Raw genomic sequence first — 275,000 nt, 5'->3', positions numbered from 1 at the left:
TGGGAGCCGTGGAGGGAGGAGCCGGGGGTGTGACCGCGACAACGGGCTGAATGAGGGAGGTGTTGGGGCTCCAGCGGGGCACGTGGGTAATGCCCTCCTCCTCCAGCTCTCTCAGGTAGTACTCGATGATCTCTTTACCCTGTAGAGGAAAGAGTTAATGTACAGGGTCGATTTATATTGTACAGGAACGAAGCACAAAGGAACAGAAAAAGATCTGTGACCTTTTTGATGCTGTTGGCGTACTGCTTCATGGCGATTTTCTCCACAGTGCTCTCGAAACCGAAGAAGGATTTGATGTCTAGGCTGGCAGACTGCTCGAAACATGTCCAGTCCTCGTTCTCAGGGTGAACCTGGCACACACACACATGCTCACGTTATTACACACACAGAGCTGGAGTTATCAAATTAAACAGTTAGAATAGAACATTGACATCACAATGAATCTGCTCACGTTTTTTTTTTTCTTTTTTTTCACAGGTGTGAAATGTAATAAGCTCTGAACCACACACACACACACAATAACACACACGCATGTTTTTTTTTTTCCCTTTTAATCGTGAGAGAGCAGATGGCTAATAACCCCAAAAATACAGGGAATGAAAAGAAGCGAGAGATCAGCAGAAGGAGACGACTGAACTGCACAAAACTGCAGCAGCAGCTGAATTTCTGCTGCAACAACAATAAAAGACAGAAACTTCTGGAAAGTGTTAGAGACAGCGAACCTCATCAATTCTCTCTAGCCGTTTAGAACACACACAGACAAACACACAGACACACACAGACACACACACACACACTCATATATATACACACACACACACACACTCATATATATATACACACACACACACACTCATATATATATATACACACACACACACACTCATATATATACACACACACACTCATATATATACACGCACTCATACACACACGCGCACTCTCATACACACACGCGCACTCTCATACACACACACGCACTCTCATACACACACGCGCACTCTCATACACACACGCGCACTCTCATACACACACGCGCACTCTCATACACACACGCGCACTCTCATACACACACGCGCACTCTCATACACACACGCGCACTCTCATACACACGCATACACACACACACACACGCACACTCATATACACACACACACGCACTCATATACACACACACACGCACTCATATATACACACACACACGCACTCATATACACACACGCACGCACTCATATACACACACACGCACGCACTCATATACACACACACGCACGCACTCATATACACACACACACGCACGCACTCATATACACACACACGCACTCATATACACACACACGCACTCATATACACACACACGCACTCATATACACACACACGCACTCATATACACACACACACGCACTCATATACACACACGCACACTCATATACACACACGCACACTCATATACACACACGCACTCACTCACACTCACTCACTCATATACACACACGCACTCACTCACACTCACTCACACACACGCACTCACTCACACAGTAGGCAAATACTGGAGTATCTAAGCACAACACTAACACCGCCTTAACCGCTGTAGGAAAATCAACAAGTCCATGGAGCAGAGTTACTGTTACCACCACAACAATGATTATTTACCCAGAGCAGCACATCCTGGAGTGTTTATATCCTCTTTACATCACAGAAACCTCCTGCAGATTATACATTACAGCAGCATAATCTCCTGTATCCTGAAACAAACTCTTACACAAGTCTTTATTAGAAGTGGAGTTTCTTTTTGAACAACACACACCACACTGTGATGTTACACAAAAATAAAACACACCGGGGTGGTGCGATGTGTCACAACACGCAAGAGGGCAAAATGCCGCATGTTGCGAGGCTTTAAAGTCAGATTTAATGCTGTGGAACGTTCAGAGAGACGAGCTCCTTCCTGCTCTGGTTTAAGTTACAGATGTGATAAACAGCTGTTTCCCCTCACCAGCATCACACACCTTCTGACCAGAGTTCAACTGTGTGTGTGTAAAAACACTGTGTGTGTGTGTAAAAACACTGTATTGTAACTCCTCTATGTGCTGATGTGGTTCAGCTGCCAGTTAAAGAGAATTACATTGTGTGTGTTTCGTATTGTTCCTTTAATAAAGTGTGGAATGCTCTAGAAGCTGGAACAGTATGCGAGTGTGCGGGCGTGTGTGTGTGTGTGCGCGCGAGAGAGAGAGAGAGAGAGAGAGAGAGAAGCTGTGCAGATTTATGTTGCTCGCATTCCATCATCCAGCCCTGAATCTGTCCCACATACACAGCGACTCGTCTCTCTCACACACACACACACACACACACACCTAACCCGTTTCCTCATCTCGCTCTATCGCTTGTGGAAATCTTTGTGAACACTTTGCTCTTTTAAGCAGAATTCCAGCTGTGCAGCGTCATGATCTGGCTCAGAAACTGGGGCTGAGTTCGGTTAAAAATGTAATTAATAACACACACATTTCTTATTTATTTTAAACAGGTCCATGGCAACATTACCAAATCATCAGCCATTTAAAGATGGTTCAGATAAAAAGCAAATAAACCCACAATATGCATTCCTTAAGGAGTGTGTGTTCATGACTACGAAACAAAAATGACCACGGCCCATTGGTCAGAAAGAAAGAAAGAGAGAGAGAGTGTGTGTGTGAGCATGTGTCTCTGTGTGTGTGTATGTGTGTTTTTTCTGTGTGTGTGTGTGTGTGTGTGTGTGTGTGAGTGCATGTGTGTGAGAGTGTGTGTCAGAGAGAGTGTGTATCGGAGAGAATGTGTGTGTGTCTCTGTGTGAGTGTGTGTATGTGTGTGAGTATGTGAGTGTGTGAGTATGTGTGTTTTTTCTGCGTGTGTATGACAGTGTGTGTCAGAGAGAGAGTGTGTGTGTGTGTGTCTCTGTGTGTGTGTACGTGAGTGTGTTTGTGTGTTTTTTCTGTGTGTGTGTTCCCGTGTGTGTGTGTGTGTGTGTGTGTCTCACTGAGTAGCAGCAGAGCTCATGGATGATGACGCGGTTTGAGAAGGTCTCGTTGTGCGACTCGATGTGCAGCGTCCTCTCTCTGCGGTTCAGCGTGTTCTTCTGGATGAAGTAAACGTAGTCGACGCCTGCAATCTGAACACAATCACAGTGTTATTAACGTGCAGACGTGACAATAAATAAGGGCTTTAGATCATTTTCTTCAGGCCATGAGTACAGTCCCCTGGAGTCCCCCTCTCAGCGTTGTTTAGTATCGCTCTCTTCTCCTTCATGAGAGGAAGTAGAGCATCTTCTCATATTATTTTACTTCTTATTTTCAGTGATGAATCACGAAATCGCAAACACAAAATCCCCCTAATGCCACTGAACAGAGTCGACTGTCTCTCCGCGATCATAGTGTAGTTAATAGTAGCGCTCATGTACACGTGCCTGCTACAGTTCGCTCGCAAGCGGCCATCTGATTGGTTCCGTCTCGAACGGGAGCCAATAAGCATAGCCGTAACTGCCAGGTCTGATTTTCGACTTCGTAAAAGTTTTCAGTTACGATCCGGGTCTTTTCCGTCGCACGTACGTAAACAAATCGGTTTCAGAAGCGTCCCTAGAGGGTCACGGTGTCTTAGTGGTTAGCACTTTCGCCTCACACCTCCAGCGTCTCCGCCTTGTGTGTGTGGAGTTTGCATGTTCTCCCCGTGCCTCGGGGGTTTCCTCCGGGTACTCCGGTTTCCTCCCCCGGTCCAAAGACATGCATGGTAGGTTGATTGGCATCTCTGGTAAATTGTCCCTAGTGTGTGATTGCGTGAGTGAATGAGAGTGTGTGTGTGTGCCCTGCGATGGGTTGGCACTCCGTCTAGGATGTATCCTGCCTTGATGCCCGATGACGCCTGAGATAGGCACAGGCTCCCCGTGACCCAAGGTAGTTCGGATAAGCGGTAGAAGATGAATGAATGAGTGAATGAATGAAAATGGTCCTCTTTCTAGACTAGAAATCGCTGCATAATTTACGTTCTGCAAAAGGTTTTATGCTGCATATTTTGACTAAACCCCTGGCCAACTGATCGGTGCTGAATACGTTATTGTTTCTATGGTAACGGCTCGCTCGTACGGCTCAGCTAGTAATAAACAGACGATGCCGATACCTCGAGGTTATTATAAACTACAGGCGAATGAAAGCAGACGTTTTGTTTGTAAATTAGAAATCGGCGGCAGGTCGCCGTGTCGTGAGAAGGATAAAAATGTATAGAATTAAATAAAGGTACGAACGTATTACCCTTTTCAGGAGTCGAGGGGCGTCGATGTCCAGCTTGCACCTCCTCTCGACTTTGTGCGCGGAGTTATCTTCGCTCGTCTCCTCGTTGAGGACGTCGCTGGCCACGAACATGGGGATGAGATGACACGTGGGGAACCTCCTCTCGTACGCCTGAGAGAGACGGAGAGAACGGGAACGTTAGAAAAAGCTCTCTGTAACTGCTGGGTCTCAGAAACATGTTCTGTTAAATCATTTATTGTTAACGTATACGATGACGGATCTAATCGAAATCCGTGATGTAACCGTGAAGCTTAGGACAGGTCTCTGTACATCTCTATAGGTTTCCTCAAAAACAAAGCGTAGCCATAGCAACTGTGTGTAAACGTAGCCTATAGATACATGGACTCGAGTGCTTTTTATAATCAGCCGTATACCGAGGGATAATAGAGTCAACGCTAAACTAAACCATTTGGCTACTTGACTAGCATCTGTGCGTGTGTGTGTGTGTGAGTGTGTGTGTGCATGTGTGCGTGTTTTTTCAGGTCAATGTATTTCACAAAAGTTCTAAACGACAGATCAATCTAATTAGGGTGTGTATATATATGTGTGTGTGTGTGTGTGTGTGTAAAGCCTCCTGTTGTTTAAGTGTGTAACCTGTTACACAAAGCAGGTTGCACTAGTTTTACTGAACAAACGGCGGAAAACCAGGAAGAGGGAGCAGAGCGTGAGGTGCTGTGAGGTGAAGGAGTGGAGACGGAGGAATGTGATGTGGGATCGCAATGTTCATGCGAGGAGGAAATTCCAGATCGGAATTTCGGCATGTGAGCTATCGCTCAAACCCCTTTTATACACCAGAGCGTATGTGAGGCATCAGACTGATTAGATCTGATCTCCTAAAACCACACAAACACACACACATTCTCTCTCTCTCTCTCACACACACACACACACACACACACACACACACACACACGTGAAGCTGAACAAACAGCATTAGTTAGAATCCTGTGTAAATGTGTGTGTAAGGACTGGTTTGATACAGGATATTGTACACACACACACACACACACACACACACACACACACACACACACAGAGTTAACTACAGGAAAAAGAAACCGTAGTAACCGGTGTGTGTAAATTAATTCAAATAATCATTAACACAAGTGCCGACATCCATCCATCCATCTCTCTCTTTCTCCATTTATCTCTTTCTCTCTCTCACTCTGTGCACTATAATAAGTTTTTAAAGTTAAACCGCATGTTTGTGCTCGATATACACACACACGCTCATGTTACTCAGCACTCAAACAAAGTGTACAAGTAAACAAGGGCACTTAGTGAAATGAGATACAGCTAGTGGTGTCTCCTTCCTGTAGCTTATTAATCTCACACTGCAAACAAACACTAACAAGCCATTCACATAGGCATTCTCTAACACACACACACACACACACACACACACACACACACAGTGAGAAATGGCACAGCAGAGGTGTTGCAGAAAATCTCACTTTTATAGGCGCCAATTGTTTCAATTTTGTTTTACAATTTCAGACAGAAACGTCTTTGTGTGCATGTGTGTGTGTGGTGTGTGTGTGTGTGTGTGTGTGTGTGTGTGTGTGTGTGTGTGTGTGTGTGTGTGTGTGTGTGTGTGTGTGTGGTGTGTTCCTGTTCGAAAGAAAAAAAAAACAAACAAGTGCTCGATTCAAGCTCAACTCATTCATTGTATTCAGATAGACAGAAGGACTTGTGTGGGCTTCACACACACACACACACACACACACACACACACACACACACACACACACACACACACACACACAGAGAGCTGTATTCAAACTCGTTAACATTCACTTGATTTTAAAAGGATACATAAACAAAGGAAATTTAAATAAAACGGATAAAAAGAAAACACTTCTCTGTTACTGACAATAATAAAGCTGATCTACAGTTAACTCAGATAGTTAGTTCACAGATACTGGACTAGTTAGGGCTGGGAAGAGTGTTGCTATGGTTACGATGAGCAGCACTCAACCTTACACACACACACACACAACGACATGAACTCATGGAATAAGAGAGATATTATAATGAACACTAATAATAGAAAGTCTTTTTTTATTAACAACCTGAACAACGAGTCTGAGTCATTTACATGGTGTTTATTCATACAGCAGAATTACTCACTGTACACACACACACACACACACACACACACACACTGAAGGTCAGAACCGCACTACAGTACATGAATATTCCTGAGGAAGAGTTTGTTGGTTGAAGCTATTCTAAGCTCTCGGTGCTGGAATCCGTTCAGAAAGTAGGTCGAGGAGAAAACACGCTCCGAGGTCAGGAAGATCGGAAATCCGAGCCGTCGGCGTTCAGTAAATTTATCCTGAACACATTCTCTCTCACGTCGTCCTCTCGGTGTGCACTGAGATACACTGCAGCATGGCGCTGGGGTTCGATCAGAACATTTAAACTATAAAATAACGATCGTGTCCTGTTCAGTGTCTGATGTACTGTACGAACCTCACAACTCTCATAACATACAAAACATCTCTACACATTAACACGGTGTCCTGTGTGAAGGACAAGATGAAAGACGGGTTTTAAGATGTTCTACACATTAACACGGTGTCCTGTGTGAAGGACAAGATGAAAGACGGGTTTTAAGATGTTCTACACATTAACACGGTGTCCTGTGTGAAGGACAAGATGAAAGACGGGTTTTAAGATGTTCTACACATTAACACGGTGTCCTGTGTGAAGGACAAGATGAAAGACGGGTTTTAAGATGTTCTACACATTAACACGGTGTCCCGTGTGAAGGACAAGATGAAAGACGGGTTTTAAGATGTTCTTCCACAGTTCCACAGTAAACAGAAACTAAACGCAGATAGAGAATCGCTCCAGATTCTTGTCACGTGTGATTCACAATGAACTGCACAAACCTGCTCGATGGTTCAGCTGTAACTTTGTCCTTCATTACAATGAACCTGATAAACTGCGGAAAATTAACTGCTGCTTGTTAGTGCCAACTTGGGGTGTTACCATGGAGCTAGGGGTAAATTTTTTAGGGTTGTACAGTAGCTCCATTTAATTGTCACACACACTCGTTATTAACGTTATTTCTCATCACACACACTCGTTATTAACGTTATTTCTCATCACACACACTCGTTATTAACGTTATTTCTCATCACACACTCGTTATTAACGTTATTTCTCATCACACACTCGTTATTAACGTTATTACACATCACACACTCGTTATTAACGTTATTACACATCACACACTCGTTATTAACGTTATTTCTCATCACACACACTCGTTATTAACGTTATTTCTCATCACACACACTCGTTATTAACGTTATTTCTCATCACACACTCGTTATTAACGTTATTTCTCATCACACACTCGTTATTAACGTTATTACACATCACACACTCGTTATTAACGTTATTACACATCACACACTCGTTATTAACGTTATTTCTCATCACACACACTCGTTATTAACGTTATTTCTCATCACACACACTCGTTATTAACGTTATTACACATCACACACTCGTTATTAACGTTATTACACATCACACACTCGTTATTAACGTTATTTCTCATCACACACACTCGTTATTAACGTTATTTCTCATCACACACTCGTTATTAACGTTATTACACATCACACACTCGTTATTAACGTTATTTCTCATCACACACACTCGTTATTAACGTTATTACACATCACACACTCGTTATTAACATCATTACACATCACACACACTCGTTATTAACGTTATTTCTCATCACACACTCGTTATTAACGTTATTTCTCATCACACACTCGTTATTAACGTTATTACACATCACACACTCGTTATTAACGTTATTTCTCATCACACACACTCGTTATTAACGTTATTTCTCATCACACACACTCGTTATTAACGTTATTACACATCACACACTCGTTATTAACGTTATTACACATCACACACTCGTTATTAACGTTATTTCTCATCACACACACTCGTTATTAACGTTATTTCTCATCACACACTCGTTATTAACGTTATTACACATCACACACTCGTTATTAACGTCATTTCTCATCACACACACTCGTTATTAACGTCATTACACATCACACACACTCGTTATTAACGTCATTACACATCACACACACTCGTTATTAACGTTATTACACATCACACACACTCGTTATTAACGTTATTACACATCACACACACTTGTTATTAACATTATTTCTCATTACACACTTGTTACAAACGTTATTACACATCACACACACTCGTTATTAACGTTATTACACATCACACACACTCGTTATTAACGTTATTACACATCACACACTTGTTATTAACATTATTTCTCATCACACACACTTGTTATTAACATTATTTCTCATCAGACACTTGTTATTAACGTTATTACACATCACACACACTTGTTATAAACGTTATTACACATCACACACACTCGTTATTAACGTTATTTCTCATCACACACACTTGTTATTAACGTTATTTCTCATCACACACACTTGTTATTAACATTATTTCTCAGACACTTGTTATTACCGTTATTACACATCACACACACTCATTATTAACGTTATTTCTCATCACACACTTGACGTTCTGTGTTCAGAGCACGTGCGGTACACGACGCTGTCGGCTCTGAATTTTAAAGCGCTTTCGTGTGTTAAATCAAGCGGCACACGTGTCACACCAACCTCATGGAAAAGAGAAAGTTTCACTTTCGGGCCTGAACATCGACAGCATGCGGTTTGTTTGGAGGTTGATTGCAGGTTCGTGCTGCAAAACGTCCGACGCCGGCGCTTATTGGACTGTAATTTCAGCTATCGGGTTTTTAATGTGTGGTTTTTGTGCCAAAGCGACGCGCGAACATCTAATTAAGACGTCAGTAACATGAAACGTTAGACGTGTTAGACCTGATCCCTAATCAGTGATGTCTAAACTTACTCAGGGGACGTCTCTCTCTCACACACACACACACACACACACAACATGTCAGGGGTTGTTTAGTGTATATTTAGCGCCTGGTGTTTATCAATAATAACAGCTAATGCTGCTGCTGTTGCTGATAACAGGACAGAAATAAAAAAGATAAAGTTTTGATTAAAAGCGCCGCAGCAGTGAGTCGTTTCCAGAGCTGATGATGATGCAGCAGAAATAAACAAACGCTCGCTTTAGTGACGGCGCGTGGTGACTAAAGTGCGATTACACATCTCTCTGTGTGGAAGCAGAGAGGAAATGAGAGGGGGAGGCGGAGACGAGACGCACCAAGAGTTTACTTTTACTCGTCAGGTTTTACTTCATCTGCATGAAGTTCTACAACAACAACAACACTAACGCCTCACAGGTCGGGTTTAATAACCGATCAGAACCAGAACCTCCAAACTGTACGTGAACATAATGAGGTCATCTGGATCTAATGATCAAGAACAAATAAGGCTGTGTGTGTGTGTCTGTGTGTGTGTGTGTATGTGTGTGTGTAGAAGGGTGTTACGCGTGAACAGAACACAGTGTACTCGTCTCCACGTGAGCTGCACATGCGGTGACTGGTGTTGAAGGAAAGTTCAAAGAAGGCTGCTGTATAAAGACACTCCAGGTCATGCTATCGGTTTCGTGATTGCATGTGTGTGTGTGTGTGTGTGTGTGTGTTGCAGTATGCTCACTTTCACTCTCTTAAAAGCATTGAGGGGAAAAAACAACACAAAAATGTTATCTGTTGTACATTACTGCACTGTGTACACACAACGAGAGAGAGAGAGAGAGAGAGAGAGACAGAGAGAGAGAGCGAGAGAGAGACAGCGAGAGAGAGACAGCGAGAGAGAGACAGCGAGAGAGACAGCAAGAGCGAGAGAGAGACAGAGAGCGAGAGAGAGACAGAGAGAGACAGCGAGAGCGAGAGCGAGAGAGAGCGAGAGAGAAAACAGTGAGAGAAAGAGAGAGAGAGAGAGAGAAGCTTAAACAAGCTTCCAGAATGTTCTGTCACACACATTGCCGAGTCCAAAACACAGCAGCAGTCTGATATCTTTTGATAGAAAAATACAAAACAAACACAAACCCAGTAAACATTGTGTTATGATGTTAGATGTCTGATGTTAGAACATTTGGGTGGCAGCATCATGAGACCGAGACGAAGTGAACAAACCAATGACCAATACGGAAAACAGGAAGTGAGACACATCTCAGAGATGTGTTTAAACACAGCCACTGAAGCATCAGCAAAGCTGTGAGTTTATTTACATACTTAGAGCTCCGTTTCAGTACCGTAGTAAAAACATGGTGTGTCTTTGTGGTGTGACTCAGGTGACTGTGGGGAGGAACCTTGAGAGGAACCAGACTCAAACGGGAACCTCATCCTCATCTGGGTGACACTGGAGGTGTGATTATAATACATTATGTACTTTATGATGATTGTATACAGTCTGATAAATGTTGTATTGATGAGGAGGTTGTTGTCCTCAAAGACCACATGGAGTTGCGTCTCCTCTTTAGTATCACAGAGTCTAACTGGAGCTGGAACATCTCTAGATGTTAGCAAATTATTGTGAAACATGAATGTAGTTACTGCACGTCTCATCGAGTCGCTTCAGACGGAGAGGATTCCCGCCTCGTGATCCGTCGTCCTTCGTTTCTACCTTTCTGTACCTCGGTGTCCTGTAAAGCTGATGATCTGATCGCGTCTCATCTTTTAATCTTTAATCCCTCCGCCTGTGACTAATCCCCCCACACGGATTTTAACGGCACGTGGCGTCCGGGATGATGCTGACCGCTAGTTCATGCGGCGCTGTGTGACGATTAGAGATGGGGCCGATCCAACGCTCCGTCTTAGTACAGAGCTGAAACAAAACGGTTCCAGGCTGGAACTGGAAAAGACCCGAACAGACCAGGAACCAGAACAGGATGATTCGTCCTTTTTCTTTTATAAAACAGATAAGTTTTCCCGAACCTTTTCAGGAATCCGTATTAAAGGGCGCTGACGATCAGTAACAACAACATCAACACGTGACTATCGCTTCCTCCATGATGAAAGAGAACGACTGTTTTCAAATCCACTTCCTTCCTCTGTTGCAAAAACAATCTGTGTATTTTTTTCCCTTTTGCGTAACCGAACGTCTCGGCGAGCCGCGGGTCGTTTTTACTGAAGTGGCAGATTTAAATACATTTGTTTTGTCCTGATGTCTCCGGGGGAACGTCAGGAACGTCGTGTGCTCAAGGGAACTGACTCCACTTCGGCCACGTCTGAGCAAAAAAAAGCAGATTCGGCTGCTAATGCTAGCGAGGACGTTTGTACGTAGAAGATCGGCGTCTCGTAAACCATTGACGACGAACTAACTCTGAAGCTAGGAGAATGTTCCCCTAAGTAACCGTCTCATCTTTCTAGCATCGATATCTTACGGTTTCTATAGCAACAGCATGTAAGGCGGACGATGTGCAGATATGACGTTTATGGAAGGAGTCTCCAGTGTCAGCGGTGAAGTTGTCACTTATCCTACAACCCTGAGGACAGAAAGGTCTCAGTGATGTGACGAGTTTTTCCATTTGATTAGTAATGTAACTGATTTATTAACCGTTAGAGATTGCACCGTTTTGTTTTGTTTATCCCTTTACAGTGTTGCCGTGGTAACAGTCGGCCGTTCAACTCGCTTTTTGCTGTAGCTTAAATCCATGCAGGTTATAAGGAAATCTCTTTGATCACAGCGAGAGCTCTGCATCCGCAGCACAAATCACACCACCGGCGGCTCCTAACGCAGGTCACGACCTCGACAGGAAAGAGATCTTGCGTGTTTTAGAGAGAAAACTGTACGAGCCACGATATACTGTACGTACCCGCCTACGGAGGAGTCTAGAAATCTTGTGGAAAATTAATCGGTGTTTGTACGTTAAACTCTCACAGGCAGGTATTTTGGGAAACAGTGGAATGTTCCGTCTGGAGGTTTACACAACATGACAGCAGGAAGGTTCTGGAAACACGACCACAGGAAAGCGGACCGGTCTCAGGTCAGACGCGTCGTCCCGTCACGTCACGTCACCAAAAACATTTACACTTAAAGACACAAATGTCACCGTTACGCCGACGAATCAGCGGTCAGTTCGTTTACGTGACTATTAAAAGATTTGTTTTAAGAGTTCTAAGACTATAAGAGTTACATCAGCGCTCACAGGAGCGACGTTGTTATGTTAGCGACAAGCTAACGTGCTAACAGCAACGGGTGAGCTGCAGAGTCTCCGGCGGTAACCCTCGTGTTCACGGTGTAACTCGTCTGAAGCTGTGTTCAGCTCGGTGGGGTTGTGATGGCGTCTCTGGGTCTTTTTACTTGTGTAAGAACCTGATTGTGGTGCTGAGAGAAGCTCAGGAAGGCAGTTAGAGTGAAGTTAAGTACTTCCCTGTTCCTGAGAACAAGCAGCGAGTTAAACACCAGAGAGAACAGAAAGGGAAGAGTGTGTGTGTGTGTGTGTGTGTGTGTGTGTGTGTGTGTGTTCAAGAATGCTGCAGTGAGGGAGGGGAGGAAAGAAAAAAAGAAAAACACTTCTCTGAATCGGCTCTAACATGCAGCCAGCTGGCGCGACTGCTGACACGAGAATTAAACTCTTACACGCCTGAGAGACAAAAAAAACCTTCACGTTCAGAGAAACCGTTTCCGCGGAAACGTCTCGGACACCAAAAACATCCTTCTGCTTTTTTTCCCCCTGAAGGAAAAAAACAAGTACTGTTTTTTTTTTTTTTTTAATCTAACTTAAGATTTAAGTGGATTATTTAACTCTCGGTAAAACATTTTATACGAATACGACACGACTGTTTATAGCTGCTGTGAGAACAGAGAACTAAGATTATAAACTAATTGTTAATTAAAGCTAATAATGCTTTTTATATAATATTGTATAATTGTGTAAACGTCAGAAAAATGGTGACAAATGGTGAAAAAAACAAAACAGATGATAAATCGGTGACAAAAATCTCCGCAAGACGCTAACGTGGGTTTAATCTGACTCCGGTCCTGACTCGAGTCAAAACAGCCTCTGATTGTTTTCTAATCAGCACATAGCACTACAGGACGAGCAGAAACACGCTGGATGTTCTAGAACATTCTGTATGAGAGCTGAAGGACGCCGGGGGGCTGAGCTGATGTTTCACTGCTGGAGCTGCAGGAGCTTAAATTTACACAGGAATGTGTTCGAGGTCAGGAAGGAAGCCGTGAACATATATACAACGAGGGGAAAGAGAGAGAGAGAGAGAGAGAGATGAAAAAAATGAAAATATTTCAATTCATCACAGAAAACAGGAAACAGACGTTGTCTCAATAACATACTGAAACACTCCATTAACCTCAACTCACTACAGTAAAACTGCAGTCTGAACACACACAGACACACACTCACACAGACACACACTCACACAGACACACACTCACACAGACACACACTCACACAGACACACACTCACACAGACACACACTCACACAGACGCTGAACATAAAGAAGTCTCTAACATGATGATCATCATGATTTTTAGTGAACACAGAAAAGTGCTCAGGTTCCCTGACATCCTGCAGACAAGAAACTCTTCTAGAACGTTCTAGTTCCTGTACGAGGTCGTCAACTCTACAGATTTGTACAGCTTTCCCAACAAAACCACGGCACAGCATCAATCACTCAGACAGGAATAAAACCCCAGAGACGCTGCTGCTGGATGGACAGGTAGGGAAACTAATCCCGTCAGAACAGGGCATCAGAAAAGCGTCCTCACTGACGCCTGACGCCGTAATGAGGAGCGAGGACTCGAGGGGTTTGTCTCAGGGTGCAGAAACCCAGCGTAAGGTTAAAATAAAGACTTAAACGTGTACTCACCGCCATGACCAGCTCGAAGGGGTGTTTATACACACGAACAGGGGATTGATACTGCTGCACCATGGTGGATGTGCTCTCACGCCGCCCTGAAAACACACAGGAAAGAGAAGGAAAAGAACATTTAGATTACAGAAAAGTTCACGCTTCCGTGTCACAACCGGACCGCGAGGTTGAAAACAAAAATTTAACGACGTAACGAGCGCTCGCTCCACTACGCTACCGTTGCTATAGTAACGAGCTCCAGAATGAACAGGAAACGATCCGCTTCACATCGCACTGCATCGCATCGCAAGACCAGTGAGGTCTGAATTAGTATCACAAAACCTCAGTCTGGAGCAAGTTACTCTTCAGCATCGAGAGAGAGAGAGAGAGAGAGAGAGAGAGAGAGAGAGAGAGAGAGAGAGTAAATCAGGAGTGGGCAGGAGGATGTGATGTGTAACAGTAAAGTTCAGCACTGGGAGCTTTTACAGACGATTAAAATCCCTCTCAGGTTCATTGGCCCTGAGGTCTGGCACATCGCCCGGGATCTGAAATACTGCAGGAGAGAGAGAGAGAGAGAGAGAGAGAGAGAGAGAGAGGAAGAGAGACTCATTGATGAATACACTGCTCCTATACGATCGATATACAGAAAAAAAAAGAGCTGAATGAATGAGTGCAGTGGAGCCGCTCATTCATTAAAACGCAGTCGTTTTCTCTCTGCTCCAGTTATCATAACTAAATATGAATGAATCGACTCTGACACTGACTCAGACATTGACTCCGACTCTGACACGGACTCAGACACTGACTCCGACTCTGACACTGATTCCTTCCGTAACTGCTCCATTAGCGTCTCCATCAAGACGAAAAGAAATCTTCACTGAATCTGTTTACATTACGAGACCCGGCGCACGAACCAGAAGGTACAAGAGCACAATATAACGATGTGATTTATACTGAAACTGTAAACAAATAAAAGACATAAAAGAAACAGATTAAAATTAAAATGACAGGAAATAAAAAGTATTGTGATAAAAAAAAAAAACACAACAGCACCGAATAGGAACAGCTATAAATAAGAAAGAAAAAGGTTTGTCACAGCAATCAGATAAACACACACTCACACTCACACACACACCTCAAAACAACACACACGTCCTCATCATATAACATCATATACACACACAGACTTAACACTTAATCAGACAGATAGGAGACAGAGAGAGACTTGAGTTGAACACAAAACAGCACCAAAACAACACACACAGGGATTTAAACACTCACACACACACACACTCATATACACACACACACACATATGTATACACACACATATACATACATACACACACACACACACACATATACACACACACACACGATCACACATACATACACACACAATCACACATACACACACACACACACACACACACACACACACACTCACAGAGATGGTTATGTCGGTGTTGTGTGTTAGTTAATCAAATCACAGTGTTAATAACCGATTACTAAATAATGTATTAGTGTGTGTTCAGTTACAACATTAGCATTGTAGCTAACACCCGGGTTTGACCGGTGAGGCAGCACAGCTAGTTAGCATAACAAGCTAAAGCATAAACATGAGTGTGTCGGTAAAGTGAACATTACTCACCAGTTAAAGTGGTTTATATCGGATTAAAGACACTCCGTGTTGTTTGTGTGTGATTACGAGTCTTTATTATTATTATTATTATTATTATTATTATTATTTAGTTCCAGATGAAAGCGCGAACTCTCCCACAGCCTTTATCCCGAACTCTGAGCCTGGCTGAGAGAGAAATCCTCCGTTAAACATCTCCTCCATCCAGCTGGAGCTCTTCCCCGCACCCACGGATCATCATCTGTGGAATAAAACGCACTTCTTCTCAGTTCTGCTTCAGTTCTGCTTCTGCTTCCTCCACCTTCTCCACCTCCTGCTCCTCTTCTCACTGAACTGACAGAACGCGGGTGCGTCACAAATCAACACTCCACCGAAACAGGAATAAACCATTCTCACGAATCCAGAGGGGGGTTTATTATAGATCTCACCACCGATCCGACACACAAAATCACACAAAACAAAAATCATACAATCTATTTATAATATGTAATATGTTATATAATGATAATCTTGTAATAAATAGAAAAATATTGGAGCTGATGGGCAGAAAGAAAGACAGAGAGACACAAATAGAAGACAGACTTCTATGGTTCTAGACATATGGTTTATTACAGGTTTATTTCAGGTTCATTACAGAGTTATAACATGCTTATTACAGATTTATTACAGGCTTATTACAGAGTTCTAACAGGCTTATTACAGATTTATTACAGCGTTCTAACAGGCTTTTATAGAGTTATAACAGGCTTTTTACAGATTTATTACTAAGTTAGCACGTTCGCCTCACATCTCCAGAGTCGGGGTTCGATTCCCGCCTCCACCTTGTGTGTGTGGAGTTTGCATGTTCTCCCCGTGCCTCGGGGGTTTCCTCCGGGTACTCCGGTTTCCTCCCCAGGTCCAAAGACATGCATGGTAGGTTGATTGGCATCTCTGGAAAAATTGTCCCTAGTGTGTGATTGTGTGAGTGAATGAGAGTGTGTGTGTGTGTGTGTGCCCTGTGATGGGTTGGCACTCCGTCCAGGGTGTATCCTGCCTTGATGCCCGATGACGCCTGAGATTATGAGGCTCCCCGTGACCCGAGGTAGTTCGGATAAGCGGTAGAAAATGAATGAATGATGAATGAATGAATGAACAAGTTTATTACAAGTTTATTACAGTGTATCATTTTTGGCAAAACCTCAAATAATTGCAGAATCATTTGTTTTTTGAGTTAAACATCATCGTCTCGGCTCAAAATATCACTGAAATCACATCAGTCCTATTAATCCATTTGTCAACTGAATCTGAGCAAAATCAATGCTTTTTTTAGTTCTGTTGTTTTAATTTGGGCCTCAATCCGCACAAAAAACCCCAAAAAGAAATAAACTAAAGCTGTTTTCTGGGGATCTTTAGGACTCAAAACGTCCTGATGAATCTCGCTGGTCAGCAATAAGAACTGCAGCACTGAAGAGCAAAATGTGGTAAATAAATAAAACAATAAATTATGAAAATGTTTAAAAATGAAATTTAGATTTAGCAAGCAGTCTCTACGCACTGATCGCTGTCTGTCTTTAGACTACAGTCAGGTGGGGTTTTATTTGGTTAATTATTTATTTATTTATTTTGTTTAAAATAGATGTATTGCTTTGAAAAAAAAGGCATAAGTGCAATCATTTTAATGTACTAAAAAAATTCTTTTTAAAAAAACATTTATTTGTTTGATTGTTTAAGCTTCACTACTGATTTGTTCAATTACACGTGTAGGAAAAACACACTTAACCTGCTCCTGTTACGTCTCTAATTGACCGCAGCACTTTTATTACAAATTAAAACATCCAAAATGTTCAGAAGGAACATGAGGCCTATTTATCCAGACTACACTTTAAACTAAACTAATCTAAAATAAAATAAAATAAAATAAAATACAATTAAATTAAATTAAATTAAATTAAATTAAATTAAATTAAATTAAATTAAATTAAGTTCAATTAAATTCAATTAAATTCAATTAAATTCAATAAAATAAAATAAAATAAAATAAACAGCAGCCCAGAATCACGTGCCCTGACTGAATTTCATGTTAAAAGGACGTGACCTGTTTGTTACAGACCCTTTAAGACCTGATGAGTTCCTTTCACTCCCTCGGTGTTGGATTGGGACGCGTCCCCCTGCAGTAGGCGTGTGCTGTACATTGCTGCGGTGAGGTCAGTTTTTTTCCAGCCGCTTCTGTGTTTTACATGAAGAACAAATCAAACACCAACACAAATAACAACACACAGCTGAAGGGGTATAACCTTTATAATAACAATAATAATAATAATAATAATAATAATAATAATAATAATAATAATAGGTATAATAGTTAATTAGTTATTAGTTATAGTAATTAGTTATTATTATTATTATTATTATTATTATTATAATAAAACAAAATATAGTAAAAAATCTACCCTTAATAATTTTTACAGTGAAATGAAAAGTCAGAGTTCAGTGTGATATTTAATTCTGATTATGTCCTTATCTATGAACACATTTCAAACAAATATATATTTATATATATATATATATATATATATATATATATATATATATATATATATATATATATTAAAATGTAAAAGTCTACTTATAGTTCATGTATAAATAAATAAAGTCGTTTTTTGTTATAATTCATTCGATATACAGCTGATATAGTTATATTTAGGTATTATTTATACAGTAGACACACACACACACACAAAAACGCAAGTGAGAGAGAGAGAGAGAGAGAGAGAGAGAGAGAGAGAGAGAGAGAGAGAGAGAGAGAGAGAGAGAGAGAGAGAGAGAAAAGCTTTCTCTCTGTACACAGTAGTGAAATGTCGCCACCTGCTGGACCACTCAGACACTACTACTATTAATAATAATAATAATAATAATAATAATAATAATAATAATAATAATAATAATAATAATAATAATAATAATAATAATAATTAAAGCTGCAAGCAGCATTTCCCGGGTTCAAGTGTTTAAGGCCTTTGGATTGACATGACTATATATGTCATGCTACATATGTCATGCTACAGAGGGTGCCACAACATATGTCATGTGAAGTACTCACTTGTCCAGTTTTCCCTAAAATAAACAAAGTCATATCCATTAGAGATGAGCTGGATACTTGGCTGAAACGAGTATCCGGTACGGATAAAGCACTTCTGCCGAGTACGAGTATTATACGAGTAATACGAGTCAATATCTGTGCTCAAATTGTATGAAAATCATCATTGGCTAGCTGATTGTGTCAGCGTTCTGTGATAGGCTAGTCACAGCGCCCCTCCCCTACAGTGATAGGCTAGTCACAGCGCCCCTCCCCTACAGTGATAGGCTAGTCACAGCGCCCCTCCCCTACAGTGATAGGCTAGTCACAGCGCCCCTCCCCTACAGTGATAGGCTAGTCACAGCGCCCCTCCCCTACACACATACAGATGTATTGTGTTGCTGTGTCTCGCTCTGCTCACTCACAGTCACACACAGAACAGCTCTCTGTCTCTCCCTCAGTCACTCGGGTTCGTGGGTCTTTTCCGTTAACGTTTAGGGTTTCTTCAGCTTTTTACTTCGGGTTGTAACGTTAATAATACGTACTTACTAACCAGTAGAGTTCTGGTAAACGTGAGTTCGTTCAGACGTAGTGCTTGCTTGGTAGAATGCGACTCGCATTGCGTCTCTGCCTGTCTGAGATTTTTTTTTTTTTTAAACCTTCAGCTGTCTCTAACCAGTAACCAGACAGTGTGTCTGACACGTTTTTGCTGTATTTCATAAAAACATAAAAGGTAGTAAGCTAGTGTTATAAATATTACAAATTAATTATTGCAGGTTAAAGCCCCGCCCATTTCAAGAAACGGTTTGGGCTGCACGACCGTTTCTAGGGCGGAAAAATAATAATAATAATAATAATAATAATAATAATAATAATAAAAATCCTAACAAAAACAATAGGTTTCCAGCGCTTCGTGCTTGAACCCTAATAATAAATCCTGTGTACAGAAAGTCACTGTTCAGTGTGATAAAATGATGAAGCGGTTTGGTAATACTTTTCACAGTATTAGTTTTTATTAAGAATTGACAGAAACAAATGTACTAAAATTTTAAATTAAGAATTAACAGAAACAAATGTACTAAAATTTTAAATTAAGAATTAACAGAAACAAATGTACTAAAATTTAAAAATATAATATTTCCACATTGTTTAAAAGAAGCTTTTATTGCAAGAACAGAAAACTGTCCAGGATTGTGTAAAAAGCACAAAAAGAGTGTAAATGTGTTAAAGAAATATGAAGCTCAACATAGTGAATAATTTTATGCTGACACACAGACTGGACCCCTTTTTGTGATGATGGAGAAAAAACAACACAATACACACCGTAACCATAACAACGCTTTTTCAGAGATAGCTGGTAAAGTCTAAAAGCTAACTAACTAACCCAGCTTGCTCTCTAGAACAGATCAGATATTATCATTAATCCAGCCGAGTGTGTAATTAGTTGTAAATAAAAGCCTTGATTTAGTACATGAATTTTTTCATGTTTCTAACTGCAGATGATTAATCAGATTTTTTTTTACAAAACGATTTGTTACGCAAGTTTAAGTCTAATCCTGGAAACACTTGGAAAGGTGTTGCATTACCATCCCTATTCTTAACATTATACAGTTCAGTGAGCTCTGTATCCAGCCTGTTAATGTCAGGGTGTCTCAGATTAAAACTCTCCATCTTAGCTAAGTAGGCCTTCACTATGAAAGTATTAAAATTTGTTTTATTCCTGCAACAGTAAGCGCTCCAAGCATGACTGGGAATGTTAATTCCTCCTTGATATATAATTCCGTCTCTTGTTATGAGTATCCAGGTCTTCCCTGGGACGACTCCGGTCACAATGTACACCTGGTAATTTTGGTCGAGTTTACAGACTTTTTTTTATTTCTTTAAGCATCGGTTCCTCCACTTGCTCGGCCCATTTTTGGTTGCTGTCCTTTGTTTGTGGAGCTACGTTAGTTAAAGTGAAGGTGGAATCTGCTTGTTCCTGATCAGCAGCAAACTGTCGTGGAAACACGTGACCTCTAGTAAACTCTGTACCTGTATAATCAGAGTCCACGGCCTGGTTAACTATATTTCCTGCTTCTCTCGGGGAATCAATCATCTCTCTCAAGCGTCTATATCTTTCAATATTTTCCAGCTGTTATGGAGGAGAAATGAAAGAGTAGTGAAATAAACACAAAGATGTTAATCAGTTCACTCAACACACTCTTCATGATAAATAAAACACATTACACATGTTAATGAATCAGTAATGAAATATTTAAACACACTGACTGACCTGAGGTTCAATTTTCCACACATCGCTGCGTTTAGTCGTTCCTGCCTTTAAGAATGTGTAGGCCGAGAAAACAGGGATCCTCCTCACAGTGTCGTACACGGTGGCAAACCTGTATTTGTTTTTCCAGCGCTGGCAAATCGTCTTATACTGATGTCCAGTGAAGAGAGTGGGGACGATGATGTCATTTTGTTTGTCCGGGTTCGGAAGGAAGAAGTTAGGACAGGAATGTTTAAAAGAGTTAACAACCTCCGTCAGGGTCAGTGAGGAGAAAGAGGAGAGCAGGAGCACCAGAGAGAGGAGCTGCATCCTGACACACGGTGAAGGAGTGTGTGATGAGGAAGAGTGTGAGAAATGTGTGAGGAGTGTGTGAGGATGAGGGTGTGAGGTTTGTATGATGTGATGGAGATCAGAAATCTACCTGGAGAGTTGAAGGAAAACACAAGAATGTTTGTTTTACATGTTTGTTTTCTGCACACACACACACACACACACACGCGCACACACACACGCACACACTGTTTGTTATTTTAAATAGATGCACAAAGTGTCTTTTTTTTAATTATATAAAGTTCTTAAATGTAGATTTGTTTCCTCATGAATGTCAGAATATCCAGTTCATGCTGAATTTAAACAAAAACATAAATCAACTGCATTTACTTTTAACACGTGTTCATGTAGTCTAGTGTTAATTTGGTCAGACGAGACGAGACGGAATATGTTCGTCAACAACCTTTTTTTTCATGACTAAGACGAGACGATGACGAGACCGCACCACTGTCCAAAAACGCTGACTAAGACTAAATTAACATGCATTATTGTTGACGAAAAAAGACGAGACGAAAATGTTTTGTATAAAATAAAAACTAAGATAAAATCTCTCTTCATTTTCGTCTACAATTGTCTCTGCTTTTTCATCAGCTGTTACGCCTTTAAAATGTTCAGCACGAGTTCGCGGCTTCGCTGTCGCTCAAGTTACAGGTCCGTGAAGCGGATCGCGCTTATTATATTGTTACCTACCGAATAAATCGATAATTTAACACAAAATGATGATTTAAAAAGGAGTTTATTGATTTAAAAACGATTGTATTGTTTCCGCTAAAGAAAATAGTGCGCTCCGTCTCTACGGTTAGAATCCTGTGTGTCCATGGCAAGTGTGCCACTGCATGCTTAAAATAACATACCGGTTAAAGCCCCGCCCATTTCAAGACAAGCCCCGCCTACTTCCGGATTAGGTCCCACCCACTCCGAGTACAGATACAGATACAGATAATTCATATGGTTAACAGATACAGATACAGATACAGATACAGATAATGCTGTACTCGCTCATCCCTAATCAAAACTCAACATTACAGTGTGGTTGTGTCACATGAGATTTGTAAAACATCTAGAACATTTATTTAACTTTTAACACACAGTCGTACAAACAAATGAGAATAAAACTCTTAATAACCCTTCCATAGGGAACTGAACCTAAATCTAAAAAGAACACCGCTCTTAATGATCCTCTAACTATGTGTGTGTGGGGTAAGTAATTCACATATAAGTCTTATTGCCATTTATTATCTGAGAGTGTGTTTGTGTCAGAGGTGGGAGTAAGTCACACATGTGCAAGTCACAAGTAAGTCTCAAGTCTTAACCTTCAAGTCTCAAGCAAGTCCGAGTCATTTTTTGTGAGAGTCAAGTCAAGTCAAGTCAAGTCACTGCTTTATGTCAAGCAAGTCAAGTCAAGTCGTAGCTTGAGTCAAGCAAGTCACTGGCAAGTCATACAGATGTTTGATGATTTAACTAAATGTAGATATTAAACAAAGTTAAATCTACAGTATTTATGGACTATGAGAGTTTTATTTGCAACAAAAAATGATTATATGCATTTATTTTTAAAAGGTGTCCACATACAGGTGAGTTGTAAATACAATAAAAATCTAAAAATGAATAAAAATCAAAACTACAAAGAATAAGATGTAAATGTAACTGAAATAAGGCCAAAATAAAAGCATGAAAAGTTTCAATACGCCTCAAACATGGCAGAAGACCATGGAAAAGTAGATATAAAAAAGTACAATGGTTTCTATGCAACAAAATGGCATTTTTTGAACAGGCATTCACCTTTTAATGGGACATGAAACACATCCTTAAATTAGATCCTTCCTTTTTAACAACAGAATAACAACAACAATCAATCATGTCAATCAAAAAATGTAAATTATTGAATCCCACAAACCTTGAAGTGAATTAACTATTGGGGAGAGAGAGGGAGAGATGATTGGAGTGAGTGTAATTTATTAATTAAATGGACAGTTCACCTAAAAATGAAAATACTGTTATCTTTTTCTCATCCTCATGATGTTACAAACCTGTATAAATTTCTTTGTTTTGATGAACACACATGTAGATATTTTGAGGACTGTTTGTAACCAAACCATTCACGAGCTTCATTCACTTCCATAGTGGGGAAAAAATAATACTATGGAAGTGAATGGGGCTCATGAATGGTTTAGTTATAAACATTCCTTAAAATACCTTCCTCCGTGTTCATCAGAACAAAGAAATTTATACAGGTTTGTAACATGAGGGTGAGAAAATTATGAAATATTTTTTTTATTTTTGGGTGAACTATCCCTTTAAATTGAATGTCTGTGTGTGTGTGCACGTGTGCATGCTATACAAGAATATGACTCTGAAGTTTTTTATATTTATATTTATGTTTTTTATATATATATATATGTGCATCCCCATAAACGATCCATACGCTTTTCACCCAAAGCCTAACACTGAAGACCAATTATAAGAGCTATTGCAAAAAAGCTGACATTTCCACAAGAATAGTGACCAAACATTTACACTACATTGCGCTTGCAAAAAAATTAATTTGATAGAACTTTGTCATTCAAATGTGAGCGATGTGGTGGCTTACTGCTGTTCTTCTCTTCTCATCTTGCACAAAATCCCGGTACCTGAACTTAATTATTTTTGGTGTAGCACCTTCCATGTTTCGTCACAACTGTTAAGGTTTATTAGTTAGTGCGCGCGCTCCCTCTGCTTGCCTGCTGTGTCACGTGGTTAGATTACGCTCTTGCGTGCGTTTAAAAACAGATTTAAAAACAAAATAGACAAAAAAGATCAAACAAAAACAAAAAACAAGTTATTTCGAGTCATTTAACTCAAGTCCGAGTCAAGTCTCAAGTCATGGATGTCAAGTCAAAGTAAAGTCGAGTCTTTTTTTAATATTTGTCAAGCAAGTCTCAAGTCTCAAGCTTGCGACTTAAGTCCGACTCGAGTCAAGTCATATGACTCGAGTCCCCCATCTCTAGTTTGTGTCACATAAGACTTTTAAACATTTACAACTTTATTCCTGTAGTCTTAAGTCTGTGAAGTCTTCAGCAAAGAGCTGCTTTAACCTGGATAAAAGCCCATTGGTGTGACTCCATCAGCTGGAGCAGACTGAGTGAGGTCAGACAGATGGCTGGTGTTTATTATAGGAATATAATGGGATAACAGTGAGGAAGCCCTCGATGGTGTTGGGTTTTGGGTAGGAGACAATCAGTACTGCCTACTAACAAGTAGGGTTAGTGTGCATATCTCAAGGATCTCAGATGATCTGCTATAATAATGTCATCCATACAGACAGGAATGTGTGTGAAGGTGGAGATTCTGTTCATGAGCTGTTGAAATGTGACCAGGACACCAACACAAAGGAAAAGAGAGAAGGACAAACTGATGTACACTGAAGAGTGAAAAGCAAAGACTTCATACTGAAAAATGGAGTTTAGGGAATCTACTAATATTTATTTTATAATCAAACGAGCAGACTGGTGTTGGAGGAGTGTCAAAGACAGGACATTAATTATCTAAAGTTCTCCTGAAATGACTGCTGGACATGCTTGTCAGTGTTCCTTTGTAATTTTATTAGTAGAGAAATAAATGTAAATAAAACATGATTACAGAAATGTTTATCGCAGTACACAGTACACTGTTGTGAAAGGTGGCCACCTGCTGGACCATTTAGATCATGGGGGAGATGATTGTGAAGAGCTATTTTTATTATTGTTAGTATCATGATGATTATTATTAGAATCCTGAAAGCTTCAGGACTGAGAAACAGCAAAAGGTTCAAAGAAAAATGGAAAGTTTTTTTGTTCAGATTCACTGAGCTGCAGTCGATCTGAGTTTCAGTATGAATCAGATACGTAGGAGAACAAATCAGACCATTTTAGATGTTTGCTGACTGACCCACAGGGTGATGAGGTGGGTTTAAATTTTTTTGTGTCTACTGAAAAAACTTATTTAATTCAGTACAGAAGTAAAAACAAAACAAACAAACAACAAAACAAACATGGCAGCACCATCTTTGAAAGATCTGCAGGTCTTTTAACATAAAAATTGATTTATATCACAGACATGCAGAAAACTAAAAAGAAAATGGCAGTCTATATATAGATTATGTATAAATAAACAAAGTAGGTTTTTTGATGTAATCAATTTAACTTTTATTATTATTATTGTTGTTGTTGTTGTTGTTGTTGTTATTATTAATATTAGTTATTGTTGATATTAATATTACTATATTAATAGTAGTAGTAGAACAGCTGTTACCTAAATACCTAACGTTTCTATATATCACCCCCCCCCCGCCTCTCTCTGTACACAATAGTGAAATGTCGCCACCTGCTGGACATTCAAACACTACTAATAATAAATCCTGTGTACAGAAAGTGTCTCTGTTCAGTCTGATGAAATGAAGATTTATTAAAGATCTGCAGGAGATTTAACAGACAGAAATGTACCAATGATACAGAAATACAACAAACAGCTTGGTATAAATCTGTTTCCTTCTAATTCTACAACACAACTCATTTAAAAACAGTCAACACAACTACAAAGAAATGAAAAATAAGACGTGTCTTTCTTTAACACAGAAAAGTGTAAATGTAAGAACATGCTGTAGGATAAGAGGAATAAAACACTTGAGGACGTTCTGTTACAGGAATATAATCAGTTTCTGCAGGTGAAGTAAAGCACACCAAAGATTCTCTGATTCATTATAAACATTTGTTGAAGTAATTTGATGAAGCAGTTTTAGGTCAAACCCGAGAATCAGATGGAACGAACTCGGACTGAACTGAAGTCAAACACAAATCACTAAATACTTTGAAATCCTGATTATACAGACTGGTGAGGCGTCTGTTCAGCATATCAACACTCAAATCAGTTATTTCATAAGATTTGGGGTTCGGTTCGTTTTGCCGAGCGAGGTAGGCTCTCGAAATTGTCGTGGTCTGATTGTAATAACAGAACGCAGTCCAGTAAAAACTGGGAATGTTAACGCCTTTAACAACTGTCTTATCCTTTCTCATTATGGATATCCAATTATTCCCTGGAACTACTCCAGTCACTATAAAAGCCTTGAATTGATTGTTTTGTCTGCACTCTCTCTGTATCTCTGCCCTCATCGGTGTCTCTACTTCTGTTGCCCATTCTCCATTGCTGTGTTCTGTTTGTGGTGCTATATTGGTAAATGTGAAGGTGGAGTCTGCCTGATTCTGATCAGCAGCATATTGATTTGGAAACACATGACCTCTAGTATAAGGAATTCTACTATCTTTATAGTCTCTGTTCACAGCCTGGTGAACAAACCCATCCATCTCATCATTGGTGATCTCCCTCATTTCTGGACCGTTGCTCTTGTTTTCCAGCTGTTATGAAGAAAGACAAAGGAGGTGTCAGTCAGTGAAAACTCATAAATACGTTATTTACTGGAGTCGGAGTCAAAGAGGGTTTGTGAAAAAAGGTTTTCAGTGATGTTTAACTCATGAACTGAACACTGCATTTTGAAGCAGGAAATGAGATGAAATAATGAATTGACTCAGTGACTGATTCTTACAACTGAGTGACTCATTCAAAAACAACTGAATCGTTTGCAAACAAATTATATGTAATGATTTGCTAAAGTTTTTTTTTAGAACAGTCAAACTCTGTGTGTCAAACACTTCACTTACCTGTGGTTCATTTTTCCACTCATTGTTCTTAAACGTCTGATTTCTCCCTGAGAACGTGTAGGCTGAGTAGACGGGGATCCTATTCTTCGTGTCATACAGCGTAGCAAATGTGTAATTGTTGTTCAGGAGCTGACAAATCTGCTTATACTGAGAGCCTTTGAAAACAGTCGGGGTGATGATTTGTTTACCATTTGGGCTTCGGATGAAGAACTTGGAACAAGAATTTTGAAAATCCTCCACAACCTCCGTCAGGGTCAGTGAGGAGAAAGTGGAGAGCAGGAGCACCAGAGTGAGAAGCTTCATTCTGATACACGGTGGAGGAGTGTGTGATGAGGAAGAGTGTGTGATGAGGAAGAGTGTGAGATGAGGAAGAGTGTGAGATGAGGAATGTGTGAGGTTTGTACCAGATGATGGAGAGCAGAAATCTACCTGAAGTCCTAAAGGTGAACAGAAGAACCACAACACTAATGTTTGATTTATTTACTGCATTTACTATTAGCACTTGATGTAATGTAATATAGAGTAATATTGATGAGTAAAGTGATGTAATGTAATATAGAGTAATATTGATGAGTAAAGTGATGTAATGTAATATAGAGTAATATTGATGAGTAAAGTGAAGTAATGTAATATAGAGTAATATTGATGAGTAAAGTGAATATTGTGATTATCATGAACGCAGACTGTTGAGCTACAAGCTGCTGCTTCGTCCTGCAGTAAAGTCAGTTTTATATTCAGACAGTCGGGTGTTTGTGGTGTTTTCTGGTCCTGTTCTAAGTTAGGAAACTCTTCAGTCTGCTAGTTGAAGTAAAACTTGGTTTCGAATCTGTACTTTTGTTAATGTTATTTAAACAAGACAATAAGATAGAACTGAATTTTTCCCCCAAAATAAGAGAGAGAGAGAGAAAGAGAGAAAGAGAGAGAGAGAGAGAGAGAGAGAGAGAGAAATTTTCTCACCACAAGCTGCTGGAACTTGATGCTGGAGTTCAGTAGAATATGTTAGATGATCACAGGAGGAGATCTTTGTACAGAGATCTTTATCTGTAGAAGAACCGTCTGGTCTCTCGCTCTCCTGTCTCAGATACTCACCTTTTTATAACACTGCTGTCACGTGTTACAGTGGGGTTATTGATGAAACTAAGAGCTTACACACACATCAGCACTGCCCAGTCTCTCAGTGTACCAAGTTAAAGTTAAATATTTATTCTTTTTTCTGGTTAAAATCAATAAAGAAAAAACAAATAGGTGAAGAAAGTTGTTTATGCTGAAGATGCTATAAGGTTTACAGACATTCCACAACAGAAACGTAATTAAACAGAAGCGTCATTCAGTAAATATTTAAATGGAAAATATTGAGTTTTTCTGGTGTAAGATGAATAACACTTGTGTATGTGTGTTTTCTGAGATTTACCAGCAAGCTGCTGCTTCTTACTCTTACTGCAGTAACCTCAATTTCATATTCAGACAAATATATAAGATAAGATAAACCTTTATTCATCCCACAATGGGGAAATTTCCGTTACAGCAACAAAAATATCTAAAAAGAATAAGGAATAAAGACATAATATAATAAATACAGTATATACAAAAATGTATAAAAAGAGTAAGTGGTTACGGTCATGAAGAGACAAGGGCGAGTGAGGAGACAAGTGCAGTTCAGTCTTTTAATAAACCAAAACAAGCAAACAAAACAGGGCAGAACACTGAGCACACAGGAACCAGGACCATAGACACCAATATACAACAATGACCAAAACCAGGGAAGTCAACAAACAGGGTAGATATAACAAACAGGAACCAATCACAACGCAGAGACAATCAGTGACTAACACGATACACCTGGGGGGTGGGGGGGTGGGGGGTGGGTAGAGTACAATTAGTGTCCATGGTAACCAATGAGTGGGCAGAGCAAACAATTAACAGCAAGGCAGACATCAGACAGAAACAGGGCAAAGCACAGACAGACTCATTACAGTTACACTGAAGATATATTGCACATTTTTCAAAATTTCTGTTATTGCACATGTTTAAAATACGTTGTTATTGTTGTTATTTCAGTTAAACAGTAATAACAGTGTGTATTATGGTGACTGGTTCACTGGGAGCAGCTTTGATTGTACAGTCTAATACAATACAAATAATACAATACACCATTCGTCAAATTAATCTTGACAGTTTTATTACCCCTGAAGGTCAAAGCAGCTATCATAAATTTGTGAGATGATCACAGGAGGAGATCATAAAGATCAAGAGCTCAAGTTCATAAAAATAAAGTTTATTATTTGTTTGTACAGGTGTATGTTAAAGGTTGTATGTGTCGAGGTCATAAACAGTAATGTTGTCATTTGTTTACAGAGATGTAGCTTAAAAGTTCTTCAGGAATAATGTTGTAGATGTTAAAAAGTCTTGTGTGACACAAACACACTCTCAGCTAATAAATGGTAATAAGACTTATATGTTAATTGCTTCCTTTTACAGAAGGAGCATTAAGAGCAGTGTACTCTTTATTTGTTTGTACAGATTTAGGTTAAGTTGCATATGTTTAGGTCTCTGTGGAATAGGTTTACACACACTGCACTGCTCGGAATGTCCAAACAGAGGAGCATTCAACAGAGGCCAAGTCTGCAATCTGCAGTGTCACACTTCTGACACACATGCTGGGTGAACGCTGGTTTAACACTCGTAAGGAAACCCACCAGACAATGAACTCTTTCCTGACTCGATTAATATTTTTTATTCACAAAAGAACTGTTACGTTATAAAACATACACAGACCACATCTATATAGATCACATCTCTGTTATGCTAATTCCAGTATACAGACCACTTGTCAGACTCTAAACCAGTTCTGAAGCAGGTGAAAAAGGAGCCACCTCAGCTTTTCAGGACTGCTTTGAGTGCACTGACTGGAACATCTTCAGGGAGTCTGCAACCAACAGCAATTCCGTCAACTTGGAGGAGTACACGGCATCAGTGACCAGCTACATCGGCATGTGCATTGACGACGTGACCGTCTCCAAGACCATCACCACACGCTCCAATCAGAAGCCATGGATGACTGCTAAAGTGCGCTGCTGAAGACTACAGACCTAGCCTTCAGAACAGGGGACAGGGCGGCCCTAAGAACAGCAAGGGCCAAACTGTCCTGAGCCATTAGAGAAGCAATTCCCAGCAGGGTGCTCAGGGAATGCTCACAACAGCTATCGGATGTCTTTCCTGACATCTTCAACATTTCCCTGAGTAGCGCTTCCTATGTGCATCAAGACAACCACCATCGTCCCATACACACATATATATATACACACACACATATATATATTATATAAACATATAATATATATTATATGTATAAAAACAGTCAACACAACTACAAAGAAATGAAAAATAAGACGTGTCTTTCTTTAACACAGAAAAGTGTAAATGTATGAAAATTCTGTAGGATAAGAGGAATAAAACACTTGAGGACGTTCTGTTACAGGAATATAATCAGTTTCTGCAGGTGAAGTAAAGCACACCAAAGATTCTCTGATTCATTATAAACATTTGTTGAAGTAATTTGATGAAGCAGTTTTAGGTCAAACCAGAGAATCAGATGGAACGAACTCGGACTGAACTGAAGTCAAACACAAATCACTAAATACTTTGAAATCCTGATTATACAGACTGCTGAGGCGTCTGTTCAGCATATCAACACTCAAACGAGTTATTTCATAAGATTTGGGGTTCGGTTCGTTTTGCCGAGCGAGGTAGGCTCTCGAAATTCTCGTGGTCTGATTGTAACAACAGAACGCAGTCCAGTAAAAACTGGGAATGTTAACGCCTTTAAAAACAGGATTATCTTTATTATTATTATCTTTTCTCCTTATGGGTATCCAATTATTCCCTGGAACTACTCCAGTCACTATAAAAGCCTTGATTGTATTTTCTTGTTTGCACACACTCTGTATCTCTGCCTTCATCGGTGTCTCTACTTCTTTTTCCCATTCTCCATTACTGTTATTTGTTTGTGGTGCTATATTGGTAAATGTGAAGGTGGAGTCTGCCTGATATTTACTGGAGTCGGAGTCAAAGAGGGTTTGTTAAAAAAGCATTTCAGTGATGTTTAACTCATGAACTGAACACTTCATTTTGAAGCAGGAAATGAGACGAAATAATGAATTGATTCAGTGACTGATTCTTACAACTGAGTGACTCATTCAAAAACAACTGAATCGTTTGCAAACAAATTATATGTAATGATTTGCTAGAGTCTGCTGGAGAGCAGGCGCACCAGAGCGAGAAGCTTCATCCTGACACACGGTGGAGGAGTGTGTGGTGCCTGGTGAACAAACCCATCCATCTCATCATTGGAGATCTTCCTCATTTCTATACTGTTCCTCATGTCTTCCAGCTGTTATGAAGAAAGACAAAGGAGGTGTCAGTCAGTGAAAACTCATAAATACATTATTGAGATGAAATAATGAATTGACTCAGTGACTGATTCTTACAACTGAGTGACTCATTCAAAACAACTGAATTGTTTGCAAATTACATGTAATGATTTGCTAGAGTTTTTTTTAGAACAGTCAAACTCTGAGTGTCAAACACTTCACTTACCTGTGGTTCATTTTTCCACACTTTGTTCCGAACCGTCTGTTTTTCCCCTAAAAACGTGTAGGCTGAGTAGACGGGGATCCTACGAATCGTGTCATACAGCGTAACAAATGTGTATTTGTTGTTCAGGCGCTGACAAATCTGCTTATACTGATAGCCTTTGAAAACAGTCGGGGTGATGACATGTTTTACATTTGGGCTTCGGATGAAGAACTTGGAACAAGAAGAATTTTGAAAATCCTGCACAACCTCCATCAGGGTCAGTGAGGAGAAAGTGGAGAGCAGGAGCACCAGAGCGAGAAGCTTCATCCTGACACACGGTGGAGGAGTGTGTGATGAGGAAGAGTGTGAGATGAGGAGTGTGATGAGGAAGAGTGTGTGATGAGGAATGTGTGAGGTTTGTACCAGATGATGGAGAGCAGAAATCTACCTGAACAGAAAGGTGAACAGAAGAACCACAACACAAATTTATTTATCTACTGCATTTACTATTAGCACTTGATTAATGTAATATAGAGTAATATTGATGAGTAAAGTGATGTAATGTAATATAGAGTAATATTGATGAGTAAAGTGATGTAATGTAATATAGAGTAATATTGATGAGTAAAGTGATGTAATGTAATATAGAGTAATATTGATGAGTAAAGTGATGTAATGTAATATAGAGTAATATTGATGAGTAAAGTGATGTAATGTAATATAGAGTAATATTGATGAGTAAAGTGATGTAATGTAATAGAGTAATATTGATGAGTAAAGTGATGTAATGTAATATAGAGTAATATTGATGAGTAAAGTGATGTAATGTAATATAGAGTAATATTGATGAGTAAAGTGATGTAATGTAATATAGAGTAATATTGATGAGTAAAGTGAATATTGTGATTGTCATGAACGCAGACCGTTGAGCTACAAGCTGCTGCTTCGTCCTGCAGTAAAGTCAGTTTCATATTCAGACAGTCGGGTGTTTGTGGTGTTTTCTGGTCCTGTTCTAAGTTAGGAAACTCTTCAGTCTGCTAGTTAAAGTAAAACTTGGTTTCGAATCTGTACTTTTGTTAATGTTATTTAAACAATCAGATAGAATTCTCTCAGGATCTGTTCTGGTCTCCACACTATTCACTATTGCACTATTAAAATAACGGATCGTCTCAAACATCTAAAAAACACCTTTTATACACAGAGTCACATTTCAAACTCTAATTAAACTTAAACTGCTAAATTATTAGACTGTTAAAGATAAAAAAAAAAACTTTTTATGGCCCGAAGACATAGAAATGTAACTGTAACTGTAACAGAGAGAGAGAGAGAGAGAGAGAGAGAGAGAGAGAGAGAGAGAGAGAGAGAGAGAGAGAGAGGGAGGGAGAGAGAGAGAGACAGAGAGAGAGAGAGAGAGAGAGAGAGAGAGGGAGAGAGAGAGAGAGAGAGAGAGAGAGAGTTTTTCTCACCACAAGATGCTGGAGTTCAGTAGAAGATGTGAGATGATCACAGGAGGAGATCTTTGTACAGAGATCTTTATCTGTAGAAGAACCGTCTGGTCTCTCGCTCTCCTGTCTCAGATACTCACCTTTTTATAACACTGCTGTCACGTACACTGGTCACGTGTTACAGTGGGGTTGATGATGAAACTAACACCTTATACACACATCAGCACTGCCCAGTATCTCAGTGAACAAAGGTGAAAGCTTTTACACCACATGATGCAGCTGCAAAGATATCAGCAGCAGATGGTGGACGACCCACATGCAAAAATCTTCACCCTCTGGACAATTGGTCATGAAACCATCAGACCCTCACAGTAACAGCTTCTTCCCCATGCCATCAGCCTCAGTATCCAGAGACTGTACTGACACCAATATACACAACACAGCTGGTTATGCTGGAGCTGCTATAAGGTTTCACAGACATTAAACAAGGTTAATTATAATTATAAACTAATGAAGTGTATGATGTGAAACTACATTCAGTTGTTGTTGTCCTTCAGTGGATCCCTTTTTGTGGTCACTACTGCAGATCATCTCATACACAGATATGCTTTTGTACAGGTTTTACACAGGACACCCTTCATGACAGAAACCTCCCATTTACTCCAAGCTTGGGCACAGCACTGGTAGTTAACCCCTCAGTGACTGGGTTAGTTCTCTACCTGGAAATTAAACCTAGGCCATGGTTCTGGTATAAGAGGAATAAAACACCTGTGGATGTGCTGTTATGAGAAATAATCACTTTCATGGTGGTTAGAATAATTCCACTTCACTTCACCTGCATCACACCCCTCTGTTGTGGATTATTTTCCTGTAATAACACAATAAATTTTCACGGAGACTCAAAGCTTCTCTTATCTACACCTAAAGCAGCAGAAACATCAATCTGGAATAATCTATTGCTGAAGGTCACTGTGTATTAATTTTTGTACAAATGTTCTTCAAGCTCTATTTTCTTCTAGCACCAGCTCACTTCACACCTCCAAAACTCAATAAACATCATGCAGCAGTTTAAAAGTTTCACAAAGCTACTGGTGTGAATTCCCACTGGTCTGTGGTTTTAACACACACCATACTGAGAAAACATTTCACTAAACAGAATATAATAATATTAAACAGTTAAACAGCTCAGTGTGTTCCTAAAAAGCTGAAACCTCAGCAGATTGATGATGTGACATGAGGAGATAAAATCCTCCATGTTCACAGTAAACAGTGAAGTTTTATAAAAGATCAAGATTTAAATCTTTTTATTTATCACATACACCTTTTTTCAGTATAACAGATGACAAGTTCACCATTTTGTTCTTCAATGACTGAACATCTGGCCCTTAGCCTGTCATGAACCCCAGTGTGTTTCCCTCTGTGTTTCTTTCTTCATGTGGTCATTGTTCTCCTACATGTCACAGAGGATCTGATTTGTCACACCGAGTCGATGGATAAAACACACGGAAAGGTGAGTATAGTGTTTACTGGTGTACAAAAGTTTACACTGCTGTTGTAGGTCAGTGCAGATGTTGTGTGTGCAAAAGGAGAGATTAAATATAAATAAATAACAAATAAATGAGAGCACACTCTAACACAGGGGACCAACATGGAAAAATCTGAAGGTCCTTCAAACTATAGAATAAATATTAATCTTCTTATAGATGATTATTAAATGCACTTATTATTATTATTATTATTAATAATAATAATAATATTATTATTTATAAAGCACACACACAAACACACAAACACAGACACACACAAACACACACACACACACACACACACACACACACACACACACACACACACACACACACACAAAAACACTCTCTGTAAACAATAGCGAAATGTCGCCACCTGCTGGTTCACTATGACACTACTAATAAATCCTGTGTACAGAAAGTGTCACTGTTCAATGTGATGATATGAAGCGACAAAATCCATTAGTTTCACAGCAAACAGTGAAGTTTTATTAAAGATCTGCAGGAGAATTAACAGAGATTAATGTACTTAATTTGTTTAACATAATATTTGCATATTGTTTATAAGAAGCTTTAATTGCAAGAGAATCAAACTAACCAGAGTTTTATTATTTTTAAGGTTATTTTGCACAAAAGAGAAAAAGAAAAAGAAGCTCAACAAAGTGATATATTGTTACGATGCTTTGACACGTTTCTAACAGGAAAGTTGCTGATTCTAACAGACACACACACACACACACACACACACACACACACACACACACACACACACACACACAACTAACCATAATAACGCACTAGCCTAGCTTCCTCACTAGAACTGATATGTTATTGTCAGTAATCCAGATGTCGACTTCCTGTACAGCTCACTCTGTAACGTGCGCTGGCTGAGTGTGAAAGCAAACATAAATAAAAGTCTCAAATTACTACAATTAAAGATAATCATTTTTTGATACTACCAAATTTTCATTGTTTTTTGCTGCATAAGATTTAATCAGCTTTATTTTTTTACGTTCTTTAAAGTCTAATCCTGGAAACACATTAAAACGTATCTTCTTATTATACAGTTTAGTGAGCTCTATATTCAGGTGGTGAATGTTGGGGCGTCTGAGATTAAAGCTCTCCTGTTTAGTGATGTAGGCCCTCACTATGAATTTATCATTACCCGTTTTACTCCTGCAATAGTAAGCGCTCCAAAAATGACTGGGAATGTTAATTCCTTCTTGATACTCTTTTCCGTCTCTTTTTATGGGTATCCAGTCCTCCCCTGGGACGACCCCGGTCACAATATGCACCTTGTCGAGTTTGCACATCTGATATATTTCTGTAATCATCGATTTCTCCACTTCCGCAGCCCATTTTTGGTTGCTGCCCGATGTTTGTGGAGCTGCGTTAGTTAAAGTGAAGGTGGAATCTGTTTGATCCTGATCGGCAGCAAACTGGCATGGAAACACGTGACCTCTAGTATACCCTGTACCTATATAATCAGAGTACACGGCCTGGTTAAATATCGTTCCTGCTTCTCTTGGGGAATCAATCATCTCTTCCGATCCTTCAGTATCATCCAGCTGTTATGGAGGAGAAATGTAAGAGTAATGAAATGAACACAAAGATGTTAATCAGCTCACTAAACACAAATACAACAATATTAAATACATATATTGATAAATACAACTATAATAAACCAGTGAGACACATTTAACTATAGTATTTACTTGCTGCTCTTTGTGTCCACTGTGTTTTACTGCACTAACAGTGTCTAGTCTTTAGTTCATTACTTAAATATTACACATGTTAATGATTCAGTAATGAAATAAACACACTGACTGACCTGAGGTTCAAATTTCCACTGTTTTGTGTGGGTAGTCTTAACTTTCAAATCAGAGAATGTGTAAGCCGAGTAAACAGGGATCCTCCTCATAGTGTCGTACACGGTGGCAAACCTGTATTTGTGTTTCCAGCGCTGGCAAATCATCTTATACTGATCTCCAGGGAAGATAGTGGGGACGATGATGTCATTTTCTGTCTTGATGAAGAAGTCACTACATACATCATTAAAAGAATTGACAACCTCCATCACGGTCAGTGAGGAGAAAGAGGAGAGCAGGAGCACCAGAGCGAGGAGCTTCATCCTGACACACGGTGGAGGAGTGTGTGATGAGGAAGAATGTGAGGGGTGTGTGATCAGGAGTGTGTTATGAGGAGTGTGTGAGAAGTGTATGATGGAGTGTGTGACAAGTGTGATGAGTATGTGTGAAGTGTGTGATGAGGAAGAGTTTGATGAGTGACTGAGAGAGAAGGAGAGCAGAAATCTACAAGGGACAAAATAACAGAAGAGTTCTTAGATACAGATTCAGTGCTTCAACCCACAATCAATCAATCAATCAATCTATCTATCTATCTATCTATCGATCTATGTGATTTTAACTAATTAAGTCAATACATTCTGTAGTGATCTCCTACATAGATACAGTCAATACAGAGCTGTGAGAGTGAGAGAGAGAGAGAGAGAGAGAGAGAGAGAGAGAGAGAGAGATTTTCTCACCACAAGCTGCTGGAACTTGATGTTGGAGTTCAGTAGAAGATGTGAGATGATCACAGGAGGAGATCTTTATGCAGAGATCTTTACCTTCAGGACACCCTTCATGACAGAAACCTCCCATTTTCTCCAAGCTTGGGCACAACACTGGTAGTTAACCCCTCCGTGACTGGGTTAGTTCTCCACCTGGAAATTAAACCCTGGCCACAGTGGTTAGAGCACGAGGCCCTTACACTTCACTTCATCTGCATCACACCTCCCTGTTGTGGATTATTTTCCTGTAATAACACAATAAATGTTCACGGAGACTACACCTACACCTAAAGCAGCAGAAACATCATCCTGGAATAATCTATTGCTGAAGGTCACTGTGTATTAATTGTGGTACAAATGTTCTTCAAGCTCTGATGTCTTCTATATCAGATGGGCATGTGGTAGCCTAGTGGTTAAGGTGTTGGGCTACCAATCGGAAGGTTTTAAACTCGATTCCTACGTCCACCAAGCTGCCGCTGCTGGGCCCCTGAGCAAGGCCCTTAACCCTCAGATGCTCAGTTGTATAAAAACAACGAGATAAAATGTAAGTTGCTCTGAATAAGGGCGTCTGCTAAATGATGTAAATGTTCTACCACCAGCTCACTTCACACCTCCAAACATCATGCAGCAGTTTCACAGAGCCACTGGTGTGAATTTCCACTGGTGTGAATTTCCACTGGTCTGTGGTTTTAACACACACCATACTGAGAAAAAAAACATTTCACTAAACAGAATAAAAAAAGTTAAACAGTTAAACAGCTCAGTGTGTTTCTAAACACTCATATACCTTATTTCATAAGATTTGTTGTTCGGTTCCTTTGGCAGAGCGATGTAAGCTTCTGATGTTTCGATCAGATTGAACAACAGAATGCAGTCCAGGAAAAACTGGGAATGTTAAAACCCTGGACAAATCTCTAAGCTTAATTATTTCCCTTTCTCCTTATGAAGAAAGACAAAAAAAGCTGTCAGGTGTCAGTAAATACGTCATATACTGGAGTTGGAATCGAAGTGTTTGGAATCGATGGTTTGTCAAAAAAAAAAAAGGAAACGAGATGAAATAAAAGATCAAGTCAGTACTGATTCTTACAACCGAGAGACTCATTCAAAAATGACTGAATTGTTTGCAAACTAATTACACCGATCAATCGTAATATTTTGACCACTGACAGGTGAAGTAAATAAAACTGATTATCTCTTCATCACAGCATGTGTTAGTGGGTGAGATATACAGTGAGGTATTAGGCAGCAAGTGAACATTTTGTCCTCAAAGTTGATGTGTTTGAGAGAGTTTGACAAGGGCCAAATTGTGATGGCTAGACAACTGGGTCAGAGAATTTCCATAGCCATAGCTCTCAGTGTCTATTAAAACTGAACCAAGGAAGGAACAGAGGTAAACCGGCGACAGGGTCATGGGTGGCCAAGGCTCATTGCTGCAAGTGGGGAGCGAAGGCTGGTCCGTGTGATCCGATCCAACAGACGAGCTACTGTAGCTCAAATTGCTAAATAAGTTAATGCAGGTTTTGATGGAAAGGTGTCAGAATACACTGTGTATCACAGTTTGTAGTGTATGTGCTGCATAGCCCAAGCTGACGCCTATCCACCACCGAATGTACCAACAGTGGGCACAGAACTGGACCACGGAGCAATGCAAGAAGTTGGCCTGGTCTGATGAATCATGTCATCGTTTACGTCACATGGATGCCAGGTGCGTGTGCATCACTCAGCTGGGGAAAACATGGCACCTGGATGCAATATACAAAGAAGGCAATACGGCAGAGGCAGTGTGATACTATGGGCAATGTTCTGCTGGGAAACTATGAGTCCTGCCCACCATGTGGATGTCATTTTGACATGAGCCACCTACCTAAGCATTGTTGCAGATCATGTATACCCTTTCATAGAAATGGTATTCCCTGATGGCTGAGGTCTCTTACAACAGGATAATGCTGAGGAATGGTTTGAGGAGCACAGCAAGGAGTTTGAGGTGTTGAATTGGGCTCCAAATCCCACAGATGTCAATTCAGTCAAGCATCCGTAGGACGTGCTGAACAAACAAGTCTGATCCATTGAGTGTCCACCTCACAACTTATAGGACTTAAAGGATCTGTGGTTAACACCTTGGTGCCAGAACCACAGCACACGTTCAGGGGTCTAGTTGAATCTATGCCTTGACGGGTCAGGGCTGTTTTGGCAGAAAACGGGGGACCAACACAATAATGATTGGCTGGACTTTTTCTCCAGGCTTGGGCCACCACTCAGTGACTGGGTTAGTTCTCTACCTGGAAATTGAACCCCATTGGATGTGCTTTTATGACAAATAATCACTTTCATGGTGGTTAGAGTAAATTCACTTCACTTCATGTGCCTCACACCGCCCTGTTGTGTATTATTTTCCTGTAATAACACAATAAATGTTAGTTCACTGAGACTCAAAGCTTCTCTTATCTTCACCTAAAGCATCAGAATAATCTCAATAAACCTGGAATAATCTATTGCTGAAGGTCACTGTTTATTAATTGTTGTACAAATGTTCTTCAAGCTCTAATGTCTTCTAGCACCAGCTCACTTCACACCTCCAAAACTCAACATCATGCAGCAGTTTAAAAGTTTCACAAAGCTACAGGTGTGAATTCCCACTGGTCTGTGGTTTTAACACACACCATACTGAGAAAAAAACCCTTCTGACTAAACAGAATATAATAATATTAAACAGTTAAACAACTGTGTGTTTAAAAAAAAGCTGAAACCTCAGCAGATTGATGATGTGACATGAGGAGATAAAATCCTCCATGTTCACAGTAAACAGTGAAGTTTTATTAAAGATCAAGATTTAAATCTTTTTATTTATCACATACACAGTTTTTCAGTATAACAGATGACAAGTTCACCATCTTGTTCTTCAATGACTGAACATCTGGCCCTTAGCCTGTCATGAACCCCAGTGTGTTTCCCTCTGTGTTTCTTTCTTCATGTGGTCATTGTTCTCCTCCATGTCACAGAGGATCTGATTTGTCACACCGAGTCGATGGATAAAGCATCACGGAAAGGTGAGTATAGTGTTTACTGGTGTACAAAAGTTTACACTGCTGTTGTAGGTCAGTGCAGATGTTGTGTGTGCAAAAGGAGAGATTAAAAATAAATACCGTAAAACTTCAAATAATAGCCGAGTCCCAAATAGACGCCTGTCTCTTTTAAACGCCTGGTGTGACGACAGGTTTGGGTAAATAAAGGCCGGTCTCAAATAGAGGCCTGGTCTGTTTTTTAGTATCGGGTTGTATTTGATCTTCTAGAACCCGTCAGATCGTCTGTTCTATGTTTTGATTAGATTTCACGTGACAGACGCAACCGTTCACGAACGACTCATCACTATGGCAACATAACAAAGAGGTTAACGAACTTTCTTTTAGTCTTCAGTTTTTCTTAATTCTCTCAATACCACCATGGAGACAAAAAGAAAAAAGTATGATTTGACATTTAAGCTGACAGTTGACAAATTTGTCGAAAAAATTTCGGGAGAAGCAGCGGCAAGACATTTCTCGGTTGATCCAAAGAGAGTGTGAGAATGGCATAAAAATAAAGATGAACTCCAACGTCTGCCCGAGGAAGACAACAAAAGGGCCAGACTGAGAGGTGGAGGGAGGAAGAAGGCCAGTGAAGAGCTGGAGGTGAGCGTGTGTGAGTGGATCCACAGCATGCGGGCAAAGCATCTCAGAGTCTCACGTAAAATGATCAGGGTCAAGGCAAAAGAAGTGTATGCAACAGTGAGTGACAGCAGGGATGAGGAGAGTTTTACTGCAAGTGCTGGCTGGCTGGACAAATTCCTGAAGTGCAACGACTTTTCAGTCAGAAGACGCACAACTGTGGCCAGGAAAGATGCCAAGCACTTCACTGAGAAACTGGAGTGTGTGTGAGTTATGCTTGTTTGTGTGTGCGAGGGAGAAAGAGGAGATAATATATTTCATTAACTTCAGGATGTTATCCTTAGGTATCTGGCCTGACAGTAGCTTCTGATGGAAGCGAGGATCACCTTATCCATTGTTTCAAAGAGGGAGAGTCGTGCGCATCTGGGCGGGAGCTGTTAGTGCAAGGTAGGCAGGCAGAGTTAGCAGAGGCCGGAGAGGGAGAAGTGGAGGAGAGCGACGAGGAGGAGGAATTTGCCAATGAACTTGTAATTGAGGATCGCGGGGATGATGATAGTGATGAATAGAGTAATTTTCTATCACATGATTGCAGCCTTCATTCTTTCTTGTTGATGTGTTTCGGGCAACAAGTTCATATGCTCGATGGATTTTAGCGGTAACTTATATTGTTCTGCCCATTGCTGTCACATCGTTTCGTTTTTTGTGCTGCCAATAATCTAAGACATTTCTTACATTGATTTGTTAAACACATTCGAATTAATTATAAATAAAACGTAATATAATGTGGTAACCTCCTACTGTCATGATTGAACATCTCAACACTAAATTAAAGGCCTGTCTCTTATAGACGCCTGTTTCAAATACAAGCCGGTGCAGTTCGGCGATTTGGGTAAATAGAAGCCCGGGCTATTATTTGAAGTTTTACGGTAAATAACAAATAAATGAGAGGACACTCTAAATAGAGTGAATAGGACGGCATCTGAACACAGGGGACCAACTTGGAAAGATCTGAAGGTCCTTCAAACTATAGAAAAAATCTTAATCTACTTATAGATGATTAATAAATGCACTTCTTCTTCTTCTTCTTCTTCTTCTTCTTATTATTATTGTTGTTAATTATGAAGCACACACACACACACTTCTTATAGATGATTATTAAATGTACTTCTTCTTCTTCTTCTTCTTCTTCTTATTATTATAATTATTATTATTATTATTATTATTATTATTAACGCTCTCTCTGTACGCAGTAGTGAAATGTTGCTCCTAGTGCTCCTGTGTACAACCCTTTCCCACCTCATCACACTCAGCTGGTAAGAGAAACCCACAGCTGAAACCCACAGCTGAAACCCACCATAAGGTTCTGAAACCTTTTTGCCCCAAATTGAGAAATAATCTTGACAAAAAAAAAAAAAAAAAAAAGACAAATCAGATGTAAGTAATCCAGTGCTTTTCTGAAACATTCTACCTTTAGCCACGCCCACAAAACAATATAAAGGCTTAGATTTCTTCTGTTGCTGCACTTAATTTGTCACTACCGGTTGCCATGGTAACAGCTTTTATCAGCTAGCGTTCTGCTTGACAACAAATATTTTTTTGTGGCAAAAACAAAAAGTTCTGGAGGGAGGTTTGGAGTTTGTGTATAAAGTTCAGAAGAGTTTATCATAAAATATACAACATTATTAATCTACTGGAAATCATGTTATATTTTATATTTATATTTATCTCTAACACTGTAGGATCAACAATAACTATAATTTTTATTTTAGAAATTAATCATTTACTCATTAGCGAACAAAGCTAAGAACAATTCCAGCAAGTTTTTAATGATTTATTAGGGCCTGAGCACCGAATGGTGCGAAGCCCTATTGTTTTTCCTCGGGAGTATTATTTTTTTTTTTTTTTATTTTTTTTTTTTTTTTAATTTTTTCCCACACATTGGCCAATTGGGGTCCCTTAACATGCTCGAAAACTCTTGAAATTTGGCACACACGTCAGAGTCGCGCGACACTAGGATTGGACAAAGGTTGGAATACGGGCGTGGCAGGGGGGCTCTGTAGCGCCCCCTGTAATGCAAAAACAAACATTGGTGCACAGATCGGGCAATTATGTACGCACATGTACGAGAGTTGGTACGCATATAGATCTCATCGACCCGAACAACTTTCGCGCTCTAAACTATGAGCTCCGCCCAACAGGAAGTCGGCCATTTTGGATTGTTTTATAAGTGCATGCGGTGAACTTTTAAATACTCCTCCTAGGGAATTCATGCGATTGACATCAAACGTTGTGAACATGATGCCAAGACATTGCACTTGCTAAATTGCGAAGGGATTTTTGATATCTCGAACGGTGCTGCCATGGCGAGGCGACAAAATTATGGCGAATTCAGAGAAACAGGAAGTGTCTAATATCTAAAGCAAAAAATGTCTTATTGGGATGACACGCGGTGTGTATGTTCGGCCAAGGATTCCGATCGCATCGATGTGCCTATTGTGAATCTCGGACATAGCGCCACCAACAGGCGCCAGGAAGTGTGTCAGTCACAACAGTTGCATGTGGTGAACTTTTAAATACTCCTCCTAGGGAATTCATGCGATTGACACCAAAAGTGGTGAACATGATGCCAAGACATTGCACTTGCTAAATTGCGAAGGGATTTTTGATATCTCGAACGGTGCTGCCATGGCGAGGCGACAAAGTTATGGCGAATTCAGAGAAACAGAAAGTGTCTAATATCTAAAGCAAAAAATGTCTTATTGTGATGACACGCGGTGTGTATGTTCGGCCAAGGATTCCGATCGCATCGATGTGCTTATTGTGAGTCCCGGGTATAGCGCCACCAACAGGCCCCAGGAAGTGTGTCAGTCACAAAGGTGGATTTTTTCACAGTTGCATGCAATGAACTTTTAAATACTCCTCCTAGAGGATTCATGCGATTGACACCAAAAGTGGTGAACATGATGCCGAGACATTGCACTTGCTAAATTGCGAAGTGAGTTTCGATATCTCGAACGGTGCTGCCATGGCGAGGCGACAAAATTATGGCGAATTCAGAGAAACAGAAAGTGTCTAATATCTAAAGCAAAAAATGTCTTATTGTGATGACACGCGGTGTGTATGTTCGGCCAAGGATTCCGATCGCATCTATGTGCTTATTGTGAGTCCCAGGTATAGCGCCACCAACAGGCCCCAGGAAGTGTGTCAGTCACAAAGGTGGATTTTTTGTCAGCTTCATGCAGTAAACTTTTAAATACTCCTCCTAGGGGATTCATGCAATTGAGACCAGACTTGGCCAACATGGTGCAGAGATATTGCAGATGCGAAATTGCGAACGGATTTTTGATATCTCAAACACTGTTCTCATGGTAACGTGTCAAACTTTACTTTCTTTTTCAGGCATATTTAAGTCTTTTGGCGTGCTTAGATTAACTTGAAATTTGACACATACATCACATTTGTCGGCTGTTAAGTGTGGACAAAAAGGTCAGACAAAGGTGTGTCTCTTAAGTGGCTCACTAGCGCCCCCGTTTGTCTAAAATGTGGGGTTTCATTTACCTACAGTCCCCAAATGGGTCAGTAACAACATAAAATAGTCCACTGATATTTACCCACTTGATGCACTTGCCCACCGTGCAGTGTTTTCTGGAAGGCACCGTATAGCGATGAACAAACGTGCGAAGGCCCGTCATCGCTGCTTGCAGCTATATTTGATTATTGTTGTTTTCACAGGGGGCCAATACAATGCACGGCATCGCCATGGCTACAGCACCCGGGAGAAATCCTCCGGTGTACAGCAAGAAAATGTAACCAGACCACAGAGAAGGAATAAAAATAAAAACTGTTCATTTACACTTTAACTCAATAACACAATCCCACTGAGCAGAAAACACACAATCAAGGACACTGAAAGCCTACATCACACACACATCACACACTATACACATCACACACACATCACACACTATACACATCACACACACATCACACACACTACTGTATACACATCACACACACTATAAACATCACACACATCACACACACCACACACTATACACATCACACACACACATCACACACACACTACACACTATACTCATCACACACACACATCACACACACACATCACACACACACTACACACTATACTCATCACACACACACATCACACACACACATCACACACACACTACACACTATACTCATCACACACATAACACACACTATACACATCACACACATCACACACACTACTGTATACACATAACACACACTATACACATCACACACACATCACACACACTACTGTATACACATCACACACATCACACACACCACACACTATACACATCACACACACATCACACACACCACACACTACACGCACATCATACACACTATACACACACTATACACCTCACACACACTGTACACATCACACACACTATACATATCACACACTACACAATTAATGCTTCTAGATTTTTTGCTCAAAACATCCAAAAATAAAGATGTCTAATTAACATACAGTAATTTGTCATCTTTTGAGTTGAGTTTCTTTCATAAGCAAACAGTTGTGCAGATTTATTTTAGAAATAAACTTTATTTTTGTTCTCTAATCTTACAGTTTTTGCCCATTGCTTGCACACTAAATCCGAATGCTTAGACCAAAGCCTCAATACCTAAATTTCTTGTAGCATATGCTTAAACACAGTGTAACCATAGCTGAAACACATTGTCAACTTTTCACTTTGTTTGCAATTCTGTAGCACACTTATTGCGAAACACTACACACGTTTTCTTACATTAGACACATTTTTCAAAAAAGAAATCACCTGTTATCATTGGGAAAACACTCTGTTCAAAATGCAAAACTCATCTGGCAATTATAGGCACTTACATACACACCTGAAAACACTTGTACAGAAAACAGAACACCAATCGGTCTGAGCCTTAGCACTACAAATAGGCCTCAGGTAAGACATTCTGAGAACTTTGCAAGCATGGAGGCAATGCGAGTAAGAGTAAAAGGAGGACAAAGAGAGAGAGGAGTTGGACGTGGACGTGGACGTGGAAGAGGACAAAGACGAGGACCAGTGCGGAGACGTGTATCGGATGACATCAGGGCTACTCTGGTGGACCATGTCATAAATCATGGCTTATCCATGAGGGAGGCTGGGCAAAGAGTCCACCCTAACCTCAGTCGCTACACAGTAGCATCGATAATAAGAACATTCCGACTGGAGAACAGGTATATCTTCAAGTTTCTGCTCCAGACTGTACCTACTGTATGTGTCACATGATTCTATATCATATTACAGTATTACTGTAAAGTACTATTCAAAAATGAGTAGTGCTGTGAAGTATATGTAAAGGAGTATCATTGTGATGTTACAGTACTGTGTATAGTTTGAAAGTACAGTATTTGAAAAAGAACATAACCAATGACATCTTGTGGTGGCATTTTTTACAGAATGGTTGGGCTACCTCCTCGAGGTGGAAGGGAACGTCTCTTTACTCAAGAACAAGAGCTTGCCATCATTCAAATGGTGCAAGAAAATAACGCAATCCGACTTCGTGAGTTGCAACAGCGCATAATTGCAGATAGAATGGTATTCAACAATATCAACAGGGTCAGCATTTCTACAATAAGTCGCATCCTACAGAAGCATAACTTCAGAATGAAGCAGCTGTACAGGGTGCCATTTGAGAGGAACAGTGTCAGGGTCAAGGATCTGTAACACTATTCAATATTTTCTGTTACAGACAGTTTTGGATTTTGATGCCGCCGAACAGCCACATGAGTTCATCTATGTGGATGAGGCAGGCTTTAATCTGGCCAAAACCAGGTGTCGAGGCCGTAACATAGTTGGACAAAGGGCTGTTGTAAATGTCCCTGGGCAACGTGGGGGAAATATCACCTTGTGTGCTGCAATTAGTGTCCAAGGAGTCCTGCATCATCATGCCACTCTAGGTCCCTACAATACAGGACAGATCATTGTATTTCTAGATGCACTACATGCAGTTGTACAGGACAAACCACAGCAGCCCAGGTTTGTTGTCATCTGGGATAATGTTAGTTTCCACCGGGCTGCTCTGGTCCAAGATTGGTTCACCAACCATAACAATTTTACACCTTTATACCTGCCCCCTTACAGCCCCTTTCTAAATGCAATCGAGGAATTATTTTCAGCATGGCGGTGGAAAGTCTATGATCGGCAACCACACGCCCGCATGCCTCTTCTGCAAGCAATGGAAGAGGCATGTGGAGACATTGAGGTGGGATCCATCCAAGGGTGGATTAGGCACACAAGACGATATTTTCCCCGAAGCCTAGCCAGCGAGGACATCGCCTGTGATGTCGGCGAGGTCTTGTGGCCAGATCCAAACAGGAGGCGGGATCCATAAGACCCCCCCCACCAGGCCCCCACGACACACATACACGTGCACACACACAAAACAAGTGTGTTTTTTCCCCACAATAGCAGTGTATCCAGTATTTGTTTTGTTTTTTACTTTTGTTTTGTTGCTAATTGTCATGACTTGTGATTCTATTTTTCTTTATTTTATTAAGAATGTTTTTTCTGTAAAAACTCTTGTTTGATTACTGAATACATTTAAACAAATCAATCTTTAAATAAATCTACTTATGAGTTTTACAAAAGACTGAGTCTAAGAAAATTACAATATAAATAAAAACACAAAGACTGCAGTGTTTTATATAAAGCGCATCAGTGTGTTGCTGGTGATATGAAAGAGTAATTCAAATGGTGCTTGTGTGTATGGTTTTGTTACAAGAATTTCATTTTTAGAAAGGAGTGTTAAGTTTTGAATGCAGTGTTTCATTTTGGCATAGATGTGAGTTGTTAATCTCCATATGCTATGTCTGATTGGCTTGTGTGTAGAGTTTTGACATAATGAGCCAAATTCTGCAAAAAGTGTGTAAGCAATAGGCAAAAACTGTAAACAAAATAAAAAGAATAAATATCTAACATGACGCTGCTGTGTTCTGGACTCTGATTGGTGTTCAGGTGTTGATTAATTCTCTCTAACAGCAGCTCTGACTGTAGATCAGGTTTATCAAGTCAAGTCAAGTGAAGAAGCTTTTATCGTCGTTTACAACCATATATAGCTGTTGCAGTACGCAGTAAAATGAGACAACGTTTCTCCAGGACCATGGTGCTAAATAAAGCAAAGACAGGTCTAAGGACTTAGTAAGTTAGTCCTAGCCACATAAAGTGTCGACCAGTGTAAATACTGTATGTTTAACAATATTGCGTGCAGTAATACAATAATGAACAGAGTTTCATAGCAGCAGGTCCCTGAGATAATGTAAAGAATTGTGCAAACCAGCAAACGACTGAAATGTTAGACAGTGTGTGCAAAGAGCAAAAACGTGTGCAAAAACAGCATGTAAACAGGTTGATGGATATATAGGATGTGTGTGTATTTGGTGTAAGTCTGTGCAGTCCATACAGGTGATGTGCGTGTTTATGTTGTGCTCAGAACAGTTCAGTTCCAGTTATTAAGGAGTCTGATGGCTTGTGGGAAGAAACTGTTACACAGTCTGGTCGTGAGGGCCCGAATGCTTTGGTACCTTTTTCCAGATGGCAGTAGGGTGAAGAGTGTGTGTGAGGGGTGTGTGGGGTGAAGAGTGTGTGAGGTGTGTGGGGTTGTCCACAATGCTGTTGGCTTTGCAGATGCAGCTTGTGGTGTAAATGTCCATGATATAGTGAAGAGAGACTCCAATGATCTTCTCAGCTGTCCTCACTATCCACTGCAGGGTCTTGCGATCCGAGATGGTGCAGTTCCCAAAGTGATGCAGCTGCTCAGAATGATCTCAATGGTCCCTCTGTAAAAAGTAGTCAGAATTGGGGGAGGTAGATGTGCTTTTCTCAGCCTTCATAAGAAGTAGAGACCGAGCTGGGCTTTCTTGGTGATGGAGCTGGTGTTGAGTGACCAGGTGAAGTTCTCCGCTAGATGAACACCGTGATATTTGGTGCTCTTGACGATCTCTACAGATGATCCGTCGATGTTCAGTGGAGAGTGGTCACTCTGTGCTCTCCTAAAGTCATCAACCATCTCTTTAGTTTTATCAACATTCAGAGACAGGTTGTTGGCTCTACACCAGGTAGTTAGCTGTTGCACCTCCTCCCTGTATGCCGACTCGTCGTTCTTGCTGATGAGACCCACTACGATCGTGTCATTGGCAAAGTTGATCATATGCTTTGATCTGTACATTGCTGCACAGTCGTGAGTCAAAACTAAAATAACAGAAACTCTAGAATAAGTAAATAAAAATGGGTTGTTAATATACGAATTTACATTTTTACATTTACATACAGTATTCTGGTGTTTCATTCATTGGGATAGTTAATTTACTTACCAGAGTTACTGCTACTTAAGAAGTTACCTCTAAGAAATATTGTGATTTGAGGATATCTGATATATTAAAGTTATTTCTTTATTGTAATAAGAGACTGATATAAATGGTAAAATACTACCAGCCAATTCACCATTCAGCTGCCCAGGAACCCAGGAACCCAGGTTTCTTAGTTAAGTGTAAAAAATAAAGGGGAAATTATAACCTTTTGGGTTAAAAATAGGGTTACATATGGATACTGTCTTCTTCAGCTGTCTGTCCTGTTCTGGACTGTAGTGTGATGATAGCTCTGACCCATGGGCGTAAATTTCATTTAACAGTAGGGGGGACAATAAATATAAAATTTCTCATGAGCAATTTTTGAAGGGGACTCAAATAATACAGTCAATAATACAGTCAATGGTAATTCAAAGTGCTTTACATAAAGAAAGTAAAACTATCATAAAAAATAATCACAACAATAAAAACAAGGAATTAAAAAAAGGTTTAAAATTTTATTTAAAATGAATTAAGACACTTAAGAACAGAATGGAAATTCATTCATTCATTCATCTTCTACCGCTTATCCGAACTACCTCGGGTCACGGGGAGCCTGTGCCTATCTCAGGTATCATTTCACTAAACAGAATATAATAATATTAAACAGTTAAACAGCTCAGTGTGTTCCTAAAAAAGCTGAAACCTCAGCAGATTGATGATGTGACATGAGGAGATAAAATCCTCCATGTTCACAGTAAACAGTGAAGTTTTATTAAAGATCAAGATTTAAATCTTTTTATTTATCACATACACAGTTTTTCAGTATAACAGATGACAAGTTCACCATCTTGTTCTTCAATGACTGAACATCTGGCCCTTAGCCTGTCATGAACCCCAGTGTGTTTCCCTCTGTGTTTCTTTCTTCATGTGGTCATTGTTCTCCTCCATGTCACAGAGGATCTGATTTGTCACACCGAGTCGATGGATAAAGCATCACGGAAAGGTGAGTATAGTGTTTACTGGTGTACAAAAGTTTACACTGCTGTTGTAGGTCAGTGCAGATGTTGTGTGTGCAAAAGGAGAGATTAAATATAAATAAATAACAAATAAATGAGAGCACAGTCTAAACGGAGCGACGGCATCTGAACACAGGGGACCAACTTGGAAAGATCTGAAGGTCCTTCAGACTATAGAATAAATCTTAAACTACTTATAGATGATTATTAAATGCACTTATTATTATTATTATTATTATTATTATTATTATTATTATTATTATTATTATTATTATTATTATTATTATTATTATTATTATTATGGGGGGCACGGTGGCTTAGTGGTTAGCACGTTCGCCTCACACCTCCAGGGTCGGGGTTCGATTCCCGCCTCCACCTTGTGTGTGGAGTTTGCATGTTCTCCCCGTGCCTCGGGGGTTTCCTCCAGGTACTCCGGTTTCCTCCCCCGGTCCAAAGACATGCATGGTAGGTTGATTGGCATCTCTGGAAAATTGTCCCTAGTGTGTGATTGTGTGAGTGAATGAGAGTGTGTGTGTGCCCTGCGATGGGTTGGCACTCCGTCCAGGGTGTATCCTGCCTTGATGCCCGATGACGCCTGAGATTGGCACAGGCTCCCCGTGACCCGAGGTAGTTCGGATAAGCGGTAGAAGATGAATGAATGAATATTATTATTATTAATGCTCTCTCTGTACACAGTAGTGAAATGTCGCCACCTGCTGGTTGACTATGACACTACTAATAAATCCTGTGTACAGAAGGTGTCACTGTTCAATGTGATGAAATGAAGCGACAAAATCCATTAGTTTCACAGCAAACAGTGAAGTTTTATTAAAGATCTGCAGGAGAATTAACAGAGATTAATGTACTTATTTTGTTTAACATAATATTTGCATATTGTTTATAAGAAGCTTTAATTGCAAGAGAATCAAACTAACCAGAGTTTTATTATTTTTAACATTATTTTGCACAACAGAGAAAAAGAAAAAGAAGCTCAACAAAGTGATATATTTTTATGATGATTTGACACGTTTCTAACAAGAAAGTTGCTTATTCAAACACACATGCACGCACACACACTGTATTCATGTTACTTTAAGTCTAATCCTGGAAACACACTGAAGGGTAAATTATACAGTTTAGTGAGCTCAGTATTTAGTTCCTGAATGTTGGAGTGTTTGACTTTAAAGTTCTCCAGCTCAGCGATGTAGGCCCTCGCTACGAGTTGTCCTTTGTTATTGGTGCAACTGTAAGCGCTCCAAGCATGACTGGGAATGTTAATTCCTTCTTGATATTCTTTTCCGTCTCTTGTTATGGATATCCAGTTATTCCCTGGGACGACTCCGGTCACAATGTACACCCGGTGATTTTGGTCAAGTTTGCAGCCCTGTTTTATCTCTTTACGTATCGGTGCCTCCACCTGTTTAGCCCATTTTTGGTTGCTGTCCTTTGTTTGTGGAGCTACGTTAGTTAAAGTGAAGGTGGAATCTGCTTGATCCTGATCAGCAGCAAACTGATATGGAAACACGTGACCTCTAGTAAACTCTGTACCTGAATAATCAGAGTTCACGGCCTGGTTAACTATCTTTCCTGCTTCAATCGGGAATACAATCATCTCTTTCAAGTCTTTATATTCTTCAATATTTTCCAGCTGTTATGGAGGAGAAATGAAAGAGTAGTGAATTAAACACAAAGACGTTAATCAGCTCACTCAACACACTCTTCATGATAAATAAAACACTAAATTAAACCAGTGAGACACATTTAACTATTATATTTACTTGCTGCTCTTTGTGTTCATTGTGTTTTACTGCACTAACAGTGTCTAGTCTTTAGTTCATTACTTAAATATTAAATAAACACACTGACTGACCTGAGGTTCAATTTTCCACTCTCTTTTGCGGCTCTTCTGTTCTATCCCTGAGAATGTGTAAGCCGAGTAAACAGGGATCCTCCTCACAGTGTCGTACACAGTGGCAAACCTGGCATTTTGTTTCCAGCGCTGGCAAATCATCTTATACTGATCTCCAGAGAAGATAGTGGGCACGATGATGTCATTTTCTTTCTTGATGAAGAAGTCACTACATACATCCTTAAAAGATTTAACAACCTCCATCAGGGTCAGTGAGGAGAAAGAGGAGAGCAGGAGCACCAGAGCGAGGAGCTTCATCCTGACACACGGTGGAGGAGTGTGTGATGAGGAAGAGCGTGATGAATGTGTGTGAGGAGGTGATCTCAAGAGAGCAGAAATCTACAAGGGACAAAATAACAGAAGAGTTCTCAGATACAGATTCAGTGCTTGGACCCATAAAATATATATATATTATCTAAAGGTTACATCAACTAATTGACTTTTATTCACTAATCCATGCTCATGGAATGTTAACTAGTTGTTCTGTTAATCAGATAATTAATTCTAATACTCACTCACTCATTTTCTACCGCTTATCCGAACTACCTCGGGTCACGGGGTACCAACCTATCAACCTACCATGCATGTCTTTGGACCGGGGGAGGAAACCGGAGTACCCGGAGGAAACCCCAGAGGCACGGGGAGAACATGCAAACTCCACACACACAAGGCGGAGGCGGGAATCGAACCCCCAACCCTGGAGGTGTGAGGCGAACGTGCTAACCACTAAGCCCAAACACAAACTATAACTATAAATAAAACTATAGTTTTACTATAAATATAACTATAACTACACTCCTGAATTTTTTTCTAGATCTAAGGATGACACAATACGCTGATGAATCATAATAAATCAATATTACTATTATTATCTGAGACCCTCCACAGATCCACGTAACATAGACTTTTATTCTTTTATATTTACAGGGACATTAATGTCCATCTCATAATAAACACATCTTAATAAACTGCACATGTATTAGACCCAGGGCCAAAAGCAGCCCATAAACAGATAAGAATTAGATCATATGATAAGTGTAATGTTGATGTTTGTCCTTTTGTCTGCTGTTTGTTGGATGATTGCTGCAAAGTTTTTATTCCTGTTTTGTTCATCTCTTCTGATACTTTGAGTATTTTTAATTTCTTCACCTTTTTGTTGTTCTGCACTTACATATTATATATTTCTGCTTTGTATAAAATTCTTTATTGGCAGTGTTAAATTAACAGACACTAGATCATGCCTGAAAAAACTAAACAAAAGAGAGAGAGATTTTCTCACCACAAGCTGCTGGAACTTGATGTTGGAGTTCAGTAGAAGATGTGAGATGATCACAGGAGGAGATCTTTGTACAGAGATCTTTATCTGTAGAAGAACCGTCTGGTCTCTCGCTCTTCTGTCTCAGATACTCGCCTTTTTATACTGTAACACTGCTGTCACGTTCACTGGTCATGTGTTACAGTGGGGTTGATGATGAAACTAAGACCTTACAGACATCAGCACTGCCAAGTCTCTCAGTGTTTCACAGACGTTCCACAACAGAACTGTAATTATAAACAGATAAGGTGTCTGATGGTCATTCAGAAACTTTTTAAACTGTTAACAACACTGAGTTGTTCTGGTGTAAGAGGAATAACACACGTGTGGATGTGTTGTTATGGTAAAATTTGGATTATTGGAAAATATATGGATTATATTCCTGTAAGTTTAGAGTAAACTGCTGGAAATAGTCATTGTCAGCTCTTACTATAATTTTACATTGGTGTCATTTAGCTATTTCTTTCATCCAAAACAAATTACAGTTTCAAATAAAAGTCATTTAGGAGTCCAACAATGGCAGCATTGTAGTGCTGGGATTTGACCTCATGACCTTCCAATCAGTAGCCCAGAGTCTTAACCACTGAACCCCACAGCTTATAAATAATAATGTCATCCACATGGACAGTAATTTGTGTGAAGGTGGAGATTCTGTTCATGAGCTGTTGAAATGTGACCAGGACACCAACACAAAGGAAAAGAGAGAAGGACAAACTGATGTACACTGAAGAGTGAAAAGCAAAGACTTCATACTGAAAACTGGAGTTTAGGAAATCTACTAATATCTATTTTCCATGTAAAAGCAAACTTGTCTAAGCAAGAAAGCAGGTTGGTGTTGGAGGAGTGTCAAAGACAGGACATTAATTATCTAAAGTTCTCCTGAAATGACTGTTGGACATGCTTTTCTCTTTCAGGAAGTTTAAGTACTTCCCGAAAGAGAAAACAGAAAATGTGATTACACAAGAGTTTATAACCAAGTGTCAGAACCAAGATAACAGCACATGCTAGTTTATATACACAATACATCATGTCTTAACTAATGTGACTAATGTGTAAAGATTTAAATAAATAAAAGTATTTACAAATAAAGCATTGATGTATTTAACTTTTAGACCTATATCAGTATATCAAAGCTGAAATGAAATAAACCTAAAGTGCAGAATGGTGTAAAATCTTCTGTGGTTTTATACTTTAGAAGTAAACAAACCTATTTGTACATTCTTTCCTGTTCCCTTTCTTTCTTTCTTTCTTTCTTTCTTTCTTTCTTTCTTTCTTTCTTTCTTTCTTTCTTTCTTTCTTTCTTTCCTGTTTCTTCATCTTTTCCTCTTACAAGACTCTATCTTAATCTCTTTCTCACTACAAAGTTGAATTTTCTTCCTTCCTATTTTAGACCTTCCTCCTGACATAGTTTAGATCAAAGGTGTGACTAGTGTGTAGTTTTACTGTTGGCCGTAAATTATAATGAGTCATAATGTGTCTCAAATAAAAATTTAAATTTAAAGAAAAAACTCACACACTCACACACAAACTCTCACACACACACACAAACTCTCTCACACACACACAAACTCACACACACACACTCACACAAACTCACACACAAACTCACACAAACTCTCACACACACACATACAGTACACACACACACAAACTCACACACACACACACACAAACTCTCACACACACACACAAACTCACACACACTCACACAAACTCACACACACACAAACTCACACACACACTCACACAAACTCACACACACACACACACATACACACACACAAACTCACACAAACTCACTCACACACACACACACACACACACACAAACTCACACACAAACTCACACACACACGCACTCACACACACAAACTCACACAAACACACACACACACACACACACACAAACTCACACACACACACACACACACACACACACACAAACTCACACACACACACAAACTCACACGCACACACACACACAAACTCACACACACACACACACACACAAACTCACACACACACACACACACAAACTCACACACACACACACACACACACACACACACACACACACACAAACTCACACACACACACACACACACACACACACACACACACACACACACACACACACACAGAGCTGTTTACTGTGAACTCTGGACCTGAGATTAATTCTAGATGATCTTATCACATTAAGAGAATATTGGAGTGTCAAGTTTTCATGTTATTTCACTGCAGAAATAAGAGACATGAGACGAATCGCTGGATCAAGTCCAAAACACTAACTTTAGATCCTTCAGGCTTCTTATCACACTTTATTTTTAAAGAATCGTTTGTGAATCAAAGTGATTCATTCATTCATTATAAAAGAAGCTAAACTTTTACACATGGTTTCTTCTCTGGTTCACCTTTCAGTTTTTGGGTGAATTCTTCATGTTTTATGCAAAAGATATTAATGAATTATAGTTTTATAAAAAAAAAAAAAAAAAAAAAAAAAAACAGCATTCCCCACATTCAACTAAACTCCTCCACATCTCTCTCTCTCTCTCTCTCTCTCTCTCTCTCTCTCTCTCTCTCTCTCTCTCTCCGAACCCAACATTTCTGTTTCTATCCTGTTTTTCTGCTTGTCCTCTGACCTCTGACTCCACACCACAACGAGAACAGCTCAGACCAAACCTTCACTTCTGTTTTCCTTCTTTTCTTTTCCCAGTAAACTATTTCACCATCACGCTCTCTGACATGCTGCAGTGTTGTACAGAGCATCATTCTCTTCTCATATCACATCAGGAAATACATTTAGAAGACAATTTTTTTGCTTTTTAAGATTTTTTTTCTGTAATAAATTCTTGATTTAAGCAGAATTTGAGTGATTTTGCTGTTGTTCAATATCTTTTGAGGTAAAAATAGAATTATGGATGTTGTATTTTTGTTTAAATGAAGACCAGTTTGTTGTTTCTCGTTTTATTGTATCTTTCATTATCCAAGATTTAACCACTTTGTTGTTAACAACAGCTAATAAATAAAAAAGTATAATACATAGGATAGATAACTAAGTTTTTCTCACATTATAAGGATAAGAAAAGATGCTTGATTACATATTTTCTTTTTAATTTTAATTATTGTTTAGAACATTTTAATTCTATTTTAATGTAATTTCTGTTATTTTTTATTTAATATAAAAACTTTATTTATTTATTTATTTATTTATTTATTTATTTATGATTACTTTTTCTTTTCTACAGTCACAGTAATACAAAATAAAAACATAACATTATCCCACATGCTGCTGAAGTCTCATACTGATTAGATCATCAATGTGGTGAAGTTTTGTAAAGTGTTTTTTTTCTACATGTACAGAAGGAGTCTCCAGTTTCAGCTCTGCTGTGTAACAGTCCGAGGTGCCGCTTTAAGTTCCCCGACATCTTCAGGTGAGAGGAGTTCACAATTCCTTTTGGTTTCTGAGGAATAAGACAAACTGCTGTTCTTCTGCTTTTCCACTCAGTTTCTTAACCAGTTCCTTGTTTTTATTGCTGACTCTCATCCAGTTTGTCCTGAACAGACGTTTTTGAGCACGACTGTGAAAATAAAATTCTCTTCTCTGTTACAATTGACTTGTTTTCTGTCACTATTTAAAACAATTTTATTTCTTTTCTGATAGCGTGTCTGTTGAAGACTCGTCGTTTCACACTGTACACATTTGGCACCGTAGTGAAGGGTTAAATCATCATAAAACCTCAGAGCAGGTTTCATAACCGTGTTGTTTCAATTCTCCTTCTGCAGGGTTTTATTTCATTTTAGGAGTTTAGGCGATAGAACAAATTTGATCAGCATGATGTCAAAGATATTCCTGATGCTAAGGTTTTGTGCTGCTTAGTATCGTGATGGCGAAGCTATTAACAAAGTGTCATGTCATGTTGTGATGTTTTACTGCACACATCAAAGAGATCACATGTACATCATGCTCAGGAAACTAATGCTGCACCCTTTGTGCTTGGCACCTATTTTTATTGTTTTTGGGTATCTTTGCTGGAGCTGTGTAAAGGTTACTCCAGGTCATGTATCTAGGCAGCACTGACTGTATTCGTACTTTCCTGCCGGGAACTGTGTAGTGAGCTGTAAGAAAAACAACAGCAGGTTTCTGGGCTTCTCTCTCTGGAGCTCCATTTCCTGTATCCAGTTTTAGTTTTTAATTTGTCTTGTGTCTGTGCTTGAACCAGAGGCAGAATATCTGCTTCACTGAGACCATAAACATTCTTTCAGAACAGAAGATAAAGGTGTGGTGTAGACACAGAAGTGTCTAAGAGAGACGGCAAGAGAGAGAGAGAGAGAGAGAGAGAGAGAGAAAGCACTGCTAAAAGGACAGAAGGTAAAATACGACTTTTTCTCTTTACTGAATTAACAAACTGAAGTAAAGTATTTCTGGGTTTTTAACAGACAAGTAACAGGATCAGTGTTTAATGTGTTCAGTTAGCGGTTTTTCCTCGGGTGAAATTTTACTTCCTCAAATTCACTTCCTCAATTCCTCATTCTAATACAGATTAACACAGATTATTAAAGAGATTAATAACGAATATAATAGAGATAATAATAAAGATTATAATATACATTTACAGCATTTAGCAGACACTTATCCAGAGTGACTTATATTTTTATTTCAGTTTATACACCTGAGCAATTGAGAGTTAAGGGCCTTGCTCAGAGGTTAAGGGCCTCGCTCAGAGGCCCTGCAGTGGCAACTTGGTGGACCTGGGATTCGAACCAATGACTTTCAGATCAGTAGTCGAACGCCTTAACCACCGAGCTACCACATTCCCTAATATAGATTACCCTATTAATCTAAACCCGCTAATATAGATTAATACAGATTATAAAATAGATAAATACAGATTATAAAACAGATCCTAATAGAGATTACAGTTTTTTTTTACAATCGCTATGACAGTTTTTTCAATTTTTCAAAGTTTTTTCAAAGTTTCCTAAACTCTTAACGCACCAACAGACCTAAAACACACAACTGGCAAAACGGTTAATTTCATGCTTAAAATCACACATTGTAAACTAAACCCCAAAACTAATTTTCAAAATACAATAATAAACTAACACAATACACTTTGTCTAACAAAACACTGCAAACATGTTTTAAAATCAAATAATTATTCAAAACACGAACACATGTTCTCTTCCAACAGGAACATTTAGTCAATCATAACACAATGACAAAAAAAACACTATCATCAGCTGAAATTACAGAAACTGCATTATTTTATGTGTCAGGTCTGCCCTTATACGATAGACAGTATATTGTATTGATCATAGGTCGTGTTTTGCACTGTAGTTTCTTTTGAAGCCTTTCTACATTTTGGTTTTATTTTGTTTAGTAAATGCATGCATTTTGTTTCTTTTGCTGACGAAATTCATTACAAAAAATTAATGACCATCTCAGAGTAGCTTTATAAAATGTACAGTTTATGTAAGAAATACAAACACAGAATTGCTGCAGTAAAGACTTTATTTGCAAAAGGACATTACTGCAAGATATACAAACAGAAAAAGCACCGGAATTATAATAAAAAAACAAAGTAATCTAATCTTCTGCATTTGGTCACATGTTCTCATCCACATCACACCTGATATCGTCTCTGGCAAGGCATTGTGGGAATGATAGCTCATGGTTTATGACATGGTCAATGATAGTAGCTCTTATTTGATCAGTTACCCTAGCTCTGGTCCTTCTTTGAGCGCCACCACGCATTCTAACTCCTCTCCCTCGTGCAGTCTTTCTTTCTTTCTTTCTTTCTTTCTTTCTTTCTCTCTCACTTTGTGTTGCTCTATATTGTTCCTTTTACACACAAGATCAGCCCAAAGAGTCCTCTTTTAGAACATACGATCATGCGATTGAAAACGTTCAAGCATTTTTAATTGGTGTTAACTGTATGCATTTTGTATCAAAACAACAAGAAATGTGTTAATTGTATAGCATACAAAGACGGATGTTGTGCTAACTGTGTTAAGAGTTTAGGAAACTTGTTAAATGGATTGAAAAAACTGTCATAGCGATTGTAAAAAAAATTGTAATATAGATTATAATACAGATACAATTATTTTTTAATTTGCTTTAAAATACTTTTACATGATGATAAAATGTTGCGAACCTTTACAGCTTATATATTATAAAATAAAACTACTAAAATGTTGTGCTAAATTGTCAAGAAAAAACAGAACTAGTAGTAGTAGTAATAATAATAATAATAATAATAATAATAATAATATTAATAATAACAATAATAATAATAATAATAATAATAATAATAATAATAATAATAATAATGTATATGTGTCAGGATGTAATTTCACCTGAAGACTCGTCGCTTACAACAGCACAAGGTTAACATTAGCATACTCCTCCTTTTGCTCTTTGTCTTCTCGAAACACATTTCTGGAAAAGGAGAAGATAATCTTCTCTGAAGACTTTAGAACTTTCTTGATGTTTCTGGATGAATTTGGTTCTGGAAGTTTCTGACAATACGGACCTTCGAGAGTTGTAACGAGTTTCTTGAGTCGAGTCCACATGTTCACGCTTAAGCAGAGAATAAACACCTCGGGATCAATAAGTGTTATTAAAACTCCTGTGTTTCCTTCAGTCTGTTTGTGAAAGTTTTTTTTTTGTTGTCAGATTAAAAGGTCAGACTTTGTGGTGTAAAGATGGCCAGCGTTCCTGTACCTGTCACTAATGTGGGAAGCGGCTACACCATCATCACTCATGTCCTTCCCTCATCTACAGCAGAACAGAATTCCACTCAGACACTCGGCCCACTGAGCAAGTTCCTGAAAGGAGAACCCAAAGCTCTGGGGGTGAATTACACAATTACATAATAATACAATCACACACAATTACACAATAACACAATCACAAAACACTTGCTCTTATAGTAGTAGTTGTGTAGTTATAGTGGTAGTTGGACCTGTACTTGCGTTAGTAGTTGTAGATTTTTGTGTTTATATACATTAGACACACAACAGTATTCATTAAAAAGATTTTTACAGATTTTTTAAATTACAATTGTGTGTGTTTGTTTGTGTGTTTGTGTGTGTGTGTGTTTTAAACTCAGACTGTCCAGATAATGATAGGTTTGTTGATGGTTTTGTTTGGTATCGTGTTGGCGCCCTACACTCTGACCATCGGCATAATCTCCGGAGTCGTCTTCTGGAGCCCGGTGTTTGTTAGTGTTCTTCAGTTTTTATGACATAAATATAAAAATATATAAAATGGTATTATTTCAGGATTCAAAAAATGTTTGTTTTTTTTCCCCCGTACTCGCAGCACATCATTTCCGGCTCTCTGGCTGTTTCAGCGAGCAACAAGTTAAACTCCTGTGTGGTACGACATGATTTCTGTTTCTTTTATCTGATGATATAGTTTTGGTTCTAAATGTCACTGTCAGGGTGGGTCAGAAGGAAGGACTCAAATGCAGGAGGCCGATGTAAATAATAAAAGTCTTTAATGAGCTTGACAAAATAATCAGGCAAAGCAGGCAAACACTCACCGCAAAGACCAATCTCTAATCCAGTACAGAGGCAGGCAAAGAATACAGGGCAGGCAAAAATACAGAGTAAAATAAAGTCCAATAATCCCGTACCCAGGCAGGCAGGGTAATACAGGGCAGGGAAAAACACAGAAACCAGAAATAAACAGAGTCAAACCAGGCAGGGCAGAACAGGAACAAGGCTGGATGAATCACAGTGCACAGGGCAAGCTGAGAAGACCATCTGGCAAGGAACTATGTGAAAGCCTTATATAGTCCTTATATAGTGCATAACACCTAAAATGGTCACCGCCCTGGAAGTGAAAATCCAAGATGGCCACCGAACTGGAAGTAGTGTAGCAAACCAGGGAGTGTGGACAGAGTGCTGACAGTACCCCTCCCTCCACGGGTCGTCTCATGACGTCTCTCTAGGCTGGTCAGTATGGTCACGATCGAACTGTGTGATGAGGTCAGCATCCAAAATGTGGCATGTCGGAACCCAGGAGCGCTCCTCCAGACAGTAACCCTCCCAAACCAGATACTGTAATCCCCTACTGCAACGACTGGAATGCAGGAGCCATTGAACAGTGTAAGCAGGGCTCCCATCAATGAACCGGGCGGGTGGAGAGGGTCTGGTGGAGGGAACCAGCCAGCAGGCTTGAACCGGCTTGAGTCTAGAGACATGGAAGCTAGGGTAAATATGTAGGATTCTAGAGCTTGAGTCTGACTGCCACTGGATTGAGCACCTTGGAGATGGGAAAAGGGCCAACAAAGCATGGGGCAAATTTCCTGCAGGCAACCTTAAGCGGCAGGTCTCTGGTGGATAGCCAAACCCTCTGACCAACATGATAAGGGGGTGCCGGACAGCACTTGTGATTGGCCCACCGGGCGTAGCTCCTAGAAGCACTGAGGAGGACCGCACAAGCTTTTCTTCAGACACGTCAGCAACATTCCTTCTGCAAGGGCAGAAGGAACTGAGGCCTCCCTTTCCTGATTGGAGAACAGTGGAGGCTGGTATCCATATGCAGCCTGGAAGGGAGAGAGACCTGTGGCTGCTGATGGCAGGGAGTTGTGGGTGTATTCCACCCACACCAGGTTAAAGGACCAGGATGTAGGTTCTTGGAACACAGGATGCAAAGTCCTTTTTCAAAACTGTAGTTCCTGGTTTAACCGCTCAGTTTGTCCATTAGACTGAGGATGGAACCCAGAAGACTGTGCTGGAAACACTCTCTCCAGATGTTAGAGGTGAACTGAGGACCATGATCAGATACAATGTTATGTGGGAGGCCATGCAGGCAAAAGACATGCTGGAGCATGAGCAGAGCTGTTTTCTTGGCTGACGGAAGTTTGGGCAATTCAATGAAATGGGCAATCTTGGAGAATCGATCCACCATGATGGTGGTGAGCCCAGCTGGGGTGTCTTATTCTGAGCGCAGACAGGACATGCCGCCACAAACTCCCGGACATCCTTCTTTATCTTAGGCCACCAGAAGGGCTGCTGGAGGACTGACAAGGTGCAGGAAGAGCCAGGGTGACAGAACAGGTGAGAGCTGTGGCACCATTGTAGGACTTGGGAGAATAGATGGTCCGGAATGAACAGCCTTCCCTCTGGACAGCCTTCTGGAACTAGTGCTGCCATTCCTCCAGGGCCAACTTGACGGCCAAGAGTTCCCGTTCACTTATAGGATATTTACGTTCAGCCTGGCTGAGGCACCTTGAGAAGAAAGCACAAGGATTGAGCCGATTGGCTTATCGTTGAGACAGAATGGCCCCCAAGCCAACATCAGATGCATCCACCTCGACAATAAACTGCTGGTCTGAGTCAAGGAGAGCCAGAATGGGAGCTGTTGTGAATGGGAGGCCCTTGAGTCTGGTGAAAGCTTGCTCAGCTTCAGGATTCCAGCTGAAGGCTTGAAGTGTGGAGGTTAGCCGGTGTAGGGGGCAAATCTTGTTTAGGGAGTCAAAAATCTTGCGAAGCTCTCTGCTGAACGGTACATAGGAAAAGCAGAGAGTTGACTGGCGTTCCCAATTGGTGATTGCCCACTGTCTGGCCTTGCCAGTCAGCAGCGAGACAACATAAGCCACCTTGGAGCGATGTGATGGGAAAACAGAGGGCTGCACACTGCATAAGGAACGGCCGGCACATTCCTGGTTCTCCGGAGAAACGCTCAGGGTGAGGCAGATGTGGCTCCTGGGCTGGAGTCGATACGGGAGGGGCTGAAAAAGTCCCGAGATCCACAGGTGCAGAGGTGACTGAACTGGAGAGAGCACTAAGCCGGTGGATGAGTTCAATGGTGGCCTTTGTAAGGTCAGTTATCTGCTTATCATGGGCCACGGTGGTCTGAGCCAGGTTCCCGAGGCGGGCCGTCAGGTCTGGTACGTCTGCTGAGTCCATAACTGGCCAGATGGTACTGTCAGGGTGGGCCGGAAGGGAGGACTCAAATGCAGGACACCAATGTAAATAATTAAAGTCTTTAATAAGCTTGACAAACATTCAGCTTAAAGATCAGTCTCTAATCCAGTACAGAGGCAAGCAAAAACAAAGAGTGAAATACAGTTCAATAAGCCAGTACACAGGCAGGCAGGGTAATACAGGGCAGGCAAAAACATAGAAACCAGAAACAAACAGAGTCAAACCAGGCAGGGCAGAACAGGAACAAGGCTGGATGAATCACAGTGCACAGGGCAAGCTGAGAAGACCATCTGGCAAGGAACCATGTGAATGCAGCGTCCTTAAATAGTACCTAACACCTAAAATCCATTACATGATAAGTGAAAATCCAAGATGGCCACCGACCTGGAAGTAGTGTAGCAAACCAGGAAGTGTGGACAGAGTGCTGACAGTCACTGTAACAAACACTGACGTGAACACAAACAGTACAGAATAAGAAACAAAACCAGGAAACAAACAAACAGTGACAAAGATTCAAACGTGATTAAAGGTAAACAGTAATGAATTTTTAATAAAATGTAAGTAAACAACACAACATTTCCACATAGGCAGAATGTTTCAGTAAACAAGCAAACAAACAAACAAACAAATAAATAAATAAATATTCAAATAATCAAATACAATAAATTAGTCTATATTTGCCTAAGATATAATAAAATACTATTTTCCTACAATCTTTTTATAGTTAAATTTTCTAATTTTGACAAAAACAAATAAACAAATAAACAAACACTGCTGACAGTGGAAACTTTCTAAAAGTCTAAAGCATGTATGCAAACTTATGTATTTATTGATTGATTTCTTGATGTTTTTCTCTCAGGTGAAGGCCACATTGACACTGAATATTTTTAGCACGCTATCTGCAGGAATCACCATCATCATCCTGATCATGGATCTGATTTTTGGGAGTTTAGGATACTGCTACTATGACTACAATTACAGATGCAACTACGCCTTAGAGGTTTGATTTATTTGTTTGTTGTTATTTGATCATGAGGTGTGTAAGAATAAAAAATATATAAACTTTCGTAATCGTGAAATATATTTTAGGAATATTGTGATACAAAAAAAATTGACTTGAAGTGTAAGGATGGTTTTTGATGGTGATGGTGATGTTTATTTCAGGGCATGGGGAAGGGAATATCTGGAGTTCTGCTGGTTTTCACTCTGCTCCAGTTCTGCATCTCTATCGCACTTTCAGCCTTCACCTGCAAAGCCACCTGCACCAGTGAACCGACTGTGAGTATAAAGAAGAAGAAAAGCATTTCATCTTTCTGACCTTTCACTTTATTCTCCTTGATACCTGAATGGATGATGCTGCTGCTAGTTTGTTACTGGTTACAACATGGTTACTGTTGTGTACTTTATACAGTGTTATTGTGTAACTTTAAAGTTGTGTGTGTGTGTGTGTGTGTGTGTGTGTGTGTGTGTGTGTGTGTGCGTGTGTGTGTTTGTGTGTGATACAGCTGAACATCATCAACGTGGTTCCGAATCCTGAGAGTTTTGCTCCTAGTAATCCTGTGAACAACCCTTTCCCACCTCATCACACTCAGCTGGTAAGAGAAACCCACAGCTGAAACCCACAGCTGAAACCCACCATAAGGTTCTGAAACCTTTTTGCCCCAAAATTGAGAAATAATCTTAGCAATAAAATGACAAATCAGATGTAAATAATCCAGTGCTTTCCTGGAACATTTTACCAGTGTTGTATAAAGTACTAGAAAGCAATACTTGAGTAAAAGTACAAGTATCGTAGTAGAAAAAGACTTTGGTAGAAGTGAAAGTCACCTTTTAAAATATTACTCAAGTAAAAGTCTTAAAGTATCTGATATTTACTGTACTTAAGTATCAAAAGTCATTTTCTGATATTTAATGTACTTAAGTATTTGAAGTAAAAGTAAAAAGTAAAATTTCAGTGATTTTCTGTAGGCATAAGAGCAGGGGCGGTTCTAGGGTTTCATCTTTAGGGGGTTTTAGCCCTCAGTGAGAATTTAAAACAAGAAGAGTTTTATATTATATATTATATGACTACATAGTAAGCCAAAAGTTATGGTATTATTAAATGGCAAAAGTGGACACCAAAATTTTATGCATGATTTATGCCAGTTTTGAATCAAATCAGTTTATGTATGTGTGCATTCTCTACAAACAGTGTGTCCAATTAATGCAGTCATTAATAAAAAAAAATATTCACAAGACAAAGACCAAATCAATAAATGTTATTTTTATTTAGTATTGATATTGCATTAATATTTTGTTTGTGCTATCAACTCTGGTAATAAGAATAGTGGTTGCTTTTGGTTGCCGCCATTATAGATAAATGCCTCCAGCTCTGACTGCGCATGCACGCTGCGCGTGTCTGTGCTTCTCCATAGAGCGTGCGGACGTGCAGTGATTCGTGCGGACGTGCGTAATGCAATCTAGGAGCAGTGATTCGCCAAACCTCCCTTATTGCAGTCGCACACATTTCTTCTGATTTTATTTTGTAACGAAGATGCTTAGTGGAAATATAACGGAGTAAAAGTATTCATTTTATCTAGGAAATGTAGTGGAGTAAAAGTTTACGTAAATTTAAATAGCGAAGTAAAGTACAGATACGTGAAATTTTTACTTAAGTACAGTAACGAAGTATTTTTACTTCGTTACATTACAACAGTGCATTTTACCTTTAGCCAAACAATACAGATTTGGATGTCTCCTGTCTCTGCACTTAATTCGTCAGTAGCTGTTTCTACTACCGGTTGCCATAGTAACAGCTTTTATCAGCTAGCGTTCTGCTTGACAACAAATATTTTTTTTGCAGCAAAAACAAAAAGTTCTGGAGGGAGGTTTAGAGTTTGTGTATAGAGTTTAGAAGAGTTTATCATAAAATATACAACATAAACTATTTAATCTACTGGAAATCATGTTATATTTTATATTTATATTTATCTCTAACACTGTAGGATTAACAACAATAATTATTATTTATCTTTGAAATTAATCATTTACTCATTAGCGATCAAAGCTAAGAACAATTCCAGCAAGTTTTTAATGATTTATTGATTATTGTTGTTTTCACAGGGGGTCAATACGATGCACGGCGTCACCATGGCTACAGCAGCCGGGGGAAATCCTCCGGCGTACAGCGAGAAAATGTAACCAGACCACAGAGAAGGAATAAAAATTAAAAAACGTTCATTTACACTTTAACTCAATAACACAATCCCACTGACCAGAAAACACACAATCAAGGACACTGAAAGCCTACATCACACACACATCACACACTATACACATCACACACACATCACACACACTATATACATCACACACACATCACACACTATACACATCACACCCACTATACACACCACACACACTATACACCTCACACACTATACACATCACACACACACATTATACACATCACACACACTATACACACACTACACACATCACACACATTACACACACTATACACATCACACACACTATACACATCACACACACTATACACACCACACACACTATACACATCACACACTATACACACACTATACATATCACACACACATCACACACTATACACATCACACACACTACAAATTATTGCTTCTAGATCTTCTATGCTCAAAAATTCCAAAAATAAAGATGATTAACATAATTCGTCATCTTTTGAGTTGAATTTCTCACATAAACAGCTGTGCAGATTTATTTTAGAAATAAACTTCATTTTTGTTCTCTAATCTTAAACAAAATAAAAAGATTAAATATCAAACATGAAGCTGCTGTGTTCTGCACTCTGATTGGTGTTCAGGTGTTGATTAATTCTAAGAGCAGCTCTGACTGTAGATCAGGTTTAGCAAGTCAAGTCAAGAAGCTTTTATCATCATTTCGTCTGAAATGTTAGACAGTGTGTGCAAAGAGCAAAAAAATGTGCAAAAACAGCATGTAAACAGGTTGATGTATATATATAGGAAGTGTGTGTAATTGGTGTAGATCAGTGCAGTCCATACAGGTGATGATGTGTGTGTATGTTGTGCTCAGTACAGTTCAATTTCAGTTATTAAGGAGTCTGATGGCTTTCGGGAAGAAACTATTACACAGTCTGGTCGTGAGGGCCAGAATGCTTCGTTACCTTTTTCCAGATGGCAGTAGGGTGAAGAGTGTGTGTGAGGGGTGTGTGGGGTCATCCACAATGCTGTTGGCTTTGCGGATGCAGCGTGTGGTGTAAATGTCCATGATAGAGGGAAGAGAGGCTCCAATGATCTTCTCAGCTGTCCTCACTATCCGCTGCAGGGTCTTGTGATCTGAGATTGTGCAGTTCCCAAACCAGACAGTGATGCAGCTGCTCAGGATGCTCTCAATGTTCCCTCTGTAAAAAGTAGTCAGGATGGAGGGAGGGAGATGTGGATTTCTCAGCCTTAGTTTTATCAACATTCAGAGACAGGTTGTTGGCTCTACACCAGGTAGTTAGCTGTTGCACCTCCTCCCCAGGTCTGTGGCAATGGCATCGTCCGTGGAGCGGTTTGGACGATACGCGAACTGTAGGAGGTCCAGGGAGGGTTTTAACTGAGTCTTGATGTACCTCATGACGAGCTTCTCGAAGCACTTCATAACGATGGGTGTGAGTGTCACGGGACAATAGTCATTGAGGCAGGAGACTTCTTTGGGACAAGGACAATGCCCTGCCACATGCGCCGGGTGTCTCTGCTGCCCTGGAAGTGGCTGTGGATTGCCTGGGCGTGCACATTGCCTCTCTGATGGCTTGAGACAGTTTGGCCATTGCTGTTTTTAGGGCCACCCTGTCCCCTGTTCTGAAGGCTAGGTCGCTAGTCTTTAGCAGCGCACGCAGTTTAGCAGTCATCCACGGCTTCTGGTTGAAGTGTGTGGTGATGGTCTTAGAGACGGTCACGTCATCAATGCACTTGCCAATGTAGCTGGTCACTGATGACGTGTACTCCCCCAGGTTGATGGTGTCGCCATTGGTTGCAACCTCCCTGAAGATGTTCCAGTCAGTGCACTCAAAGCAGTCCTGAAGAGCAGAGGTGGCTCCTGCTGGCCATGTTTTCACCTGCTTTAGAACTGGTTTAGAGCGTCTGAGTGCTGGAAATTATATTATAATATATTAATGTACCCACACCTTATAGTTTCCATAGCAACAGCTGGTTTCTGAATTGTCTACAACAGACAGGTCACATAAACAGATAAAAAAAATGTGTGTGTAATTGTTGATATGGTGAAGGTTTCCAGTGTCAGTGCTGCATAACATTCAGAAGAGAGAGAGAGAGAGAGAGAGAGAGAGAGGGGAGAGAGAGAGTGAGAGAGAGAGACAGAGAGGGAGAGACAGAGACAGAGAGGGAGGAGAGAGAGAGAGAGACAGAGAGGGAGAGACAGAGAGCGAGAGAGAGAGAGAGAGAGACAGAGAGGGAGAGACAGAGAGAGAGACAGAGAGAGAGAGAGAGAGAGAGGGAGAGACAGAGACAGAGAGAGAGAGAGAGAGAGAGAGGGGAGAGAGACAGAGACAGAGAGGGAGGAGATAGAGAGAGAGAGAGAGAGCGAGAGACAGAGAGGGAGAGGGAGAGAGGGAGAGACAGAGACAGAGAGAGAGAGAGGGGAGATAGAGAGAGACAGAGAGGGAGAGACAGAGACAGAGACAGAGAGGGAGGAGAGAGAGAGAGAGAGAGAGAGAGAGAGAGAGAGTGTGACTCACTCCACATTGGGTGAACTTTAGCTCCTCCTGCACTTTCACTACTCAAAAAACAGCTCACAAACTTCATCTTGCCAACATTCAGTGCAGTGATCAAGTCCAACCTGCTCGTCCTCAGTGTCTTTAACTCATTGTGAAGTACACACTCTGTACCTGTGTGTTATTAAACCTCTTACTACACCTCTAAACCTGAGAAGAGTCTGCTAAGTATGTTTTAAATATATCTTGTGGCTTTAGTTAATTCATCTGTGATTGAGCACTGAAGAGATTTTTTTAGTTTCAGGTATGTCGCTTAACTGCTTTGTATTTTTGTCATATATATATATATATATATTTTAAATAAAGTTCTACTTTTTAATATAAACACGAGAGAAAAGGCTTTAAATTTAATGATTTATTCATCACATAGAGTGAGACCCGAACATGGTGTTTATAGGACTATAGAACAGTGTTTTATATAAATATCTTAAATTATACATGTCAAATTGATTATGTTTTTATTTTATTAAACTGTGTGTGTGTGTGTGTGTGTGTGTGTGTGTGTGTGTGTGTGCATGCAAACAAATGTAGGTGTAACATGTGATAGCAAATATAATGCCTCAGAGAGACAAAGTGTTTTTGCAGGAGAAGACATGAAGCATCCTCCACTATACACACTCATCCTGCTTGTCGCGTTCCTCCACTACGGCTCCTCTTCAGGTGTGTGTGTGTGTGTGTGTGTGTGTGTGTGTGTGTGTGTGTGTGTGTGTGTGTGATTTCACATTAAGGAGTTTGTTATTCACTTTGTAAGTGTTTGATGTCAGTAGAAGTGTTTTGTTTGTTTCCTTTAGTCTTTAAGAGTAATTGTAAGAGTTTTTAGGAGCGACTGAAGCTCCAGTAATTCAACTGTAAAATGTAAGACTGCAAAATTGAAGACAATCATTTAATCATTTATCAGAGTTTAGTAGTAGTTTGTGCCTCAGTGTTTTAAATCTGATATTTGATTTTTATTTAAGTGTCTTTTTGTCCTGCCTACAGTGAGTCATACATAACGTGTTGTATTGCTGTGTGTGTTTGCAGGTCTGTTGTGTATTTCTGTATGTTAAATGTTAATATAATGTGTTGTGTGTGTGTGTGTGTGTGTGTGTGTGTGTGTAGACAGTGATGATCAGTGTGTACCTCTGTTTGTGACTGTTGGGGAAACAGCCATCATCAACTGCAGCATCACAAAGAAAGATCAGGACGGAGTTTTTTTGTACAGACGGCGAGATGAGAAGTAAGCTTTGTGTTGTCATCAGTAGGAACGATCTCACACACACACACACACACACACACACACACACACACACACACACACACAGGAGAACGTTACACACTACACATCATTATATTATGTCAAAAATAAAACAGAACATAATGTGTAATAACAAAATGTGTAAAAGAGAAATGTACCACTCTGGTCATATGTACACCAGGTCAGCGTTATGTTTTATACTGTTTAATCCTCCCTGTACAGAAGCAGAGAGGAAACCATGTCGTACTATTTTAAAGACGGAACCTTTACCCCTGAGAAAAACTTCAAAGGCCGACTGGAGACTAATAAGGAAATTTCTCTGTGTCCATGAAGAACATGAGCGAGCACGACGGTGGAGTTTACTGGTGTCAGTTTAACCAACGTGATGTAAATACCATCAGTCAGCGGACGTGTCTGTTAGTGCAGTCTGGTAAGCAGCTTCAGTGTTATCACTTTATCTCAAGAGGATTTAAACAAAAGATGTATTAACAATATACTGTATATATCTAAAATAACTAAAATAATATATCTGCACAATTATTATTCTTGGCCTAATGTGTGTGTGCGTGTGTGTGTGTGTTTTACAGGAATCATACTGATATACAAAGAGGAAACGAAACTGAACCACTTTATCTACTCGGGTGTGATTGGTGGGCTGTCATTCATCATTCTGATCCTGCTGATTGTACTGGTACACACACACACACACACACACACACACACACACACACACACACACACATGTGTTCACTTCCTAAACACTGTTGGGTGTTCCTTTATAGACCTTTGCCTGCTCATCACGAAGATCTCATCCAGATTTAGAACCGTTTCATTGATATCTTCAATTTCATATTTTTTCTTATATTTGTGTCCAAAAATGTTCGTTCCTGTTAGAGACCTATGAACAATTTTTTGTGCATGAAATCAGTCCAGACGGAAGCTGTTTTGTGGACGTATGCAGCCGTAGCCAGCGTGACACAGACGCATTAGATTAATGTAGACTTTATAGGAAGCTAACTTTTCAAAAAAATTGTTGTGCGTGCTGTAATTTTCTGTTCTCTCTCTCTCTCTTCCCCTCTGTCTTTACTCCCTCTCCCTCTCTCTCTCTCTCTCTCTCTCTCTCTCACACACACACTCTCTGTTTCTCTCTCTCTCTCTCTCTCTCTCTCTCTCTCTCACACACACTCTCTGTTTCTCTCTCTCTCTCTCTCTCTCTCTCTCTCTCTCTCTCTCTCTCTCTGTACAGGTAAAGCAGTGTTATGATCGTGGACATTACACACAGAAGCAGCAGCCCACTTCTAACGGTGTGGATGAGGTCATGCGTGAACACACTAGAAAAGCACTCATTAACCCTGCGTAAGAATCGACCCAGAGATAAACACATTTTGATTTATGTTAATGATTTGTGCTTACACTTTGTGATTCAGATTCACTGACACTATGTGATTCACTAACACTGTTATTCACTAACACTGTGATTCACCGACACTATGTGATTCACTAACACTGTGATTCACCGACACTATGTGATTCACTAACACTGTGATTCACCGACACTATGTGATTCACTAACACTGTGATTCACCGACACTATGTGATTCACTAACACTGTGATTCACCGACACTATGTGATTCACTAACACTGTGATTCACTGACACTATGTGATTCACTAACACTGTGATTCACCGACACTATGTGATTCACTAACACTGTTATTCACTAACACTGTGATTCACCGACACTATGTGATTCACTAACACTGTGATTCACCGACACTATGTGATTCACTAACACTGTGATTCACCGACACTATGTGATTCACTAACACTGTGATTCACCGACACTATGTGATTCACTAACACTGTGATTCACCGACACTATGTGATTCACTAACACTGTGATTCACCGACACTATGTGATTCACTAACACTGTGATTCACTGACAGTATTTGATTCACAAACACTGTGATTCACTGACACTATGTGATTCATTAACACTGTGATTAACTGACAATATATGATTCACTAACACTGATTAAAACAGAGATTATGTTTCAGATCTCACACACACACAAACTCATAATATTTGTTCATTTAAAACTGCATATATGTGTGTGTATGAGCAACATAAAGATGAGTTTACATTAACACTAACCCTTTTCTTTACTGTAATCCACAGATCATGGTTATCAGTGTTGTAATGTAACGGAGTATCTGTACTTTACTTCGCTATTTAAATTTATGTCAACTTTTACTCCACTACATTTCCTAGATAAAATGTCTACTTTTACTCCGTTATATTTCCACTAATCATCTTCGTTACTCGTTTCTACAAACTAAAATCAGAAGAAATGTGTGTGACTGCAATAAGGGATGTTTGGTGAATCACTGCTCCTAGATTACATTACGCTCCGCACGCACTACGGAGAAGCACAGGGACGCGCAGCGTGCACGCGCAGTCAGAGCTGGAGGCGTTTATCTATAACGTTAATCTGGTGAAAGCCGCAAAGACGGCAACCAAAAGCAGTGAAATGTCACTATTCTTATTACTAGAGTTGTAGCACAAACAAAATATTAATGCAAACAATCCGTTCAATATTAAATAAAAATAACATTTATTGATTTGGTCTTTGTCTTGTGAATATTAGTTTATTAGTGACTGCATTCATTGGACACACTGTTTGTAGAGAATGCACACATACAAATGCACACGTTTTGCCATTTTAAATAATACCATAACTTTTGGATTACTATGTAGTCATTATAATATATAATATAAAACTCTTCTTGTTTTAAATTCTCACTGAGGACTAAAAACCCCCTAAAGATGAGACCCTAGAACCGCCCCTGCTCTTATGTCTACCGAAAATCACTGAAATTTTACTTTTTACTTTTACTTCAAATACTTAAGTACATTAAATATCAGAAACTTTAAGACTTTTACTTGAGTAATATTTTAGAAGGTAACTTTCACTTCTACCGAAGTCTTTTTCTTGTACGATACTTGTACTTTTACTCAAGTATTGCTTTCTAATACTTTATACAACACTGATGGTGATACAGGAAGCGTTGGTTGGTTAGATCCTTAACATTAAAACTTTATCACAAATTCATTAAAACTGCAAGTTACTATAGAAATGAGTTTATTAATATAAACCTGTAGTACAGACAGAGCTGCTGTTAGAGAGACTTCATCAACACCTGACCACCAATCAGAGTCCAGAACTCAACAGCAGCTCTGTGGTATTTCTGTATATGGCATTCAGAGGATATTTCCTGTAGCATCAGATTTATGAGAAGGGATGTAGTGTAGTGTAGTGTAGTGTGGTGTAGTGTAGTGTAGTGTAGTGTAGTGTTGTGGTAAGTGCCCTAAATTCTGACCCGCACCTCTGCACGGTGGAACATCTTCTCTGACATCAAGCTGCACCACCGAGTTCACCACATGGACCCTGAGCTGTGGCACTCCACAGTGTGGAATCTACAGCATAGACACAACTCCTCACCAGGGTGTCGCCACACATGCTGGACACCATCTGAGCCAAAGAAGTTTATTTTAGTCTTATCAGACCACAGGACATCATTCTATTAATTCATGCTCTTGTAAGTTGTCTTCAGTAAACTGTTTCCAGGCTTTCTTTTGAGCCAGATTCAGAAGAGGCTTCTGGGACGACGGCCATGCAAACCGACTTGTTGCAGTCTGAGCAGTGACAAGCTGACCTTCTGTTTCTGTAACCTCTAAAGCAATGCTGGAAGCCAACTTCTCCGATCGACCCTTGCGAGGCCTGTTCTGAGTGGAACCCATCTTGGGAAACTTTTGTATGACCCTGGCCACTGTACTGTAACTCAGTTTCAGGGTGTTACTGATCTTCTTATAGCCGAGGCCATCTTTGTGGAGAGCAACAATTCTACTTCTCAAATCTTCTTTGCCATGAGGCACCATGTTAAACATGCAGTGTTGACATTATGAGAGAATTGTACTCAAAGCAACAAATTTTAACTGCTTTAATACAAGATAAACAAATTTGTATCTAAAAGACCTCTGGGGAAGCGTTGAGTGATTCCGAATAACAGACGCAAGGATTCTAAAATCAAAATTAGTTTTAAAAAGAAGCACAGAAGTAATAAATCTCGTCGAATCAAACACAACAGAAAGCAGCTAAACAGTTTTTAACATCATGGATTTCTTACACAGTCTGTACCCAGAGTGTACAAAGTCAGAATTGTACATATTCACACTATTATATACTCAAACGAGTATTGAAAATAATAATGTTTTACAAAAAATAAAGGTAATGAATAAGGATTGTATGAATCATCATCGCTTTTAGGGGGTGAAGAAGATGGGGAAACAAAGTGAGTAGGTGGTGTGGGAGGGTAAGAACCTTTAGATCATTTTATAGCAGATATTTTACGGTGAACATCTCCATTAGGTATTGTTGAAAACGGTATGTTTAATATAGCTGTAGTGTGTAATAACTCTTTCAGCCCTAAAGGTTTCCTTTCATCAGATACTTTATGAGGGGCTCAAAGAGCTGCTTTAACCTGGATAAAGGCCCATTGGTGTGACTCCATCAGCTGGAGCCGACTGAGTGAGGTCAGATAGATGGCTGGTGATTATTATAGAAATATAATGGGATAACAGTGAGACAGCCCTTGATGGTGTTGGGTTTTGGGTAGAAGGAAATCACATATCTCAAGGATCTCAGATGATCAGTGCTGCTATAATAATGTCATCCATACAGACAGGAATTTGTGTGAAGGTGGAGATTCTGTTCATGAGCTGTTGAAATGTGACCAGGACACCAACACAAAGGAAAAGAGAGAAGGACAAACTGATGTACACTGAAGAGTGAAAAGCAAAGACTTCATACTGAAAACTGGAGTTTAGGAAATCTACTAATATCTCTTTTCCATGTAAAAGCAAACTTGTCTAAGCAAACAAGTAGATTGGTGTTGGAGGAGTGTCAAAGACAGGACATTAATTATCTAAAGTTCTCCTGAAATGACTGTTGGACTAACAATAATAAACCTTGTTATAAAATAAAACAATACAAATGCTCCTCAGTGTTCCTGGGAAAGGTCTGAAATTTTATTAGTAGAGAAATAAATGTAAATAAAACATGATTACACAAGAGTTTATAGCTGTACACTGTACACTGTAGTGAAATGTCGCCACCTGCTGGACCATTTAGATCATGGGGGAGATGATTGTCAAGAGAATTTTATCTTTAGAAGAACCAGCTATTTTTATTATTGTTAGTATCATGATGATTATTATTAGAATCCTGAAAGCAGCTGGAGTTTCAGGACTGAGAAACTCGGACTGTACTCAAGTCAAACACAAATCACCAAATACTTTGAAATCCTGATTATACAGACTGCTGAGGCGACTGTTCAGCATATCAACACTCAAACGAGTTATTTCATAAGATTTGGGGTTCGGTTCGTTTTGCCGAGCAAGGTAGGCTCTCGAAATTGTAGTGGTCGGATTGATGTAACAACAGAACGCAGTCCAGTAAAAACTGGGAATGTTAACACCTTGAACAATTGTCTTATCTTTATTATTATTATCATTTCTCCTTATGGATATCCAATTATTCCCTGGAACTACTCCAGTCACTATAAAAGCCTTGATTCTATAGTTTTGTCTGCACTCTCTCTGTATCTCTGCCCTCATCGGTGTCTCTACTTCTGCTTCCCATTCTCCATTACTGTTATTTGTTTGTGGTGCTATATTGGTAAATGTGAAGGTGGAGTCTGCCTGATTCTGATAAACAGCATATTGCTTTGGAAACACATGACCTCTAGTATAAGGAATTCTACTCTCTATATAGTCTCTGTTCACAGCCTGGTTAAGAAACTCGTCCATCTCATCATTGGTGATCTCCCTCATTTCTGGACCGTTGCTCATGTTTTCCAGCTGTTATGAAGAAAGACAAAGGAGGTGTCAGTCAGTGAAAACTCATAAATACGTTATTTACTGGAGTCGGAGTCAAAGAGAGTTTGTAAAAAAAGGATTTCAGTGATGTTTAACTCATGAACTGAACACTTCATTGTGAAGCAGAAAATGAGATGAAATAATGAATTGACTCAGTGACTGATTCTTACAACTGAGTGACTCATTCAAAAACAACTGAATCGTTTGCAAAGAAATTATATGTAATGATTTGCTAAAGTTTTTTTTTAGAACAGTCAAACTCTGAGTGTCAAACACTTCACTTACCTGTGGTTCATTTTTCCACTCTTCATTCTGAACCGTCTGTTTTTCCCCTGAGAAGGTGTAGGCTGAGTAGACGGGGATCCTACGGATCATACAGCGTAGCAAATGTGTAGCTGCTGTTCAGGCGCTGACAAATCTGCTTATACTGAGAGTCTTTGAAAACAGTCGGGGTGATGATTTGTTTTCCATTTTAGGCTTCGGATGAAGAACTTGGAACAAAAAGACTTTCAAAAATTCGTCACAACCTCCATCAGGGTCAGTGACGAGAAAGAGGAGAGCAGGAGCACCAGAGCGAAAAGCTTCATCCTGACACACGGTGGAGGAGTGTGTGATGAGGAAGAGTGTGTGAAGTTGATCTCAGGAGAGCTGAAATCTTCATGGGACAAAATAGCAGAAGAATTCTCAGATACAGAGCTTCAACTCACAATCAATCAATCACAAACAAATTATTTCTTGATTTATACAATTGAGGATTAAGGGCCTTGCCCAGGGGCCCAGCTGTAGCAGCTTGATGGACCTGGGATTTGAACTCATGACCTTCTGATCCAGCACCTTAAAGACTGAGCTACCACATCCCTGAGCACTACTAATGGATCTGTTAATCAGACTTGGCCTGGAATCCATCTAAAATGTATGAGCATTTCACACTTACTGAGAGAGAAGAAGTGAGAGAGAGAAAGCGAGAGAGAGAGAGACAGACAGAGAGAGAGAGAGAGAGAGAGAGAGAGAGAGATTTTCTCACCACAAGCTGCTGGAACTTGATGCTGGAGTTCAGTAGAAGATGTGAGATGATCACAGGAGGAGATCTTTGTACAGAGATCTTTATCTGTAGAAGAACCGTCTGGTCTCTCGCTCTCCTGTCTCAGATACTCACCTTTTTATAACACTGCTGTCACGTGTTACAGTGGGGTTAATAATGAAACTAAGACCTTACACACATCAGCACTGCCAAGTCTCTCAGTGTTTCACAGACGTTCCACAACAGAACTGTAATTATAAACAGATAAAGTGTCTGATGGTCATTCAGAAACTTTTTAAACTGAATAACACTGAGTTGTTCTGGTGTAAGAGGAATAACACACTTGTGGATGTGTTGTTATGGGAAAATTTGGATTATTGGATTATATATGGAATATTTTCCTGTAATTTTCCAGTAAACTGCTGGAAATTGTCATTTAGCCGATTCTTACATCCAAAACAAATACGTTGCAAATAAAAGTCTGAGCAGTTGAGAATTAAGGGCATTTATCAGGAGCCCAACAATGGCAGCATTGTAGTGCTGGGATTTGACCTCATGACCTTCCAATCAGTAGCCCAGAGACTTAACAGCTGAGATACCACTGAACCCCACAGCTTCTAAATAATAATGTCATCCACATGGACAGTAATTTATGTGAAGGTGGAGATTCTGTTATTAATAATCTAAAGTTCTACTGAAATGACTGTTGGACATGCTCCAGAGTGTTTCTGGGAAAGGTTTCACATTTTAGTTCTACTTCCTCAAAGAGAAAACAGAAAACATGTTTAAACAAGATTTTATAGAAAGTACCAGAACAAAGATACCAGTTTCTTCAGAAATGAGGTGTAAACCTACCACGTGACTGCAGTGTTATAAAAAGGTGAGTATCTGAGAGCAGGAGAGCGAGAGACCAGTCGGTTCTTCTACAGTTAAAGATCACTAAAAACAGATCTCCTGTGTTCATCTCACTTCATCCACTGAACTTCAACATCAATTTCCAGCAGCTTGTGGTGAGAAACTTTATCTCTCTTTTAGACATTTAACACATGACAATATGATAATGTTTTAATGCAGTGTTACAGATAGATGAACAGGTTCAGATGATGAATTTGAGTTTTTATTTGTGTTCATGTTCCTTTTGTCCTCATACAGATTTCTGATATCCATCACACACACTCGTCATCACACTCTTCCTCATCACACACTCGTCATCACACTCTTCCTCATCACACACTCCTTCACCGTGTGTCAGGATGCAGCTCCTCTCTCTGGTGCTCCTGCTCTCCTCTTTCTCCTCACCGACCCTGACAGAGGTTGTTACTTCATTTCAAAATTCCTGTCCTAACTTCTTCATCCGGAACCCGAAAAAAACAAATGACATCATCGTCCCCACTCTCTTCACTGGACATCAGTATAAGACGATTTGCCAGCGCTGGGAAAACAAATACAGGTTTGCCACCGAGTACGACACTGTGAGGAGGATCCCTATTTTCTCGGCCTACACACTCTTAAAGGCAGGAACGACTATCCGCAGCGATGTGTGGAAAATTGAACCTCAGGTCAGTCAGTGTGTTTAAATATTTCATTATTACTGATTCAATAACATGTGTAATGTGTTTTATTTATCATGAAGAGTGTGTTGAGTGAGCTGATTAACGTCTTTGTGTTTAATTCACTACTCTTTCATTTCTCCTCCATAACAGCTGGAAGATATTAAAGAATATAAAGACAAGAAAAACATGATTGATTCCCCGAGAGAAGGAGGAAAGATAGTTAACCAGGCCGTGGACTCTGATTATTCAGGTACAGGGTTTACTAGAGGTCACGTGTTTCCACGACAGTTTGCTGCTGATCAGGATCAAGCAGATTCCACCTTCACTTTAACTAACGTAGCTCCACAAACACAGGACAGCAACCAAAAATGGGCTGCACAAGCGGAGGAACCGATGCTTAAAGAAATAAACCAAGACTGTAAACTCGACCAAAATAACCAGGCGTACATTGTGACCGGAGTCGTCCCAGGGAGGAACTGGATACCCATAACAAGAGAAGTTGAAAAAGATCAAGAAGGAATTAATATTCCCAGTCATGCTTGGAGCGCTTACTGTTGCAGGAATAAAACAGATTATAAGAAGCTCATAGTGAAGACCTACTTAGCTGAGCTAGACAAATTTAATCTCAGACGCCCCGACATTAACAACCTGAATAGACGACTGACTGGCCTGTACAGTGATGTGGGATGTATAAAAAAGGGGATACCTTTTAATGTGTTCCCAGGTTTAGACTTCAATAATTATCATGTGGACCTCACAGAACCAAGTCAAGTACAAATCAGAAATGATTCCGATTTATAATCTGGATTATGTGTCACGAATGTGCACAAAATATCACGTAATAGCGAAGCACGGTGGTGGGATCATAAAATCAGCTTCTTGGTTGCTTCACTCTTTCTCTTTCTCTCAATTAATACTATACAAGTAAATATTGTAACAGATGCATAATTATTCACCCTGAAACCCTGAATCAGCTTCCACCAGATGTAACTGCATGAATTATGTATGTTATATTATAATAATATATAATATAATATATTATATTATGTTATTACGTATGTATGTAATTATGATGTAATGAGTAACTGAATGGAGTTATTCTGTGTGCAACTGCGACACATGTCGAGTGTTCAGTGATCTCAGGATGCCTGTTGCTGTAAGAACTCAGGGTTCAGAGAACATATGAAACATCTATATTTAATAAAGAAGGTTTAAAATATGATCATCTCATCTGACAAGTCTGTGCTTGTGGGATTCAGTCCAGTAGGGGGAGCTAGTGAACTGGGAACGCAGAATAATGTTCATTTCATATGAAAGATATTTTCAATTAAAAAAGCAAATACACACCCTGACAAAAGTCTTGTCTCCTATCCAAGTTGTAGGAACAACAAATATTAACTTGACTTCTAGTTGATCATTTGGAATGAGAAGTGGCTTATATGAAAGGCAAAGGCCTCGAGATAAGATTTTATTTTGGTAAAATAAGCATAATCATGCCTTGATTTTTAATTATTTAATTAGGACAGAAAGGTCAGACTTTGCTTAGACAAAAGCTTTGTCACTTAACAGAAATAATGTAAAGTACAGAACATAAAGTCATGATGCAGTGGAAAAATAATCACGGGAGATCATGAATAAGGATTGTATGAATCGTCATCGCTTTTAGGCAGAGGTGGGAGTAAGTCACACATGTGCAAGTCACAAGTACTGTAAGTCTCAAGTCTTAACCTTCAAGTCTTAAGCAAGTCCGAGTCAATTTTTGTGAGTGTCAAGTCAAGTCAAGTCAAGTCACTGCTTTATGTCAAGCAATTCAAGTCAAGTCATAGCTTGAGTCAAGCAAGTCACTGGCAAGTCATACAGATGTTTGATGATTTAACTAAATGTATATATTAAAGTTAAATCTACTGTATTTATGGTATTTACAGTATTTAAAACTCTATGAGAGTTTTATTTGCAACAAAAAATGATTATATGCATTTATTTTTAAAAGGTGTCCACATACAGGCGAGTTGTAAATACAATAAAAAATTAAAAATGAATAAAAATCAAAACTACAAAGAATAAGATGTAAATGTAACTGAAATAAGGCCAAAATAACAGCATGAAAAGTTTCAATACGCCTCAAACATGGCAGAAGACCATGGAAAAGTAGATATAAAAAAGTACAATGGTTTCTATGCAACAAAATGGCATTTTTTGAACAGGCATTCACCTTTTAATGGGACATGAACACATCCTTAAATTAGATCCTTCCTTTTTAACAACAGAATAACAACAACAATCAATCACGTCAATCAAAAAATGTAAATTATTGAATCACACAAACCTTGAAGTGAATTAACTATTGGAGAGAGAGAGAGAGAGAGAGAGAGAGAGAGAGAGAGAGAGAGATGATTGGAGTGAGTGTAATTCATTAATATTAAAGGGATAGTTCACCTAAAAATGAAAATTCTGTCATCATTTTCTCGCCCTCATGATGTTACAAACCTGTATAAATTTCTTTGTTTTGATGAAAACACATGTAGATATTTTGAGAAAAAAGAATACTATAGAAGTGAATGGGGCTCATGAATGGTTTGGTTACAAACATTCCTTAAAATATCTTCCTCCGTGTTCATCAGAACAAAAAAATTATACAGGTTTGTAACATCATGAGGGTGAGAAAAAGATAACAGAATTTTCATTTTTGCGTGAACTATCCTTTTAAATTGAATGTGTGCGCGTGTGCATGCGAGACAAGAATATGACTGTGCTTGTAACGCTGAGTTTTTTATTTTTATATATATATACATAAATATAAAAATAAAAAACTCAGCGTTACAAGCACAGTCATATTCTAACACTAATATATACACACTAATATATACACACTCAAAGCCTAACACTGAAGACCAATTATAAATGCTATTGCAAAACAGCTGACATTTCCACAGAAACAGTGACCAAACATTTACACATTGCACTTGCAAAAAATTGAATTTGATATAACTTTGTTACTCAATTGTGAGCGATGTGGTCGCATTATCACCCCACCATGGCTGAATACACGTTCAACAGGTGCACCTGATGCAGGGATGGCCATAACTCTTACTGCTACCTTGAACAAAGAGGGGAGGGTGTCTGTTCACAGCCCAAAACTGCAGGGAGTCCTGTCCATCACAAAATCCCGGTACCCGAACTTAATTATTTTTGGTTAATTATTGTAGCACCTTCCATGTTTCGTCACGACTGTTAAGGTTTATTAGTTAGTTCGCGCGCTCCCTCTGCTTCAGTGGCGGAACTAGAGTTTTATACATGGGGTGGCCAGGGGGGGTGGCCCAGGGTAACTATAGGTATATTATGTATATTATGGCTAAACTGGGGAACGAACCAATCTCTCTTGTCTGATTAATCTGTTAATGGCGTCTAACGTCAATTTATATAACAACATAACTTTCGAAATATTTTTCTGGAAAACTAAATCCTGATGTTTAATCTCAAAACTTACCGAAATGTGATGTTTTATTATTAGTCTGCTTTAGTATACTTCTCTACCACTCAACTCTTTCTAGTCATTGATTGATGGATTTGAAATGTTGAGCGGCGCCGCGACCAAACATCAAACAAAGACTTCTTTTGATAGGTGAAATCAAACGTCCAATGTTCCATTAGGTATTGTTGAAAACGGTATGTTTAATATACAGTAGCTGTAGTGTGTAATAACTCTTTCAGCCCTAAAAGGTTTCCTTTCATCAGATACTTTATGAGGGGCTCAAAGAGCTGCTTTAACCTGGATAAAGGCCCATTGGTGTGACTCCATCAGCTGGAGCAGACTGAGTGAGGTCAGATAGATGGCTGGTGATTATTATAGGACTATAATGGGATAACAGTGAGACAGCCCTCGATGGTGTTGGGTTTTGGGTAGATGGTAATCAGTACTGCCTACTAACAAGTGTTCCTTTGAAATTTTTTGTTAGTATGGAAAAAATGTAAAAAGTAATATTAATAAAACATGATTACCCTAGGGGGGCACGGTGGCTTAGTGGTTAGCACGTTCGCCTCACACCTCCAGGGTTGGGGGTTCGATTCCCGCCTCCGCCTTGTGTGTGGAGTTTGCATGTTCTCCCCGTGCCTTCGGGGGTTTCCTCTGGGTATTCCGGTTTCTTCCCCCGGTCCAAAGACATGCATGGTAGGTTGATTGGCATCTCTGGAAAATTGTCCGTAGTGTGTGTGTGTGTGTGTGTGTGTGTGTGTGTGCCCTGCGATGGGTTGGCACTCCGTCCAGGGTGTATCCTGCCTTGATGCCCGATGACTCCTGAGATAGGCACAGGCTCCCCGTGACCCGAGAAGTTCGGATAAGCGGTAGAAGATGAATGAATAATTCATGTTAATTTTAACTTTATCTGACCAATAAGCATCAAGTAACCAGTCAAACACAAACTATAACTCAAACTATAACTATAAATATAAATATAACTATAACTACACTCCTGGAATTTTCTTTAGATCTAAGTATAACACAATACAGTGATAAATCAAAATAAATCAATATTACAATTATTTTAAAAATAATAATCTGAGAATCTCCACAGATCCACGTAACATAGACTTTTATTCTTTTATATTTACAGAGACATCAATGTCCATCTCATAATAAACACATCTTAATAAACTGCACATGTATTAGACCCAGGGCCAAAAGCAGCCCATAAACAGATAAGAATTAGATCATATGATAAGTGTAATGTTGATGTTTGTACTTTTGTCTGCTGTTTGTTGGATGATTTCTGCAAAGTTTTTATTCCTGTTTTGTTCATCTCTTCTGATACTTTGAGTATTTTTAATTTCGTCACCTTTTTGTTATTTTGCACTTATATATTATATATTCCTGCTTTGTATAAAATGTTTATTCTTTATTGGCCGTGTTAAATTAACAGACAGTAGATCATGCCTTAAAAAATAAACAAAAGAGAGAGATTTTCTCACCACAAGCTGCTGGAACTTGATGTTGGAGTTCAGTAGAAGATGTGAGATGATCACAGGAGGAGATCTTTGTACAGAGATCTTTATCTGTAGAAGAACCGTCTGGTCTCTCGCTCTTCTGTCTCAGATACTCGCCTTTTTATAACACTGCTGTCACGTACACTGGTCACGTGTTACAGTGGGGTTAATGATGAAACTAACACCTTATACACACATCAGCACTGCCCAGTCTCTCAGTGAACAAAAGTGAAAACTTTTACACCACATGATGCAGCTGCAAAGATATCAGCAGCAGATGGTGGACGACCCCCATGCAAAATCTTCACCCTCTGGAAAATTGGTCATGAAACCATCAGACCCTCACAGTAACAGCTTCTTCCCCATGCCATCAGCCTCAGTATCCAGAGACTGTACTGACACCAATATACACAACACAGCTGGTTATGCTGGAGCTGCTATAAGGTTTCACAGACATTAAACAAGGTTAAATATAATTATAAACTAATGAAGTGTATGATGTGAGACTACATTCAGTTGTCGTTGTCCTTCAGTGGATCCCTTTTTGTGGTCACTACTGCAGATCATCTCATACACAGATGTGCTTTTGTACAGGTTTTACACAGGACACCCTTCATGACAGAAACCTCCCATTTTCACTGGTAGTTAACCCCTCCGTGACTGGGTTAGTTCTCTACCTGGAAATTAAACCCAGGCCACAGTGGTTAGAGCACGAGGCCCTGCCACTGGACCACCATGGGACGTATAATGGGTCAATCAGTAACTGGTGAAAAACTGTAATGTTCTAGTGTAAAAGGAATAGAACACCTGTGGATGTGCTGTTATGAGAAATAAACACTTTCATGGTGGTTAGAATAATTCCACTTCACTTCACGTGCATCACACCGCCCTGTTGTGGATTATTTTCCTGTAATAACACAATAAATTTTCACTGAGACTCAAAGCTTCTCATATCTACAACTAAAGCAGCAGAAACATCAACCTGGAATCATCTATTGCTGAAGGTCACTGTGTATTAATTGTTGTACAAATGTTCTTCAAGCTCTAATGTCTTCTAGCACCAGCTCACTTCACACCTCCAAAACTCAATAAACATCATGCAGCAGTTTAAAAGTTTCACAAAGCTACTGGTGTGAATTCCCACTGGTCTGTGGTTTTAACACACACCATACTGAGAAAAAAACCCTTCTGACTAAACAGAATATAATAATATTAAACAGTTAAACAGCTCAGTGTGTTTCTAAAAAAGCTGAAACCTCAGCAGATTGATGATGTGACATGAGGAGATAAAATCCTCCATGTTCACAGTAAACAGTGAAGTTTTATAAAAGATCAAGATTTAAATCTTTTTATTTATCACATACACAGTTTTTCAGTATAACAGATGACAAGTTCACCATCTTGTTCTTCAGTGACTGAACATCTGGCCCTTAGCCTGTCATGAACCCCAGTGTGTTTCCCTCTGTGTTTCTTTCTTCATGTGGTCATTGTTCTCCTCCATGTCACAGAGGATCTGATTTGTCACACCGAGTCGATGGATAAAGCATCACGGAAAGGTGAGTATAGTGTTTACTGGTGTACAAAAGTTTACACTGCTGTTGTAGGTCAGTGCAGATGTTGTGTGTGCAAAAGGAGAGATTAAAAATAAATAAATAACAAATAAATGAGAGCGCACTCTAACACAGGGGACCAACATGGAAAGGTCTGAAGGTCCTTCAAACTATAGAATAAATATTAATCTTCTTATAGATGATTATTAAATGCACTTATTATTATTATTTTTATTCATTCATCTTCTACCGCTTATCCGAACTACCTCGGGTCACGGGGAGCCTGTGCCTATCTCAGGCGTCATCGGGCATCAAGGCAGGATACACCCTGGACGGAGTGCCAACCCATCACAGGGCACACACACACACTCATTCACTCACACAATCACACACTAGGGAAAATTTTCCAGAGATGCCAATCAACCTACCATGCATGTCTTTGGACCGGGGGAGGAAACCGGAGTACCCGGAGGAAACCCCCGAGGCACGGGGAGAACATGCAAACTCCACACACACAAGGTGGAGGCGGGAATCGAACCCCGACCCTGGAGGTGTGAGGCGAACGTGCTAACCAGTAAGCCACCGTGCCCCCCCCGTATTATTACTTATTATTACTTATTATTATTACTACTTATGAGGCACACACACACAAACACACACACAACGCTCTCTCTGTACACAGTAGTGAAATGTCTCCACCTGCTGGTTGACTATGACACTACTAATAAATCCTGTGTACAGAAGGTGTCACTGTTCAGTGTGATGAAATGAAGGGACAAAATCCATTAGTTTCACAGCAAACAGTGAAGTTTTATTAAAGATCTGCAGGAGAATTAACAGAGATTAATGTACTCAATTTGTTTAACATAATATTTGCATATTGTTTATAAGAAGCTTTAATTGCAAGAGAATCAAACTAACCAGAGTTTTATTATTTTTAAGATTTTTTTGCACAAAAGAGAAAAAGAAAAAGAAGCTCAACAAAGTGATATATTTTTATGATGCTTTGACACGTTTCTAACAGGAAAGTTGCTGATTTGAACACACACGCACGCACGCGCGCACGCACACGCGCACGCGCAAGCACACGCACACACACACGCACACACACACGCACACACACTGTATGCATGTTACTTTAAGTCTAATCCTGGAAACACACTGAAAGGTGAATTATACAGATTAGTGAGCTCAGTATTCAGGTGCTGAATTTTGGAGTATTTGACTTTAAAGTTCTCCAGCTCAGCGATGTTGGCCCTCGCTACGAGTTGTCCTTTGTTATTGGTGCAACAGTAAGCGCTCCAAAAATGACTGGGAATGTTAATTCCTTTTTGATATTCTTTTCCGTCTCTTTTTATGGGTATCCAGTTATTCCCTGGGACGACTCCGGTCACAAAGTACACCCGGTGATTTTGGTCAAGTGTGCAGCCCTGTTTTATCGCTTTACGTATCGGGGCCTCCACCTGTTTAGCCCATTTTTGGTTGCTGTCCTTTGTTTGTGGAGCTACGTTAGTTAAAGTGAAGGTGGAATCTGCTTGATCCTGATCAGCAGCAAACTGATATGGAAACACGTGACCTCTAGTAAACCCTGTACCTGAATAATCAGAGTTCACAGCCTGGTTAAATATTTTTCCTGCTTCACTCGGGAATACAATCATCTCTGTAATATCTTCCAGCTGTTATGGAGGAGAAATGAAAGAGTAGTGAAATAAACACAAAGGCGTTAATCAGCTCACTCAACACACTCTTCATTCATTCATTCATTCATTCATCTTCTACCGCTTATCCGAACTCACACTCTTCATGATAAATAAAAACATTATTAAACCAGTGAGACACATTTAACTGTCGTATTTACTTGCTGCTCTTTGTGTCCACTGTGTTTTACTGCACTAACAGTGTCTAGTCTTTAGTTCATTACTTACATATTACACATGTTAATGATTCAGTAATGAAATAAACACACTGACTGACCTGTGGTTCAATTTTCCACTCATTGCTGCGGGTCTTCTGTTCTATCCCTGAGAATGTGTAGGCCGAGTAAACAGGGATCCTCCTCACAGTGTCGTACACGGTGGCAAACCTGTAGTTATTTTTCCAGCGCTGGCAAATCATCTTATACCGATCTCCAGCGAAGATAGTGGGGATGATGATGTCATTTTCTTTCTTGATGAAGAAGTCACTACATACATCCTTAAAAGATTTAACAACCTCCATCAGGGTCAGTGAGGAGAAAGAGGAGAGCAGGAGCACCAGAGCGAGGAGCTTCATCCTGACACACGGTGGAGGAGTGTGTGATGAGGAAGAGCGTGATGAATGTGTGTGAGGAGGTGATCTCAAGAGAGCAGAAATCTACAAGGGACAAAATAACAGAAGAGTTCTCAGATACAGATTCAGTGCTTGTACCCATAAAATATGTATATATATATGTATGAATTTTGGAGTATTTGACTTTAAAGTTCTCCAGCTCAGCGATTTTGGCCCTCGCTACGAGTTGTCCTTTGTTATTGGTGCAACTGTAAGCGCTCCAAAAATGACTGGGAATGTTAATTCCTTTTTGATATTCTTTTCCGTCTCTTGTTATGTATATATATATATATATATATATATATATATATATATATATATATATATATATATATATATATATATATATATAATCTAAAGGTTACATCCACCAACTAATTGACTTTTATTCACTAATCCATGCTCATGGAATGTTAAATAGTTGTTGTTCTGTTAATCACATAATCAATTCTAATAATTAATGTTGGGGTCACGGTGGCTTAGTGGTTAGCACGTTCGCCTCACACCTCCAGGGTTGGGGGTTCGATTCCCGCTTCCACCTTGTGTGTGTGGAGTTTGCATGTTCTCCCCATGCCTCGGGGGTTTCCTCCGGGTACTCCGGTTTCCTCCCCCGGTCCAAATACATGCATGGTAGGTAGATTGGCATCTCTGGAAAATTGTCCGTAGTGTGTGAGTGCGTGAGTGAATGAGTGTGTGTGTGTGTGTGTGTGTGTGTGCCCTGTGATGGGTTGGCACTCCGTCCAGGGTGTATCCTGCCTTGATGCCTGATGACCCCTGAGATAGGCACAGGCTCCCCGTGACCCGAGGTAGTTCAGATAAGCGGTAGAAGATGAGTGAATGAATGAATAATTCATGTTAATTTTAACTTTATCTGACCAATAAGCATCAAGTAACCAGTCTAACACAAACTATAACTCAAACTATAACTTTAACTGTAAATATAACTATAACTACACTCCTGGAATTTTCTTTAGATCTAAGTATAACACAATACAGTGATAAATCAAAATAAATCAATATTACAATTATTTTAAAAATAATAATCTGAGAATCTCCACAGATCCACGTAACATAGACTTTTATTCTTTTATATTTACAGGGACATTAATGTCCATCTCATAATAAACACATCTTAATAAACTGCACATGTATTAGACCCAGGGCCAAAAGCAGCCCATAAACAGATAAGAATTAGATCATATGATAAGTGTAATGTTGATGTTTGTACTTTTGTCTGCTGTTTGTTGGATGATTTCTGCAAAGTTTTTATTCCTGTTTTGTTCATCTCTTCTGATACTTTGAGTATTTTTAATTTCGTCACCTTTTTGTTATTTTGCACTTATATATTATATATTCCTGCTTTGTATAAAATGTTTATTCTTTATTGGTCGTGTTAAATTAACAGACAGTAGATCATGCCTTAAAAAATAAACAAAAGAGAGAGATTTTCTCACCACAAGCTGCTGGAACTTGATGTTGGAGTTCAGTAGAAGATGTGAGATGATCACAGGAGGAGATCTTTGTACAGAGATCTTTATCTGTAGAAGAACCGTCTGGTCTCTCGCTCTTCTGTCTCAGATACTCGCCTTTTTATAACACTGCTGTCACGTACACTGGTCACGTGTTACAGTGGGGTTAATGATGAAACTAACACCTTATACACACATCAGCACTGCCCAGTCTCTCAGTGAACAAAAGTGAAAGCTTTTACACCACATGATGCAGCTGCAAAGATATCAGCAGCAGATGGTGGACGACCCACACCCTCCGTGACTGGGTTAGTTCTCTACCTGGAAATTAAACCCAGGCCACAGTGGTTAGAGCACGAGGCCCTGCCACTGGACCACCATGGGACGTATAATGGGTCAATCAGTAACTGGTGAAAAACTGTAATGTTCTGGTGTAAAAGGAATAAAACACCTGTGGATGTGCTGTTATGAGAAATAAACACTTTCATGGTGGTTAGAATAATTCCACTTCACTTCACCTGCATCACACCACCTTGTTGTGGATTATTTTCCTGTAATAACACAATAAATTTTCACTGAGACTCAAAGCTTCTCATATCTACAACTAAAGCAGCAGAAACATCAACCTGGAATAATCTATTGCTGAAGGTCACTGTGTATTAATTGTTGTACAAATGTTCTTCAAGCTCTATTTTCTTCTAGCACCAGCTCACTTCACACCTCCAAAACTCAATAAACATCATGCAGCAGTTTAAAAGTTTCACAAAGCTACTGGTGTGAATTCCCACTGGTCTGTGGTTTTAACACACACCATACTGAGAAAACATTTCACTAAACAGAATATAATAATATTAAACAGTTAAACAGCTCAGTGTGTTCCTAAAAAAGCTGAAACCTCAGCAGATTGATGATGTGACATGAGGAGATAAAATCCTCCATGTTCACAGTTGTCACAACCGGGGACGGAAGGAGACAGACCCGTATGCAGGATAGCTTCAAATGAAGAGGGTTTTAATAAACACAGGAAGACATAGACAAAAATGACAATAACTGAAACAAAACGATGACAACATTTAACAAAGGCTAGACATGACGAGGGGAAACGTAACTAATGAGCCGCGCTGCATTCAGCAACGCGGCTAACTTAAATACAGTTAAGACAATGATGACAATAAGGAGCAGGTGTGGTGACAGGGAGGAGCAGACGAAGGCGGGGCAGATACGTGACGAGGAACAACAAAAGCACATGGCCAAAAGTCCGGGCTGAGTCCTGACAACAGTAAACAGTTGAAGTTTTATTAAAGATCAAGATTTAAATCTTTTTATTTATCACATACACAGTTTTTCAGTATAACAGATGACAAGTTCACCATCTTGTTCTTTAATGACTGAACATCTGGCCCTTAGCCTGTCATGAACCCCAGTGTGTTTCCCTCTGTGTTTCTTTCTTCATGTGGTCATTGTTCTCCTCCATGTCACAGAGGATCTGATTTGTCACACCGAGTCGATGGATAAAACATCACAAAACACACGGAAAGGTGAGTATAGTGTTTACTGGTGTACAAAAGTTTAAATTAAAAAGGAGAAATAAAAAGTAAATAACAAAGAAATGAGAGCACACTCTAAATGGAGCTACCAGGATGGCATCTGAACACAGATGACCAATGGAAAGATCTGAAGGTCCTTCAAACTAGATTAAAATATTAATCTACTTATAGATGATTATTAAATGCACTTATTATTATTATTATTATTATTATTATTATTATTATTATTACTTGAAGCACACACACACACACACACACACACACACACAAATATTTGTGCTCTGTCTGTACATATATATAATTCTATAATAATAATAATAATAATAATAATAATAAAAATAATCTCTACCTGGAAAAAGAACACAGGCCACAGTGGTTAGAGCACGAGGCCCTGCCACTGGACCACCTTGGGACATATAATGGGTCAATCAGTAACTGGTGAAAAACTAAACAACGTTCTGGTATAAGAGGAATAAAACACCTGTGGATGTGCTGTTATGAGAAATAATCACTTTCATGGTGGTTAGAATAATTACCCTTCACTTCACCTGCATCACACCGCCCTGTTGTGGATTATTTTCCTGTAATAACACAATAAATGTTCACTGAGACTCAAAGCTTCTCTTATCTACACCTAAAGCAGCAGAAACATCATCCTGGAATAATCTATTGCTGAAGGTCACTGTATATTAATTGTTGTACAAATGTTCTTCAAGCTCTAATGTCTTCTAGCACCAGCTCACTTCACACCTCCAAAACTCAATAAACATCATGCAGCAGTTTAAACGTTTCACAAAGCTACTGGTGTGAATTTCCACTGGTCTGTGGTTTTAACACACACCATACTGAGAAAACATTTCACTAAACAGAATATAATAATATTAAACAGTTAAACAGCTCAGTGTGTTCCTAAAAAAGCTGAAACCTCAGCAGATTGATGATGTGACATGAGGAGATAAAATCCTCCATGTTCACAGTAAACAGTGAAGTTTTATAAAAGATCAAGATTTAAATCTTTTTATTTATCACATACACAGTTTTTCAGTATAACAGATGACAAGTTCACCATCTTGTTCTTCAATGACTGAACATCTGGCCCTTAGCCTGTCATGAACCCCAGTGTGTTTCCCTCTGTGTTTCTTTCTTCATGTGGTCATTGTTCTCCTCCATGTCACAGAGGATCTGATTTGTCACACTGAGTCGATGGATAAAGCATCACGGAAAGGTGAGTATAGTGTTTACTGGTGTACAAAAGTTTACACTGCTGTTGTAGGTCAGTGCAGATGTTGTGTGCACAAAAGGAGAGATTAAATATAAATAAATAACCAATAAATGAGAGCGCACTCTAACACAGGGGACCAACATGGGAAGGTCTGAAGGTCCTTCAAACTATAGAATAAATATTAATCTTCTTATAGATGATTATTAAATGCACTTATTATTATTATTATTATTATTATTATTATTATTATTATTATTATTATTATTACTTATGAGGCACACACACACAAACACACACACAACGCTCTCTCTGTACACAGTAGTGAAATGTCGCCACCTGCTGGTTCACTATGACACTACTAATAAATCCTGTGTACAGAAGGTGTCACTGTTCAGTGTGATGAAATGAAGCGACAAAATCCATTAGTTTCACAGCAAACAGTGAAGTTTTATTAAAGATCTGCAGGAGAATTAACAGAGATTAATGTACTTAATTTGTTTAATATAATATTTGCATATTGTTTATAAGAAGCTTTAATTGCAAGAGAATCAAACTAACCAGAGTTTTATTATTTATAAGATTTTTTTGCACAACAGAGAAAAAGAAAAAGAAGCTCAACAAAGTGATATTTTTTTATGATGCTTTGACACGTTTCTAACAGGAAAGTTGCTGATTCGAACGCGCACGCACACGCACACACGCACGCACACACGCACGCACACACGCACGCACACGCGCACGCACACGCACACACACACGCACACACACTGTATGCATGTTACTTTAAGTCTAATCCTGGAAACACACTGAAAAGTGAATTATACAGATTAGTGAGCTCAGTATCCAGGTCCTTAATGTTGGAGTGTTTGACTTTAAAGTTCTCCAGCACAGCGATTTTGGCCCTCGCTACGAGTTGTCCTTTGTTATTGGTGCAACTGTAAGCGCTCCAAAAATGACTGGGAATGTTAATTCCTTCTTGAAATTCTTTTCCGTCTCTTTTTATGGGTATCCAGTTCTTCCCTGGGACGACTCCGGTCACAAAGTACACCCGGTGATTTTGGTCAAGTTGGCAGCCCTGTTTTATCTCTCTACGTATCGGGGCCTCCACCTGTTTAGCCCATTTTTGGTTGCTGTCCTCTGTTTGTGGAGCTACGTTAGTTAAAGTGAAGGTGGAATCTGCTTGATCCTGATCAGCAGCAAACTGATATGGAAACACGTGACCTCTAGTAAACCCTGTACCTGAATAATCAGAGTCCACAGCCTGGTTAAATATTTTTCCTGCTTCAATCGGGAATACAATCATCTCTGTAATATCTTCCAGCTGTTATGGAGGAGAAATGAAAGAGTAGTGAAATAAACACAAAGACGTTAATCAGCTCACTCAACACACTCTTCATGATAAATAAAAACATTATTAAACCAGTGAGACACATTTAACTGTCGTATTTACTTGCTGCTCTTTGTGTCCACTGTGTTTTACTGCACTAACAGTGTCTAGTCTTTAGTTCATTACTTACATATTACACATGTTAATGATTCAGTAATGAAATAAACTCACTGACTGACCTGTGGTTCAATTTTCCACTCTCTTTTGCGGCTCTTCTGTTCTATCCCTGAGAATGTGTAAGCCGAGTAAACAGGGATCCTCCTCACAGTGTCGTACACGGTGGCAAACCTGTAGTTATTTTTCCAGCGCTGGCAAATCATCTTATACCGATCTCCAGGGAAGATAGTGGGGATGATGATGTCATTTTCTTTCTTGATGAAGAAGTCACTACATACATCCTTAAAAGATTTAACAACCTCCATCAGGGTCAGTGAGGAGAAAGAGGAGAGCAGGAGCACCAGAGCAAGGAGCTTCATCCTGACACACGGTGGAGGAGTGTGTGATGAGGAAGAGTGTGATGAGTGTGTGTGAGGAGGTGATCTCAAGAGAGCAGAAATCTACAAGGGACAAAATAACAGAAGAGTTCTCAGATACAGATTCAGTGCTTGGACCCATAATCTATATATATATTATCTAAAGGTTACATCAACTAACTAATTGACTTTTATTCACTAATCCATGCTCATGGAATGTTAAATAGTTGTTGTTCTGTTAATCACATAATCAATTCTAATAATTAATGTTGGGGGAGATGGTGGCTTAGTGGTTAGCACGTTCGCCTCACACCTCCAGGGTTGGGGGTTCGATTCCCGCCTCCACCTTGTGTGTGTGGAGTTTGCATGTTCTCCCCATGCCTCGGGGGTTTCCTCCGGGTACTCCGGTTTCCTCCCCCGGTCCAAAGACATGCATGGTAGGTAGATTGGCATCTCTGGAAAATTGTCCGTAGTGTGTGAGTGTGTGAGTGAATGAGACTGTGTGTGCCCTGTGATGGGTTGGCACTCCGTCCAGGGTGTATCCTGCCTTGATGCTTGATGACCCCTGAGATAGACACAGGCTCCCCGTGACCCGAGAAGTTCGGATAAGCGGTAGAAAATGAATGAATGAATGAATAATTCATGTTAATTTTAACTTTATCTGACCAATAAGCATCAAGTAACCAGTCAAACACAAACTATAACTCGAACTATAACTTTAACTGTAAATATAACTATAACTACACTCCTGGAATTTTCTTTAGATCTAATTATAACACAATACAGTGATAAATCAAAATAAATCAATATTACAATTATTTTAAAAATAATAATCTGAGAATCTCCACAGATCCACGTAACATAGACTTTTATTCTTTTATATTTACAGGGACATTAATGTCCATCTCATAATAAACACATCTTAATAAACTGCACATGTATTAGACCCAGGGCCAAAAGCAGCCCATAAACAGATAAGAATTAGATCATATGATAAGTGTAATGTTGATGTTTGTACTTTTGTCTGCTGTTTGTTGGATGATTTCTGCAAAGTTTTTATTCCTGTTTTGTTCATCTCTTCTGATACTTTGAGTATTTTTAATTTCGTCACCTTTTTGTTATTTTGCACTTATATATTATATATTCCTGCTTTGTATAAAATGTTTATTCTTTATTGGTCGTGTTAAATTAACAGACAGTAGATCATGCCTTAAAAAATAAACAAAAGAGAGAGATTTTCTCACCACAAGCTGCTGGAACTTGATGTTGGAGTTCAGTAGAAGATGTGAGATGATCACAGGAGGAGATCTTTGTACAGAGATCTTTATCTGTAGAAGAACCGTCTGGTCTCTCGCTCTCCTGTCTCAGATACTCGCATTTTTATAACACTGCTGTCACGTACAGTACACTGGTCACGTGTTACAGTGGGGTTAATGATGAAACTAACACCTTATACACACATCAGCACTGCCCAGTCTCTCAGTGAACAAAAGTGAAAGCTTTTACACCACATGATGCAGCTGCAAAGATATCAGCAGCAGATGGTGGACGACCCCCATGCAAAATTTTCACCCTCTGGACAATTGGTCATGAAACCATCAGACCCTCACAGTAACAGCTTCTTCCCCATGCCATCAGCCTCAGTATCCAGAGACTGTACTGACACCAATATACACAACACAGCTGGTTATGCTGGAGCTGCTAAAAGGTTTCACAGACATTAAACAAGGTTAATTATAATTATAAACTAATGAAGTGTATGATGTGAGACTACATTCAGTTGTCGTTGTCCTTCAGTGGATCCCTTTTTGTGGTCACTATTGCAGATCATCTCATACACAGATGTGCTTTTGTACAGGTTTTACACAGGACACCCTTCATGACAGAAACCTCCCGTTTTCACTGGTAGTTAACCCCTCCGTGACTGGGTTAGTTCTCTACCTGGAAATTAAACCCAGGCCACAGTGGTTAGAGCACGAGGCCCTGCCACTGGACCACCATGGGACGTATAATGGGTCAATCAGTAACTGGTGAAAAACTAAACAACGTTCTGGTATAAGAGGAATAAAACACCTGTGGATGTGCTGTTATGAGAAATAATCACTTTCATGGTGGTTAGAATAATTACCCTTCACTTCACCTGCATCACACCACCTTGTTGTGGATTATTTTCCTGTAATAACACAATAAATGTTCACTGAGACTCAAAGCTTCTCTTATCTACACCTAAAGCAGCAGAAACATCAACCTGGAATAATCTATTGCTGAAGGTCACTGTATATTAATTGTTGTACAAATGTTCTTCAAGCTCTAATGTCTTCTAGCACCAGCTCACTTCACACCTCCAAAACTCAATAAACATCACGCAGCAGTTTAAACGTTTCACAAAGCTACTGGTGTGAATTCCCACTGGTCTGTGGTTTTAACACACACCATACTGAGAAAAAAACCCTTCTGACTAAACAGAATATAATAATATTAAACAGTTAAACAGCTCAGTGTGTTTCTAAAAAAGCTGAAACCTCAGCAGATTGATGATGTGACATGAGGAGATAAAATACTCCATGTTCACAGTAAACAGTGAAGTTTTATAAAAGATCAAGATTTAAATCTTTTTATTTATCACATACACAGTTTTTCAGTATAACAGATGACAAGTTCACCATCTTGTTCTTCAATGACTGAACATCTGGCCCTTAGCCTGTCATGAACCCCAGTGTGTTTCCCTCTGTGTTTCTTTCTTCATGTGGTCATTGTTCTCCTCCATGTCACAGAGGATCTGATTTGTCACACCGAGTCGATGGATAAAACATCACAAAACACACGGAAAGGTGAGTATAGTGTTTACTGGTGTACAAAAGTTTAAATTAAAAAGGAGAAATAAAAATAAATAACAAAGAAATGAGAGCACACTCTAAATGGAGCTACCAGGATGGCATCTGAACACAGATGACCAACGGAAAGATCTGAAGGTCCTTCAAACTAGATTAAAATCTTAATCTACTTATAGATGATTATTAAATGCACTTATTCTTATTCTTATTCTTATTCTTATTACTTGAAGCACACACACACACACAAATATTTGTGCTCTCTCTGTACACATATATAATTCTATAATAATAATAATAATAATAATAATAATAATAATAATAATAATAATAAAAATAATCTCTACGTGGAAAAAGAACACAGGCCACAGTGGTTAGAGCACGAGGCCTTGCCACTGGACCACCTTGGGACATATAATGGGTCAATCAGTAACTGGTGAAAAACTAAACAACGTTCTGGTATAAGAGGAATAAAACACCTGTGGATGTGCTGTTATGAGAAATAATCACTTTCATGGTGGTTAGAATAATTACACTTCACTTCACCTGCATCACACCACCTTGTTGTGGATTATTTTCCTGTAATAACACAATAAATGTTCACTGAGACTCAAAGCTTCTCTTATCTACACCTAAAGCAGCAGAAACATCAACCTGGAATAATCTATTGCTGAAGGTCACTGTATATTAATTGTTGTACAAATGTTCTTCAGGCTCCAATGTCTTCTATCACCAGCTCACTTCACACCTCCAAAACTCAATAAACATCACGCAGCAGTTTAAACGTTTCACAAAGCTACTGGTGTGAATTCCCACTGGTCTGTGGTTTTAACACACACCATACTGAGAAAACATTTCACTAAACAGAATATAATAATATTAAACAGTTAAACAGCTCAGTGTTTTTCTAAAAAAGCTGAAACCTCAGCAGATTGATGATGTGACATGAGGAGATAAAATCCTCCATGTTCACAGTAAACAGTGAAGTTATATTAAAGATCAAGATTTAAATCTTTTTATTTATCACATACACAGTTTTTCAGTATAACAGATGACAAGTTCACCATTTTGTTCTTCAATGACTGAACATCTGGCCCTTAGCCTGTCATGAACCCCAGTGTGTTTCCCTCTGTGTTTCTTTCTTCATGTGGTCATTGTTCTCCTCCATGTCACAGAGGATCTGATTTGTCACACCGAGTCGATGGATAAAGCATCACGGAAAGGTGAGTATAGTGTTTACTGGTGTACAAAAGTTTACACTGCTGTTGTAGGTCAGTGCAGATGTTGTGTGCACAAAAGGAAAGATTAAAAATAAATAAATAACAAATAAATGAGAGCGCACTCTAACACAGGGGACCAACATGGAAAGGTCTGAAGGTCCTTCAAACTATAGAATAAATATTAATCTTCTTATAGATGATTATTAAATGCACTTATTATTATTATTATTATTATTATTATTATTATTATTATTATTATTATTATTATTATTATTATTACTACTTATGAGGCACTCACACACAAACACACACACAACACAGTAGTGAAATGTCGCCACCTGCTGGTTCACTATGACACTACTAATAAATCCTGTGTACAGAAGGTGTCACTGTTCAGTGTGATGAAATGAAGCGACAAAATCCATTAGTTTCACAGCAAACAGTGAAGTTTTATTAAAGATCTGCAGGAGAATTAACAGAGATTAATGTACTTAATTTGTTTAATATAATATTTGCATATTGTTTATAAGAAGCTTTAATTGCAAGAGAATCAAACTAACCAGAGTTTTATTATTTTTAAGATTTTTTTGCACAACAGAGAAAAAGAAAAAGAAGCTCAACAAAGTGATATATTTTTATGATGCTTTGACACGTTTCTAACAGGAAAGTTGCTGATTCGAACACGCACACACACGCACACACGCACGCACACACACTGTATGCATGTTACTTTAAGTCTAATCCTGGAAACACACTGAAAGGTGAATTATACAGATTAGTGAGCTCAGTATTCAGGTCCTGAATGTTGGAGTGTTTGACTTTAAAGTTCTCCAGCTCAGCGATGTTGGCCCTCGCTACGAGTTGTCCTTTGTTATTGGTGCAACAGTAAGCGCTCCAAAAATGACTGGGAATGTTAATTCCTTCTTGAAATTCTTTTCCGTCTCTTTTTATGGGTATCCAGTTATTCCCTGGGACGACTCCGGTCACAAAGTGCACCCGGTGATTTTGGTCAAGTTTGCAGCCCTGTTTTATCCCTTTACGTATCGGGGCCTCCACCTCTTTAGCCCATTTTTGGTTGCTGTCCTTTGTTTGTGGAGCTACGTTAGTTAAAGTGAAGGTGGAATCTGCTTGATCCTGATCAGCAGCAAACTGATATGGAAACACGTGACCTCTAGTAAACCCTGTACCTGAATAATCAGAGTTCACGGCCTGTTAATAAATATTTTTCCTGCATCAATCGGGAATACAATCATCTCTGTAATATCTTCCAGCTGTTATGGAGGAGAAATGAAAGAGTAGTGAAATAAACACAAAGACGTTAATCAGCTCACTCAACACACTCTTCATGATAAATAAAAACATTATTAAACCAGTGAGACACATTTAACTGTCGTATTTACTTGCTGCTCTTTGTGTCCACTGTGTTTTACTGCACTAACAGTGTCTAGTCTTTAGTTCATTACTTACATATTACACATGTTAATGATTCAGTAATGAAATAAACTCACTGACTGACCTGTGGTTCAATTTTCCACTCATTGCTGCGGGTCTTCTGTTCTTTCCCTGAGAATGTGTAAGCCGAGTAAACAGGGATCCTCCTCACAGTGTCCTACACGGTGGCAAACCTGTAGTTATTTTTCCAGCGCTGGCAAATCATCTTATACCAATCCCCAGCGAAGATAGTGGGGATGATGATGTCATTTTCTTCCTTGATGAAGAAGTCACTACATACATCATTTAAAGAATTAACAACCTCCATCACGGTCAGTGAGGAGAAAGAAGAGAGCAGGAAGAAAGAGCAGAAAGACTTCTTTCTCAGTGAGGAGAAAGAAGAGAGCATTTCATATATATATATATATATATATGAAATCTAAAGGTTACATCCACTAACTAATTGACTTTTATTCACTAATCCATGCTCATGGAATGTTAACTAGTTGTTCTGTTAATCACATAATCAATTCTAATAATTCATGTTGGGGGGCACGGTGGCTTAGTGGTTAGCACGTTCGCCTCACACCTCCAGGGTTGGGGGTTCGATTCCCGCCTCCGCCTTGTGTGTGTGGAGTTTGCATGTTCTCCCCGTGCCTCGGGGGTTTCCTCCGGGTACTCCGGTTTCCTCCCCCGGTCCAAAGACATGCATGGTAGGTTGATTGGCATCTCTGGAAAATTGTCCGTAGTGTGTGAGTGTGTGAGTGAATGAGAGAGTGTGTGTGCCCTGCGATGGGTTGGCACTCCGTCCAGGGTGTATCCTGCCTTGATGCCCGATGACCCCTGAGATAGACACAGGCTCCCCGTGACCTGAGAAGTTCAGATAAGCGGTAGAAAATGAATGAATAATTCATGTTAATTTTAACTTTATCTGACCAATAAGCATCAAGTAACCAGTCAAACACGAACTATAACTCGAACTATAACTATAACTAGTAGAGATGAGCCGGATACTCGGCTGAAATGAGTATCCGGTACGGATAAAGCACTTCTGCCGAGTACGAATATTATACGAGTAATACGAGTCAATATCTGTGCTCGGATTGAATGAAAATCATCATTGGGTAGCTGATTGTGTCAGCGTTCTGTGATAGGCTAGTCACAGCGCCCCTCCCCTACAGTGATAGGCTAGTCACAGCGCCCCTCCCCTACAGTGATAGGCTAGTCACAGCGCCCCTCCCCTACAGTGATAGGCTAGTCACAGTGCCCCTCCCCGACACACATACAGATGTATTGTGTTGCTGTGTCTCGCTCTGCTAACTCACAGTCACACACAGAACAGCTCTCTGTCTCTCCCTCAGTCACTCGGGTTTGCGGGTCTTTTCTAACGTTTAGAGTTTCTTCAGCTTTTTACTTCGGGTTGTAACGTTAATAATACATACTTACTAACCAGTAGAGTTCTGGTAAACGTGGGTTCGTTCAGACGTGGTGCTTGCTTGGTAGAATGCGACTCGCATTGCGTCTCTGCCTGTCGGAGATTTTTTTCTTTTTTAAACCTTCAGCTGTCTCTAACCAGTAACCAGACACTGAGTGTCTGACACGTTTTTGCTGTATTTCATAAAAACCATAAAGGTAGTACGCTAGTGTTATAAATATTACAAATTAATTATTACCGGTTAAAGCCCCGCCCATTTCAAGACAAGCCCCACCCACTCCGAGTACAGATACAGATACAGATAATTCATATGGTTAACGGATATGGTTAATATGGATAATGCTGTACTCGCTCATCCCTACTACTAATATCTTTTTCAAGTAAAAACAATCTTTGTCTAAGCAAACAAGCAGACTGGTGTTAGAGGAGTGTGAAAGACAGGACATTAATTATCTAATGTTCTCCTGAAATGACTGTTGGACATGCTCCTCAGTTTTCCTGGGAAAGGTGTAAAATTTTAGTTTTAGTATTTCGCGAAAGAGAAAACAGAAAATATGAAAAAAGTGTTTATAAGAAGTGGCTGAAACAAGATAACAGTTTCTTTAGAAATGAGATGGAACCTGGGTGTTACATTAGACAGCAACCTATCTTTAAAATCACATCGCCCATATTACAAAAACAGCCTTCTTCCACCTTAGAAATATTGCCAAGCTGAGAAACATCCTGTCTGTATCTGATGCTGAGAAGCTAGTTCATGCTTTCATGACCTCTAGACTGGACTATTGTAATGCATTACTAGGTGGTTGTCCTGCATCTTTAATAAATAGGCTACAGTTAGTCCAAAATGCAGCTGCCAGAGTTCTCACTAGGACAAGAAAGTATGACCATATAACTCCAATTTTATCATCTCTACACTGGCTACCTGTTAAGTTTAGAATTGATTACAAACTGCTGCTACTTACGTACAAGGCTCTTAATGGTTTAGCTCCCATGTATCTAACTAGTCTTCTAACACGTTACAATCCTTCACGCTCTCTGAGATCACAAAACCCAGGACTTCTGGTAGTTCCCAGAATATCTAAGTCTACTAAAGGTGGTAGAATGTTTTCTTATTTAGCTCCCAAACTCTGGAATAGTCTTCCTGATAGTGTTCGGGGCTCAGACACACTTTCACAGTTTAAATGTAGATTAAAAACTCATCTCTTTAGTCAGGCGTACACATAATACATCCCATAATATTGTGCTCTAATACATCTGACCAAATGCACATTATCATCTAGTGCTTGCTAATATTATGAACAGCAGATATGTTAATTCCTGTCCACTGCTTCTCTCGTTTTACCCATCTCAAGGCATCCAGATATTGTACCAGCACCGACTGTCTTCTGTGCGATGAAGATTTTGGACCTCCACTGAGATGAGGCTGAATCTGTGAGAATCCTGAGGCATCTAGAGATGTTCCAGCTCCAGTTAGACTCTGTGATACTAAGAAGAGATGGCAACTCCATGTGGTTCATTATCCAAGATTTATCCACTTTGTTGTTAACAACAGCGAGATAAAAAGCGAATGAGAAAGCTGAGGATAAAAAAGTATAATACATACGATAGATAACAAAGTTTTTCTCACATTATAAGGATAATAAAAGATGCTTGATTATATATATTCTTTTTATTTAATTTTCTTTTTAATTTTAATTATTGTTAATAACATTTTAATTCTATTTTAATGTTATTTATTTATTTATTTATTTATTTATTTATTTAATAACTTTTTTTTATTTATTTACTTTTTTCTTTTCTACAGTCACAGTAATACAAAATAAAAACATAACTTTATCCCACATGCTGCTGAAGTCTCATACTGATTAGATTATTGATGTGGTGAAGTTTTGTTCAGCGATTTTTTTTCTAGAAGGAGTCTCCAGTTTCAGCTCTGCTGTGTAACAGTCTGAGGTGCCGCTTTAAGTTCCCCGATATCTTCAGGTCAGAGGAGTTCACAATTCCTTTTGGTTTCTCAGGAATAAGACAAACTGCTGTTTTTGTTTGTGAAAGAAAAAGTCAGACTGCTAAAGGAACAAGTTCTTGTCTGAGCAATGAGTGCAGAATATAATGATAAGTAAAAAATAAGAGGAAGAAATGAGGAAGAAAACACTTCAGAATGTGCAGGTATCGAAGCGCTGGATTTTTGTCTAGTTCTTCGGCCTTTCCACACAGTCTCTTAACCAGTTCCTTGTTTTTATTGCTGACTCCCATCCAGTTTGAACAGACGTTTTTGAGCACGACTGTGAAAATAAAATTCTCCTCTCTGTTACAATTGACTTGTTTTCTGTCACCATTAAAAAGAAATTTTATTTCGTTTCTGATAGCGTGTCTGTTGAAGACTCGTCGTTTCACATTGTGCACATTTGGCACGTAGTGAAGGGTTAAATCATCATAAAACTTCAGAGCAGGTTTCATAACCGTGTTGTTTCAATTCTCCTTCTGCAGGGTTTTATTTTATTTTAGGAGTTTAGGAACTAGAACAAATTTGATCAATTTTAGTTTTAGTACTTCCCGAAAGAGAAAACAGAAAATATGATTACACAAGAGTTTATAAGAAGTGGCTGAACCAAGATAACAGTTTCTTTAGAAATGAGATGGAACCTGGGTGTTACATTAGACAGCAACTTATCTTTAAAATCACGTCGCCAATATTACAAAAACAGCCTTCTTCCACCTTAGAAATATTGCCAAGCTGAGAAACATCCTGCCTGTATCTGATGCTGAGAAGCTAGTTCATGCTTTCATGACCTCTAGACTGGACTATTGTAATGCATCACTAGGTGGTTGTCCTGCATCTTTAATAAATAGGCTACAGTTAGTCCAAAATGCAGCTGCCAGAGTTCTCACTAGGACAAGAAAGTATGACCATATAACTCCAATTTTATCATCTCTACACTGGCTACCTGTTAAGTTTAGAATTGATTACAAACTGCTGCTACTTACGTACAAGGCTCTTAATGGTTTAGCTCCCATGTATCTAACTAGTCTTCTAACACATTACAATCCTTCATGCTCTCTGAGATCACAAAACTCAGGACTTCTGGTAGTTCCCAGAATATCTAAGTCTACTAAAGGTGGTAGAGCGTTTTCTTATTTAGCTCCCAAACTTTGGAATAGTCTTCCTGATAGTGTTCGGGGCTCAGACACACTTTCACAGTTTAAATGTAGATTAAAAACTCATCTCTTTAGTCAGGGGTACACATAATACATCCCATAATATTGTGCTTTATTACATCTGACCAAATGCACATTATCATCTAGTACTTGCTAATATTATGAACATGCTAGTTTATATACACAATACATCATGTCTTAACTAATGTGACTAATGTGTAAAGATTTACAAATAAAGCATTGATGTATTTAACTTTTATACCTATATCAGTATATCGAAGCTGAAATGAAATAAACCCAAAGTGCAGAATGGTGTAAAATCTTCTGTGGTTTTATACTTTAGAAGTAAACAAACCTATTTGTACATTCTTTCCTGTTCCCTTTCTTTCTTTCTTTCTTTCTTTCTTTCTTTCTTTCTTTCTTTCTTTCTTTCTTTCTTTTTTATGATTTGGCTTGTAAAAATTCTTTCTTCCGTTCTTCAATCCTTTAAGTCAAATCTCAAGCTTGTGAGTCAAATGCATTCCCTCTGTTTTCCTTTCAACTCTCTCTTTGTCTAAACCCTACTGTTTTTTCTTGCTCCACCGCTTTCTTTCTTTCTTTCTTTCTTTCTTTCTTTCTTTCTTTCTTTCTTTCTTTCTATTTCTTCATTTTTTCCTCTTACGAGACTCTATCTTAATCTCTTTCTCACTACAAAGTTGAATTTTCTTCCTTCCTTTTTAAGACCTTCCTCCTGACATACATTACAGTGCAAAAGTTTTAGGCAGGTGTGAAAAAATGCTGTAAACAAGAATGCTTTCAGAAATATAAATAATGAGTGTTTATTTCTGTCAATTTACAAAATGCAAAGTGAGCAAACAAAAGAAAAATCTAAATCAAATCAATATTTGGTGTCACTACCTTTCTACTACACTTTTACACATGGTTCACCCTTCAGTTTTTGGGTGAATTCTTCATGTTTTATGCAAGAGATATTAATAAATTATAGTAAATAAAGTAATAAAAGTTGCTTGATTATATATTTTCTTTTTCTTTTTCTTTTTAATTTAAATTATTGTTTATAACATTTGAATTCTATTTTAATGTAATTTCTTTTATTTTTATTTATTATAAAAAAAATATGTATTTATTTATCTATCTATCTATCTATCTATCTATCTATCTATCTATCTATCTATCTATCTATTTATTTATTATGTTTCTTTTTTTCTTTTCTACAGTCACAGTAATACAAAATAAAAACATAACTTTATCCCACATGCTGCTGAAGTCTCATTCTGATTATCATTGATCATTGATGTGGTGAAGTTTTGTAAAGTGATTTTTTTTTTACATGTACAGAAGGAGTCTCCAGTTTCAGCTCTGCTGTGTAACAGTCCGAGGTGCCGCTTTAAGTTCCCCGACATCTTCAGGTCAGAGGAGTTCACAATTCCTTTTGGTTTCTCAGGAACAAGACAAACTGCTGTTTTTGTTTGAGAAAGAAAAAGTCAGACTGCTAAAGGAGCAAGTTCTTGTTGTCTGAGCAAAGAGTGCAGAATAAAATGATACTGTAAGTAAAAAATATGATGGAAGAAAACACTTCAGAACGTGCAGGTATCGAATCGATGGATTTCTGTCTAATTCTTTGGCCCTTCCACTCAGTTTCTTAACTAGTTCTTTGTTTTTATTGCTGACTCCCATCCAGTTTGTCCTCAGCAGACGTTTTTGAGCATGATTGTGAAAATAAAATTCTCCTCTCTGTTACAATTGACTTGTTTTCTGTGACCATTTAAAACAAATTTTATTTTGTTTCTGATAGCATGTCTGTTGCTAAGCATCAAGCCGTAATGTTCTAACAGCTCGTCATTTCACACTGTTCTCACTCAGAGCAGGTTTCATAAAGAGGATTTGTGCTGCTTAGTACCGTGATGGTGAAGCTATTAACAAAGTGTCATGTCATGTTGTGACGTTCCACTGCAAACATCCCAGAGGACACATGTATATTATGCTCAGGAAACTAATGCTGCACCCTTTGTGCTTGGCCCCATGAATCGCTCCTTGCACCTATTTTTATTGTTGTTGGGTATCTTGTTGCTGGAGCTGTGTAAAGGTTACTCCAGGTCATGTATCTAGGCAGCACTGACTGTATTCGTTCTTTCCTGCCGGGAACTGTGTAGTGAGCTGTAAGAAAAACAACAGCAGGTTTCTGGGCTTCTCTCTCTGGAGCTCCATTTCCTGTATCCAGTTTTAGTTTTTAGTTTCAGTCTCGTGTCTGTGCTTGAACCCGAGGCAGAATATCTGTGACACTGAGACCGTAAACATTCTTTCAGAACAGAAGATAAAGGTGTGTTGAAGAAACAAAAGTGTACAGAAGAAGAAGAAGAAGAAAAGAGAGACGGCAAAAGAGAGAGAGAGAGAGAGAGAGCACTGCTAAAAGGACAGAAGGTAAAATGTGACTTTTTCTCTTTATTGAATTAACAAACTGAAGTAAAGTATTTCTGTGTTTTTAACAGACAAGTAACAGGATCAGTGTTTAATGTGTTCAGTTAGCGTTTCTTCCTCGGGGGAAATTTTACTTCCTCAAATTCACTTCCTCAATTCCTCATTCTAATACAGATTAACACAGATTATTAAAGAGATTAATAACGAATATAATAGAGATAATAATAAAGATTATAATCAAATTATAATATAGATTAATACAGATTATAATACAGGTTATAATATAGATTAATACAGATTATAAAAGAGATTATAATACAGATTATAAAACAGATTATAATAGAGATTAATATAGATTATAATACAGTTACAGATACAATTATTTTTTTAATTTGCTTTATCATACTTTTACATGATGATAAAATGGTGCGAACCTTTACAGCTTATATAATTATAAAATAAAACTACTAAAATGTTGTGCTAAATCGTAAAGAAAAAACAGAAGTAATAATAATAATAATAATAATAATAATAATAATGTATATGTGTCAGGATAGGGGCACGGTGGCTTAGTGGTTAGCACGTTCGCCTCACACCTCCAGGGTCGGGGTTCGATTCCCGCCTCCACCTTGTGTGTGTGGAGTTTGCATGTTCTCCCCGTGCCTCGGGGGTTTCCTCCGGGTACTCCGGTTTCCTCCCCCGGTCCAAATGGTAGGTTGGTTGGCATCTCTGGAAAATTGTCCCTAGTGTGTGATTGCGTGAGTGAATGAGTGTGTGTGCCCTGCGATGGGTTGGCACTCCGTCCAGGGTGTATCCTGCCTTGATGCCCGATGACGCCTGAGATAGGCACAGGCTCCCCGTGACCCGAGGTAGTTCGGATAAGCGGTAGAAGATGAATGAATGAATGTGTCAGGATGTAATTTCACCTGAAGACTCATTGATTACAACAGCACAAGGCTAACATTAGCATACTCCTCTGTTTCCTCTGTCTTCTGGAAACACATTTCTGAAAAAAGAAGAAGCTAATCTGCTCTGAAAACTTTAAAACTTTCTTGATGTTTCTGGATGAATTTGGTTCTGGAAGTTTCTGACCAGACGGACCTTCGAGAGTTGTAACAAGTTTCTTGAGTCGAGTCCACGTGTTCACGCTCAAGCAGAGAATAAACACCTCGGGATCAATAAGTGTTATTAAAACTTCTGTGTTTCCTTCAGTCTGTTTGTGAAAGTTTTTTTTGTTGTCAGATTAAACGGTCAGACTTTGTGGTGTAAAGATGGCCAGTGTTCCTGTACCTGTCACTAATGTGGGACGTGGCTACACCATCATCACTCAAGTCCTTCCCTCATCTACAGCAGAACAAAATTCCACTCAGACACTCAGTCCACTGAGCAAGTTCCTGAAAGGAGAACCCAAAGCTCTGGGGGTGAATTACACAATTACACAATAATACAATCACACACAATTACACAAACGAACACAATCACAAAACACTTGCACTTATAGTAGTAGTTGTGTAGTTATAGTGATAGTTGTGTAGTTATAGTAGTAGTGGTAGTTGTACCTGTACTTGTGGTAGTACAGTAGCTGTAGATTTTCTGTGTTTATATACAGTAGACACACAACAGTATTCATTAAAAGGATTTTTACATATTTTTAAAGTACAATTGTTTGTGTGTGTTTTAAACTTCAGACTGTCCAGATAATGATAGGATTGTTGACGTTTTTGTTTGGTATCGTGTTGGCGACCTACATTCCAACCATCAGCATTGTCTCCGGAATCGTCTTCTGGAGCCCAGTGTTTGTTAGTGTTCTTCAGTTTTTATGACATAAATATACAAATATATAAAATGGTATTATTTCAGGTTTCAATAAAATATTTTTTTTTTCCGTACTTGCAGCACATCATTTCCGGCTCTCTGGCTGTTTCAGCAAGCAACAAGTTAAACTCCTGTGTGGTACGACATGATTTCTGTTTCTTTTATCTGATGATATAGTTTTGGTTCTAAATGTCACTGTCAGGGTGGGTCAGAAGAAAGGACTCAAATGCAGTATGCCGATGTTAATAATTAAAGTATTTAATAAGCTTGACAAAATAATCAGGCAAGGCAGGCAAACACTCAGCGTAAAGACCAGTCTCTAATCCAGTACAGAGGCAGGCAAAGAATACAGGGCAGGCAAAAATACAGAGTAAAATACAGTCCAATAATCCCGTACACAGGCAGGCAGGGTAATACAGGGCAGGCAAAAACACAGAAACCAGAAACAAACAGAGTCAAACCAGGCAGGGCAGAACAGGAACAAGGCTGGATGAATCACAGTGCACAGGGCAAGCTGAGAAGACCATCTGGCAAGGAACCATGTGAAAGCAGCATCCTTATAAAGTGCATAACACCTAAAATGGCCGCTTCCCTGGAAGTAAAAATCCAAGATGGCCATTGAACTGGAAGTAGTGTAGCAAACCAGGAGTGAGCACCTTGGAGATGGGAAAAGGGCCAACAAAGCATGGCGCAAGTTTCCTGCAGGCAACCTTAAGCGGGCAGGTCTCTTGTGGTTAGCCAAACCCTCTGACCAACATGATAAGGGGTTGCCGGACAGCGCTTGTGTTTGCCTCACCGGGCAATGTTTGACAAGGGCAGAAGGAACTGAGGCCTCCATTTCCTGATTGGAGAACAGTGGAGGCTGGTATCCATACGCGGCCTGAAAGGGGGAGAGACCTGTGGCTGCTGACAGCAGGGAGTTGTGGCTAAAGGCTAAAGGACCAGGTTGTAGGTTCTTTGGAACACAGGATGCGAAGTCCTTTTTCTAGTTCCTGGTTTAACTGCTGGCAAAACTCTCTCCAGAAGTTAGAGGTGAACTGAGAACCAAGATCAGATACAATGTTATGTGGGAGACCATGCAGGCGAAAGACATGCTGGAGCATGAACATAGCTGTTTCCTTGGCTGATGGAAGTTTGGGCAATTCAATGAAATGGGCAATCTTGGAGAATCGATCCACCGCGATCCACCACGGTGAGCAAGGCAAAGAGGGTAGGCCAGTAACAAAGTGTATGGAGACATGAGACCAGGGCCACCTGGGAACAGGAAGAGGATGGAGCAAGCTGGCTGGGGGTCCCCAGGGTGTCTTATTCTAAGCGCAGACAGGACATGCCACCACAAACTTCCAGACATCGTTCTTTATCTTAGGCCACCAGAGGGGCTGCTGGAGGACCGACAAGGTGCAGAAAGAGCCAGGGTGACAGAACAGGTGAGAGCTGTGGCACCATTGTAGGACTTGGGAGAATAGATGGTCCGGAACGAACAGCCTTCCTTCTGGACAGCACTCTGGAACTAGAAGACTGGAGGTGGCCTCCAACCAGTGCTGCATTCCTCCAGGGCCAAATTGACGGCCAAGAGTTTCCGTTCACCTATAGGATATTTCCATTCATCCAGGCTGAGGCACCTTGAGAAGAAAGCACAAGGATGGAGCCGGTTGTCTTTGGCTTATTGCTGAGACAGAATGGCCCCCATGCCGACATCAGATGCATCCACCTCCACAATAAACTGCTGGTCTGAGTCAAGGAGAGCCAGAATGGGAGTTGACGTGAATGGGAGGCCCTTGAGTCTGGTGAAAGCTTGCTCGGCTCCAGGATTTCAGCTGAAGGCTTGAAGTGTGGAGGTTAGCCGGTGTAGGGGGCAAATCTTGCGTAGGGAGTCGAAAATATTGCGAAGCTCTCTGCTGAACGCTACAAAAAGGCAGAGAGTTGACTGGTGTTCCCAATTGGCAGTTGCCCACCGTCTGGCCTTGCCAGTCAGCAGCGAGACAACATACTGTAAGCCTCCTTGGAGCGATCTAATGGGAAAACAGAGGGCTGCACACTGCATAAGGAACGGCCGGCACATTCCTGGTCCTCCGGAGAAACACTCAGGGTGAGGCAGATGTGGCTCCCGGGCTGGAGTTGATATGGGAAGGGATGAAAATTTCCCGAGAGCCACGGGTGCAGAGGTGACTGAACTGGACAGAGCACTAAGCCAGTGGATGGGTTCATTGGTGGTCTTTGTAAGGTCAGTTATCTGCTTATCATGGGCCAAGGTGGTCTGAGCCAGGTTCCCGAGGCGGGCCATCAGGTCTAGTGTGTCTGCTGAGTCAATACAGACAGGCAGGGTCAAAACACGGCAAAACGATATCGAAGGGCAGGCACAAAATCATAAACGAAAAGGCAGGCAGAAGGTCGGGGCAGGCAGCAAACAATCGGAGAATCAGAATACCAAAACAGAGTCAAAACCGGAAAACAGAATAGCAACAAGGAAGCGCTCAGAATGACAGCAAACGCTAGTCGAGACTTCGCATTGGGGGAAAGTTCAAGTTCAGTCTTTATAGCGTGGGAAATGGGAAACAGCTGGTGGTGTAATTAGCCCGGCGCGGGGCTTTGTGGGAATAGGACTTTTAGGGAATACAGTCTGTAAATGCCTAATATTCCGGCGAAGCTTCTCTGTGTTGCTGGCTGGGAGGCGGAGCAGGTGCGCCGACCGTGACAACTGATGTGAACACAAACAATACAGAATAAGAAACAAAACCAGAAAACAAACAGTGACAAAGATTCAAACATGGGATTAAAGATAAACAGTAAAGAATTTTAAATAAAATGTAAGTACAGTAAACACATGCAAAGGGAGAACATGCAAACTCCACACACACAAGGCGGAGGCGGGAATCGAACCCCCAACCCTGGAGGTGTGAGGCAAACATGCTAACCACTAAGCCACTGTGCCCCCGTATGAAAACTTACTGTATGTATTTATTGATTGATTGATTGATGATTTTCTCTCAGGTGAAGGCCACACTGACACTGAATATTTTTAGCACGCTATCTGCAGGAATCACCATCATTATCCTGATCTTGGATCTGATTTTTGGGATATGCTACTATGACTACAATTACAGATGCAACCACACTGCAGAGGTTTGATATATTTGTTTGTTCTTATTTGATCATGAGGTGTGTAAGAATGAAAAAATATATAAACTTTGGTAATTGTGAAATATATTTTAGGAATATTGTAATACAAAAAAATTTGATGTAAAGTGGAAGGACTTTTTTCCGTGATGGTGATGGTGATGTTTATTTCAGGGCATGGGGAAGGGAATAACTGGAGTTCTGCTGGTTTTCACTCTGCTCCAGTTCTGCATCTCTATCGCACTTTCAGCCTTCACCTGCAAAGCCACCTGCACCAGTGAACCGACCGTGAGTATAAAGAAGAAGAAAAGCATTTCAACTTTCTGACCTTTCACTTTATTCTCCTTGATATCTGAATGCATGATGCTGCTGCTAGCTGGAGCTCAACTCCAAGCTACCTCAGATCCAGCAGGTGAAACAGCCTCCAGTGGAATAGCAGGTCAGCTGATCAGGTCAGAGGTCACCTTCAGCTCCACAGATAATCACTTCAGTTCAGTTCAGCTTTATTTCTATCAACACCACATGTGGACAGTTCAGGTGTAGGTTCAGATCTCCAGATGTGAGAGGAAGAAATTCTCCTCAAGAAACCTTGTAAGAACATCTAAAGTTCTGGTGCCCTGTCGTGAGGTTGTGAGGAATTCTGGGAGCTGCAGTGTGTCTGCTTTCTATTTAGTGAGGATCAGATTCTGTAGGGAACCATTTGGAGTGTAACTACAGTAACCATGTTGTGTACTTTATACAGTGTTATTGCGTAACTTTAAAGTTGTGTGTGTGTGTGTGTGTGGTACAGCTGAACATCATCAACGTGGTTCCGAACCCTGAGAGTTTTGCTCCTAGTGCTCCTGTGAACAACCCTTTCCCACCTCATCACACTCAGCTGGTAAGAGAAACACACAGCTGAAACCCACCATAAGGTTCTGAAATCTTTTTGCCCCAAATTGAGAAATAATCTTGACAAATCAGATGTAAATAATCCAGTGCTTTCCCAGAACATTCTACCTTTAGCCACACCCACAAAACAATATAAAGTCTTAGATTTTTCCTGTCACTGCACTTAATTTGTCAGTAACTACCGGTTGCCACAGTAACAGGTTTTATCAGCTAGCGTTCTGCTTGACAACAAATATTTTTTGTTCTGAAGTTCTGGAGGGAGGTTTAGAGTTTGTGTATAAAGTTTAGAAGAGTTTATCATAAAGTTTATCATAAAATATACAACATAAACTATTTAATCTACTGGAAATCATATTTATATTTATCTCTAACACTGTAGGATCAGCAACAACAAATATTCTTATCTTTGAAATCGATCATTTACTCATTAGCGATTGAAGCTAAGAACAAATCCAGCAAGTTTTTAATGATTTATTGATTATTGCTGTATTCACAGGGGGTCAATACGATGCACGGCGTCGCCATGGCTACAGCACCCGGGGAAAATCCTCCAGCGTACAGCGAGAAATGTAACCAGACCACAGAGAATGAATAAAAATAAAAACTGTTCATTTACATTGTAACTCAATAACACAATCCCACTGACCAGAGAACACACAATCAAGGACACTGGAAGCCTACATCACACACACATCACACACACTATACAAAGCACACAAACTATACACATCACACACACATCACACACATCACACACACCACACACTATACACATCACACACATCACACACTATACACATCACACACATCATACACACTATATACACACTATACACATCATACACTGTACACAACACACACTATACACATCACACACATCACACACTACACAATTATTGCTTCTAGATCTTTTATGCTCAAAACGTCCAAAAATAAAGATGTCTAATTAACATAATTCGTCATCTTTTGAGTTGAGTTTCTCACATAAACAGCTGTGCAGATTTATTTTAGAAATAAACTTTATTTTTGTTCTCTAATCTTAAACAAAATAAAAAGAATAAATATCTAACATGACACTGCTGTGTTCTGGACTCTGATTGGTGTTCAGGTGTTGATTAATTCTCTCTAACAGCAGCTCTGACTGTAGAGCAATTTTATCAAGTCAAGTGAAGAAGCTTTTATCGTCGTTTACAACCATATATAGCTGTTGCAGTACGCAGTAAAATGAGACAATGTTTCTCCAGGACCATGGTGCTATATAAAGCAAAGACAGGTCTAAGGACTTAGTAGCCACACAAGTCCTAGCCACGTAAAGTGCCGACCAGTGTAAATACTGTATGTTCAACAATATTGCGTGCAGTAATACAATAATGACCAGAGTTTCATAGCAGCAGGTCCCTGAGATAATGTAAAGAATTGTGCAAACCAGCAAACGACTGAAATTTTAGACAGTGTGTGCAAAGAGCAAAAAAAATTTGCAAAAACAGCACGTAAACAGGTTGATGGATATATAGGATGTGTATGTATTTGGTGTAGATCAGTGTAGTCCATACAGATGATGATGTGTGTGTATGTTGTGCTCAGAACAGTTCAGTTCCAGTTATTAAGGAGTCTGATGGCTTGCGGGAAGAAACTGTTACACAGTCTGGTCGTGAGGGCCCGAATGCTTCGGTACCTTTTTCCATATGGCAGTAGGGTAAAAATTGTGTGTGAGGGGTGTGTGGGGTCATCCACAATGCTGTTGGCTTTGCGGATGCAGCTTGTGGTGTAAATGTCCATGATAGAGGGAAGAGAGACTCCAATGATCTTCTCAGCTGTCCTCACTGTCTGCTGCAGGGACTTGCGATCTGAGATGGTGCAGTTCCCAAACCAGACAGTGATGCAGCTGCTCAGGATGCTCTCAATGGTCCCTCTGTAAACAGTAGTCAGGATGGGGGGAGGGAGATGTGGATTTCTCAGCCTTCATAAGAAGTAGCAATGCTGCTGTGCTTTCTTGGTGATGGAGCTGGTGTTGAGTGACCAGGTGAAGTTCTCCGCTAGATGAACACAGAGAAATTTGGTGCTCTTCACGATCTCTACAGATGATCCGTCAATGTTCAGTGGAGAGTGGTCACTCTGTGCTCTCCTGAACTCATCAACCATCTCTTTAGTTTTATCACTATTCAGAGACAGGTTGTTGGCACTACACCAGGTAGTTACCTGTTGCACCTCCTCCCTGTATGCTGACTCGTTGTTCTTGTTGATGAGACCCACCACAGTCCTGTCATCTGCGAACTTGATATGATATGGTTCGATTTGTGCATTGCTGCACAGTCGTGAGTCAGCAAGGTGAACAGCAGTGGGCTGAGCATGCAGCCCTGAGGGGCTCCAGTGTTCAGTGTGGTGGTGCTGGAGATGCTGTTCCCGATCCGGACTGACTGAGGTCTCCCAGTCAGGAAGTCCAGGATCCAGTTGCAGATGGAGGTGTTTAGTCCCAGCAGGCTCAGCTTCCATATCAGGTGCTGAGGGATGATTGTGTTGAATGCTGAACCAAAGTCTATGAACAGCATTCGTACATAAGTGTCTTTATTGTCCAGGTGGGTGAGGGCTAAATGAAGGGCTGTGGCAATGGCATCGTCCGTGGAGCGGTTTGGATGATACGCGAACTGTAGTGGGTCCAGTGAGGGTGGTAACTGGGTCTTGATGTGCCTCATGGGGATTTTAGTCTTATCAGGCCACAGGACATCGTTCTACTCATTCATGCTCTTGTAAGTTGTCTTCAGTAAACTGTTTCCAGGCTTTCTTGTGAGCTTTCTTGTTATTCAAATAATGAATTGACTCAGTGACAAGCTGACCTTCCATTTCTGCAACCGCTAAAGCAATGCTGGAGACCAACTTCTGCACCAGGCACACAGCATGAGGACTCAACCCTTGCGAGGCCTGTTCTGAGTGGAACCCATCTTAGGAAACTTTTGTATGACCCTGGCCACTGTACTCTAACTTTACTAGTTTCAGGGTGTTACTGATCTTCTTATAGCCGAGGCCATCTTTGTGGAGAGCAACAATTCTACTTCTCAAATCCTCCGAGTGTTCTTTTCCACGAGGCACCATGTCAAACATGCAGTGTTGATATTATGAGAGAATTGTACTCAAAGCAACAAATTTTAACTGCTTTAATACAAGATAAACAAATTTGTATGGTCCTGTTCGGCAGACAAAGACATGAACCTGATGAATACGACATTTGGAACGGATGACGGACTTCTAGGATTTTACGGTGCCCCCACAATGTATGGGTCAGGATAAGGGGGTTTGTTCAAAAGCCTTTTTAGCATTACTGTTCCATTCACCACAAGAGGATTTGCTATTGCTAAACCTCATTTAAAAAAAACAGTGCCAACCCATCGCAGGGCACACACACACACACACACACACACACACACACACACACACACTCTCATTCACTCACGCAACCACACACTACGGACAATTTTCCAGAGATGCCAATCAACCTACCATGCATGTCTTTGGACCGGGGGAGGAAACCGGAGTACACGGAGGAAACCCCCGAGGCACGGGGAGAACATGCAAACTCCACACACACAAGGCGGAGGCGGGAATCAAACCCCCAACCCCCTGGAGGTGTGAGGCGAACGTGCTAACCACTAAGCCACCATGCCCCCACAAAAAAAGTTATTTAACATAATAATATGGGTAAAGTAATGAATAAGGATTGTATGACTCGTCATCGCCTTTAGGGGGTGAAGAAGATGGGGAAACAAAGTGAGTAGGTGGTGTGGGAGGGTAAGAACCTTTAGATCATTTTATAGCAGATATTTTACGGTGAACATCTCCATTAGGTATTGTTGAAAATGGTATGTTTAATATAGCTGTGTGTAATAACTCTTTCAGCCCTAAAGGTCTCCTTTCATCAGATACTTTATGAGGGGCTCAAAGAGCTGCTTTAACCTGGATAAAGGCCCATTGGTGTGACTCCATCAGCTGGAGCAGACTGAGTGAGGTCAGACAGATGGCTGGTGATTATTATAGGAATATAATGGGATAACAGTGAGGCAGCCTTGACGGTGTTGGGTTTTGGGTAGAAGGCAATCACATATCGCAAGGATCTCAGATGATCAGTGCTGCAATAATAATGTCATCCATACAGACAGGAATTTGTTTGAAGGTGGAGATTCTGTTCATGAGCTGTTAAAATGTGACCAGGACACCAACACAAAGGAAAAGAGAGAAGGACAAACTGATGTACACTGAAGAGTGAAAAGCAAAGACTTCATACTGAAAACTGGAGTTTAGGAAATCTACTAATATCTCTTTTATAAGTAAAAGCAAACTTGTCTAAGCAAGAAAGCAGGTTGGTGTTGGAGGAGTGTCAAAGACAGGACATTAATTATCTAAAGTTCTCCTGAAATGACTGTTGGACTAACAATAATAAAACTTGTTATAAAATTAAACAATAAAAATGCTCCTCAGTGTTCCTGGGAAAGGTTTGAAATTTTATTAGAAGAGAAATAAATGTAAAAAGTAATATTAATAAAACATGATTACACAAGAGTTTATAGCAGTACATTGTAGTGAAATGTCGCCACCTGCTGGACCATTTAGATCACGGGAAGAGACGATTGTCAAGATAATTTTATCTGTAGAAGAACCAGCTATTTTTATTATTGTTAGTATCATGATGATTATTATTAGAATCCTGAAAGCACCTGGAGTTTCATGACTGAGAAACAGTGAAACATTTGAAGAAAAATTTAAAGTTTTCTTGTTCAGATTCACTGAGCTGCAGTCGATCTGAGTTTCAGTATGAATCAGATACGTAGGAGAACAAATCAGACCATTTTAGATGTTTGCTGACTGACCCACAGGGTGATGAGGTGAGTTTTAAATGTTTGTGTCCACTGAAAAAAATCTTATTTAATTCAGTATAGAAGTTATTTTCCAGTTAACTGCTGGAAATTGTCTGTTATTAATAATCAAAAGTTCTACTGAAATGACTGTTGGACATGTTCCAGAGTGTTTCTGGGACTGTTTCACATTTTAGTTCCTCAAAGAGAAAACAGAAATCATGATTACACAAGATTTTATAGAAAGTACCAAAACAAAGATAACAGTTTCTTCAGAAATGAGGTGTAAACCTACCACGTGACAACAGTGTTATAAAAAGGCGAGTATCTGAGAGCAGGAGAGCGAGAGACCAGTCGGTTCTTCTAGAGTTAAAGATCACTAAAAACAGATCTCCTGTGTTCATCTCACTTCATCTACTGAACTTCAACATCAATTTCCAGCAGCTTGTGGTGAGAAACTTTTTCTCTCTTTTAGACACTTGAACACATGACACCACTTCTGATAATGTTTTAATGCACTGTTACAGATAGATGAACAGGTTCAGATGATGAATTTGAGTTTTTATTTGTGTTCATGTTCCTCTTGTCCTCAAACAGATTTCTGATATCCATCACACACACTCGTCATCACACTCTTCCTCATCACACACTCCTTCACCGTGTGTCAGGATGCAGCTCCTCTCTCTGGTGCTCCTGCTCTCCTCTTTCTCCTCACCGACCCTGACAGAAGTTGTTACTTCATTTCAACATTCCTGTCCTAACTTCTTCCTTCCGAACCCGAAAAAAACAAGTGACATCATCGTCCCCACTCTCTTCACTGGACATCAGTATAAGACGATTTGCCAGCGCTGGAAAAACAAATACAGGTTTGCCACCGAGTACGACACTGTGAGGAGGATCCCTATTTTCTCGGCCTACAACATCTCAAAGGCAGGAACGACTATCCGCAGCGATGAGTGGAAAATTGAACCTCAGGTCAGTCAGTGTGTTTAAATATTTCATTATTACTGATTCATTAACATGTGTAACGTGTTTTATTTATCATGAAGAGTGTGTTGAGTGAGCTGATTAACGTCTTTGTGTTTAATTCACTACTCTTTCATTCCTCCTCCATAACAGCTGGAAGATATTGAAGAATATAAAGACAAGAAAAACATGATTGATTCCCCGAGACAAGCAGGAAAGATAGTTAACCAGGCCGTGGATTCTGATTATTCAGGTACAGGGTTTACTAGAGGTCACGTGTTTCCACGCCAGTTTGCTGCTGATCAGGATCAAGCAGATTCCACCTTCACTTTAACTAACGTAGCTCCACAAACACCGGACAGCAACCAAAAATGGGCTGCACAAGCGGAGGAACCGATGCTTAAAGAAATAAACCAAGACTGTAAATTCGACCAAAATAACCAGGCGTACATTGTGACCGGAGTCGTCCCAGGTAATAACTGGATACCCATAACAAGAGACGGAAAAGAATATCAAGAAGGAATTAATATTCCCAGTCATGCTTGGAGCGCTTACTGTTGCAGGAATAAAACAGATTATAAGATGCTCATAGTGAAGACCTACTTAGCTGAGCTAGATAAATTTAATCTCAGACGCCCCGACATTAACAACCTGAATAGACGACTGACTGACCTGTATAATAAAGGGATACCTTTTAATGTGTTCCCAGGATTAGACTTCGATAATTATCATGTGGACCTCACAGAACCAAGTCAAGTACAAATCAGAAATGAAACCGATTTATAATCTGGATTATGTGTCACGAATCTGCACAAAATATCACATAATAGCGAAGCATGGTGGTGGGATCATAAAATCGGCTTCTTGGTTGCTTCACTCATAATTATGTATGTAACTATGATGTAATGAGTAATTGAATGGAGTTATTCTGTGAGCAACTGCGACACATGTCAAGTGTTCAGTGATCTCAGGATGCCTGTTGCTGTAAGAACTCCCTAGAAACATTAAATTCATTATAATGCATTAAAATGCTTGTTGGATTCAGTCCAGTAGGGGGAGCTAATGAACTGTTATACACACAACACACACACACACACACACACGGAAATAAATGTAATAAATAAGATGAGCCAGCTCTGGTAGCAGATGCTGTGTGTGTGAGCAGTCTGGAGTAGAGGAGCTAATTGGAGCAGCCCGGGGAAGGATCAGGTGTCGAACAGAACACTACAGAAAATAAGCAGTGAACAGCTGTGTGTGTGTGTGTGTGTGTGTGTGTGTGTGTGTGTGTGTGTGTGTGTGTGTGTGTGTGTGCATATAGATCATCAAGTTCTGCTTTCACCCTGGTGACTTTAGCAGAATAATGTTCATTTCATGTGAAATATATTTTTAATTAAAAAAGCATTCATAACTCAACAAATAAACAATAAAAATAAAAAGAACAAATGAAATGAAAAGAAAAAATGTGTCATCAAAAGTAAAGCATGACACAGTGAGTTGAATTCTGGGATGTACTGTAGTGTGTCTCTGAGGAGCTCATTTCACAGAATCCAGGCTCATAATAATGTGTGAATGTGAGAATAATAATGTGACTAACAGTGATAACGGTGACCGAACAGACGTCTTTCAGCTGTTACAATTGTTCCTTTACGACTACAGTAACAGCTATTTTTAGCAGAGAAACATCACCTACACAGAGAAACTTATTAGAGCCACTCTGATATTTATTGATCTGGATAAAGAGGCGAGCTTTATCTTACACTGATGCGCTGTTTCTACATTCGCCGATCGATATTTGCTGGAGTCTAATCTCAGTGTTATCATTCTCATACTTACGATCAATCCTGAGTTAAACTCACTCCAGAGGATTTCATCATCAACTGATGAGATAATCAATGTTAAATTCAGAAATACAGCTTTACTGAGTGCTAAAAACTATTTCCATGCTACAAAATTAGAAAATAATTTGCCAAATAAATGACTGAAAAAATAAATATAGGGGGCACGATGGCTTAGTGGTGGCTTAGTACGTTCGCCTCACACCTCCAGGGTTGGGGGTTCGATTCCCACCTCCACCTTGTGTGTGTGGAGTTTGCATGTTCTCCCCGTGCCTCGGGGGTTTCCTCCGGGTACTCCGGTTTCCTCCCCCGGTCCAAAGACATGCATGGTAGGTTGATTGGCATCTCTGGAAAATTGTCCGTAGTGTGTGATTGCGTGAGTGAATGAGAGTGTGTGTGTGTGCCCTGTAGGGATGAGTGAGTACAGCATTATCTGTATCTGTATCTGTTAACCATATGAATTATCTGTATCTGTATCTGTACTCGGAGTGGGTGGGGTTTGTCTTGAAATGGGCGGGGCTTTAAACCGGTATGTTATTTTAAGCATGCAATTGATATGGGTTGATCAGAAATTGTTATATTTATTGCTGATTAGAAAAATATTTACAGGACAGCATCAGGATTGAGCTTCAGATCAATGGTTTTGATCACGATAGCAAACGAACTATATTACAGAACAAGTTTTGCAACAATGAAAACAAAACAATGCAGTGCAATTATGAAGTAACATGTAATGAACAACATAACTTTCTTTTTTAACTTTTAATTTTTTTATGATCAGTGTGATTTTTTTATTTTTTTGGTTCTTTTTTTTATTTATTTCCACCCCAGGTGTGTGTGTGTGTGTGTGTGTGTAGCTTAATAATTAATTTGTAATATTTATAACACTAGCTTACTACCTTTATGTTTTTATGAAATACAGCAAAAACGTGTCGGACACTCAGTGTCTGGTTACTGGTTAGAGACAGCTGAAGGTTTAAAAAAGAAAAAAATCTCCGACAGGCAGAGACGCAGTGCGAGTCGCATTCTACCAAGCAAGAACCACGTCTGAACGAACCCACGTTTACCAGAACTCTACTGGTTAGTAAGTACGTATTATTAACGTTACAACTCGAAGTAAAAAGCTGAAGAAACCCTAAACGTTAACGGAAAAGACCCGCGAACCCGAGTGACTGAGGGAGAGACAGAGAGCTGTTCTGTGTGTGACTGTGAGTGAGCAGAGCGAGACACAGCAACACAATACATCTGTATGTGTGTAGGGGAGGGGCGCTGTGACTAGCCTATCACTGTAGGGGAGGGGCGCTGTGACTAGCCTATCACTGTAGGGGAGGGGTGCTGTGACTAGCCTATCACTGTAGGGGAGGGGTGCTGTGACTAGCCTATCACTATAGGGGAGGGGCGCTGTGACTAGCCTATCACTGTAGGGGAGGGGCGCTGTGACCAGCCTATCACTGTAGGGGAGGGGCGCTGTGACTAGCCTATCACTGTAGGGGAGGGGCGCTGTGACTAGCCTATCACAGAACGCTGACACAATCAGCTACCCAATGATGATTTTCATTCAATCCGAGCACAGATATTGACTCGTATTACTCGTATAATACTCGTACTCGGCAGAAGTGATTTATCCGTACCGGATACTCGTTTCGGCCAAGTATCCGGATCACCTCTAGTGCCCTGTGATGGGTTGGCACTCCGTCCAGGGTGTATCCTGCCTTGATGCCCGATGACGCCTGAGATATGCACAGAGGTAGTTCGGATAAGTGTTAGAAAATGAGTGAGTGAGAAAGAATAAATGAATGGAACAAAAAATCAATCAAATAATCAAACAAACAAACAACTAAATAAAAATCACCAAGAACTGATGAGATCTAAGGCACATTATTACATTCTACACGGCATTATGGGTAAAAATGTTTATTATCCACCACCTCCAGTGAAATGTGAGTTTTATGAAGGATCATAGTTCAAGCGTCTCCACATCCATCACAGCATGACTGATTAGCAGTAATTTCTGACCCAAGTCTTATTCTAATTCCCACGTGTCAGCGTCGCTCAAAAAGCATTTAAACAAAGTTCAGTTTCCTTTAAAAACGTGGAGTGAGATTGGATCTGACAGCGGTGTATAATCTGCTGTGTGGAAATGAGATTCATGAAAAGTAGGTAAAGTTCACAGGTGGTTCTGACAGATGTTGGATCAGTATGCGGTGCAGCGCTCCGTCCTGAAGCCAAGCTTCCTCCTTTCAGAAGTCAATCCTCCGAGTTCAGCTGAAGTGAGCTGTTCAAACCCTGCTGGAGAACTGATGGATTTAATTATTCCCAATATTCCCTGCACACGTCCTGAACATCTCATCTCAGACGTGGGTCATGCTTCAGTTTACACGCCTCATACATCGGGTTTTACAGTGTGGTTGTAAGGACCCAGACTCTGGCCACGTGCACTTGTTTATGTTTCTCGTCACGTGTCTGCCCCGCCTTCGTCTGCTCCTCCCTGTCATCACACCTGATCCTTATTGTTCTCATTGTCTTGTGTATTTAACTGTGCCGCGTTGCTTTGGGCAGCGCGGCATCTACTGTGGTTTGTCCTGTCTTTAGTCTGCGTCCTGTTTCATGTTTTTAGTTATTAAACCCTGTTTTGATTTATGCTATCCTGCGTTTGGGTCCGCTCTGTTTCGTGCCCATGACAGAAGATGCCGCCACATTAGGACCCAGCGGGATAGCAGCAACCTGGACCGGCCGACTGGGAGTATTTTTTTTCCTGTTTGTTTTTCCCCCCCCCTGGACTTGGCGCGTTTGGCGACGTGGGTCCGCATTTTTTCGGTGAGGGACGCCGCCTCGCTTTCGGTTTTTTCCGCGGGGGGCGCCGCCTCACTTCCTGGTTGCGGACCATGTCGCCAGCCCAAGGTTTGTTCTGTTTTTCAGTGTCCTGTGACATCGCCCCGCACTTTCCGGTGGGGGGCGTCGCTTCACTTTTGGTTTCCGTGGAGGACGTCGCCCCACTTCCTGTCCGCGGGGGGTGTCGCAGGCCTGCGTTTTTTCCTGTTTTTGGACTTCCCTGTTCTGTGGAGGATTTATTTTTCTTCTCCCTCCCTCCCTCCCTTTCCTGGACTCCGGGGGTGGATCTGGCCGGGGTGCATCGGTGGACGTCGCTCGGCCCTTCAGCTCGGCTGTGGACGTCGCTCGGCCCTTCAGCTCGGCTGTGGACGTCGCTCGGCCCTTCAGCTCGGCTGTGGACGTCGCTCGGCCCTTCAGCTCGGCTGTGGACGTCGCACGGCCCTCTCTGGCTGCGCCGCCGTGTGCCTTGCTCCCTCCCACCTGCCTCGCCGTGTGCCTTGCTCCCCCCCACCTGCCTCGCCGTGTGCCTTGCTCCCCCCACCTGCCTCGCCGTGTGCCTTGCTCCCCCCTCCCGGACCCGTCGGGACTGCCTGGACGGATTGGCGTGTCGGGAGCCGCGCCTTGGGGTGGGGCTCTGTAAGGACTCTGCCCAGACTCTGGCCACGTGCACTTGTTTATGTTTCTCGTCATGTGTCCGCTCTGTTTCGTGCCCATGACAGTGGGCCAAAAATAATCTGCAACAACTATGAAAATACAGACAGGGGACATAGAAGAAAATAACAGAAATAAAAATAAACATGATAACCAGAAATTATAAAAGCAAATATATGGATTTTTTTTTTTGTTATATAAACTATAGCGGATAGAAAAAGGGTGTAAATGAATAAACAAATGCTAAGTGATGACAATTCACATGAAATATAAAAGTGATTCAGTGTAAACATGATTTTCTGTAGTATTAAATGCATGTATAAATGAAAAAAAATTGAATACTATAAAAAATATAAAGGTGGAATATGTATAAATAAAAAAGAGAAGGTAATTAAATAAAATAAAATTGGATATAAATGGACTAAATGACAGATTATAAAGTTTTATTCATTATTCATTTTAGCTGTATTTCTGTCTAATTCTGTTCAATTTAGCTGTAATTTTTTAACCTAAATAATACTTTCTGTAAAGAATTTCTACAAATCAAATATTTTAAAAGTTGTTCACAGATATGAAGCCACAAAGTCCAGGCTCTTTATTAGCTAGCTAGTTAGCTAATTAATGGGTATCAAAGCAGTCGAGTGAATTCAGACAATTATTAGAGAAAATCAAGCGTTTGAAAAAACTCCTATGTGTTTTATGTGTTCTAGCTTCAAAAATAGAACTATAGAACAAAAATAGAAAATCCACTAATAGAACTGAATTCCAGCATTAGAGTTTGACAGGATTAGCGATTTTTTTTGGTGATTAAGCAGAAAGAAATTTGAGGCTTGAAAACCTCAGACATTTAGTCATTATGTCTGAAGTGAAGCTGTCAAACTCAGGAAGTGGGAAATGTTTCTGTCCTGTGACCCTTCTGACATCCGTCTGCTGTCTGGACAAACAGTCAAACAAAAAAAACACACATGCTGCAGCTCTGCACGAAGGAGCGCCAGGTTTCCTCCAAGCTGTCATGGCTGATGGTGTCAAGACTAGCTGTCAGGGGACGTCATGCACCTGAGAGCAGGACTGTTAAAATATAAATAAATAGATTTTTCTTTTAGGTATCCACAATCAACATAAAAACTAATCTACACATAAAATGGATTATCTACACAACGTTTTAGAACACTATGACCAGATTAAAACACTTTGCTTAGATTTAAAAATCATTAGTTATTAAAAACAAAACACTGGTTTTAAACATATAATAAATACCATCATCAGATACCAAACTGTTCCACCAAACACCACCAGTCTTCTGTTCATTATCTTCTCAAACACCAGAATTCACCATTAAAATCATTCCTTACCCAAAAACATCCAAAAATCACTATACAATTAAATAAATTATATATTAAACAATCAAAATCTGTCCATTAAACACTTACATCTGACATTAATCAGCTTTTCCACATCAAACACCAACACAGTTTATTAGCAGACAGTTGGTGATTTCTAATCATTTAAAAAATAAAAAAACAATGAGTAAAAAAATAAATAAAACAAACAAACAAATAAATAAATAAATAAATAATAATAATAATAATAATAATAATAATAATAATAAAAACAGTGTGTCTAACAATTTCCAAATAAACTGTATGGTGATGTCATTAATACTGTTGTTTTTTTATTTGTTTCATTTTTGTCTAATTAATTTCACTTTTTCTTTTCAAATAAATAAAATTTTACAGCTAGGAAATATCCTAAAATGTCTCTCTCTCTCTCTCTCTCTCTCTCTCTCTCTCTCTCTCTCTCACACACACACACACGCACACAGACGCGCGCACACACACACGCACACAGACGCACGCACACACACACACACACACATGCACACACACAGACGCACGCACACAGACACGCACACACATGCACACAGACACACACACATGCACACAGACGCACACACACACACCCGCACACACACACACACACGCACAGAGATGCACGCACACACACACACACATGCACGCACACGCGCGCGCACCCGCACACACACGCACGCACACAGACGCACGCACACTGGACCGCCGCTCAGATAATCAAGAGAGTGCAGATGTTACAGGCTGAATCTCCAGAACACGGCACCTCGAATCATCTGCCTGTGACAGCCGGCACAAAAGGTTTCTGATCGGTGCTCCTGCCTTCCTCTCTCGGGGGGCTCCTGCCTTCCTCTCTCTTTTTTCCCTTTGATGAAACCCTTTCACAGCCCCTGCTGAGCCAGAACAGGCTGAAATTCTGCCTCGGAAAAGTGTCAGGTCTTCTAGACTCTGCCTGAGCGTAATCACTTGTCAAAGCCGGTTCTGACACTTACAATCATGCATGATGGGAGCTGATAGGTTCTGATTGAGGCGCAAATCACCGGAGTTTAGATGCGGCTTTCTGTTCACAGGGAAGAGGCAGAACACACAGTGGAGGAAAGAGAGACAGGAATTCTCTTTGTGGCTCCCAAAAAAAGATCAATCTTTAAAATGTAAAGCTATGGACCACACGATTCATTACAATCAATCTTAAACATTCGTCAGCAGAATAAAACAACAAACTCGGACATCCAAAATCTATATCTATCATTTACATGAATATTTAAGGAAGGAGTCTCCAGTGTTAGGAGCTTCAGATCAGTCAGAAGGAAAGCTGATGGGGTTTGTGGTTTCTCACTAAGAGCAATTTGTTTGACTTCAAGAAAAAATAAATAAAAGACTGCTGACGGGAACGATCGTTTATCAGGAACAGGAACTCACTCGCTTTGTCGTTACAGCGTTAAAGGTGACTATAAATGAATAAAAAACACATAATGATTATGACTGTAACTTGAAATTTGCAGCTTTATTTCTTAATGGTGCAAAGCAGCAACACTGGAGATGCTTTGAGGCTTTCTGTTGATTTACCATGTGCTTCTGACACAAACGAGCTTCACATACGATTCCCTCATTAGCACGTGAGCTTGCAGTCAGACGTGTAAATCAGCTTTTACCTTTAATTAAACCTGTGCGTGATTTTACGACCCGACCGCCGCCAAGAGGACGGAGAAGTGGCTCATCGCTCGCTTTTTTCTTCTAAGGTTGAAGAACACCTCATTAAAACAGTCAATATGTGAAATAAACCAGCTTCTGTACCAGTCATTTATTTCCTTCAGACTCTGGTGTGTTTCTGGAGGCTTCAGACGACCCTCATAGAGAACAGATCGATAAAATTATGGAAAGAAATGCAAGCAAAATGACAGATTGTTGTATTTTTAACACTAAAGACCAACAATGTTTGATCATTTTGCTTCCTAATGAAATCTTCAGGGACTTTCCTGGATTTCATGATTATTTATTTATATTTCTCAGAATCAATATGGAGTCATTTAAGGAGAACAGGAGCCAAATAAACAATTGGGTTCTGCACATATTTAATGTTTCATGCTAAGTGACTCCCAGCTCGTTTTATTTTCTGTCTCTATCTTCAGTTAACTGTCCACTCACACTGATTACTGATTTTACCTCCTGGTTCACATCCGTCTCCATGTTTTATCCCAGTGTCGTTTCCTGATTTTCCCCATTGTTCAAAATCGAAGCTCGTTTCCTGCGATGGGTTTTAACTCGAGCAAACCTCACGCACAAAAAACACACTTGTACAGTCGAGGACAATTTTTTTTTAAAAATTTCATTGTTTATTTTTAAACGCTGTGATTTTAAACGCTGTGAAACGCTGTGATTTGGAAGAAAGTGGAGAAAGGGAAAATGTCAACAGCAGGAAAGGAAGGTGAAACCCTCACTCACTCTCATTTTCTACCGCTTATCCGAACTACCTCGGATCTCAGGCGTCATCGGGCATCAAGGCAGGATACACCCTGGACGGAGTGCCAACCCATCGCAGGGCACACACACACACATTCACTCACACTCACACAATCACACACTACGGACAATTTTCCAGAGATGCCAATCAACCTACCATGCATGTCTTTGGACCGGGGGAGGAAACCGGAGGAAACCCGGAGGAAACCCCCGAGGCACGGGGAGAACATGCAAACTCCACACACACACAAGGCGGAGGCGGGAATCGAACCCCGACCCTGGAGGTGTGAGGCGAACGTGCTAACCACTAAGCCACCGTGCCGCCGGAAGGTGAAACCTTACACAGGAAAACAGGAACTTTTATTGAGTCATAACAGTTGATAGAAGATTAGCAGAAAGAGAAACGGATGTGTTACAACAAGACTCACATACAAACTGCATACAGTACACAAGATGTTCACTCGAAGCATCCAGCGGATTATAAACCTTCATACTGCCTTCGTTACACACCGACAACATCACAGCGCTCAGATCTCAAATTTAGGGAATTAACAGAATAATCAGTGTTGAATTCTGTAGAGCGTGTAGTAGTTTTATATCTTTTTAAATGTTTTATGATGAATCTTTTGCTGTATTCTACACGATCATTATTTATTTATTTATTTATTTATTTTACGTAGTCTACTTAAAAATCTGAATAAATAAATAAGTGCATCAATATTTTATAGTTCCAAAATGTTTTCTATTATTTTTATTTATTTAATTATTTTCTTTATTTATTTGTTTATCTGTTTATTTATTATTTTATGCCACAATCTGCAGACAATGTGAAGAATCCACAGGAATATGAAAACACAAACACAGATAAAGAAACTTACCCAAATTTTATTCCAGTTTAGTTTGCTAATAATATGTCTGTTTTCATTTCTTCTTTTTCTACTGTAGTATTTCATTTGTTTGCATAGTTTTGCATACATTTGCATACTTTTGCAAACCAGTACACAGAATCTCTCACAATTCATCTTCCATTTAAAGGGATGTACTGTTACTAGTAGCTCGACAGTAAAATACTTCGGTGTTATATTACACAGCAACTTGCCAAAAACAGCCTTCTTCCACCTTAGAAATGTTTCCTGCCTTAGAAATGCATCCTGCCTGTATCTGATGCTGAGAAGCTAGTTCATGCTTTCATGACCTCTAGACTGGACTATTGTAATGCATTACTAGGTGGTTGTCCTGCATCTTTAATAAATAGGCTACAGTTAGTCCAAAATGCAGCTGCCAGAGTTCTCACTAGGACAAGAAAGTATGACCATATAACCCCAATTTTATCATCTCTACACTGGCTACCTGTTAAGTTTAGAATTGATTACAAACTGCTGCTACTTACATACAGTACAAGGCTCTTAATGGTTTAGCTCCCATGTATCTGCTGTTTTTGTTTGAGAAAGAAAAAGTCAGACTGCTAAAGGAGCAAGTTCTTGTTGTCTGAGCAATGAGTGCAGAATAAAATGATAAGTAAAAAATAAGAGGAAGAAACGAGGAAGAAAACACTTCAGAATGTGCAGGTATCGAAGCGCTGGATTTTTGCCTTTCCACTCAGTTTCTTAACCAGTTCCTTGTTTTTTGAGCTAGAACAAATTTGATCAGCATGATGTCAAAGATATTCATGATTCTAACGTGTTGTGCTGCTTAGTACCGTGATGGCGAAGCTATTAACAAAGCATCATATCATGTTGCGACGTTCCACTGCAAACATCCCTGAGATCACATGTATGTTCAGTGATAAATATACGATCATCTAATTATCACCTGCTCAGGAAACTAATGCTGCACCCTTTGTGCTTGGCCCCATGAATCGCTGCTTGCACCTATTTATGTATGGTCATGGATCTAGGCAGCACTGACTGTATTCATTCTTTCCTGCTGGGAACTGTGCAGTGAGCTGAAAGAAAAACAACAGCAGGTTTCTGTGCTTCCCTCCAACTCTCTCTGGAGCTCCTGTATCCAGTTCACATCTTCAGCATATCTGGTCACACAGCAGCTTTTAGGAGAATTTTTAGTTTCAGTCTTGTGTCTGTGCTTGAACCAGCGGCAGAATATCTGCGTCACTGAGACCGTATTCATTCTTTCAGAACAGAAGATAAAGGCGTGGTGAAGAAACGGAAGAGTACAGACGAAGAAGAAGAAAAGAGAGACGCAGAGAGAGAGAGAGAGAGAGAGAGAGAGAGAGAGAGAGAGAGAGAGCACTGCTAAAAGGACAGAAGGTAAAATGTGACTTTTTCTCTTTATTGAATTAACAAACTGAAGTAAAGTTTTTCTGTGTTTTTAACAGACAAGTAACAGGATCAGTGTTTAATGTGTTCAGTTAGAGCTTTTTTCTCAGTTGAAATTTTACTTCCTCAAATTCAGTATAAATAAAGTAATGACTTGCTGGAAAAATGACAAGAAATAATTCTGAATAAAATATAAATAAGAACGAGGAAGAAATTAAGCATAAAACGTACTTCAGTGAAAGTCAATAATAAACAATCGAGGACAATAATTGAACGTTATAAGTTACACAATGAAGACAAACCTCTCAGTGTTGTAATGATACACAACTAGTTTGTGTTGTGAGCTTATGAAATTTGTGTTCACACTGTTTCGGTTCCCCGTTTTTTTTACTTTGTTACACAACCAACACGTTTCCTCTCTAAAAGTGTTTACGTTAACCCTCTGAGGTCTGAGGGTATTTTTAGGGCCTGGAGAAGTGTAAAAACTCCAGACGTGAAGATTTTACTAAAGAACAGAGGATTGAAGAAGAACCAGAAAAAGTGAAACGTCTTCGGGATTCAGATTATAGTACAGATTATAATAGAGATTAATATAGATTATAATACAGATTATAATAGAGATTAATACAGATTATAATACAGATTATAATAGAGATTAATACAGATTATAATACAGATTATAATAGAGATTAATATAGATTATAATACAGATTATAATACAGATGATAAAACAGTTCATAATAGAGATTATAATTAGGGATGTACCTATACCACTTTTTCTCATCCGATCCGATACCAGCGTTTGCCGGTATCGGCCGATACCGATACCGACCCGATATCTGTGTTCTTTTCTACCTTTAAAACTAAAGTACGTATACAACTCACTTAGTTATTACGATTTATTTGTTTCTGGCAAAGAAATATAAAAATGCCCATTACTGGATAAAAATGAAAACACAAGAAACCTTAAAAAAAGTATTAATGCAGTAGCAAACGGTACTTTTAACAGTTAGCGGTATAACAATCTAAACCATATATACTGCAATTATTATATTAAATTATATTAAATTATTGAATTTTCTGAAGAAAAGGCAATATTTTAAAGTGAATCTTAAATTAGAACTCTTAACACAATGCAAAATGTATTAAACAGTAAACCTTGCACCCAAATGAGCGACATGTTTAACGCGCTGAGGTAAATGTAAAGGACGCCTGCTAAACTTTCCTGTCTGTCGCAGGCGGTTGTGCAACATATTTCCCATAAAATCTATTATATTTATTTTCATGAATGTAATTTAATATATAAGTGAAAAGTAATAAAAAAAGACATTATGCACTGAATAGAGACGGTAAAATTAGGTGGGTCCAATATTATTGGTCTTAAAAAGTGGGCGTGTCCTGTCCCACCCACATATAATGGTTCCGACGCCCATGACCACGGGTATCGGATTTGGATCGGTCACGCACCACCGATACCCGATCCACTCAAAATGCTTGGATCGGCGCCGATACCGATCCAAAATGTCGGATCGATACATCCCTAATTATGTTGGCTTTGTAGAAGCCAACATTCTGTTTTCCTATTTAAGCTTAGACAAAAATGTATAAAATTTACTGCGGCCTTGGGCTTTCGAGCCACATGCACTAAATTCGGATATGTTGTAGACGCTGGTCTGAAGTTTGTTGCTATTACTTTTATAAGCGATCCGAGTACTGGTACTTCCGGTACCGGGTCTCAAAGTGGCCTTTTTTCCCATAGACTCCCATTATAAACTTTGGAGGTTTATAACTCGGCAAGCTTTCGTACTATCTACACCAAACTCGGTCAGCTCATTTAGGGTGATACTCTAAACAAAGGTTTAAATTGGTGTACCGACTGGCCTTTCGGTTGTCCCGCAGCCCCGCCCCCAAAATATGTAAAATCAAAAAACTTTTTACAACATGGGCATGTGACATATCAAAACACTCAGAACAATGAGGGGAACTTCCTCATGTGTATTCTCATGACGTCACGTGACGTCACGTGATTTCACGTGAAAATTAATAATTTTGCCCAACATGGGCATGTGATATATCAAAACACTCAGCACAATGACGGGAACTGCCTTGCGGGTATTCTGATGACATCACATGACGTCACGTGATGTCACTTGAAAATCAAAAATTAGCACAACATGAACATATCAAAACACTCAGCCCAATGAGGGGAACTTCCTCAGGAGTATTCGGATGATGTCACATGCTCATCTCCACTTGCCTCCAAATGTTTTGGCACCCTATCTTTCTGTCCACTTGCCTCCAAAAGTAACACTGACCCTTATGTCCACTCACCTCCAAAAAGCACCGGCCTTTGCGAATACTTGCACCGTCAAAGCCAACATCAAAGTTTGTCGTGACGAACTTTACAAATCTAGTTATAATACAGATTATAATCCAGATGAAATAATTTTTTAATTTGCTTTAACATACTTTTACATGATGATAAAATGGTGTGAACCTTTACAGCTTATATAATTATGTCGCTTTGTAGAAGCCAAAATTCTGTTTTCCTATTTAAGCTTAGACAAAAATTTATTAAATTTAATGCGGCCTAGAGCTTTCGAGCCACATGCACTAAATTCGGATATGTTGTAGATGCTGGTCTGATCTTTGTTGCTATTACTTTTCTAAGCGATCTGAGTACTGGTACTTCTGGTACTGGGTCTCAAAATGGCCTTTTTTCCCATAGACTCCCATTATAAACTTTGGAGGTTTATAACTCGGCAAGCTTTCGAACTATCTACACCAAACTCGGTCAGCTCATTTAGGGTGATACTCTGAACAAAGGTTTAAATTGGTGTATCGACTGGCCTTTCGGTTGTCCCGCAGCCCCGCCCCCAAAATATGCAAAATCAAAAAACTTTTTACAACATGGGCATGTGACATATCAAAACACTCAGAACAATGAGGGGAACTTCCTCACAGGTATTCTGATGACATCACGTGATGTCACGTAAAAATCAAAAATTAGCACAACATGGACATGTGACATATCAAAACACTCAGCCCAATGTGGGGAACTTCCTCAAGAGTACTCGGATAACGTCACATGCTTGTCTCCAGTTGCCTCCAAATCTTTTGGCACTCTAACTTTCTGTCCACTTGCCTCCAAACGTAACACCGATCCTTATGTCCACTCGCCTCCAAAAAACACCGGCCTTTGCGAATACTTGCTTTGTCAACCTAAAATGGTGTGCTAAATCGTAACAAAAAAACAGAAGTAGTAATAATAATAATAATAATAATAATAATAATAATAATAATAATGTATATGTGTCAGGATGTAATTTCACCTGAAGACTTGTTGATTACAACAGCACAAGGCTAACATTTCCTCTTTGTCTTCTCTAAATAAGAAACACATTTCTGGAAAAGGAAAAGATAATCTGCTCTGAAAACTTTAGAACTTTCTTGATGTTTCTGGATGAATTTGGTTCTGGAAGTTTCTGACCAGACAGACCTTTGAGAGTTGTAACGAGTTTCTTGAGTCGAGTCCACGTGTTCACGCTCAAGCAGAGAATAAACACCTCGGGATCAATAAGTGTTATTAAAACTCCTGTGTTTCCTTCAGTCTGTTTGTAAAAGTTTTTTTTTGTTGTTGTCAGATTAAAAGGTCAGACTTTGTGGTGTAAAGATGGCCAGCGCTCCTGTACCTTTCACTAATGTGGGAAGCAGCTACACCGTCGTCACTCAAGTTATTCCCTCATCTACAGCAGAACAAAATTCCACTCAGACAATCAGCCCACTGAGAAAGTTCCTGAAAGGAGAACCCAAAGCTCTGGGGGTGAATTACACAATTACACAATAATACAATCACACACAATTACACAAACAAACACAATCACAAAACACTTGCTCTCTTAGTAGTAGTTGTGTAGTTGTAGTGGTAGTTGTGTAGTTACAGTAGTAGTGGTAGTTGTACCTGTACTTGTGGTAGTAGTTGTAGATTTTTTGTGTTTATATACAGTAGACACAACAGTATTCATTAAAAAGATTTTTACAGATTTTTTAAAGTACAATTGTTTGTTTGTGTGTGTGTGTGTGTGTGTGTGTGTGTGTGTGTGTGTGTTTGTGTGTTTGTTTTAACCTCAGACTGTCCAGATAATGATAGGTTTGTTGACGTTATTGTTTGGTATCGTGTCTGCGACCTTCCCTGAGTCCGTCATCATCTTCTCCGGAGTCGTCTTCTGGAGCCCAGTGTTTGTTAGTGTTCTTCAGTTGTAATGACATAAATATACAAATATATAAAATGGTATTATTTCAGGATTAAATAAAAAAATGTTTTTTTCCGTACTCGCAGCACATCATTTCCGGCTCTCTGGCTGTTTCAGCGAGCAACAAGTTAAACTCCTGTGTGGTACGACATGATTTCTGTTTCTTTTATCTGATGATATAGTTTTGGTTCTAAATGTCACTGTAACAAACACTGACATGAACACAAACAATACAGAATGAGAAACGAAACCAGAAAACAAAAAAACAATGACAAAGACTCGAACATGGGTTTAAAGGTAAACAGTAAAGAATTTTATATAAAATGTAAGTGAATAACACACAATTTCCACAAAGACAGAATGTTTCTGTAAACAAACAAACAAACAAACAAATTAATAAATATTTAAATAATAAAAAATACAATAAATTAGTCTATATTTGCCTAAATTATAATAAAATGCAAACATTTTCCTACAATCCCTTTATAGTTTAATTTTCTAGTTGTGAAAAAACAAACAAACAAACAAATAAACAAACAAACACTGCTGACAGTGGAAACGTTCTAAAAGACTAACGCGTGTATGAGTTTGTGCAAATTTATTTATTTATTGATTGATTGATATATTGATTTATTTTTTGCTGTTTTTCTCTCAGGTGAAGGCCACATTGATACTGAATATTTTTAGCACGCTATCTGCAGGAATCACCATCATCTTCCTGTTCTTGGATCTGATTTTTGGGAGTTATAGATACTCACACTATGAGGACAGTTACAGTTACAACTACTACGCCTCAGAGGTTTGATTTATTTGTTTGTTCCTATTTGATCATGAGGTGTGTAAGAATAAAAAAATATAAACTTTGGTAATAATGTAATACAAAAAAAAAGAGTTACAACGAAAGAAAGAATGGAAGAAGTGATGTGAAGTGAAATGATGGTGATGGTGATGGTGATGTTTATTTCAGAGCATGGGGCAGGGAATAACTGGAGTTCTGCTGGTTTTCACTCTGCTCCAGTTCTGCATCTCTATCGCACTTTCAGCCTTCGCCTGCAAAGCCACCTGCACCAGTGAACCGACCGTGAGTATAAAGAAGAAGAAAAGCATTTCATCTTTCTGACCTTTCACTTTATTCTCCTTGATATCTGAATGCATGATGCTGCTGCTAGCTGGAGCTCAACTCCAAGCTACTTCAGATCCAGCAGGTGAAACAGCCTCCAGTGGAATAGCAGGTCAGCTGATCAGGTCAGAGGTCACCTTCAGCTCCACAGATAATCACTTCAGTTCAGTTCAGCTTTATTTCTGTCAACAAGACATGTGGACAGTTCAGGTGTAGGTTCAGATCTCCAGATGTGAGAGGAAGAAATTCTCCTCAAGAAACCTTGTACGTAAGAACATCAAAATTTCTGGTGAGGTTGTGAGGAATTCTGGGAGTTGGAGTGTGACATTAACTAAAGACTGCTTTCTATTTAGTGAGGATCAGATTCTGTAGGGAACCATTTGGAGTGTAACTACGGTAACCATGTTGTGTACTTTATACAGTGTTATTGTGTAACTTTAAAGTTGTGTGTGTGTGTGTGTGTGTGTTTGTGTGTGTGGTACAGCTGAACATCATCAACGTGGTTCAGAACCCTGAGAGTTTTGCTCCTAGTGCTCCTGTGAACAACCCTTTCCCACTTCATCACACTCAGCTGGTAAGAGAAACCCACAGCTGAAACCCACCATAAGGTTCTGAAACCTTTTTGCCCCAAATTGAGAAATAATCTTAGCAAAAAAAATGACAAATCAGATGTAAATAATCCAGTGTTTTCCCGGAACATTCTACCTTTAGCCACGCCCACAAAACAATATAAAGACTTGGATGTCTCCTGTCGCTGCTCCTAATTTGTCAGAAGGTGTTTCTACTACCGGTTGCCATAGTAACAGCTTTTATCATCTAGCGTTCTGCTTGACAACAAATTGTTTTTTGCAATAAAAACAAAAAGTTCTGGAGGGAGGTTTGGAGTTTATGTATAAAGTTCAGAAGAGTTTATCATAAAATATACAACATAAACTATTTAATCTACTGTTATATTTTATATTTATATTTATCTCTAACACTGTAGGATCAACAACAACAACAATTATACTTATCTTTGAAATTAATCATTTACTCATTAGCGATCGAAGCTAAGAACAAATCCAGCACGTTTTTCAAGATTTATTGATTATTGTTGTTTTCACAGGGGGTCAATACGATGCACGGCGTCACCATGGCTACAGCACCCGGGGAAAATCCTCCAGCGTACAGCGAGAAAATGTAACTAGACCAAAGAGAAGGAATAAAAATAAAAACTGTTCATTTACACTTTAACTAAATAACACAATCCCACTGAGCAGAGAACACACAATCAAGGACACTGAAAGCCTTCATCCACACACATCACACACACTATACACATCACACACATCACACACACTATACACATCACACACATCACACACACTATACAGTACACATCACACACATCACACACACTATACACATCACACGCACTATACACATCACACACACTATACACATCACACACATCACACACACTATACACATCACACACATCACACACACTATACACATCACACACACTATACACATCACACACTCTAGACACCATTATTGCTTTTAGCTCTTTTTTCTCAAAACTATTTTGAGTTTCACTCATAAACAGCTGTGCAGATTTATTTTAGAAATAAACTTTATTTTTGTTCTCTAATCTTAAACAAAATAAAAAGAATAAATATCTAACATGACACTGCTGTGTTCTGGACTCTGATTGATGTTCAAGTGTTGATTAATTCTCTCTAACAGCAGGTCTGACTGTAGATCAGGTTTATATTAATGTGCTCACTAGTGATGGGAAGTTCGGTTCTTTTCCTCGAACCGGTTCTTTCGGACAGTTCGTTTTAATGAACCAGTTCAATAATCCAGTTCACCAGTTCCTTTACGTCCTGACGTAATGACGTAATTCACAATGACAAAATGACGTAAAATCCTTCATCCCGCCGCTGCTGGCAGATATTAACTCCCCCTCGAGCACTTCTTCAATTGACTTTCCACTAGCACTAGCAATGGGTTGCAATGCTTTGGTGGCACTATCACTAGCTACTTGAGGGTAGATAGAGTATGAAAGTGGTATCTGGGTCTGATGTACTGACCATTTTCACTGGGAGCAGGGGCATTAGTGTTTTAATGCCAGAGCTATAAGTAAACTCTATAATAGCATGACAATGGAATTCAGAGTTTGGGTCATCAATGACAAGGTTGTGATCAATACTACCATATCTCAACAGCCATGTTTCTAAGTCCTGATCTGTTTCAGTCAATGTCAAGCCGCTGACTACTATGGCATTTGAGACATTTACATTCTCTCTTTTTACAATATCCATGTCATCAGTTTTCTGCTCAACATATATATTTTTCAAATCGACTCAGCTCTTCTAACCAGTCACTTTTGCTGCAGGCCAATCTCTCTCCTAGCTGGCTCGCCACTTTGTGTAACTCACACCAAAAGGGTGTAAATTTTGCATTAACTCCTCAATTGGACCAGGACAATCAGAAGGCTAGCTTTATCCAAGAGAGAGCGATGGAGCAACAAGAGAGAACACACCCAGACATTCAATATTCAAGAACAAGATTTTCTGTATTAAACACAAGAATTAGTTAGGTAAATACAGAAAGGAAGTAGCACAGGAATGCTCACCTTTCCCCCCCTCTTTTTACTCTGAAAGCATTACAATCACTTTATCAAAATCAATTTCCAACAGATTTAACATGAATGAAAATGAAACAGAAAATCTGAATAACCAGTAAACCAGTGAAAGATTCATTCACTATGAAATGAAAGACCTCAAGATTTATCATTTCCCCAGTGACAACAAAACAACTCAGAGTCCACTGTAACTTTTCCAGTTTTGCACACACATGCTTACACACACACAGGCATGCTAGAACACACACACTAGATTATTCCTAGATGTTTCAAGGAAAAACTTGCGAAACAAAAAAAAAGCCAAAAAATTGGCAAAACGCCAACCGCTCTCACACGCTCCACACGCCACGCTCATTCTTCCACCATGCATACGCAGAGTGAGAGAGAGAGAGAGAGAGAATGTGTGAGTGACACTTAAAGATTTAAAGACAAGAAGCAGAGTATATAACAAGGAAGAAATGAGAATTCAGCAATGTCAACAACACTATAGTAACATACAAACAATTTTTATTTCGTTTCTGATAGCTAATTATCAAGCCGTTATGTTCTAACAGCTCGTCGTTTCACATTGTGCACATTTGGCACCGTAGTGAAGGGTTAAATCATCACAAAACCTCAGAGCAGGTTTTATAACAGTGTTGTTATAATTCTCCTTCTGCAGGGTTCTATTTTATTTTAGGAGTTTAGGAGCTAGAACAAATTTGATCAGCATGATGTCAAATATATTCATGATGCTAACGTGTTGTGCTGCTTAGTACCGTGATGGTGAAGCCATTAACAAAGCGTCATGTCATGTTGTGACGTTCCACTGCAAACATCCCTGAGATCACATGTATGTTCAGTGATGAAGATACGATCATCTAATTATCACCTGCTCAGGAAACTAATGCAGCACCCTTGGTGCTTGGCCCCATGAATCGCTACTTGCACCTATTTGTTTTATTGTTGTTGGGTATCTTGTTTCTGGAATTCCAGGTCATGTATCTAGGCAGCACTGACTGTATTCGTTCTTTCCTGCCGGGAACTGTGCAGTGAGCTGTAAGAAAAACAACAGCAGGTTTCTGGGCTTCTCTGGAGCTCCAGTTCCTGTATCCAGTTTTAGTTTTTAGTTTCAGTCTCGTGTCTGTGCTTGAACCAGAGGCAGAATATCTGCGTCACTGAGACCGTAAACATTCTTTCAGAACAAAAGATAAAGGTGTGGTGAAGAAACGGAAGAATACAGAAGAAGAACAAGAAAAGAGAAACGCAGAGAGAGAAAGAGAGAAAAGGAGAGCGAGAGAGAGAGAGAGAGAGAGAGAGAGAGAGAGAGAGAGCACTGCTAAAAGGACAGAAGGTAAAATGTGACTTTTTCTCTTTGTTGAATTAACAAACTGAAGTAAAGTATTTCTGTGTTTTTAACAGACAAGTAACAGGATCAGTGTTTAATGTGTTCAGTTAGAGCTTTTTCCTCGGGTGAAATTTTACTTCCTCAAATTCAGTATAAATAAAGCAATGACTTGCTGGAAAAATGACAAGAAACAATTCTGAATAAAAATATAAATAACATCAGAAAGAGGAAGAAATTAAACATAAAACGTATTTCAGTGAAAGTCAATAATTAAGAATTGAGGACAATAATTGAACTTTACAAGTTACACAATGAAGACAAAACTCTCAGTGTTGTCATGGTTTGTGTTGTGATCTTATGAATTTTGTGTTCCCCTGTTTTTATTTTACTCTGTTACACAAACAAGACAAGTTTCCTCTCTAACAGTGTTTATGTTAAACTTCAGTGTAAAAACTCCAGACGTGAAGATTTTACTAAAGAACAGAAGATTGAAGAAGAACCAGAAAAAGTAAAAATGTCTGCAGGATTCAGATTATAGTACAGATTATAATACAGATTATAACACAGATTATAATACAGATTATAATACAGATTATAACACAGATTAATATAGATTATAATACAGATAAAATTATTTTTAATTTGCTTTAACATACTTTTACATGATGATAAAATGGTGCGAACCTTTAAAGCTTATATATTATAAAATAAAACTACTAAAATGTTGTGCTAAGTCGTAAAGAAAAAACAGAAGTAGTAATAATAATAATAATAATAATAATAATAATAATAATAATAATGTATATGTGTCAGGATGTAATTTCACCTGAAGACTCGTTGATTACAACAGCACAAGGCTAACATTAGCATACTCCTCCTTTCATTTTTGTCTTCTCTAAAAAAGAAACACATTTCTGGAAAAAGAAGAAGCTAATATGCTCTGAAAACTTTAAAACTTTCTTGATGTTTCTGGATGAATTTGGTTCTGGAAGTTTCTGACCAGACGAACCTTCGAGAGTTGTAACGAGTTTCTTGAGTCGAGTCCACGTGTTCACGCTCAAGCAGAGAATAAACACCTCAGGATCAATAAGTGTTATTAAAACTCCTGTGTTTCCTTCAGTCTGTTTGTAAAAGTTTTTTTTTTGTTGTTGTCAGATTAAAAGGTCAGACTTTGTGGTGTAAAGATGGCCAGCGTTCCTGTACCTTTCACTAATGTGGGACGCGGCTACACCGTCGTCACTCAAGTTATTCCCTCATCTACAGCAGAACAAAATTCCACTCAGACACACAGCCCACTGAGCAAGTTCCTGAAAGGAGAACCCAAAGCTCTGGGGGTGAATTACACAATTACACAATAATACAATCACACACAATTACACAAACAAACACAATCACAAAACACTTGCTCTTATAGTACTAGTTGTGTAGTTATAGTGGCAGTTGTGTAGTTATTGTAGTAGTGGTAGTTTACCTGTACTTGTGGTAGTAATTGTGGTTGTAGATTTTTTGTGTTTATATACAGTAAACACACAACAGTATTCATTAAAAAGATTTTTAAAGATTTTTTAAAGTACAAGTGTGTGTGTATTTGTGTGTGTGTATGTGTGTATGTGTGTGTGTGTGTTTTAACCTCAGACTGTCCAGATAATGATAGGTTTGTTGACGTTTTTGTTTGGTATCGTGTTGGCGACCTACTCTCTGAACATCATCATCTTCTCCGGAGTCGTCTTCTGGAGCCCAGTGTTTGTTAGTGTTCTTCAGTTTTTATGACATAAATATACAAATATATAAAATGGTATTATTTCAGGTTTCAATAAAATATTTTTTTTCCGTACTCGCAGCACATCATTTCCGGCTCTCTGGCTGTTTCAGCGAGCAACAAGTTAAACTCCTGTGTGGTACGACATGATTTCTGTTTCTTTTATCTGATGATATAGTTTTGGTTCTAAATGTCACTGTAACAAACACTGACATGAACACAAACAATACAGAATGAGAAACGAAACCAGAAAACAAAAAAACAATGACAAAGACTCGAACATTTAAACCCTTAAAGGTAAACAGTAAAGAATTTTAAATAATATGTAAGTGAATATCACACAATTTCCACAGAGACAGAATGTTTCGGTAAATAAACAAACAAACAAACAAATTAATTAATTTAAATAATAAAAGGTACAATAAATTAGTCTATTTTGCATAAATTATAATAAAATAATAAAATTTCCCTACAATCTCTTTATTGTTTAATTTTCTAGTTTTGACAAAACAAACAAACAAACACTGACAGTGGAAACGTTCTAACAGACTAAAGCGTGTATGAGTCTGTGCAGATTTATTTATTTATTAATTTATTGCTGTTTTTCTCTCAGGTGAAGGCCACATTGATACTGAATATTTTTAGCACGCTATCTGCAGGATTAACCATCATCTTCCTGTTCATGGATCTCATTTTTGGGGGTTATAGATATAGATACATCTATGCCTCAGAGGTTTGATTTATTTATTCGTTGTTATTTGATCATGAGGTGTATAAGGATAAAAAAAAAAAAAAACTTTGGTAATTGTGAAATATATTTTAGGAATATTGTAATACAAAAAAAATTGATGTAAAGTGGAAGGACTTTTTGCCGTGATGGTGATGGTGATGTTTATTTCAGGGCATGAGGAAAGGAATAACTGGAGTTCTGCTGGTTTTCACTCTGCTCCAGTTCTGCATCTCTATCGCACTTTCAGCCTTCACCTGCAAAGCCACCTGCACCAGTGAACCGACCGTGAGTATAAAGAAGAAGAAAAGCATTTCATCTTTCTGACCTTTCACTTTATTCTCCTTGATATCTGAATGCATGATGCTGCTGCTAGCTGGAGCTCAACTCCAAGCTACTTCAGATCCAGCAGGTAAAACAGCCTCCAGTGGAATAGCAGGTCAGCTGATCAGGTCAGAGGTCACCTTCAGCTCCACAGATAATCACTTCAGTTCAGTTCAGCTTTATTTCTAACAACACCACATGTGGACAGTTCAGGTGTAGGTTCAGATCTCCAGATGTGAGAGGAAGAAATTCTCCTCAATCTAAAGTTCTGGTGCCCTATCATGAGGTTGTGAGGAATTCTGGGAGCCGGAGTGTGTCTGCTTTCTATTTAGTGAGGATCAGATTCTGTAGGGCACCATTTGGAGGGTAACTACGGTAACCATGTTGTGTACTTTATACAGTGTTATTGTGTAACTTTAAAGTTTTGTGTGTGTGTGTGTGTGTGTGTGTGTGTGTGTGGTACAGCTGAACGTCATCAACGTGGTTCCGAACCCTGAGAGTTTTGCTCCTAGTGCTCCTGTGAACAACCCTTTCCCACCTCATCACACTCAGCTGGTAAGAGAAACCCACAGCTGAAACCCACCATAAGGTTCTGATACCTTTTTACCCCAAAATTGAGCAATAATCTTGACAATAAAATGACAAATTAGGATTATGTATGTTATGTAAATAATCCAGTGTTTTCCCGGAACATTCTACCTTTAGCCACGCCCACAAAACAATATAAAGACTTGGATTTCTCCTGTCGCTGCTCTTAATTTGTCAGAAGGTGTTTCTACTACCGGTTGCCATAGTAACAGCTTTTATCAGCAAGCGTTCTGCTTGACAACAAATATTTTTCTTTTTCTTTTCAACAAAATGTTCTGGAGGGAGGTTTAGAGTTTGTGTATAAAGTTCAGAAGCGTTTATCATAAAATATACAACATAAACTATTTAATCTACTGGAATTATGTTATATTTTATATTTATATTTATCTCTAACACTGTAGGATCAACAACAACAAATATTTTTGTCTTTGAAATTCATCATTTATTCGTTAGCTCATTAGCGATCAAAGCTAAGAACAAATCCAGCAGGTTTTTAATGATTTATTGATTATTGTTGTTTTCACAGGGGGTCAATACGATGCACGGCGTCGCCATGGCTACAGCAGCCGGGGGAAATCCTCCGGCGTACAGTGAGATAAATAAAAACTGTTCATTTACACTGTAACTCAATTAACACAATCCCACTGACCAGAGAACACACACAATCAAAGACACTGAAAGCCTACATCACACACATCATACACCATACACACTATACACATAACAGACATATCACAACCATCACACACACTATACACATCACACACACTATACACATCATACACCATACTGTACACACTATACACATAACAGACATATCACAACCATCACACACACTATACACATCACACACACTATACACATCACATACATCACATGCACTACACAATTATTGCTCCCAGGTGTTTTTTCTCAAAACTTCCAAAAATAAAGATGTTTAATTAACAACAGATGAGTCAAAAAGTGTTCATGGTAAAGTCAAATTATTCACATAAAAGGTGTGAATGAATGTTCAACATCCAGAGAAAGAAAGAAAGAGATACAGAAAAAAATGCATTTGACTCATACAGTAGAATAATGAATGCATTTAACTCACAAAATCATGTACAGTATTTGATTCAGATAACCATCATTTGGCTCACATATTCATGCATTTTATTGCTGACTCCCATCCAGTTTGTCCTGAACAGACGTTTCTGAGCACGACTGTGAAAATAAAATTCTCCTCTCTGTTACAATTGACTGGTTTTCTGTCACCATTTAAAGGCAAGGCAAGTTTATTTGTATAGCACATTTCATACACGCAGGTCATTCAAAGTGCTTTACATAGAAATTAGAAAACAGTTTATAAGAGAGAAAAAAAATATATGTAAAAATAAGAGACACGATAAAATCATAATAAAAACATAGAACAATAAAAAAAATGTGATTTTGATAAAACAGTTTAAAATATGTTAAAAAGAATAAAACAGGAGTAAAAGTGATTAGGATAAAAAAGTGCAGTCAGTGTGAAGCAGCACAGTGCTCATTTAGTAAATGCAGAGTTAAACAGATGTGTTTTTAATCTTGATTTAAAAGTGTCTACTGTTGAAGCACATCTGATCTCTTCTGGAAGCTGATTCCAGCTATAGGTGGCGTAATAACTAAATGCTGACGCACCTTGTTTTGAGTGAACCCTTGGTTTATATTCAGTTAGCATATCTGTGATGTATTTCGGTCCTAAGCCCTGAAGTGATTTATAAACGAGTAACAATACTTTAAAATCTATTCTAAATGGAACTGGAAGCCAGTGTAAGGACCTGAGGACTGGAGTGATGTGCTCAGATTTTTTGGTTCTGGTCAGAATTCTGGCAGCAGCGTTCTGTATGAGCTGCAGCTGTCTAATGGTCTTTTTGGGGATCCCAGTAAGGAGTCCATTGCTATAATCCACCCTGCTGGTGATGAAAGCATGGACAAGTTTCTCTAAGTCCTGTCTTGAGACAAAACATCTAATTCTGGCTATATTTCTGAGATGGTAGTAAGCTGATTTGCTTATCGCTTTCACATGACTACTGAAATTAAGGTCAGACTCTAAAATTACACCAAGATTTCTGACTTTATTTTGTGTCTTTAGACCCCTAGAGTCAAGGTGTGTGTTAACCTTGAGAGTTTCATCTTTATTTCCGAATACAATGACTTCGGTTTTGTCTTTGTTTAACTGGAGGATGTTTTGACGCATCCAACTGTTAATTTCATCAATGCACTTACTGTACATAGAGAGTCAATGGGGCTGTAGTCATTAGGGGACAGGGCTAAGTATGTCTGGGTGTCATCTGCATAGCTGTGGTAAGCAATTTGGTTCTTTTTCATTATTTGACCAATTGGGAGCATATACAAATTAAAGAGAAGCGGTGCAAGAATTGAGCCCTGTGGGACTCCACATGTCATGGATGTCCACTCAGATTTATGGTTACCTATGTTCACATAGTAACCTCTCCCTTTTAGGTATGATTTAAACCATTTGAGGACCATCCCAGAAAGCCCTACCCAGTTTTCCAGCTGATTGAAAACTACACCAGGTTACGTATGTAACCCGGTTCCCTGAGAAGGGAATGAGACGCTGCGTCAGTGCTGACGCTATGGGAATGCTTCCCATAGCGTCAGCACTGACGCAGCGTCGAGTTCCCTCGAAAGGGAACACAGAGTTTCTTCACTGCCAACTTTATGGGAAATGAAGAAAACCGTGAGTTCTCCCTCTAGTGAACCAGCAGGCAAAAGCAATCGATCTGATTGTACCAAACGAATGCAGATGAACTAAAACTACCAAGAAATGACCTAGGTATATTTTATAAACAGTTGTAAGCATTCAAAATATTTGTAAATTATTTTTACTGTTTTCCTCTTTGAGTAAACAGATTTATTTCCTCTTTTTGAACAGGCAGGCAAAAGCAATCGCTCTTATATAGAATGCAGAAGAACTAAACACAAATTTGTTTTGTGAATTTAAAATTCATCATTCAATCTGTCACATCTACAGTAGCAAAAAGAGTGCGAGTGTTGTTTATGTTGTTGTTTATAATGTTTGAGAAGAAGATCTGTCTAGCTGTGCCTAGTTCTACATTGAAAGCACGAAGACTGTCCTTATAGATGCTATAATGTATTTCAAGTTTTGTTTTCCGCCACATACGTTCAGCTTTTCTTCATGTTCTTTTCATGCTTTGTACAGCTGTTGTGTTTCTCCAAGGTGCTTTACGTCTGCCAGTGATCATCCTGACCTTTACTGGAGCTATACCATCAATAGCATCTTTAACTTTTAAGTTAAAATTTTCAAGGAGAACATCAACAGAGTCTGCTGATATGTTTGGCAACATTGATATAGCATTCATAAATACTGTACCTCACTGGTGTTTTCATTTATGAACCTTTTTTTGACATAGACAGATCTAGCATCAGTGGCAGGACAGATCAATAAATCAAAGTAAACACAGAAATGGTCAGATAGCGCTTCATCCTTGATAACAGTGGATGAAATGTTTAGACCCTTGCTAATGAGCAGATCAAGAGTGTGTCCCCTATTGTGTGTAGGACCTTGCACGTGCTGGGTCAGATCAAAAGTGTTTAAAACATTTAACAGTTCAATTGCAGTATTGTTTTCTGCATTGTCTATATGAATGTTGAAATCTCCAGCAATAACAAAATAATCAAATTCAGAGAAGATTTTTGATAAAAGTTCTGTGAATTCATCAACAAATGTTGGGGTGTATTTGGGAGGCCTATAAATAATTGTAAACAGAATGCGTGGTGTACCTTTTAGAGCAATACACAAATAAGTAACACTTGCTTGCATTGAAAGGCATCTTTGAATAAAGCAGCTATTCCTCCACCTCTTCTAACAGCTAAAGTTGGGTGGGGCTGATTAATTGAGGACTGTAGCGCTGCAGCTGTCATCTAACCAGGTTTCGTTTAGAAACATGAAGTCCAGGTTGTTAGTGGTGATAAGATCATTAACTAAAAATGATTTGTTCTTTAATGGGTTCAGAAGTGCTAATTTAACAGTAACTGGTTTTGGTCCTGCGTCCATCTCAGAATGACGTCTAATAGGCAGTAGATTAGATAGAATTGTCGTGTGGCTGGAGAGGGCCTTCGTCTTTCTATCACATATCAGGACAGAGATAGGGAAAGCTAAAGGGACATCGGGCTCCCGCTTGTTCTGAAAACATTTCTGATTGTTACTGCTGTCATAGCGGGGACCCAACACATATCAGTTACCAGTGCTGTTTGCAGATGAGGGCTGGTGTGATCCCTGACGTTGAGGCAGAGGTCGGAGTGCTCTCTCAGATGGAGGGGGAGGGCAGGCTGGGCCCAGAGGCTTTGGTGGTTGTGGAGCCCGCCGTTTCTTGGTTGATATTTGGGGATTCGCAGCAATAGAAGTTCCAGCAGATACCAGTTTCTCCATTTTCTCTGAAAAGCACAGAAGTGGTGATGTTGGAGAGAAGGAGAGAGAGTGTGACGACATCAGCTGTGATTCTGGTGTTCCTGGAGGCTGGGGAGTGTTATCTTGTTTTTCCTGGTTGTTATCCACAGAAATGTCCTTGGGTGTTGATTTACCATCCAGCTGTAGTGAGGTCTGTGGGCAGGGCTCAGCCTCAGCTGTGTCTGTGAACAGTAGTTGTTGTGGCTGCGGAGTTTTATCCTTGTCAACTAAATGTCCATCCAGGTGTTGGTGTGAAATCCTGTGGTCATTTAGGCCGTCCAGGAGTGGACTGGCACACTCTGATGAATAATGAAGGGAGAAAAAGATATTGTCTTTAAGCAACCTAGCACCTAGTTTGTTTGGGTGGATACCATCTGTGTTAAAAAGTTGCCTTTGATTCCAGAAGATATTAAAATTGTCAATGTAATTCAGTCCTCTCTTGGTGCAGGTTTTTTGCAGCCATGAATTTAAACTTAGTAGCCGAGAAAACATATTTGTTCCTCTGGCTGGGAGAGGTCCACTGATGAATGATTGAACTTTCAGTCTTACAAGTGTTTCAAAAAGTTAATTGAAATCCCTCTTAAGGAGCTCAGACTGCTCTTTCCAGATATCATTCTTTCCCACATGTATGACAATCCGACTGACAGGCTTATGTTTCATCAGAATGTTGCAAAGTTCCTTGTTAACATCAGAAATCGTTGCCCGAGGAAAACAGTATGTACAGGTAGCCTTGCTTCCAATGTTTCTGATAATAGAGTCACCCGCTAACAGCGTGCTTGGCTCGGCTGCAGTCTGAGTGGAGCGCCGCTGCCGAGGCAGAACAATTAAAACAATTTTTATTTAGTTTCTGATAGCGTGTCTGTTGCTAAGCATCGAGCCGTTATGTTCTAACAGCTCTGTCGTTTCACATTGTGCACATTTGGCACCGTAGTGAAGGCTTAAATCATCACAAAACCTCAGAGCAGGTTTCATAACCGTGTTATTTCAATTCTCCTTCTGCAGGGTTTTGTTTTATTTTAGGAGTTTAGGAGCTAGAACAAATTTAATCAGCATGATGTCAAAGATATTCATGATGCTAACGTGTTGTGCTGCTTAGTACCGTGATGGTGAAGCTACAGTATTAACAAAGCGTCATGTCATGTTGTGACAATGCAGAGAACGAATTCTGAGTATGGGTCACCGTACTTAGCCGTATGTCACGTCACTTTCACTTCCTGCCGGAAACTGTGCAGTGAGCTGGAAGAAAAACAGCAGCAGGTTTCTGGGCTTCCCTCTCTGGAGCTCCATTTCCTGTATCCAGTTTTAGTTTTTAGTTTCAGTGTCGTGTCTGTGCTTGAACCAGAGGCAGAATATCTGCGTCACTGAGACCGTAATCATTCTTTCATAACAAAAGATAAAGGCTTGGTGTAGAAACAGTAGAGTACAGACGAAGAAGAAGAAAAGAGAGACGCAGAGAGAGAAAGAGAGAGAGAGAGAGAGAGAGAGAGAGAGAGAGAGAGAGAGCACTGCTAAAAGGACAGAAGGTAAAATGTGACTTTTTCTCTTTGTTGAATTAACAAACTGAAGTAAAGTATTTCTGTGTTTTTAACAGACAAGTAACAGGATCAGTGTTTAATGTGTTCAGTTAGCGCTTTTTCCTCGGGTGAAATTTTACTTCCTCAAATTCAGTATAAATAAAGCAATGACTTGCTGGAAAAATGACAAGAAACAATTCTGAATAAAAATATAAATAACATCAGAAAGAGGAAGAAATTAAACATAAAACGTATTTCAGTGAAAGTCAATAATTAAGAATTGAGGACAATAATTGAACTTTACAAGTTATACAATGAAGACAAACCTCTCAGTGTTGTCATGGTTTGTGTTGTGATCTTATGAATTTTGTGTTCCCCTGTTTTTATTTTACTCTGTTACACAAACAAGACAAGTTTCCTCTCTAACAGTGTTTATGTTAAACTTCAGTGTAAAAACTCCAGACGTGAAGATTTTACTAAAGAACAGAAGATTGAAGAAGAACCAGAAAAAGTGAAAAGTCTTCGGGATTCAGATTATAGTACAGATTATAATACAGATTATAACACAGATTAATACAGATTATAATACAGATTACAAAACAGATTATAATAGAGATTAATATAGATTATAATACAGATAAAATTATTTTTAATTTGCTTTAACATACTTTTACATGATGATGGTGCAAACCTTTACAGCTTATATATTATAAAATAAAACTACTAAAATGTTGTGCTAAATTGTCAAGAAAAAACAGAAGTAGTAATAATAATAATAATAATAATAATAATAATAATGTATATGTGTCAGGATGTAATTTCACCTGAAGACTCGTCGCTTACAACAGCACAAGGCTAACATTAGCATATTCCTCCTTTTCCTCTTTGTCTTCTCTAAAAAAGAAACACATTTCTGGAAAAAGAAAAGATAATCTGCTCTGAAAACGTTAGAACTTTCTTGATGTTTCTGGACGAATTTGGTTCTGGAAGTTTCTGACCAGACGGACCTTCGAGAGTTGTAATGAGTTTCTTGAGTCGAGTCCATGTGTTCACACTCAAACAGAGAATAAACACCTCGGGATCAATAAGTGTTATTAAAACTCCTGTGTTTCCTTCTGTCTGTTTGTGAAAGTTTTTTTTTTTTTGTCAGATTAAAAGGTCAGACTTTGTGATGTAAAGATGGCCAGCGTTCCTGTACCTTTCACTAATGTGGGACGCGGCTACACCGTCGTCACTCAAGTTATTCCCTCATCTACAGCAGAACAAAATTCCACTCAGACACACAGCCCACTGAGAAAGTTCCTGAAAGGAGAACCCAAAGCTCTGGGGGTGAATTACACAATTACACAATAATACAATCACACACAATTATACAAGCAAACACAATCACAAAACACTTGCTCTTATAGTAGTAGTTCTGGAGTTACAGTATAGTGGTAGTTGTGTAGTTACAGTAGTAGTGGTAGTTTACCTGTACTTGTGGTAGTAGTTTTGGTTGTAGATTTTTTTTGTATTTACAGTATATACAGTAGACACACAACAGTATTCATTAAAAAGATTTTACAGATTTTTTAAAGTACAAGTGTGTGTATGTTTGTGTGTGTGTGTGTGGGTTTCAACCTCAGACTGTCCAGATAATGATAGGTTTGTTGACGTTATTGTTTGGTATCGTGTTGGCGACCTTCCATCACCACCCTCAGACCAGCATTGTCTCCAGAATCGTCTTCTGGAGCCCAGTGTTTGTTAGTGTTCTTCAGTTTTTATGACATAAATATACAAATATATAAAATGGTATTATTTCAGTTTACAATAAAATGTTTTTTTTTCCGTACTCGCAGCACATCACCGCCGGCTCTCTGGCTGTTTCAGCGAGCAACAAGTTAAACTCCTGTGTGGTACGACATGATTTCTGTTTCTTTTATCTGATGATATAGTTTTGCTTCTAAATGTCACTGTAACAAACACTGACATGAACACAAACAATACAGAATGAGAAACGAAACCAGAAAACAAAAAAAACAATGACAAAGACTCGAACATGGGTTTAAAGGTAAACAGTAAAGAATTTTAAATATGTGAATATAAAAGTGAATATATAAGTGAATATCACACAATTTCCACAGAGACAGTAAACAAACAAACAAACGAGTATATTTGCATAAATCATAATAAAATACTAAAATTTTCCTAAAATCCCTTTATAGTTTAATTTTCTAGTTTTGACAAAACAAACAAACAAACAAACAAACACTGCTGACAGTGGAAACATTCTAACAGACTAAAGTGTGTATGAGTAATGAGGAGTCATAAGGCTGGTGATTCATTTGCAGCGTTTTAATGGAAGCTCGTAACAGACAGGAAGGGTCAGTAACGGTAAACACAAGGTCGTAGGGCAGGCAAAATCAGACATGAGAAGACAGGCAAAAAGGTCAGGGCAGGCAGCAAAGAATCAGAAACTAGAATACAGAAATTGGATCAAAACCGGAACTAAGACACACTAGGAAACGATCAGAATGATTGCAACGCAAATCGAGACTTCGTACTAGTGATGGTCAGTTCGTGAACGAATCGTTCTTTTGAACCGGTTCTTTTTAGTGAACTGGATGAACCAGTTCACCAAATCGGACTGATTCGTTCTAAACAGTTCGCGTCTTGAGTCAGCGCTGATCCATAAGTTACTAAAGTTTCTCACTTTCGGTCATGCCTGACAGCCCCTCCAACACTAATATCCCGGAGTATATGTAACTCCTGTACACTGAACTGAGACATGAGCTCGAGCTGTTGATACTGCGCATGCGTGTATAACTGAACCGATACAGCGAATCATCAATACAAAACTGAGAACTGTTTCTTTCGGATGCGTCCGAGAACCGATAAGCTGTTGATACTGCGCATGCTTGAATAAATGAACCGATACAGCGAATCATCAGTACACTGAACTGAGAACTGTTTCTTTCGGACGCGTCCGACATACTGAGAACCGATGAGCTGTTGTTACTGCGCATGCGTAAATAACTGAACTCATACAGCAACAAATGTAAGTGGTTATGATTTAATGTCTTATCAACATATGAGTGTTTAACTCAGTTGCATTAGTTTTTGAAACAACTGATGGAGCGAAAGAAACATTTCAAAATTATGCTTTTTTTGTGTTTTTGTAAGTTGATGAAGATTAGTTTATTAACTTTACATCTTTAAGACACGTAAAACACCCACGTTTGCACATCAATGCCTGTACTGTGTGTTTTAGTTGCAAAACTTAAATGTAAGAAACGTATTCAACTAAAGTTATGATTACAAAGAACTTTTCAAATGTGTTAAATTGATTGTATTAATATCTTCCGGCAGCGGCGGGATGAAGGAATTTACGTCATTTCGTCAGGAGGTAAAAGAACTGGTGAACTGGATTATTGAACTGGTTCATTAAAACGAACTGTCCGAAAGAATCGGTTCGCGGAAAAGAACCGAACTTCCCATCACTACTTCGCACTGGGGTAAAGTTCAAGTTCAGTTTATATAGCATGGGAAATAGGAAAAAGCTGGCGGTGTAATTAGCCCCGGTGCGTGGATTATGGGAACTGCAAGTGCCTAATATTCCGGAGGCACTTCTCTGTGTTGCCGGTTGGGAGGCGGGGCAGGTGCGCCGACCCGTGACAGTATGAGTCTGTGCAAATTTATTAATTTAATAACTGATTGATTTATTTCTTGCTGTTTTTCTCTCAGGTGACAGCCACAATGATGCTGAATATTTTTAGCACGCTCTCTGCAGGAATCACCATCATCATCCTGTTCATGGATCTTTTTGTGAGATATGGATACTGCTTCGTTGGCGTAGAGGACAGAGTCATTAACAACATCTACGCCTCAGAGGTTTGATTTATTTGTCTGTTCTTATTTGATCATGAGGTGTGTAAGTATAAAAAAATATAAACTTTGGTAATTGTGAAATATATTTTAGGAATATTGTAATACACAAAAAAAGAGTTACAAAGAAAGAAAGAGTAGAAAATTTGATGTGTAGTGGAAGGACTTTTTGCCGTGATGGTGATGGTGATGTTTATTTCAGGGCATGAGGAAGGGAATAACTGGAGTTCTGCTGGTTTTCACTCTGCTCCAGTTCTGCATCTCTATCGCACTTTTAGCCTTCACCTGCAAAGCCACCTGCACCAGTGAACCGACCGTGAGTATAAAGAAGAAGAAAAGCATTTCATCTTTCTGACCTTTCACTTTATTCTCCTTGATATCTGAATGCATGATGCTGCTGCTAGCTGGAGCTCAACTCCAAGCTACTTCAGATCCAGAAGGTGAAACAGCCTCCAGTGGAATAGCAGGTCAGCTGATCAGGTCAGAGGTCACCTTCAGCTCCACAGCTAATCACTTCAGTTCAGTTCAGCTTTATTTCTATCAACACCACATGTGGACAGTTCAGGTGTAGGTTCAGATCTCCAGATGTGAGAGGAAGAAATTCTCAAGAAAACTTCAAAACATCAAAAGTTCTGTTGAGGTTGTGAGAAATTCTGGGAGCTGGAGTGCGACAGTCTGCTTTCTATTTAGTGAGGATCAGATTCTGTAGTGAACCATTTGGAGTGTAACTATGGTAACCATGTTGTGTACTTTATACAGTGTTATTGTGAACCTTTAAAGTTGTGTGTGTGTGTGTGTGTGTGTGTGTGTGTGTGTGTGTGTGGTACAGCTGAACATCATCAACATGGTTCAGAACCCTGAGAGTTTTGCTCCTAGTGCTCCTGTGAACAACCCTTTCCCACCTCATCACACTCAACTGGTAAGAGAAACACACAGCTGAAACCCACAGCTGAAACCCACCATAAGATTCTGAAACCTTTTTGCCCCAAAACTGAGAAATAATCTTGACAAATCAGATATAAATAATCCAGTGCTTTCCCGGAACATTCTACCTTTAGCCACGCCCACAAAACAATATAAAGACTTAGATTTCTTCTGTTGCTGCACGTAATTTGTCAGTACTGTAGGTGTTTCTACTACCGGTTGCCATAGTAACAGCTTTTATCAGCTAGCGTTCTGCTTGACAACAAATATTTTTTTTTGCTGCAAAAGCAAAAGGTTCTGGAGGGAGGTTTAGAGTTTGTGTATAAAGTTCAGGGGTCTCATTTATAAAACTGTGCGTAGGACCCCTACTAAAAGTTTACGTACGCCCAAAAGCCAAAAATGGCGTACGCCAAAAAAATTCCGATTTATAAAACCATGCTTACGCACACCTGTAAGCAATGTTCCCGCAGATGTGCGTACGTGAACCAGCCTCATATCCCGCCCTGTACACGCCCATTTTTACACGCCCATTACACGCTCCGCAACTGCGCGGGCACGAGAGTGGACCTTGTTATAACGAGATTCCTCTGCTCTCTGCGGGTTTAAAAATGGGGTGAGGAGCCAGCGTCTCAGTCTATATTAAAAGCAAGATTGTTATAATCAGCACAGAGATCCAAGAGCACAGCTCTAGGGAATCTAAATCGGCTTATTAGCCAGTCATCATCATGGTTCCTGAAAACTCGTTCTCTCCTTATTCTGCCATTGGCGTAATCCTCCAACAGTGCCAGCAGTGCCATCATGAAGCATTACATACCCGGGTCACCGGAGGATTTATATGTTTCTAGCAATTAGACTGATCGACTGATTGTGCCTCGGGGGTTTCCTCCGGGTACTCCGGTTTCCTCCCCCGGTCCAAAGACATGCATGGTAGGTTGATTGGCATCTCTGGAAAATTGTCCCTAGTGTGTGAGTGCGTGAGTGAATGAGAGTGTGTGTGTGCCCTGCGATGGGTTGGCACTCCGTCCAGGGTGTATCCTGCCTTGATGCCCAATGACGCCTGAGATAGGCACAGGCTCCCCGTGACCCGAGGTAGTTCGGATAAGCGGTAGAAGATGAATGAATGAATGAAATGAATTGCATTTGGATTTTACTAAATGTATGTTGAATGGCGAGTGGCAAGGCAAAGATCCTTTTTAACAACAGTATCTTTACTAAGAGACATGCAGGAGTTCAACACACAATATACAAACTTTAACACCGCAGCACCAACCTGCGCATGCGTATAAGCAAGCTTTAGGATCTTAGTCTGCTCAGATTTAAAGCTACAGAACACTGCTATGTTCTATAATGTATATAAAAAAATCAGCACAAATAATACTGTTGGATTTAATCTTCATGATAATGTGGATATAACGTATGAAATGGAGTGAAAATTAAATGTCATTAATTCTTATAATGGGAGGCACGGTGGCTTAGTGGTTAGCACATTCGCCTCACACCTCCAGGGTTGGGGGTTCGATTCCCGCCTCCACCTTGTGTGTGTGGAGTTTGCATGTTCTCTCCGTGCCTCGGGGGTTTCCTCCGGGTACTCCGGTATCCTCCCCCGGTCCAAAGACATGCATGGTAGGTTGATTGGCATCTCTGGAAAATTCTCCCGTCAAGTTTGTTTTTTATAGATCACAACCTTTGCGTGGGAACTGGCGTACGTACGTTTCCAGCCCCGTTTTGTGCGTACGCACGCTTTATAAATGAGACCCCAGGACAGTTTATCATAGATTTTATCATAAAATATACAACATAAACTATTTAATCTACTGGAAATCATGTTAGATTTATATTTATCTCTAACACTGTAGGATCAACAACAACAAATATTATTTATCTTTGAAATTTATCATTTACTCGTTATCTCATTAGCGATCAAAGCTAAGAACAATTCCAGCAAGTTTTTAATGATTTATTGATTACTGTTGTTTTCACAGGGGGTCAATACGATGCACGGCGTCGCCATGGCTACAGCACCCTGGGAAAATCCTCCGGCGTACAGCGAGAAAATGTAACCAGACCACAGAGAAGGAATAAAAATAAAAACTGTTCACTAACACTGTAACTCAATAACACAATCCCACTGAGCAGAAAACACACAATCAAGGACACTGAAAGCCTACATCACACACACATCACACACACTACTGTATACACATCACACACACTATATACATCACACACACACTATACACATCATACACACTATACACATCACACACACTACTGTATACACATCACACACACTATACACATCACACACACTAGACACAATTATTGCTCCTAGCTCTTCTTTCTCAAAACTATTTTTTAGTTGAGTTTCTCACATAAAAAGCTGTGCAGATTTATTTTAGAAATAAACTTTATTTTTGTTCTCTAATCTTAAACAAAATAAAAAGAATAAATATCTAACATGACACTGCTGAGTTCTGGACTCTGATTGGTGTTCAGGTGTTGATTAATTCTCTCTAACAGCAGCTCTGACTGTAGAGCAGGTTTATATTAATGTACTCATTCTGATACCTTCATCTGGTGCTGTCATCTTCATCTTCATCAATAAAACAGATAGCATTTGCATTAACACTGTTTCAACATAAAAGTGCTCAAATCATTCATTGCTTTTAAAAACAAAAAGCTTTCACTAGAGCTCTGAAAACAGAAATAAGACTGATCAAACTTTTCTTCTCTACTTTATTTTTGTGGCTAATGTAAATGGCCATTTTTTTCTTCTCCAACAATAAAAATAATTAGAATGTTAAATCTAAATTTAAATCAGTTCCAATTTCTGCTTTTCTCTTTTTTTATACCCAGCTTCTGGCTCAGTTATTTTCTCTTCTTCTTCCTGACTTTTTGTCTGTACACTGCTCTCTTTTTTGTCCTGTTTGTCTTTTTCTTTTTGTATTTCTGTCTCCTGATTACCTTCAACTTCTTTCCCAGGACAGTTCCTGATCTCATGTCCCTCCTGACCACCCAAAACACTTCAACACTCCAGAAGTTGCAAAAATAACAAAAGTTCCTCCCCATTTACATTTATTTTAAACACCATGTTCAGGTCTTCATCCTTGCTGTTTAAAATCATGTACACATGTCTTCTATAAGACAAAATGTGCCTCAGCTCAGGGACTTTACAGCCTGTTGGGATCAGTTTTATTTGTGACTCTGGTTTCCCAAATCTGGAGAGTTGTTCAGTCAGTACATCATTATCTATATAAGAGGGGGTGGGGGGTGGGGGAATTAGACAAAACTCACTTTATTTCTTTTTTCTTTATGTTGTATGTTGTGTGATTTGAGTGAGCATAGAGTTGTGTGTAGCGAGTAGAGTGTGTGTGTGTGTGTGTGTGTGTGTGTGTGTCTGTGTCTTTTACAAATCTGACGCGGAAGCACAGGTTTAAACTGTTACCGACTGTCGCGTGCACCGTAGAGGCGGCGCCTCAGCGGTAGCTACAGTAAGCTAATCGGCGGGAGGAACATTGTCTCTGCTGCCCACATGAACAAGGCTGCGGTGATGTTTGTGGATGAGATTCACAAAGTTGAGCTTGTGGTCGCTAAAGGGGTTGTAATTAAAGACACGGTGGTCAAAGTTTTTCCCCTCAGTAGCTCCTCGAAAAGAGTTGTTTTCACTCACACCTTCGCTACACGCTCACTCGCGCATGCGCAGAGAGAGAGGGAGAGAGAGACAGAGAGAGAGAGACGGGGGGGCTGGTGAGAGAGGAACTGTTTACATCCATTATAGTGTAAAGAAAAACAGATTCCTTCATTCTTCTTTTCCTTCCTTTTCTAGCTATAATTTCTACTCTGGAAAATCTGTTCTGTTGCTGTATTAATGAGTAACTGGTTTACTTCCAGAGTGAAGAATTCAGGTCGAGGTCCATGAGTTTAGAAGCCAGCTTGATGGGGACTATAGTATTGAAAGCTGAGTATTGAAAGAGAGAGAGAGAGGAAGAAAGAGAGAGAGAGTCACAGAGAGAAAGGCAGAGAGAGGGAGAGAGAGGGGGAGAGAGAGACAGAGAGAGAAAGACAGAGACACAGAGAGAGAGAGAGAGAGAGAGAGAGAGAGAGACAGAGTAACTCATTTACTTCCAGCTTTTATTTTTTCTGTATAGAGTCTGTTCTTCCTGCACAACGGATTCTTAGAAATTAATTTATTTCTGTCTTGTCTTGACCGGAAATGTCTACACACACACACACACACACACACACACACACACACCATACACACTCGCACCCTGACTGCACTGCTACCGTGACAGGTTTGTGTTTATGAAACTAAATACTTTTTACTAAATACTGTTTTCTTTAACAAGTTTTTGAAAATGTTTTCTTTCTTTCTTTCTTTCTTTCTTTCTTTCTTTCTTTCTTTCTTTTAAAATACTGTCATGTGTTTTATCATGTGTATCATTCCAGCCTGTAGCACTGTAGAGATGTGTCTGAAACAGGAAGTGCAGAATAAATATCATAAATATCATAAATATCATAAATTATCAGTTGCTGTACTCGAGTGCAAAAATGTTAGATTTTAACTGACAGAAATAATGTCTTACTTTCACATGAGGAGAAAATGTTACAGTATGTTTTTAGTCATTATATATATATTAAGAACATACTGTAATTTTTGTGTAGTGTTAATTTTCGTCACCTATTTTTAATTTAGTCTTAGTCGTGTGCCAAAGATCCTTGTTAGTTTTAGTCATATTTAGTCATTCACAACTCTTTTTTTGTTAGTCAAGTTTTAGTCGACTAAAAGTCTCGTCATTTTAGTCTAGTTTTAGTCCAAAAATTGTAGTATTTTTTTAAAATAACACATTATTACTGAGATTATTACTGATAAACATTTCAGTAAAAAAAGTGTTTCACATCTCAAACATTGGTTAAATGTCATAATTACTGACAAAATACACTTGTTGAATGATTTTTACTGAATGCAAATGTTAAACGTGTCTGGTTTTCACTTTCTGATTTAGGAGACACATTCACAAATGATGAACCTGTTCTGAAGAGTATTTTATTTTAACCAACACAATTCAAAAGCTGCGGCCCAACAGACTCTGACTGACAACTTAAGTTACAAAGGGTTTTAAAACTGTTTTGGTCGCCTTGTGTCTCATTTTTCTGTTCAAATCAGAAATAAAATAAATATACTCAGAAAAACTGAAAAGAACAGGCCACTTTACTGTGGGCCTAAAACACAACCTATTTACAGTCCGCGAATCACAAAAGTATCAGTGAGAAGTTGAGAACACTCGTTTAAACAGTGCATACACTCGAACTTGACCGCACATCACATTTTTTACTTTATTCATACTGCTTTTAATCGTAATGCAAAGACCGGTCATCGGGACATAAGCTGTCATGTACAATAAAAGAGCCAGGAAATATAATTTAACACAAAAAGCCTGACTAGACCAGGGGTGGACTCGTGCTCAGGAGTTTTTTTTGAGCGGAATGTGGACAAATTGTTTCTACACACACACACTAAACAGCGCGAAGCCGCAAACTCGTTGTGAACATTTTAAAGGCGTAACAGCTGATGAAAAAGCAGAGACAATTGTAGACGAAAATGAAGAGAGATTTTATCTTAGTTTTTATTTTATACAAAACATTTTCGTCTCGTCTTTTTTCGTCAACAATAATGCATGTTAATTTAGTCTTAGTCAGCGTTTTTGGACAGTGGTGCAGTCTCGTCATCGTCTCGTCTTAGTCATGAAAAAAAAGGTTTCGTCTCGTCTCGTCTGACGAAATGAACACTATTTTTGTGTTAGCTTCAACCGAATACTAACTTCTACTTTTTAATATAACACGAGTCTGCGCTTCACTCTAAAGCCTCTCTAAAGATCATTGTTTTTCCTCCTGCTGTGTTTCAGCTCACGTTTTTCCTTTAGTCTGATTGTGATAGTTTTTTTTGTTGTCAAATTAAAAGGTCAGACTTTGTGGTGTAAAGATGGCCAGCGTTCCTGTACCTGTCACTAATGTAGGAAGCGGCTACAACATCATCACGCAAGTTCTTCCCTCATCTACAGCCTCGACTACAGCAGAGCAAAATTCCACTCAGACACACAGCCCACTGAGCAAGTTCCTGAAAGGAGAACCCAAAGCTCTGGGGGTGAATTACACAATCACACAATTACAAAACACTTGCTCTGTCACTGTTATTAGTGTTATTTAGTTGTAGTGGTAGTTATAGTACTAGGTGGTGTTAGTTATAGTAGTACTAGTGGTGGTGGTAGTTATAGTAGTACTAGTGGTGGTAGTTATAGTAGTACTAATGGTGGTAGTGATAGTAGTACTAGTGGTGGTAGTGATAGTAGTACTAATGGTGGTAGTGATAGTAGTACTAGTGGTGGTAGTGATAGTAGTACTAGTGGTGGTAGTTATAGTAGTACTAATGGTGGTAGTGATAGTAGTACTAGTGGTGGTAGTGATAGTAGTACTAGTGGTGGTAGTGATAGTAGTACTAGTGGTGGTAGTGATAGTAGTACTAGTGGTGGTGGTAGTTGAGTGTTTAAGGTGTTGAACTACTGCTCAGAAGGTAGTGAGCTCGAATCCAAGGTCATCCACGTTGCCACTGCTGGGACCCTGAACAAGGCCCTTAACCCTCACCTGTGCAGTTGTATAAATGACATAAATTAAAGTAGATCAGGGCGTCAGCCAAACGCTGTAAATGGTGGTGGTAGTTTTAGTGTTGGTGGTTGGAGCTGTAATGGTAGTTGTATTGAATCATTACAGCAATAAAAGCTTGACAAATGACTCTGAAAGTTAAATTGAAGAGTAACATGACACAAGTGATGAGGAAGTGATGAGGACTACTGGGGCTTATAGGAAATGTAGTTCATGACAGTTCAGAAAAATAAAATGATACAAATGATTAAATATGATGCATAAACTCCAATGTGCACAATAATATATAAATCATAAATGTTTTTTCCCCACAGACTGTCCAAATATTAAATGGTTTATGGATGATTGTGATGAGTATCTTTCCCTTCCTCGACTACTTATACTTACTCTGGGGCCCGTTGATTGTAAGTGTTCATGGACAGTTAACAATAATGCAATAACAAATATAACTAGAGTAATTAGATAATTTCATGTGGAGAGCTCCAGGAAAGACCTACATTTAGAACCTGATCAGGACGCGAGCTTCACTCAGACTCCATCGACTCCATCAAATAAAACACAGCAGAAGTTTTTTCCTTCAGCTTTAAATTGTTTATGTGTGTGTGTGTGTGTGTGTGTGTGTATAAATCTGTGTATAAATCCACTCCACAGTGTCAGTTGTAGTTAATATATTTTTCTCCTCGCCCTTAGCAAATCTTGGCCGGTTCTCTGAATGTTTCAGCGAGCAGAAAAATGAATCCCTGTGCGGTATGTAAACACCACGTACATTTATTATTATTATTAGTAGTAGTAGTAGTAGTAGTAATAGTGCTTTTAATTCTTGGCAAATTATAAGATCCAGAATTTAATTAATGCACATAAGATCAGATTTATTCATTACATTCTCGAACCCTAACCCTAGGTATTTCATGAGGATGAGGAAATCTAATCTTTACATTTCTAATGATGAATATTAGAATGAAGTAAATTGATGAAGATTATTAGTAAGTGGTTTGGTGTCACGGTGAGGCAAAGACAAGTGAGGATCCAAATGCAGTTTAGATTTTTAATACACCAAAACAAGAAACAGGCAAACAGACGGGCAGGCAAAACAGGGCAGAACACTGAGCAAGACAGGAAACAGGAACATAGATGTAAACATACAACAACGACCAACACCAGGGAAGTGAACGCACAGAGTAGATATAACAAACAGGAACCAATCACAACGCAGAGACAATCAGAGACTAACACGATACACCTGGGGGGGAGATAGAGTGCAATTAGTGTCCATGGTAACAAATGAGTGGGCGGAGCAAACAATTAACAGCAAGGCAGACAGCAGACAGAACCAGGGCAAAACACAGACTCATTACATCTGGTTTGTTTAAACAATCCTGTGATTAATATATCTGAATTCAGATTAAAACCAGATGTGCGCGTGGTCCTCATGTTGTTGTTGTTCTTGTTGTTGATCCTTCCGTTATTCTCTAGATGTTATTTGTGTTATGAGTGCTCTCTCTCTCCCTCTCTCGCTCTCTCTCTCACACACACACACACACACACACACACACACACGTTCCAGAGAAACACAATGCTTTAAAGAAAAATCCTTCATCTGCAAGCAAATACTACTACATATAAACCTCAGAGGGTTTCAGTTTAATGTATAGAATCAATTCTGATGTTTCTGAAGCCATGATTTAGAGGTTTATTTATATACTTTATCTCCTTTATCCCTCTCAGGTGAAGGCTGCTCTGACTCTGAACATCCTCAGTGCCATAACGACTGGAATAAGCATCATCTTCATCTGTCTGTCCTTTGAGAGGGTCTTCTGGTCAGGATATTTCTCCATTAGATGGGTGTGGATTATTTATGGATTTAGGGAACAAGGGTGAAACCATCGTCTGTTTAATTTTGTAAAGTAATAAATTAAAGTTTAGTTAATTTTTGCTTTTTTAATCTTACATTATCATCATCATCATCATCATCATCATCATCATCATAAACAGTAGGATACAGAACCTGAGCAGCAGTAGTAATATCAGAACATTAAGAACCAACAGTAAGAGAATAATAAGAAAAAATGAGACAATAAAACAGAAATAAAAAATAATCTAGCCATTAAAAGAAAAAAAAATTACAATTTAGGTAAACAAACAAATAAACAACAACAAAAGCTTGACGTGGCTGATCTTTTTGACCTGTCTGATCTGGTGATGTTTTTTTTCCAGGACTTCCCAGAAGTCATTTTACTAGTTTTCTCTTTGCTCCAGTTTGCCATCTCCATCTCCCTCTCTGTTTTCGCCTGTAAAGCCACATGCTTAACGGAACCTGTTGTAAGTATTTACAAAAGAAATAAAACATTTTGCAATCTTGACTTTATTGTCAGCTTCACGTCAGTGTACACACGGCCTTATGACCCCTGAATCTCCTAAAATCCACCTGGTGATGAAGTCATGTGACACACACTTTAAAACTGTACCTTTGGGATCTGTATAGAACCCTGTGGTTCTGTACAAGGCCCAGATAACCTTGTCTTATTGAGTTGGTTCTGTGGAGAAATTTCAGTGGGAAAGCCATGAACCTTTAACATTAAATCTGTTCTTTAACTGATAGAATGGTGAAATGGGTGCCATTACTTTTAGAGTTTCATCTCTATATAAAAAAACGCTGCATAGAGACGTATTTTAGAAAAGATTGATTAATGTTATGTTTTCCACATTTGACCTGGCTAGCAAAATTATAGTTTTTAGCTTAGCACCCACTGGCCATAAGTAATAAGAACTACAGTAGATGTCAGAGTCAGTGACTCTGTTAGTGTTAGTGTCTTTGTTGGTGTTTCCGTGTCAGTGTTGGTTTCTGTGTTGGTGTCTGTGTCAGATTTAGTGCCTGTGTCAGTTTTGGTGTCTGCGTCAGTGTTGGTGTCTGTGTCAGTGGTGGTGTCTGTGTCAGTGGTGGTGTCTGTGTCAGTGGTGGTGTCTGTGTTGGTGCCTGTGTCTGTGTTGGTGTCTGTGTTGGTGCCTGTGTCTGTGTTTGGTGTCTGTGTTGGTGTTGATGTCTGTGTCGGTGTCTGTGTCAGTGGTGGTGTCTGTGTCGGTGTCTGTGTTGGTGTCTGTGTTGGTGTTGATGTCTGTGTCTGTGTTGGTGTCTGTGTTGGTGTTGATGTCTGTGTCGGTGTCTGTGTCAGTGGTGGTGTCTGTGTCAGTGGTGGTGTCTGTGTTGGTGCCTGTGTCTGTGTTTGGTGTCTGTGTTGGTGCCTGTGTCTGTGTTTGGTGTCTGTGTTGGTGTTGATGTCTGTGTCGGTGTCTGTGTCAGTGGTGGTGTCTGTGTCTGTGTTGGTGTCTGTGTTGGTGTCTGTGTTGGTGTTGATGTCTGTGTCAGTGTTGGTGTCTGTTTCTGTGTTGGTGTCTGTGTCTGTGTTGGTGCCTGTGTCTGTGTTTGGTGTCTGTGTTGGTGCCTGTGTCTGGTGTCTGTGTCTGTGTTTGGTGTCTGTGTTGGTGCCTGTGTCTGTGTTGGTGTCTGTGTTGGTGTCTGTGTTGGTGCCTGTGTTGGTGTCTGTGTTTGGTGTCTGTGTCTGTGTTTGGTGTCTGTGTTGGTGTCTGTGTTTGGTGTCGGTGTCTGTGTCGGTGTCTGTGTCGGTGTCTGTGTTGTTGTGTTTGTGTTTAATGTGTAACTGTGAAACTCTGTGTGTGTCGTCTGTCATGTAGATGAACATCATCAACGTGGTTCCAAATCCTGAGGTTTATGTTCCTGTGGAGAATTCCAGCTCAGCTCACCCGGTAAGAAACACAGTCTCAAACGGAGCTCTAGTGTTTTTTTAACTAACAGGAAGTAGAAGCCGTTTCCCAGTCCATGGTGAACTGGTAGCCCCGCCCTTCTTCCACCATGTAATCAGTGCTGTGAGTGTTGAGTGCAGGACGTGTCCAACATTCACACCTGTTTATCCAGGTGAAGAGTTTTCAGTGTGAACACATGACTCCTACTTATGTCATTTGGGACGCAGCTCTAGATACAGTTTCTTTTCACAGGAAGCATCAGATCATTGTGACTAGACTGAAGATGTCAGTGTTTCAGTGTTTACTGTCCCTTTGGTGTTGATTCAATCTGCTGCTTTTCTTTACAGGGGATCAGTACATTAAACACCGCTGCCATGAACCAAACACCTGCAGGAAGTGCTCCAACAAATAGGAAGATAAAGGACCAATTAGAAGACAGAAATTACTTTTAGAAAATAAGGAAATACCCCATTAAAGTGTTCATTAATCCCACTGGGGCTCTGAATAACACACTGACTATCTGTTTATTTTTTTACTTTCCTATTTCCATCATGACTTTATATAAACCAGCATAAATATTATATTTTTATTTTTTGCATCATTGTATATTATATTCTGTTGCTACAGTTGTTTGTGTTCAGTCAGTTCCTTCTGGAAAAAATCAATAAAATGGCACTACATTCATTAGTTAATCATGAGTAAATACTTAATTAATCATTTACAAAGCATTGCTTCTATAGTAATAGTCATAATGTCATTATAAATTATTATTATTGATCAAAAAGCATAAATCATGTGCTTAGTAATTACATGTACATACTTTATTATTGATCAATTTATATTTTTAAAATAAGTAATAAATTATTGTCAGTGGTTCATAAGATCATTTAGAAAGTGTTAGTAATTATTTAGATGGAGTTACTGAGTGTTGAGAAATGCTTTATAAACATGTTTGTTTATAGAAGTCATTTTACTAGTTTTCTCTTTGCTCCAGTTTGCCATCTCCATCTCCCTCTCTGTTTTCGCCTGTAAAGCCACATGCTTAAAGGAACCTGTTGTAAGTATTTACAAAAGAAATAAAACATTTTGCAATCTTGACTTTATTGTCAGCTTCACGTCAGTGTACACACGGCCTTATGACCCCTGAATCTCCTAAAATCCACCTGGTGATGAAGTCATGTGACACACACTTTAAAACTGTACCTTTGGGATCTGTATAGAACCCTGTGGTTCTGTACAAGGCCCAGATAACCTTGTCTTATTGAGTTGGTTCTGTGGAGAAATTTCAGTGGGAAAGCCATGAACCTTTAACATTAAATCTGTTCTTTAACTGATAGAATGGTGAAATGGGTGCCATTACTTTTAGAGTTTCATCTCTATATAAAAAAACGCTGCATAGAGACGTATTTTAGAAAAGATTGATTAATGTTATGTTTTCCACATTTGACCTGGCTAGCAAAATTATAGTTTTTAGCTTAGCACCCACTGGCCATAAGTAATAAGAACTACAGTAGATGTCAGAGTCAGTGACTCTGTTAGTGTTAGTGTCTTTGTTGGTGTTTCCGTGTCAGTGTTGGTTTCTGTGTTGGTGTCTGTGTCAGATTTAGTGCCTGTGTCAGTTTTGGTGTCTGCGTCAGTGTTGGTGTCTGTGTCAGTGGTGGTGTCTGTGTCAGTGGTGGTGTCTGTGTTGGTGCCTGTGTCTGTGTTGGTGTCTGTGTTGGTGCCTGTGTCTGTGTTTGGTGTCTGTGTTGGTGTTGATGTCTGTGTCGGTGTCTGTGTCAGTGGTGGTGTCTGTGTCGGTGTCTGTGTTGGTGTCTGTGTTGGTGTTGATGTCTGTGTCTGTGTTGGTGTCTGTGTTGGTGTTGATGTCTGTGTCGGTGTCTGTGTCAGTGGTGGTGTCTGTGTCAGTGGTGGTGTCTGTGTTGGTGCCTGTGTCTGTGTTTGGTGTCTGTGTTGGTGCCTGTGTCTGTGTTTGGTGTCTGTGTTGGTGTTGATGTCTGTGTCGGTGTCTGTGTCAGTGGTGGTGTCTGTGTCTGTGTTGGTGTCTGTGTTGGTGTCTGTGTTGGTGTCTGTGTTGGTGTTGATGTCTGTGTCAGTGTTGGTGTCTGTGTCTGTGTTGGTGCCTGTGTCTGTGTTTGGTGTCTGTGTTGGTGCCTGTGTCTGGTGTCTGTGTCTGTGTTTGGTGTCTGTGTTGGTGCCTGTGTCTGTGTTGGTGTCTGTGTTGGTGTGTGTGTTGGTGCCTGTGTTGGTGTCTGTGTTTGGTGTCTGTGTCTGTGTTTGGTGTCTGTGTTGGTGTCTGTGTTTGGTGTCGGTGTCTGTGTCGGTGTCTGTGTCGGTGTCTGTGTTGTTGTGTTTGTGTTTAATGTGTAACTGTGAAACTCTGTGTGTGTCGTCTGTCATGTAGATGAACATCATCAACGTGGTTCCAAATCCTGAGGTTTATGTTCCTGTGGAGAATTCCAGCTCAGCTCACCCGGTAAGAAACACAGTCTCAAACGGAGCTCTAGTGTTTTTTTAACTAACAGGAAGTAGAAGCCGTTTCCCAGTCCATGGTGAACTGGTAGCCCCGCCCTTCTTCCACCATGTAATCAGTGCTGTGAGTGTTGAGTGCAGGACGTGTCCAACATTCACACCTGTTTATCCAGGTGAAGAGTTTTCAGTGTGAACACATGACTCCTACTTATGTCATTTGGGACGCAGCTCTAGATACAGTTTCTTTTCACAGGAAGCATCAGATCATTGTGACTAGACTGAAGATGTCAGTGTTTCAGTGTTTACTGTCCCTTTGGTGTTGATTCAATCTGCTGCTTTTCTTTACAGGGGATCAGTACATTAAACACCGCTGCCATGAACCAAACACCTGCAGGAAGTGCTCCAACAAATAGGACGATAAAGGACCAATTAGAAGACAGAAATTACTTTTAGAAAATAAGGAAATACCCCATTAAAGTGTTCATTAATCCCACTAGGGCTCTGAATAACACACTGACTATCTGTTTATTTTTTTACTTTCCTATTTCCATCATGACTTTATATAAACCAGCATAAATATTATATTTTTATTTTTTGCATCATTGTATATTATATTCTGTTGCTACAGTTGTTTGTGTTCAGTCAGTTCCTTCTGGAAAAAATCAATAAAATGGCACTACATTCATTAGTTAATCATGAGTAAATACTTAATTAATCATTTACAAAGCATTGCTTCTATAGTAATAGTCATAATGTCATTATAAATTATTATTATTGATCAAAAAGCATAAATCATGTGCTTAGTAATTACATGTACATACTTTATTATTGATCAATTTATATTTTTAAAATAAGTAATAAATTATTGTCAGTGGTTCATAAGATCATTTAGAAAGTGTTAGTAATTATTTAGATGGAGTTACTGAGTGTTGAGAAATGCTTTATAAACATGTTTGTAGGAGCTGTTTGTCTATTTTTGTTTGTGTAATGTTAAAATTTAGTTTATTTGTTAAGTAGTTAATTTTTTGGTCTTGTGTTAATTTTTATGTTAATTAGAATATGTTTACTTTTCTTAGTAATCTGCTAATTTGATTGGTTTAGCACTTAGTATTTCTTTTCTATCGGGTTAGGCCAGTTGGGCACAAGGTAGCAGGAGATGCAAAATTGTTTGTTTGCCTGCAAACCCTTTAATAAATCTCACCAATTGCATCACCTGGCTTGGACTCAATCCTTTAACTACGAAACCACAACCCATGGTGTATCTTGGTGATTATTTGAGTTATTTTGGAGTTAAGTTTGAATTATTTTTTGACAAATAGTCACTACAACAATAAAAAACCTGCCCTAGGACCTAAAGGACGATTCAGCAAAGTCATATCTTGTGGATTATTGTTGATTGATGCACGGATGGCTGCATAAGGATTGTTTAATTCATCCTTTGTTCTCTGGATGCCGACGACGTGAAAGGCCTTCGCCCACAACCAGTGTTCCCCCTCCATTCAAAGACAATGGTATGTAATTATGACTGCTAATGTTGTACATGGGTTTGATGATAGCAATCCATACTGAAATACAAATGTCAAGAGGAGTTGAATTAAAGACTGGATCAAAAGTGCAGTACCTTTACGCACCACCACGCAACAACTGGAACAATAAAATATTGAATAACAAATATTGTTTGCAAAACTAATCCCTGCTGATGACCCTGAAATAAAGAAGGATGTAACGGTCAGTGCTGTTGTAGAGGAGAGGACAAGCCCCACCTGCTTCCTTGTCTTCTACTTCTTGTGCTGGGTGAAGCTGAGGAGGGCTGTGGCCTGGTTTTTAAAGGTGAAGGAGCTCCTCACAGTACTGTCCCAGAAAAGATAAGAACTTTCAGCCATGACACAACAGTCAGAGGAAGATGTAAACACCAAAAAAGCAAAGGGTGGCACAAAAAATGCAACATTTTAAGAGCACACTATAAGGACAACATTTAACATGTGAAGACCTGGCAGAAGCAGAGCATTCAATCATTTGGTTTGAGCAACATTGAAGGCTACAAGCTGAAATCCGTTCACTCAGTGCCACTAAGAGCGTCCTAAAGGACAGTAACTTGTACAGGCTAGATCCAGTGATTGACAATGGAATCGTCAGTGTGGGCGTCCGCCTCAAGAGGGCAGCATTACCATCAGAGACCAAGCACCCTGTCATACTGCATAAAGACATGCATGTGGCAACAGTAAGTCTGCGGCATATTCACCTACAACTGTGCCATGCAGGAAGAAACCACACGTTGTCCAGGCTGCGTCAGAGATAATCAATGCAAACTCCGCTGCCAGAAAGGTCCTGTCAGTGTGTGTGACCTGCAGAAGAAGCTGAGGAAGGCTGATGGAACAAAAAATGTCTGATCTGCCCCAGGAAAGAGTAATGCCAGATAAATGTGCACTGTTCACTGCAATAGACCCTCTGTGGTGTGTAAACCTGAGGATGTACTTAAAATTCTATTTACAGATTTCAGGTTTGAAAAAGCAATAGACCTCATTTATCGTGCTGAGTTGAAGCATTGACATATTAAATTAAATTTGATTTAGATGAAGAAAAAGGAATGTAAATTTGATCAGTTTATCAGATTATGCAGTGAAGTTTAAATCAGTTCATTTCAATTATACACCATTACCCATTAATAAACCCATTTAACAAACACAAATAATATCAGTGGTTTATTAACTAGTTTAACTAGCTGTAAGGCCTCCATATAGGTGCAGACTGATGATAGAAAAACATAGAAATATTGATCACTGATAAATGAGGCCCATTGTTTCACTGTACATGTAGCTGTGACTGTTTATTACACCTCTATCTCTGTGCTGTTTCCTCTCTCGGTAGGTGAAAGTCTCAGTGGTTATGAATGTAATCAGTGTGGTGGCTGCAGTCGTAGCTGCTGTGGTATTTTCCATTGATTTGAACACCTAAGAGAGAAATAAGGGTCATAATCCGTCAAAGTGACAGTTTTACATCCCTATACTTGTCTCTTATCAGTAGATAAGACAGCTGTCATTATTGATAAATTTTTAGAAATTAGTTTTTTAATTATGTTTTATTTATTAATTAATTAATTATTTAATTTATTTATTTTATTTGAAATTAGTTGTTGAAATGAATAAAAGTCAAAGGTTATACCTTTGATCTGGTATATGTATGTTTTTGTTCGAAATGAGCTAGGAGAAAAGTATTTAAAACTCACATGTTTGATCCGGGTGTGTATAAGAAATTAATGAAATGAATTAAGAAATTAATGAATGTCAAACCATTGATCTGGCATATGTATGTTTTTGTTCCAAATGAGCTAGGAGACAAGTACTTAAAACTCACATGTTTTGATCCGGGGGTGGTTTGTGATAGGGTTACCCCTCCCCTCAGAATGAATGTTTGTGACTTAGCAAAAAACGCGCACACACGTCCCTGAGCGGACGCGCCCACCACGTGAGTTGTGTCTGTTTTCAAGTAGATAGGAGAAAAGTACTTAAAACTCACGTTTGATCTGGGGGTGTATAAGAAATTAATGAAGGTCAAACCATTGATCTGGCATATGTATGTCTTTGTTCCAAATGAGCTATTTTATTAATCTAATTTTTTTTTTATTAACTTAAACTATTAGCAGTATGTGTTAAGTATGTGACACTTAAGAGTAAAATTTCACTGTACTTATTTTTGTTGTTTCAACATTAGAATTTCAAAGGTTTTTGAAAACTGAGGTAAAATGAGCTGCAAGCAAACTATTATACAACTCTCCAACATATAATGATAAATTGTCTACAATTTATGTCTACAGTGCACTACAAAACACTATCCATAGTGAATAGCTATGGATAACCATATTCTAAAATGAAGAAAATATCAACATTCTAGACTTTCTAGGGAATTCTTACAGCTAAGGGATAGAATAAAGAATTGTTGAGACATTTTTACATTGGACATGGCACAGAAGCGCTCGAATAATTCTCCCACTTCGGAAGCTAAAAAATTAGAATTGAAAATAATCCTACATCCCATGATTTCTGCTTTGGTGGAACCTCGACTTTTTCAAGTAGTCAGTACTGTAAATCCAAATGCTCAAAAATAATTAAATACATTGAGTAGTGTCAACTTAATTTTATAAAACTATTCAACTAACTTAAGTATTTTAAGTCTCTAGTACTTTTTTCCGATTTTATTAAGCTAATTATTTTTTATTAACTTAAACTATTAAGTATGTGACACTTAAGAGTATAATTTCATTGTACTTATTTCTGTTACCTCTGGATCAATTATGCACAATTTTGGGGTGTCATGTCACTGCTATGCGGACGACACACACTGCTATGCGGACGACACACAACTTTATGTACCTATTAAACGCAAAGATAACTCAGCACACAAGAGATTGGAGGCTTGCCTGCAAGAACTCAAATTATGGCTTACAAATAATTTTATGATACTTAACGATGACAAAAACCAAATCATTCAATTTGGACCAAAAGAGCACCCAGATGAAGTTTCTATTAACCTTGGTACTCTTAATCCTTATCTTACTTCTGATGTTAAAGATCTAGGATTTTGGCCTTAAATTAGACAAACAAATCAACACTATAGTTAGTACCAGCTTGTTTCACATTTGCAGGTTAGCTAAAGTCAAAACATTCTTAAGCAGGAAACGTTTTGAAACAGTTATCCACGCTTTTTATCTCAACTCGACTTGACTACTGTAATTCTTTGTACTCTGGGTTACCTCTCTCTTCCATCTCTCGTCTTCAAATGGTTCAAAATGTGGCAGCCCGTCTACTCACCGGTAGCCGCAAACAAGACCATATTACACCAATCTTACGTTCTTTGCACTGGCTGCCAGTTCGATACCGTATCGAATACAAGATTCTCCTATTGGTCTACAAAGCTCTCAATAATCTAGCTCCCAAATATTTATCTGATTTGATTGTTACAGTATGTACAATCCTTCAAGATCACTTAGATCCCAAAATGGCCATCTTGTACTGGTACCATGATCCCGTCTGCAATGCAGGGGAGACCGAGCTTTCGTACCTGTAGTAGCGGGCCCTAAGATGTGGAATAGCTTGCCACCCCCAGTCGGAACTGCTTCTACTTTTGCTGAATTTAAATCCATGTTAAAAACACACCTTTTTTTGGTAACTTGCACGTGTTCTTTTATATTTATGTTCTTTCTTTTTTCCTTTTCTTTTATCTCTATGTACAGCACTTTGGCCAGCTCAGGCGGATTTTAAATGTGCTTTATAAATAAAATTGAATTGAATTGAATTGAAATTGTTGTTGCAACATTAGAATTTCAAAAGTTTTTGAAATATTGAGGTAAAATGAGCTGCAAGCAAACTATTATACAACTCTCCAACATATAATAAATTATTTAAACTGAAAAAAATCAAATAAACATTTTAAATTAATCAGGATTATTGGTGACACAGTAAGTGTTCAATGTGTTTTTACAAGCTATTACAAGTATGCCATTTTTATGTAGTGAATTTCCATAGTAAACAGTTACACTGGTTTAATCTAAACAAAACTTTATAGACACTGTTCATCCGTGTATTCACAGTTCATAGATGTGTCTAAAGGAATAATTAAACAATGATAATGAACAACCCATGTGGTAATGCTGTCACTATGCAAAGTGAAGTGCGTGTTACAAAAGCGATAGATTATTTTTCAAGACATTTGGCAGTTTTTAATCTTAAACCTCTGTAAATGATCTTGTAATGTACACCAATGCTACATGTGACATTTAAAAACAACAAAAGCAATCTTTACTAGTATAAAACTAATATTAACTGGTATGGACAAAAACTAAATAAAATTGAAAAGATACTTTTTCTAATACAGTAGGAGAGTGAGAAAGCAAGTGCGATTGCAGAAATATGTAGGAAAACAACTATACAATTTAATATGCTTTAAAACTAAGTTGGCAAAGTAATGTAGAACTATATTGTGGTCAAGTTCTGACAGAATGATATTTGCACATCTGAGAACGTCTGTTCAGAATCTAAAGTATAAAGCAGTGCTCTCTGGTATAAGTCCAGAACTACTACCATATTCCTACTTGATATTGAACCACTAACACTACGTCAATGATGTAGTACCCGTCTTATACTGTTATAACATAAAACATTAATATACAATTATCTATCTCTACACGTCATATGAAACAAACACACTACTATGAAAACAGTATTAGTTGTAAAGATGATGCAGACCACATTACCTCAGACTCCATTTTAAGAACAGGCCAGAGTTCCATTAGCTCTTTCACTGGTTCATAATGGTCTGTCGTCGCAGGGCAAATGTGGTCTGCATCATCTTGCTAATGAGGGGTAGGTTCTTTATAGGTTCTTAGAATTCCTTATGCTTAACACAAAGTTAATTACTATAAAGTTATAAAATCATGACGCTGGAATACAACTAATACTGTTTTCATAGTAGTGTGTTTGTTTCATATGACGTGTAGAGATAGATAATTGTATATTAATGTTTTATGTTATAACAGTATAAGACGGGTACTACATCATTGACGTAGTGTTAGTGGTTCAATATCAAGTAGGAATATGGTAGTAGTTCTGGACTTATACCAGAGAGCACTGCTTTATACTTTAGATTCTGAACAGACGTTCTCAGATGTGCAAATATCATTCTGTCAGAACTTGACCACAATATAGTTCTACATTACTTTGCCAACTTAGTTTTAAAGCTTATTAAATTGTATAGTTGTTTTCCTACATATTTCTGCAATCGCACTTGCTTTCTCACTCTCCTACTGTATTAGAAAAAGTATCTTTTCAATTTTATTTAGTTTTTGTCCATACCAGTTAATATTAGTTTTATGCTAGTAAAGATTGCTTTTGTTGTTTTTAAATGTCACATGTAGCATTGGTGTACATTACAAGATCATTTACAGAGGTTTAAGATTAAAAACGGCCAAATGTCTTGAAAAATAATCTATCGCTTTTGTAACACGCACTTCACTTTGCATAGTGACAGCATTACCACATGGGTTGTTCATTATCATTGTTTAATTATTCCTTTAGACACATCTATGAACTGTGAATACACGGATGAACAGTGTCTATAAAGTTTTGTTTAGATTAAACCAGTGTAACTGTTTACTATGGAAATTCACTACATAAAAATGGCATACTTGTAATAGCTTGTAAAAACACATTGAACACTTACCGTGTCACCAATAATCCTGATTAATTTAAAATGTTTATTTGATTTTTTTCAGTTTAAATAATTTATTATATGTTGGAGAGTTGTATAATAGTTTGCTTGCAGCTCATTTTACCTCAATATTTCAAAAACTTTTGAAATTCTAATGTTGCAACAACGATTTCAATTCAATTCAATTCAATTTTTATTTATAAAGCACATTTAAAATCCGCCTGAGCTGGCCAAAGTGCTGTACATAGAGATAAAAGAAAAGGAAAAAAGAAAGAACATAAATATAAAAGAACACGTGCAAGTTACCAAAAAAAGGTGTGTTTTTAACATGGATTTAAATTCAGCAAAAGTAGAAGCAGTTCCGACTGGGGGTGGCAAGCTATTCCACATCTTAGGGCCCGCTACTACAGGTACGAAAGCTCGGTCTCCCCTGCATTGCAGACGGGATCATGGTACCAGTACAAGATGGCCATTTTGGGATCTAAGTGATCTTGAAGGATTGTACATAACAATCAAATCAGATAAATATTTGGGAGCTAGATTATTGAGAGCTTTGTAGACCAATAGGAGAATCTTGTATTCGATACGGTATCGAACTGGCAGCCAGTGCAAAGAACGTAAGATTGGTGTAATATGGTCTTGTTTGCGGCTACCGGTGAGTAGACGGGCTGCCACATTTTGAACCATTTGAAGACGAGAGATGGAAGAGAGAGGTAACCCAGAGTACAAAGAATTACAGTAGTCAAGTCGAGTTGAGATAGAAAGCGTGGATAACTGTTTCAAAACGTTTCCTGCTTAAGAATGTTTTGACTTTAGCTGTCCTGCGAATATGAAAGAAGCTGGTACTAACTATAGTGTTGATTTGTTTGTCTAATTTAAGGCCAAAATCCTAGATCTTTAACATCAGAAGTAAGATAAGGATTAAGAGTACCAAGGTTAATAGAAACTTCATCTGGGTGCTCTTTTGGTCCAAATTGAATGATTTGGTTTTTGTCATCGTTAAGTATCATAAAATTATTTGTAAGCCATAATTTGAGTTCTTGCAGGCAAGCCTCCAATCTCTTGTGTGCTGAGTTATCTTTGCGTTTAATAGGTACATAAAGTTGTGTGTCGTCCGCATAGCAGTGTGTGTCGTCCGCATAGCAGTGACATGACACCCCAAAATTGTGCATAATTGATCCAGAGGTAACAGAAATAAGTACAATGAAATTATACTCTTAAGTGTCACATACTTAATAGTTTAAGTTAATAAAAAATAATTAGTTTAATAAAATCTGAAAAAAGTACTAGAGACTTAAAATACTTAAGTTAGTTGAATAGTTTTATAAAATTAAGTTGACACTACTCAATGTATTTAATTATTTTGAGCATTTGGATTTACAGTACTGACTACTTGAAAAAGTCGAGGTTCCACCAAAGCAGAAATCATGGGATGTAGGATTATTTTCAATTCTAATTTTTTAGCTTCCGAAGTGGGAGAATTATTCGAGCGCTTCTGTGTCATGTCCAATGTAAAAATGTCTCAACAATTCTTTATTCTATCCCTTAGATGTAAGAATTCCCTAGAAAGTCTAGAATGTTGATATTTTCTTCATCTTAGAATATGGTTATCCATAGCTATTCACTATGGATAGTGTTTTGTAGTGCACTGTAGACATGCTCAAAGTTTTCAGTTATTCTATCCCTTAGCTGAAAAAAAAATAAATAAAAAAATCTTGTAGAACGTCTTGAATGTTGATATTTTCTTCATCTTAGACACATGAGCCAAAGAAAACCAGTCCTTAAATCAACCGGGATGCTTAGTGCAGACAGTAACCCTTAATTAAATCTCGCAAAACACAAGGGATTTAAAAAAAAAAAAAAAAAATTCAAACAGTATTTTTTAAGAAAGTAAACAGGCATTTTGGAGAATGTTATTATTCATTATATTGTAATTTTATACTATTCTTGAAAAAAAAATCTTTATACATATTGATAATTAAGATCCAACCTTCATGAATTTAGTTGAAGTGAAATATTTTAAAATATATAATTTAAAATGTTTATTTGATTTTTTCAGTTTAAATATTTTATCATTATATGTTGGAGAGTTGTATAATAGTTTGCTTGCAGCTCATTTTACCTCAGTTTTCAAAAACCTTTGAAATTCTAATGTTGAAACAACAAAAATAAGTACAGTGAAATTTTACTCTTAAGTGTCACATACTTAACACATACTGCTAATAGTTTAAGTTAATAAAAAAAAAATTAGATTAATAAAATAGCTCATTTGGAACAAAGACATACATATGCCAGATCAATGGTTTGACCTTCATTAATTTCTTATACACCCCCAGATCAAACGTGAGTTTTAAGTACTTTTCTCCTATCTACTTGAAAACAGACACAACTCACGTGGTGGGCGCGTCCGCTCAGGGACGTGTGTGCGCGTTTTTTGCTAAGTCACAAACATTCATTCTGAGGGGAGGGGTAACCCTATCACAAACCACCCCCGGATCAAAACATGTGAGTTTTAAGTACTTGTCTCCTAGCTCATTTGGAACAAAAACATACATATGCCAGATCAATGGTTTGACATTCATTAATTTCTTAATTCATTTCATTAATTTCTTATACACACCCGGATCAAACATGTGAGTTTTAAATACTTTTCTCCTAGCTCATTTCGAACAAAAACATACATATACCAGATCAAAGGTATAACCTTTGACTTTTATTCATTTCAACAACTAATTTCAAATAAAATAAATAAATTAAATAATTAATTAATTAATTAATAAAACATAATTAAAAAACTAATTTCTAAAAATGTATCGATAATGACAGCTGTCTTATCTACTGATAAGAGACAAGTATAGGGATGTAAAACTGTCACTTTGACGGATTATGACCCTTATTTCTCTCTCACCTACCCAGTTAGTTATTGTATAAACCTTTCTGTTCTGCACATATTTAATGTTTCATGCTAAGTGACTCCCAGCTCGTTTTATTTTCTGTCTCTATCTTCAGTTAACTGTCGACTCTCACACTGATTAGTGATTTTACCTCCTGGTTCAGATCCGTATCCATGTTTTATCCCAGTGTCGTTTCCTGATTTTCCCCATTGTTCTCACTCGAACTCGAGCAAACCTCAAGCACAAAAAACACACTTGTACTGTCGAGGACAAAAAAATAAAAAATAAAAAAATTTCATTGTTTATTTTTAAACGCTGTGATTTGGAAGAAAGTGGAGAAAGGGAAAAGGTCAACACCAGGAAAGGAAGGTGAAACCTTACACAGGAAAACAGGAACTTTTATTGAGTCATCAGGGTTAATGGAGGATAAAGAGAAACAGACGTGTTACAACAAGACTCACATACAAACTGCATACAGTACACAAGATGTTCACTCGAAGCATCCAGCGGATTATAGACTGCCTTCGTAACACACCGACATCACGGGACTCAGATCTCAAATTACAGTAAGTGTCAAATTAATCAGTGTTAAATTCTGTTGAATTATTTATTTGTTTATTTATTATTTTATGCCACAATCTGCAGACAAAGTGAAGAATCCACAGGAATTCAGTAGGAAGTCAGTGCCTTGCTCAAGGGCACCTCAGTCGTGGTATTGCCGGCCCGAGACTCAAACCCACAACCTTAGGGTTAGGAGTCAAACTCTCAAACCATTAGGAGACGACTTCCCGTAACTGAATAACTGATCCAGAATAGATTACAGTTATTATATGTTACACGGACTGACGTTCAGACAAATGTATGCAATGATTTAATATGAAGGTTAACATGCCCAAGACCTCCTGATGAATAGCACATGCTGCGGTCTGGAGACACCATTGCTTTTAATTCAATTCAATTCTATTCATATTTATTTGTATAGCGGTTTTTACAATTGACATTGTCTCAAAGCAGCTTAACAGAATATAAACATAGAACAAAAGTTTATTATAAAGGATAATATAATGCAAAATTCAAGATTAATATTAGATATATTTAAATGTGTTTGTATTTATCCCCAATGAGCAAGTCTGAGGTGACTCAGGTGACTGTGGGGAGGAAAAACTCCCTTAGATGGTAAAGGAAGGAACCTTGAGAGGAACCAGACTCAAAGGGGAACCTCATCCTCATCTGGGTGACACTGGGGGTGTGATTATAAATATACAGTCTGATAAATGTTGTAGTGATGAGGAGGTTGATGTCATCAAAGACCACATGGAGTTGGATCTCCTCTTTAATATCGCAGAGTCTAACTGGAGCTGGAACATCTCTCAGAGACCTCAGGATCCTTACAGAGTCGGCCTCATCTCAAGGGAGGTTCAAAATCTTCATGACACAGAAGACAATCGGAGCTGGTACAATTTCTGGATGCCTTGGGATTGGTAGAAAGAGAGAAGAAATGGAGAGGGACTTCTCTTATTCATTGTTCCTGAGTGTCACAACCGGAGATGGAAGGAGGCAGACCCGTACGCAGGATAGCTTCAAAAGAAGGGGGTTTAATAAACAAAGGAAGACATAGACCAAATGACAATAACTAAAACAATACAAATGACAACATTTAACACGGACTAGACATGACGACAGGTAAACGTAACTAATGATCCACGCTGCCATCGGCAACGCGGCTCACTTAAATATAAAACACAATGATGACACAATGAGGAGCAGGTGTGGTGACAGGGAGGAGCAGACGAAGGCGGGGCAGACACGTGACGAGGAACGACAACACTAGCACATGGCCAAAAGTCCGGGCTGAGTCCTGACACTGAGCATGTCTTCAATTCTTAAGCAAAATGTCTCATTTACATCTCTATTCACTCCAGACCATCTGGAGTAGATAGCCTACTGACCTGTGCTCCTGTGAATGAAATCAAGCCTAAGATCAAATCCGCAGCTTCAGTGGAGTTAGTTTTGTTGCATCTTTAAAGCCCAAAAGCAAAGAATTAAAATCTAAAATCTTCATCTCCAGTCTTCTTTCCGCATTTCGAGAAAACTAGCAAAACAAAATCGAGTAAAATACGTTAGTTATGCAGTGATTTGGTTTCTGAAAAATGAACAACAACAAAAACAAAAAATCAAAGCAACAGAAAGGACTGAAAAAAGTCTGTCGCTTTTAACGTGTTGTGACCTCCAGAGCCACAGAGCAGCGCTAATCAGTGAACCGAGCTCCAGGACCCGGCTGTGAGAGAGCGAAACCTACTGCATTATTCAACATGAAAGAGTGTGTGTGGTGAGAGAGAGAGAGAGAGAGAGAGAGAGAGAGAGAGAGAAAATGTGTGAGTGAAACTTGAAGATTTAAAGACGAGAAGCAGAGCATATAACAAGGAAGAAATGAAAAAGGAGGAATGAAAGATAGAGAAAGAGGAGAAAGGGACATGAACTAAGAATCAGAAATATGAAGAGAGAGAAGATTGAAGCTTTTGAGGAACAATGTTTTAAATCAGCCTCCTGCGTTGCAATAAAAGCTCTAAACCGAGTGGATGCATGTCAGTAAGAGTCCAGAATATGTGTACATCTGAGAGAGAGAGAGAGAGAGAGAGAGAGAGAGAGAGAGAGAGAGAGAGAGAGAGAGAGAGAGACTTTATTTCCACACAATCTTCGGTTTTTAATTAAAACACATTATGTGAACTGTTTTGATTTTAATGTGTAATGTTCTCTTTAACCTTTAACACACAATATCTTCTTCATTCCCAAGGTCGCTGTACAAACAACACAAAATAACATCAAAAACAAACCAAAGTGAAAACCAGAGTGAATAACTGACTGCATTTCAGAGGTGTAACTGATGCCGTGGCCATATCACCATCACCACATCACCTCGGCTCTGAACGATGGACTACGGACTCACACGAGCTCCAGACAACACAAACACACGTACTGTACATCACACCACATTCTTCTTCTTCTTCTTCTTCTTCTTTCGGCTTTTCCCTTCAGGGGTCGCCACAGCGAATCATCTCTCTCCACCTAACCCTATCTTCTGCATCCTCAACACTTGCACCCACTAGCTTCAAATCCTCATTAATTACATCCATATACCTCCTCTTTGGCCTTCCTCTTTGCCTCCTGCCTGGCAGCTCCATGTCCAACATTCTCCTACCAATATACTCACTCTCCCTCCTCTGAACATGTCCAAACCATCTTAATCTCGCCTCCCTAACTTTGTCCCCCAAACGTCCAACATGGGCTGTCCCTCTGATGTACTCGTTCCTAATCCTGTCCAATCTTGTCACACCCAAAGAGAACCTCAACATCTTCAGTTCGGCTACCTCAAGCTCTGACTCCTGTCTCTTCTTCAGTGTCACTGTCTCTAAACCATACAGCACGGCCGGTCTCACCACTGTCCTGTACACCTTTCCCTTGATTCTTGCTGATATTTTCCTATCACACAGAACTCCTGACACCTTTCTCCACCCACTCCAACCTGCCTGCACTCGCTTCTTTACTTCTTTCCCACTCTCTCCATTACTCTGGACTGTTGACCCCAAGTACTTAAACTCCTGTACCTTCTTCACCTCTTCACCCTGTAACCTTACTATTCCACTTCCCTCCCTTTCATTCACACACATGTACTCAGTCTTACTACGACTGACTTTCATTCCTCTTCTCTCCAGCGCAAACCTCCACCTCTCCAGGTTTTCCTCCACCTGCTCCCTGCTCTCACTACAGATCACAATGTCATCTGCAAACATCATCGTCCAAGGAGACTCCTGTCTGACCTCCTCTGACAACTGGTCCATCACTATAGCAAACAGGAAGGGGCTCAGAGCCGATCCCTGATGCAGTCCCACCTCCACTGTGAACTCCTCTGTCTGACCTACAGCACACCTCACCACTGTCCTGCTCCTCTCATACATGTCCTGCACCACTCTGACATACTTCTCTGCTACTCCTGACTTCCTCATACAGTACCACAGCTCTTCTCTTGGCACCCTGTCATACGCTTTCTCTAAGTCTACAAACACACAGTGCAACTCCCTCAGACCATCCCTATACTTCTCCATCAACATTCTCAGAGCAAAAATTGCATCTGTTGTGCTCTTTCTCGGCATGAAGCCATACTGCTGCTCACAAATTTCCACCACCTTCCTTAACCTAGCTTCCACTACTCTTTCCCACAACTTCATTGTATGGCTCATCAACTTTATCCCCCTATAGTTGCTGCACGTCACCCTTATTCTTAAAGATCGGCACTAACACACTCCTTCTCCATTCCTCAGGCATCCTCTCACTTTCTAATACCCTGTTGAACAAACTAGTTAAAAATTCCACTGCTGCCTCTCCTAGACACTTCCAGACCTCTACCGGGATGTCGTCAGGACCAACTGCCTTTCCACTTTTCATCCTCTTCAAGGCCTTCCTGACTTCATCCTTTCTAATCTTATCTACTTCCTGTTCCACAGAGTTCACCCCTTCTACTCTTTTTTCCCTGATTTTCCTCATTCATCAGCTCCTGTTGACCATCAAAACTGACCATCAAAAATACCCTCTCTAATGAATATGTTTGTTTGTTTTTTTAAATTGGTTGTTGCGTTAAATCTTACCCAGATACAATAGTGCTATTTTCTGATTGGCTGTTGTGTAGCCTCTTTTTCTGATTGGCTGATAAGTGTCAGGCTCGACTAAGAGCTCCAGGGGAGATGTGCTTGATTCCTTATTAAACTCTTATTAAATATATGATAAATGATAAGGTTTTCTGCATGAGAAATACAATGTGTGGCAGAAGAGCGTGACAAAAGACCGACATTAGGGACTGTCACTCTCAGGGCGTGACACTATTGAGCCCTGTTTATTACACAGACTGAAAAATCCAGTAAAGGCCTTCATAAGAAATTATTCACCAAGAAGGTCACTGAGTCCCAGACCTTCTGTCGAAACGCACAGAGCCTAACATCCCATGATTTAAACCCATATCCACACACACACACACACACACACACACACACACACACACACACACACACACGCATGCATGCCGGATACGGACAAAACACATTTATTTATTTATTTGTTTGTTTGTTTGTTTGTTTTGTCATGGCTCGTCCGTCAGGGTCCAGAAAGAAATCCAACTAATTATTTGCTGCTTGTATGGAAAGAAAAGTAGAAGATTATATTAAGTTATATTCATTTATTGAATTAGATTTTTAAGTGGTATTTCTTTCAGCAATGTCAACAACACTACACTATAGTAACATCATACTATTTTAATATTAGGAGTGTGTATTTGGTGTAGGTCTGTGTAGTTGATGTGTATGTTGTGCTCAGTACAGTGCAGTTCAGTTATTAAGGTGTCGGATGGCTTGTGTAAAGAAACTCTTACACCGTCTGGTCGTGAGGGTCTGAATGCTTCTGAACCTTTTTCCAGATGGCAGAAGGGGGAAGAGTGTGTGTGAGGGGTGTGTGGGGTGAAGAGTGTGTGAGGTGTGTGGGGTCGTCCACAATGCTGTTGGCTTTGCTGATGCAGCGTGTGGTGTAAATGTCCACGAAAGCATTTCACTGCATGTCGTACCCTGTGTGTATGTGTATGTGACAAATAAAATTTGATTGATTTGATAGAGGGAAGAGAGACTCCAATGATCTTCTCAGCTGTCCTCACTATCCGCTGCAGGGTCTTGTGTCCAGAGATGGTGCAGTTCCCAAACCAGAGAGTGATGCAGCTGCAGAAAAATGCTCTCAATGATTCCCTTGAATGGCTCTCATTCTGAAAACAATCTTAATCCCTGCTTGGTTTGTAAACCACATCAGTTCAGTTAAAATGCAAATTTAAATTCAAATTTGTTAAACGCGTTTATCATTAATACAACTTCTTCATGTTTTATGCAAGAGATGTTAATGAATTATAGTTTTATGAAAAAAAAAACAGCATTCCCCACATTCAGCTAAACTCATCCACATCTCTCTCTCTCTCTCTCTCTCTCTCTCTCTCTCTCTCTCTCTCTCTCTCTCTTCTTTGACTCCTGCCCAGTTTCCTGGACTGTTGGGATGACCCAACACCATAACGAGAACAGCTCAGACCAAACCTTCACTTCTGTTTTCCTTCTTTTCTTTTCCCAGTAAACTATTTCACCATCACGCTCTCTGACATGCTGCAGTGTTGTACAACAAAAACAAGAACAGAGCATCATTCTCTTCTCATATCACATCAGGAAATACATTAGGATAAATAAATTAAATAAATTAAATAAATAAATAAATAAATAAATAATATGAAATAATAATAATAAATAACATAAATGAAATAATAAATTATAATTTTATAATTATAATAATTTAATAATAAATAAATAAAACATTTAATAATAATAATAAATAAACAACATAAAATGAAATAATAACTAACTAACTAACTAACTAACTAACTAACTAACTAACTAAATAAATAAATAAATAAATAAATAAATAAATTCTTGATTTAAACAGAATTTGAGTGATTTTCCTGTTGTTCAATATCTTTTGAGGTAAAAATAGAATTAGAGCCAGAGGAGTTCACAATTCCTTTTGGTTTCTCAGGAATATCTTTGACATTTACATTTACATTTACAGCATGTGACAGACGCCCTTATCCAGAGCGGCGTACATAAGTGTCAGGACTCTGCCTGGACTTTGGCCATGTGCCTTTTGTTTATGTTTCATGTTCACGTGTCTGCCCCGCCCTTGTCTTTTCCGCCCCGCCTCTGCACACCTGTCCCTTGTGTTTAATGATTATTTGTATTATTTAATTGAGCCGTGTTGCTTCGTGCAGCGTGGAATCCTATTGTCTTCTGTGATTGTCTTCATGTCTGTTGTTGCCCTTGTCCTGTTTTGTGTTTTTTATTTATTAAATCCCGTTTCTGTTGTCCTGCATTTGGGTCCGTTTTATCCCGCGTACGCTGACAATAAGTGCTTAAATCTCTAACATTGAATACATTAATGCTGGCTCACTAAGTTACATACTTAAGATACCATGAGTTTAAAACATTTGTTCAAAGTTACAATGAAAAAGTGTCAAAGGTTTTTTTTTTTTTTTTTAAATGCAAAAGACAAGGAAAGAAGTGCTAGTTGAAGTGTTTCCTGAATAAGTAGGTCTTCAACCGCCGCTTGAAAATATCCAGTGACTCAGCTGTCCGGACCTCTAGGGGAAGTTCATTCCACCACCTTGGTGCAGAACAGAGAAGAGTCTTGTAGTAAACTTGCCTCTTACCCTGAGAGATGGTGGAACCAGTCGAGCAGTGCTGTAGATCTGAGGGTGTGAGGTGTAGTGCGAGGAGTGATGAGGGCTTTGAGGTAAGAGGGAGCTGGTCCATTTTTGGCTTTGTAGGCCAGCATCAGTGTTGAATCTGATGCGTGCAGCTACCGGAAGCCAGTGGAGGGATCACAGCAGCGGGGTGGTGTGGAGAACTTTGGCAGGTTGAAAACAAGCCGTGCAGCTGCATTTTGGATCATTTGCTTGACATCATGCTGATCAAATTTGTTCTAGCTCCTAAACTCCTAAAATAAAACCCAGCAGAAGGAGAATTGAAACAACACGGTTATGAAACCTGCTCTGAGGTTTTGTGATGATTTAACCCTTCACTACGGTGCCAAATGTGCACAGTGTGAAACGATGAGCTGTCAGAACATTACGGCTTGATGCTTAGCAACAGACACGCTATCAGAAATGAAATAAAAATTGTTTTAAATGGTGACAGAAAACCAGTCAATTGTAACAGAGAGGAGAATTTTATTTTCACAGTCGTGCTCAGAAACGTCTGTTCAGGACAAACTGGGTGAGAGTCAGCAATAAAAACTGTGCAGTGAGCTCAGGACCATCAGGATTCTGGGCTTCGCTCCAAATCTTCAGTTCCTGTACCCAGTTCACATGTATAACACATCTGGTCACGTAGCAGCGTTTTTTTTAGTTTCAGCAATGACTTTGCTGGATTCCGAGAATATCTGCATCACTGAGACCTTAAAAATCCTTTCAGAACAGATAGAAGATAAAGGCGTGGTGAAGAAACAGAAGTGTACAGAAGAAGAAACGAGAGACGCAGAGAGAGAGAGAGAGAGAGAGAGAGAGAGAGAGCACTGCTAAAAGGACAGAAGGTAAAATGTGACTTTTTCTCTTTATTGAATTAACAAACTGAAGTAAAGTATTTCTGTGTTTTTAACAGACAAGTAACAGGATCAGTGTTTAATGTGTTCAGTTAGCGCTTTTTCCTCGGGTGAAATTTTACTTCCTCAAATTCAGTATAAATAAAGTAATGACTTGCTGGAAAAACGACAAGAAATAATTATGAATGAAAATATAAATAACATCAGAAAGAGGAAGAAATTAAACATAAAACGTATTTCAGTGAAAGTCAATAATTAAGAATTGAGGACAATAATTGAACTTTATAAGTTACACAATGAAGACAAACCTCTCAGTGTTGTAATGATACACAACTAGTTTGTGTTGTGAGCTTATGAAATTTGTGTTCACACAAGTTTCCTCTCTAACAGTGTTTATGTTAAACTTCAGCGTAAAAACTCCAGATATGAAGATTTTACTAAAGAACAGAGGATTGAAGAAGAACCAGTCAAAGTGAAACGTCTTCGGGATTCAGATTATAATACAGATTATAATAGAGATTATAATAGAGATTAATACGGATTATAATACAGATTATAATACAGATTATTACAGATTATAATACAAATACAATTATTTTTTAATTTGCTTTAACATACTTTTACATGATGATAAAATGGTGCAAACCTTTACAGCTTATATATTATAAAATAAAACTACTAAAATGTTGTGCTAAATTGTAAAGAAAAACCAGAAGTATTAGTAATATTACTACTACTACTACTACTACTACTAATAATAATAATAATAATAATAATTTATATGTGTGAGGATGTAATTTCACCTGAAGACTCGTTGCTTACAACAGCACAAGGCTAACATTAGCATACTCCTCCTTTTCCTTTTTGTTTGTATTTGACGTTTCTGGATGAATTTGGTTCTGGAAGTTTCTGACAATACGGACCTTTGAGAGTTGTAACGAGTTTCTTGAGTCAAGTCCACGTGTTCACACTCAAGCAGAGAATAAACACCTCGGGATCAATAAGTGTTATTAAAACTCCTGTCTTTCCTTCTGTCTGTGTGTGATGATTTTTTTTTTGTTGTCAGATTAAAAGGTCAGACTTTGTAGTGTAAAGACGGGATGCACTTATTTCCAGGGAATTCAGAACAGCGTAACAGATATTGCGTCATCGGACAGGCGTGGCCTATTTGATAATCTAACCCTAACCGTAGTTTTTGGTTGTTTATTTGTTTTCGAAAACAGCTTAACTGTAAGATAATAAAGCATAATAGATATAAAATATAAAATCTACCTGTATGACTGTTTTGTCCTTCATTATCCATTGTAGGTACGCTCCAGAAACACGCCCACTTTACGTCGTGGTAACGAAACCCGTGGAATTTAGTGAATGCCGTGTAAAGATGGCCAGCGTTCCTGTACCTTTCACTAATGTGGGAAGCGGCTACACCGTCGTCACTCAAAATCTTCACTCATCTACAGCAGAACAAAATTCCACTCGGACACACAGCCCACTGAGAAAGTTCCTGAAAGGAGAACCCAAAGCTCTGGGGGTGAATTACACAATTACACAATAATACAATTACACACAATTACACAAACAAACACAATCACAAAACACTTGCTCTTATAATAGTAGTTGTGTAGTTATAGTTGTAGTTGTGTAGTTATAGTGGTAGTTGTGTAGTCATAGTAGTAGTGGTACTTTACCTGTACTTGTGGTAGTAACTGTGGTTGTAGATTTTCTGTGTTTATATACAGTAGACACACAACAGTATTCATTAAAAAGATTTTTAAAGATTTTTTAAAGTACAAGTGTGTGTGTGTGTGTGTGTGTGTGTGTGTGTCTGTTTGTTTTAACCTCAGACTGTCCAGATAATGATAGGTTTCTTGACGTTATTGTTTGGTATCGTGTCTGCGACCTTCCCTGAGTCCTTCATCATCTTCTCCGGAGTCGTCTTCTGGAGCCCAGTGTTTGTTAGTGTTCTTCAGTTGTAATGACATAAATATACAAATATATAAAATGGTATTATTTCAGGATTCAATAAAATGTTTTTTTTTTCCGTACTCGCAGCACATCATTTCCGGCTCTCTGGCTGTTTCAGCGAGCAACAAGTTAAACTCCTGTGTGGTACGACATGATTTCTGTTTCTTTTATCTGATGATATAGTTTTGCTTCTAAATGTCACTGTAACAAACACTGACATGAACACAAACAATACAGAATGAGAAACGAAACCAGAAAACAAAAAAACAATGACAAAGACTCGAACATCTGTTTAAAGGTAAACAGTAAAGAATTTTAAATAAAATGTAATTGAATATCACACAATTTCCACAAAGACAGAATGTTTCGGTAAACAAACAAACAAACAAACAAACAAACAAATAAATATTTAAATAATAAAAAATACAATTAGTCTATATTTGCCTAAATTACAATAAAATACAAAAAAAATCCTACAATTTCTTTATAGTTTCATTTTCTAGTTTTGACAAAACAAACAAACAAACAAACAAACAAACAAACTGCTGACAGTGGAAACGTTCTAGCAGACTAAAGCGTATATGAGTCTGTGCAAATTAATTTATTTATTGATTTATTTTTTGCTGTTTTTTCTCTCAGGTGAAGGCCACACTGACACTGAATATTTTTAGCACGCTATCTGCAGGAATCACCATCATGTTCCTGATTTTTGATCTGACTTTAAAGAGATATAGATTCTGCTACTATGGGAGCACTTACAGTTGCAACTACGCCACAGAGGTTTGATTTATTTGTTAGTTGTTATTTGATCAACAACAAAAATAAAAATATATAAACTTTGGTAATCGTGAAATATATTTTAGGAATTTTGTAATACAAAAAAAGGAGTTACAAAGAAAGAAAGAATAGAAGTGATGTGAAGTGAAATGATGGTGATGGTGATGGTGATGTTTATTTCAGAGCATGGGGCAGGGAATAACTGGAGTTCTGCTGGTTTTCACTCTGCTCCAGTTCTGCATCTCTATCGCACTTTCAGCCTTCACCTGCAAAGCCACCTGCACCAGTGAACCGACCGTGAGTATAAAGAAGAAGAAAAGCATTTCATCTTTCTGACCTTTCACTTTATTCTCCTTGATATCTGAATGCATGATGCTGCTGCTAGCTGGAGCTCAACTCCAAGCTACTTCAGATCCAGCAGGTGAAACAGCCTCCAGTGGAATAGCAGGTCAGCTGATCAGGTCAGAGGTCACCTTCAGCTCCACAGATAATCACTTCAGTTCAGTTCAGCTTTATTTCTATCAACACCACATGTGGACAGTTCAGGTGTAGGTTCAGATCTCCAGATGTGAGAGGAAGAAATTCTCCTCAAGAAACCTTGTTAGAACATCTAAAGTTCTGGTGCCCTATCGTGAGGTAGTGAGGAATTCTGGGAGTTAGAATGCGACATTTAGAGTGTAACTACGGTAATCATGTTGTGTACTTTATGCAGTGTTATTGTGTAAATTTAAAGTTGTGTGTGTTTGTGTGTGTGTTACAGCTGAACATCATCAACGTGGTTCAGAACCCTGAGAGTTTTGCTCCTAGTAATCCTGTGAACAACCCTTTCCCACCTCATCACACTCAGCTGGTAAGAGAAACCCACAGCTGAAACCCACAGCTGAAACCCACCATAAGGTTCTGAAACCTTTCTGCCCCAAAATTGAGAAATAATCTTCATAAAAAAATGACAAATCAGATGTAAATAATTCAGTGTTTTCCCGGAACATTCTACCTTTAGCCACGCCCACAAACCAATATAAAGATTAGATTTCTCCTGTCGCTGCACTTAATTTGTCAGTAGGTGTTTCTACTACCGGTTGCCATAGTAACAGCTTTGATCATCTAGCGTTCTGCTTAACAACAATCTTTTTCTTTTTGCAACAAAAACAAAAAGTTCTGGAGGGAGATTTAGAGTTTGTGTATAAAGTTCAGAAGAGTTTATCATAAAATATACAACATAAACTATTTAATCTACTGGAATTATGTTACATTTTAGATTTATATTGATCTCTAACATTGTAGGATCAACAACAACTATAATTATTATTTGCCTTTGAAATTGATCATTTACTCGTTAGCTCATTAGCGATCGTAGCTAACAACAAATCCAGCAAGTTTTTAATGATTTATTGATTATTGTTGTTTTCACAGGGGGTCAATACGATGCACGGCTTCGCCATGGCTACAGCACCCGGGAGAAATCCTCCGGCGTACAACGAGAAAATGTAACCAGACCACATAGAAGGAATAAAAATAAAAAAAACACACACACACACATCACACACACTATATACATCACACACACTATATACACACTATACACATCACACACATCACACACACTATACACAATTATCTCAAAACTTCCAAAAATAAAGATGTTTAATTAACATAATTTGTCATGTTTTGAGTTGAGTTTCTCACATAAACAGCTGTGCAGCCTAGGGGATGTGGTAGCCTAGTGGTTAAGGTGTTGGACTACTGATCATATAGTCATGAGTTCAACTCCCAGGTCCACCAAGCTGCCACTGCTGGGCCCCTGAGCAAGGCCCTTAACCCTCAATTGCTCAGCTGTATAAATTGAAGTAAAATGTAAGTCACTCTGGATAAAGGTGTCTACTAAATGCCGTAAATGTAGAATGCAGATTTATTTTAGAAATAAACTTTATTTTTGTTCTCTAATCTTCATTCATTTTCTACCGCTTATCCGAACTACCTCGGGTCACGGGGAGCCTGTGCCTATCTCAGGCGTCATCGGGCAACAAGGCAGGATACACCCTGGATGGAGTGCCAACCCATCACAGGGCACACACACACACTCATTCACTCACGCAATCACACACTAGGGACAATTTTTCCAGAGATGCCAATCAACCTACCATGCATGTCTTTGGACCGGGGGAGGAAACCCCCGAGGCACGGGGAGAACATGCAAACTCCACACACACAAGGCGGGGGCGGGAATCGAACCCCCAACCCTGGAGGTGTGAGGCGAACGTGCTAACCACTAAGCCACCGTGCCCCCTTTCTCTAATCTTAAACAAAATAAAAAGAATAAATATCTAACATGACACTGCTGAGTTCTGGACTCTGATTGGTGTTCAGGTGTTGATTAATTCTCTCTAACAGCAGCTCTGACTGTAGATCCACGAGGTTAGGCAGAGGGGTTTGAGTCGAGGACGTGCTAGTAAGAGGCCCTCTCACAATATGGAACAGCAGATGAGGATGCTCGGGGAGGTCAGGAGAACAGAGCTGTTCCAGACACGTAACGAGCTCATGGGTGATATGAAGTAGCTGGAAGCGGCGATAGCTTTCCATGACATCAGCGGCCATTGGCCTTGGGTAGGGAGACGGACGAGGATGGTGAGGTGAGGACATGATGGGGCAACCAGGATGAGCTGGCTGATGCGAAGGGATCTGAAGGGAGATAAGAGGAGTTAGAGGAGATAGAGGAACGGGAGCTTGAGATAAGTGTAAACAAGCCCAGCCTGAGCAAGGACAGGCTGAGATCATAGCATGAGATCATAGTATGAGATCATATCAAAATTCAAGCAGTTAACAGATTAGAGGAGTCAGCAAAGAACTCCATTGTTTTTGTACACAAGTAACATTATAGTAGCAATAGCTTAATAATAATGACAACAGTATAGCAGTAAGAGTTTAGCAGGAGTTTAGCAATAGTGACAATATAAGATGACAAATAGATAAGAGCTTTCTTGTATGAGAAATAATTTAGATAAGAGCTTTCTTTTAACATAATAACTTTTGACATAAATCAGACTCATAGAGTGACTTATAATTATTAAAAATCATGTATAGTAGAAAATAGCAAAGGAGAAACTTACCCATTGTAGTTGAATGAAGGATTAAATCTTCCGGACGTCTGGCACGGAAAAACTGAGAGGCAAATGTAACTTTGACCAGGGAGTGAAGCTCTTTTTTTTTGAGCACACTTTTTAATAACAAAAATTGTTGTTTAGGCATAATTGTTATGGCGAATGAAGAAGACCCAGGGTCACAGGCCTGGGCTCCCGGGCCTGGGTCCCGGGGAACTAAGGGGAGGAAAATCCATAAATGGGCATATGGGCAAAAGGTGAAGGAAAAAACAAGGGGACTGCAAGGAACAGGACGTTACAAAAACATATGAGATGATTCCGGTAAATAAGATGACATAATGAAAAGGTGATATGAAAACCGGTCTGTGAGGGGGGGGACCGATAAGGAGGCGCGTGGAAGCGTATATATAGAGGAGAATTTTTGGGGCCAAATGTGTATGCGTAAAAAATCCTGTAACTCTGCAGGTCCGTCCGGAGGGTTTTTTGTTTTTTGCATGCCGATGCTCTTCATGAAGATGCTTTTTCTTTTTGGGTTTTTTGGGATTTCTTTTGTTACTTTCAAATTGGCAATTTCTCTTAGAGAATTGTTAGCTGATTGACCACAATAAAAGAAGTTTGCTCATTCTCATCCAGGTCTGAGGAGTTTTCCCATTGTTTTAATTCGTATTAATGTTAGTGCTATCAGTAAATTAAGTTTAAGTAACAATTATATAGTATAAAAGCATTATAAAGTATATCAGTATAATTCACCCTGATATGTGCCGACTTGGAGACGGGCTCTAAGTTCCGACAGCAATAACGTGTTACTAGTACTAGTTACTACTTTTTAAATAAAGTAACTCCGTTACCGTTACCATATGATGCGTTTGTCCGTTACATTTTTAAATGAATTCATTTTGGCTGAAGTGTAGCCTACAGCATAACCTGTTTACAGCAGCGACGCACTGTAGGATTGATGGATGCCAACCACTGTAAAGACGAAGAAGACGCACAGTGGGCGTGTTTCCATTTATTCATGTATGTGCGGCAGTAATGGCGAGTCAAGGCGAGAGTAAGACAAGTTTCTCTAAGTGGAAATATGCTCATTATTGCACTTTAGTTGAGCATAAAGACAAAAACCTTTTAGTCAAATGTAAGCTGTGTCTTTCTGGTTTGAAGGTCCTATTTACTGCGATAAACAGCAACTCCAATCTGTCAAAGAACCTCCAGAAACTACATGCCTCGCCGAAGCTAGAAGCTAACCCGGTGTCGGTGGACACACTCGAACTGAGTTAAGCCCCTCCAGCCAAACAACAGCGACTAGATTTTGACCGGACTGTTAGCCAGGGACAGATCAACAAACTAACAGCAAAGCTATTGCATGGTACGTTGTTGAACCTGTCTCTACTGTGGAGTCACCGGCTTTCAGGCAGCCTGTTAGCATGATAACATGTTCAGGCGACACACACCAAATGGGACGAAAAACTTTCCAATTACTTGGATAAAGAATATTCAAAAATGGAAAGTGAGCTGAAGACAACATTTGAGTGGCTAGACTACATCCTGACCACAACAGACATTTGGTCTGTCCACAACAAAATATATTATTCAGCTTGTTTTGTTATTTATTTCAGAAATCCTTGTGATATATATATTCAGTTTATGCTGGTCTGACTTAAATAAAATAGTGTTTAAAAATGACTTTGTGTTTAAGTCAGTTTTGTGTTTGTATAGACCGTAACACATAAAAGGGCATTAATGGGAACAATAAAAAACGTTCTTTAGAAAAGTAACTAAAAAGCTACTTTTAACAGTAATGCGTTAGTAATCAACAAAGTAATTGAGTTACTTTTTGAATGAAGTAACTAGTAACTGTAACTAGTTACTATTTCTTAGTTACTAACACAACACTGTCAACAACAGACAGGTCACATAAGCAGATCAAAAAATGTGAGTAGCATCAGATCATTGTGACTAGACTGAAGATGTCAGTGTTTCAGTGTTTACTGTCCCTTTGGTGTTGATTTGATGTCAGTTTTAGTGTCTGTGTCAGTGTTGGTGTCTGTGTCAGTGTCTGTGTCAGTTTTGGTGTCTGTGTCAGTATTGGTGTCTGTGTCAGTGTCTGTGTCAGTTTTGGTGTCTGTGTCAGTGTTGGTGTCTGTGTCAGTTTTGGTGTCAGTGTTGGTGTGTGTGTGTGTCAGTGTTGGTGTCTGTGTCAGTTTTAGTGTTTGTGTCACTTTTAGTGTCTATGTCGGTGTTGGTGTCTGTGTCAGTTTTGGTGTCTGTGTCAGTTTTGGTGTCAGTGTCAGTTTTGGTGTCAGTGTTGGTGTCTGTGTCAGTTTTAGTGTTTGTGTCAGTTTTAGTGTCTGTGTCGGTGTTGGTGTCTGTGTCAGTGTTGGTGTCTGTGTCAGTTTTGGTGTCTGTGTCAGTGTTGGTGTCTGTGTCAGTTTTGGTGTCAGTGTTGGTGTCTGTGTCAGTGTTGGTGTCTGTGTCAGTTTTAGTGTTTGTGTCAGTTTTGGTGTCTGTGTCAGTTTTGGTGTCGGTGTCAGTGTTGGTGGTAGTTTTAGTGTTGGTTGTTGGAGCTGTAACTGTGGTTGTAGTAGTGAATCATTACAGCAATAAAAGCTTGACAAAACACCACACTGACCCTTAAAGTTAAATTGAAGAGTAATATGACTCTGTGTGTGTCATCTGTCATGTAGATGAACATCATCAACATGGTTCCAAATCCTGAGGCATACTGTATGTTCCTGTGGAGAATTCCAGCTCAGCTCACCCGGTAAGAAACACAGTCTCAAATGAAGCTGTAGTGTTTTTTTTAACTAACAGGAAGTAGAAGCCGTTTCCCAGTCCATGGTGAACTGGTAGCCCCGCCCTTCTTCCACCATGTAATCAGTGCTGTGAGTGTTGAGTGCAGGACGTGTCCAACATTCACACCTGTTTATCCAGGTGAAGAGTTTTCAGTGTGAACACATGACTCCTACTTATGTCATTTGGGACGCAGCTCTAGATACAGTTTCTTTTCACAGGAAGCATCAGATCATTGTGACTAGACTGAAGATGTCAGTGTTTCAGTGTTTACTGTCCCTTTGGTGTTGATTCAATCTGCTGCTTTTCTTTACAGGGGATCAGTACATTAAACACCGCTGCCATGAACCAAACACCTGCAGGAAGTGCTCCAACAAATAGGAAGATAAAGGACCAATTAGAAGACAGAAATTACTTTTAGAAAATAAGGAAATACCCCATTAAAGTGTTCATTAATCCCACTAGGGCTCTGAATAACACACTGACTATCTGTTTATTTTTTTACTTTCCTATTTCCATCATGACTTTATATAAACCAGCATAAATATTATATTTTAATTTTTTGCATCATTGTATATTATATTCTGTTGCTACAGTTGTTTGTGTTCAGTCAGTTCCTTCTGGAAAAAAATCAATAAAATGCCACTACATTCATTAGTTAATCATGAGTAAATACTTAATCAATCATTTACAAAGCATTGCTTCTATAGTAATAGTCATAATGTCATTATAAATTATTATTATTGATCAAAAAGCATAAATCATGTGCTTAGTAATTACATGTACATACTTTATTATTGATCAATTTATATTTTTAAAATAAGTAATAAATTATTGTCAGTGGTTCATAAGATCATTTAGAAAGTGTTAGTAATTATTTAGATGGAGTTACTGAGTGTTGAGAAATGCTTTATAAACATGTTTGTAGGAGCTGTTTGTCTATTTTTGTTTGTGTAATGTTAAAATTTAGTTTATTTGTTAAGTAGTTAATTTTTTGGTCTTGTGTTAATTTTTATGTTAATTAGAATATGTTTACTTTTCTTAGTAATCTGCTAATTTGATTGGTTTAGCACTTAGTATTTCTTTTCTATCGGGTTAGGCCAGTTGGGCACAAGGTAGCAGGAGATGCAAAATTGTTTGTTTGCCTGCAAACCCTTTAATAAATCTCACCAATTGCATCACCTGGCTTGGACTCAATCCTTTAACTACGAAACCACAACCCATGGTGTATCTTGGTGATTATTTGAGTTATTTTGGAGTTAAGTTTGAATTATTTTTTGACAAATAGTCACTACAACAATAAAAAACCTGCCCTAGGACCTAAAGGACGATTCAGCAAAGTCATATCTTGTGGATTATTGTTGATTGATGCACGGATGGCTGCATAAGGATTGTTTAATTCATCCTTTGTTCTCTGGATGCCGACGACGTGAAAGGCCTTCGCCCACAACCAGTGTTCCCCCTCCATTCAAAGACAATGGTATGTAATTATGACTGCTAATGTTGTACATGGGTTTGATGATAGCAATCCATACTGAAATACAAATGTCAAGAGGAGTTGAATTAAAGACTGGATCAAAAGTGCGGTACCTTTACGCACCACCACGCAACAACTGGAACAATAAAATATTGAATAACAAATATTGTTTGCAAAACTAATCCCTGCTGATGACCCTGAAATAAAGAAGGATGTAACGGTCAGTGCTGTTGTAGAGGAGAGGACAAGCCCCACCTGCTTCCTTGTCTTCTACTTCTTGTGCTGGGTGAAGCTGAGGAGGGCTGTGGCCTGGTTTTTAAAGGTGAAGGAGCTCCTCACAGTACTGTCCCAGAAAAGATAAGAACTTTCAGCCATGACACAACAGTCAGAGGAAGATGTAAACACCAAAAAAGCAAAGGGTGGCACAAAAAATGCATTTTAAGAGCACACTATAAGGACAACATTTAACATGTGAAGACGTGGCAGAAGCAGAGCATTCAATCATTTAGTTTGAGCAACACTGAAGGCTACAAGCTGAAATCCGTTCATTCAGCGCCACTAAGAGCGTCCTAAAGGACAGTAACTTGTACAGGCTAGATCTAGTGATTGACAATGGAATCGTCAGTGTGGGCATCCGCCTCAAGAGGGCAGCATTACCATCAGAGATCAAGCAACCTGTCATCCTGCATAAAGACATGCATGTGGCAACATTAATTCTGCGGCATATTCACCTACAACTCTGCCATGCAGGAAGAAACCACACGTTGTCTAGGCTGCGTCGGAGATAATCAATGCAAACTCCGCTGCCAGAAAGGTCCTGTCAGTGTGTGTGACATACAGAAGAAGCTGAGGAAGGCTGATGGAACAAAAAATGTCTGATCTGCCCCAGGAAAGAGTAATGCCAGATAAATGTGCACTGTTCACTGCAATAGACCCTCTGTGGTGTGTAAACCTGAGGATGTACTTCTGTACCGGATCTGTATTCTATTTACAGATTTCAGGTTTGAAAAAGCAATAGACCTCATTTATCGTGCTGAGTTGAAGCATTGACATATTAAATTAAATTTGATTTAGATGAAGAAAAAGGAATGTAAATTTGATCAGTTTATCAGATTATGCAGTGAAGTTTAAATCAGTTCATTTCAATTATACACCATTACCCATTAATAAACCCATTTAACAAACACAAATAATATCAATGGTTTATTAACTAGTTTAACTAGCTGTAAGGCCTCCATATAGGTGCAGACTGATGACAGAAAAACATTGAAATATTGATCACTGACAAATGAGGCCCATTGTTTCACTGTACATGTAGCTGTGACTGTTTATTACACCTCTATCTCTGTGCTGTTTCCTCTCTCGGTAGGTGAAAGTCTCAGTGGTTATGAATGTAATCAGTGTGGTGGCTGCAGTTGTGGCTGCTGTGGTATTTTCCACTGATTTGAACACCTACCAAGTTAGTTATTGTATAAACCCTTCTGTTCTGCACATATTTAATGTTTCATGCTAACTGTCTCCCAGCTCGTTTTATTTTATGTCTCCATCTTCAGTTAACTGTTGACTCTCACACTGATTACCGATTTTACCTCCTGGTTCAGATCCGTCTCCATGTTTTATCCCAGTGTCGTTTCCTGATTTTCCCCATTGTTCTCAATCGAAGCTCGTTTCCTGCGATGGGTTTTAACACAAGCAAACCTCAAGCACAAAAAACACACTTGTACTGTCGAGGACAAAAAATAAAATAAAAATGTTCATTGTTTATTTTTAAACGATGTGATTTGGAAGAAAGTGGAGAAAGGGAAAAGGTCAACACCAGGAAAGGGAGGTGAAACCTTACACAGGAAAACAGGGTTAATGGAGGATAAACAGAAAGAGAAACGGACGTGTTACAACAAGACTCACATACAAACTGCATACAGTACACAAGATGTTCACTCGAAGCATCCAGCGGATTATAAACCTTCATACTGCCTTCGTTACACACCGACAACATCACAGAACTCACAGATCTCAAATTTAGGGAATTAACAGAATAATCAGTGTTGAATTCTGTTGAATTATTTATTTGTTTATTTATTATTTTATGCCACAATCTGCAGACAAAGTGAAGAATCCACAGGAATATGAATCATTCCTGAAATGATCCAGAGTGAATATTTTTCTAGATCGATAAAGCTCCAACTTCTTGTTGCTTCTCCGTGTTATTTGAGAATAAGACGTGACTCGATGTCACCTGAGACAGAGGATTTTCACTGTGTTTATAGGAAAATGGAAAGGATTTCGGCATCTATTAATGATTTAATATGAAGGTTAACATGCCCAAGACCTCCTGATGAATAGCACACAGTGCGGTCTGGAGACACCATTGCTTTTAATTCAGTTCAATTCTATTTACATTTATTTGTATAGCGGTTTTTACAATTGACATTGTCTCAAAGCAGCTTAACAGAACATAAACATAGAACAAAAGTTTATTATAAAGAGTAATGTAAAGAATAATATAATGTAAAGTTCAAGATTAATATTAGATATATTTAAATGTGTTTGTATTTATCCCCAATGAGCAAGTCTGAGGTGACTCAGGTGACTGTGGGGAGGAAAAACTCCCTTAGATGGTAAAGGAAGAAACCTTGAGAGGAACCAGACTCAAAGGGGAACCTCATCCTCATCTGGGTGACACTGGAGGTGTGATTATAAATATACAGTCTGATAAATGTTGTATTGATGAGGAGGTTGTTGTCCTCAAAGACCACATGGAGTTGGATCTCCTCTTTAGTAACGCAGAGTCTAACTGGAGCTGGAACATCTCTCAGAGACCTCAGGATCCTCATAGAGTCGGCCTCATCTCAAGGGAGGTTCAAAATCTTCATGACACAGAAGACTATCGGAGCTGGTACAACTTCTGGATGCCTTGGGATGGGTAGAAAGAGAGAAGCAGTGGAGAGGGACTTCTCTTATTCATTGTTCCTGAGCATGTCTTCAATTCTTAAGCAATTTGTTACATCTCATTTACATCTCTATTCACTCCAGACCATCTGGAGTAGATAGCCTACTGACCTGTGCTCCTGTGAACGAAATCAAGCCTAAGATCAAATCCGCAGCTTCAGTGGAGTTAGTTTTGTTGCATCTTTAAAGCCCAAAAGCAAAGAATCAAAATCTAAAATCTTCATCTCCAGTCTTCTTTATGCATTTCGAGAAAACTGTCAAAACAAAATCGAATAAAATACGTTAGTTATGCAGTGATTTGGTTTCTGAAAAATGAACAACAACAAAAACAAAAAATCAAAGCAACAGAAAGGACTGAAAAAAGTCTGTCGCTTTTAACGTGTTGTGACCTCCAGAGCCACAGAGCAGCGCTAATCAGTGAACCGAGCTCCAGGACCCGGCTGTGAGAGAGCGAAACCTACTGCATTATTCAACATGAAAGAGTGTGTGTGGTGAGAGAGAGAGAGAGAGAGAGAGAGAGAGAGAGAGAGAGAGAGAGAATGAAGGAGAAAATGTGTGAGTGAAACTTAAAGATTTAAAGAGAAGAAGCAGAGCATATACTGTAACAAGGAAGAAATGAGAAAGGAGGAATGAAAGATAGAGAAAGAGGAGAAAGGGACATGAACTAAGAATCAGAAATATGAAGAGAGAAAAGATTGAAGCTCTTGAGGAACGATGTTTTAAATCAGCCTCCTGCGTTGCAATAAAAGCTCTAAACCGAATGGATGCATGTCAGTAAGAGTACAGAATATGTGTACATCTGAGAGAGAGAGAGAGAGAGAGAGAGAGACTTTATTTCCACACAATCTTCGGTTTTTAATTAAAACACATTATGTGAACTGTTTTGATTTTAATGTGTAATGTTCTCTTTAACCTTTAACACACAATATCTTCTTCATTCCCAAGGTCGCTGTACAAACAACACAAAATAACATCAAAAACAAACCAAAGTGAAAACCAGAGTGAATAACTGACTGCATTTCAGAGGTGTAACTGATGCCGTGGCCATATCACCATCACCACATCACCTCGGCTCTGAACGATGGACTACGGATTCACACAAGCTCCAGACAACACAAACACACGTACTGTACATCACACCACATTCACTTAAGACTAAACATATAAATAGAAAAGAAAAAACCCACTTAGACCAGCAGAGTTTCTGCTCTCTGGACTGTAGATTGTAGTAAACTCGGCCTAACAGAATCCCAGGTTGTGTTGTTGGAGGTTTCACACTGCTCCTATTATCTGACCTTTGACACTGTACATCACTAAACCCTGGACTAACCTTCTCCTTATTTGCATATTTATACCGTCAGCAGTCATGATTGGATAAATTCAGCATGAGAGACTTTAAATAACGTCTTTTCTCCTACTTTCATATAAGTGAAACATTGTGTAACCTACACAAACCAGGAAGTAGACAGTGTAGTGGAAATTTTAAATATCATGAGTGTTTATATGTGCATTTATAGTCAATTCTGTGTGTTAGACTAGAGAGAGAGAACAGGAGGCCCATCTTCCTGACAATGACAATTTATTTATACAGCACAATTAATTACAACTTCCGTCGACCGATGTTCTTTCCATTAGGTCATTAAAAACAGAAAAACACACAACAAAAAAACAGAAAAATTATAAAATTGTACAAATATCCCATCAACCATATGCTTTTGAAAATAAAAAAATGTCTTTAATAATGTTAAATAATGTAAAAAGTTTCCTGCCATAAACATTCCATGTGCTAAAAGGATGTGACCTTTAGGGGAGCGTGGGTGCATGTTCTTGGTAAGATCTGACCTTGATGAAGTTACTGAGAGATTAGTGCAAATGCACACACACACCAACACACACACACATACAGTACCAGGCCACTCAAGCACACACCTAGGGTACAAAAGGGAGAGCTGAATCACTAAACCTCACTGTGTAGACTTGGCACTCTACACTATATGGAAGACGCCTTTTGCTGCAGCAAAATAAAATACCATCTTTACTTCTTTGCTTTTACCACCACCTCTGAATCTGAGTGTGTTTTTTTACATGTATATTAAAACTGCCACCACAACAGGAAACAGAAAACAAGAATTTAACTAGAATTCAGGAAACACTCACCCCAACCCATCCACAACCACCCTCTGCTAGTAGGGCAGAGTTGTGGTCCTGGCCAGTTGTCATGGTGATAGAGCTCATTTACTACACAGACTGAAAAATCCAGTAAAGGCCTTCATAAGAAATTATTCACCAAGAAGGTCACTGAGTCCCAGACCTCCTGTCGAAAAACACAGAGCCTAACATCCCATGATTTAAACCCATATCCACACACACACACACACACACACACACACGCAAACAGACAAAACACAGTGACTGTGTGAGTTCATATCACATCTATTAATCTCGTTTCTGTCCCTGGAGACAGAAATGAGATTAATAGACATGATATGAATTTATTTATTTACTTATTTAGTCATGGCTCGTCTTCCAGGGTCCAGAAATAAATCCATCTAATTATTTGCTGCTTGTATGGAAAGAAAAGTAGAAGATTATATTAAGTTATATTCATTTATTGAATTAGATTTTTAAGTTGTGTTTCTTTCAGCAACGTCAACAACACTATCGTAACATCATACTATTTTATGGTTTATTGTTCAATAAATCTGAGAATGTAACTCATGCTCATGTTATTTTGTGTTTAAATAGTAAGACTCAAGCGGCACATGCCACACGTCTCCTGATGGTGTGAACGTAATTCTAGAGATACAAATAAAGGCTTCATCTACATTGTCTATTTTTTTTTTTATTCATTTAACATCCATGCAAAAAAACAACAACAGATGAGTCAAAAACAGTGTTCATGGTAAAGTCAAATTATTCACATAAAAGTTGTGAATGAGTGTCAAACATCCAGAGAAAGAAAGAAAGAAAGAAAGAAAGAAAGAAAGAAAGAAAGAAAGAAAGAAAGAAAACAAAGTAACTGAATAAAATTGCCCAGACTTTTGGCCATGTGCGTTTGTGTATGTTCTGTGTCATGTGTTTGCCCCGCCTTTGTTTACTCCTCCCCGTCTCTACACACCTGTTCCCTATCATCGTTGAGGACATCGTCACTGTATCGTCAGTATATCGTCATTGTTTCATCATCCTTTGTTTTGTTTAGTTTTTGTCTGTGTTCCGGTTTATATGTCTTATTATTTATTAAACCCCATTCGTTTGAAGCTATCCTGTGTATGGGTCTGTCTTCCTCCTCCCCGATGTGACAATGATTCCGCAAAAAACTCGGACCCAGCAGGACAGATTCCAGCCTGGACCGGCTTATTTCTTTTCTCCCCCTGGACTGTTCCGCCAGTCTTCCTGGACTTTTTTCTTTCGTCTGTGACATCGCTCCGCATTTTTATTCGGTGAGGGATTTTTTATTCGTTCCACTTCTGGTTTCATCCGAGGAGGACGTCGCCTCACTTCTGTTACGGGGAGGATGTCACCATCCCGGTTTTGCCCCCTTTTTTTGGTGCCCTGTGGCATCGCCCCATATCTGTTCCGGTGAGGGACGCCACTCCACGTCCGGTTCCGTCCGAGAAGAACGTCGCCTCACTTCATCTGTGCAGGGTGTTGCAGGCCTGTGGCGGAGGATCTTTCCCGCCCGCCCTACGTAGTTCCGGCCGCGGTGCGTCGGGGGTTGTGCTCTCCCCTTCAACTCAGATGTGGACGTCGCTCTGCCTTTCTTTCTTTCTTTCTTTCTTTCTTTCTTTCTTTCTCTTCATCTGTTCCTCTTACGAGACTCCATCTTAATCTCTTTCTCACTACAAAGTTGAATTTTCTTCCTACCTTTTCTGACCTAGTTTAGATCGAAGGTGTGACTGGCGTGTAGTTTTGTTGTTGCCCGTAAGTTATAATAAAGTGTGATAAGGAACCTGAAGGATCTAGAGTTAGCGATTTGTCTGATTTCTCTCATTTCTGCAGTGAAATAACATGAAAACATGACACTCCAATATTCTCTTAATGTGATAAGATCATCTAGAATTAATCTCAGGTTCAGAGTTCACAGTAAAAAGCTATGTCTCAAAGAAAAAATGGGATGTGGTATCTCAGTAGTTAAGGGAGACTGAAAATACTCCTGATTAATAAGCTAAGAGAACAACTAAGACCAACACTATAAGATCAACAATGGTATAGAATATGACACAATTCAAATCGCACTAGAACAAAGTGAGTTAAGCAGATAGTATACAAAAGTCAGGAACCTACTTTACCAGAAGACAATATATTCAAATGTAGAGAGTTAAAGCACACTGATGATTTATCCCTTCACTACGGTGCCAAATGTGCACAGTGTGAAATGACGAGCTGTTAGAACATTTAGCAACAGACACGCTATCAGAAACGAAATAAAAATTGTTTTAAATGGTGACAGAAAACAAGTCAATTGTAACAGAGAGGAGAATTTTATTTTCACATATAACATCTGTTCAGGACAAACTGGATGGGATTCAGCAATAAAAACAAAGAACTGTGCAGTGAGCTGTAAGAAAATCAACATCAAGCTCCAGTTCCTGTTCAGAACAGAAGATAAAGGCGTGGTGAAGAAACAGAAGTGTACAGAAGAAGTAGAAGAAAAGAGAGACACACAGAGAGAGAGAGAGAGAGAGAGAGAGAGAGAGAGAGAGAGAGAGCACTGCTAAAAGGACAGAAGGTAAAATGTGACTTTTTCTCTTTATTGAATTAACAAACTGAAGTAAAGTATTTCTGTGTTTTTAACAGACAAGTAACAGGATCAGTGTTTAATGTGTTCAGTTAGAGCTTTTTTCCTTCGGGTGAAATTTTACTTCCTCAAATTCAGTATAAATAAAGCATGATGATAAAATGGTGCAAACATTTACAGTTTATATATATTTATATAATTGTCACAGTGCAGGACAAAGGCGAGTGAGGATCCAAATGCAGCTGAAACGTTTTAATAAACCAAGACAAGAAACAGATAACAGACAGACAGGCAAAACACAGAGCTAACAGGAAACAGGAACACAAACATATAGACAACGACTAGCAACAGGGAAGTGAGCAAACAGAGTATATATAACTGACAGGAACCAATAACAAAGCAGAGACAATCAGAGACAAAGACAACACACCTGAAGGAGAGATGGAGTTCAATTAATGTCCGTGGTAACCAATGAGTGGGCGGAGCAAACAATTAACAACAGGGAAAGACAGCAGACAGAAACAGGGCAGAAACACAGACAGACTCATTACAATAATAATAATAATAATAATAATAATAATAATAATAATAATAATGTATATGTACAAGGATGTAATTTCACCTGAAGACTCACACAAGGCTAAGATTAGCATACTCCTCCGTTTCCTCTTTGTTTTCTCTGAAAAAGAAACACATTTTTGAGATAATGAGATAAAGTTTTCTCTGAAAACTTTAGAACTTTCTTGATGTTTCTGGATGAATTTGGTTTTGGAAGTTTCTGATCAGACGAACCTTTGAGAGTTGTAACGAGTTTCTTGAGTCGAGTGACACTCCTGTGTTTCCTTCAGTCTGTTTGTAAAAGTTTTTTTTTGTTGTTGTCAGATTAAAAGGTCAGACTTTGTGGTGTAAAGATGGCCAGCGCTCCTGTACCTTTCACTAATGTGGGAAGCGGCTACACCGTCGTCACTCAAGTTATTCCCTCATCTACAGCAGAACAAAATTCCACTCAGACACTCAGTCCACTGAGAAAGTTCCTGAAAGGAGAACCCAAAGCTCTGGGGGTGAATTACACAATTACACAATAATACAATCACACACAATTACACAAACAAACACAATCACAAAACACTTGCTCTCTTAGTAGTAGTTGTGTAGTTATAGTGGTAGTTGTGTAGTTATAGTGGTAGTTGTGTAGTTATAGTAGTACAGTAGTGGTACCTGTACCTGTGGTAGTAGTTTTTGTGTTTGCAGTATATACAGTAGACACACAACAGTATTCATTAAAAAGATTTTTACAGTTTTTTTTAAAGTACAATTGTTTGTGTGTGTGTATGTGTGTGTGTGTGTTTGTGTGTGTTTGTGTGTGTGTGTTTGTTTTAACCTCAGACTGTCCAGATAATGATAGGTTTGTTGACGTTATTGTTTGGTATCGTGTCTGCGACCTTCCATGAGTCCGGCATCATCTTCACCGGAGTCGTCTTCTGGAGCCCAGTGTTTGTTAGTGTTCTTCAGTTGTAATGACATAAATATACAAATATATAAAATGGTATTATTTCAGGATTCAATAAAAAAATTTTTTTTTCCGTACTCGCAGCACATCATTTCCGGCTCTCTGGCTGTTTCAGCGAGCAACAAGTTAAACTCCTGTGTGGTACGACATGATTTCTGTTTCTTTTATCTGATGATATAGTTTTGCTTCTAAATGTCACTGTAACAAACACTGACATGAACACAAACAATACAGAATGAGAAACGAAACCAGAAAACAAAAAAACAATGACAAAGACTCGATCATGGGTTTAAAGGTAAACAGTAAAGAATTTTATATAAAATGTAAGTGAATAACACACAATTTCCACAGAGACAGAATGTTTTGGTAAACAAACAAACAAACAATCAAATAAATTAATATTTAAATAATAAAAAATACAATAAATTAGTCTATATTTGCCTAAATTATAATAAAATGCTAAAACTTTCCTACAATCTCTTTATACTTTAATTTTCTAGTTGTGACAAAACAAACAAACAAACAAATAAACAAACACTGCTGACAGTGGAAACGTTCTAAAAGACTAACGCGTGTATGAGTTTGTGCAAATTTATTTATTTATTGATTGATTGATATATTGATTTATTTTTTGCTGTTTTTCTCTCAGGTGAAGGCCACATTGATACTGAATATTTTTAGCACGCTATCTGCAGGAATCACCATCATCTTCCTGTTCTTGGATCTGATTTTTGGGAGTTATAGATACTCATACTATGATGACAGTTACGGTTACAACTACTACACCTCAGAGGTTTGATTTATTTGTTTGTTCTTATTTGATCATGAGGTGTGTAAGAATAAAAAAAATATATAAACTTTGGTAATAATGTAATACAAAAAAAGAGTTACAAAGAAAGAAAGAATAGAAGAATTGATGTGAAGTGGAAGGACTTTTTGCCGTGATGGTGATGGTGATGTTTATTTCAGAGCATGGGGCAGGGAATATCTGGAGTTCTGCTGGTTTTCACTCTGCTCCAGTTCTGCATCTCTATCGCACTTTCAGCCTTCGCCTGCAAAGCCACCTGCACCAGTGAACCGACCGTGAGTATAAAGAAGAAGAAAAGCATTTCATCTTTCTGACCTTTCACTTTATTCCACTTGATATCTGAATGCATGATGCTGCTGCTAGCTGGAGCTCAACTCCAAGCTACTTCAGATCCAGCAGGTGAAACAGCCTCCAGTGGAATAGCAGGTCAGCTGATCAGGTCAGAGGTCACCTTCAGCTCCACAGATAATCACTTCAGTTCAGTTGTATTTCTATCAACACCACATGTGGACAGTTCAGGTGTAGGTTCAGATCTCCAGACGTGAGAGGAAGAAATTCTCCTCAAGAAACCTTGTAAGAACATCTAAAGTTCTGGTGCCCTGTCGTGAGGTTGTGAGGAATTCTGGGAGCTGGAGTGTGTCTGCTTTCTATTTAGTGAGGATCAGATTCTGTAGGGAACCATTTAGAGTGTAACTACGGTAACCATGTTGTGTAATTTATACGGTGTTATTGTGTAACTTCGAAGTTTTGTGTGTGTGTGTGTGGTACAGGTGAACTTCATCAACGTGGTTCCGAACCCTGAGAGTTTTGCTCCTAGTGCTCCTGTGTACAACCCTTTCCCACCTCATCACACTCAGCTGGTAAGAGAAACCCACAGCTGAAACCCACAGCTGAAACCCACAGCTGAAACCCACAGCTGAAACCCACAGCTGAAACCCACCATAAGGTTCTGAAACCTTTTGGCCCCAAAATTGCCAATAACCTTGACAAAAGAAAAGGACAAATCAGATGTAAATAATCCAGTGCTTTCCCGGAACATTCTACCTTTAGCCACGCCCACAAAACAATATAAAGACTTGGATTTCTCCTGTCGCTGCTCTTAATTTGTCAGAAGGTGTTTCTACTACCGGTTGCCATAGTAACAGCTTTTATCAGCTAGCGTTCTGCTTGACAACAAATAGGTTTTGAGTCTGTGTATAAAGTTCAGAAGAGTTTATTAACATCGTCTCACACAAAATGAAGGAGAAGCGGCGTGTGCTGTTTTTAATCATAAAATATACAACATAAACTATTTAATCTACTGGAATTATGTTCTATTTTATATTTATATTCATCTCTATATTTATATTTACACTGTAAGATCAACAACAACAATAATTATTATCTTTGAAATTGATCATTTACTCGTTAGCTCATTAGCGATCGAAGCTAAGAACAATTCCAGCAAGTTTTTAATGATTTATTGATTAATGTTGTTTTCACAGGGGGCCAATATGATGCACGGCGTCGCCATGGCTACAGCAGCCGGGGGAAATCCTCCGCCGTACAGCGAGAAAATGTAACCAGACCACAGAGAAGGAATAAAAATAAAAACTGTTCATTTACACTTTAATTAAATAACACAATCCCACTGACCAGAAAACACACAATCAAGGACACTGAAAGCCTACAGTTTTTTACTCAAAACTTCCAAAAATAAAGATCTTTAATTAACATAATTTGTAATCTTTTGAGTTGAATTTCTCAGATAAACAGCTGTGCAGATTTATTTTAGCAATAAACTTTATTTTTGTATCTAATCTTAAACAAAATAAAAAGAATAAATATCAAACAAACATGACGTTCTGGACTCTGATTGGTCTTCAGGTGTTGATTAATTCTCTCTAACAGCAGCTCTGACTGTAGATCAGTTTTATATTAATGTACTCACTCTGATACCTTATCGTTTCCATAGCAACAGCTGGTTCCCAACCCGGGGGGTGGGGGTGGGGACTGTTTACATCCATTATAGTGTAAAGAGAAAAAGATTCCTTCATTCTTCTTTTCTTCCTTCTCTAACTATAATTTCTACTCTGGAAATATCTGTTCTGTTGCTGTATTAATGAGTAACTGGTTTACTTCCAGAGTGAAGAATTCAGGTCGAGGTCCATGAGTTTAGAAGCCAGCTTGATGGGGACTATAGTATTGAAAGCTGAGTATTGAAAGAGAGAGAGAGAGGAAGAAAGAGAGAGAGAGACACAGAGAGAAAGGCAGAGAGAGGGAGAGAGAGGGGGAGAGAGAGAGAGAGAGAGAGAGAGAGAGAGAGGGAGAGACAGAGTAACTTGTTTACTTCCAGCTTTTATTTTTTCTGTATAGAGTCTGTTTTTCCTGCACATCAGATTCTTAGAAAGTATTATTTCTGTCTTGTCTTGCCCGGAAATGTCTTTCTGTGGTCAGTCCAGAATAGGGATGAGCGAGTACAGCATTATCTGTATCTGTATCCGTATCTGTTAACCATATGAATTATCTGTATCCCTAGCTGTACTCGGAGTGGGTGGGGCCTAACCAGGAAGTGGGTGGGCTTGACTTAAAATGGGCGGGGCTTTAACCGGTAATAATTAATTTGTAATATTTATAATACTAGCTTACTACCTTTATGTTTTTATGAAATACACCAAAAACGTGTCAGACACTCAGTGTCTGGTTACTGGTTAGAGACAGCTGAAGGTTTAAAAAAGAAAAAAATCTCCGACAGGCAGAGACGCAATGCGAGTCGCATTCTACCAAGCAAGAACCACGTCTGAACGAACCCACGTTTACCAGAACTCTACTGGTTAGTAACTACGTATTATTAACGTTACAACCCGAAGTAAAAAGCTGAAGAAACCCTAAACGTTAACGGAAAAGACCCGCGAACCCGAGTGACTGAGGGAGAGACAGAGAGCTGTTGTGTGTGTGACTGTGAGTGAGCAGAGCGAGACACAGCAACACAATACATCTGTATGTGTGTAGGGGAGGGGCGCTGTGACTAGCCTATCACTGTAGGGGAGGGGCGCTGTGACTAGCCTATCACTGTAGGGGAGGGGCGCTGTGACTAGCCTATCACTGTAGGGGAGGGGCGCTGTGACTAGCCTATCACTGTAGGGGAGGGGCGCTGTGACTAACCTATCACTGTAGGGGAGGGGCGCTGTGACTAGCCTATCACTGTAGGGGAGGGGCGCTGTGACTAGCCTATCACTGTAGGGGAGGGGCGCTGTGACTAGCCTATCACTGTAGGGGAGGGGCGCTGTGACTAGCCTATCACTGTAGGGGAGGGGCGCTGTGACTAGCCTATCACTGTAGGGGAGGGGCGCTGTGACTAGCCTATCACAGAACGCTGACACAATCAGATACACAATGATGATTGTCATTCAATCCGAGCACAGATATTGACTCGTATTACTCGTATAATACTCGTACTCGGCAGAAGTGCTTTATCCGTACCGGATACTCGTTTCAGCCGAGTATCCGGCTCATCTCTAGTCCAGAATAAAGCATGTGTGCCAGGACAGAGAAAAGAGAACACACACACACACACACACACTCACACACTCACACACACACACGCACACACACACTCGCACCCTGACTGCACTGCTCCCGTGACAGGTTTGTGTTTATGAAACTAAATACATTTTGTAACAGGATCCCTGTTTTCTTTAACAAGTGTTAGCACAAAGCAAAGCCAGCAATCTACACAGGGATGGAAAGTGAAAGTGAAAGTGACGTGACATACGGCTAAGTACGGTGACCCATACTCAGAATTCGTTCTCTGCATTTAACCCATCCAAAGTGCACACACACAGCAGTGAACACACACACACTGTGAACACACACCCGGAGCAGTGGGCAGACATTTATGCTGCGGCGCCCAGGGAGCAGTTGGGGGGGTTCGGTGCCTTGCTTAAGGGCACCTCAGTCGTGGTATTGCCGGCCCGAGACTCGAACACACAACCTTAGGATTAAGAGTCAAACTCTCTAACCATTAGGTCACGACTTCCCCAAAGATGATATAACATAATGAAGTTTAGTAGAAATGTCTGTCCAACCAATCACAAATCAGGATGAGGGTGCATGGTACATCAGAGTTTTGATATTCCAATGATGAACCAGACACAAAGGACACAAATCCCATCACCAACAAGGACACACTGAAAACCCTTTCTTTTTACTGCACATGTTCTATGGCTGTCTTGTTACACATTACAGTTTTGTTTCCTCTCTCGGTAGGTGAAAACCTCACTAGCTATGAATTTGATCAGTTTTGTGACCGCGATTGTAGCTGCAACATTGATGCGAAGAAGTCTCCAGGGTCAAAGTGTTCATCTATATATTATAAGAGGGATCTGGCAATCCTTTACTGTCGAACCTTTTGGGTTTGTATCTCTGTTATACACACAATGGTTTTATTTTATCAAAGTGTTTTTTTTTTTTCAAGCTCCCTTTTCATCTGCGCTGTAGTATATTTTAATATACTGAGATTAAATACTCATGTATAACCTCATATACACTGCAGTTTGGGGTTAAACTATAAGCAAGAGGCTGTAAAATAAAAAGTAAAATAAATCCAACAAAGCAACAGGTATGAGGGAAATGAGAAGCTGTTGTAACTTTGGACTCAGATCCTAGTCACTCTAGTCTTCTATTACTCTTCCTTTGCTGCTGAACCAAAGAGATACAGAGTTCCTGATGAGTCACATGCATTGTGACAGCAAGCCTGTATGTTTGATGGCTCTCCTCAGCCCAAAGACATCACACGGGTTTAATTCTCGCCCGATTGCTATCAGGCAGTGGCACTCTGGGAAATGAATGAATCTTGATGGAGGAGGGTGGTATGTATCAGCTTGGATATACACATTCTAGATTGTCTGTCTAACCAATACTTGAGGAACAAAGACATGGCTCAGTGGGGCTAAAGCTTAAGGAACTGAAAGCAAGTCAACAGGTGCAAGTCTACCATTGGCAGCTAAGATTGCGCAACTCTTTACTAGTCAGCTGTTGAACTGCTCCAGTGCCAGATGTTTAATGACATTTTTAGAGTCCAGTCTCAGGCACTGTTTTTGGGCAACATTGAATAAGTGTCCCATTTCTCTACATGACACATTGAGCAGGAGTTGCAGCAAGTGATGCACAAACAGGCAACAAGTGAGCATTATTATTAACGACTAAGTAAGCATTGTTAAATTGCTCATTCCCCTCTACAACCTCCCAATAAGCTACGGCAAACCTGCCACAAGGAATAATAAACATCCACCAGCAACCAACCAATTAATACCAGAATCTTTAAACATGACACAATTATTTAAAATTATCTTATTGTTCGATGTGAAGTTTTGCTTTAATAAACCATTCTTTTGAATTCCATCAGGATCTAAAGGAGAAAAATCGAGTTTGATCCATTATTATTCCCAAAAAAAAAAAATAAAAAAGCTTCAGGTGTACACATTTGACATCAACAGGCTTGTTTTTCCCCCAGAGACATGTTGTTGGAAACAGCTCAGTGCTTCGTGGCTTCTCGGCTCTCCAGGTCCTTTCCTCCACTGCAACAATTGTACTGACATGGATAAACAGGTGCTCCACTGAAACCACGGTCAGCATTTACTCAGTTCCTTCACTGCTTTCATTCATATTTTTGTACATTACAGAAATGGATTGTAAATCTTGTACACAGTAAACAGTGATCTTCAAATGATTTTTTTTTCCCCCAAATACAGTCTTCGGCAAACTGATAGTCCGCCTGAGGAAAATTTTTTAATATAGTCTTTATTATGCTAACACTTTTGTGAACTTTGTGACCTCATGGTTTGCTGAGGTACTGAATGAATTCTCTTTTCCATGATAGTATAATAATATTTTTATGTGATTTGATTTGAGTCAGAATAATATGAATAAATAATCCGTGAATTAATCCATTGTTGGGGAAGAAAAACAAGGAAAGGAAGGTGTCAAAGTAAAGTAGCATCAGTTAGCCAAGAGCTTTAAGGCTTTGACTAGACAAAATCTATTTTTGTACATTTTTTAAAAATCAGGCCAAAACAACAAACATAATAAAAACAACTTTCTGGAAAATTTCTACCAAAGCATACAAAATAAAAATTCATAGTTTTCATTCTATTTTCTTTTGTTCTGTTTCATTCTACTGCTTATGTCAATACATATCATACTGTATATATACTGTATATGGTTATATAGTTATATACTGTATATGTTATGAAATAAATTAAATTAGAAATTGAACAAATCTCTTACCTCACTGACTTTCTAACCAAAACTGGAGAAAAATCGCATCTTCTTCTCTACTGTTTCCAACAAAAACAAATAAAGATTAAGTCTCCGGATTTACACAATCGAGAGGAGAGAACATTCTAGCACTCGCTACTTTACTGAACAAATACAAATCCTCTAAAAGTAGCAACAGCACCGGTGCTAACTGTAAGGGCAGAAGAAAAACACAGTACTTGACATATATATAATCATTGTAAGGTTTTGCTGATGTATAGAACTAAAGAAAGGGGATTACAACAAAGACAACGATATAAAATATACTTACTTGAGCTTGCCTTACTTGGGGTAAAGTGTGTGTGTGTGTGGGGGGGGGGGGGGGGTGGGTGGGTTGTTACGGTGTTGGACTACTGATCAGGAGGTCGTCAGCTTGAATCCCAGGGCCACCAGTTCTGGCTCCTTGAGCAAGGCCCTCAATCCTCAATTGCTCATCTGTATAAATGAGATAAATGTAAGTCACTCTGTATAAGGGCGTCTGCCAAATGGTAGAAATGTAATTCCTGTGTGAACATATTGTGTCATGTACACACAATATAATCTCTTAAGAAAAAGAAACACTGTTAATAACTACATTTAGAGTTCAACTTTCACTTGTTCACCAAAGCAATACACTCATACTCATTGAGGCTAATTGGAAAAATGACTTCAGTGTGCTGAGGAACATAAAGATTGGACTTGGATCTGGAGTTTTATTTCATAATGTTCAAATCTTTATACTGCATGATTTTTAATGTTAGATAAATGAGATCTGACACAATTGCACAAGTTTTGTAGTGAACATCTGTGACAAGAGGTACAACAAAACCGCAAAAACCTTCTGGGTTCCTCTTAAGAATCAGCCACCAGCCATCAGCCACCAACAAAACTACACACAGGCGTCAGTGACTCACAGTGAAGAACAGTGAAGAGCTTTAAGCTGCAGCACAGCAAAAGCCTAAGAAAATTATTTAATTACCAGGTTAGTTTCTTTTTTACTAAATATATATATATATAAATTTATTTATTTATTTTACATTACTTTTTCTTGTTGTTTATTTTTATTCTGCTTTCTTTTTTCTTTCAAATCTTTAAAAAGCACAAACATGAGAACCACAATGAAGAATGTGGATTTTTAGAATAGAATTTAGTGAATATTCATGACTGTGAGTAAATGTGTGATTTTGATCGAATCATATGTCCGAATGGTCGTTCATTTTTGTGCAAAGGTTTAATGCAAATTTATGCAAATGTACAATGAACAACTAGCCATTAAAAAAAATGATCGCATGGTGAATTAATGTGCAGAGTGAACGATTCTGCACATAAATCTCAGTGTGTGTGAGACTTCCTCATGTATATTAATATTTAAGTTCTTCTATGGGAAAGTGAAAGCTGAATTGAGACCGATTATAGACACACTGTTGGCAGTTTCGTATGACTGAGATTTTGCAAGACTGTGAGCGACCCATTTAAATTAAATAAATATATAATATATATTAATAAATAACATATATACGTGTTTCTGAATGTATTTCACTGCATTAGATAAAAACATATACCACTAGCACACTTTTCAAGCAAAATATCCCCCAACGCCCATAAAATAAATTATTAAAAAAATATTTGGAAAAAGAAATAGCAGTTGCTTTACAAAAAATCAGAGTTTCTGTGAGTTAACGTGTTTTGCTTTGCCATCTAGACAGTTTCTGAAAAAGCTGTGTTGGAAATTTCAACCCTCAGAACTTTCAGTTCTCCCACATCCTCTGCTCATTTCTTGAAAAAAAAAAAAAGTGAGTTTTGTACTGAATGTTGCTTGAAATCTGCTTGAGATCAATTGCTGCTTACTCATATGTAAAGTAGCTGACCTTTTTTTTTTTTTTTTTTTTACTATTTCTGTTTGAATGGCAGCTGAGGGATTTTTTTTGAAAACATATTATAACATATTTTGCTGATGTTATTAATTCGCTTGACTTTTTTTTTGTATGCATTATAGATTCACGTCTATATTCTATATACTTCCTTTGATTTTATTCACAAAAAAGTGAAATTCATTACAGCTACATGATTGTACACTACATTCTTGAATTCATTTAAATAATTTCACCAAATTATCATCAGTTTTTTTATCATTTGTTTTTTTTTAATCAACCATTTTCATGCATATTTCTATTCGTCTGATCTTTCACAGGTTTACTGGATCTCTTCCTCTCAGTGAAAATGCCGCTACCTGCTTTTAAAACAGACTCCAAGTCACTCGGGGTAACTTTCCTTTATTTGTGCTTATTTTTTAAGCTTCATTGATAGAATAGATGACGTGAGGAAGGTGTGTTTTTATCCCTTTATCCTTGTTTCTCTTTATGTTTCCACAGATTGTCCAGATGATGATCGGAGCTGTGATACTTTCATTTGGTTGTCAGTTATACAATGTTCAGCCTTTGTGTGTCCGCTCTGGAGCTGTGTACTGGGGGTCAATTTGTGTATGTTCTCTTTATCCTACTTAAATATTTTCACCCCGTTTTGTTAAACACTCAATATTCAGTTTGTATTTTTATTTTTCGATCAGTTTCTAATCGCTGGTTCTCTGTCGGTTGCTGCCGTGGACTATCGTAATTCCTTCGTGGTGAGTAGACATGACTTTCAAGCAGAGTTGTGAAAGTTGTGTAGTACTGTATGTTAAAGCTGATTTTTGTCTGTGGTTAGGTGAAATCCTCGCTGGTGATGAACCTTCTCAGCGCACTGGCTGCAGTTCTAGTCGTCATTATGTTGTCTGTTGATCTGAACAACTGGAGATTAGTTTATATGACTTTAGGTATTGGTGGCCTATTTGAGGTTTGTATCTCACCATCGTTAATGCTTCACGCATATGTAGGTATTTACTGTGCTGTGGAAATCAGACTGGAGCTTGTGGAGCTTTAATAAAGCAGACTTTTTCTTGGACAGGTAATACGACGTTCATTCGTAGTGCTCCTGCTTTTCTCTATGCTTGAGGTCTGCATGGCCATCTGGACGTTTGTACTTCTGTGGAAATCCAAAGACTCCACTGACGCTACAGTCACAGTACATCATCCTCTTTTCACTCACTATTATTATTATTATTATTATTATTATTATTATGGGAGCATCTACAGTAAACAGTGATTTACAACCATTATTGTTCTTTCTACAGCCTTAGGTGAAGGATTGACAGTCTACGTGAGGAAAACGTCGACTCACCTTAATGCGTCTGCAGAGCTTTGTTTTCTATGTTACATGATTTTTCTCATATATATTCTTTACTGATTTGAGATAATAAATGCACTTCATGTGCACCACTGCATCGCTTAGCAGCTGTCACATTTTTTTGATTTTATTGTTTTATTGTTTTTAAAATGAAATAAATAGAATAAAACACACCTCAAGTCTGCTGGATTGTGATTGGTCAGAAGGCGGTGATTAATTTTCTAGCACAGATATGTATTCATTGAAGCGCTACTTCTGGTATTTTTTTTTATCGTTCCTATGGTAACAGCAGAAACCTTTATTTTTTATTTAAATTATTTATATAGTGAGCGTTTCCCTTACTAACATATATCAAGAGATAAAGAAAAGAGAAAGGAATGTTTACAGTGGCTATAATTTGAGAACAATGATAATGATATCATCTGACATTTAGATGAAAACGTCTATGGTGATTTAAAGGTATATTTTTGTACCAAGAGGGTACAGGGTGTTTCCTGTTGTATGTAGGCTCACAGGAAATGGTTTTGTAGGTTCTTCACACGATGCAGTCAGCAATGCCACAAAGTCTGCACAAATAACAGCATTATTTCAACGCAACTCTCTTTGTGCAAGTTGTCTTTGTTCAACACTCCACAATTTCATTTCTTTTAACATTTAAAAACTGCCCTGAAGGAATTTTCACATCACTCTCGACCTGTCTTCTGTTTTCTTCTGTTTTTTGTCTCCTGTGTTGATTTTCTTTTGAATTTGTTTCTAATGTGTGAAATTGTTCTTCTGCGTGAACCTGTTGGTGCTTGAACCTGGACTCCCTTCATGAGATCTTGTATCACACTGAGATGTTCCTGTATAAATTAAACAATTAAAATAAAAATACATTTCAGACACAATAATGGCAAAGGGTTTGTGTTGCCAGGGCAACACACAGACTGGCTGACGGCCAGCAATACGTGCGTTAAAAGTTTGGGTATAATGAGTTATTAACGCATAACTGCTTCTTCAGCAACTTAAAAAATATCAAGTGTATATTAATGCATTGTAGCACATAAACAGGTTGGATAAATGACTAAGGCCTTTCATTTATATCCTAATTCATATTGTCTGAATTTATATCCATCTTGTAGACTGCAGCAGTTTATGATCCGCATCAGAGAGAACATTTAACATTTAGGTATGTTAAAGTGTGTGTGTGTAAGTGCGAGAGTGTGTGTGTGTGTGAGTGTGTGTGTGAGTGTCTGTGTGTGTCTGTGTGCGTGTCTCTGTGTGTGTGTGTGTGTGTGTGTGTGTGAGTGTGTGTGTGAGTGTCTGTGTGCATGTCTGTGTGTGTGTGAGTGTGTGTGTGAGTGTGTGTGTGTGAGTGTGTGTGTGAGTGTCTCTGTGCGTGTGTGTGTGTGTATGTGAGTGTGTGTGTGTGTGAGTGTCTGTGTGCGTGTCTCTGTGTGTGTGTGTGTGTGTGTGTGTGTGTGTGTGTGTGTGTGTGTGAGTGTGTGTGTGTGTGTCACTGTGGTGCTGGTCATTTGCACCAAACCTCACAAGTTCCCCTGAAAGCAGAAACAGAGCTCTGTGACGCTGTGGGTTTACAGGAAGACTGATGAGAGTAGAAGACACACTGAAGAGCGCTCACCACAAGGGGAAAATGTGACCATGAACAGACAGACAGACAGAGCGAGAGAGAGAGACAGACAGAGAGAGAGAGACAGACAGATGCCCAGTCTTCTTTTTGATGTATTCTGATTCTGAGAATTTTGTCTCTAGGCCTTACGAGTCAACTGAACATGAACATAATTGGATTTTTGGACTGTTGGTGGCGCTAGAGGGTTTGAGCTAGACACACCAAAGTTGCTATGGTAACTTTTAGGACTGGCCTCTACATGTGTGCCAAATTACATAACTTTCCTACGTACGGTTCTATGGGCTGCCATTGACTTCAATGGCGGAAGAGGAAGAATAATAATAAGAAGGAGAAAACTAACGATAACAATAGGTGTCTACACCCCTTCGGGGCTTGACCCCTAATTAAAACAGAGCATCAAACAAAAGAGTAATATATTTCCCATGTATGCATTTATTGTTGTATGTAACATAATGATCTGACCACTAGGGGGAGATATTGTGGCGGATGAAGGTTCTTGGACCCTGATGATACAGTATGTGTTGAAATGATGCTATTTGTACACACAGGTCCTGTTCATGCTGTAGCATCCAGAAAGCACTAACACTTCCTGACTGTTGGCCTGCGTCCAGCGTTAGAGTTTACAATAACACAAAAGATAGAATTACTGTATTATTAACGACTCCGATTAGGAGGAGCCACTGAGGAGCCATAGTTTCAGCATCACCTTTCAGTCCTGCAGTATAAATGTTAACACTGTTGATGGTCACAGAAAAAGACACGATATATAACCACAATCAGGTCAGTTATCCACACACACACACACACACACACACACACACATATTTTTAAACTTTCTCTAACACAATACAGCAAAGCAGCACAAACCAAGCCCAAGACTACAAGCTCATTATCACTCTCAGGTAAATGATCTTCATTTCTGATTTACTGTGTGATCAGACACACATTTTCTTCTTACACACTCAGGGCATTAGATCAGACACAGCATTAACATAACTAAATGAGCTAGACTGCACTCTAGTGTTAGTGAGCTGAACTTTTTGAATAAAATATGAATAAGCTCAAAGGATGAAGAAGAATCGAAATGAAAGACGGATACGAACACATTCCTTTAAAGGGAATGTAGGAGTCAGAATGTCAGATAGATAACCAGCGGGATATAAAGTGAGGACAGGATTTTCAGTGATGGCATTTATGTCTTACAGAGTCTTACATTCATCTCTTTTTATAGAACTGAGCAGGAATCTGAGCTCAAGACCTTCTGATCGGTAGACCAATGTTTTAATCCTATCTCTCTCTCTCTCTCTCTCATATATATATATAGAAAAATAATTCTAATCATTGTTATTGGATACACTGATGTTTGTCTGATATCTGATCCATCACGTACTGCTGGTATCAGCCAGATGTCTTTATAATTCTATAAAGAGAATTAATAACAGTAGAATTAAAGTAGGGGGGGCACGGTGGCTTAGTGGTTAGCACGTTCGCCTCACACCTCCAGGGTTGGGGGTTCGATTCCTGCCTCCGCCTTGTGTGTGTGGAGTTTGCATGTTCTCCCCGTGCCTCGGGGGTTTCCTCCGGGTACTCCGGTTTCCTCCCCTGGTCCAAAGACATGCATGGTACGTTGATTGGCATCTCTGGAAAATTGTCCGTAGTGTGTGATTGCGTGAGTGAATGAGAGTGTGTGTGTGTGTGTGCCCTGTGATGGGTTGGCACTCTGTCCAGGGTGTATCCTGCCTCGATGCCCGATGACGCCTGAGATAGGCACAGGCTCCCCGTGACTCGAGGTAGTTCGGATAAGCGGTAGAAGATGAGTGAGAATTAAAGTAGACTCTGTTCACTTGCAGCATCATCAGATCAGCTCGAACGGTGAGGTGTTTAAATATTTAACCCTTTGTGTTCTGCTCAATCATCTGAGGCAGAACGTAATATTTAACCCATAAATAGTTTCTGAGGGACAGTAAAGACACACCAGATCACTTCTGGGATGTAACATAGCAGCGATTTCACCTGCTGGTTTATTTCTATAAGAAAGCAGTACGTGTCGATGGATATTTCACTGATTAATCCGATTTATCGTCTGTAACATTAACACGTCTGATCTTAGCGTGAGAGCCGACTCCTCGTCATCATGACCCCTGTATCAGCTCCAGATGATCCCCAGCTCTCCCGACGGACAGCATATCCGAAAGGCGAGCCCAAAGCACTGGGGGTAAAACACTTTAACCAGAAGTGACTAGTTACCATTTAAAAATGTTTCCCTTTAATCGGTTTCTCTCTTTTTTTCCTCCACAGACTGTGCAGATCATGATTTGGATCACGACTCTCTTGTTCTGTTTAGTTTTATACTTTTCCCTGGATGATTTTCTGACCAGCAGTATCTGTATTTATCACTTATTGTACGTCCTTTTTGGGCTGCACTGTAAGTCCCTTGCATTAGTATTCACCCCGTTTGAACTTTTCAACGACAGAAATAACTTCATTAGTATTATATGTGATGATACTGCAGGAAGTTGCCTGTTATCGTGAAGCACGGTGGTGTTAGCATTAGCACGTTACCACTGACCTCATGGCTGCTACATGCTGTTGTGCTGTATTCATTTCAGTTTCTTTTTAAATAGTAGATTTACTCTACATATTCACAGGTAAAAATCTTACGAATACACAAACACACACACACACACACACACACACACACACACAAACAGCTACATGACTTCTAATGATAGCAAACCAGAGACCAGTATGCTGTTTGCACCTCCATCATGCCTCAGTAGTAGATCCACAAAGTCAATTTCAGGCCAAAAGTTCCACAATAGAAATTTTCAAAGGGGTGTCAATACTTATGTAACTAACTACACAACCCTGTTTTTCATTCTTAACGTCTGATAAACATTATGAATCGCTTTATTTTAACAGTTCATGTTGTCTGGAGCTCTGTCGGGTTGTTGCAGAGAACCGCCCGAACATCCTGGATTTACAGTAATGCCACTGTTTCCTCTCTCATTAGCGGAAAGCCTTGGTGATAATGAACGTGTTGAGTTCTGTGGCTGCAGCCATCATCATCATCATGTTCTCAACCATCTTGGTGTTTGGGGATCACTACTCATGTTACTATGACAACCATCCCGCTTGTCTTGTCCAATACACAGTATGGTTCGTATCTTTTTAATGTAAACAAAGACATTTTTGTTAGATTTTTTTTTTCCATGGCTGTGACTGTGTTCTACTTTTTTGTGAGTGTTGAGATTTTGTGTTTGTTTGTTTGTTTGTTTACTAAATGATTTATTTATTTATTTATTTACCCACTGACTGAAAGCAGACGTATGTATTTAAATGCACTTTTTACATTTTACTTGTTGAGTCCATGGAAGTTTGATTGTACACCAAACCCCAGTATTTAAAAGACTCTACTTTTCACTCCTGGTGTCATTTTGTATAATTAATTGTACTGAAATAGAAAAGGATGTGAAACACTTTCACACTAGAGCTCAGACGTCCAGACACTTCTGTAATGAGCCAAATTATTTATTTATTTGTTCGTGTATTAACTGTTTACTGACTGTGTTGATTTTTGGGCCAGCGGCAGGGGATCTATGGCGTGCTGTTGGTTTTCTCTCTGCTTGAGTTCAGTATTTGTATCTCCACCTATGTGTTGGCCTGTAAAGCCGCCTGCTGCACTGCAGATACAGTGAGTGACATTTAAAATCTGTTTAAATTTATTATCTTTTTTCATCAAACACAAAATCTCATCTGTAGACTTTAATCCTGAAACTATGCACATCAGACCTCAGATATGTAGATGTACAGAGACTACAGACTACATCATTATTTAGACATTACGTGAGCATTTACAGACCTGGGGGTGAGTGAGTTACAGACCTGGGGGTGAGTGAGTTACAGACCTGGGGGTGAGCGAGTTACAGACCTGGGGGTGAGTGAGTTACAGACCTGGGGGTGAGCGAGTTACAGACCTGGGGGTGAGTGAGTTACAGACCTGGGGGTGAGTGAGTTACAGACCTGGGGGTGAGTGAGTTACAGACCTGGGGGTGAGTGAGTTACAGACCTGGGGGTGAATGAGTTACAGACCTGGGGTAAGTGAGTTACTGTACAGACCTGGGGGTGAGTGAGTTACAGACCTGGGGTGAGTGAGTTACTGTACAGACCTGGGGGTGAGTGAGTTACAGACCTGGGGTGAGTGAGTTACAGTCCTGGGGTTGAGTCAGTTACAGACCTGGGGGTGAGTGAGTTACAGACCTGGGGTGAGTGAGTTACAGACCTGGGGTGAGTGAGTTACAGTCCTGGGGGTGAGTCAGTTACAGACCTGGGGGTGAGTGAGTTACAGACCTGGGGTGAGTGAGTTACAGACCTGGGGGTGAGTGAGTTACAGACCTGGGGTGAGTGAGTTACAGACCTGGGGTGAGTGAATTACAGACCTGGGGGTGAGTGAGTTACAGACCTGGGGGTGAGTGAGTTACAGACCTGGGGGTGAGTGAGTTACAGACCTGGGGGTGAGTGAGTTACAGACCTGGGGGTGAGTGAGTTACAGACTTGGGGTTGAGTGAGTTTCAGGCCTGGCGTCTTGTCTTTAATTAATTTGTTTTGTATGTATGTTCCGATTCTGTGCGTGTGTCTGGTCCCACTGTGTAATAACACCATCACACTGTTAATGATCTTCTCAGAGATCCTCAGTCACATCTGCATGATAGGATCCTGATTGGTCCGAAGAGTTCATTAATTTTCTATCAGGTTCAGAGTTATATTAACGCACTTGTTACTGTTTCCATAGTAACAGCTCCTTCACAAGGATGCGTACGCAGGTACAGTGAGAAAGCTCAAGCTTCAAGAGTAATGTATCAGGCTTGATCTTTCTCCCAAAATACAGTTTTATTAATAAATAAACCCAATAATGAAATGAGCCTTCAGAGAAACATCAAGCCACTGAGGATTATTTGAACAGCATTGAAATATAAAGTCTTGTCTTTTTCACTCACATCATTACGATGCTTTTTGTAGCGTTTCTCTAAAATTAGAAAAACTATAAGCTGGAGAACCACATGCTTCCACACGGCCTGCTCATGCTGAAGCATCAGGAAACCACAAACAACCATCTAATCACATCACAATCTAAAACAGGGCTGTGAAACTTTAGGGGTTGTTGAACACTTTAAACTTTTTGTGTCTTAAAGCTAGTTTCAATACCTGACAAACTCTTAACAATCTTATAGCAGAACCAAATGAATGTAGCCAATGAAATGAATGAAAGTAGTTTAATAAACATTACACACATCACCTGATCACGTGAGAAGTGTAGCACCTTGGTACGTGGGATTAGACTAAATCTACAGAGACCATGTCCACCTAAACAAAACAAAATTCCAACAGCAAGCAGCTAAATTTACAGACAGAATAAGTGCGTAGGCAATAAATGCAGAAAATTTGCACATGCAATGAAAGTGGCAAGCAACTGACCCTCATTTTAAATCGTGTCATTTTCAAGCATGAGGCTAAAAAAAATAGGCCTAGAGTTGAACAGGTTAACAAAATTATAGTCAACATTTAACTTGTAGAAATGTAATTCCTGGATTTCAAATAAAATAATAACTATATATCTTCACATCTATTAACCACACAGATTTTGTGCTGATTTTTTTCAGCCTGGTTCACACTCAGTCGACCTCACACACATGGTCAACTGAAGGAAGTAAGGTTTCCTTCTACTACAAACTTCTACAAACTTCTACTCGCTCGCAAGCCAAACGCAGCCAAGCGGCAGAGAACCAGGACCTTCCTTCATCAGGTAAACACTTGTGTCTATGGTTACGTTGTTGTTGTTTATATCATAGAGTTATTTCACCTACAGTAAAAAAAACACAGATTAATGTTAGATGATCAAATTAAACTCCTTATATTGTGTTAAGAGACGCTGTAGTGAGAGGACGTACAGTACAGTACGGCCGAGAGAAATCAACTGCTCAAGTTCAACAGAGAAAATTTAGAAGAATTTATTTTAATTTTCAGTTAAAATAACAACACGGCCATTTGGACCCAAACAGAGAAGAAAGGTTTTTTTTTTTAGTATTTTTTGCATTGTCGAGTAAAACAGCAAGTATTAAGATATTTTTTTTTTATTACATTTAAATATATTTCCTGTTACTAGGGATAGGTGTTAGAGATATATAGTATCTTAATTTAAAACTTTGCATATATGTATTTATTTATTTATTTTTATTCTAATTTTATTCTTATATTCTTTATTTATTTTTATTCTTATTTCTCACAGTTTTTCTACAGTATATCTCTACAAAGCTGCTTTGTGACAATGTGAATTGTTACAAGCGCTTTACAAAAGAATTGAATTGAATATTAAAACGAATATATGGTCAATTAAATCTATTACAAAAAAATCTTTATTTTCTTATTGTGTTGTTCTACTGGCTAGAAAATCTGTCGATGCCTCGTCATCATGACCCCTGTAACGGCTCCTGCTGATTCCCGACTCTTCCAATACTCAGCTTTTCTGAAAGGCGAGCCCAAAGCACTGGGGGTAAAATACCATCTTCACACGTCTTCATAGAGCAGCAGTGTGCAGAAACATTTCAGATTTTTCCAGGTTGTAATCTCGTTCGCGCTTTTCCTCCACAGACTGTGCAGATCATGATCGGAAGCTTGACTTTCTTGTTCGGTATTGTTTTATCCTTGCTCATTGTCACACCCATGGTCATCAGTGGTATCACTTTGTGGGGATCTCTGGTCGTAAGTTAACACATTACTGAGGAACACAGAAGTGAATTAGATTTTTGGATTTATATTCAAGCAGCCCATAATACTGAAGCACGGTGCTGGTAGCATCGAGCTGAAACGTAACCTCGGCCTCGTAGTTGCTTCTCTGATTTGTCTGATTTTTTTTTTCATTTATTTTTCAAATTTAAAAATTATATTTTCCCGCTGTTGCGCCAAGCAATGTACAAAAACTGATGGATGCTTTTCCTTTCTCTCAGATTTCTTTTAATACTGCACTTTCTTCGTTTTCATTATTTTTATATTATTTTATTATTCTCATTGCTTTCTAGCAAATTCTGGGTTCCTTAAGTAACAGGTGTATTTATATTGTTTTGTATAACAGTCCAGGGTTAAAAATTATACTATTATCTATTAATATTATATAATCTATTAATAGATACTATTAGATATATTATCTATTATATTATAATTACTCTTTTATCTAGAGTCATAACCAGAATTGTATTAAAACAAACTGTATTGAAATAAAGTTTAACTTTATAGTTTATTTTCTCTTTCTACACAAACTAGCCCATATTACTGAACAATATGCTACCACCACCAGGCTTCAGTAATATGGGCTAGTTTGTGTAGAAAGAGGAAATAAACTATAAAGTTAAACTTTATTTCCATACAGTTTGTTTTAATACAATTCTGGTTATGACTCTAGATAATAGAGAAAGGTTTAAGAGTTGAACAGTGATCCGAGCTGATAACCTTCACTTGTACTTGATAAATAATCATGTTTCTTTTTTTAAACAGTTCATTAGCTCTGGTGCTTTATCAGTCGCTACAGCCAAAAATCATAATCCATGCATGGTATGTAAACATGGCTTACTAATAATTTCTTTACTTACTGTTTTAATTTTAAAGTAAAACATCTATCACTGTGTTCGTGTGGTCGTAAAGCAGTGAAATAAAAGGAAACATCCAGTTCAGAAAAAGTGATGGTTGTTGAGTGAGAAATAACAGATGTGGAAGTGCACAGTGGTTGTAGCAGACTGCTCATAGTGTAGCATTAGGAACACATAAACCACTTCCTGACAAGTCCTTTATATATTTAACCCTTATACGTACAAGCAAACTTGCAAAAATGTTTGTTTTTTAATCGATTTATAATTACATTTAATGTTGAACAAGGATTAATTTATACATTTAAAATGAACATCATGAGTTTGTGGATTTCAGTTTAATTTGAATTTCAGATGAAACATAACGGTGAAATATTCTGATGAGCTGCGTTACGTGAGGTGGCCGAGAAGTGCAAAACACATTAACAAATCAGAATACACATTAACAAATCCGAAAACAAATTAACAAATCCGAAAACACAACGACAAGTCAGACAACCCAGAAATTGTTAGTGTATCGTTTTTGAGTGGAAACTTACTGATCATTGTACAAGACACCTGTCACTCAAGATATACAGGTATGGAATCTTATGTGTAATGTGTAAAGTTCTCCGTTTAAATATAAGAAAATAACAGAATTAATCCACAGTAATCCATTCCATCCATCCATTCCAACTTTTCCCTGCGGTACACTGTTGAACTTCATGTATAACTTGAGTGACAGGTGTCTTGTCCAATCACAAACTATACCAACCGCTTCCGGGTTGTCTGAAATGTCGTTGTGTTTTCTGATTTGTTAATTTGTTTTAGGATTTGTTCATTTGTTTTGCACTTCTCAGCCACCGTAGTTACGTCTTAACATACCTAAGCACAAACATTTCTCTTAAAATCATGTTTTGTTTGCAATTAAAAGTTCCCAAGAAACAAAAGATCCGGTTTGACCCCTGACCCGTATAAAGGTCAGAGATGTTATTATGGAACCAATGCCCTCTGAGAAGAACGATTAGATTGAGAAAGTATCTATTCTGTTATACGATACTGTTTCCTGTTTAATCTTTAGGTGAACACCTCGTTGGGAATGAACGTGTTCAGTGCTGTGGTTGCAGGGGTCTTGATCATTCTCCTCTCAGTGGACATGTTGTTTCTGAGTTTCTCCATTTACTTGTGTGAACATGACTACTCCTCTCGTGACTACTCCTCTCGTGACTACTCCTCTCATCACTATCCCTCATACTATTCCTCATACAGATGTCAGCGGCACGTTCAGTCAATGGTTTGTATCTCATTCTACTTGTCCACAAATCCCATGATTTTTATTTTTTTTTTTATTATTAGCTCTTACATTTCCAGCCACACATATGCTGTCTTAAGCCCTATTCGGACGGGACTAGTTTTACAGGGGGTCGTTAGAGAAATTTCAGTTTCACAGACGTACTTTGTGATTTTAATCCCGTCCGAATCTGCCACGTCTGTCTTTTTCTCACACGACCTGTGTAAAAATTCCAGATCAAATGACCTACTGTTTTTCAGCAAAATCGGCGATCCTCTGAGAAATCTAATCCCGTCTGAATGCGAATGTCTGTGATTGCCAAAAATGTTTTTTCCAAAACGCGTTTTCTTGTCTGTTTTGGTCAACGTGAACTACCGTATTAACCCTAGCACACCGGTATTCAAGGTTCTGCTTTCTGCACACCAATAATGGATGTAAATGTGTTTGTTACCCTGCGAAGAAATAAAAAAATGAAATCAACAAGAAGAGCCAAATCACGTAAATTGTTAAGACTAATAATAAGACTAGTAATATCAGTTTCAGGTAAGAGTACTTTCATTTCTATAGTCAATTACATAACGTGAAAATTATATAAATTATATATTTTTTTTTATTATTTTTAATATTATTATAACGTGTATAACATTTTTAAACACTTAACAATTTAGGATGTTTACATTTTAAAGTGCTTAAATATAAATTTACTTAATTTCAAAATACATTTGATCACGCATTCCACGCATCCTGGACATGTGGTCTTGTGCAACGCCCACATGTAAATCACAGACACTCCTACCTCCGTAATAAACACAGATGTTAGTCCCGTCCGAATCCATACATGAAACGACAGACGTCGGCTGAAAAAAATTCTAACTCAAACGTCGTTTGGAAAACTATTCCCGTCCGAATAGGGCTTTATTTGTATAAAGATAACTAATTAATTAATTTCCTCTTTACAACATTTTTATGTCATTTTCATGCCATGAATATTTCTTTTAATATTTCCAGCTGCCACAGTATGAAAGAAAAGTATTATTATTAAACAGATTATATATTTGCATGTTAGAAAACTGCTTACTTTTTATATTTATTTACTCATTTGCTGGGTTTGTCTGTTTGTTTGGGTCAGTATGGACTCTATGGAGTGTTGTTGGTTTTCGCTGTGCTCGAGTTCATCATTTCTATCTGCACTTCTTCTTTCGCCTGTAAAGCTACCTGCTGCTCCACAACTACAGTGAGTCTGTTTCTGATGTTTTTATTCTATCCTGCTCACACAGTCTGAGGCCCTAAACACAGAACGCAGGAACAGAGTGTGGTTTCCAGAGTAAAACTGAAACTCCGAACTGAAACCCGTCTGTGGAAATACACATCAAGAAAAAAAAACACCTCAGTCATCGTTTTAAGAATAAACTTTATCAGAAATCACACGGCAGATGCAAATGAGTCTAAATGCATTGACTCTGGCTACTTCTGCATGTTAATTATAAAACAGCTCTTAAATAACAAGAAAATCTCATTCTAGTGTCTTTAAAAAAAAGTGCTCTAGTTTACTTTATCCTCATTAGACCGTACTACACATTTAAGTGATTTTAAGATGGTATTTAAAAATGGTATTTACATTTTTGCTAATAAATAAATAAATAAATAAATAAATAAATGAGACGTGTCTCAGTTACTTGGGAAAGCACAAAATTCTGTTAAATGACATTCTAACATTCTGCTGAATAATTAAAATAGTAATGAAATCAACACACACATCTGAATAAGACGATATTCTGAATATGAGAAACTCAAATGTTAAATATTGCTGTGATGTAAAGTTGTGAATTGTGTGTATGTGTGTGTATGTGTGTGTGTGTGTGCGCGCTGAATCTTTTTGTTACAGCCGATATATTCACAGCAGGTGACTACACAGGTGATTTATACACAACAACAACAACAACAACAACCGATGAATCAACATTTGATCCAAACTGTTGCCTTCAAGCAAGTTCCACAACAATCTCCTGTAATCACCTACAATGTTTAAATGATTAAAAATGATGTCATTCAGGACTTTTCTGAAACTTGCCAAAAAGACCTAAAATTTAGTTAAATAAAAGAATTTCCTGTAGAAGTAAATTGCAAGAGCAGTTTAACTGTTGTATAACGATTGACTGTATGATTAACAAATAAACAAAAATAAACTTTCCGCATGCAATAAGGTCTATGTTTATCTCCTTTAACCACACACACATCAGCATGAGGTCTTGAGCCATCGTGATAAAATAAAATATCATTGAGTCAACAGTGTTGAGTTCTGGCTTCTGATTGGTCAGAAGACGTTGAGTGATTTCCAATAACAGCAGATCTGACAGTTTTGGGATTATAAATCATTCTAAACACTGATTATAAATCATTATAAACACTGAGAGTGGGATTATAAATCATTATAAACACTGATTATTGTCATAAGCGTGAAACCGGTTAGATCCAAATGTAGGTTTATTTGCAAAATCCAAAAACAGGCAAGGGACAAAACACCAGGCAAACAGCAACAACAAAGGAAATCCAAAAGCAGTAGTCAATAATCCAGGCGTAGGTCAGGGCAGGTAGCAAACAATCACAAACACGAAAAACAGGCAGGGTCAAAACGAGGCAATAAACAGAACAGAGAAATACGCTCATTATGCAGACAGGCTAACAATACTTCGCGTCATACGAGAGTTCTGAGTGAGCTTACATAGATCAGGGGTCTCTTTTATAAAACTGTGCGTAGGATCCCTACTAAAAGTTTACGTACGCCCAAAAGCCAAAAATGGCGTACGGCAAAAAAAATTCCGATTTATAAAACCGCGCGCACGCACTCCTGTAAGCAATGTTCCCTTTATAAATCACAGATCACCCACAGATGTGCATACGTGAAATCCCACCCTGTACACGCCCATTTTTAACCATAAATAGTCAATGCAAATCACTGCGCGGGCACGAGAGTGGACCTAGTTATAATGAGGAGTTAGCGTCTCAGGGGGTAGCCACCTACTTTTTAATATTGTTAAACTCACCAAGAAGCCACTCATCACGTACTGCGCCTGCATTTAGTCTGTTCCCTACACTGCTACGTGTCAAGATAAAGGAATCATGTGTTGAACCAGGCCAGCGTGCCACAATGTTTGTGAGGGTCATGTTGGAGTCACATATGATTTGCACATTAATAGAATGCACATGCTTTCTATTAACATAAGCAAATTCATTTTCAGATGTGAACTTACAGCAACATGAGCGCAGTCAATTGCGCCGATTACATTTGGGAAACCAGACATTGCTGCAAATTGCATTTTAATTTCGGCCTGTTCTCGCACAGTGTAAGGGAACCTGATGTATGATGTACCTGAAGTATACCATTCAAAACGACAGATATTATGGCACTCAGGGACGGCTTTGATATACCAGACCTATAGGGTGAGATGATAGATTCCAATAGAATTATTTCATATACAAAAAGGTCTTAGAGACAAAGTTGAGGATTACTTATAGTTCTTTTTATATAAATAATTTACCTGCCTGCCAATTCCCGCTGAAAACAGCCGGTTGCCAAGAACCCCAGAGTGGTGAGGACGTTCTCTGCTTATTCTGCCATTGGCGTAATCCTCCAACAGTGCCAGCAGTGCCATCATGAAGCATTACATACCCGGGTCACCGGAGGATTTATATGTTTCTAGCAATTAGACTGATCGTTAACACCTTGACAAAATCACAGAATTAATTTGTGGGCGAAAATTTAAGACGAAAATGTTATAGTGAACACATGCTTCTTCATGACGGTTTTGTAATGAACACCGTAATAGTTAGGACCGATGATGAGTAGCGATTGTGCTTCATGACTGTATTTGCAGACTTTGACATTTTAATGATAGCTATATGTACATTAAGGAAAATATTTCGTTTTTACACTGTGTTCTGCAGTTCTCTAATAAAAGGGTATTTCATGCTATTCTGTATCACATGTAGTCGCGTCATCTCCTCCTGCGCTCCCGTTGTGGACAATGTGACTGTAAGGCAGCGCTGATTATTACTATTTATTTTAAAATACATTATGAATTACGTTTGGATTTTACTAGATGTATGTAGCCTAAAACAATCGGCACAAATAACACTGTTGGATTTAATCTTCCTGATAATGCGGATATAACGTATGAAATGGAGTGAAAATTAAATGTCATTAATTCTTATAATCGTTCTTCCCACATTTATTTTCTACAGTTCACGACCTCACCATCTGTGTCGCCAGTTCCCTTTGTCTCCAGAATGTGCGTACGCACGTCTCAATGTTTGCTTGAAGGAGCGCACATTTTCCCGTCAAGTTTGTTTTTTATAGATCACAACCTTTGCGTGGGAACTGACGTATTTCCAGCCCCGTTTTGTGCGTACGCACGCTTTATAAATGAGACCCGGGTGATTACAAACAGGAAACAGGTGTGCTGAGTAGGTGGTGCAATGGATTGTGGGAATTAGAGTCCTGATGGTAAAGTGCAGCAAATCCTATGCAGGCCAGCAGAGGGAGCCCTCATGGCTCTCATAACAATTATAAATCATTATAAACACTGAGAGTGGGATTATAAATCATTATAAACACTGATTATAAATCATTATAAACACTGAGAGTGGGATTATAAATCATTATAAACACTGAGAGTGGGATTATAAATCATTATAAACACTGAGAGTGGGATTATAAATCATTATAAACACTGATTATAAATCATTATAAACACTGAGAGTGGGATTATAAATCATTATAAACACTGAGAGTGGGATTATAAATCATTATAAACACTGAGAGTGGGATTATAAATCATTATAAACACTGATTATAAATCATTATAAACACTGAGAGTGGGATTATAAATCATTATAAACACTGAGAGTGGGATTATAAATATTTATAAACACTGAGAGTTGTCATGGACGTGGGATAAAACGGGACCCAAATGCAGGATAGCAGAACAGAACGGGTTTATTAACTAAGAAGACACAAAACAGGACACAGACTAAGACAACAGAAGACAACAGTAGATTCCACGCTGCACAAGGCAACGTGGCTCAACTAAATACTAATAATAATCATGACACATAAGGGACAGGTGTGCAGAAGCGGGGAGGAAGAGACAAGGGCGGGGCAGACACGTGAACACAGAACATAAACAAACGGCACGTGGCCAAAGTCCGGGCTAAGTCCTGACAATAGTGGGATTATAAAGCATTATAAACACCCGAGAGTGGGATTATAAATCATAATAAACACTGATTATAAATCATTATAAATACTGAGAGTGGGATTATAAATCATTATAAACACTGATTATAAATCATTATAAACACTGAGAGTGGGATTATAAATCATTATAAACACTGATTATAAATCATTATAAACATTGAGAGTGGGATTATAAATCATTATAAACACTGAGAGTGGGATTATAAATCAAATGGTGAAGAACTGATACCTGATGGAGATTTGAGAGCAAAACTGCTCATTTCATGATCAGTATCGTTATCAACAAGCACAAAAACACGTCCTTCTCTCATCCTTCTATTGATCCTGAAGATGATGATGTCCACAAGGGCATGGTAGGAACCGCACTGGAGCACAGAGGCTCTTTATTTTCTGTCTTTCAATTTAGAAGCTCTCAATTCCATCACAAGGACATTTCTGACCTTTAACACAAGCCAGACAGAAGCGTTCATGAGCTCAGCGTCTTTTAGACCAGATGAGTGACTCTCGAGTCTTCGGCGAATCTGAAGCGTTTCTCCTGAGGAAACAGATCAAAAACTCTTCATTTCAGTCGTCTGAATTATTGAAGCAGGACAAATTCAGGGCAAAGTGGTCGATAATGTCTCCCATAGAAGAACAGAAATGATCTGTATCCTGGGACTGGTGTAGATACTTCAGGAAGAGCTTTATCTTTATCTTCATCGTTAGCTCTTTATTTTTGTGTAACTTTTTTTTTTTTTTTCAAAATTTGATCTCAAATGAAATTTAAAACCTTCTTTACACCATAATTTAGAATCCAAGCTCTGAAGCTACAAGAATCAGCGTCTCAGTGCTCAGGAACCTGCAACAACGGCTAATTTCACATAAACGTCTCACACTCTGTTCTTTACTTCTTTCACGTTTTAACTGTAACAATTCTGTCTAAGGCTCAGCAGAAACATGTTTTATTTAACTGAACATTATATCCTTAATATGGTATGTCAGGTTTGTGTCAGGAGGTGGCTCTGGTTAGCTGCGATAGCTTCGTTATACAGGACAGAGATGAGAAAAAAGAGGAAGCTGACGAGAAGAGAGAGGACGATGGAGTCAAGTGTCAAGAGAAGACTGACGATTTAAGCCGAGGTTAAAGGATGAGAGAGAAAATATTTACAGGGAGACAGACACAGAGACAGTGGAGGAGTTAACGAGAGAGAGAGAGAGAGAGAGAGAGAGACAGAGAGAGAGAGAGAGAGAGAGAGAGAGAGAAAGAGAGAGACAGAGAGTGTGTGTGTGTGAGAGAGAGAGAGAGAGAGAGAGAGAGAAAGAGAAAGAGAAAGTGTTTGTGTGTGAGAGAGAGAGAGAAAGAGAAAGTGTTTGTGTGTGTGTGTGTGTGTGTGTGAGAGAGAGAGAGAGGGAGAGAGAGAGAGAGAAAGAGAAAGTGTGTGTGTGTGTGTGTGTGTGTGTGTGAGAGAGAGAGAGAGAGAGAGAGAGAGAGAAAGAGAAAGTGTTTGTGTGTGTGAGAGAGAGAGAGAAAGATTGTTTACACTCTGAAAAGTTTAACACTTTTTTTTTTTCCTGAAACACAAGAGAAAAGGAAAATAAAATGAGAAACAATGAGAAAATGTTCAAAACATAGAGAGAATGGCAAGACTTCATAAAGAATAAATGAGTCTCTCTCCCTCCCCCCTCTCTCCCTCTCTCCCATCGTTAAACGTTCTTTGTGTGCTGAGACCAGTCCAGATTACACATTGTTCAAATCCATCACTCAGGCTCCATTCCAGCTGTGATTAGCGGTAACATTTCTTGAGTGAGGAGGAGGAGGGAATTTTTTCTTTTTTTCCCTCATGTTTGCTGATCTAATGAACGAAGCCAGAGTAGACGAGTGAGAAGAAGTGTGTACAGAAGTATTTATTACTGTTAGGGATACCATTCCACAAAAGTGTGCTGTATTTCAAGTGAAAATGAGAGAGAGAGAGAGAGAGAGAGAGAGTGAGAGAGACAGAGAGAGAGAGAGAGAGAGAGAGAGTGAGAGAGAGAGAGAGAGAGAGAGAGAGAGAGAGAGAGAGAGAGAGAGAGAGAGAGAGAGAGAGAGAGCGTGGGAGAAAGTGAATTTTAACAAGCCTTTAATGTTCTGTCTAAATTTTACATAATGAATGACGAGAAGCAGAAGCCAGCTTCAAAATATAGAAAAAACACATTTTGTACTTAAATATTTTCAGATGCCGTCATCACGATTTTCTAGTTAACAAGAAGGAAAAGATTAAAATAACACACTGATCTGTGTGCAACCTGGTGGTTTGATTTCCATGTGCTTTGTATTAGCCTTGTTACCAGCATAGATTAGCATAGCAAGCTAATAAGTGCTGACTTTCAAGCTTCATTTTTCTTCATAAAGTCTCTCACACAGTAAATAAACGGTCATATATACTTCTAACTTACTTCTAACTTTCCATTAGTACATCATCCTCTTTTCACTCACTATTATTATTATTATTATTATTATTATTATTATTATTATTATGGGAGCATCTACAGTAAACAGTGACTTAAAACCATTATTGTTCTTTCTACAGCCTTAGGTGAAGGATTGACAGTCTACGTGAAGTGAATACTGTACTTCATGTGCACCACTGCATCGCTTAGCCACATGTAGCTTAGCACCACTGCATCGCTTAGCCACATGATTAGTCACATGTCCTGATTTTATTGCTTTATTGTTTTTAAAATGAAATAAATAGAATAAAACACATCTCAAGTCTGCTGGATTGTGATTGTTCAGAAGGCGGTGATTAATTTTCTAGCACAGATATGTATTAATAGAAGCGCTAGTTCTGGTATTTTTTTATCGTTCCTATGGTAACAGCAGAAACTTTTATTTTTTATTTAAATTATTTATATAGTGAGCGTTTCCTTTACTAACATATATCAAGAGATAAAGAAAAGAGAAAGGAATGTTTACAGCTGCTATAATTTGAGAACAATGATAATGATATCATCTGACTGTCACGGAGTCACCAGGTCCTTCTCTCACTCACCAGCACTCACATTCCCCTGAGTACTATCAGCATCACCTGCTCCACATTCGTCAATCAACACACACACCCTATATAAGCCACTCTCAGTCACTCAGTCTTTGTCTGGTCTCGTATGAACTAATGAGATTTATCCCTGCAGTCATTCAAGCTCCAGACTCCCGTTTGCTTCACAAACAACCGGCTCTCCTTCCTTCTCGCCCGCCTTCGGGGCGATAGGATTACCCTTCTGCTACCACTAGTTCCCGTCAAGGATCCTGAAGCACGATGAATGTTCCCGCGTCAGATCCCATTCGCGAATTGGTGGATCTTCTGCGCTCCTCGCTACAATCCGGCACCACCGCACCAGTCACAGCACCGTCTTCTTCGGTGGCCGTAGTCGCATCTCCCATGGCCAGCCCAGCACCCTACTCTGGTTCGGCGGAGAATTGCACCGGATTTCTGCTTCAGTGCTCCCTAGTATTCGAGATGCAACCTCACCAATATCCCACCGAGCGCTCGAAAATAGCCTTAATCATCTCTCATCTCCGAGGAAAGGCTCTCCAATGGGCCAACTCGTTGTGGCAACAGAACTCCCAGACGGTACAGTCATATGATTTGTTTGTCTCTCAATTCAAAGAAGTATTTCATATTTCTGATGCTGATTCCTCAGCGCGTGACGAGCTGTATCAAAAAGCTGAGTCCCCGGTACATTGGACCCTTCAAAATCGTTAAGGAGATCAATCCGGTGGCGTTTCAACTTGAACTCCCCAGTGCCTATCGTATACACCCTGTCTTTCACGTGTCTCACCTAAAACCGTATCACTCACCAGTCTCTCTCCCCTCTCTCCCAGGTCCTGGTGCTGACGATGTACCCCCCCTACCTACCCTGGAAGAGGACACCAGGATCTACTCGGTGAAGGAGATCCTGGATTCCAGACGCCGAGGTGGGGTTCTCCAGAATCTCGTTGATTGGGAGGGGTATGGACCTGAGGAACGTTCGTGGGTGCCCCGGAATGATATTCTGGACCCCAATCTTCTCCGGGAGTTCCACGAGTCTCGCCCGGACAGGCCTGCACCGCGGCCCAGGGGCCGCCCACCTCGGCGCTCTGGTATTCGCCCCGCAGATTTATCCCCGCAGTCATTCAAGCTCCAGACTCCCGTTTGCTTCACAAACAACCGGCTCTCCTTCCTTCTCGCCCGCCTTCAAGGCGATAGGATTACCCTTCTGCTACCACTAGTTCCCGTCAAGGATCCCGACTCTCTTCTCATCTGTGTTTTTTTCCCCAGCGTGTGTGATCCAGCGTGCTACAACTTCGTTGTGCTTCATTTGCATGCTAAGTGCGATACATCTGTTCACGGACTTCAATAAACATTACTTTGGTTTCACTTACCCCGGCCCGTGGCGTGTGTATCATTACACTCACATTTAGATGAAAACATCTATGGTGATGTAAAGGTATATTTTCGTACCAAAAGGGTACAGGGTGTTTCCTGTTGTACAGTGGGGCAAAAAAAGTATTTAGTCAGCCACCAATTGTGCAAGTTCTCCCACTTAAAAAGATGAGAGTGGCCTGTAATTTTCATCATTAATCACATTGTCTGATTTTTAAAGACTGTATTTGCAAATTATGGTGGAAAATAAGTGTTAGGTCAATAACAAAAGTTCATCTCAGTACTTTGTTATATACCCTTTGTTGGCAATGACAGAGGTCAAAGGTTTTCTGTAAGTCTCCGCAAGGTTTTTACACACTGTTGCTGGTAGTTTGGCCCATTCCTCCATGCAGATCTCCTCTAGAGCAGTGATGTTCTACATGCAGTCTGACTGTTTGAGGTTGTGGACAGGTATCTTTATTTATTTATTTATTCATTCATTCATTCATTCATTCATCTTCTACCGCTTATCCGAACTACCTCGGGTCACGGGGAGCCTGTGCTCAGGCGTCATTGGGCATCAAGGCAGGATACACCCTGGACGGAGTGCCAACCCATCGCAGGGCACACACACATTTATTTATTTATGTATTTATTTATTTATTTTTATTTCTTGAAGACAAATATCTACACAATGGTTACAAAGACAGAAAATGCACAGAACAGGAATTTTCTAATAGAACCATTATACATATGCTTGACTGATTTTACAACATATCTATAACAAATCACCCCCCACCCCCCCACCCGAACCCTTCACTGTTAGATTAATTATAGAAGATTTCTTTTAAATGTTCTATAAACCAAAGCATATTGTATTGGAGAAGCAGCAAAAACAAATAAGTTAATAAATAAATATAAATAAAAATTGGTGGACAGCAACACTGTCCTGGACGATATAGAATAGGAAATAAAGCATACATATAAAAGCAATTTCAGTCCTGTAAGAATAATTTGATTGGATACCAAATCTTCTTAAAAGTGGATAGTTTCTCATTTAATGAGTATCTCAATTATTCCAAATGCAACATATTGCCCAGTTCTCTGGTCCATAGTTCAATGGTTGGGACAGTATCTGCTTTCCACATCTGCAGAATAAGTTTTTTTGCTAACGTCATACAGAACATAATGGATTGTGTTTGATATCTATTGCAAAAAGCACTATTTGCTCCTAAAATACCAATGCTGGGTTCAGGCTCCACATTGATAGAGTGTGCTTCAGAAAGAAATTTAAATATACCTTTCCAAAATGGCTGGAATTTGGAGCATGACCATAAAGAATGGAACAAAGTGCCATCTACGGTTTTACAATTGTTGCAGAGTGGAGATACTGTAGGATGTATTTTATAAAGTTTTGATTTTGAATAATGGAGCCTATGAATTACCTTGAATTGAATCAAATTAGTTCTAGCATTCACAGAGCATGTATGTATGTTTCTCTAGCATTCCTCTCACGTATTTTCATGAATGTTGGAACCCATGGACAGGTGTCTTTTATGCTGATAATGAGTTCAAACAGGTGCCATTAATACAAGTAATGAGTGGAATTAAAGAAGTTACATGTCTGTGAGAGCCAGAAATCTTGCTTAATTTATCAATTCATTCATTAAAAATCCTACAATGTGATTTCCTGGATTCTTTCTCCCATTCCGTCTCTCATAGTTGAAGTGTACTTATGATGAAAATTACAGGCCTCTCTCGTCTTTTTAAGTTGGAGAACTTGCAAAATTGATGGCTGACTAAATACTAGGGATGAGCAAGTACAGCATTATCTGTATCCGTATCCGTACTCGGAGTGGGTGGTGCCTAACCCGGAAGTAGGCGGGGCTTGTCTTGAAATGGGCGGGGCTTTAACCTGTAATAATTAATTTGTAATATTTATAACACTAGCTTACTACCTTTATGTTTTTATGAAATACAGGTGATGTAAAGGTATATTTTCGTACCAAAAGGGTACAGGGTGTTTCCTGTTGTACAGTGGGGCAAAAAAAGTATTTAGTCAGCCACCAATTGTGCAAGTTCTCCCACTTAAAAAGATGAGAGTGGCCTGTAATTTTCATCATTAATCACATTGTCTGATTTTTAAAGACTGTATTTGCAAATTATGGTGGAAAATAAGTGTTAGGTCAATAACAAAAGTTCATCTCAGTACTTTGTTATATACCCTTTGTTGGCAATGACAGAGGTCAAAGGTTTTCTGTAAGTCTCCGCAAGGTTTTTACACACTGTTGCTGGTAGTTTGGCCCATTCCTCCATGCAGATCTCCTCTAGAGCAGTGATGTTCTACATGCAGTCTGACTGTTTGAGGTTGTGGACAGGTATCTTTATTTATTTATTTATTCATTCATTCATTCATTCATTCATCTTCTACCGCTTATCCGAACTACCTCGGGTCACGGGGAGCCTGTGCTCAGGCGTCATTGGGCATCAAGGCAGGATACACCCTGGACGGAGTGCCAACCCATCGCAGGGCACACACACATTTATTTATTTATGTATTTATTTATTTATTTTTATTTCTTGAAGACAAATATCTACACAATGGTTACAAAGACAGAAAATGCACAGAACAGGAATTTTCTAATAGAACCATTATACATATGCTTGACTGATTTTACAACATATCTATAACAAATCACCCCCCACCCCCCCACCCGAACCCTTCACTGTTAGATTAATTATAGAAGATTTCTTTTAAATGTTCTATAAACCAAAGCATATTGTATTGGAGAAGCAGCAAAAACAAATAAGTTAATAAATAAATATAAATAAAAATTGGTGGACAGCAACACTGTCCTGGACGATATAGAATAGGAAATAAAGCATACATATAAAAGCAATTTCAGTCCTGTAAGAATAATTTGATTGGATACCAAATCTTCTTAAAAGTGGATAGTTTCTCATTTAATGAGTATCTCAATTATTCCAAATGCAACATATTGCCCAGTTCTCTGGTCCATAGTTCAATGGTTGGGACAGTATCTGCTTTCCACATCTGCAGAATAAGTTTTTTTGCTAACGTCATACAGAACATAATGGATTGTGTTTGATATCTATTGCAAAAAGCACTATTTGCTCCTAAAATACCAATGCTGGGTTCAGGCTCCACATTGATAGAGTGTGCTTCAGAAAGAAATTTAAATATACCTTTCCAAAATGGCTGGAATTTGGAGCATGACCATAAAGAATGGAACAAAGTGCCATCTACGGTTTTACAATTGTTGCAGAGTGGAGATACTGTAGGATGTATTTTATAAAGTTTTGATTTTGAATAATGGAGCCTATGAATTACCTTGAATTGAATCAAATTAGTTCTAGCATTCACAGAGCATGTATGTATGTTTCTCTAGCATTCCTCTCACGTATTTTCATGAATGTTGGAACCCATGGACAGGTGTCTTTTATGCTGATAATGAGTTCAAACAGGTGCCATTAATACAAGTAATGAGTGGAATTAAAGAAGTTACATGTCTGTGAGAGCCAGAAATCTTGCTTAATTTATCAATTCATTCATTAAAAATCCTACAATGTGATTTCCTGGATTCTTTCTCCCATTCCGTCTCTCATAGTTGAAGTGTACTTATGATGAAAATTACAGGCCTCTCTCGTCTTTTTAAGTTGGAGAACTTGCAAAATTGATGGCTGACTAAATACTAGGGATGAGCAAGTACAGCATTATCTGTATCCGTATCCGTACTCGGAGTGGGTGGTGCCTAACCCGGAAGTAGGCGGGGCTTGTCTTGAAATGGGCGGGGCTTTAACCTGTAATAATTAATTTGTAATATTTATAACACTAGCTTACTACCTTTATGTTTTTATGAAATACAGCAAAAACGTGTCAGACACTCAGTGTCTGGTTACTGGTTAGAGACAGCTGAAGGTTTAAAAAAGAAAAAAAATCTCCGACAGGCAGAGACGCAATGCGAGTCGCATTCTACCAAGCAAGAACCATGTCTGAACGAACCCACGTTTACCAGAACTCTACTGGTTAGTAAGTACGTATTATTAACGTTACAACCCGAAGTAAAAAGCTGAAGAAACCCTAAACGTTAACGGAAAAGACCCGCGAACCCGAGTGACTGAGGGAGAGACAGAGAGCTGTTGTGTGTGTGACTGTGAGTGAGCAGAGCGAGACACAGCAACACAATACATCTGTATGTGTGTAGGGGAGGGGCGCTGTGACTAGCCTATCACTGTAGGGGAGGGGCGCTGTGACTAGCCTATCACTGTAGGGGAGGGGCGCTGTGACCAGCCTATCACAGAACGCTGACACAATCAGATACTCAATGATGATTTTCATTCAATCCGAGCACAGATATTGACTCGTATTACTCGTATAATACTCGTACTCGGCAGAAGTGCTTTATTCGTACCGGATACTCGTTTCAGCCGAGTATCCGGCTCATCTCTACTAAATACTTTTTTGCCCCACTGTATGTAGGCTCACAGGAAATGGTTTTGCAGGTTCTTCACACTATGCAGTCAGCAATGCCACAAAGTCTGCACAAATAACAGCATTATTTCAACACAACTCTCTTTGTGCAAGTTGTCTTTGTTCAACACTCCACAATTTCATTTCTTTTAACATTTAAAAACTGCCCTGAAGGAATTTTCACATCACTCTCGACCTGTCTTCTGTTTTCTTCTGTTTTTTGTCTCCTGTGTTGATTTTCTGTTTTGAATTTGTTTCTAATGTGTGAAATTGTTCTTCTGCGTGAACCTGTTGGTGCTTGAACCTGGACTCCCTTCATGAGATCTTGTATCACACTGAGATGTTCCTGTATAAATTAAACAATTAAAATAAAAATACATTTCAGACACGATAATGGCAAAGGGTTTGTGTTGCCATGGCAACACACAGACTGGCTGACGGCCCGCGATACGTGCGTTAAAGGATTGGGTATAATGAGTTATTAACACATAACTGCTTCTTCAGCAACTTAAAAAATCCAGATATCATCATTCAGACTTTTTCCTTCTCCTAATGTCTTCTCTTGCATTTTATAAAATAAAGTGAACACCTCTGGGCACAAAGGGACGTTAGTCAAGGGTTAAAAGGAGAACATGTTGATCTTTCTCCTTCATGCTGAAGCTATGTCATTTTGTACCACAAACCACATCCTGTTTCTTGGGTATGATGTAAAAAATCTGTCCCTTACACACAGAAAATGTTTCTCACGGTAAAACAGTGGCATCTCAAATAAGTAGAGAATATTACAATGTTGTGTTCACGTGTCTGCCCAACCCTAGTGTTCATATCTTCCTGTCTCTGCAAACCTGTTCCTCGTCATTGTTTGCGTCTTTGTGGTCGCTGTCAGCTTTTTTGAGGTTTTTCCCCAGTGTTTTCTGGTTGTTTTTTGTGTGTTTTATTTAATAAATCGTGTTTAAACTCTCCCCGCATTTGAATCGAGGTTTTTATCTGTGAAGACAACAGAAGCTTTAAAAATTCTTTGTTTTACAATTTAAAGGAGATCGGTAGCATAGAAATGATAAATTACAAGTGTATATTAATGCATTGTAGCACATAAACAGGTTGGATAAATGCCTAAGGCCTTTAATTTCTATCCTAATTTATATTGTCTGAATTTATATCCATCTTGTAGACTGCAGCAGTTTATGATCCACATCAGAGAGAACATTTAACATTTAGGGTTTTAGGACGTTAGGGAAAGACTTCAGGGTGCTGAGGGGGATTTAGGGTGTTAGGGAAAGAAACAGAGAGAGAGAGAGAGAGAGAGAGAGAGAGAGAGAGAGGGAGAGAGAGAGAGAGAGAGAATAACCAATAACACCACTAGTAATTAAAACAGAGCATCGAACAAAAGAGTAGCAGCAGAATTACTAAACACTCAGAATATATTTCCCATGCATGAATTTATTGTTATATGTAACATAATGATATTGTGGCGGATAGGGATGAGGGAGTACAGCAGTATCTGTATCTGTATCTGTTAACCATATGAATTATCTGTATCTGTATCTGTACTCGGAAGTAGGCGGGGCTTGTCTTGAAATGGGCGGGGCTTTAACCGGTATGTTATTTTAAGCATGCAATTGATATGGGTTGATCAGAAATTGTTATATTTATTGCTGATTAGAAAAATATTTACAGGACAGCATCAGGATTGAGCTTCAGATCAATGGTTTTGATCACGATAGCAAACGAACTATATTACAGAACAAGTTTTGCAACAATGAAAACAAAACAATGCAGTGCAATTATGAAGTAACATGTAATGAACAACATAACTTTCTTTTTTAACTTTTAATTTTTTTATGATCAGTGTGATTTTTTTTTTTATTTTTTTTTATTTCCACACCAGGTGTGTGTGTGAGTGTGTGTTTGTGAGTGTGTGTGTGTGTAGCTTAATAATTAATACAATAATAAAAACATGTCATACACTCAGTGTCTGGTTACTGGTTAGAGACAGCTGAAGGTTTAAAAAAGAAAAAATCTCCGACAGTTCCATAGTGGCGGATGAAGGTTCTTGGGCCCTGATGATACAGTATGTTTGTACATGTGGTCCCACTGTGTAGTGGTCCCACTGTGTCCCACCATCACACTTCACTGTTAATGATCTTCTCTGAGATCCTCAGTCACATCTGCATGATAGGATCCTGACTGGTCCGAAGAGTTCATTAATTTTCTATCAGGTTCAGAGTTATATTAACGCACTTGTTACTGTTTCCATAGTAACAGCTCCTTCACAAGGATGCGTACGCAGGTACAGTGAGAAAGCTCAAGCTTCAAGAGTAATGTATCAGGCTTGATCTTTCTCCCAAAATGCAGTTTTATTAATAAATAAACCCAATAATGAAATGAGCCTTCAGAGAAACATCAAGCCACTGAGGATTATTTGAACAGCATTGAAATATAAAGTCTTGTCTTTTTCACTCACATCATTATGATGCTCTTTGTAGCATTTCTCTAAAATAAGAAAAACTATAAGCTGGAGAACCACATGCTTCCACACGGCCTGCTCATGCTGAAGCATCATTAAACCACCAACCATGACCTATTTACATCACAATCTTAAACAGGGCTGTGAAACTTTAGGGGTTGTACAAAATCTGTGTGGTTAATAGATGTCTGTACTTTAGTCCCGACATCTATTAACCACACAGATTTTGTGCTGATGGGTTTCAGCCTGGTTCACACTCAGTCGACCTCACACACATGGTCTACTTTAGGAAGTAAGGAAATATTCTACAAACTTCTACTCGCTCGCAAGCCAAACGCAGCCAAGCGGCAGAGAACCAGGACCTTCCTTCATCAGGTAAACACTTGTGTCTGTGATTACGTTGTTGTTGTTTATATCATAGAGTTATTTCACCTACAGTAAAAAAAACACAGATTAATGTTAGATGATCAAATTAAACTCCTTATATTGTGTTAAGAGACGCTGTAGTGAGAGGACGTACAGTACAGTACGGCCGAGAGAAATCAACTGCTCAAGTTCAACAGAGAAAATTTAGAAGAATTTATTTTAGAATTTATTTTAATTTCCAGTTAAAATAACAACACGGCCATTTTGAACCAAACAGAGAAGAAGTTTTTTTTTACTCCATTGTGGACTAAAACAGATGAAATCTTAGCAAGTATTAAGATTTTTTGATTACATTCAAATATATTTCCTGTTACTAGAGAAAGGTGTTAGAGATATACAGTAACTTAATTTAAAACTTTACATATATGTATTTATTCATTCATTCATTCATTCATCTTCTTTATTTTTATTCTAATTTTATTCTTATATTCTTTATTTATTTTTATTCTTATTTTGAATTTTTTCAGTTTCTATACTTCTATAAAGCTGCTTGTGTAAACTAGGGATTTTATACTTCTATAAAACTATGTGAATAATTACAAGCGCTTTACAAAGGAATTGAATTGAATATTAAAACGAATATATGGTCAATTAAATATATAACAAAAAAATCTTTATTTTCTTATTGTGTTGTTCTACTGGCTAGAAAATCTGTCGACGCCTCGTCATCATGACCCCTGTAACGGCTCCTGCTGATTCCCGACTCTTCCGATGCTCAGCTTTTCTGAAAGGCGAGCCCAAAGCACTGGGGGTAAAATACCATCTTCACACGTCTTCATAGAGCAGCAGTGTGCAGAAACATTTCAGATTTTTCCAGGTTGTAATCTCGTTCGCTCTTTTCCTCCACAGACTGTGCAGATCATGATCGGAAGCTTGAATTTCTTGTTCGGTATTGTTTTATCCTTGCTCATTGTCACACCCATGGTCATCAGTGGTATCACTTTGTGGGGATCTCTGGTCGTAAGTTAACACATTACTGAGGAACACAGAAGTGAATTAGATTTTTGGATTTATATTCAAGCAGCCCATAATACTGAAGCACGGTGCTGGTAGCATCGAGCTGAAACGTAACCTCGGCCTCGTAGTTGCTTCTCTGATTTGTCTGATTTTTTCTTTCATTTATTTTTCAAATTTAAAAATTATATTTTCCCGCTGTTGCTCCAAACAATGTACAAAAACTGATGGATGCTTTTTTCCTTTCTCTCAGATTTCTTTTAATACTGCACTTTCTTCGTTTTCATTATTTTTATATTATTTTATTATTCTCATTGCTTTCTAGCAAATTCTGGGTTCCTTAAGTAACAGGTGTATTTATATTGATTTGTATAACAGTCCAGGGTTAAAAATTATACTATTATCTATTATTATCTATTAATATTATATAATCTATTAATAGATACTATTAGATATATTATCTATTATATTATAATTACTCTTTTATCTAGAGTCATAACCAGAATTGTATTAAAACAAACTGTATTGAAGTAAAGTTTAACTTTATAGTTTATTTTCTCTTTCTACACAAACTAGCCCATATTACTGAACAATATGCTACCACCACCAGGCTTCAGTAATATGGGCTAGTTTGTGTAGAAAGAGGAAATAAACTATAAAGTTAAACTTTACTTCAGTACAGTTTGTTTTAATACAATTCTGGTTATGACTCTAGATAATAGAGAAAGGTTTAAGAGTTGAACAGTGATCCGAGCTGATAACCTTCACTTGTACTTGATAAATAATCATGTTTCTTTTTTTAAACAGTTCATTAGCTCTGGTGCTTTATCAGTCGCTACAGCCAAAAAGCATAATCCATGCATGGTATGTAAACATGGATTACTAATAATTTCTTTACTTACTGTTTTAATTTTAAAGTAAAACATCTATCACTGTGTTCGTGTGGTCGTAAAGCAGTGAAATAAAAGGAAACATCCAGTTCAGAAAAAGTGATGGTTGTTGAGTGAGAAATAACAGATGTGGAAGTGCACAGTGGTTGTAGCAGACTGCTCATAGTGTAGCATTAGGAACACATAAACCACTTCCTGACAAGTTCTTTATATATTTAACCCTTATACGTACAAGCAAACTTGCAAAAATGTTTGTTTTTTAATCGATTTATAATTACATTTAATGTTGAACAAGGATTAATTTATACATTTAAAATGAACATCATGAGTTTGTGGATTTCAGTTTAATTTGAATTTCAGATGAAACATAACGGTGAAATGTTCTGATGAGCTGCGTTACGTGAGGTGGCCGAGAAGTGCAAAACACATTAACAAATCAGAATACACATTAACAAATCCGAAAACACAACGACAAGTCAGACAACCCAGAAATTGTTAGTGTATCGTTTTTGAGTGGAAACTTACTGATCATTGTACAAGACACCTGTCACTCAAGATATACAGGTATGGAATCTTATGTGTAATGTGTAAAGTTCTCCGTTTAAATATAAGAAAATAACAGAATTAATCCACAGTAATCCATTCCATCCATCCATTCCAACTTTTCCCTGCGGTACACTGTTGAACTTCATGTATAACTTGAGTGACAGGTGTCTTGTCCAATCACAAACTATACCAACCGCTTCCGGGTTGTCTGAAATGTCGTTGCGTTTTCTGATTTGTTAATTTGTTTTAGGATTAGTTCATTTGTTTTGCACTTCTCAGCCACCGTAGTTACGTCTTAACATACCTAAGCACAAACATTTCACTTAAAATCATGTTTCGTTTGCAATTAAAAGTTCCCAAGAAACAAAAGATCCGGTTTGACCCCTGACCCATATAAAGGTCAGAGATGTTATTATTTAAACAATGCCCTCTGAAGTAATAAGCATTAATAGAAACCGTCTGCACCAGTGTCAGAGCAGCTCTAGACAACTACTCAACATCTTTGAGAAGAAAGATTAGATTGAGAAAGTATCTATTCTGTTATACGATACTGTTTCCTGTTTCCTCTTTAGGTGAACACCTCGTTGGGAATGAACGTGTTCAGTGCTGTGGTTGCAAGGGTCTTGATCATTCTCCTCTCAGTGTACATGTTGATTCTGCGTTTCTCCATTGACTTGTGTGAATATTACTCCTCTAGTGACTATTCTTCAAACTATTCCTCATACAGATGTCAGCAGCGCGTTCAGTCAATGGTTTGTATCTCATTCTACTTGTCCCCAAATCACATGATGTTTTTTTTTTATTATTTGCTCTTACATTTCCAGCCACACATACGCTTCCTTAAGCCCTATTCAGACGGGACTAGTTTTACAGGGGGTCGTTAGAGAAATTTCAGTTTCACAGACGTACTTTGTGATTTTAATCCCGTCCGAATCTGCCACGTCTGTCTTTTTCTCACACGACCTGTGTAAAAATTCCAGATCAAATGACCTACTGTTTTTCAGCAAAATCGGCGATCCTCTGAGAAATCTAATCCCGTCTGAATGCGAATGTCTGTGATTGCCGAAAATGTTTTTTCCAAAACGCGTTTTCTTGTCTGTTTTGGTCAACGTGAACTACCGTATTAACCCTAGAGCACCGGTATTAAAGGTTCTGCTTTCTGCACACCAATAAATGGATATAAATGTGTTTGTTACCCTGCGAAGAAATAAAAAAATGAAATCAACAAGAAGAGCCAAATCACGTAAATTGTTAAGACTAATAATAAGAAGTAATATCAGTTTCAGGTAAGAGTACTTTCATTTCTATAGTCAATTACATAACGTGAAAATTATATAAATTATATATATTTTTTTATTATTTTTAATATTATTATAACGTGTATAACATTTTTAAACACTTAACAATTTAGGATGTTTACATTTTAAAGTGCTTAAATATAAATTTACTTAATTTCAAAATACATTTGATCACGCATTCCACGCATCCTGGACATGTGGTCTTGTGCAACGCCCACATGTAAAACACAGACACTCCTACCTCCGTAATAAACACAGAGATGTTAGTCCCGTCCGAATCCATACATGAAACGACAGACGTCGGCTGAAAAAAATTCTAACTCAAACGTCGTTTGGAAAACTATTCCCGTCCGAATAGGGCTTTATTTGTATAAAGATAACTAATTAATTAATTTCCTCTTTACAACATTTTTATGTGTCATTTTCATGCCATGAATATTTCTTTTAATATTTCCAGCTGCCACAGTATGAAAGAAAACTATTATTATTAAACAGATTATATATTTGCATGTTAGAAAACTGCTTTCTTTTTATATTTATTTACTCATTTGCTGGGTTTGTCTGTTTGTTTGGGTCAGTATGGACTCTATGGAGTGTTGTTGGTTTTCGCTGTGCTCGAGTTCATCATTTCTATCTGCACTTCTTCTTTCGCCTGTAAAGCTACCTGCTGCTCCACAACTACAGTGAGTCTGTTTCTGATGTTTTTATTCTATCCTGCTCACACAGTCTGAGGCCCTAAACACAGACTACACACAGAACGCAGGAACAGAGTGTGGTTTCCAGAGTAAAACTGAAACTCCGAACTGAAACCCGTCTGTGGAAATACACATCAAGAAAAAAAAAACACCTCAGTCATCGTTTTAAGAATAAACTTTATCAGAAATCACACGGCAGATGCAAATGAGTCTAAATGCATTGACTCTGGCTACTTCTGCATGTTAATTATAAAACAGCTCTTAAATAAATTTAAGCAAAAAAATCTCATTCTAGTGTCTTTAAAAAAAGTGCTCTAATTTACTTTATCCTCATTAGTCCGTACTACACATTTAAGTGTTTTTAAGATGGTATTTAAAATAAATAAATAAATAAATAAGAGGCGTGTCTCAGTTACTTGGGAAAGCACAAAATTCCGTTAAATTACATTCTAATATTCTGCTGAATAATTAAAACAGTAACAAAATCAACACACACATCTGAATAAGACGATATTCTGAATATGAGAAACTCAAATGTTAAATATTGCTGTGATCCTTAGATTCAAGTCACATATGTAAAATGTAAAGTTGTGAATTGTGTGTGTGTTTGTGTGTGTGTGTGTGTGTGTGTGTGTGTGCGCTGAATCTTTTTGTTACTCACAGCAGATGACTACACAGGTGATTTATACACAACAACAACAACAACCGATGAATCAACAGTTGATCCAAATTCCTGCCTACAACCAAGTTCCACAACAAGCTCCTGTAATCACCTACAATGTTTAAATGATTAAAAATGATGTCATTCAGGACTTTTCTGAAACTTGCCATATTTTTGCAGTCAAATCCTGCTTCCTGTTTCATCTTTGTGTCTAAAAATGACCTAAAATTTAATTAAATAAAAGAATTTCATGTAGAAGTAAATTGCAAGAGCAGTTTAACTGTTGTATAACGATTGACTGTATGATTAACAAATAAACAAAAAAATTAAACTTTCCGCATGCAATAAGGTCTATGTTTATCTCCTTTAACCACACACACATCAGCATGAGGTCTCGAGTCATCGTGATAAAATAAAATATCATTGAGTCAACAGTGTTGAGTTCTGGCTTCTGATTGGTCAGAAGATGTTGAGTGATTTCCAATAACAGCAGATCTGACAGTTTATATTTATACTGATCTAAATTAATGTACTACAGCAACTCTAAATATAACAGGAGTCTCCAGTGTCTGAGGTAAAGCAGTCACCATGTGTGGAATGTTCCAAATATTTTAAAGGCGTTAATGTGTTCAAGTCATTCGGGAGTCAGAGGTGACGGTGGTGAGGAAAACTCCCTGGCAAGATATGAAGAAGAAAATGAAATTTAAAACCTTCTTTACACCATAATTTAGAATCCAAGCTCTGAAGCTACAAGCATCAGCGTCTCAGTGCTCAGGAACCTGCAACAACGGCTAATTTCACATAAACGTCTCACACTCTGTTCTTTACTTCTTTCACGTTTTAACTGTAACAATTCTGTCTAAGGCTCAGCAGAAACATGTTTTATTTAACTGAACATTATATCCTTAATATGGTATGTCAGGTTTCTGTCAGGAGGTGGCTCTGGTTAGCTGCGATAGCTTCGTTATACAGGACAGAGATGAGAAAAAAGAGGAAGCTGACGAGAAGAGAGAGGACGATGGAGTCAAGTGTCAAGAGAAGACTGACGATTTAAGCCGAGGTTAAAGGATGAGAGAGAAAATATTTACAGGGAGACAGACACAGAGACAGTGAAGGAGTTAAAGAGAGAGAGAGATAGAAAGTGTGTGTGTGTGAGAGAGGGAGAGAGAGAGAAAGAGAAAGTGTTTGTGTGTGTGAGAGAGAGAGAAAGAGAAAGTGTTTGTGTGTGTGTGTGTGTGTGTGAGAGAGAGAGAGAGAGAGAGACAGAGAGTGTGTGTTTGTGTGTGTGAGAGAGAGAGAGAGAGAGAGAGAGAGAGAGTGTGTGTGAGAGAGAGAGAGAGAGAAAGTGTTTGTGTGTGAGAGAGAGAGAAAGAGAAAGAGAAAGTGTTTGTGTGTGTGTGTGTGTGTGAGAGAGAGAGAGAGAGAGAGAGAGAGAAAGAGAAAGTGTTTGTGTGTGAGTGAGAGAGAGAGAGAGAGAGAGAGAAAGAAAGAGAAAGTGTTTGTGTGTGTGTGTGTGTGAGAGAGAGAAAGAGAAAGTGTTTGTGTGTGTGTGTGTGTGTGAGAGAGAGAGAGAAAGAGAAAGTGTTTGTGTCTGTGAGAGATAGAGAGAGAGAGAGAGAGAGAGAGAGAGAGAGAGAGAGAGAGAGAGAGAGATTGTAACTGTTTTTTTCCTGAAACACAAGAGAAAAGGAAAATAAAATGAGAAACAATGAGAATAGAGACTGTTCAAAATAGAGAGAATAGAAAGACTAAATAAATGAGTCTAAATGAGAGAAATAAATGAGAGAAAGAATAAATGAGTCTCTCTCCCTCTCCCCCCCCCCCCCCCCTCCCATCGTTAAACGTTCTTTGTGTGCTGAGACCAGTCCAGATTACACATTGTTCAAATCCATCACTCAGGCTCCATTCCAGCTGTGATTAGCGGTAACATTTCTTGAGTGAGGAGGAGGAGGGAATTTTTTCTTTTTTCCCTCATGTTTGCTGATCTAATGAACGAAGCCAGAGTAGACGAGTGAGAAGAAGTGTGTACAGAAGTATTTATTACTGTTAGGGATACCATTCCACAAAAGTGTGCTGTATTTCAAGTGAAAATGAGAGAGAGAGAGACAGACAGAGAGAGAGAGAGAGCGCCAGACAGAGAGAGAGAGAGAGAGAGAGAGAGAGAGAGAGAGAGAGAGAGAGAGAGCGTGGGAGAAAGTGAATTTTAACAAGCCCTTAATGTTCTGTCTAAATTTTACATAATGAATGACGAGAAGCAGAAGCCAGCTTCAAAATATAGAAAAAACACATTTTGTACTTAAATATTTTCAGACGCCGTCATCACGATTTTCTAGTTAACAAGAAGGAAAAGATTAAAATAACACACTGATCTGTGTGCAACCTGGTGGTTTGATTTCCATGTGCTTTGTATTAGCCTTGTTACCAGCATAGATTAGCATAGCAAGCTAATAAGTGCTGACTTTCAAGCTTCATTTTTCTTCATAAAGTCTCTCACACAGTAAATAAACGGTCGTCTATACAGTAAAAGGTCGTCAATAGTTCTGGTAAAAAAGAAAGCGTGGAAAAAAACATAGAAAAATCAATGCTAGGCTAAGTGAAAGAGGATTTGTAGACAGATTAATGAGTCTTAATGAGAATAGATTAGAAAGACAAGGCGTTTAGTAGCTCCAGGAGGAGGATCATCACAGATTAACTCATAAATAATCTATAAAATCCATGACATTTACACAATCTGCCAGATTATTTCCTCCACTATGGATATCAGACTGTGGAAGTGAGACGGAGGATCGTTCAAATGTTTTCTTTCTTCCTCAAAACCGATCGTATCCTCGATTAAACACAGATACACGGATGATGTTTCTCAAAGTCTGTACACATGCTTGACCTTCTTCAATGATTAGCTCCTTTAAGCCGTAATTCAGGTCAAACCCCAGATTTCTTTGGTCTGTTGTCACTAGTGTAGAATACAGACGGATAATTACGGCTCGGTGAAGAGCTACTCTGACGTTTCAGACTCTTAATCATCAGGAGAGACGATGTGGTTAATCAAACACTGGGCTGTTGACCTTTAGTTGGGGTCAAAACAACAAAGCGTCTTTATAGTCTGGCTCTGTACGTAGATGATTCCAGAAACAGCTTGAGCTTCAGCTGGTTAACATCAGGAAAGCAGGTAGAAACGATCTGCTGCGGTTTTGAATGGTTTGGACTGAGTAGAATTTTTAATTTTAGTGTCGCATCACAGAAGCTCATGTATTTCTTCTGCACTTTTTCTTTCTTGTATCACCTCATATTTTGGAGTTAAAATAAAATAGCAGTGTGTCAGGATCTCATGATACTCCGACTTCCTGGTGTAGAGATCGCTGCTAATCTTTATTCATTCATTCATTTTCTACCGCTTATCCGAACTACCTCGGGTCACGGGGAGCCTCAGGCGTCATCGGGCATCAAGGCAGGATACACCCTGGACGGAGTGCCAATCCATCACAGGGCACACACACACACACTCTCATTCACACACGCAATCACACACTACGGACAATTTTCCAGAGATGCCAATCAACCTACCATGCATGTCTTTTGACCAGGGGAGGAAACGGGAGTACCCTGAGGAAACCCCCGAGGCACGGGGAGAACATGCAAACTCCACACACACAAGGTGGAGGCGGGAATCGAACCCCGACCCTGGAGGTGTGAGGCGAACGTGCTAACCACTAAGCCACTAAGCCACCATGCCCCCTGTTAATCTTTAGTTTTTTGTTTTTCATGAGCCTTTGTTTGGTTTCTCTCCTGTCTTCAGTCTGGTCTCGCGGAGTCTTGCTGAACGCATAGTGTAACTCCGAGTGTCGTTTCTCGTCTTCTGTCGTTATTCTTCTTATCATCGGTTTGTTTTCCTAGCGTGTGATCCTGTCCTGGGTTCCTGTACTTGTTCATATTTGCAAAGATGTTGAGGGTCGTTTTCTCATATTGTCTATCTATAGATTGTACTTTTGACTCTGGATTCTCAGATTAATAATAAAAACAGGAACTGAGCGTTTGAATGGTGAAATACAGGAAGAACGGTGAATGCGGCCTCCAGCTAAGAGCGATGAGTCACCAGCGCATCACGTCTCCTTTTGGTTTGTTAGACAGCGGTGTTATTTTTTACCACGAGAGCGATGAGGTTTAGAGTTTTATTATTTTACTGACAGCTTCAACTAGCCTTCTGTTTTAAAACGGTCAGTGATCCAAACTCACCTCCTTTATCTTTTTAGTCATTAAAGACACCAAGATGGTCAGAAGGTGCAGGTGTAGCACACACACACACACACACACACACACTAAAGCTGCCCAGCTCAGCATGGTGAGTGTGTATCAGGTCTGAGGGTGTTACACACACTGCTCACTAACACGGATACTTCCAACCCTCGAACAGCGTGAACTCTCTCCTTATTAACGCCGCAGAAGCCGCAGGGGCCTACAGGAGGAGACGGAGACGACCTGACTATCTGGAACACGTGAGCTGAAATCATGGCCTGGTTCTCTGCAGGAGATCTTCACACACAGAGCAACATTACAAGAGAAGAAATCTCTGTGTGAATCAGTGCAGGACGAGCATCAAGAGAGCCACAGCGCAGAGCTGAGCTAGCGTTCGAATAACTGCCTTTTTATTGGTTTGGGTGGAGGAAGGGAGTGTTTGTGGAAGTGCAACCTCATAAGAATGGAGATAGGAATGATTTTTAGAAGGATCTGCACACTGAAATGCATTATAGATGAGCTTATGTTTACACGCCGCCGGAGAAGTGGAGCTGCGTCAGCAATTCAGTAGTGAGAGAGAGTTTTAGAAGAAAACAGATGAAGTCTGATACTAAACCAGTCACTGGAGGTGACTCACTGGAAGTGTTTACTAATGTGAAGGAAAGAAAGAAAGAAAGAATTAAGTTGCTTTAAAATAAACAAGCACCTAATCTCAGAGCAAAGGACAAGAACTTAATTTATAAATTATAAATTATGATTTTATTTTACATATATACTTAAAGTTGTTTATTTTCGTTCTTCTTTTTCAGCATTTTCTGTTTAATGCGCTGAAATTCTCCGTCTGTCTGACTGTTTTTTCTCTTTTTGTCTGTCTCTCTCTCTCTGTCTGTTTGTCTGTCTCTCTCTCCCTGTCTGTTTGTCTGTCTCTCTCTCCATTTGTCTGTCCCTCTCTTCATCTGACTGCTTTGTCTCTCTCTGAGTATAACTCTCTCACTCCTTCTCTCTCCGTTTGTCTGTCCCTTTCTCTGTGTATGTTTGTCTTTCTCTCTCTCTTTCTTCATCCATCTGTCTGTCTCCCTCTCTGCTGAAATAGTGTTTAAGTTGGAAATGGAGGAGAAACAACTGGGTTTTGGAAAGAGAGAGCGAGAGAGAGAGAGAGAGAGAGAGAGAGAGAGACAGAGACAGAGACAGAGAGAGAGCCATAGTGGAAGAACACGGCTTTGTAATATGACAGAAACACGAATTTCCTTCGTGTGCTGTGTTTGTTTACCATCTGCACTCTCCGCCTGTGGCAATGACACACACACACACACACACACACACACACATAATTGGCTGATGTTTAACTTAAATCTGACTAGCCCTTTACACACACACACACACATACACACTGGTGTATAGATGATCCACAGAGGATTATCTCATCTTTGTGTTTAAAGAAAGAAAAAAAAAAACAGAATAAAGTTTTATTATCAGCTTCAGCAGCACATCTGGGTATGGAGTCTAGTGAGTAATAATAATAAATAAATATGATAACATTAAATAACGATAAACAAATAAAACAAAAAACGTGTCAATAATATGTGGCTAAATATTTCCACTGGACTAAATTCAGCGTGCCTCAGAATCTATATAAAACACATCCAGATTTGTATCATAAAGCAGTAAAGATTAATTTCTCTCTCTCTTATTGGCTGTAATCACTTATTATGCAAATTAGGGACAGGCAGAAGGACAGAATTAACATGTCACAATACGTTAAGGGATTTGTACAATACATGAAACAATTAGTGTTGACATCCATGATAGTGACATTACCTATCACAATACTGCTATTACATCATCATCATCGACTCGTAGTTAGTGATGGAACAGAAGTCCATCAGAAATGACAGTTCCACACTGAACAGTATTCACACAGGGGGTGTTTATTTATGGATTTCTAAAACATAGAGGCTTTGTGAGCGTCTCTTCATCCAGCACTCTGTCACCTCACAAGCTAACAATAGTGCAGTGAAAACCCCATCGAGCAGAAGCAGCACATCATCACCTCCGATTCGAGAGCAACGTCTGATGCCAGCGCTTCATCACAAACAAACTGCTAGAAGATTCATGTGCAAATTAAAGCCAAGAACTGCTGAAGAACTGCTCAGACTTCTGCTAAAATAAGTTGTTAGCATTCTGTAGCTAGTATGAAGTAATTAACACTAGAATTCTGTAGATAGACTAAAGTAATTTACATTAGCATTCTGTAGCTAGTCTGAAGTAATTAACACTAGCATTCTGTAGATAGACTAAAGTAATTTACATTAGCATAGCTAGTCTGAAGTAATCAAATTTAGCATTCTGTAGCTGGTCTGAAGTAATTAATGCTAGCATTCTGTAGCTAGTTTGAGGTAATCAACATTAGCGTTCTGTAGTTAGACTAAAGTAATTTACATTAGCATTCTGTTGCTAGTCTGAAGTAATCAACATTAGCGTTCTGTAGTTAGACTAAAGTAATTTACATTAGCATTCTGTAGCTCGTCTGAAGTAATTAATGTTAGCATACTGTAGCTAGTTTGAGGTAATCAACATTAGCGTTCTGTAGTTAGACTAAAGTTATTTACATTAGCATTCTGTAGCTGGTCTGAAGTAATTAATGCTAGCACTCTGTAGCTAGTTTGAGGTAATCAACATTAGCGTTCTGTAGTTAGACTAAAGTAATTTACATTAGCATTCTGTTGCTAGTCTGAAGTAATCAACTTTAGCATTCTGTAGTTAGACTAAAGTTATTTACATTAGCATTCTGTAGCTCGTTTGAGGTAATCAACATTAGCGTTCTGTAGTTAGACTAAAGTAATTTACATTAGCATTCTGTTGCTAGTCTGAAGTAATCAACTTTAGCATTCTGTAGTTAGACTAAAGTTATTTACATTAGCATTCTGTAGCTAGTTTGAGGTAGTCAACATTAGCGTTCTGTAGTTAGACTAAAGTAATTTACATTAGCATTCTATTGCTAGTCTGAAGTAATCAACTTTAGCATTCTGTAGTTAGACTAAAGTTATTTACATTAGCATTCTGTAGCTAGTCTGAAGTAATTAATGCTAGCATTCTGTAGCTAGTTTGAGGTAATCAACATTAGCGTTCTGTAGTTAGACTAAAGTTATTTACATTAGCATTCTGTAGCTAGTCTGAAGTAATTAATGCTAGCATTCTGTAGCTAGTTTGAGGTAATCAACATTAGCGTTCTGTAGTTAGACTAAAGTAATTGCATTAGCATTCTGTAGCTGGTCTGAAGTAATTAACGCTAGCATTCTGAAGCTAGTTTGAGGTAATCAACATTAGCGTTCTGTAGATAGACTAAAGTAATTTTAGCATTCTGTAGCTAGTCTGAAGTAATCAACTTTAGCATTCTGCAGTTAGACTAATGTAATTTATATTAGCATTCTGTAGCTAGTCTGAAGTAATCAATGTTAGCATTCTGTAGCTAGTTTGAAGTAATCAACATTAGCATTCCGTAGCTAGTCAGAAGTAATCAATGTTCGCATTCTAAAGCTAGTCCAGATGCACTTTAATTGTTTTCGCCCGATTTCACACAAGAACAATAATGACAATATGAGAAAATAAACCTCAGACTAGCTACAGCATGCTAAAGTAAATTACCACAGACCAGCTACAGAATGGTAACAGAAGTGAAAGGCAGGTAAGTAATCATTGTAACTCTAAACAGATAAACATCTTTTTTTCCCCAGTGTTCCCAGTAGTCGAACATCATCCTGAACTCCATCGCTAACATTTTCCCTGCTAATGTGTAGCGTGAAATGTGACCCAGACTCTGATCAGTTTCACACTGTGGAAGTCTGACGTCTGCCTTCTTGCCTCCAGTGAGTCATTTTACCCCTGAGTTTCCTTCCTCCTCGTTAATGAGTCTCTGGAGTTCGGTTCCTTCAGCAAGCTGTTAGTGATGTAGAATTCTCTCTCTAGTCTGATAAAACCAGCACGTTCAAACGAACGCTAAATTTGGAGTTATAACGATTTCATTACTGTAATTAAAGCCGTAAGCTCTAAACTTTCACCTGATAGTAAAATTCACTTTACGCTAAACTTTATTGATCCTTTATTGGCTCTGATTTAGTACAATCATAAACAACGAGACTGATTTGCGTATGTGATGCTGCTAGCGGTAAAAAAAAAAGCTAAAATCTAATATGAATCACTTTTTGGAAACATTAGTTTGAAGAACCACAATTTTAATACAGGACATTCGCTAGTTAACTTAGTCACATGTTATATTGAATGATGCTGCAGTTGCTAAGCTAATCTATTTACATAAAAAAAAAAACCTCGTTAATACGAAGAAACATACAAAATACGTGCTGTTTTGCAAACGTTGGTTTGTATGTGTTCCTTTTTGCAGGTTATATATGATTTCATCATAACATCTAACAGCCAATCGTGTTGTAATATGCAAATGAGCTTCAGACAACGCTGTCCATACACCAGGAGTATTATATTCACAATGTTTTTGTACATACGATAAGCATGTGAATGTTTTTAAAGCGTTTCTGGCCACATCAGGGATTTTCCGTGTGTGAGAAATTCCTTTTTCCTTGTTGCAGCGTAACTGATGTGTGGCGTTTAATATCGAGGGAGCGCTGGAAGAGCGGGGACGTGTCGTATGATGCAAAAATGCTGCAATCTTTTCCCCTGAAAAATTCACCACCACCTTCTGTCTGCATATAAGAAAGAATGAATTAAAATTCACAGAACAGCGATGGATGTCACGGTGATGGACGTCACCGTAAGCCCTTAACAACCTTAATTACTAATCAGACCGGATGTGATACCTGTATAGATCAGAGGGGGCGTGTCTTTCGGATACAGACAAAGGTCAAACACTTCATTTAAATACACATCGAGTGTTTTGTCCTTTATTACAAGTGATGTTGGAGGGGGCGTGGCCAGGTGAGCTGCTCTGTAGGTGGTCACATGACCAAAACATATCATTTATTAATTCCGTAAAAGTCGAAGCGTCGTTTGGAGCCGAGTGTTGGTGCAGGTCAGAGCTCTGGAGCATCAGGTGACATGAAGCTGCGTTACCAAAGATTGCAACAAAAAGGTAAAGGAGGAAAAATATGGGAACGCTGTCTCCTTCATCCGTTCCTTTCTGTCGTTCTTTATTCTCCTCCTCCCGTACAGGTCATTTTCTCATCTGCAGTCAGGAGCAGGGGCCAAAGTCATCGAGAACATCCATTAGCCTTAAATTATAGCCTCATCCCTCACTACCACTCCTTTCCCCGCACCCCCTCTCTCTTTTCCTTCTTGCTCTCCTCCTTTTGTGCCAGATGATGGATGGAAGCAGGTTCAAGGTTGATACAGATGTCAAGACCAGGAAGGATGAATAAAGTGAAAGCGACACACATTTATCAGTATCACAGGAGCTCTTCATCTTTCCCAGGAGTCTGTGTGTGTGTGTGTGTGTGTGTGTGTGTGTGTGTGTGTGTGTGTGTGTGAATTCTGCCATCTGTAATGGCATTTATATTGTATAGTTACAGCAATAAGTTTACACAGAACTTAAACACAATAAACTCGTTTAACACAATCTTCCTTCATCATAATCTTCATTTATCAAATTTATTCATCAATAACTTTTTTGCTCATATAAACGCAACACTAGTGTTTTATTTTAAATGAGCATATAAGACATATACGTAGATATAAATAAGTAGATTCATTAGTGGAATTTTATTTATTTATTTAGTTTTATTTATTTAACTTTTATGTAAAAAATATAGTTCTTATTATCCCAAGAAAACAAGATATCAATTTTAGGTTAGTTGTAAATCAGCTGATTTTTTTAGTATTAAAATTTTAGTTTACGAGTTTTAATACAACTTTGTGGTTATAATCAGCTCTATGGAAGACCTTTATCTTTATTTCATGATATATTTTTATTAATTTACTTTTAATGCTCAGTTTATTTATTAAAATGTGTAAAAAAAAATGAATCTTTAAAAATTAAAAATTTAAATATAAACTGTAAAGTTTGTTACTGCTGCAGGGAAATAAGAAGCATTTTTTTAATTATTTTTAATGAACTTGAATATTAATATGTACTGTATATTTTATCCTCACTGGGCTCCTCTGCAGAACCGTCACCACAAACTCGTAGCTCCGACGATCAGAAATCGACCCCAGAAGCAGCGGAGGACGTTAATGTCTCTGCTTTAAACTCTGATCGCATTCGATCTCCAGTTATTTGATTAAAAACGTCAGCCGGTTTGATTAATCGAGCGAGTTTCAGGATTTTAGAGTATTAAGATCACGTTTGTCTCGAAACACCAAATCTTTTCTTTGCATCATTTTTTCTGTCAGACCTGCAAGGAGTTTCAGAAACCGCTTCCTCTCTGCTTTTTGTTTCCTTTGTCTTGGGAAGAAGCAGAAGCACATTAGAAGTCTAGGAAACACATTTCTGAAATTGATTTCTTTCCCGCTCTGAATATCTCGAGGCCCACTGATACCTCGCTTTTGTTTACACAGGCCTATGTGTTTCTTGACTGGCGGTGGCACGGAGATAAGCAGCCGCACGCTCCTGTTTTATTCAACACGGCCTTTTCAAAAACGCAGCTGAATCTGCTGCTGGCATGCACACACACGTGTGCACACACACACACACGTGTCCTAATCTTCATATTTGTGCTGTGGAGCTTGCCATCGGTTCAGCCATGTAAAACATTAATAAGAATGGAAATGCTATTTCAGGGCATAGAGAAGTGAGGTTACTGGCCACACACACACACACACACGCAGAGCAAATCTGAGGCAACAGATGTTAAGTTAAAGAGCTCGTCCTGTTGATGATGATGATGATGATGATGATATTCTTGCCTCTGCTTCAATAGAGCTGCGGTAAGAGGATAAAAGCATATAAATAAAAATAAAATAAAAACAAACCTAAAAAATCGTCATCAGAAAGCTGCTTACTATCCTGTACCACACATCTCTGTCTCTCAAAACTCTCTAATGAGAAACAAAAGCAACAAAAATAACATTATAATGGTTGCACTGTTCGACAGCCAAGAAATATAAATACTTAAAAGTTGGCAAAGGTAGCAATTAATTCCACGAATAGTTACAGCAAGAGAACAACGGAGAATACTGTGAATAACCGTTCTGAGAGAAAAATAAAGGCCTGAGTGAGAGGAGGAGGAGGAAGAGGAGTGTGGGAGGAGGAAAAAGTTAGCTTCTGTCTCTCCTGGGGCTGTTTGTTCACTAAAACTAGTCCTAATTTAGGACTTTTAGCTAATCAACAGTTTGGGTGAAGAAGTTTAGTTGTGGTTCAGTCTCATGTTCTCTCATGATATTTTATGAGAGTGAATTTGAACAGTGAGAAAAATAAAAGAGGCCCTAAAAATGAAAGCCAATAAAATATTACTTTTCAGGGACAAACAACCGAGAGGTAAAAATAGACTCAGCTTCCCTTCTGTGATAAAACAGAGATCGGAATCTCTGAAAACGACGCTGAAATGACTCGAGACTCAGGAAACATTCCTAAATCTACAGTCTAGGTCACGGGGAGCCTGTGTCTATCTCAGGCGTCATCGGGCATCAAGGCAGGATACACCCTGGACGGAGTGCCAACACATCGCAGGGCACACACACACACACTCTCATTCACTCACACACTCACACACTACGGACAATTTTCCAGAGATGCCAATCAACCTACCATGCATGTCTTTGGACCGGGGGAGGAAACCGGAGTACCCAGAGGAAACCCCCGAGGCACGGGGAGAACATGCAAACTCCACACACACAAGGTGGAGGCGGGAATCAAACCCCCAACCCTGGAGGTGTGAGGCGAACGTGCTAACCACTAAGCCACCGTGCCCCAATCAGGAAGTAGATGTGAGCCAATCGGTTATGTTTTGACAGAAATATCTGACTTTTACTTATTTTTTTTTAACGAAAAGACGGAAACTTTAAAGAAACTCGTGTCTCATTCTCTTTGATTTGTTTTATTTATGATGAGTTTTAGTAAATCTAAAGAGGTCCTAAAACAAATCTTTGAGGAATTTCATCAATAACATATATATGCATCTTCAGTATTACACGAGTAATAAAACACAGATCTGAATCTAAAACTAGATTTCCACATTTACCCAGTTACCCATTTGACCAGTTACCCATTTGACCAGTTACCCATTTGACCAGTTATCCAGTTTTCACACTTGATTATTAAAGAATTAAACTAATTAAACTAATCAGCACCTTTGAGATATCTAATAACTAACATTTCTCTGCTCAGTTGTGCTGTACATAGAGTTTGGTTAGAATTTCCATCTGTTTAAAACAAATAATGAAACAGATATGAAGGTGTTTGGAGAACAAAGTTTTTGTTTCATCTCTACAGTAGAACTGTGTGATATTTTTACACTGCAGCCAGCGGGACTTTTCCTGACACAGATTAGAAGAATTAAATTCATGGCTACAGATAAGAACAAACAAAAGTGTCGGATATTAAAAACCTTGCGTCAGTCCAGACAAACAGGATGTTTGGGGATTAGTTCCAGCGCGGAGGAAAGCCGAGGCTTCGGCTTTGTAACTGAGCGTTTTCCGTCCTGAGGTATTGATTTTCACTCTGGATGGAAATCGACTTCTGTGTAAAAAAAAAATCAAAAAAAGAAGCCTGACTTCCTCGGGGACGTGAAAACGTACCGTAGGAATGTGATTGGCAGAGAAGATGTGGTTTTATGAACAGACAGGAATCTGATATGTTTTAAAAGCTTAAACGGATATTACAGTCGTGTTCATGATCGTGTTGTGTTCCTGTTCAACTGAACACTGGTTTCTGCCATCAAAAAAAAGCCTTCTGTATACAAACTTGTGTATGAAAAGCAGTTTGGGGCGGAGCCAATGCAAATAGACTCATTTCTAAATTCATTTATTCACTGTGCTGCCGAATTCTCCATTCTCATTGGTCAGAATTTTCTCGAATTTTCTCAAATTTCCAAATACATTTCTGTACGTTTCTATAGTAACAGCTCAGTGTAAAAGGATAAGAAAAAAATAACGTAGCTATAAGGCAGGAACAATAATGCGGTCATTATGCGTTTTTGTGTGCTATAAAGTCTGCAGGAAACAAACAGCGATGATCTAATTGATCTAGAGACATCATCGAGCCTCAGTGTCCGACAGGTCGTGGTCATTATGCATGGATGTTAATTTAAGGTTGTTTGGGATCTACAAACACAGGCCATTCGTCAGTCATCGATTTACTGTCTCAAGGACGTTTCTGCTTGTTCAGTAACTCTGTGTGTTACAGGAAGTTTCTGAGCGTTTCCCCCGCATTAGCGCTGTGGGTCAGTGTGACCTGGAGAAGACTCAACACACCAGCATCCAGCGTCCAAACTTATTACCTGTCTGTCCGATCCAACACGGTCTTTAATCTCCATAAAGACAGAAAGAGACATGGGATCAAGGCAGAACATGAGAAATTCAGGGCTGAAAACACACACACACACACACACACTTGAAACCTCAGCCTGGTCCTTGACTCTGATGCTTGTGAAGTTTTTCCTGGATTTAGAAACTAAAATCATTTCATTGCTTGTCATCTTCTGAATTCTTAGCAAGCGTTGTAGTTTTATTTAAAGAGTTTTTTTTGGTTTCCATAATATTTCACTTAACGGAAACAATTGTATAATGAAATCAACTTCTTCAGTCAGTATTTTCTATCCCATGACTATTGAATACTGACTAGCCACAGACATGTAAACGCTGCTAGCCGAATTTGTCAGAAGGGATCGGAAACATTCCATAAACAGGATGCACTTGTTTCCACGGATTTCAGAAGAGCGTAACAGATATTGCGTCATCGGGTAGGCGTGGCCTATTTGATAATCTAACCCTATTCCTAACCCTAACCGTAGTTTTTGGTTGTTTGTTTTTGAAAATAGCTTAACTGTAAGATAATAAAGCATAACAGATATAAAATATAAAATCTAGCTGTATGACTGTTTTGTCCTTTATTGTCCATCGTAGGTGCGCTCTTTTTTTGAAAGAGGGCGTTTTTCCAAGACCTCCAGAAACACGCCCACTTTACGCCGTGGTAACGAAACCCCTGGAATTTCGTGAATGCCAACAATAAACATCTCTTAACAGAAAGTCCCCGTGAATTAGCCGCTACTATAGAAACGGTAAAGTATCAGAATGATTGGAAAACTCAGATGAATTTGGGAAGATCGTGTGAATCTAAACAACCTCAGTCTGATTGGTTTACAAAACTATTTCCTCGTAAAAAATCCCCGCTTTAAGACGAAAAATAAAAATAAAAAACTAGGGCAAATAAATGTCTTTCTTTTATTAGTTATATAAGTTACATCACAAACTTGTGTAGTCATAAAAATTCACAGTCTACATTCAAATATTTTAGTTTGATTAAAAAATAATCTTCTGCACATTTAATGCAGATCGATGTTCCAGTTTGTTCACTTTGTTGTGCAGAGTTTATTTGACCTTTGTTACGATGGACACGTCTTAACTATCAGGGTTGCCTGATCCTCTGCTTTAACCTCAGGAAATAAACACATGATGCAAGGAGTACGGTCGGTTATTACTTCCTGTTTGAAGGGGAATCGGAATGACTTTTTTATGTCCTGTGAATATTGGAGTGGACGGTGGAGATGGACATCTAGCCGGGAGCCTCAGTTAGGAATTTCCACTCTCCTTCTATTGTGTGAAATATTACGCAGGGTTTCAGGAAAATCCCAAAGCTCATGAGAAATCCGTCATAAGCAGTCCTGACACAGTGCCACTTGTCCTTTACGGAAGTCCCTACAAGGACAGACACGTCTGTACTTCGCACCGAAGCCTGCGCAGCTGAACAGCAGAGGCTCTTTCTGTAGGCCACACTCACGTGCCGTCGTGGAAAAGGCCGGAAAAATGTGATTCATCTCAAATTCCACCACTTCACACTGCACCTGCAGCCTGAAAAGAGACAAGATGGAAAGATTAACCAGACGTCAGAGAGAATGAAAAGAATGGACAGAGTGGAATTAGAGCAAAAGAGGAAAAGGGGCAGTTTAAATGAAGAGAGATGGATGCTGGAGAAACCAGGTGACGTACTGGATGTCTGGAAGAAAAGAGGAGGAGAAACAGAGTGATGGAGTGAAAAAATAATGAAGAGAAAAAATAAGTCTTTCTGCTGTGGTCAGTGAGGTCACAACAGCCAGCGTCCTGATCCACACCTTCCCTCCGTGACTCAATCACTTCATCCAGCTCAGATACAACCAAAAATCATTCCGTTGTACATCATTGTGCTTCTCAGAAAAAAACAACACATAAAACTTATAGCTGATCTCACCATAGACTAGAGGATAAGGATACATCTTAGGGTTAGGGTTAAAGGTTAGGGCTAAGGTTAAGGATTAGGGTTAGGTTCAGGTTAGGGTTCTAGGTTCGGTTAGGGTTAGGTCTGGGTTAGGTTAGGGTTAGGTTTGGGTTAGGGCTGAGGTTGAAGGTTAGGGTTAAGGTTAAGGGTTAGGTCTGGGTTAGGTTTGGGTTAGGGCTGAGGTTGAAGGTTAGGGTTAAGTGTTTAGTGGGCGAAGTTGGATTTTTAGGGTTAAGGGTTAGGTTTAGGGTTGGGGTTACGCTTAAAGGTTAAGATTAAAGTCACTCACTTGCTCAGCGCCTCTTTGTTATTGACGAAGCGGAAGAAAGCAGGTTCACACACCAGGTCTGAGCTTCTGCAGGCGTCCACACACGACTGCCCCTCAGCCGACACGGTGAGTCTGAGCGCACTGAGCGGAGGCCATGAGGGTGGCGCTGTCGAGTTCACTGCCCACGATACGAGCCCTGAGTCGTCCGTCCGCATGAACACACCTCCAGGCCAAACCACAGACATGTTAGTGGGGGGGAACTGAGCCTCCGGCCCGCAAAAATCCTGCCACAGTAAATAGAAAAGTATTAACACAACTACTAAAGTGTTTTTCCTCAATTTCTACAATTTAATCTCTATCTGTTTTTTTTTTATCATATACCTCTTTTTCCCATTTCTTCTTCTTTTCTTTCTTTCACTGCACCACCTTCTTATTTATTCATGTTAATCGCTCTTCTAGATTTTCTCACACAAAATCTTTTTCTTGTTCTCTTTCTTCTTTCTTCCTACTTTTACATACTTTGTATTTTTTCTATTCTCTTTCTGATGTATTACATTCTCATTCTCTCAAAATACTTCTCTCTAATTCTTCTCTCTTTTCTTTCATTTTCCCCTCTTTCTTTGTTGTCTTCCTCCTATTTTGATTTTTTTTCTGATTCCATTGCCAACAAATTTTATTCCAACACCTTTCTCTCAACACACACACACACACACACAGACCTGATGCTGGATGTAAGTGTGCACTCTCTCCAACATTCCCTCACAGGTGTATTCATATGGCAGATAAGGATCCACCTGAAACACATACACACACACACACACACACACACTAGTTTTTATATCTTAGTTAAAATCCATTTTTCCTCACTGCCTGTCATTATTCAAGCTAATTACAATATAAAAAGGGACTGCGGCATATTATTCAAAACAGACAAAAGCACTAATTGCTAAACTGGTGGAGTTTAATGGCCTTCGCTTCATGACAGTTGGGATTCGCTGAGTTGATAAATCACATTTTTATTCTCCTCGGCCATAGACGTAAGCGATCTCGTACCTGAAAGCCGATCTGTAATAAAAAAAACAGCGCACATGATTAAACTGATTAGATTTTTAGTCTCGTGAGGAAGCGGCAGAAGGACGCGACTAAAGAAAACATGCAGCAGATGAAACGACGTGCGTTCGGGAACATGTCGTGAGCACAGACGTGATGATTCTCGGGATTTATCTCTTTTCTGCTGTGGAGTAACATCCAAGAATAAACCCTGAAAAGAGTGAATATTCTGGGTGGATTTCAGGATGGTGCTTGATTGACAGCAGCAGATTCGTATTTAATTTAAAATTGTGAATTAATAAAACGCAGCAGAGGCTCATGGGATTGATCAGCCATGTTTCTCGCTCATTCCAATCAAAACATTAATTAAGATCACTTTAATATCTTTTTATATGCAGTAATTCGCATGAGCAGTTATGAACAATGGTTAAGATTAAGGTTGAGGGGTGCGGGCTGGGGGCGGGGCTAAGTGTGGAGTTAGGAGGCGGAGTTAATGATCATATTCGCAATGTCATTTATTGTAAATTACTGGAAAACTCAGAGAGAGAGAGAGAGAGGGAGACTGAAAGAGAGGAGACAGGCAGGCAGAGAGAGAGAGGATGGATGGATGGATGGATGGATAGATAGATAGATAGACAGACAGACAGACAGACAGACAGACAGACAGATAGATAGATAGACAGACAGACAGACAGATAGATAGATAGATAGATAGATAGACAGACAGACAGAGAGACAGACAGATAGATAGACAGATAGATAGATAGATAGATTTTATCCATTCTCTCTGTCTTCTCCGTTCCGTCCTCTCCGTCCTCTCTGTCCTCTCCGTTCCGTCCTCTCCGTCCTCTCCGTTCTGTCCTCTTAGCCTCCCAGTGTCCGTTTCCTGCAGCTAGCCACAATCCGAGGGTTTACGGATGGATGGACTCGTCGTGCCTGCCGAGAGCCGAGCTGCTCGTATCCACAGTGTCTAATTAACGTTTTCCTCCCACTGATTTCCTGCTGCTTTTTTCCAACCACATGAGATTCCCTAAGAGATGTTTGCTGGAGCAGTTTGACAACAAACCTCACCCACGTCAGTCTGTGGTGAAGGTGTTGGGGTTATTGAGACGTCACTGACACTCAGCTGTAATTAAGGAGCTTTAAAATAAAGGCTAATGTTCTGTCCAACAACTTCCTGTGTGTTTCCCAGAGGAAGCGTGAAGATAAGTGACAGAACATCATTTCATTTCTCTCACGCTCTCCTTCCTTCTTTCTCTATCATTTCTCCTTTGTTTTTCAATTTAAATTCTACATTATCAAAATCTACATCCCCCCCCCCTTGTTTTATTGTTCTTTCTGGATTTCTCACACCGACACTATTATTCTCTCTCTCTTTCTTTCTGTTCTTCCTTTCTCTTTTTACAAACTTTACTCTGTACTTTCTTCTGTTTTTATTTCATTCATTCGTTTTCTACCGCTTAACCCGAACTACCTCGGGTCACGGGGAGCCTGTGCCTATCTCAGGATACACCCTGGACGGAGTGCCAACCCATTGCAGGGCACACACACACACACACACTCTCATTCACTCACACACTCACACACTACGGACAATTTTCCAGAGATGCCAATCAACCTACCATGCATGTCTTTGGACCGGGGGAGGAAACCGGAGTACCCGGAGGAAACCCCCGAGGCACGGGGAGAACATGCAAACTCCACACACACAAGGCGGAGGCAGGAATCGAACCCCCAACCCTGGAGGTGTGAGGCGAACGTGCTAACCACTAAGCCACTGTGCCCCCTCCCCCTGTTTTTATTTATTTATATATTTTTATTGGCAGTTTTTTGTACTCTACCCTAAAATATTCTTTCTGTTATACTCTTTAAACATGTGCTAATAGATACACAAGAAAAAGATACACAAGGAAGCTGATTTGACCAATCAGTGATCTCTGATTTTTCTAGCTCCGCCCACACCCTTTAACAGAACCTCGTGTTGTTAGAAAAGGCCTGGAATTGTGTATTAAGCAGCATAAACACTCTTTAGTCTGATTCCACACGCTGCACTTATTCCTCAGTAATCAGATTAAACCTGATCTCAGCCTGATGTCACCGTTTATAGAATAATTGGGATCTAATTGATTAATCGTTCATTATTCGATAATTCATTCAAAAGGAACAAATTAACTGCTAATCAACATGTAAATGCGAGAGTCTGTTTGCTTTCTCGACTGGAACAGCTGCGTATGATTTAATCAACACGACCGAACTGTAAAGTCACACAATAACCCGATCATCACGCCGTAATCCTCATCCTGAAACGTCTCCCTATCTGGGATGAGTCACGTGACCAGCTTTATCAGACCATGTGCAGTTTTCTGAGACCCTTCAACATTTATAGGAGCTGATATGTTCATTTATTTCTTTAACAGATTACAGCACAGACCTAATCGATAGATTCGCCTCGTTAAGAGTAAAATTTAGTGTAAACTGAGAAACAAAACTCAAAGATTTATTCATGCATTTCTTTGTCATTTATTATAAATAAAAAACATTTACTTTCACTATATTTGTTCACGGATTTGTCTTTAAATATACAGAAAATGACAGCTTTTTATTTATTTATTTATCCCCCCCCACACCCCACACCCCCTGTTTATCCTGGTTATGTGTACAACATAACCGCAGCACATTTAGGAGTTCTCCTCTCTGATTGGTCAGAAGGTGTTGATTACTGCACTCATTCTGGTAGGTTATGGTTTCCATAGCAACAGCTCATTCACTGGGACCTGTTCAGAGGATGAAGCCAAATAACTAGCTTAGAAACAAATGTGCTGAAGTTTTGTGAAAGAAAATATTTATTTCTGTTTAATTTGGAAGGAGTCTCCAGTGTCAGCACTTTATAAGAGACAGAAGTAAAGCTAAAATCTTCAGGAGCGAGGTGTTTACAGCAAGATGGAGCAAGATTTGAGGCTGGTGAAGAAACAAATGTTAATATATGAGAACAGGAAGTAAGTGTAAATGGATAGAAATAAGAATAATGACGTGTTTGAAAGTCCTGATGTGTTTTGTTCCTTGGTATGACCTCCACTACAAGTTTATTCAGAACCCTACAACAAGGTCAACAAGATCAGCACAATACAACAAGATCAGAACAATTCATTATTCAATGAACCCTGAAAGAACCTTTGAAGATGTTGACCCTTGCTACGTCACAGCTTTTGTCCTCTCTTCCTTGACTTTACCACCTAAAGTAATATAGTTATCGCCTCCAAACTTCTAACGGATTATTAATATTATTATTATTATTGACCGTTAATAATGTCAGTTTTCATGGCTACCACCAAGATGCAAGTGAATTGTGTTCTGTAAAAGTCAGCATCACACCTTCATCTTCTGTACTCACCTTCATCCTCATGATCTCACGGACAGCGGTTTCAAACTCCTGCGAGTTGTTGTAGTCCACGGTCATGACATGAGGTCGGCCGATGTACTGCTCGGCGTACGGGTGCTGAGAGGAGACCTGGTCAAAGAGAGAGAGAGAGAGAGAGAGAGAGAGAGAGAGAGAGAATACACACAGATCAAATTTCTCTGATTCAGCTCAGCAATCTAAACCACTTCGATCTTAATATTTATTTAACGTTTCTCACCGTCGCTTAAATAAATTGTTCAGGATTTAATGAGCTTCTGTGGATGTAAATGTTTAAAGCGACTAAACAATAACTCCAGTTGAGGTTTAACTCTGCATCATTTCATCCTATAAAAAGATCCTGAACAAAATCAATAAATTTCTAATATCGTTTCCTCCATTACTTCGGAGAAGGTTTTTTTTTTTTAAATAATATCCAGGTGCTGATTACCCAGATCTCGTTCTTGTACTTCTTCATGAATTAGTGATGATCATCATTTTTAGATGAGTCCGTCGCTCTGTACCGAGACACTCACCTCTCTGGACGTTGGCTTTCCTCTGAAGAACTCATGATTAAGCGAGCTGTGAGGAGGACGAAATTTGGGCTGCAGAAAAATGCATCCATTGGCTATCGCTTCTAAAGGGGCGGGGCCTTCGTAAGGAAAACCGAATCCAATAAAGAGCTGGATGGGAATGAAAAGATTCTGTGTAAAACACTGGAATAAAACAGACAGCATTGTGATGCTGCTAGGCTTTAGAGGGTATAAAAAGTCACCTTAGCCTTGCGTAGAAGCTGTTGGAGGTCCTGTTGAGGCAGCAGTCCGTGATTTTTAACAAATGCAGGGACCTCAGGGGGGCGCTGTGTCTCATAGTACACCGTCCCATGTACTTCCATATAGTGATGTAGAATCTCCAGGAACTTCTCTTTACCCTGGAGTTGGATGAACACAAAAGATATTTAACTTCTTAGAAAGAGGCTTTTAGGCTAAATTTACATTCAGTAGCAGGACGTACGATGAGCGCAGTTCTATTTAAATAAACTACACTTCATTTGAATATTTTAATAATTTGCCAAGTCAAAATAGCAAAATAATACATTACTAATGATATCCATACTAATCCGTTTGTATGCACTGGAGCTTCTCGTGCCTTCATTCTTGCCACATGAAATAAGATGACGTGCTGGATCAAGTGCTATTTTATAAGCTGTTGTATAATGAGCCATGTTGTTTAATTAAACCCAATTTGCACTGATTAATGTTAGAATTACAACCAGAACTATTTAAGGAGCATTAAATTGCGCCTCATATTAGATTTATTTTACTGCTCAGCATCTTCTGACAGACTTTTTTTCAGTCAGAACCACGTTTCATTAATAACAAGAGCGACATATTCAAATCACTCGATCTGAGTCATTAATCGCTGTGTATTTATCTCCAGCACCGGACCACCAGCTGTCCTTTTTTTTTTTGCTTCTAATCTATATTCACTGTTCAACCTCAAGCCACCAACTTAGCCCTCAGGTTAAGTTTCCAAACCTTCCAAATGTCACCTGGCACCACCTCAAAGAGACGACTGCCCCCTCACACTAAACACTCACTGTGACAAGCCTCATGGCAGAACTGTATCGCTGCCAGAATGTTAAGCAGGTGGCAAGTTTCCGGATCTGAAGACTAGCACTGTGATTGTAAAATCCGCTCACGTATTTTTAATGGCTTTTTAAAGCTGGCTGCTTCAGAAATGAAAGGAGGCTGGAGGTGGCTGACAGGGGGGTAAAATCTGTGAAGGGGCAGAATCTAGCAGGACTCAGATGATGGACTGAATTATTATTATTAGTAGCATTATTATTTTTGCTCCGATACAGCCAATTCAAATCATTTTCTGTTCAAAGCTTCAATCTGAACTGACACAGGATCATTTGGAAAGCGTCAGAGCCTTCAGGATTCACAAAGCATTCTAAACACATACTGACAAAAACAGATTTAAAATAAAGCCAAAACAGAGACAGTCAAACAAATCCTAGTTTTTTAAGGATATAATAACATCCCTAAACGTAATGATTTAATCAGCGGATATGAATCATTCCATAATTTTACAAATAAAAAATTCAATTACATTTATTTGTATTGCGATTTTTATCAATTCACATAGTTTCAAATTAACTTAATATTTATCCCTAATGATCAAGCCTGAGGTGACGGTGGTGAGGAAAAACTCCCGGAGATGATATGAGGAAGAAACCTTGAGAGGAACCAGACTCAGAAGGGCATTCACTAAATTCCAGGGGTTTCGTTACCATGGCGTAAAGTGGGCGTGCTTCTGGAGGTCTTGGAAAAACGCCCTCTTTCAAAAAAAAAGCATACATACGATGGATAATGAAGGACAAAACAGTCATACAGGTAGATTTTAGATTTTATATCTATTATACTTTATTAACTTACAGTTAAGCTATTTTCGAAAACAAATAAACAACCAAAAACTACAGTTAGGGTTAGCGTTAAATTATCAAATAGGCCACGATTCCCGATGACGCAATATCTGTTACGCTGTTCTGAAATCCCTGGAAATAAGTGCATCCCGGCTCAGAAGTGAACCTCGTCCTCATTTAGGTGACACTGAACAGGAAATAATAATGTCAATGTAAATAATGTCCTTTATACAACAGATTATATTCCAGTGGAATTAAGCAACCAAGAGCTCCTGAGGAACAGGTCAGAGCACATTTCCGAGTTCACCACAGACCCAACACAGTTATGAGCTAAACTTTCCTTCACATTACAGCTACTGGTACTATTAGCCTATCGCTAATCTGAGGATATACATGTAATATAGCGTATCAGCGTCAGTTCAGGCAGGCCACATAGTCAAGCTCGGCTATCAGCTGATGTCAATTTTCTAACCCCGCCCATCAGCTGATCTGATTCCTAAGCGCGCTATTGGTCCCTTTCAAACAGGGCGCCCTATTTTAAATGCTTTTTTTCAGTCTGTCTGCTTGGCTGTTTCCTCTGCATTGCTGCAACCCACCTCCTCCCCTAGCCCCTCCCCTAGCCCCTCCCCTAGCTCCTCCCCTAGCTCCTCCCAAAGCTCCTCCTTGAAACTTTGTGTTTAACTTAATCAGTGTCATTCTGTTGTCACTGATGCAGGCTCTGTTCTTAATGGGGGATTTTGTCTTTTTGCTGCTTTCCCAGTTAAATGGGAGATCGTCCCCCCACGAAGCTGCTGCTGTTCCCTGACTAGCTTTCATGGAGCTCATGAAAAGGATGGGGAATTCAGAACAGAGCCATACTGCCAAATGTAAATTTTATAAGCTTGCAAATAAAAAATTTAAATATATGTCAAAGAATTGTCTTTATTTTGACTCAAGTGGTCCTGACTGAAATATCTTACAGTTATATCATTTATGAGTTATCATCTTTTATGAGTAAAGATCAGAGGTCTTAGGTAATAATTCTATTGTATAATTAACTTTTGTATAATATATATCCGGTCTAATCTTATATTTAGCCTTAAGCTGACTTTTTAGCATCTGACAATTTCAGGATCTAAAACAAAAGCTATAAAGAGATTTAACAGCAAGAATAAGACATAATATCATCACTGTAGTCTGTAATCTGCTACTATGAACGCTGTATTCATCAAATTTGTTATTAGGCTTCAACTGGATTGTTAGTTTAATGGTAGCTAACATTATTTCATGCTAGGTTAGCAAGAATGCCGTAGTTTGTTAGTTTTTCCTTTGATGTTCATTTGTACTTTCTACTCTATTATGGTTAATTGGTTCTGCTGTAAATCACACGTGTATTTTGTATAAAAGTAAAAGGTGAAAAGTCTAAAAGGTCTGTTGAAGTTTGTGAAAGGGACATAAGTACAGAAGTGCAGCTCTTTTGACACAAGGGCATATATTTATACACTGACTCTTGTCATAATGGGATTTAGGGGTTTTCTTTTCTTGTTTTTTTTTTTTTTTTTTAGTAACTCAAACATATCTGAAATTTTTCATTGCCAAACTCCCTTAACAAACGTCCCAGTGGCACATAGGGAAGGGGTCGGAGGTGGTAGTGATATCTAATGAGGAAGAACATTTTCTGCATGTTAACAGTGTAGGAATGACTTCATTAAGTAATCACATCAGAATGATAGCGTTTCTCTCACTCGGGTCTGCTGGATTCAGGTTCTTTAAAATCTTGGTGTATACCATATCGATCTGTTGCTGTTGACTTCCGCTGTCTTACTAACCAGCTTACTCTACTTCTCATGTGTGGTGTGTAGCCATGACGGGAGACCACAAGGATCGATATCTTGCTCCATGAGGATTTTTCAAACCAATTAGGGGATTATCTCCAGTGTTTAATGCTAAAAACAGAAAGGGATTCAGTTTGAAGATGGCCTCAGAAACCGGGTGCTGAGACTCGATTTTGGTGGAGCTTAAAGGCAAAGCTTCCAAAAATATAATCAGGGTTGATTCTCATGCCACTTCAACAAACTGGTATTTATAATAGCAGGAAGCTTCACTTGCTTGAGACTAGTGATCATTTATTGACATCATTAGTTCAAACTGAAGTATAATAATTAGACATCTGTGTAAGTGTTGCGAACGCTCTCCTTTTAACTGACACAAACTGGTAGCCCGTCCTTCCTCCTCATATCTCAGATGAATCATCTTTCACCTTGATATCTGTCTCAGTAAATAGATAATGATTGTTCATTAATGTGAAACAAGTCTAAAGGTTCAATGTACTGTATGCTTGTCTTAGCTAATATAACACAATATATACACAATGCACAGGCAAAGTATGTGGTCACCTGACCATCGTACTGATGTGTGCTCTTCCACACTTCTGCAGAGCTTTCTCCTAGATGTTGGAATGGATTAGTGTTCATTCAGCTACAAGAGCGTTAGTGAGATCAGACGCTGATGCTGAGATTTTAAGGAAACTCCAGTCCCAGTTTATCTCAAAGATAAAGTCCAGTGGGGTTGAGTCAGAGTCAGGGCTCTGTGCAAGACACTCGAGTTCTTCAGTTTAACCTCCACATCTCCACACCATGTCTTTATGGATCTGCTTTGTTCACAGAGGTATTATCGAGTTTATAGAGTTTCGGCCTCTTAGTCCTAGTGAAGGGAAAACTTAAGGGTAGAGCATCTAGACAAGGACCTTCTAGACAATTCTTTGTATCTGACTTTGTGGTGTTTTTTGAGAAGAAACACATATTGCGGTGATGTTCATGGACGCACACATCTTTGGCTATATAATGTACTTCAGAGAATACCATAAACAACTACAGGCTTAGGTTATTCATGACTTCTCTACCAGGATGATATAGCCCTTGGAAAACTAAGATTGGCTGATGGGGCGATTATACTGTATGAAAGTTGTCTACTCCACACACAGCAAGTGTGGAATCAGCAAGTAACTGGATAAAATCCCAGAGTTTGAGAAGAGCATAATACCATTAGGGTTGTTGAATGACCCTGTCAGAGTCTCGCCAAGGAAGCCACATTATACCCCAATTTACCCTCCATTTTAGTCACTGATCTCAGAGACTGGGGAGTAGAAAATGACTCGCTGGACAAGAGAGAGGGAATTTAAAAAGGTTAAGGAGTAAGAGAGCTTAGAAGTAGATTCACAAAGTACAAAAAGAGATGTGTAAGCAATGAGGAAATTAAGATAAAGTGTCAGAGAGAGGACTCGGGAACAATGGAAAGGAGGAGGAAGTGCAGGAAAAGAAGAAGAAACAACAGAGGGAAGGACAATTAGAATATTAAATCAAAAGGTCTATGCGGAAAAGAAAGAAAGATGTTGGGAGGAAGAATGATAAATCGAGGATGTTGATGGAAGAGCTCTGCATGCATAATAAGCAGAAGAGTCTCAGAGGCGTGAAACTTTTTTCCACACACAGATGCCAGCAATCTGCTCTCGAGGATATCAAAATTCTCAGATCTGCAGAATCACAGTAAAAAGAGAGCCAATTGTACAGCAAGAACCTTACAGCTTTGATTGCGGACCTGGAGTAAACAACACAAAACTCAATTCTGTTCTACCTAAAAGCCTGTAAACCTCAGCCCTGTGATCCGTTTCAGCAGGAACACGTTTGCCAGGAGAACATCTGATGAAGTTAAATTGCATGAGAAGGCAACCACAACCTGAGGCAGTGAAACGAAACACTAGGAAGGATTGGAGAACACTCAGAAGAAATCAGGAACTCTGCACCAACACGGCACATGTATGTAGTTCACAGACTCCATGGCTGAGGGATTTCTCAAGGAACCCTGTAGAAGGCAGTAGAAATAGGTGCAGCTCTGACTGGGAGTGAAGTTCAGACAACCAGACCTGAGACCTGGATTAATGATCACCTGCTCTCATGTTCAGACCCCAGTTTTTAGGGGACGGCTGGAACACCTGAAATATTGATTTGCAGTGATCCTGATCATTTTACAGCTAAGCTACAAACACCAACACCAACACCATCAACACCTCCTTGTGATGTGTAGCTTTCAGCAGAGCAGAAGCGCATGAACACAGCATGGTGTTTATTCCAGGAAATCCAAGAATTACTGTCAAAATACTGTCAATACACTGAAGTTTGGTAATAAATCAGTAAAATTCATAATCAGAAACAAAAATAATCACCAGAAAGAAAACAGGAAATCGGGAGATGAAAAAAAATGGCTATTTTTTAAAATCTTTGGTAACTCCAGAGTTTGACGTTAATAAAAATGTTAATACCAACTTATCAACAAACAATAAATTTTTAAAGTCAAGATTTTAATTGTGATAAAATGACTCTTCTACCTTTCTACTGTTTTCTTTCATTTATTTCGTATTTTTTTTTAGTCCTGTTTTGGTTCCAGATTGTGTTTGCTTTGTTTTCATATTTTACACCTTCTTTGTTTTTTAGTAGTTCATTTTAATTTCATGCTTTTCATGCTTTTTTATGTATATATACATATATATGTATATCGTCGCTGTCAGACGGAATCCTCGTATCTCCAAAACCGTTATTTTTCAGGAAATTAAAAAAACGCCGTACCTTATCTGCAGTACACAGGGTTTAGTCCGCGTTGCAGTGGATTGTCTTGCGCTAAATTCCTGTCCTCAGACGAGCACCAGAACTAGCGGGGGTCAAGATTTTTTTTTCTTTGAGCCCAGTGTTTTGAAGACATTTACCTCAGAAGACGTGTTGATTCGTTGCGACTCTTCTTGAGGAGAAATATGCCGTGAAGCTCTCCCGCGGAGTGAGGAAGAGGTGGACAGTTGAAGTGTCCAATGGAGTTATGAGATTTGCGCTCAAGTTATTTTCAAGACTTTAGATTGGTTAATAACTTGTAAAAATAACAGACCCACGTGTTGACTGACCAATAGCATCGATATGTGAAAAAATATGAAATTGACCAAATTTGGACATACGAGGTTTCCGCCCGACAGCGACGATATATATATATATATGTTTCCAAAGTATGGGTGAGTATGACTTTGGGAAATAATGAAATAAAGTGTGGTCAAGTGAAATCTTAAAAAAATAAATAAATAAAAAGTTTTAACGACGTGATGTGATGTGTTAAGGAGCAAAATGTATGAAAATAAACCTCACCTGAAGCTGCATCATGATGGCATTCAGGAAAAAGAAGAGAAAACCGTTGTAGTTTAGACAAAACTCTGCAGATAAATAAACAGCTTCTGGTTTACAGAACCATCTCTGTACATGACACAGTTAACAAATAACAAGCGAGATGTTAAGATTCTGGAACTTCAGTTGTAATAAATTCAGACAGCATCGATTTTCATTCGTGTGTCGTTCCACAATCCAGAGCTTCGTTCCGCAACACGTCTCTTTGCGAAGTCATTTTAGTCTAAATTAAAGTCAAGGCTTAACTTTTTTAATCTTCGCCCAGATAACGTTATCTCTCGGCTTGTCTGCTCTTCGACGGAACCTTATCGAGTGCGGCTTCAGAGAACGGCCTCGGGTTTTAAGATGATGTTAATGATTAATTATTGACATTAATTAATGCCGTACATTTTAGCTTGATGTTTTGACATCACGGTTGTAGTGATAACAGAAGCACAAGACTGAAAGTAGAGGCACAAACACTGCTAACATGGGAGCGTTCGCTCGGTCTATCACAGGAACACCATCACTGAAGTGAGGAATAGAAAACTGATGATCATGACCGGGCCATTGGAATAAGATTTAAGTGAAATGGAGCTGTTTCTAGGTCAGCATTTCTATTTCAAGCATCCTCCTCCTCCTCCTCCTCCTCCTCACTTTCCACATGCTGGCTTCCTTGCCGTAGACGACGGCCATGTTCTTCACTTTGTTCTGCTGGATGTTGTGCTTCTCGGTTTCATTCAGCTCCTCGGAGACGAAGCCCATAAAGGAGTTATCTGGGGTGTGAGCTTGTTCGAGAAAACAAGAGAGAGAGAAAGAGAGAGAGAGAGAG

The 275,000-nt window shown here is 39.1% G+C and overlaps 21 protein-coding genes, 2 long non-coding RNA genes and 1 pseudogene across 32 annotated transcripts in view; 12 read left to right on the top strand and 12 right to left on the bottom strand.

Moving 5' to 3' along the window:
- Positions 1 to 16,130, bottom strand: part of si:dkey-237i9.1 (SEC14-like protein 1) — a 28,877-nt gene extending 12,747 nt beyond the window's left edge. For both annotated transcript variants that reach the window (XM_060869013.1, XM_060869014.1), the window contains exons 1-6: positions 15,805 to 16,130; positions 14,172 to 14,257; positions 4,278 to 4,427; positions 3,014 to 3,145; positions 222 to 350; positions 1 to 139 (exon numbers count right to left, since the gene is read on the bottom strand). The exon at positions 1 to 139 is cut by the window's left edge and continues 105 nt beyond it. In XM_060869013.1, coding sequence (XP_060724996.1) covers positions 1 to 139; positions 222 to 350; positions 3,014 to 3,145; positions 4,278 to 4,427; positions 14,172 to 14,234 — 613 coding nt within the window. In that variant the 5' untranslated portion in view covers positions 14,235 to 14,257; positions 15,805 to 16,130. The remainder of the gene's footprint in view (positions 140 to 221; positions 351 to 3,013; positions 3,146 to 4,277; positions 4,428 to 14,171; positions 14,258 to 15,804) is intronic.
- Positions 16,131 to 20,242: 4,112 nt separating this feature from the next.
- LOC132844064 (endonuclease domain-containing 1 protein-like) lies at positions 20,243 to 22,031 on the bottom strand. Its single transcript, XM_060867224.1, has 3 exons — positions 21,777 to 22,031; positions 21,120 to 21,537; positions 20,243 to 20,978 (listed from the first exon to the last, which is right to left on the bottom strand). Exons 2-3 carry the CDS (start codon positions 21,423 to 21,425, stop codon positions 20,706 to 20,708), a joined length of 579 nt encoding a protein of 192 aa, XP_060723207.1. The 5' UTR covers positions 21,426 to 21,537; positions 21,777 to 22,031; the 3' UTR covers positions 20,243 to 20,705.
- A 3,817-nt stretch (positions 22,032 to 25,848) lies between these two features.
- Positions 25,849 to 28,213, bottom strand: LOC132845017 (endonuclease domain-containing 1 protein-like). The gene is made up of 3 exons (XM_060868989.1): positions 28,076 to 28,213; positions 27,119 to 27,555; positions 25,849 to 26,815 (listed from the first exon to the last, which is right to left on the bottom strand). Exons 2-3 carry the CDS (start codon positions 27,419 to 27,421, stop codon positions 26,204 to 26,206), a joined length of 915 nt encoding a protein of 304 aa, XP_060724972.1. The 5' UTR covers positions 27,422 to 27,555; positions 28,076 to 28,213; the 3' UTR covers positions 25,849 to 26,203.
- A 2,285-nt stretch (positions 28,214 to 30,498) lies between these two features.
- Positions 30,499 to 33,655, bottom strand: LOC132845029 (endonuclease domain-containing 1 protein-like). Its single transcript, XM_060869012.1, has 3 exons — positions 33,160 to 33,655; positions 31,715 to 32,141; positions 30,499 to 31,508 (listed from the first exon to the last, which is right to left on the bottom strand). The coding sequence occupies exons 2-3, from the start codon at positions 32,018 to 32,020 to the stop codon at positions 31,362 to 31,364; spliced, it is 453 nt and encodes a 150-aa protein (XP_060724995.1). The 5' UTR covers positions 32,021 to 32,141; positions 33,160 to 33,655; the 3' UTR covers positions 30,499 to 31,361.
- A 1,475-nt stretch (positions 33,656 to 35,130) lies between these two features.
- On the bottom strand, positions 35,131 to 37,376 carry LOC132844063 (endonuclease domain-containing 1 protein-like). Its single transcript, XM_060867223.1, has 3 exons — positions 37,210 to 37,376; positions 36,496 to 36,976; positions 35,131 to 36,232 (listed from the first exon to the last, which is right to left on the bottom strand). Exons 2-3 carry the CDS (start codon positions 36,793 to 36,795, stop codon positions 35,597 to 35,599), a joined length of 936 nt encoding a protein of 311 aa, XP_060723206.1. The 5' UTR covers positions 36,796 to 36,976; positions 37,210 to 37,376; the 3' UTR covers positions 35,131 to 35,596.
- Positions 37,377 to 51,058: 13,682 nt separating this feature from the next.
- Positions 51,059 to 53,578, bottom strand: LOC132845018 (endonuclease domain-containing 1 protein-like). Its single transcript, XM_060868990.1, has 3 exons — positions 53,444 to 53,578; positions 52,126 to 52,503; positions 51,059 to 51,903 (listed from the first exon to the last, which is right to left on the bottom strand). Exons 2-3 carry the CDS (start codon positions 52,420 to 52,422, stop codon positions 51,343 to 51,345), a joined length of 858 nt encoding a protein of 285 aa, XP_060724973.1. The 5' UTR covers positions 52,423 to 52,503; positions 53,444 to 53,578; the 3' UTR covers positions 51,059 to 51,342.
- Positions 53,579 to 57,587: 4,009 nt separating this feature from the next.
- Positions 57,588 to 66,809, top strand: LOC132845024 (membrane-spanning 4-domains subfamily A member 12-like). 2 transcript variants are annotated; one of them, XM_060869002.1, is made up of 8 exons: positions 57,657 to 57,847; positions 60,155 to 60,333; positions 60,591 to 60,701; positions 60,803 to 60,859; positions 64,277 to 64,417; positions 64,582 to 64,695; positions 64,923 to 65,012; positions 66,520 to 66,809. In XM_060869002.1, exons 2-8 carry the CDS (start codon positions 60,184 to 60,186, stop codon positions 66,595 to 66,597), a joined length of 741 nt encoding a protein of 246 aa, XP_060724985.1. In that variant the 5' UTR covers positions 57,657 to 57,847; positions 60,155 to 60,183; the 3' UTR covers positions 66,598 to 66,809. The 2 variants fall into 2 exon arrangements, with proteins under 2 accessions (XP_060724986.1, XP_060724985.1); XM_060869003.1 differs by lacking the exons at positions 60,591 to 60,701; positions 60,803 to 60,859 and having other exon boundaries at positions 57,588 to 57,847.
- A 2,186-nt stretch (positions 66,810 to 68,995) lies between these two features.
- Positions 68,996 to 73,006, top strand: LOC132845030 (uncharacterized). Its single transcript, XR_009648391.1, has 6 exons — positions 68,996 to 69,431; positions 69,719 to 69,847; positions 70,286 to 70,403; positions 70,644 to 70,851; positions 71,009 to 71,112; positions 71,668 to 73,006. It is a non-coding gene; the product is annotated as an uncharacterized LOC132845030 (long non-coding RNA).
- Positions 73,007 to 75,489: 2,483 nt separating this feature from the next.
- Positions 75,490 to 76,750, bottom strand: LOC132845027 (endonuclease domain-containing 1 protein-like). The gene is made up of 2 exons (XM_060869008.1): positions 76,646 to 76,750; positions 75,490 to 76,342 (listed from the first exon to the last, which is right to left on the bottom strand). The coding sequence occupies exons 1-2, from the start codon at positions 76,733 to 76,735 to the stop codon at positions 75,752 to 75,754; spliced, it is 681 nt and encodes a 226-aa protein (XP_060724991.1). The 5' UTR covers positions 76,736 to 76,750; the 3' UTR covers positions 75,490 to 75,751.
- Positions 76,751 to 78,223: 1,473 nt separating this feature from the next.
- Positions 78,224 to 80,291, top strand: LOC132845015 (endonuclease domain-containing 1 protein-like). The gene is made up of 3 exons (XM_060868987.1): positions 78,224 to 78,391; positions 78,534 to 78,940; positions 79,085 to 80,291. Exons 2-3 carry the CDS (start codon positions 78,635 to 78,637, stop codon positions 79,733 to 79,735), a joined length of 957 nt encoding a protein of 318 aa, XP_060724970.1. The 5' UTR covers positions 78,224 to 78,391; positions 78,534 to 78,634; the 3' UTR covers positions 79,736 to 80,291.
- Positions 80,292 to 86,375: 6,084 nt separating this feature from the next.
- LOC132844062 (endonuclease domain-containing 1 protein-like) lies at positions 86,376 to 89,370 on the bottom strand. The gene is made up of 3 exons (XM_060867222.1): positions 89,226 to 89,370; positions 87,439 to 87,816; positions 86,376 to 87,140 (listed from the first exon to the last, which is right to left on the bottom strand). Exons 2-3 carry the CDS (start codon positions 87,733 to 87,735, stop codon positions 86,598 to 86,600), a joined length of 840 nt encoding a protein of 279 aa, XP_060723205.1. The 5' UTR covers positions 87,736 to 87,816; positions 89,226 to 89,370; the 3' UTR covers positions 86,376 to 86,597.
- Positions 89,371 to 92,772: 3,402 nt separating this feature from the next.
- On the bottom strand, positions 92,773 to 95,250 carry LOC132844061 (endonuclease domain-containing 1 protein-like). The gene is made up of 3 exons (XM_060867221.1): positions 95,114 to 95,250; positions 93,576 to 93,953; positions 92,773 to 93,330 (listed from the first exon to the last, which is right to left on the bottom strand). The coding sequence occupies exons 2-3, from the start codon at positions 93,870 to 93,872 to the stop codon at positions 92,788 to 92,790; spliced, it is 840 nt and encodes a 279-aa protein (XP_060723204.1). The 5' UTR covers positions 93,873 to 93,953; positions 95,114 to 95,250; the 3' UTR covers positions 92,773 to 92,787.
- A 3,105-nt stretch (positions 95,251 to 98,355) lies between these two features.
- Positions 98,356 to 99,679, bottom strand: LOC132844793 (endonuclease domain-containing 1 protein-like; annotated as a pseudogene).
- Positions 99,680 to 106,035: 6,356 nt separating this feature from the next.
- On the top strand, positions 106,036 to 113,257 carry LOC132845020 (membrane-spanning 4-domains subfamily A member 12-like). Its single transcript, XM_060868994.1, has 8 exons — positions 106,036 to 106,363; positions 107,603 to 107,781; positions 108,049 to 108,159; positions 108,257 to 108,313; positions 111,167 to 111,298; positions 111,467 to 111,580; positions 112,083 to 112,172; positions 112,680 to 113,257. Exons 2-8 carry the CDS (start codon positions 107,632 to 107,634, stop codon positions 112,776 to 112,778), a joined length of 753 nt encoding a protein of 250 aa, XP_060724977.1. The 5' UTR covers positions 106,036 to 106,363; positions 107,603 to 107,631; the 3' UTR covers positions 112,779 to 113,257.
- Positions 113,258 to 117,314: 4,057 nt separating this feature from the next.
- Positions 117,315 to 119,000, top strand: LOC132845016 (endonuclease domain-containing 1 protein-like). The gene is made up of 3 exons (XM_060868988.1): positions 117,315 to 117,477; positions 117,625 to 118,002; positions 118,147 to 119,000. Exons 2-3 carry the CDS (start codon positions 117,697 to 117,699, stop codon positions 118,777 to 118,779), a joined length of 939 nt encoding a protein of 312 aa, XP_060724971.1. The 5' UTR covers positions 117,315 to 117,477; positions 117,625 to 117,696; the 3' UTR covers positions 118,780 to 119,000.
- Positions 119,001 to 129,145: 10,145 nt separating this feature from the next.
- LOC132845023 (membrane-spanning 4-domains subfamily A member 4A-like) lies at positions 129,146 to 136,457 on the top strand. Its single transcript, XM_060869000.1, has 8 exons — positions 129,146 to 129,405; positions 133,059 to 133,237; positions 133,546 to 133,656; positions 133,754 to 133,810; positions 134,323 to 134,466; positions 134,635 to 134,748; positions 135,272 to 135,361; positions 135,893 to 136,457. The coding sequence occupies exons 2-8, from the start codon at positions 133,088 to 133,090 to the stop codon at positions 135,968 to 135,970; spliced, it is 744 nt and encodes a 247-aa protein (XP_060724983.1). The 5' UTR covers positions 129,146 to 129,405; positions 133,059 to 133,087; the 3' UTR covers positions 135,971 to 136,457.
- A 1,991-nt stretch (positions 136,458 to 138,448) lies between these two features.
- On the top strand, positions 138,449 to 143,089 carry LOC132845025 (membrane-spanning 4-domains subfamily A member 4D-like). Of its 2 annotated transcripts, XM_060869004.1 has the most exons (8): positions 138,450 to 138,749; positions 139,899 to 140,077; positions 140,379 to 140,489; positions 140,585 to 140,641; positions 141,116 to 141,235; positions 141,404 to 141,517; positions 142,019 to 142,108; positions 142,668 to 143,089. In XM_060869004.1, the coding sequence occupies exons 2-8, from the start codon at positions 139,928 to 139,930 to the stop codon at positions 142,764 to 142,766; spliced, it is 741 nt and encodes a 246-aa protein (XP_060724987.1). In that variant the 5' UTR covers positions 138,450 to 138,749; positions 139,899 to 139,927; the 3' UTR covers positions 142,767 to 143,089. The 2 variants fall into 2 exon arrangements, with proteins under 2 accessions (XP_060724988.1, XP_060724987.1); XM_060869005.1 differs by lacking the exon at positions 140,379 to 140,489 and having other exon boundaries at positions 138,449 to 138,749.
- Positions 143,090 to 147,830: 4,741 nt separating this feature from the next.
- On the top strand, positions 147,831 to 205,997 carry LOC132845022 (membrane-spanning 4-domains subfamily A member 12-like). 4 transcript variants are annotated; one of them, XM_060868998.1, is made up of 8 exons: positions 147,831 to 148,117; positions 202,727 to 202,905; positions 203,231 to 203,341; positions 203,439 to 203,495; positions 204,004 to 204,147; positions 204,324 to 204,437; positions 204,933 to 205,022; positions 205,647 to 205,997. In XM_060868998.1, exons 2-8 carry the CDS (start codon positions 202,756 to 202,758, stop codon positions 205,722 to 205,724), a joined length of 744 nt encoding a protein of 247 aa, XP_060724981.1. In that variant the 5' UTR covers positions 147,831 to 148,117; positions 202,727 to 202,755; the 3' UTR covers positions 205,725 to 205,997. The 4 variants fall into 4 exon arrangements, with proteins under 4 accessions (XP_060724981.1, XP_060724982.1, XP_060724979.1 ...); XM_060868996.1 differs by lacking the exons at positions 202,727 to 202,905; positions 203,231 to 203,341; positions 203,439 to 203,495; ... (2 more) ...; positions 204,933 to 205,022; positions 205,647 to 205,997 and adding exons at positions 149,259 to 149,437; positions 149,734 to 149,850; positions 149,947 to 150,003; ... (2 more) ...; positions 152,802 to 152,891; positions 154,879 to 155,358 and having other exon boundaries at positions 147,840 to 148,117; XM_060868997.1 differs by lacking the exon at positions 147,831 to 148,117 and adding an exon at positions 201,715 to 201,835.
- Positions 158,865 to 193,154, top strand: LOC132845021 (membrane-spanning 4-domains subfamily A member 4A-like). Its single transcript, XM_060868995.1, has 9 exons — positions 158,865 to 159,041; positions 185,898 to 186,008; positions 186,106 to 186,162; positions 186,658 to 186,798; positions 186,979 to 187,092; positions 187,556 to 187,645; positions 188,209 to 188,282; positions 192,575 to 192,651; positions 192,997 to 193,154. The coding sequence occupies exons 1-8, from the start codon at positions 158,880 to 158,882 to the stop codon at positions 192,576 to 192,578; spliced, it is 753 nt and encodes a 250-aa protein (XP_060724978.1). The 5' UTR covers positions 158,865 to 158,879; the 3' UTR covers positions 192,579 to 192,651; positions 192,997 to 193,154.
- On the bottom strand, positions 193,447 to 194,741 carry LOC132845031 (uncharacterized). The gene is made up of 2 exons (XR_009648392.1): positions 194,413 to 194,741; positions 193,447 to 194,214 (listed from the first exon to the last, which is right to left on the bottom strand). It is a non-coding gene; the product is annotated as an uncharacterized LOC132845031 (long non-coding RNA).
- A 5,323-nt stretch (positions 205,998 to 211,320) lies between the features above and the next one.
- On the top strand, positions 211,321 to 213,833 carry LOC132845028 (membrane-spanning 4-domains subfamily A member 15-like). Of its 2 annotated transcripts, XM_060869011.1 has the most exons (8): positions 211,321 to 211,420; positions 212,141 to 212,231; positions 212,630 to 212,700; positions 212,811 to 212,918; positions 213,005 to 213,061; positions 213,142 to 213,270; positions 213,382 to 213,498; positions 213,608 to 213,833. In XM_060869011.1, exons 3-8 carry the CDS (start codon positions 212,659 to 212,661, stop codon positions 213,611 to 213,613), a joined length of 459 nt encoding a protein of 152 aa, XP_060724994.1. In that variant the 5' UTR covers positions 211,321 to 211,420; positions 212,141 to 212,231; positions 212,630 to 212,658; the 3' UTR covers positions 213,614 to 213,833. The 2 variants fall into 2 exon arrangements, with proteins under 2 accessions (XP_060724994.1, XP_060724993.1); XM_060869010.1 differs by lacking the exon at positions 212,141 to 212,231 and having other exon boundaries at positions 211,332 to 211,420.
- Positions 213,834 to 218,245: 4,412 nt separating this feature from the next.
- LOC132845026 (membrane-spanning 4-domains subfamily A member 4A-like) lies at positions 218,246 to 226,400 on the top strand. Of its 2 annotated transcripts, XM_060869006.1 has the most exons (9): positions 218,246 to 218,449; positions 218,883 to 218,984; positions 220,951 to 221,093; positions 221,736 to 221,840; positions 221,939 to 222,049; positions 222,839 to 222,895; positions 223,988 to 224,200; positions 225,327 to 225,431; positions 226,083 to 226,400. In XM_060869006.1, the coding sequence occupies exons 4-9, from the start codon at positions 221,760 to 221,762 to the stop codon at positions 226,224 to 226,226; spliced, it is 711 nt and encodes a 236-aa protein (XP_060724989.1). In that variant the 5' UTR covers positions 218,246 to 218,449; positions 218,883 to 218,984; positions 220,951 to 221,093; positions 221,736 to 221,759; the 3' UTR covers positions 226,227 to 226,400. The 2 variants fall into 2 exon arrangements, with proteins under 2 accessions (XP_060724989.1, XP_060724990.1); XM_060869007.1 differs by lacking the exon at positions 218,246 to 218,449 and having other exon boundaries at positions 218,836 to 218,984.
- A 14,573-nt stretch (positions 226,401 to 240,973) lies between these two features.
- On the top strand, positions 240,974 to 246,592 carry LOC132845019 (membrane-spanning 4-domains subfamily A member 4A-like). Of its 2 annotated transcripts, none has more exons than XM_060868993.1 (7): positions 240,974 to 241,149; positions 241,847 to 241,951; positions 242,050 to 242,160; positions 242,962 to 243,018; positions 244,163 to 244,342; positions 245,467 to 245,571; positions 246,250 to 246,592. In XM_060868993.1, the coding sequence occupies exons 1-7, from the start codon at positions 241,009 to 241,011 to the stop codon at positions 246,367 to 246,369; spliced, it is 819 nt and encodes a 272-aa protein (XP_060724976.1). In that variant the 5' UTR covers positions 240,974 to 241,008; the 3' UTR covers positions 246,370 to 246,592. The 2 variants fall into 2 exon arrangements, with proteins under 2 accessions (XP_060724976.1, XP_060724974.1); XM_060868991.1 differs by having other exon boundaries at positions 246,247 to 246,592.
- Positions 246,593 to 260,807: 14,215 nt separating this feature from the next.
- The window catches only part of LOC132845014 (alpha-1,6-mannosylglycoprotein 6-beta-N-acetylglucosaminyltransferase B-like), an 83,831-nt gene continuing 69,638 nt past the window's right edge, over positions 260,808 to 275,000 (bottom strand). The window contains exons 11-18 of the mRNA XM_060868986.1: positions 274,826 to 274,956; positions 274,154 to 274,258; positions 267,339 to 267,494; positions 267,100 to 267,246; positions 266,561 to 266,677; positions 262,839 to 262,913; positions 262,141 to 262,403; positions 260,808 to 261,448 (exon numbers count right to left, since the gene is read on the bottom strand). Coding sequence (XP_060724969.1) covers positions 261,250 to 261,448; positions 262,141 to 262,403; positions 262,839 to 262,913; positions 266,561 to 266,677; positions 267,100 to 267,246; positions 267,339 to 267,494; positions 274,154 to 274,258; positions 274,826 to 274,956 — 1,193 coding nt within the window. The 3' untranslated portion in view covers positions 260,808 to 261,249. The remainder of the gene's footprint in view (positions 261,449 to 262,140; positions 262,404 to 262,838; positions 262,914 to 266,560; positions 266,678 to 267,099; positions 267,247 to 267,338; positions 267,495 to 274,153; positions 274,259 to 274,825; positions 274,957 to 275,000) is intronic.

The sequence above is a fragment of the Tachysurus vachellii genome, chromosome 4 (genome assembly GCF_030014155.1).
Source record: "Tachysurus vachellii isolate PV-2020 chromosome 4, HZAU_Pvac_v1, whole genome shotgun sequence".
In the NCBI taxonomy this organism is placed as follows: domain Eukaryota; kingdom Metazoa; phylum Chordata; class Actinopteri; order Siluriformes; family Bagridae; genus Tachysurus; species Tachysurus vachellii.
The sequence above is the reverse complement of the archived record's forward strand: the minus strand, read 5'-3'. Positions and strand labels throughout refer to the sequence as shown.

Coding starts and splice junctions, on each gene's coding strand:
- LOC132845020 (XM_060868994.1), top strand. CDS start 107,632: ATGGCCAGTGTTCCTGTACCTGTCACTAATGTGGGACGTGGCTACACC. Junction 111,299..111,466: donor GATGCAACCACACTGCAGAG/GTTTGATATATT, acceptor TGTTTATTTCAG/GGCATGGGGAAGGGAATAAC. Junction 112,173..112,679: donor CACCTCATCACACTCAGCTG/GTAAGAGAAACA, acceptor CTGTATTCACAG/GGGGTCAATACGATGCACGG.
- LOC132845022 (XM_060868996.1), top strand. CDS start 149,288: ATGGCCAGCGTTCCTGTACCTTTCACTAATGTGGGACGCGGCTACACC. Junction 151,979..152,174: donor ACAACATCTACGCCTCAGAG/GTTTGATTTATT, acceptor TGTTTATTTCAG/GGCATGAGGAAGGGAATAAC. Junction 152,892..154,878: donor CACCTCATCACACTCAACTG/GTAAGAGAAACA, acceptor TTGTTTTCACAG/GGGGTCAATACGATGCACGG.
- LOC132844062 (XM_060867222.1), bottom strand. CDS start 87,735: ATGAAGCTCCTCGCTCTGGTGCTCCTGCTCTCCTCTTTCTCCTCACTG. Junction 87,141..87,438: donor AGTGGAAAATTGAACCACAG/GTCAGTCAGTGT, acceptor CCTCCATAACAG/CTGGAAGATATTACAGAGAT.
- LOC132845021 (XM_060868995.1), top strand. CDS start 158,880: ATGGCCAGCGTTCCTGTACCTGTCACTAATGTAGGAAGCGGCTACAAC. Junction 186,799..186,978: donor GTTGCAACTACGCCACAGAG/GTTTGATTTATT, acceptor TGTTTATTTCAG/AGCATGGGGCAGGGAATAAC. Junction 187,646..188,208: donor CACCTCATCACACTCAGCTG/GTAAGAGAAACC, acceptor TTGTTTTCACAG/GGGGTCAATACGATGCACGG.
- LOC132845025 (XM_060869004.1), top strand. CDS start 139,928: ATGGCCAGCGTTCCTGTACCTTTCACTAATGTGGGACGCGGCTACACC. Junction 140,078..140,378: donor GAGAACCCAAAGCTCTGGGG/GTGAATTACACA, acceptor TTTTAACCTCAG/ACTGTCCAGATAATGATAGG. Junction 140,642..141,115: donor ACAAGTTAAACTCCTGTGTG/GTACGACATGAT, acceptor TTTTTCTCTCAG/GTGAAGGCCACATTGATACT.
- LOC132844061 (XM_060867221.1), bottom strand. CDS start 93,872: ATGAAGCTCCTTGCTCTGGTGCTCCTGCTCTCCTCTTTCTCCTCACTG. Junction 93,331..93,575: donor AGTGGAAAATTGAACCACAG/GTCAGTCAGTGA, acceptor CCTCCATAACAG/CTGGAAGATATTACAGAGAT.
- LOC132845016 (XM_060868988.1), top strand. CDS start 117,697: ATGCAGCTCCTCTCTCTGGTGCTCCTGCTCTCCTCTTTCTCCTCACCG. Junction 118,003..118,146: donor AGTGGAAAATTGAACCTCAG/GTCAGTCAGTGT, acceptor CCTCCATAACAG/CTGGAAGATATTGAAGAATA.
- LOC132844063 (XM_060867223.1), bottom strand. CDS start 36,795: ATGAAGCTCCTCGCTCTGGTGCTCCTGCTCTCCTCTTTCTCCTCACTG. Junction 36,233..36,495: donor AGTGGAAATTTGAACCTCAG/GTCAGTCAGTGT, acceptor CCTCCATAACAG/CTGGATGATACTGAAGGATC.
- LOC132845018 (XM_060868990.1), bottom strand. CDS start 52,422: ATGAAGCTCCTCGCTCTGGTGCTCCTGCTCTCCTCTTTCTCCTCACTG. Junction 51,904..52,125: donor AGTGGAAAATTGAACCTCAG/GTCAGTCAGTGT, acceptor CCTCCATAACAG/CTGGAAAATATTGAAGAATA.
- LOC132845023 (XM_060869000.1), top strand. CDS start 133,088: ATGGCCAGCGCTCCTGTACCTTTCACTAATGTGGGAAGCAGCTACACC. Junction 133,657..133,753: donor TCTTCTGGAGCCCAGTGTTT/GTTAGTGTTCTT, acceptor CCGTACTCGCAG/CACATCATTTCCGGCTCTCT. Junction 134,467..134,634: donor ACAACTACTACGCCTCAGAG/GTTTGATTTATT, acceptor TGTTTATTTCAG/AGCATGGGGCAGGGAATAAC.
- LOC132845027 (XM_060869008.1), bottom strand. CDS start 76,735: ATGATCCGTAGGATCCCCGTCTACTCAGCCTACACCTTCTCAGGGGAA. Junction 76,343..76,645: donor AGTGGAAAAATGAACCACAG/GTAAGTGAAGTG, acceptor TCTTCATAACAG/CTGGAAAACATGAGCAACGG.
- LOC132845019 (XM_060868991.1), top strand. CDS start 241,009: ATGGGTTTCAGCCTGGTTCACACTCAGTCGACCTCACACACATGGTCT. Junction 241,150..241,846: donor CCAGGACCTTCCTTCATCAG/GTAAACACTTGT, acceptor TCTACTGGCTAG/AAAATCTGTCGACGCCTCGT. Junction 245,572..246,246: donor CCTGCTGCTCCACAACTACA/GTGAGTCTGTTT, acceptor TGTTACTCACAG/CAGATGACTACACAGGTGAT.
- LOC132845015 (XM_060868987.1), top strand. CDS start 78,635: ATGCAGCTCCTCTCTCTGGTGCTCCTGCTCTCCTCTTTCTCCTCACCG. Junction 78,941..79,084: donor TGTGGAAAATTGAACCTCAG/GTCAGTCAGTGT, acceptor CCTCCATAACAG/CTGGAAGATATTAAAGAATA.
- LOC132845024 (XM_060869002.1), top strand. CDS start 60,184: ATGGCCAGCGTTCCTGTACCTGTCACTAATGTGGGAAGCGGCTACACC. Junction 60,334..60,590: donor GAGAACCCAAAGCTCTGGGG/GTGAATTACACA, acceptor TTTTAAACTCAG/ACTGTCCAGATAATGATAGG. Junction 60,702..60,802: donor TCTTCTGGAGCCCGGTGTTT/GTTAGTGTTCTT, acceptor CCGTACTCGCAG/CACATCATTTCCGGCTCTCT.
- LOC132845017 (XM_060868989.1), bottom strand. CDS start 27,421: ATGAAGCTTCTCACTCTGGTGCTCCTGCTCTCCACTTTCTCCTCACTG. Junction 26,816..27,118: donor AGTGGAAAAATGAACCACAG/GTAAGTGAAGTG, acceptor TCTTCATAACAG/CTGGAAAACAAGAGCAACGG.
- LOC132844064 (XM_060867224.1), bottom strand. CDS start 21,425: ATGCAGCTCCTCTCTCTGGTGCTCCTGCTCTCCTCTTTCTCCTCACTG. Junction 20,979..21,119: donor TGTGGAAAATTGAACCTCAG/GTCAGTCAGTGT, acceptor CCTCCATAACAG/CTGGAAAATATTGAAAGATA.
- LOC132845028 (XM_060869011.1), top strand. CDS start 212,659: ATGCCGCTACCTGCTTTTAAAACAGACTCCAAGTCACTCGGG. Junction 212,701..212,810: donor CAGACTCCAAGTCACTCGGG/GTAACTTTCCTT, acceptor ATGTTTCCACAG/ATTGTCCAGATGATGATCGG. Junction 212,919..213,004: donor TGTACTGGGGGTCAATTTGT/GTATGTTCTCTT, acceptor TTTTTCGATCAG/TTTCTAATCGCTGGTTCTCT.
- LOC132845029 (XM_060869012.1), bottom strand. CDS start 32,020: ATGAAGCTTCTCGCTCTGGTGCTCCTGCTCTCCACTTTCTCCTCACTG. Junction 31,509..31,714: donor TGTGGAAAAATGAACCACAG/GTAAGTGAAGTG, acceptor TCTTCATAACAG/CTGGAAGACATGAGGAACAG.
- LOC132845026 (XM_060869006.1), top strand. CDS start 221,760: ATGACCCCTGTAACGGCTCCTGCTGATTCCCGACTCTTCCAATACTCA. Junction 222,896..223,987: donor AAAATCATAATCCATGCATG/GTATGTAAACAT, acceptor TTTAATCTTTAG/GTGAACACCTCGTTGGGAAT. Junction 224,201..225,326: donor AGCGGCACGTTCAGTCAATG/GTTTGTATCTCA, acceptor TGTTTGGGTCAG/TATGGACTCTATGGAGTGTT.